This window comes from Halichoeres trimaculatus, unplaced genomic scaffold (assembly GCF_033239565.1).
Source record: "Halichoeres trimaculatus isolate MK-OKI-2021-1 unplaced genomic scaffold, fHalTri1.1 fHalTri1_scaffold_7, whole genome shotgun sequence".
In the NCBI taxonomy this organism is placed as follows: Eukaryota; Metazoa; Chordata; class Actinopteri; order Labriformes; family Labridae; genus Halichoeres; species Halichoeres trimaculatus.
The window spans coordinates 21770349-22058706 of record NW_027437185.1 but is presented as its reverse complement, the minus strand read 5'-3'; the positions used below and the strand labels follow the sequence as shown (position 1 = coordinate 22058706).

Here is a 288358-nt window from a genome sequence, read left to right as displayed (position 1 = left end):
TTCTACTGTGTTCTCAAAGCACAATGAGACAATTGAGTCGGTACTTCTGGATATGCAGCTATAACTGTGAGTGCCACGCGCAGACTGGCACTTGTATGATGTGTTTCCAATCCAGTGGTACACAATAGCCCCAGAGTCACAATGAAGAGGACTTTTCTGAAATAATGCCAGACGTTTCATCTCACACAGACAAATAAAATGATTCATCTCCTGTCCCAAAAAGAATAGATAATTTGGCCTTTATTCCATAATGTAAAACAAATTATTCAAAAAGTTTATTCAATATTTAGTGAACCCAGAATACAAGAGATACACCAAAAAAAGAGCAAAAACATTAAGACTACTTAGAAATTGTTACACAACTGTCTACAATTCACATGCAAAATCATGCTCAGGCAGACAAATTAGTTCAGTGCTTTTTATGTAACATTTCAGATTCTTATGTAGCATACATGCTCGTCAGTTAGCTAATCCCTCTTGTCAGCAACATTGTAATTTATGCAGTAATGTTTGTAGAGCTTTTGCTGCAGGAAAAGGTGTAACACCAAAGGTAAGCTGTCCTTGTCATAATTTATCACAGGAGGCTTTCTCGTTTGACAGGTCTGTGTAAATGTCTCACACCTCTGTCCGTAGTTAATCCTTTTTCTGCTAATGGAGACATTCGATAATGTGTGTGGATTGAAGTGCTTAGACGTCTGTGGAGTTATATAACAGGCAGCCTTGTGGAACTAGCTACTACATGTTGCCCTTCAGGAGGAGCATCTTTTGGGATTTTAAAAATGTATTTCAATATTTATCCCTAGATGGGGTTTAACTTTGTGTTCTTATGTGCAACTAAGGTGTAGATGCTTGGTGTCAATATTAGGCAGCAGTGTCAAGCATCTCAATAGTTCAATGTATAATAGAACTTAGGAAGAATAAAATAAATAACTAAGGAAATTTGGATATTAAGATATGGTTGTTTCCCACTTTAAACCACATTCAATCAAAGTCATGGTAGTTTGTAGTATTAACAGTTAATCTGCATCTGAACAGACTTGTACAGAGGACATGGATGACTTTTATTAAGAATGTTGACACCCATCAAACCAGGATTTCTAACTGAGAACATCTAATCCTTCTGTATTTAGCTTAGTCATATTGGTAGGATTTCATCTTTCTCATTTCTTTCTTCAAGGTTCATCATCCTTAAAACCACATTTTCTTCTTCAAAGGTGAATTGTTTTTCCGATAATAAGCACTGATCTGTAGATTATTTCAATCATTTTCTTTTCAGCTCAGAACTACAGATGAGACTGCTGTGAGCTAAAACTTTCCATCTGTTGAGACCAGTAGTATGAAGGAAAGTCCATGGTCACATATCTTTACAGTTAAAACTATAGGGAGTGTCTTGTTTTTGTCTCTGTGCCACACAAGTGGTGCCAGGTGATTACATGTCCTCAGACAATTATCTCCTCATACACGATCAGTATTGTCTGGATCAACTGAGACAGAGGGCTGGTCACACTAACGTCTATGAGAGGGGAAAGGGAAGTATTTCAATGTCATATCATAACAACAAGTGTAATATAAAGGAAACAAATATGAGTTTTGCTGAACCTTATATAGATTATGTTCTTATGGAATTACTGCCGAATGCAGACCCCTATGGTCTAGTTACGTAAGTGATTACGGCTTTAAAAGTTTCAGCATCATGTCATGAGCTCAGCATTACTCTGAGTCTGAGCTGCAGAGTTAAGAGGTTTGGCTAAATGTTGGCTACCGGCGCCAAAGGAATAACTTTTTAATGGGCTATACTTAGCTGTAGGAAGGTTTTAATTATGACTTTTTTGCGGTAGAAAACAATGAACTATTTCCTCTTGTTTGTCCCTAAAGGCAGCTGCTACAAAATCAGGGAACACAACAAGCATGCGTGCGTGTGAGTGTGTGTGTGTGTGTTTTCACATATGCACATCCCTCCTTATGTTGGGGTTCTGTATTTAGCCTGTTAAACCCTTCCTAAAGGATCTCTTCAGAAATGTGACATGTGCCTGGGTGGCATTTTGAACTTTACAACTACTGGGAGACACAGGAGGAGCTGTTTGGTTTTCTTAAGACAACACAACATACCACTTTACCTCCTTTCTCTTGCTTGGAATCACTATGCTAGGTTTTATTTTTCCACAGTGATAATGACTTCATTTGCAGTAGACCTCAGTGAAACTGATAACAGTTTATAACAGGACAAAGAGGACTGCAGTAAATGGTACTGTGTGCAGTATATTGTAGTTAACAAGCTCAGGGACTCCTGGCACTAGGCTGTGATTCAGCAGAAGATAGACAGCCTCGGGCCATAATGTAAAGATTTACTTTGTGTAAACTGGGAGAACGGTGCTGGCTAAATTTACTGTGAAAATACTGACAAAGAGTCAGAGCTCAGAGAGGAGCATTAGGGGAATACTGCAATGTGGTGAACCCCTACACACACCCACAAAGAACTTACAGTATGTCCGAGCCTGCAGCCCCAAAGATTCCCATCTGTGTTTTAGTGCAAACATGAGCACACATGGTAACACACACTCAAGACTGTAAGCGCTTAAAGACAAGGGATTAGACTCTCAGGATGTGGATGCAGTGAAGTGATCATGCTAATGGCTCTGCAGATGCTCGACAAAAGGTCAAAGGTTGTGGGCTTAATTGTCCATGCAGTGTTAAATAGTAGTGGACGAAGTTATTAGCCATGTCGGAGCCCTTTGCCTGTGTATGGGTCACTAGTTTAACACAGACAGTATGAGAGAGTTGCTCATTGCTTCGTCTTTGGTTTATTTCTTGGTAAGTCAGTTCTAATTTCTTGAAGTAAATTAAAATAAAAAAAAATAAAAAAATAAAAAACAGGAGAAAGCTTTTGCTAATGAAACATGTTTGTTTTTTAGGGAAACACAAAGGATGAACAGTTGCACCTGAAAGTCTTGATAGCTGCACCTTTGCATGGCACCTGAAGTAAACACATCGCTGGATCAGTTCCAAGAACAAAAGGTCACAGAGTTCACTGCGCTGCCATCTGTCTATATTCATCTGCCTGTATTCAGTAGAGTACTGTTACCCTCAGCTGCTGTAGATCTTTGATCTAAGCTGCCTCAGCTAGGAATCGCAGACGTCATACTAATGGGTACATACTGCACTAAAATTTATCACACTATCACGGAAATGCTGAAAAATGGGTATGTACTGTAAGAGCCGTGAAGCTGATTGATTCACGTGGAACCAATCCAAGGAAATAGACCAGTTTTACCACGCTATCAGCACAAAGTTGGCAGGCTTGATTTTTACTGCAAAGTGGGTCATCTGCCTGGCTACAATCCTCATATCAAAAAGCCGTTAGTAAAATGGAGCTGGCAGTGTCATATCATAATCAGAGAGGCATCTTTGCTGGAGAGGACTCAGCATCTTCTCTACCAACAAAACACCTTAAGTTTTTCCATAAGGTAAAAAAAAGAGGAAATTACTGTGGAGAAGTGATCTCTGAACCAGTCTGTGGAAAATTACAGTCTCAGGCTAGATGACTGCCAAAAGGCTCTGAGCCAGTTTTTGTTGTTGTTGTTGTTGTTGTTGTTGTTGTTTTGTTGTTGCTGTTGTTGTTGTTTTTGTTTTGTTTTTTGTTTTGTTTTCTGCTGACCTATCTAACACCAATCAATGGATGGGATTATAAAACCTGTATGTACGTTATATGGTGGCTTTGTTGTTTACCCTAAGGGTATGCTACAGAAACAAGTTAGCTAACATCACAGATAGCTTGGCCCTGCATGTTTTCTAAAAAGCTTCAGAAAGAGCCCAATTTCTCAAATGAAATATTCAGCTTTATGCTATAAGAGTTTATAATAATCAATACAACCATTTTTGAAGGATTATTTAAAAACTGTTGTTAAAAAGCACTGATGGTCAACATTTGCAAGCATTGACTTAAGTTTCAGTGTTAGCTGGCAGCATGCTATGCTTCTTCGTTTTCAAACAATAGTTTCTTTAGGAAAATGTATGCCATTGCTTTGCGAGTGTTTTTAAGGAATAAGAAGTAAATTTGTTTGACCTAAAAAAATTAGATGGGTGTAATGACTGGTGTATACACCACTTCCAGACACCACATTTCGGCTGCATTGGATCAGTTTCGTTTAATTGTCTGGGTGCCAGAAAGACGCCTTTGTCCTGGCAGGTTGATTAAAAAAAAAGCAACAAACAAGTGAAGTATTCAGGTCAAATCTAGCGTGTGAATGAAACTAGATACTATGGTTTTCTTTTCATACCCTCAACCTCTCGCCAACAATAATATCCAGACTCCCTCTGCCCTTCATTACCTTTTTTCCACCTGTCACTATGATATTACTATCTCTTTTAATTGCTATTGCTCTCTCTCAACTTCTCTCAATCCATTTCTCACTTTCAACATCTTTTTTTTTCAACTCATAGTTCAGTCTGCTTGACTCTGCAGCTGCGTGACCTAAGTCACCAGCAACTGGGACACTGGAGGGATGCGGACTCGCGAAGACTCTTCCCACCTGGTGAGTGTTTGTGTGCTAGCTCGTGTTTTTGTTTGCTTGTGTGTACGTCAATGTGTGTGGTTGGATACAAGCTTGCATACGTGCTGGCTCTCACACGTCTGGCCTCGTCAGCGCAGACTGGATTTAACTGGATGACAGACATCCCACTAACTCTCACCGCCAGTGTCATCTAAACACAGAATCATTCCCACAGACTCCAGCAGGCTCCTCCGCTGAGCTCTGAAGCCAATCTGCTGTCACCTGCAAAACGATGATGGAGCGGTGACTAAGTTCCCACGGGTAACTCTAGCCGAGTCATTGGCGGTCATTGCTAAAGGAAAGTGGAATTAGGTATAGTCTCAAGTGAAAAGATATCAAAAATATATATTAGCTACATCATTTATTATAGATACATCACTACCGCATGCTAGAAATATTTTTTACTGGAAGTGAATTTGCCCTTTTTCAAATCTCTTTAATTTGCCTGTTACACATATTGACATCATGCTAACTACAGCTGAGGTAAGTAACTTTCAAAGTAACATGTTATTCAGTGTTTTTTAATTATTTTCAATTTGTACTTCAGTAAAAAAAAAAGTATCTGATATTTTCAAAACAGGCTCATAACCTTAGTGTAAATAAAAGAACTTGTTGCAACATAAATGAGCCAACATTGCCAACTATATCCAAGCAGATTGAGAGCAACACGATACTTCCATCCAATATAATGTCACGTCTATTATTAGTCACATTGTTACATAAGTATTTGTATTTCACTATTTAAAAAAAGGGTTTATTTCCGCCACCATGGCCCTTCCTGCATCCAGATGACTAACATCTCCAAGCACCACAGTGATGTCCAAACATGGTCATCAATTGTGCTGCTGTCAACCACAGAATGAAGTATCTCAAGTAGTTCTGAGAGGAAAATTAAAATATATGCTCCTGTATATATTAAATCATTAAAAAATAACCCTCAGTGTTCTTATGTGGCTGCAGACTCCAATTCAAAGACAGCAGTTTTCAAAGTTATGTTTCTGCTCGGTTACTTATCCTCAGCCTGAGGAAGTTTCAACAGCCTGCCTTTCACTGATCTCTACAAGCCAAACAGATCATCTTATTCTTCTTGAACAAGAACACAAGAATGAGTCAGATCATAATTCAATCTCTTCTCTTTTCAAACGTGCTCTGACTTAGGCTGGAGAGCCGTAAATCTTAGTGGTAATAATAGAAAGGCATACAAATGAACTGTAGGGGTTGTACAGTATAGCGAGTGTATTTCTAAAATCAAGGCCATAGTGTATTCAGAGTCTTTGAATGTCTATAGGTGCAATACAGGAATGTGAATGAAACTCTTGTTTTTGGCACTTAAAAGTTCAGATCTTTAACTTTTGGGCGTCGACCCCCTGTTTGTGTTTTATCTTGAAGCAGCTGAAAACTCAGATTAATTGCACCACTCAGCATCTGTGCAGTTGCAAATCACACCACACTGTGTTCATATGTAAATATACACATTAATCAGACTATACATTCAGATCAAAACTATTCACAGCCTCTTTTCCCTCCTCTTTTCAGAGGGGACTCATAAATTTAGCAAGTCTCCCTTTCAAATAGCATCACAAATTAAAACCATTCAACTGCACACTGTGGCTCTCATGCACACAGAGAAGAGGGAACATGGTGTACGCAATGTTTCTTCAGCCTGTCTGTGTGGTGAGGATCCCTACCGACAGAGGACAGGCTCACACAGACGACAAGAAGAGCAGATGTGGGGGCCCCGAGTCTTAAATGTTAACATGTTGTAGTTTAATGGAAGAAGACTAAAAAGAGCTTAATGAGGGAACGCAATTAAGGCAGCCATGCTGAACAACTAAAATGTATATCCAGATGTTGGCCACCCGTGTGAAGGCTGTGAAACAAATACGTGTAGACCGTAAACACATATATTACATCATTGTTCTTACTGGGAAATTCAGGAAAGTTAATGAGGATTTGGAAGTGTTAATTACAAAACACTTTCAAAGAAAAGTTAAGAGTATTAACTTATTCTTGTTCAGAAAACGCTACGTGTTCCTTATGAAACAGTAACAGCGTGATATTATGATGAATGTTGATTTTGTGCTTTTCATTAGCAGCCCATGAAAAAATAATTAAAGTTATGTATGCAGATATCCACACAGCCTCCACCAGAACAACCTCTTCATCATTTAATATATGATAAATTTTCATCATAAGTGTGGACATCAGTAGATTTCTCTGCTACAGCTGTGGTTTACACGGTACTGATTGTGTATACATGAATCTGTCCTTGGCCTATGTTCTTTATGGGGCCTGAAAAAACATGTGAAACTGATGATATGCTATTATACAACAATCTATAGGGCCCCCATACCAGTGGTATGTGAGGGTTTCACTGTCACTGCGGAGGCGGTCTGCAGAAGTCTGATTCAAACATGCAGATGCACAAATAGCAAGTGATTATCTGGGGATGGTTGTTTGCTTGATTTGTGTTGGGGTGTTAAACCTTATCGTGAGTGTATTAGTGTCACTGTAAGCCTCATAATGTTTTCACAACAGAAATTTTGTCTTAAAGCCCATTTAGTTTTTGAGTAGACTCTGACAATCACCAAAGTCTTCCTTTCTGGGATCTATTCTTAGCTATGAGCCGAATACAAGAACACTCCAAAACTTTAAAACTCACACTGGAGTGCTGGTATGTCATCACAAAATTGTTGGTTTCTGTGTTTTCCTTACTCAAATTTTATCAGCTTCAGTTTTTTATCTAGCAATGTTGGGTTTAACTGCATAATCCTAAGTTGTGAAATGACATTTTGCTCTAAGTGAGAGTTAATACAATATACTTTTTGCAGCTAAGTAGATCAGTCAGCTTTAAATGGTCACACATGTGTTTCACATGTCTTCAGTCATTTCTCTGCAGTAGTTTTGTCAAATGTTTCTTTTTTGTTTGTTTGTTTAACAAAAATTAGAAGTGACTTTTTTTTTGTCACAGGAGAATTTAACTCCCCAGATTTCAGGGCAAACATACTCATTTCACCTTTTCTGATGCGTTTCCTTCTTCTGGCTAGAACTGCTGATTGATTGCAGCCTTGTGGGGGTGATATCATCACATGAGTTTGTTCACATTATCTTGCTGAGGTCAAAAAATGTGATGAAATAAATCAGCCTGGTCATGTTTCACTTTCTGCAGCACTACCCCTATCTCAGAACTGCTACCTTTTACTTGAAGTGAAGTGTGTAATTGCTTCAAAATTCAATGTACATGTTTTGCAACATGTCCCTACTTCCCTTTTCAACCCTGTGTGGTTCTGTGCATGCACAAGACACTGCAGTCTCATTTCTTCCATGGAAAACACACAACCCTCCTTTACCTGCTGACCTATGTACTGAATGAGAACACCAAGTATGAGCTTCAAACTTTAGAAAGCAAGTGTAAACAATTCTTCTCTAGGAGGCCTTCCAAAAAGTAAATCTAAAATAAGAGCTCAGGAAGATGCTGGTGAATGAGGCCTTATGTCTACAGTGTGTCTTTATAGCTTTAACTTGGTATGATAGCTCTAGTGTCTTGCATTTCGCAAAGCAGGGAGCTAACAACCACAGCCATGTCTCAGCCCGACAATGTCTCAAGTGCTCTCTAGGGTTTGAAGCTTGTTCCAGTGCTCCAGATCTCATATCTTCAACCATTTCTTGTGTTTATGATTGATATCAATCCAACAGGATTAATTGCGTAACAAAAAGCCCTTTTTTTCAGGATGTGGCTCAGTCAGAGGAAGGATCAGCATCAAAAGCGGCTGTGTGATCTCAATAAACCGGGAACTTTGTGATATCCAGCCTGGTGCAGTGCTGAGCTGAGAAGTTGTTTGGGAGTTTACAGGAACCCCAACCTATCCTGCCTTCAAACAACCAAGAAGCCTTCCCCCCAGACAAAGACGCAAATCTTTTAAGCTACCCTGATTGGTCATTTCAGGATTTTTCTTTTTTTCCTCTTGGTCACAGTCCATTTAAAGACATGCACTCCAAGTTAAGGACATGGAAAACAGATAAGGACTTGACAGGGTACTTGGTTTAATTGTTTAAAGTAAAAAAAAATAGGCACATGCATCATGCAATGAATCCTTACTTTGCAATAAACTATTGTACCATAAACTAAATAAAAGTAGAAACATTTACTCTGTCACAACACTGTCTTTTCCAGCTGTGTGTGTTTGTTCAGGCTGCTTTGAGCAGTAAGTGTTTGTGACTGCACAAATGAGTCTCTCATTATCTAATGGGATTCTCCTTGAAAAATCACTTCTAAGCCGTAGCTCATTGAGCATGCCACTTTGTAATGAATGCAAATGTTTGAACTAAGGGAGTAAGTTGTGCTGCAGTTGCTGAAATATCACTCTAATGGTGCCACTACTTCGCAATTTGTACAAACAAAATGTTCCTAAATGACTGAAGAATTGCAAAAAGGCCCAAAGGGAAGATCTTATGTGCTGCCCTAAAATAAAAACACATAGCTATGTCTTTTTTTTACATTTATACAAAAGAATAAATATAAAATGTTGTTAAATTAAGGGAATATGTTGCAGATGACTGGCTGGAAGCAAAATCAGGGTTCAAGCCTGCTTCAGGAAACAAACAGGAAATATTTCTACTTGAAAATGACTCTTGAACTTGGAGTCGTTCAGAGTACACAAGACAAATTGTCTTTCAGAGATGTCATCTTCCTGGCCTCCAAGCTGCACAGAAGAGTGAGTAAACACGATCTACCATCCCAGTCATTGTATAAAGGCCTGGATAAACAATGTGGGTTGGATTGGCCAGCCTCCAACGTGTACCCAAGGGGTCCAAAGTTCACTTATGAAAGCAGAGAGCACTCTTGGATCTGTTTTGCATGCACACTCGACACACAGGTACACAAATACAGCCCTGTGCAAGCCAAGGTGTGCATCCAAGCATGGGAACAGCATTGAGATGTTCCTGCACACAAACAGTATGCATGATAAAAAAAAGAGCAATGTCGTCAAAACATATAAACAAAGAGATGGACGTGCATATGCACACATTCAGGTCTGATGTATGCAGATAAAACACATATACACAACAGGCGGGCAAGTGTGCACATGCACTACGCACTCTTTTTGTTGCTGTGTGGATTGGCAAGCCAAAGATCACGTTCACAAACAGAAAGCTCTTTATCATCCTGACACCTCACGAGGATTGATGTCTTTTTGTGATGGATCTTTACTTTAAAAACAAAATGTTGTAAAAGATTTATGGATTAAATGGGTTAGAACCGAGATCCAGGACATCCTGCCAACTCAATTTGAGGACGTCACTCTCTGTCGTCAAACAGCACTGCTTCTTTTGAAACAGCTGGGAACGAAAAACAAAAATAAGATGATTGTTACGCTTTAAGTCTTCTGGAACAAAAGTTAGAAGTGACGTAAAATCTTTAATCAGATCTGGCTTTGCTGCCTGAGAAGTGCACAGAAGTCCTTTCTTGTGTTCGAGATGGACAGATTTGCCAGCGCAAGTGGGTGTTTGTGCGCCACTTAGCTGTCACACACTATCTTCATTCTCAAATCAGAGAGTTCAGGTGTTTTATGACAAAGTTTCCCACATGCATTGAAGGGAGGAGTGCATTAAGGTTAAAGTTTAAACTCTTTTTATTTAGGCAGATTATACCGAGAGTCATAAAACCTCCAAATACCTTGAGAAGTAAGAACCCAGAGAAGACAGGAGAGGTGTGGGATAAGTTAAGGGGTCTAAGTCACGTGCATGACTCTCTGGAGCAGGATACTTATGCACGGTTGTCTTTGGCTTTGGCCCTGCAAAAGCACAAGCGCATGCCGCAGGGCATCATGAAACAGGAGAAACATGCCAGGCTTGGCTTTTGTTGCTGCACACCTGAGCAGGTCTCTGCCAGGGTGTTTTGTCTGGGGCAGCTGAAGCTATATCATTATACTACCTGTAATAAAACTATCCATCTTCATAGAGCTGTGGTCTGATATCAACAATGTGTATACGACAGTATAGGTAAGAATGACGCCAATCAAATCTGGACTGACACATTTATAGGATCTTTTAAGATCTGTGATAGGGTCACAGATCACAGATCGTGTCTTTCAGCACGTTAGTAAAGAGTAAGCATTCCTGTCATCTTTTACATTGCCATAAAGAGAAGTGACATTTCACAACCCCTATTGTAAGAAGCTAAGCTGTGAATGATAATTGAAACTTATTTGTGAAAGCTACTTCCAGGAACTGATTCGAAATTTGCAGAAGTAAAACAAAAACTGGGTATTTCACACATTTATATATTCCCACTTAAAGCAATTTGACTACCACACCCCCCACGCAAAAACAAATGCATGCACAGCTAAAAAAAAAGGGAAAAAAATCCCATCTTATTATCACTGTTTTCCAGCCTGTGTCTGATTGGCCTCTTCACACCGTCATAATGACTGTGGTGTTCTTTCTTGGTACGATTGTAATTACAGCTCAACCACAGGCGGAGGCACACAATGTGGCGCCTGCAAGGTAGCAGCCAGCCTTTACAACAAGGATACTCCTCCAATAACCACAAAAGAAACAGTGTGTGCCCCTTTAATATTTAAATACTGTTTCAGAGTGTGTAAATATATCTGTCTTGCTACCTCCTGAATGCACATCACTGTATTTCTGCATAGTTTCTATCTTTCTCTGTCCATGCCGTACCCCTCCACCTTTTACAGTCATTGTTATTCTTGTGTGTCACACTGTCTCTGAGCAGTAAATCCTACCTGACTGGCATGCTTCAGGACAGCCAAACCCTCCCTCTGGGTTATTATCCTGTCTCTGACCTGTCTCGTCATTGCAAGTTGTCGTCTGGTGCTTGCTCAACTATTTCTGGCGGAGGTGTTGCTGTTTATCGAGGAAAATATGCTTACGAGTGAGCAGTTTGCTTGTCATTTAAAAATGTATGCGGAGGCAGAATAGTGGTTAAAATGTTTGATTGCACAAAACATTTAAACACTGGTGTTTACTGCACAGGTTTAGCTGATCTGGGCTGTATTCCTAGACAGAAAAATCACAGTTATGCTGCCCCATCATGCCCTTTTACTCTTTCGTTGAAAAAAATCAAACCGGTATTGCTGGAAAAAAATAATCTAGCATCTGTTTTGGGTCTGTAAGTAAAGTACAGACTAGGTTACACCACAGCAGCAGCTTAAAGTTATCTTTTTCATCTTTCTTTTTATCTTGATGCTTGGAAGGAAAAGAAAAGGGTTGGCTTTTAGCTGTACACGTCAACTCGTTACTGATCATATATCATAAGATTCCTCACGTGACCTTTCTTAGGGACAAGACCTCCTCATGACAGGCCTCTTAAAGTCGAGGAAATGCAGAGAGATATGCATATTTCCTTTGGTGAGAAGATACAGCAAACCACACTTTATGTAATATTTCCTGCATTTTGGTAAAATGAAGCAGTCTAGTTCCGTGACTGCAGTCTGCAACATCTCTAGTTGTTTTGATATTTACTGTGACTCTGCTATGAAAGCTGTGTCTGCAAGAAGAAAAGAGAAAAAAAAAACAGTCAAGACAAAGTTGCCAAACAATGGAGCAGACAGACACGCAAATTAGCCCGATAACAAGCATCCAAGGGATTGCCTTTCATCAGTTCACCAGATACTGTGTGTGTCTGGGGCCTGCTGCCCCTGAGGACAGCCTCTCGCTTTGTATTAGAGACCGAGCCGAGCCGAGAGCTACCAAACACCAAAACAGGAAAATGCAAAAATGAGGAAGAGAAAACGAGAGGAGGCGAAAGAAGGAGAGGGGGAGGGAGGAGAGGGCTTTCACAGCTGTTGTTAGGCAGTGCTTCCTCTGATAGGAGGCGCTGGCTGTACTCCCAGTTCTTCAGATAAATTGTCAAAAAAAACATGGTCACCTTGAGTGGTGTCTGGGGGGAGCATGCTGGTGCATAAAGCAATGAGAAAAGAGATAAAGTTTTGATTCATAAAAAGAAGTTCAAATCAAATCAGACTAAGTTAACCCAGAGGTTTATTTGACTTCTCTGTGGGGGATACGGCAACTGCTACTGCTGCTTATCAATGAGTGAAATGCAGTGGAAGCAAAACACAGAAGTTCATAGAAACTATCATTTAGCATTTTCCTTGAAGTCTAATATGGATAAGTATTAGTTGTGAACTCCCGGATTAAGTGCTCCACTGTGTTTATAAGATGACACGTCTTCGAGTTGTGCCGCAGTAACAGTGCAGACATCTGCAAAATGTGTTAGCCTCTTATCACAGGATCATGATGGTAAGCAGAATGTAAGTCTTTAATCTGTCCCACACTGCACGTCTCATTGTGTTTGTGACAACAGGTGCTGCGGTCTTATGAGACTGTTAGTGCGTTGCAAAAAGAAAAACTTAGTAAGTCAGTGGTGATAAGCCTGTACCTAATAGAACGACTATAACACCTAATTTATATGAACCTCTTCTTCCCTAGCAGGAAGAGGAAACAATGCTTAATTTCCACACAATATAAGAATAATTCTGTAACAAACCATTATATTGTACCCACATTAATTTTTCAGAGAAAAGAAGTTTCTATCTTGTGCACACAAGTTAATCATCTTGAGGGACAAGGCTTTATCTTGTGCAAATAGACTAATCATCTTGTGCTAACAAGTTAGTATAGTTTGGTAATATGAAACTCTCTTTTATGAATGAGTTATTAAAGGTGAAAACAAGGTGTAATCTTGTGGACAAAAAAATATATATATCCGAGGGAAGTTTATAATCTTGTGCACACAGGTTAAATATCTTGTGCGGAAAAGTTTATCTTATTTAATCTTGTTAGAAGAGGTTTACTGGTGAAAACATGTTATTTTCTTAACATTCATCAGCTAACCATCTTGTGGAAAAATAAACAATAATTTTTATGTTGATATATCAAAGCTCTATCACCTGTGAGTTAAGTGTTATAGAACATCTGTATTTTGTATGAAATACTCTCGTTATTGTATGGCAGAGTCATTTTGGCTCATCACGTGATCCTTTATTATCATAACAACATTACTGTATGGTGTAGCAATGCTTTTCCATAGTTAGCCTACTATTCTGTATCATGGTTGTCTCTTTACATTTATTACCACTACAAAAGAAGCTGTGACAGATCTAATTCACCTTTTTTTCTTTATAATAGTGTGAGCATCAGGTATGCGCACAAGATATTTCAAATTTAAAGTATGTGCTTAATGCTTTCCACAAAATGTGATCCACTTCAGTTGCTGATGTGTGTTCTGATAAAAAACAAACTTCAGCTTAGCTAACATAAGAGGGGAAATGAGAGACGCTCCAAAATGACAGCCCCCACGAGACGTGCTAAGAGATGCTGTTTTCAATGCACTGGCCCAGATATCATGGCAGAAAGAACACACAGGGACAAGTCCTGCCTCGTCTAAATCTGATATGTCCTCCTGGAAAGCTTATTTGAATGTGAATAGGAGGAACAGTCTTGCTTATTTTTCTTTTATAGCCACCCCTTGATGCCTGTCAAAGAATAACAGCCCCAGACTTTGTTTTTTTTATCAGGGTGTTTCTCTGAATTTCCCACTGATACGGGTTACAATAGCATCCTTTTCCCTGCAGAGAGCTGCGAGGCAGACCTGTGAACAAAGAGAGCCCTGCAAATACACCTTACTAAAACCACTACAGGGTCTAGATGAAAACATGTTCATTCAAATTCAGCTTGGTGATGGTAAAATCATGAAAAATATGCACGGAAGGATCGTCAGTGTTTTGCCAACACTTGCACACGGCTGTGTGTGTGTCTGTTTGTTATGTAACCTCTGGTGAGAACAGGACTCTGTCTTGGAAATCAGAAGGAGCACTGAGCCATTACAATACACCCACAGATTATTCATGGTTGAAGTGTCAGAACATTCAACTTTTGACCGGTCAATCCCGAGACGACCTCAAACAACAGTTTACCCTCAGGCACGTACGTGTACAACATCAAGTCTGTTGTGGAGAGGTTTTTTTTATTGTTTCATTTCTTCACAGAATGGAAATGAAATGATGGAAATTACTGAATCATTTCGCAAAAATATACATATTCATTTTGTAAGTTTTGGCATCATTTTCACAAAGAACATACTGGATGGTCTGTATTTTAAATTGAAAACTAAGCGAGTAGTTCAACTCTCTTTCCCAGGCGTGTTTGAGGAACTTCATCTCCGCCACATGCTAAATAAGCTCCAGCAGTAGTTTTAAGGTCACATTCTGACCCAAGACTCCTTACGACTCATCAGCATCCAAAACAAAAACAGAGTTTCATAACAGATTCATCCTGTATGTGCACCGTTTCCCTCCCACACACTGTGACCCCGGCTCATAAGCCTATAGCAAAACAGCGCTTAAATTATGCTAAACAAGCTCGAGGGTGATTCATCGGTGAAAAACATCGGGGTCGGGCAGGGTGAGTTTGAGAAGCAGATGGGGCTATGTAGAAGAAGGAGAGAAAATACACCTCACAGATGACTAGTGCTTGAGTTTCTGTTGATGAGAGGAATTAAAAGTATTGAAATATTTCCTAGAGCTCGGTTCTTGAGTTAACAAAATAACCTGAGAAGTAAAATGCTCGTGGTGTACTAATGTTTTTTTTCTAAATCTATATAATCTGTACTTTTCTTTCGACCTGATCTGGCTGACTCCTCCAGACCCCAGAGTTGTGACTTGGGGTGAAACAGGAGTCAACTGTCAGTCTCAAACTCCTCCACTGACGCAAAAAAATAAAAACTCCTGACCCCAGCTGACTTCCACGCCGCCAGCTCATAAGCATCGAAAGGTCCCGACCTCGAGTGTTACATAAATTCCCTTCTTCTGCAGGCTCCACTTCCTCTTATGCGGCACCTTCTATCCAGGCGAGTAATAAACAGGTCTTTGTGTGCACTTCAGGGTGCTGAAAGTCTTGTGTCAGGGCCGTGGATGGCAGCCTGGATGGAATATGTGAATGTGGAAAGGGAATGAGTAACATTTCAGGGTGGGAATAGAAGAAAGGGAGGAATAGAATATGTCATATTTTACTAACATCCCACCTCTTTTTGCTAAAATCTCAACCTCTTTGCTCCAGAGGTGTCTATTCATCAGAGGATCCCTGTTTAACCTAACAGTGCTGCATAAACACCCCAGTGGGTATACATAATGATGACTCATTCCTCTCGGTGACAGCAGACTGGAAGGAATGCAGAAAGAGGTCCTCTAATGTCACTGGTGTTAATTGCTCCACATGATGGCACAGTTATCTTGCAGGGGGTGAGGAAGGCATAATGCCTCAACACATATACACAGTATAACTGGCCTGGGCTGCTCCCTGGTACGACTGCCTCTTTTAGACACAGTGACACAAAGACAGATTGAAGCAAGGCCTCATTGGACGGGATGCTTCTTGTTATTTTTGCTCTGTATCTGCCTCTCTGCTTCTCCTTTTCAGAGCTGGGGAGCAGCCAGAAAAATCGCAGACTCCCTGAAACTTGGCACGTCTGTTCATTCTTCTCTCTCCGGCAGGCTGTTCTCTGCCAGAAAGGTGATCCAGAGAGAGAAGAAGAGCTTTGTCGAGAAGCTCCACCTTTAATTTAGCGACCACTGTCTACGACAAGGACCGAACTGGACCTCTGCGAGAGAAGCTGCTCGAAGAGGAGAGGAAGCCTTTGAAAGACTTGTTTATCAGCATAAAAGCCAGATAGACGATCTGGGTTTTCCCCATCACTTGCCATAGAAATGCATAGTCATCACATTGAAAAACAAGTTTTCTTCCCTTGTCTCTGTTTTCACCTTCAGTTTCTTTTTTCTCTTTCTTTTTCTCTTCCTTCTTTTTCCTAGAGCAGGAACACTTGGACCCAACAAGCGCTTGGAAAGTTGGACTCACCAGGAACAAACAGGAAACCACATTCATTACACTAAAGTCAGAGTTTGATTAAGGTTCATGAGCATTTGCCAGTCACTTGGCTCTATTTAGAGCACGTAAACTGTAAACGGTAATTCAGAGTGGCAGTTATATGACATTAGACCTTTTTCTGCCAAGCTCCTGCCCTGCCCCTGCTGAAAAAATATTTTCTTTACCGTAGCTAAGATGTTTATTGCATACATCTGATGAAACAAAGTTGTTGCAATAAGGTGTGAGCACGTTTCACAACAGGTTCTCAGTTCTGTGTCCTCACTGTGAAGTTGATTGCTTGTTTATTTTTCCGAACCCCCTCAAACATCCTCTAGATGTTGAGAAAAGGCCCATTTTAATGTTGCAATTAAAGATGGCAGCACAACACAAGCATTCCCAGCAAGGGGGGGTTGGTGGTGTTGAGATGTGTCTTTGAAAATGAGGTAAACACTTCAGAAAGCTTAAATTGGACACAAATTTAAGATGACGCTCAGGTACCGAAAATTCAATTAAGAGTATGATTGTATGATGTGGGGCAGCTGTTCAAGACCCCAGTACAAATCCAATTATATTTTCCCTTAAACACCCACATTACATAATTGTTTAATGGGTCAAAAAAGCACAATGGTGCTTAACTAAGTTTGACATAAAATCCCCGCTGAAGCTTCTTCATATAAATCTCATTACCCTTTGCATGACAGCAGGGTAACTTTTGGGAAACACATTCACCCAAGAAGCACACATGTGTTTACTAGAGAACACAGAAGTGCAGCCAGGAAAGAATATATAACTATTTTGCCAAATTTGGGATGTCCAGTGGTTTAAAAATAGAGTGTTTTCTGCTACTAATAACTCGCTGTGTTGTTGAAAATTTGCTCCTTATGACCTGAAGAAGTTCAGAGAGGTAATTGTTTTCTTTCCCAGAGTCCCTAGGAGCTCTTCTGGGTAATGGGTTGGGGCAAGAGTGTTACTTAAGTATGTCTAATACTACTTTGCAGCCCTGCAGGGGTAAAGACATCATGAGAGTGTTTGTGTAAAAGTGTATGACTGTGTGTTTTTGCTGTGAATCTCTTGACTTCAGCACAGGTGAGTTCAGCTGTGGAAGCTTATTTTCCTGAATTTTAACCTTCCTCTCTTTGTGTGTGTGTGTGTGTGTGTGTGTGTGTGTGTGTGTGTGTGTGTGTGTGTGTGTGTGTGTGTGTGTGTGTGTGTGTGTGTGTGTGTGTGTGTATTATTTGATGGGTACATCATGTTCCCAACCTGTGTGTGAATAGTGCACAGGCAGAATGAGATAGGCTAATGATAGACCTGGCTCTAGCCTGCCCTACAAAAGCACTGTCTGGCTGCATTGTGAAGCAGACTATTGTGGTGAAGGAAAAAAACTGAGCCAGTTTTGGACAAAGGCATTTAGGGTTATGAAAGAGGCATCCAGGAGACACAGATGGAATAAGACTCAGAGCAAATGTAAAAAGGAGGTCTAGCCTAGGTATGCCCATCTTTTCAGAGCAGTTAAAATTACCAAATTAAAATGATCTCAGTTTCGTCAGAGGCTTTACACAAATACCTTCACATCAGATACTTTTAAAGTTAGTTTTCATTAGCCTGTTTTGCTACCAAGCTCTCTGAAGGACAGAATGACATTCAATGGTTAAAGTATCCTTCTAACATCCTTTTTGGTCGCTAAGTTATGTTTCTGTTACCAAATAAAAAAAAAAATTGACTCACTCAAAAGCCTGGAGTTTAAGGCTTTATAAGACAAATGATGTCTGTTAAGAGGTGGATTGCTTTTGCTATGGTCTAAATTCACAAGTAATTTTGTCAAACCATGAAGAACTTTACACTAAAAGTTCAAATATAGTCTTGCTATCTTTATAATGAAGCTACTTTGAGTTTTTTAACTCCATAAAACTGTGGATGCTCTGTAACATAATACACATTTTACATACTGCTGTCAGTATAAAAGTCACAAAAACATCACCCAGACAAATTTTAAAAAGTGTCTATACACAATCAATGTTTTCTAGAGCTCTGCATGAACCAAACTGAAAAGGGCCTGTGTACATTAACCGCCCTTCTTAAGCAGGTAGCACCAACAAACTCAGGGGTCGTTTACACGACAACGGTTTTAGGGTGAAACGCAAAAGTTTTGTTGTGTTTCAGCCTCGCATTTACATGAAAACGGCCTTTCAGCAGACCTAAAACGCAAACTTTTGAAAACGGCTTCCAGAGTGCGATTTTTCTGAAACACTCCCGACACTGCTGCAGTGTAAACGGTAAGCCGGTGTTTTCAGTGGAAACGCCGACGTCACACTCTTCCTCGTACGTGCATACAACAGGACAACAGTACGGTTGTTACGATCATCGCAAACTACCATGTTGTGCTTGTGCTGCTCAATCTGCTGAATCTGCTGGCTGTCTTTCAACAAAATGTGCATCTGTTGCTCCACTTTTTAACTTAGTATTCCCCAATACACCAGATGACCGGCTCAACTCTACTTCTTCTTCTATGGTGGAGATCTCCCAAAAGCGTCTTCTGGACAAGACAGTTATAACACCACCTACAGGCCTAGCATGCTTACTACAGCGTCTTCAGTCCATCAGCAGATGGACAGTGTACACACAGATGTTTTTCTCTGTGTTTTATCATTTTCAGATGAAACGTTGTTGTGTAAACGGGGCCTCAATTACAGTGTCACAGTCTCTTTTAGATTGTTTTAACATTTGTTCTTCAAGTTGTAAAAGTTACACCAGATTCCCTTTTTGGTTTTGAATGGAAAGTTGAACTATCTTAAATTAAGAGCACTTTGTGTGCAGCAGCATAAAAGTATCTAGACTGAGGGCATGTTTGCACTTGGGACTGAGCACTGAAAATACTGAAATGCTCAAGTTTTGTACAAAAAAAAAATTCACCAGCAAAAGATAATGCTGCTAGTGGACACAGGCCCTGATGGTTGTTTTTGAAGCTTAAGGCCACAGACCACGGTAATAAATGCGACGTATTATGAGTGACAAGATGTTGAGGAATTGATTACTTTTTTTGCCACAGATCTGACTTTCTCTTTGCTCCTCTAACCTAAGTTAAACTTTGCTGTTTGTGCAGTATCACGGTGGGTCACTATTTTCTCACCTCTTACACAGAGTTTGAACCACAATAATTAAAAACAGCTGAAAATAGCAGAATGAAACTTTGACTTCCCTCCAGCCAGCTGCTTTTACAGCTCAGCCTGGGTGGTATGGAAGGAGAACTCCATCATTTCATCCACCCTACATCTACACCATGAGCTATACTGGAGACAAATATTTTCCATTGCCTGACAAAAGCTGCGGCACAGCCTATTGTTGTGTGCAAGCTGCAGCCTGATAGAAAGCATTATGCAAGCTGTATTACAGTCTAATGCCAATTTAAAGAGTGTAATTATGAGATATTTGCTGTTTGTGATACTCTTACTCACTGTAAAGTACAGGGCTGTGTGTGTGGTGGCAAGTGTTGACAGGCTGCCTTATTATCTAAATCGGCGCCATAGTCATGGTCCAAACTGATAAGGCTGTGAGTGAAAGCAATGGTCAATCTCACCCCCTCCTTAGCTGAAAATATTATATAAGTTCACCAGCTGCCAACTAGAAAGAATTTGATAGAGAGAAAAAGGAAGACGGTAAAAAGAAAGGTTGACCTAAACAAAAGAGAACTCATAGCGTGTAGAAAGGGATGTGTCTCAAAGGAAAGAGGGAGGGACAGGGAGAGTTGCACAAACATGAAAGGAGAGAAAATTTTGATGGATTTGTTGTGCTGCTCTCCTAGTTTTAAGAATTTATTTAATCTCTATTTCTTTGTTCTGAATATTTCCAAATCTACACCTCTCATATTAATGGTGTCCTTGCCCCTGCTGTGCTGTATCTGGTACTGGTTCCTGTTCTTCTCTTCACGTTATGTCTATTGTTCATGGCGCTTGGCCATTTCAAACAAGTTCTGTTTATGTGGCAGAGCTGAGCCTCCTGGGCTTCAGTTCAAAGAGTTCACATCGGAAACCACAACTTTTTTTTTGGACAAATTATGCTCCGTAACCACAAGAAAAAACAGCCAGTATTTCCTTGACACTTGATTGCTGAATATTTGTTATTTTGTAACCACAGCATGATAACAATCAGCACATTATTATTGCGCAATCCAGAGACTTCCTGTGTGTGCTTTTTACTCATGGATTACTTTTTGTCTTTCGTTTAATGAGTTTTATTTCATGTTTGTTCAATGTTTCAGGGCCTACCATGTGTTTATTCTGTGTGCTGTGGAATTTTAAGATTGTAGCCTTTTAATGCATCTTATAAATCAATGTGTTCATCAGAAATACTTTTAGACTTTCATAATTTGGCTGTGGCAGTAGAGAATACATGAGGCAAATCCTTTCTCCAAGACTCCTCCAACGTCCTTTGATGTTGAGGATTTTACTCAGAGGTGGAACTTGTTACTTATAGATTTATAATCCACTTCTGGTACATACTGTGTCCCCTCTCTGTCAATCAGGACAGAGGAGCTTAGCTGGAGTCATCAGCTCTATAGAGCTGTGGGTCACCTCTGTACCATAAGCACGTTTTTATCCGTATGTGTGTGTATGTGTGTGCGTGTGTGTCTGTATGTCTGTCTGTTGCCAGGGTGTGTCTCGTCTCATCCAAACAGACAGATGAATCATCAGTCTAACCCTTGCAGCGGTCACTGAGGAGTTCAGTGTTGGTTTGTGGGAGAGCTCCAGGACTTAATCATAAAACGTAGATATGAGGGTCATCACAGAATTCTGAAAGAGTGAAGTGACCACATCTCAAACTGACAACAGCAGCTTTAATATACATTATATCAGGCAACAAATTAACTGTCGTCTTACAATGACTTTAACATCTCTGAGCTGTCAGCCACACCTACATCTTCCCATTGTGACTTACAAAATAAGTGTTTTTTGTACAGAAATCTTAAAATTCAATAAAATGTTTACCCTCTATTCACAGCTTCTTAACTGGTTCATTAAATGATATTCAAAGCACTTGAACGTAACAAAGTTAACTTTGACTTCCTGTCCTCACTGAGATTTGACACTTCTGATAGGAAGGGCAATATTGAAAGATTGGTGTAGGTCTGTGTGTTTTAACTGTTCTGTAATAGACTATAAAAGTCAATCAACTGAAAATAACAAAATTATATTTAAAAGACAACGTGAAGTCCTCATAATGCATCAAAATTCAACTTCAATATTACTTCCCTTAATAATTCTGATAAGCCTGTCATACAAAAATGAAAGCATTACATAACTCCTAAAAGAGGGAAGAAATGCAAAACCAAACTTCAGACCGCCCACAGATAGTGACGAACTGAAAGAGATACTGCAACGACAAACTGGTGTTTTGTTGACTTGTGTTTAGTTTACCCTGTCGCTAGGGCTGAGTGAACATGGAACTACAGCAGTGTTGGTAAAGGATGGCCTGTGTACAGGAGGTTGCATCAACCTGTGGTACATTACAAATTCACACGCACTGATATTCTGTACAATGAAGAGGGAAGAAAACCATGTGTCTCAAAATCACAGACATCTTACTCTTGTGCTCTGTATACAGCACAATACCCAGCTCTGTCACAAACTCTTACACCTCTATCATTCAGGCCTCCTCTGGCACTACACCAACAGGAGCCCATTTACAGTCCCAACACAAAACAGTAATTTAAAACATCCATTGAAAAGACACTGTTGTCTTCCCAGCCAGTGATAAAATCATGGCTAATCCCACAAAAAATATACTCCAGCGTTTGCTCAAAATCAAGATGTTTTGTTTTTAAATGTGCATCAATTTGTTGTTTCCTGACTGCCTCCTGTTAAACACAGAGCCAGTCAAAGCATGTGTCATTGAGGAAACTCATTAAAAAAAAACTGTAAAACAAACAGTTGTTGTGACTTTTTTACTTCCTCCCGCCACTGAGGAATGACTTCCTCCAGCCATGGAAACAGGTTGTGTCTGTTTTTTTCACAGACGTCTGCAGTCTACCTCTATCTGTCCACCCAGTGTCAACAGCACACTATTTTTAGTGGGTTCTGTCTATGCTTTGTCTTTGTACTGGCCTCCTGTCTGGCTGTTTGTCTACCACTGACTCTTTCCCCAGTTTACCGCCCTCCCCCTCTCTCCCTCGTCATGGCCCAGACCTCGCCCTGGTCGCCTTTGTTTGTTCGGGATTTGCTGCTAAGGCTTGTATGGCCATGAATCTGTCCTTCCCACCTCAACATCCTTCCCCTTTGCTCTCTATCCTCTAATCCCCCGACATCACCTCCCTTTTTTTTTGTCTGCATCCGCCGGGCCCTGCCACCTGCAACCCAGGAACTTATGTAACTTTCTTCAAACTTGTGTGGGACACTTTGTTTTTCCGCAGTTACAACAAGAAACAAAAGGCTCTGATTAAATAAAAATTAGATCAGGTAGTTCGTCAGCAAATGTGTTTTTAGTTTCATAAGGCCTTTGTGTGGGAAAACCAGTAAAGAAAATAATAAAATATCAGCAATGGATAACGTTCAAATGTAAGTTTCTAAATGTAAGTTTCTAAAGGTTTTTACAGCTCAGATGGTTTAATTTCCTGTATTGTGATGTCACTCTATGTTTGTTTGCATTATTATTTTTTAACTATTTTTGGCAAGTAACAGCAGTGCTTTTATTTATCATATTACATCCCACATTTTCTCCTTGGCTGACTTATCTGAGTGCTCATGTAAAACCCAAACACTGTCTGCAGGACATGACTATTGTACCGTTTCTTACAAGACTTCACATTTTTTTCCTCTGATGGAAACTGTAAAGGGTTAATACACCACAGACAACATTCCTTACAGGTCGAAAAACAAAACAGGTGAGCCATGATCCCTGTGAGAGTTCTTCGGATGACAGTATCACTCTACTGACAAATCTTCTATGCAAATGATTTGCCTCAACAGACCTAGCATGCAGACCTTCCCTGAACTCAGCGCCACTTTGACTGATGGAAGATAAACGTGCATGAGCTGCATGGAAATAAACTGAGCAGGTCAGTGAACAGTCACGTAATAGACATAGAAGTATTTTATTGGAACAGATGGAAAATAATCAATCTACTGTCTACTTCAGGTAGATTAAAACAGCTCAAGGCAGAACACGACCATGAAACTGAGCCATGGATCTTTAACAGTGAAATTTGAAAACACAGTTTAAACTCAGTTGGAAGTTTCATGTTTTATCTCTTTAACACTTCAGCAAATTTTTATTTTCTTGATTTACTGTTTTAGGCTCCTCAATAATAACTTTTTATGAATTCTTAGATGCCTTACTCTAAGCATGACGCTTTCTCTACATCCTTCACAAAGAAACACTGAATACTGGTCTTGTTGCGGAACGAGTTTGTGATTGGTGTTTTGATCCGCGAGTGGAACTCCAAAGCACAGGAGGGCTCTCTGACACAGCTGGATCCTGTCTGTAGTGCATTGTGGGAAAGCAAGGTCATGTTCAGTAGTCAAGTGGACCACAGCCAGAGGTCGAGGATCATGTCAAGCTAAGTGGGAGGACTGCAACCACCACACAGTGAGGCCTGGATTGCCACGGCAACAAAGTGTACAGGGGTTTAGAGTTGTGCAGGAGCAGAAAGTCAACAGAGGGTTTCTCCTCTTCTAGGTCTGTTTTTGTCCTCCTTTTTTTCATTCAATTTATTCTCCAAAGCTCAAACTTGGAGGCTGAATCTGCCAGAACAATCACTGTCATTTCAGAGCGCACTGGAAAGTTCTCTCTGCCCATTTCATTCAACACACCTGAACAAGAAGAAGAAGAAAGTCATGCCCGTACTTAGATTGTCAGTCTTCTCCAAGCCTTGTCATTTTACTTCTCAACAGCTTTTCTCTTTTGTACCTTCCATTAGTTAAAACAACATTTCCTTTCTTCTTGGGTTTGAAAGACAGCTCTTTGTTATCTCTCGCTCTGTAAAATCTGAAAGGTGCACATTTGGCACTTGTGCAGAAAAAGCCCCTTTTATGAGGTCTTAGACACTTTGTGACATCTTTTTGTGCTGTCACAGACTTCTTTTCTCTTTGAATTCTGACTGCTTCCGACGGCTCACATCTCTGCAGTCCTGTGATAAATGTTTGTGTCATCGCTGCAGGCTCTTCACCCCCCTCACCCCGACACATGAAGGTGTTTATTGGCTGTTGAGTACTGACCCAATGCCTGGGGTAAAGGTGCACAAGATAGCCTCTCCCTGTCCAGAAAAGTTCAGCCCCAAAGCCTCCAAGTACATCAACACATTTTCTCTGGTCTTATCCTCGAGAAATCACAGATTCTGGCCCCCTGAGGATTTTCTGGCTCTGCCTCAAACGCCAAACAAGACTTATGAGCTCAAATCCTCCTCTCGGCACATTTCTGTGACCCTTGAAGCATTTACATAACAAGTTTGCTGGCCACTGCCTCACACTGATACTCAAGTCCAAAAAGATGTCCTGGCAGGCCTCCCTGGGCCATGCTGAACATTTTATTCTGTTAACAAGTGTACGATGAGAGTGATGGTCGCTCGGCAGATTGACCACCCAGAGTGAGGTCACTGCAGAAAACCTCAGCCGCACTTTCATCCAAAGCCGAGCCCTTCCCAAAGCCAGCACTTGAAAAAATGTATGAACTTGGGTAGACCTCGGCTCAGCAAGGCAGCTTTCTTGTTCTAACTGACAGGATTAGGCTGTGGGTACATGTGTGAATGAATGAGCGGGTTTGTGTTTCTGCATGGAAAGGCGAAAAAGGGAACACTTTGGAAATTAATGTTTTAATCCAGCGGGAAAGCCTCAGCCACATGATCCATGTCTGTGATTCTCTCTTGAGGAAACAAAGTGCTCTGGCTTAAGATCCTGCTTGTCTGACTGAAGAGTTGAGCCGGCACAGACCGATGCTTAGTCACACTGAATGACGGCAGGGTTCAACACTTAGATCAGAGCAAGAAATGCTGAAGTTTTCACTGCATTTTGATATATCTCCTCTCTCCATGTAAAATCTGTACAATACTTGATTCTCATTGAAGATGCGTTTTACATTGTCAGCATTCGTTCTTTCAAATCAAAGCAGCCATGAAAGGACAAGACTGCATGCATGAAGCGGTGAAAGTATAGCTGTGTCACTGTGACTAAAAAAGAGATGAGAGCACAAAGGGCTCTTGCATAACACTTAACAAAGCTATGGCAGCACATACTTTTCAGTGTACAATACTATAAACACTGAAAACAGAGAATAAAAGCCCACTTGATGCAGCAGTGATGTGAGGTCTAAGTCCATGTAGAAATTAATGTTCTCATGTAAAATGTGTGTTTCTTTACCCCTCATCTTTATTTTTTATTATGATGATAAACATAATCTTGTTATCTCGCTCTCACCTTAATAAATAAATGAATAAATAAATTGCACTATAAAGAATGCAGCTCCAGCTCCACAGAAAGGACAACATCACCTAAAAAGGTGTGAGATTAATGAGCTTTTAAACAGCTGTTACGTAACTAAACAGATGCAACCACCGAATGTGAGGAGGTTCACAGGATCGCTTGTACGTGTGATGTGTTCTCAAAACAGAAGTAATGCCTGCTGTACTAGAAAACAATTAATTTAAAATCGGTTACTTTGTCCAACAGCCTGAGAGTTTGGCTCTGGAGAGTGTTTATAGTAAAGGCTCACTTGTATAATCATCCATGTCATCAGCCTCATCAGGGTCAGTTAATGGTTTATCAACACTTCATGGTACTGAATGTTCTGATGGAGTATCAGTGGATACCACAAAAGATAAGCACAGTTTTTAATAGTTGTAGTGTAAAGCGATTAAAGATTGGTTAAAGTTTAACCCATTCCGTTATGCTGCACTGGCTCGGCCTCCAGAGGACTTCGATAAAACACTGATTGCGCTTCTTGGCAGAACATTACAGATGAGATAACATCTGAAAATAACCGAATTGATCAATGGTTACAAATAGTGACTCCATGTACAAGCCAGGCAGGCTTTAGCTTACATGGAAAAAAAAACTTCTTTGAACGTCACATTTGTTCAGAAATGTTGCTAATAAAACAGGAATTGAAAATAGGAATTTATATTACAGAGTGTAAAATTTGGCAAAGGTTGTTTATTGTGCATAGCAGAGGGTTAGGGCTACATCAAAAGAGGAGGTAGCTCGATTCTGTCATAAATTTACAAGAATCAAGTTTTATATGTAGAGAATAAACTGAAATAATACAACAATAAGGTTTGTTTTAATTCCAGTTAATGGCTAACATATAATTTAAGTAGTTTAAGTTATACTTAAGTACATAGTACACAAATAACAACATAAATTAACTTTTGTCAAATCATCACCATATTTTTTATATAAGGACTCTAAGAACATTGAGCAAAAACAACCTATTATACAAAAATGACAAGAGTAAAAACCTAATGAGTTGCTCCATGTCTACAAAAAAATCTTGCAATACTTCAAATTAATTCCTGTAAAATTTATAATTCTTTTCTTTTTTAATGAGGCTCTCGTACTCCTCCTCGACTCCCTGGTTAAACCTGATAAGCATTGATCAATGTGACATAAAGATGCCACAGATTAGGTTTCAACTCATTGAGTACATTTAAGTAAAAAAAAACTGTCTTCTATTATGACACAATTAAATCACCTGTGTTGATATAATTTAGAAAACCTTTCATACACATGGAGTTCTACCTACAGTATCTGATCGAGAAACAAAAACAACCAGGAAAGTAAACAATAAAATGTTAATGGAACAAGCTGTTGACATATTTCATAACTTGGCATCATAAAAGTCAGCCTGTAGATTTGAGTACACAGTGACCTGATGTAAAACAGCCCTTTAACTGGAAGTGGTAAGAGCGGGTGCAAAGTTCATTACAGAGATAGAGGCTTTTTGTAAATTTCCATGTGTGGGAAAACCTAGTCCATGTTATCAAATGTATGTCTGACATATGTGTCAGGATCCTATATCTCTACTTTTACGGACATAAACGACGTCATCTGCTGAGTGTGCAGCCTTCTTAGGATGATAGCAGGTTTGTGTTGTTAGAGGAAACTCTTTGACCCATTACATCCATACAATTTAAACCTCCATAACCAGTTAGACACAGTTAATCTCGCCTTCTGGTAAAACAGTAAGAGTTCAGGTTAAGGAGTCCAGTGACATTAAAAACCACGGCTGACTGGAAATGAAGGGAGGTGTTAATTTGAGGCTGAAGTTATTTGACAGGAGCTGCCAAACAGACTGGCAGCCACTTTGAAGCTGGACTTTCTCCTTCTGTCAAACACACTAGGTGAGCTGCCAAACTCTGTTTCATTAACAGTGTTTGGCAGCAGGCAGCAGCAGAGAGGGTGTCAGTCCAGATTTAATTGACCCCTCACAATAAAAGATCGGATTAATTGGATCAGTGTGACAACAAACTGTTGCATGAGGATAATGTCATGGTTTTGTGAGGGGTTTCTTTCAGGTTGGAGTTTAATCTCTATCTTTTAGCCATTTCTTTCTATGTGATAACTCTAGATGATCTTTCAAAGAGCTGAGGTCAGTCTTTCAGTGCAACGTAATGCAACTTGCTAAACAGACATCATGAAAGACATGAGAATTCTGTAGATGCAAAATACCACTGTATGTCTCACATATATATTCGGCCATTGTAAATCTCTATTTTAAGATCTTTAGATGTTTGTGAACACAAAGAAAACCACAAATTGCTGTTTCTGCCACAGCAACGACAAGGACAAGCAAATTAAAGTTGTTGGCGCTACATTTTTTTGCAAAGTGAAAGAAACTGGCTTATATGGAACTGATACCTGAAACCTTTTAATTCAAGAGGATCAAAATAAATACCTTCCTCTGAGACTGTCCTTTATCCCTGCTGCAAACCCTTGTGTCAGCCTTTTAAGAAGAAGTGCTGATCCAAGAAACCTGCTTAACCATCTGCTTTATGTAAGTAATATAGGATTGTGTGTTCATGCAGATTTAGAAAGAGTTTGGAAGCCCTGAAAGGTAAAGGAAAACATTTAGTTTCATTCATGTCATCAAACTGTAGACATACCTGTGGAAGAAGAGCAATATGGACAGCATGGTCTGGTCGATGTTGCTGTTGCAGATCCCCTCATTGAGCAGGAAACAAGGGTCCCTCACCACTGACTCCAGTGAATCCTGCCTCATGATGTTGTTCAGCTTGTCTGTGTTCAGGTTCTGGTACATCAGCTGGTTTCGGAGCTGGCGGAAGTGGCTGACGCTGGGGCTGGTTGGGCTTCCTGGCAGGCCATCAGCCGGACTGCTAGCGCTGGACATGGCCTCATCACAGCCATTGGCCAGGTCCAGGCAGCAGCTGCAGCAGTCCAGGCCGATGGGCGAGAGGCAGTCATCGTTGGACATCTTGGAAGGACAGGTGGAGGAAAGTGGGGAGATGCCCAGGTAGAAATGTGGCAGGTGCAAGAATCTCAGTACAGGATAGACAGAGGCAGAATGAAAGACAAAACAGATACACAATCTGGTCTTGTGGCTCTTCTCCTCGGCCAAGAGGGCAGTAAGAGCAGGTTGAGTTCCTCCCCTGAGAAGCTGCCGTCACGCTGGGCCACTCTGCCCGCTTCTATCCCTGGGTTTGTCCTCCTGTGGCTCTGCTGCGTTTAGCCTTTTGTTCGGGCCCGTCCCTGTGCTGCTACTGTGGCAGGAGACAGAGCAAACGCCACACACAAACACACACATACACATCCACACTCCCTCACACCGATTCAGCAGGAGTGCGCTTGAAAGCAAAACCCAGAAGCTGCTTATCACTTTTTTTCCCTGCACTTTTTTTTCTTTGGTTGGTGTGTCAAGAGACAGTGGGAGGGAGCGTTAAAAAAGGGAGGAAGGGAGGGAGACGGAGAGGGTGGGGAAACCCCTGTGATTGGTAAAAAGCATAGCTGAAAGCACGCAATGGGCCCTCCCCTCTTTTCTCTTTCAGCTTAGTCGTGTACTGTTTATAAGAGGAAGGGAAACAGACAGTGGAGGGAACACTGCTGAAGAGCATGCTTGAAACATGTGCAGCCCCACTGGCTCCACCCTGCCATGCTGACAGCACAAGGAGTGGCTGAAACAGGGAGTCTGCACGTCTCACCACACAGGCACGATAACATGTCTGACTTGCTGATTTGTGAGAAGGAGATGAAACAGAAATTTAACGCTTTGAAAGGAAAAGAGGTTCTTTGATAAGCTTGTGTGCTTTCGATCATGAAACCTGTTCACACTGATTCTCCTCACATATGCTGGTCCTACTTAGTGCTCTGAGAAATTTCCAGTATAAAACTAAATGAATTTTTCCAGGAATGTTTTGTACGAGCACATGATTATAGGAGTTGGGATTACAGTCCTAGTGAGCAGGACCTGAAGCTTGACCTGTCTTGCAGTTGTAGATTTTTTTTGCTTTCTTCTTCCTCTTTCATTTGCCAAGGATTACTCCACAATTGACCATGAATTTTATATTTTATCATTTCCATTTGAATAAAGAACAATGTTAAGTGTCATTTGTGTTTATTCAGCTTAAAAAATAAATAGAAGCCAACAATTTTGCCTGTTACAAAATCTCCCCCATCTTCTTTCTAAACTGGCTGAAGCTCTGCTCACTCTGGAAAACAACAACAAAAAAAAATTTAGGCCCTTTAAAAAATCTGTGATTACACGGAAACGCTGATAGACTGAAAACGCTGTAGTAAGCATGCCAGGCCTGTAGGTGGTGCTATAACTGTCTTTTCCAGAAGACGCTTTTGGGAAATCTCCACTGAAGTAGAGTTGAGCTGATCATCTGGTGTATTGGAAATACTAAGTTAAAAAGTGGAGCAAAAGATGCGCATTTTGTTGAAAGACAGTCAGCAGATACAGCAGATTTAGCAGCACAAGCACAACACGGTAGTTCACGAGGATCGTAACAGTGGTACTGTTGTCCTGTTGTAGGCGCACAGAGTGTGACGTCAGCGTTTCCACTGAAAACGCTGGCTTACTGTTTACACGGCAACGGTGTCGGGAGCGTTTCAGAAAAATCCCACTCTGGAGGCCGTTTTCAAAAGTTAGCGTTTTAGGTCAGCTGAAACGCAGTTTCCGTGTAAACGCGAGGCCGAAACGCAACAAAACTTTTGCGTTTCAACCTAAAACCATTGTCGTGTAAACGGCCCCTTGACTCCTCATTTTAATTACAGTATTTTGTGCTTTGGTTTGCTCTGCTGCCTGACAGAAACTACCATCTGACTGGGCCTCAATTTGTGGATCCCTCTCATATCTCCTATGGTTTCCTACTATGGTAACTGGTGGTAAAAGTGATATATAAGAAACCGCGTGAATGCTCGTGATTATCTGTGTTAGCTCTATGATGAGCTATCCACCTCTCTCAGTCAGTACCTTTATATGCACGCAGTGATCAAACTAAGGTTATAGCTTGATGGTAGAGTCATAGCAGGGGAACCAGTCTTGTCTGCATTTACATGCAGCAGGGAATCGGACTCCTGGCTGAGAAGATCTCACTCTGCTTTGACAGGTGGCACAGCAACATTTTTGAAAAGCAAACCTGTGTGAATATTGGACTTGTTTCGTATCTAATTATTTTTTTATCTGCTTTTTAACTGAATTTTAATTTCTTTCTTTTAATATGTTTTCTCTGTAAAGCACTTTGAATTGCCTTGCTGAAATGTGTAATATAAATTAACTTGCCTTGCCTTACCAGAAGACGAAGCAAAATTCTAACAATGGCTCAGATTGATAAATTAATCAATCACTTTTTGTTTGAATAGCACCAAATCATACCAAATGTTATCTACATTTTCCAAAAAAGATCAATAGGTCAAGACTTGTTAGGGCGAATATAATTTTATTTGCAGAAACCCAACATTAAGACAAGATAAGAAGTCCTGTCTCATCTTAACCCAATATGAGTATTGCACTTTGCAGCATTTGGCAAGTTTCAATGGCAAGGAAAAACTTCCCTCTACCAGGCAGAAACCTTTGGACAGAACCAGACTCATGTTAAGCACACATCCGCCTCGAAAGTGTTGGGGTTAAAGAGAGAAGATGCAGCAAGCTCTAGGCTGTGTTAGCTTGAACTCAAGCACCCTGTCACCCTGCAAAGTTATAAAGTTAGACGGCTTAATAAATAAAGCACAGCCCTAAAAGTTGTTTCCACCTGTTGTAGCATATCAGGTTTTTTTCACAGGCCAAGAAAAGCAGTGGTTTTTAAAAACAAATTAAGCCCTTATATAATGCAATTTATAATGCATTTTTATGTCATTGTGCATTAGCATGACTAGTAAAAAGACTGACTCTGAGCTGTTCACATGCATCATTAACATGAACATTATCTTATCAGGCCTCCCTTTTCTTTGTTTAGGGTTTAGTCAATGTCCATATTTGTTCCCACAACAGCAGTCCTCAAAATTAGGTAAGAGCATGTCGTGCTGTGTTCTTGTCCTCCAGACAAGTGTTTCACAAGCCTGGCTAAATACCGGGACAATGTCATCACAGGCAAACATGGCTCCAGCAGGAATGCACGGCTGAGCCTCTGACCTCGGCCACTGACCAACAAGTGTACAGCATGCTGTCTGCAGATGGCCAGTCATGCAAAAACACGACAGCAAGACAATTACAAAAAGCATGTCTTACTCCTAGGCATGCTCTTGTTTCTGCTACAGTAAAATAAAAGTCACACCACGCATTGTTTGGTAGCAGTGGGATCAATTAAGCAGAGAAAATGACTGACTATTGCTTTATTGAGTGTGTAATGATGGCCTTCGGCGGTGAGCTGCTGTAGTTCAGTCTGGGGAAGGATGAGAAAGAGGAATCATTGGGTAGATGCTGCTCTCTAGTGGTGGACTTCATTACTAAGGAACCACTATTACAATCATGGCGAAGACTTTCCATGCCTCCTCCACTCAATCTGAAAAGCCAAACTTGTTTAAAAATAAAGGGACTTTTGGTCAAACAAAACACTGATATGTCAACACAGGATCTTAGTTCAATAAACTTGTAATCTGCTGATATGTTGGGCATTTAAAGCTTTATTAAAACAGTTATATCAAGGTGAGTGATTAAAATCAAAGAGCAAAAGGAGAGCTAATTTTTTTATGTATTCAGATATCTATTCAAAATGTACAATTCCCATTCAATGTGAGTCTTACTTAATCTTTCTGGCCATCATTCTTAAAGATTCATGAGGCAATTTATTTTGAAGGATATGTTTTCTGCCTTGTGAGTAAATGTGGAGTCCTGTGGGAGTTCAATGCGTTATCAGCAAATGTTAAAGACAGGAGTTGGCCTTCCTGGAAGCAGCTGTGAAATTGAAAACACCCCTTTACCACAAATCCAGTATCAGGGTTTACATATTGGATACCAGGACGTAAGGTCATGACTGATGACTCTTGGAAAGCGGACGCCTTATCTAAGATATAAAAGCCAGATAAGTGAGAAGTTATTAATGGAAGACAGAACCACATTTTTTAAAGTGCTTGTTTAAATGTTAAAGCAAAAGTTTTGCATTAGAAAAACAGTCTTTTTCACAGTTTTGTAGCAGGAATGATGAAAAGGTCGAGACCTTGTCTGCATGTAAATTTAAAAGAGCCTCAGTCAGGTTAACAGAAAGGTATGAAAAGCTGCAGACACACTTTAAAAACTTCTCTGAAATGAAAACTTGTTTCCAAAGCAAAAAATCCAAACTAACTGGACAGATTGGAGTAAGCGGTATTACTGAGCTTACAGAGGCAGGGTAGCTGTCTCAGCATTTATCTAATCTTATCTTATCTGAAACAATCATTTTAGGTGTAAATACACAGTGTTTTGCATGTATAGTGTGAGGACCAACCCTAGATAATCACCACAGTCCATCTATTGAAATATATGTTGTTCTTTTTATCTGGCAGTAAAACAAGGGTTCAACATAAGCGTTGGAGAGGTAATTAAAGGAAGTTTTTTTAAAAAAAGGGTAGGCTGCAATATGAGTTAAAGTGTAACTGCAGTAAAATGTGCCAAGACTGGCAGGAAAATCCCAGAAGCTGCTGAGACCTGTGGACATGTCAACATTTCTCAGAGTCCAGTGGAGTCAACGGCAGGGGGTTAGTCAGGTGTTCAGACTGTCTGTTCATACAGCTATTAATTTGTTCTGAAAGCTAGAGTGAGGGCTTTAATATATTAGCTGGCATCATCCATCCTATACAAAAACAGTTAATAAAAAGCTACAGAAGTTATAGATTTTTTTTCATATGTTTACAACAAAGTTTGTGAGAAAGGTTTTTCTGATTTAAAGTTTAACACAAGTTAAACAGAGTCTTTGTCTTAGACTTTTCTCAATGATTCCATTTCCATCTGGTTTTAAAATGCATTTTTTTGACTGGGTCTCACATGTGCAGGGTCAAATGAACCATGTCCTCGGTGCGTTTTGATATTATCACTCCTGATCATCTCCTAAGGTGGTTTTGGAAGCATCATGCACCCTTTCTTTCCAAATATTAATGTTATTGTACACCGATCCATCCCAATCAAGGACCTAAGGCCTTTTATTTTCTTCAGAATTTACAGTCTTTATTTTTCTGTGAGAAGCCAATGAGTTTGTCGTCCCGAATACTCTTAAGGGAGACAGTGAGTTCTGGCCTTCACTTATGTTCAGTTCAGATGAATAGATTTCAAAGAGAGAAGTCTAAGGGATGAGACATATCTGGTTGCATGTAATCCGTCATTGAAATGAATAACCTCTGTTTGACGCTCTTAGCTGTGAACTCGGTGTAAAACGATTTCAAATTTTCACACCAAAGAGAGCTGTGTATCTGCATAGTTTCATCTATTGTGATCCTGTGAGTTCTTTCTGTTTTAACAGGTATGAAATTAATCAATAACTTATTTAGCATCAAAGTTTCTTGCAGCAGTCAATATGTTGCACATATTAGTCCCACTTTTCTGGTGGCTTGTTCTGGGTGAATATTTTTGGCTCCAGGAACACAGAGCACACTGAGCTAAATGGTGTCGACAGTCTGTATAAATTATTAATTTGGGAAGAATTGCCTTTTCACAGATTCACTCCCACAGCTGTCTAAACTAGGTCAGTGAAACTTGGAGAGTGAAAGCTTGTTTCTATTAGTGGCACATTCCTCACCTCTGTCTCACTCAAAAACTCACTGATAAGTTTGGTTGAAGCACGAGACTTGTGTCCACACTCTGCTGTCATCTGCAGTTTATAGGCAAACAAGTGATAAGGGGCATGTGCAGCTGTTACTGGAGGGAAAAAAGAACATATTTGTCTTATATGTGAAGGACGATGTTCAACAAATGTGACACATAGTGAATTTTAATGGGCTAAATTGAGCCCTCAGAATTATTAAAAAGAAATGGAAATTCTGATAAATACTCTGTGTTTTTGGTCAACAGATATTTTTTCATGCATTCATTCCTAAAGCAGCAGTTTTGTTTGTTTGTTTTTTTTTTTTTTTGTTTTTTCTTTTTGAGTACAGTAAACAGGTAGTTGGCTCGCAAAAACACTTACCAGGAAATTGTCTTAACATGGCTGATGAGCTATAGCTGCATTTTGTTACATTTAATCCTTTTACTGTTCCCTGCCAAACACAGAGCATCACTTCCTCTCATTAAGGTGGTTACAAGAACAGTGTGGAATTTACCCACAGTGGTTTGTCTGGAAATAACAAAATAAGCATGCATGTTTTGGCACTTAAGTGGTGCAGGTGAGCTCACACCATGGCTGCAGTTCTGGGGCTGAGTTGTTTTTGGTTCATTTCCCAGTACACAGCCACTTTAAAGAGGGGTAATTAAAGGTCTGTTTATTGGAATGAGTTTTTATAGGCTGCCAGTTGGTATGACTCACAGAAAATCTGATTTATTCCTATTCCTATAATTTAGCTGACTCTGATGATATTTAATCTTTTTTTTTCATATGCCACTACACATGCTTTAAGAGCATAAATGGAGTTCAGAGGTTAGATTGCACGTGTATTGATTTTTATAGCTTTATTTACATTTGGCAACTCTTTAGTTGAGGGGGTTGTTGTGGGATATCCAACAGCCTCTGTGTCTATAAACAACATTAGTAAATAGTAGGCCTGGTTACTAAAGGGCACATTATTCTGTGGGGGAGTTTATGACTGTTTTCCTCTACATTTTTAAAGATGAGAATGGTAAAGATTTAAAGCTTTCATTTTCTAAATGGGTCACACTGTGTCAGTGCAAATAGTCACGGATGGTATAAACCACATGAACTGCACCTTTTTTGTTTGACCAGGTGAGAATACTTAATTGCAATAAACAGCACTAAAGCTGAAATATTAAATTCAGAATACTGATATATTCATTACCTAATGTGCAGGTTTCTTAGACTTTATTATCAAACTAGACCAAAGCTATAAACAGGTTTGAAGTGGCACTTTACAAGATTGTATGGCATCTGTTGTGAGTTTTAAAAGCTACCACATGTCCCTGTTTTGACTTAGTTCGACATTTCAAAAGCTTCGAACCTCTTTTGGATTAAAATATACAAATCTTTATACATTTCATCCAGCTGTCACTTTAAGCTAGCTAAAACATTCACCTCATGCACTGGAAAGACTCACCTCTTCCTGGTTGTCTCTCCTGCAGGGGGCGGAGTCAAAGATCAAGACAGGTCCCCTTCAATAGTTTTGGAGGAAACCATTAAGATTGGTGGGGGTGTTGGGCCCACTCAGGTGGACTTAGTGGCTGTTTTCCAAACCACCTACTATCAATTACACAATAATGTAGTACGTACAGTAATGGCCCAAAAATTTGGGAATAGCACAAATTTTGATTTTTTTTCACAAAGGTAATTTTTTTATGGCAGGGAACGACTTTGCAGTTAATTGGAATTCATCTAATCACCCCTCACAATCTAGAGTTAATACTAACTGCCACCACAGGGACTGAGGCAGCAAACTTTGTGAAAAACAAAAGTCTTAGCCATTCTCAGAACTTTTGGTAATGACTGTAGGTACTACAGAGTGCCTACTGCTTTTAGAATGTAGTGTGTAGTTTAACTGTTCAGTTTTGTAGTATGCTACTCTAGTTTTCAGGCGCAGAAAGCTGAAAGGGGAAAAAGTCTTCTGTATAATCCCAGTTGGTTTGAAAAAAAAGTGTTTTATAATGACTTTTAAGGGACTGTGAGGACTTTCCAAGTGATCTTGAAAGGACCTCACCACTATATGCCTGATCAAATTCCACTACTGAAAATGAGTTTATCCACACAAAATAGGTTGTTTATATATGCTATTTTTCAGCTTGCCAATTGGGTTGGATGAGACAGGATTGATTTACAGCACCTTAAAGTCCCCATGGCAACACCACACCACAAAACTCAGATACATACTTGAGTGATACTTAAGTTATTACTCTGAGCCTGTGACATTAATACCAGTGTTGAAACCTCTGAAGAAATTTCACAAGTGTTCCCTTTGTTATAAAACCAAAATGATTCAACTAGAGCTTTAAGATTCAGATATACACTATTCAAATTGGGTGTGTCATTTTTCTAACAGAGATGCAAAAAGAGGCAGAGGCTTGACTAACTAATTACCACTGTTATCAGCATTATTTTTCTTGCCAGTTCCCCCCTTTCAATACAAAATTTATTGTCAGAATAAAAGTATCGAGAATTAATGTCCAAACCCCAGACCAGTTGTTGTCAGTCATCTAGAGTATCAAGGAAAGGAAGTGGATACAGAAGACAGTTTTACCAAACGGCAACCTCTTGTGTAAAAATATGAGACAATGCAGAAGTGCTAAAACCTTCTGTTTCTCGAGTTTCTGCTTGAGTCTGGCTCCAGAAGTACCGGAAGTACTAGAAGTCATATACACACCAAGCCAAAAAGAAAATCCATTTTCACAGCTGAAATTAACATATTTACAGCCTGGTTCAAAAAACGTCCCCTGTCTAAATCACTAATTTCACTATCGGCAAACACTGTATGGGAGGTGATTTTTTTTCTAACTCTGCAGTTTAGAAGATTTTAAGATCGTGAGCTCGCCCAATCAGAGGCATAGCTCAGCTTATGTGACTGACGTGCGCCCTTTAGCTTTACTCAAAGTCCCTGTCACTTCCAATATGGCAGCGACAACTGATTTGCTTCAAAAGTAAGTTGCATAAACAGATGGGTGACGTCAGGGAGACTACGTCCATAAATTATACAGTCAATGAATTGGACAGAAGAGTATTGGTGCTAAGTCTCAAATCACATACTTATTGTTTTTCATGTAGTTTGCAGCCTCAGATTTTGTGGCAGGAATTTGTATTACATCTAGATTGTGAAGGGTGATCAGATGAATTGCATCAGATGAATTGCATCTATTGCAAAGTCATTCCCTTCAATGAAAAATGATCTTTATGAAAATTAAAATTTGTGCCTGCAACATGTTTGGCCTTCACTGTCCCATTACTTTTTACAGTATAAAAGGGCAAAGATCATATCCTAATTTCTTTCTGGTTTGTGGAGACTGGTTCTTACCATAGACTGTTTAATATATGTAAGTAGTCTCCACTACGTCAACTGTCTGTTCCGGATGCAGAGTAATGAAGCCAATCATCAGCCAAGGCCATAGTGGAATTGCTGACTCGAGAGATCAGTTTTGAGCCTCCTTGCTAACAGCGATAGGGCACCAGATTTGTCAGTCACATGGGCTGAGCTGTGCCTCTGATTAGGCCAGCTTGTGTTCTAAATATCTTCTGAACCACTGAGTTAGAAAAAAAGTCAGTCCACGCCATTTTTTGAACTAGGCTGTAGATACGTTTTGATTGAAAGACTAAAAGTCCATGATTTTTGTTTTGATGTGTATGGAATTTTCAAACTTTCTGCAGCCAGGCTCAAGTGGATACTTGAGGAACTGCAGCTTTTTGCACTGCATAGGCTTCACTATATCAACCCAGCTGTTGCCCCTTGGTTCTGACCTGCAGTAAAACAGAATGTTGCCCTCACATAAATGACAGATTTAAATTACCTGTGAGAAACTCAGACTAGTTTCCTGACACATCTGCAAATTGAAACTGGTGTACCAGAGTTTATTCCAGCCTCTTTCTTTGGCCATATACACTTACTTCGGCCTCAACACTTGACTTAATGAATTTCAAGCTTTTACACTTTACTGGACCTTACTGAAGTAAAACCAAATAAAATGGAAAACTTTTGTAGCGCTGACAATGGCAAGCTTTCAGTTCAAAATTATATTCAGGGGAAATGTTTTGGTCCACTGTGACATGCTCAGTGTTGTAATGCAGGTTTCCCTTACACAACATTGCTGACCAAAGGGCTGACCAAAGGTTGTGTAAACAGAAGGTTATCAAGTCCAGCAGCAGGTGTGTAGAGCAATATGTTGGAGGGAAACTTAGTTTCTCACGTTGTTGTGAAGCACATCCTCAACATAACTGTGTGTGAACTAATCACGTCTATGTGTCAAAAGCAAAAGAAGTGTGTGTGTGTGTGTGTGTGTGTGTGTGTGTGTGTGTGTGTGTGTGTGTGTGTGTGTGTGTGTGTGTGTGTGTGTGTGTGTGTGTGTGTGTGTGTGTGTGTGTGTGTGGTTGGGGGTGAGATGGGGTGTGCGACACCAGGTGGGAATGTCTGATTGGCTGTTGACTGTCACTAACCTCAAAAGCTCCCACAGAGTCCATCTGTAAAACCATAGATGATCTGGACCAGACACTGGGACTGGACTGAGCCAGTCTTTTGTTTTGTTTTGTTTTGTTTTGTTTTGTTTTGTTTTGTTTTGTTTTGTTTTGTTTTGTTTTGTTTTGTTTTGTTTTGTTTTGTTTTGTTTTCTGTTTGAACTGTACATGAAACAGAAATCTAAATGCACAACAGTGTACACAAAAAGTTAAAAGACACTCTTGGCATGAAATCTAAACCTGCTTTTCTAAAGTTTGTTAATTTGGTAATCAGAAAAGTGATCTGGACAAAGTCTACCAATGTGCTCGGATCAGAAAACCTCAACATGAACTTTCACTTGTTCCTATCAGTGTTATCTTTTTTTTCAAGTGTCATGGGAGAACTCATTACATTTTCCAGGTAAATTCAGCCATCTAGTTATCTGAATAAACACACAATTTACCATTGATATTTTGCAGGGAACACTATGCTAATTTTCAATCTATACCATATGTTACAAAATGCTGCTGTTGTTTAAGGCTTTAGTTTCATACCCTTGGAAGTATTTTTAATTGAAACTTAATCAGTTCCTAATTAAAGCATATGTGTTACGAACTGCAAGATGGTACAGGGTATGAGGTAAGCAACAATAGATAATTAAGAAGAAAACCCGGGGTAAAGAACACGGCACGTAACAATATGATCTTGTGTATGAAAGACTTAAAGTTAAAAGCAGTCAAAGCAGCTCTGTGTAATGCAGGATGCACAGCTGATACAGAAAACTGAAAAGATACAATACTACTGGAGGCAGGTCTGTTTTGACCCCATGACACACAACAGGTGCTTGTTTTTTTTTGTTTTTTTTTTCTCCATCTCTACCCCTCAGACAGTTCGAGCATGCCCTAACGTGCAGGCTTGGCATCACTGGTATACGGTCACTAGAGGGCAGTGAATGCAAACAGAAGTTTCTCACACCAGTCAATACTCAGAACTATAGCTTCTTTAGAGGACACTGTTTATTTCTGTCAGTATTTTCTGCTTCCAGCACATTCTGCTGTGTTTTTGTGATGCTTTAGAAGTGGGTTTTGGGTCAAGTAGCTTGATTTGTTACTTTTATTTTGTTTCCTAAGTGACTATCTCAGTGGGGTTTCAGGGTCAGGGTCAGCATGTACAGTCAACCTGAGCACTTAAGCTGTAATATTTGGATGTTTTGGTCCGTGGCAAATGCAAATTCAGAGTAGGAAACAATTGGTGAGAGAGATGTTGGGAAATATAATGTTAAATGAAGGACAAAGAGAGGAGGAAGATGGAAAAGCTTCATGTGTTAAGTCTGCTTGTTTTTTTGTTAGCTTATTTGAAATTAATTTTTAACGTGTGAGAATAAGTCGAACAGATGAAAGCCATTATGCAATCATGCCCAGCATTTATTTGACAGATGCTGTCATGCCGGGAGGGTAAACCAAACAAGCGCAAAATGTTCTCAATATGATATAAATATTTCATCAAATGAGAATCAACAGCTTTGAAAACTGACTTGTTTCCAGCTGAACAGACTGTTGTGTAAACATCTACATCAGAACATTTGCTGTTTTTCTGAATTAAACAGAAGGACAGCTACCAAATTACCTTAAGTTCTCGTGTTCTTAAGTTTCCTGCAGATGAGTTTCACTCTGTTACTCCGAGGCTATCATAGAACATCACTTCTTCCATGCTTCTCTCTCATATGTGCATTTGATCCTCTGCCTCAGGCTGTGATTGGCCAAGACTTCAGGGCCAGAGGGACTCAAATCCTCCTATTGGCTGGGGAGATACAGCACATAATCCTAAGCCTCTCTCACCCTCTGAGGATTAAATTTGCTGTCCACTCATCTTTAAGAAGTTTGCTTGGATTGTGGAAAAAGTGAAGCACAAACTCTTCACAGGCAATCTCTCATCACAGGAACATACAGCTGCAAGACCCAAGTGGCGAGTATTAGTTTGCTGAAGGAGATTCAGGCCACGAGTTAAGCCCGGGAAGTAATTACCGTTGTCAGGAAACAGAGGTCTGAGCTCTTCCCTCTGACTGTCAAGGCCGGGAGCTTGCACATGCACTCTTTTCCTATTCAACTTTGATTCTATATGCTTTCACTCTTTCCTATTTTTCTTAAACATTTCTTCCCCTGTGCTTCAGCGTGTCTTCCTGTCTAAGGAAACTTGTATTGACTCAGTGTCAGATCCTTCCACTGTTTGCACAAAGCTTTAGCTTAGCATTTCATCACAGCCGAGATTTACTCATCACAGATTTCTCTTTCGCTCCCATTGAGAAGACTTTCAAACAGCAGGGCATTTTGAGAGGAACAGTTTCTCTTCTGAAGAGAAACTGCTAAATGTAAGTGATATAAAATGTGTGCAACATATCTGCATATGGAGTTTAGATGCTGGAAACGTGTTCCCACATTCTTATTCAACTATCCTTCAAACATTTCTCACCAAAAGCGTTCAATATTGTCCTCTTATCAACCTGTTCTATGATGACAGGCAATGTACTTGGCTGTATTTAAGTTTGAAAATCCAAACAAAAAAAAAATGTATGTAGAAAAAAAAAGAAACAGGTTGATCTTGTTGTTGATGTATAGTTTGAAAGTCCCAACTCAACACTCCAGTCACAACTTTCACCCCCAGTAACACTCCTTTCAAAAGGCCTGCATTTCTAATTATGGAGATTTGATTCATTTGCAGAGAAACATGGCAAGGTAAAACTCAATCACAACAATACACAATACCTGCACAACTTTTAAAACCTGTTAGTGCAAGACTTTGACACTACTTTGACAAGTAGTGCTGTTATTTTAAAATGCTTAAATTTACAACACCTCTTTATGAACTTGTATTTGTTTTTTCATACTCTGAAAGTTATTCAAAAAATAAAAGAATAAAACCTCAGAAGAGAATCGGATTATGTGAACTGTTAATGAGCTGTCACTTTATAATGAGAATTTGCAGGGAAACATGGCAAGGCAAAACTTGATCACATGGCCTTAGGTGTTTCTTTAAATAAACTAGAAGTGTTGATTAATGTGAAACATTAGACCCACATCCATATCGACACCCAATGTAATCACCCAGCTGTGCCCATGTGTGATCCCGTGCTCTAACATACCACCAAATGGAGCAAAAATGCTGACAGCAATCTATAAAGTATTGATTTTCTTTAATGGAGGCAAAATAAATGAACTGGCCCCAGAAAAAAACACACGCAGTAAAAGGTCTGCCACATTTTGAATGTGTCTAATCTCAAACAGTTTAGAGAGCTCAATTCCAAATCATGTGTTCACCATTTTTGACCTTAGGTTTAATCTCTTGCGTCATCCCCTGCTGATCTATCCACTCATGGGAACTCTCAGCCTTTGAATATAACAGACAGACTCGAAGTAAAAGCGGCATCTGGAAAATGGTCCAAGACATAAATGCTTTTATTAAAGTTCTTCTCTATGAATAAAACAGTAGCATTAAATGGACCTCTGGATGTGTTTTTTAAAAGGTGCCAGAAAAATGCTGGTGCTCTAGGCAGCATGTTCATAAAGGAAGTTTAAAGACACTAAATTTACACTGGTGGACTTTCTAGTCCTCAAAGGACCAATCCATTTAGACCCAATTTTGTATGAGTGCATCTAAACGGGAATTGGACTGAGCACTCTCCCTGATTGGCCACCCAAAGTGTTTTGTCTTTAAAAGAAGGCTCCCACCGCTCACTGTCGCCCTTGATCATCAACATTGATCAACCCCGTCTGCCTTTGGAAGTCCACCTCCTCCTGCTTAATTACAGCTCAGCCCTTGCAGGAGCACTGGAACAATGGATGTGTTTGTCTACAACTTCACCTCCAAGAGTGATGACGGATGTGTGGGTTAAAAATGGATTCTAGACTGGATGAAATGGCCGCTCATGCCTCTGAAAGCTGCCGTGTTGTGATAGTTTTGTGACTGACTGACGCCGCTGATGAATGCATGTTTGTTTGCACCTCAGGCAAGTTGTGGCACTCAGGGTTTGTTTGGGCAGTCAGAGAGGATGTGTGTCCTCTGCGGGCAAACACGCCAGCCTTCCCTGTCCGTAGTACACGTTTACTCATACTATTTGGTCATTAAAATGGTGACACATCAGTAGTTATTTAAGCATAAAGTATTCAGTGTGAGTGACTAAGCCTTTCATAGTTGAAGAACTAATCCAGTGTAAGCAGATATTTCTACTTCATTTCATTCTCTGACATAATAATACTTGAGAGGTGAAGTCTATTTCTTTCCCTTTTACAAAGAGAATTCTGCCTGGAGTAATTCCCCTGAGCAGAACTACAACTCATCTTTTTACATTCTGCTGCAAAGTTGTATTTGACATGAATAGATAAAAAGAAATGTTCCACCACGGCTACTAGGCCCTGTCAATCACTGTTAATTAAGTCCCATTGCTTTTTCCATGGAGAGGTCCTTACTCCTTTTTTGGACCAACACCATTAGACCACACAGCAGGGAGCCTGGAGTCCATCCACATGCACAGTCACACATCCACACTTTTCAAAGGGAATCCTGGCAGTAGGATGATTTCAGTTTTACATTTTGCTCATTTACTCTGTTGTCTCTGAAGTCTCAGGTAAACTACAAAGAAAAAGCAGTGAAGCGGTGTTAATAGGACCAATGCATCATTTTTTTTTTCTGTATATGGGGAATATTTATCCCCCTTTCAGCTGTGTTTGTGTGTGTGTGTGTTTTCTATGGATTTGTGTGTTTGAGTGAGTTCCTATAAGGTATTTTCTTTGATGTGAAAACACTTCAGTCAGGACCACTCTCGTCAAAAGAATTAATGATGAAGTTATATTTGTAAGACTCTTTTCTGGAAGCTTTCTGCCCTTCCATGTGCCTGTGTGGAGTGCCAGAGCCTGAGGTGGGGAGAGCCTACTGCTCTTTAAAGCACATACATGAAAAGCCAAGGCAGGGGGGCAGCAGCAAAGACCACCAGGGCGAGCATCAGTGGCAATGGACATGATACTCGTAAAATCAGACAAAACAATAAGTTGCAAAGAGATTTGCAGGAGAATCTGAAAAAAGCCCTGATTTTTGATCTGCTAATTATTTAGCTGTAATCACCTAAAATGTTGGCTGTTGATGTTCAGTCTGCCAATCCTGACTCAGCTGCCTGCTCATTTCATCTCAGCTGAACGATAACAATTTAACTCTTAGTGTATTTTCACATTACCTGCACAAGTTTTAAAACTTGTCAGTACAAGGCTTTGAATTACAACAAGCAGTGCTGTTATATTAAAATGCTTAAATTTAAAACACCTCTTTGGGAACCTGTATTTGTTTTGTCATACTCTGAAAGTTATAAAAATTGAATGAATAAAACCTCAGAAGAGATCAGATTATGACTGAACTGTTAATGAGTTATCACCTTATAATGAGAGATTCCAGAAACAGGAAACACTGCACTAATTACTAATTTGTTGATGATTAATTCATAAATACTAGTGCATTAGAATACCATCATTGAGTTCTGGCTGATTTAGTTTTGCACCAGCGCCTCATTGATGTACTGTGATGATTCTTCTATAATTTGTGTCAGAGTGTCTCGTTTTAAATTATTAATAATGAGCCGTTATAATCACAGACTCACTATTACTGGAATGACTCCATTGCTGAATATCTTACTGGAACTCAGTCTTTTCTCTGAAAACTCTGGCTCCTTAATCCAATCCTTCCCAACATAATTGACTTCAATTTGTACTGAGTAAGTGAATTTGGTCGAGAAATACTGTGACAGGAAAGACCAGGCTTATTGTGCTCTCTGGGGTAATGTAGTTTGTGTGAGGCTCTTATTTTCACAGTTGCTACTACATCCTATTTGTCAAAACATGTGCTCAGAATATGAAAGAGTGAGATTTTCTCTGGACATGTGAGATTTATTTCCAACAAGAATTTCTGTGTGAGTGTTTCTCTTAAGACTTACTGGCTCAGGTTGGGTTACTATGTAGTCAGTAACATAATATACAGTTCACTACCCAGGAAAAGGTTCAAACTGAGGTGATTCATGTTGTAGTCTTTACAGATTCTGTCTTTTCAGAGTGTTTTTCCACTTGAAAGTGTTTCCTATAGTCTCCACATGCTCTGAGTTTAACACACCGTTGAAATACAATACCCCTTCAGAGAAGCCTCCTCAAAGGCCCTTTGGAGGATCAGTACACCAAGACTTCAGTGAGAAAACATCCTCACCTATCACCTCTCTCCTTGTGTGGCTTGACTGCTACCATGCTAACTTTAGCCACAAAGACCACTAGTGTACATTTACAAAGATGCCACATGGGTGGCGGGTTAGAGGTGGTGAATAAAACTTTGGCTGGTATTGGGTAACTGGAGGGTCAAAGGTCAAAACAACAGTGATACATTCCCAATGGTGGAGCTGTGCTCAGGTTAGCTGACTTTCAAGGCAAATTAATTCAGTCTTTGCAGAATGCTAGCAGACAGTTTGGTTGGTGAGTGGAGCATTATTGTGTGTATTTTGTGAGTGCATGTAGGGCTTGAGTGAGTGTGTATGGAGGAGGAGAAGTGCTGCTGGGTCACTCAGTGCGACAGAAAAACTATTTGAGTCCTCTGCCTTTGATGTCTGTCCAACTACACAGTGTGATCTTGTTCTGTTTGGCTGCTGGGTTGCTGGTGGTGAGTGGCAAACAACATTTCTGTGCAGCACTCTCATTTCTCGACACATTCACTCCAGAGTGTCTGCGGATTCCTGCTTACCTTTCCAGATATTTTGAATGATTAAATGATGAAAAGCGAATCAATGCAGCTTTCCAAAGCCATGTATAAACATCTGTTATAAATTCACTTATTCACACTATGCTATATCAGTCTTACAACTAAGATTTCTACTTTCCCCTTCCTTTCCCCCATGCCATGATATTTTTTCCCTCGGAGGACTGACAGTTTCTGAGATTGTTTGGGAACCATGACAATGACTGGTCATAACCCCTGGGTTCTGGCAGCGGAGGAAAGCCTCCTGAAGGGGTCATTAAGAGCCTGTCAGTCCACAAATTGGGAACACTGTGGTGAAAATAAAAGAGGAGTTAGAGCTAATGTGCTGTCACTTTGCACCTTTCTGCCACAGGTCTTCCATCCAAACTGCTAACAACCAGGCAGGGCTGCTTTCCAGCTCTGAGCCAAACACCCGCTGCAGCACTGCCTGTTTCAGCACACAAACACACAGGCTCTTTCCAAAGCCCCTTATCGCTAGCAGCACTGTATGAATGAATGGTAATGCTATAAGCTCTCTGCATTATTAGCAAGAATGGTTTATATTTTATCACTGTCCTTTCTGTGGCTTCTTGATACATCCACAAAAACAGATTTTGCTAACGTCTTCAAGTCTAATAGATGTCCAGGCTCTGAAAATTCCTACAATAAAGGTAAAACATGCAACTTTACTGATTTATCACTCAGAATGCATGCAAAGTTTGTTTGTTTTTAGACAAGTAACAATGTAATGTTTTAAGATAGAAAAAAAAAAACAAATGCTCCTCTAAAGGCACGAAAGATGATCATAAATGAAGCTGAACATACTGCTATGGCTTTCCTTTCCTCTCAGATTAGGCTGTGTAAAGTGGCAAGTGTACCACCTACAACAAACACAGTTTGGTTTTATTACTTCTCCTGAGCAGTAGCAGTTGATCCATAATGACGTTCCATGTTTCTCACACAGGAATCTCATTTTTCTGTTTTCAGAAGACAACCCTTCAGTCACAGTTTCCCTTGTGGCCTTTTTTTTAACCGAGGACTTTCAAAAACAAGCAATGAGTCATTTAATTTTTCTCTGTGGGAAGTGCGCAGATTCTTCTCTGAGTCAGAAGTGTGGCGAAATTGTTTAACTTGGAGCTCCTTTGAAGAGGTTTTTTTTTGCTGGTTTTAAAACAGTCTGAAATCAACACTTATGCTTCCATATGACCCTCAAAACCACCAGTGAGGAGCTCCTGTTCACTTTTTCTAATGTCTGTAACCGCTGTCCCAGGGTAGATGTCAGATGAAGAGTCATGCAGCAGAAACAGCCTTTTCTGTGCAATTTGAACAACAAAACCTCACATTTAACTGTTAAAAGAAATAAGATGCTAGAATTTTTATTTATTTATTTTTAACAGGGGGCACCAGAAATCGAAACTGACAGTACTCTCAGTAGCTTTAATGTTTGAAGTCATTGATTTGAATGAAACTGCTCCAAGAAGATGACATTGTGTTCTTCCATGAAAGAAAATCAACACATTTTTTTAAAGAAAGTAAAAATTTCCTGTCAGCATTCACATTGGAAAATAACTTTGTTTTCTAAATGAAAGATAAGAAATTTCTTGAAAGCTTCTTTAAAGAATTTTATTTTTGACATCCCCATATACAAAGCCGTGCATCTCATCTTTTAGAGGTTTGGAGTTTGGTTGTTTATGAAGTATTTTCAAGGCAATATCTCAACTTGTTTATCTTAATGGTCTCATGTGCTTCTCATATTTGCTTCAGGTCTTGCTGTGGAAAGTATAAAGGCTGTGGCGTCATCAGAGCTGTGAATCACCACATCTGTGGTTTCAAGCACTAGAAATAACTTTCTGATCTTGTTTGTTTTTGTAGCTTGTAAAAACATCAGTTTGTTTCACAACTATGTAAAAACTCCTCACAGGGGACGTCTGAGCTAATGGCAACAGCACAGTTAGCTTCAGGCTCACTTCTTCAAATATCACTCAAAATGGTTTGAGAATATATTGTCTACAGATCAAAAGCCTGGGAATCAAATCAAATCTTGTTGTTACTCCCCCCGTCTTTCCCTCTGTCTCTCAATCTGTGTTCCTCCACCATTAAGCTTCATCCTGTCACAGCATCCTGGCATCTTCACCCCCTATCCGATTCCCTCTCACCAAGTACCAAAGCCGTTAAACCCCTTAAATCCTTCCCAGTTCAATTTGAGGATGGCGACACCGTCTTGTGGGCCTCTGTTGACCACGACTCTGTCTCAGACAAGGTCCCAGATAATCACAGACCCCATCCAGGTTCCCTAATCTGCCAAGGCTTCCCGGGCAGGCTGGCAGGAACAGATGCTAAGATATTCAGTTCAACCCTGCTGTGACATGAGACCAGTGCCTCAGGCTTGTGCAGCTGGGCAAGGTTTTAGACTGCCCATCAGGTGTCTTTATGGAGCAATGGACTGGGACATTCAATCAGCTTGAGAATTAAAGTGGACCATGCTAACAGTTTCCTGCTGCAACAGCCAGCTGGCTCAAATTCTTCTGATGTAAACAAAACACTCTCGGCTTACTTTTCAAACTTGTTACAGGGGGGGATTTAGCTCAGTGCTTGCCTGAAATAAACCCACATCTACATGGGGATGAAAGCTTCTGCTGCAGGTGAAACATGGGAGTGTTTAGAGGGAATCTTTCTTTTTATCAAACATGCACTCGACAGAAGTAGGAGCCTCACAAAGGAGGTTTGATATTACTAATGCAGAGAGGCACATTCAATAATGAAATCCAATCTCTCTGGAAAAGGTTTGGGAAATATGTACATATACTTCTACACACACATTATCGCTTTAAGAAAGAAATACTGCCATGCAATGCTGAAATATTATCTCCCTTAGGATACACTTACAAATCCACTGCTTCAGCTAAAACAGGGGTTGGCGCTTAATGCAAGCACTGAAGACACTGCACTAATCAAGCTCTAATATTTGGGGAAAAAATTGTAATCCTTTTACTGAAAGACTACTTATTTGGCAGAAATGTTTCCCTGCTCATGTCTTCATCTTCCCTAACTGAATTAAAAAATTAATGAAAGCACCTTCATCTTTACTCATTTATACAAAGCATCGCCTCCATCAATATTTTCTCATCTTTTCATCTTAGCTTTGAAATATGGCGAGGCTTAACATATTATCATCCTGGCTTAAGAGCAATATTGAGGTGTTAACAATTTGATGCTTGATACCACTTGCAATTTCCTACCTGTATTATTTTTCCCATTAAATCTCCCTAAAACACATCTTGGTTTCTATCTCCATCTCTTTCTTTCATCAGTTCTGTGTCAGTATGCAGTGGAGTAGTGGTAGATACACAGACATGAAAACAGCTATGATGGTTGGCTTGCCTGTGGGCAAAACTGAGATCTGCTTCACTGACTTAACTGTTTTTCTGAATTTTGGGATGCAGAGTGTGAGAAATAAAACCATGGCACGAAATGACCAAAATCTTCTTTTCTTACAGAATGAAAAGGATTTATGTTTACTGATGACACAAGAAGACAAAATCACTCCTGAGAATGACAAAGGCTGACCACATTTTGATTTTAAGGGCCAGTGATGGAGGTGCGTGACCTGATGTGGGGCAGAGTGTCAATGTAACACTTTTTACAGCTTTACTGTTGCTGCATGACCGTACACATGCCAGGACAGGCAGCTGATGGCGTAGCTTGCCAGGAATTATCTAGTGTGAGTGATCTAAGTGTTGTCATTTTAAAACCAATCTGAACTGTTTTTATGTGTGTTTGAAATCAGTTAAGAGATTAGAGTCAGCTAGTGTGTGGCTGGCCTAAGATAGGAGGGAAAACACCCTCAATACCTCAAAGAGAACAAAAAGGAGTTACATTAGGAACAACTGTTTGAAAAATGTGTTTTTAAATCACATAACTTCTGATTGTGTAATTGTCAAGTAGTGAGGCTAATTCATCAATCTGGGCTTTTATGATTTTGGTTCCTTCTTTTTGAATTCATTGAATCAGGAAAATCCGCACAGATTTACATTTCAATGTGAAATTCCACTTAAAGCTTTGCAAAAAAAAAAAAAACCCAACAAAAACAAAAATAATCTCAGTGGAAGTAAAAGCTTGTTTTCATTTTTTTTTAAATGTGTGTGTAAGAAAAGAATGTTTTCTGAATACATAGAAGTTGCTGCTGACTTAGTAGTAAGACATTTTTTGTATATGAAAATGATCTTTTCTTCCCTTTTAATTTCAGCTCATAAAATAAAAATATTTTAAAAGAGCAGCTTTGCTGAAGAACTGAGTGTCAAGCTGTGATTAGTACATTTAGTGTATTACTTGGAGATTGAAATAACATGAGTACCTTTTGATTACAAAAGGTGTAAACTTCTCTTGCTATTTCAACTGACCCGCAGAGTTTCACAGCAGAGGCATCAAAACGGATGGACAGTCTCTGCTGTTAAATATGTCTAGGCTACAACTGTCTACAACTACCTGCAAACAGACCACTTCCTGCATTTATGAGCCAGGGTGATAGCAGGGTTTTTTTGTCGCTGAGATCTGAGCGTGCACTGGACAATGAGCTAAAAGACAGCAGCTGGCAGCTTCTTACATCAACACTGGCTGATCCTCAAAGACCCCTGACAGACAACAAACACACAAAATCCTCCGAGCTGCTTAACACAGCAATGTTTTTAAAACTTCAGACAGTAAAGCACACACAGTGGGAGAGAAGAGATTCATCCACTGAGATATTTACATAAAATATAACATGATGAATGTATTATGCAGTCTATGAAAGTCTCTACTCTGTATGATGTTGTTCCTCCAGGCGGACAGATGAGCTCTGTTGATATTTCTTTGATACTGTAAGCCAACAACCCTTCATTTAAAATAAATCCTTCCAAGTATTCCCAGCACAAACGACCATAAAATACACTATGTTGGCAGTTGAAAAGGCTGACTTGTGCACAACAAAACTCCTCTTTATGAGACTATTTGGAATTTTATCCAAGTTCTCAACCAAGTAAAATTGAAACCATCCTCCCAACACCTTAAAAATGGGTCGTTTACACTTCCAAAATGTAATTAACTATCCCATATGTCCCGTCTGCAGCCAGCCTCATTAATTATTACTCCTCTCCAGCCTCAGTTATCCCTCTCCAATTAACTATTCATAAGGCCTGTAATGATTAACAATATGTTTCAGGCTAATCTGTGTAAATTAAGGGAGCTTTGTGAGAGGGAGTGCAATTTGCCATGCACGTGCAGACACTCAACTCTTTAACCTCTGAGGGCAAAACATTGGCGGGAGAGGGTGAAGTGTTATTTAGAGACGATTCTGCAATCACTGGGCCTCTGTCAGTACAAAATGCGTGAAAATGTCATTACAGAGTCTCCTAAAATAAGTGTGTATGCAAAACCACTGACGGATTCACACCATGTACGTACTGGCTATTTTTGTCTTTGAGTGTATTCCACCAACCAGTCCAGTATGGATCAGTACAGGTTGGATTGGTAAAGCTTTGCCCCTTTGCATTTCTACAGCCAAGCGTGCCCTTGGTAGGCCCCACATAAGCCCGATGCCAATAGCCACATCAGTTGGGTAATAGTGTGATGGCACGGCAGCCATACATAGTATACTCTACCAATGAAAACCAACGTAGAAAAATTCTTTGTGATTGCCATGTGACTCTTTGTTACAAAGTGCAAACAAGCTTTGTTACAGAAAATGCTGTGCTGCGATTGGTATGTCTGGCACCCCAGAAGAAAGGTACTAGAAAGTGGGAGAATAGGAGTCAGTAATTTGGGGACCTGTCTCGGTTTAAGTCAAAAGAAACACCATGAAATGAGTGCCTTAGAGAGACGAACCAAACTGAACTGCTTGGTGAAAACGGGGCTTTTGTGAATCAGAATAATCCACACCCCATTTATTCAATGATGCATCAAGACAAGAGAGATGAGTTGGAGAAAAACTAAATTGTAAAAGATGGCCCCAAAAGTAAGAAACAAAAACAAAAGAATTTCACCTTGGCACAAATGGAGGTGATGGTTGCAGAGATGGAGGCAAGAAAACCAACATTCTTTCACAGCCCCTTAGCAGGAGCCACCATGACAAAACAAAAGAAGAAGAATGAAACCTGGGCTTCAATTACTCAGGCTGTTTGTGCTGTATCTCCTGAGGATTGCACTGTTGCCCAGGTTAAGAAAAAATAGTTTGATATTACAGTGGATGCCAAAAAAAGACTAGCAAAACAGAAAAAGAAAGGAAACTGGAGATAAAGACTACCTGATCTGACAGCTCAGGATGAAAATCATTGAAGACACCTCCTTATTAGGAATATGTCACCAAAATGAGGCTAAAGTGATGATAATCAACCACTCCCTAATTGTTATTAATTTAATGATTGTTGATATTTACAATTTGCTTTTTTTGTGATTAACAAGAGCAAACCAATCAGAAAACGTGCTTAATTCATATGAAAGTGCAGATTGTCACAATGTATAAACTATTTAATTTGTAGCCCCAGAGGATGCTGAGGTAGAAGAAGAGGTGTCATCGACCCTTGATGTCTGCGTTTCTAGTTTCAGCTACATGGCTCTCTCCCCAGACTCCTCACTAGGAGTCTCATCAGCAGGTCCAGGTCTTGACCGAAAAGGTGATCAATAATCAGCTGGCTCTTCTGGGTGCTGTGAGGGAGATCACAGCAGGTGTCCAAAACATTAACGATACATCAAAACAGATGCTGTATATTTTTATGAACAAATAAATGAGTGAAGAGTGAAGTTTTGTGTGCATTATTTATTTAGAAGATGTACAGAGTCTTAAGGGGAAGCAAGTTATTTTATGTCTGTCCCAGAAAATGTTCATTTTAAAAACAGCTAACAAAAAATTGTCACAGTCAAAGTGATATTTACATTAAGCACAGTCATAACAAAAATAAAAGAAGAAAATCAGATTACTGCATAATCAAAGCCACTGAGATTCAGTCCCCAACATCTTGTCAATGTGTGGGTCCAGCCAGAGGACTTCATCCACATCACAGACAATATTTTTCTTTGCCAGACAACAGAGAAACCCTCCGGTGTGCCAGACACCACCTTCACAAGAATCCTCAGTTATATCATTGCAGGCCCGTTCCACAGCCTCTAATAAATGTTCCCTGGTGTAGGGCTGTCAGTCAGACCTTCCACCACCGTGCAGAGAAAAACTCTGTTGGTTTCAGGAAAAGGCTTTAGGGTAGAAGGACAATCTTGATGAAGCACTGGTTTCTGGTGAACTACTCATGTATCAGAACAACATGGCGAAAGCTCACATGGTCCCAAAGTTTGACAAATACTGTTTGGTGATCCAGCTACAGCCATTATATCCTGTAGACCACCCAAAAATGACAGGAGATATTCAGTGTTGGATGGGCTCAGGTTTGAATAAAGCAAGAAATGGTGACTATGTGACACTTTCAGAACATCATGTTCAACATCGGCCAGCTAATGTATTATGAAGTGTATTTGCAGATGAAACATCATTCAAACACCCTATTTTATCTACTTAGTTGTTTGAGTTGTATTACAGTGATTAACTCAAACCTTTTTCACTAAAAGTTATAAAATGAGGAAAACCACTGTCGCTGGGGACAACATGCATGCAAACACCGCACCAAGAAATTCTTGCCTGGAATGAACTGTCTGACCATGAACCAGCAGTAACCACTGCACTACTGGCCAGACAGTGCTTGGCCTGCTAATCCAGCAGGATAAGTCATTACTTGACTATAACACACTGTCTAGTCACCTAGTACTTTGAATTATTAACTGAAAATTACAAAAGGATGTAACAAAGTGATGCCCTTTCCTCAAATCCAATCCAATCCAATCCAAATTATGGCCAAGACTCAACCTTCACAATTTGGATTAAATACTTCTAAATACTCCTCCTACTTGTTTGTTTGTTTGTTTGTTTGTTTGTTTGTTTGTTTGTTTGTTGTTTGCAAATTTTTTGGGAAAAAATGGTTTTATCCACAGGTTCCCAAATTCTGCAAAAAAATAAAATAAAATAAGACTAAAGACATACCCTTTGGGTTTAAATACACTTATGTTATTATGAGATCCCTGGGATTACCCTCAGTGTGTTTTCTATTTTTTTTTTTTTTGTCGAAGTTTGGGGAAAATGTTTTTGTTTGTTTTGTTCTGTCTTGTTTTTCACAGCAACATTTTTTAAATGTTCCTTTTTCACAGTTTTTCAAATCTTGCAAAAACACCTAAATGATAAGTGCTGTATTTGATGTGAGTGGACAATTTTTTGTTAGAATGTAAGCACTGAGACAAATAAACTGCGAGGGAAACCCTGGTGAAGTGCTTGTGAGAATGTTCAGGTGCGGGAGCTGTAATAAAGCTAGATTCTATGTCTTTTACTTGCTTCTGTGAAACAGCAAAGACCATTAAGCCCTTGAGTTCATATAAAAGGGTAACACTGAATGATATTCCTGCTTTCATATCAGTGAGAATAAACTGACAAGGACATCTTATTCTGATTCAGCTGAAAGGGTGATGCACTCATTTTGAATACACAGAAAAATATGCTGAAAGATGGGCTTAAGCACTAACAGGAGCAGGGTGACAATTTCAGTCAGTGTGACTTCAGAGTTCATCTTCTTTTGTGTGCATAGTTGTAGACTCCTCTTTTATTTAAGGTAATGAAATTGAAAACTTTCAGAAAGGCCTTCATCAGCCCTGAGTTAGCTGCTGCATCGATCAATATCTCCTGATGAGAGTTTTACCTGAACATGGAAATAAACCTGCCTTGCCAGCAGTGACACAGCCTTGGCAGTCACAAGTTTTACAGTCTTTGCACACTGACACTAAGATCAAACTGATATTCAGAGTCAGGATCATGATTATCAACCTTCCGCATAGACAAAGATGCAAGATAGGAATTGAGTCACAGCACGTGTCTGCCCCTATCATCTGCTTGGTGCACTCAATCCAGAGTGTTCTCGGTGTGCTGTTAAGACCACTGCAAGAGGTTTTTTAGCCTTTTATAAATTTTCTTATCTTGTATAAATGCTGGATCCATGTGCTCCACGTTTCCTCCAGTGTGTGCTTTTATGGACTAAATGGAGATCAGTCTCTCAGTGGACTAAATTGAAAAGGCATGTTGGGAAAATCTGTGATGTCTGCTCAACATGGCATTTTCACAGTATGACAACATCCAATCAATACTGACCTGACTAACAACAAGCATGCAATGGAGCAGACATGTGGCAAAAAGATGGACATAGAGACAAAGACCTTGGAATAGTTTCAAGGCAAACCTCCTTTTATCCAATGAATAAGCTCCTTGTCACTGTCAACTTAATCAAGATTGCAATGTATACAACAGTATATCTCTTTTGCTATTTAACATCTGTCCAAATAGCATGTGAGTGTTGTTTGAGGGCAGGAATTCTGCACTCAAATCCTTATTCCTGTGCAGCAGCACACCCACGTTTAGCTCACCTGCAGGGCCTGGAACAGACAACTCATCTCATCCTCTTCTCCAGGACCCTAACCTCGATTTCAGAGAACTTTAACAGGAACTGAGTCAAATGACGTAAGATGCTCACATTTTCCAGCACTCCTTTTTATAACCAACTTTAGTTGTGACCTACTATTTATTTCTGAAGGAAGTGTATTTATTTTTTCTGATGCTACAGAGCTCAAGCATCTTTACACTGCCTTCCATCTGCAACATTTAGCAGACCTGGCAACGATTAGATTGCTATAATGACTGACTGCATGGGCACAGCAGACTGCTGACAGCATGAGAAATATTCTTTCCATCCAATCCGTTCTATCTTTGAAATTCTGTGTTTTTGTTGTTGTTTGTTTGTTTGTTTGTTTGTTTGTTTTTGGGGGGTCATGCTGTAAACTGCAAGCATGAAAGAGGTCAGAGGTAAGAGGTCATGCAAACACCGCTTGCCTCTTGCTGTGAGGCAACAGCATGAACCCCTGCACTTCTACAACCCTGGTATAAGATCTAGCAGAGAAACCAAATGTCGGTGGTTACGAGTTGAAGACATTCTCTTTTGTGGTTGGAACAAAACCATGAGCCACAGTGTTTGGTGAGCAAAATAGCAGATGTCAATCACTGATTGTGAACCACTGTAGCAGTACAGGCAACCTCTCTGTTGTTGAATTAGTCTGAAGTAAAAAACAGAAGTGATTTTGTTCACAAAGCTCCTCTGGAAACATGCCATGTTTACAGATAAACCTGATCTTAGCAAACTTCTTTCTCAAGGGTGTTTGTACGCTGTTAAGCTTTCTACACTCTGGTTGTGCATGTAAATGTGGATAGCTGTGCATGTTTAAAATATAAACTTGCATTCTTATCACACAAGACATTACACTACAAGACTAATTTACATGCTTTATTAAAAAACATCAAACAGAAGATGGGACCATTTTTTAGTGTAGAACCGATGAGGCACTTTTTTTCTTCTGGTTCTTAGTGTATGTTCTCAACCCCACCTTTTCCTCTTACTAGGTTTAACAGAAGGTCAATTCAGCTGCCCCACTGGGGGCATCATCGTAGTCTTAGAAGTATCACTTCAGAAGTCATTAGGTAACATCACGTAGACTACAACCAAATGAGATTGAGCCTGCTGTGTTACAGGCAGTGATGTGTTGTAATCTCTGAGGGGTCTAAATGTTGAATAGACAGCAAGTTTCCTCCAAACAACAATCATTAGTCTAAAAATATAATCTAATATAAAAAAAAATATGAGGCAATGCAGAAGTGCTAAAATCTGCAGTCTATTGAGTGTCTGCTTAAGTCTGGCTCCATAAGCACCAGAAACAGCATCAAGCCAAAAAAAATACATTTCCACAGCAAAAATGAACATGTTTACAGGCTGGTACAAAAAAATGACTCCTGTCTGAAGAGCTCATTTTACTAGCAGCACACACTGTATGGGCGTTAATTTTATAAGCGTTTTACACTTTACTCATATGTTCAAGCGTATCTGTAAGCATAGAAAGTATTCCAAAGGATATTCAAATTTGGGCTTTTCTTGAACTGGGCCTAACGATGCTCCAAGGCCACAATGTGTGGTTTGCAAAGAGGTGTTACCTAACATTAACATGAGACCATACAGAACCAGGAGGGGTGCTCAGTGGTGATAGGAGAAGCTGCCACAGGTGTGTCCACTGCTCACAGTTGGTCACTTATGTTCACGACGTTAGAGAGTTTAATGTACAGGAGGAGTTTCTGTTTTGTCATCCTCTGCCAGCTCTCACCACAGCAGAAGAAATATTCAAGGCTTCAAATAACTTCATTGTGGATAATCACTTTGATTAGAAACAATGCTGTGGTTTATGTAGGGACAGGACCAGGGCAATAATGGACCATCACAGCGGTCTGGTGAAACACGTCCAACACATGCTGCTTGGAGGATAAGGTCTCTGCATTCAGGAAAAAGCTGTGGTGTGCTCGTGTAGAGCAAGGCTCTGTGGAAATGTTTCAAGCCTTGAAGAATGTTTTGGAGAAAGCAGGAGTGACTGCTGCCTCTGTGCAACAGGTGGTCACTGTGCATTTAAAGGGGCTGCATGAGCAGCTTGGCGACCATTTTGAAAAGGAAACGGTGGTGAGTCCGTGGGTTTGAAATCCATTCATCTTCCCACCAGAGCCCCACAATGGACTGAGCATCCAGGAAGAAGTGCCCCCGATTGACTTGGGCTGTAATATGGAGCTGCAAAATAAGCTACGTGAAGTGCTGCTTGCACACTTTTGGCTGTCTCTGGAGACCTAGTTCCCCTCCATCTCCAAATGAGCAATAAAAGTACTTATCCCTTGCACGTCCACTTACTTGTGTGAGTGTGGATTTTCTGTCTTGACTCTGATTAAAAGCAAGCAGCAGTTGAGGTTGCTGGTGGGGACCGACCTGCACTTGTTCCTGTCATCAGTCTAGCCCCTCATCCACAGTCTATGCACAGCCAAGACACAGACACATTGTTCCCACTGAAGTAGAGGGTTAATAACCAGGATCGGGTTAAAAAGGAGTAAAATAGTATTTCTCTTTGCCTACAGCACGTTTTATACTTTACTCATACTGAATGTTCAAAATTAATTCAAATATTTGAATGTTGCAGCCCTGGTTACTTCAGCCTCACTCTGACACTTTGAAGACCCCTGGGTTAGAAGATATTAAGATGACTAGTTAACCCAATCAGAGGCTGATGACAGGCAGGTGCACCCTATAGCTGTTAGTGAGGCTGACAAAAGCTCCATGATTTGCTTCAAAATTCTGTTTCGGGAACAGATGGGTGACATCATGTAGACCATTTATTTTACAATCTAAGGTTTTTCTCTTATTCTTCCACACAAACCTTGTGTATTTATCAATGCAATAACAAATCCATGTCCACTATTGGTTTCAACCCTGAAAATCTCTCTTTGCTCAAATACTGTGAATGTGGGTGTGATTGGGTCAGGGTCAGCAGACAACTTAAACAACCCTGAAAATGTCCCTTTAGTACCCATAACTGAAACTATGTTTATCTCTGGAAGAAGTGCTAGAAATACCTTACTTGAACTTTTAAGATTCAGTTAAAAAGGTAGGACCAAATGTGGACTTAGGGGTGGAATGTTTTTGGTCTAAGTGATTTAAACATTAATTTGGACAATATCTAACAAGTACTTGTGTCTGTTTTGAAATCGGACATTTAAAATAAGCTGTTTCTAAAGCAGTTCTCGTTTGAGGAGCAGCTTACTTAGAAATGATTTAAAATCAGTACCGTTGAAGCTGATTCTAGACCTCTGGGAGAAAACAAATGACAGCGACACCGTAAGGACACAGGGGAGGTGTGGGCACACAGCTCGGGTTGGTTGCGCGGGCACTGGAGGAGCGATGTAACCGATCCCGGCTGCTGCTGTTGAGGGGACGAGATCTATTCCCGTCCCCAGTGGGTTGGTCACGTGTCCTTTGGGAGCGTTTAGATTGGGGACCGCGTAGGGAGAGTGGGAGCGCGCGCCGTTGCGCACAGCGGAGTTGGACAGCAACATCTTGAGCACACGTTTGTGGTCCAGCGGCGAATCAAGCAGATCAGTGTTGTTTTGGGGCGTTGTCGAAATCACTCCACAGCGCTGTGTGATCCACGGAGCCGTCAGGCACTGACACTGTGTGTGATCTCTCTGTCACTGACTCGTCAAAACTTCTGCGCCCACAAACTGTGATCTTTCCAGCGAGCGCCACATTGTTTCAAGCCGCGGCTTTGAGTCGTCACGCGGAACAGCTGTCACGAAGAACAGAGGTAGGTTGTGCTTCTTTCAGTGCTTTTTGACGAAGTAGGCACAGTAACGTGCACGCTAGCTAAACAGAAACACTGTCAGCTCGTGCGCTGCGAAACGCGGTCCAGCATGAGGATTGTAATAGGATAATGAAGCGTATCAGCTGTTTACGCGTGTATGGGAAGCTTTGTTTGCTTGCACAGAATCACGCAAGATGAAAACAACGAGTGTGAGGCAGATTTGGAAAACACAGAAAAAATAAGAGAGAGCAAAGGTGCCCATCTGTTTCTCCGTGCGTCAGCTCTACATCACGGACTTAATATTTATGCCTTTATCTTTATTTCAAAAGAGGCTTCCGAGTGCGTGTTCAAAGCTGCATGAGAGAGATTCAACTATGCTTGCTAATAGACTGACTGTGTGCCTTATCTGGGGGATTTTGCTGTAAGGTTTACTTTGCTTAGTGAGATGTTTACATGGCATACGGGGAGGCTGTCGAAGATTTTGAGGCTTGCTGAAAGATTTTCCTACAAGCATCGACTCCGTCATTGTGTGGTAGTGGAGTAGTACTATAGAGTATAGGGAGTGACCTGAGCTGACTCCCAGCCACGCCCCTTATGCCTAGCAGAGTAACAGTCAGTCATGCTATTGAGAGACTTTGAGTGTATTTGTATTTTTACATCAGCATGCAGTTGTCTTAGAGGGAAAAAAATGTTCTTCTGTGAATTTCTGAGGAGAAAACTGGACGTCAGTGGTGTAGCAGCACTGTAGGTCTCCCTACATTGTAAAGAAAGTCATTATAAACTCATTTACAATAATAATACCACCCATACATTGCCCCTTCAGGGATCAAGTTGAGGTTCTGACAGTTTTTCAGTTTGGTTATTGTGAACACAGTCATGCAGGTGACAGTGGAGGCTTTGGCTTCAGAAAAGCAGAGTGTTAAATGTCAGCTCCTTGGCATCAATAATGCAGGACACCAAAACAATGCAGAGCAAAGGGGCAGGAGCCAGTCCCTTTTCTCCAAATGTACAGTTTGAGGCATTCAGGGAATGAAATGTTTTCCTCAAATGACTTGCCTTGACTTGGATTTCTTATTATAATCTTGTCTTATCGTGATTTAGCACCATTATCTTGCAGTCAAAGAATGTGAGGTTCTGTCAGAGCCATGCTGGCCAGTAGTGGACTTCATTAAATTTTCTGAAATGATAATGACAATCTGAAGATTGTGAATCAGTCTCCATCTTTAGAGGAGGATTTATTCTCCTCTTCCTCCACAGTTTCCTCGTTAATGCATGATCATTGTGGTTAATGAGACAGGTCTCGGCACACAGGGCCTGACCCTATCTGAGACAGTGCTTCTCATTGGGTGGGTGCAGTTGACACCCTCGTTCATCATGCATCTACAGGGTGCTGCCTACTCTCCCACACTATCCATGCCTGTCTTTGTCTCTCTCCCTCCCTCGCTGCATCCCTAGATGATAATTATTAAGACATTGTAATGCTAAGAGCAGTGCCTTTCTTCAAAGGGAACGACAGGGTGACAGCATCGACCTGCTGGGGTGGTTACAGCTGTGTCACAGGGTTGGCACTGTGTTGATGCTGCAGCTGCAGTGATTTCCAGGAATAGATGTGAACACATACTGTACTGTACAATGGGATAACTGGTTGTTGACTCTGCAGCCAGAAGCACTTCAGTGTCTCCGTTTGCAATTTTTTATTTACTGAAAACGTTGCTTTGCACGCCAAAAACTGGTCAGCCAAATATTTCACCTCCCAGCTATTTCAGCAGGGTCTGAATGCATCCATATTCATAATTTTTTAGTGCTTATAATCATAGAAACATATCAGAATGTATTAAAAATAAATTCTCTTTTGATACTCTGACTTCTGAAACCTTAAAGACTCTCGTCCAGGGCAACAACCCTGGTAGGATTAAGTCAAATTTGAAGAGATTCATAGTTAGGTCTCCATGCAGTATTAAAATGCTACAGATGAAACTGACCTACATTTAGAGAAACTTCACAACCCTTCTAATAAATATGCTTAATTGAAATGTGTCCTCCTGTCATTAAATCACAGCATCCCTTTCCATCCTCACTGACTTCTATTTCAGCTTTTATGAGTGTGAGAGATTCTGTTGTACAGATCATTCAGAAAAAACACAGGAGACGTCTTCATCTGAGTTTCTTGTTGTACACGTTTGTCAAAACACACAAAGAACATGACCAGTTTCTTTTGTTCTTTTGGAGGTTTCCCCCACAATTTTATCGTTTCATCCATGCAAATCAGTTAGCCAGAAAGGACACCCATCACAGACGTGTTTTTATTCTGATCTGTCTGTCAGCAGTTGATGCCAGTGTCTGTCTGGATGAGGCATTTCTCAGAGAGTCGGCCTCTTGGCTGTGATTTCACGGGGAGCCTCTCGAAGCAGCAGGGGACTTGGCGTGTCGTCTCAGCTTTACTCGAGTTGGTTGAAGGATAAAAGAGCTTCCTGTAAAAGAAAAGGACTTCACTGTGAAACTTGTTTTGGTCAGGTTGATTTGATTTGTATTGTTGTTGAGTCGTGACGGCCAGAGAGGAGTAGGTCACATTACAAAATATTGATATCACAATTCTTTGATTGTGGATTTATTATCATGACACATATTTGCAAGCTATTAACCAGTCCAACTTTTTTTTATTTCTTTTTTAATTTCACTTGGAAACAAAGTGACACTAAACAGATTTCCTTCCAATACAACACACAGCATCAGTACTTCATGACCCCTTGTGGAGGCGCTAATGATACTGATAATGATCCTGAACTTTCTCATTCAGGGAAGTTTTATATATTTTAGCTCATTTGATATTGTGCCAATTTACAATTCAGTTATTTTGCAATCATCAAAGAAACGTTTTACCGTGACATTGTCATTTTCGTAAATATAGTGTCAGGTATGGTGTCATATCTCACTGTGCTAAGAGGTGTCCTCCCAGTTCCAACACAAAATACATTTAATATGAAAGAGCAAAGATGAGCTGCAAAGACAGTTAGGGTTTTTTAGAGATTCATGGATACTTTGTGTGTGTTGATCACCTTTGGGGATGATTAGTAGACAGTCTCTCTGAGTATTATTGTGACAAATTCATTTGTATGAATGTAATTTCCTCTTTTGTCAATTTTTTGCCTTTCCTTTGATTACACATTTCATTCTTAACTAGAAGAATTATAGTTTCGTTTGTCAGAGTTACAGGTTGTGTCTTAATCTTTAGACTACGCAGAGCCTGTGTTAACCTTCAGCAAGCTGTACTAGACAAGGGACCAAAAATGTGCCTTGATTTAACTGGATAAATCTCAGCCTTCAAACTCTTCCTTCACTTGCACCATTTATTTAAGGCCAGCTGTGTTTGCCTACATGTGTGCCAAGTTCATCCATGCCTGCTTGCATCTGTGGCCCCCTTTGCGAGTGTGCATGTGTGTCTGCAGATATATTTCTTATCCAAAAAGATTGAAATTACAACAGTGTGACAGAAAAACCTCAGGGTGGGCAGGATGTGACTGACACTGAAATGAAGAGCACCACACGTTTCTCTGCCAGAGCCTCAGCGGCATCACGTCCCAGCCTCCAGTCGGAATCTCTGCAGTTTGTCTTGCCACTCTTCAGGGGTTTAATATTCAATTATGAGGGTCCTCTAGTTCAAGCTGTGTTGGATGGCATGTGGAACAGCCCTGCTGATTGATGAGTGGGCATCTTTGCTAAATGTGTTCACTAAAGGCGGAAGAAACCAGACAGATGGCATGTGGGGGTGTTGTCACTGACGTGGCAGGAGTTTCTTGTAGTTTTGACTTATTAGTCGTGTACACAGCAACAGTGACTCAATCCTCAGTCATATCAACTTTTGATGAAACAGTTTGATTTTAACTAACTAAATGATCATTTTTATTCTGTTAAAGGGTGTTTACTGAAATTATAAGAGGTGTTTCACTAGCTTTTTGAAATGGCTCTGATTAGGGGTATCAGCTGGTGTTAGTCATTTTTTTAACATATCAGCATCGGCCGATGTGTAAAAGTGGAGCATTTTCGGAGCATCTTGAATGATCTTTCAAGACCCAAATGATATTGCTTTTTGTGATTATGTAAAAACCAAAACTACTTAAGAAGAGTGGACTCTTTTCTTTCACGTTTCTTCCTATTTTCAATCCAAAAAAACAGACAAAACAGATCGCATTTATCTTGGGCGCTCCATCCATTGATCTTCTCCAAGGTCGTCTGATCTCACGATTGCGCTGTTCTTTCTCTCTGAACTGACTTGGCACATCATCTCAGATTGTTTTTTTTTTTTTTTTTTTTTAACCAGTATTGATATCAGTAAATATCAGTTGTCAGCCATACCAGCAATATTAATATCGGATATCGCTGTCGGACAAAATTTAGCTCTGGTACTGCCAGAACTGTGGTAGCCTCTCAGATATTTCAGAGTCAACTAGTAAACACACTATATTTTATTGAATTTCTGAAAAAGACTGATTCTCCTCCTAGTCAAAACATTTCTGCTGTGCTGCAATCCAAGCTATGGCTGCCAACAACAGCTGTTTCCTAGCAGCAGAGAGGCACAGTGAGCTGACAGTGAAACTTTAGCTGGAGTTATGTTGTCTTGACCCACCCTTGAAAGATTTAATCTTTATGTAAATTCAAAGTTTGGAGAATTCAAGTTGGAGAAACACAAATTAAAACTATATAATGTCTAATAGTTTATTCTGTATCAATCTTTGGCAAACAGACAACAGACGTACCATGAGCCAAGATACTACCAGTAGGGGTGGGAGGAAAAAAAAATCAAAATATTGGGATTTTTTTGTTTGACAATTTAAAAATCGGTATTCTTAGTCAAAAAATTGATTTCTTTTTTTCAATTCAAATTCTTCATTTTCAGTCTTCGTTTATAAACTGGATTGGAAAAAATTACCACTTTTCTCCAGCAGAGGGTGAAATGTTTCTCTCTGACTCATGTGATGTGCATTTAATGGGAAATTTTGTCTCCTGATATAACACTACACGGTCTTGTGTTAAAAAAGCAAACTAAAAATTGCAAAAATTGTAAATATTAAAGAATGGCAATTCAGATCAAATCGGCACCCTAAAAACCATAATAGAATCAAAATGCAAGAATAGCATGTCGTCCCAGCCTAACTACCAGCGCTAGCTATGCTAAACTCTGGGTGTTAAGCTTGAAGTAAGAATTCCTAGTTTTTGATTTATAATATCAGTCAGATCTCATCAATAAAGAGTTAGTTGCTTACAGTGTATGATCATATTTGTTTGCTGGTTCAAATATATCAGTACTGTACCAGCTTTAGAAACCAGGAACCTCTTACGATTGTTTCGTTTCTCTTGAAAAATAACTCACACATTTAAATGTCTGTTCAGATCACGTGAAAAATAAAGCATAAGGGGTGAAAGGTGTTCCCTCAGAGTGCCTGCAGAAGGGTACTATGACAGTGTCATCCCAGCCTTTTAGTGAGTTGCTGAGACAGCCTGTCAAAACTGTCACATCCAGCTGAGTCCAGAGAAGTGTAGGTCTCGCAGTGTTGTGCTGACAAACAGCAAGCAGACAGGCAAAGGAGCAGGGAGTGAGACAGGCTGATCAGAATTTGCCAGGGAATAGAGCAGCTTCTCCTCTATCATCCCATGGTAGATAAGATTCTTCAGCCGGCAGGTATTCAGGCCTTGCTGGTGGGCTGTTTTCTTGGCTCAGAGCTGGACCAAGCTGTCAGTCAGATTAGAGCTATGAGCCATCGGTGGGTGTGCAGTCCTGTTCTCAGGAGGGACAGCCGTTAGTAAATCCCCAAAACAGCGTGTGCTCACATTTGTGTGCACTGACACACATGCGTGCTCTCACACACATCCCCCACTAAAGCATGAGGGGACAAGATCACGCCGGGTCATGGGAGGCTTTTTTTTTTTTTTTTTTTTAAATTCCTCCTTTGGGAGACGGCTGACTCCTCAGTGCCCTTCATGCACATGTGCTTACATTTACTCTCACACACATAAAAATACACTCCAAGACATCCTGTCTCCTCATCCCAAGAAGGAAAGCAAAAACAGTGACAAATGGTCAGATATTTAACATTGCAGGATCACTTTTCACAACTGCTGTTTTGTGTGCTGCAGTAGCCAGTTTGTCAAGACCCTTAATGGTTTGTGCTTCATAATGCAGCGTTTGGTGTCTGAATTAAGATGAAAAGCCTTCATTACCAACCTCTAAGTAGGGTTAGAGTTAGCCCTAACCCTTTTAATGGTTACCTTGTCAGCTTTTTTGTTACTGGAAACTTTATGAAGTATAGTCCTGAGGTTGCATCTCTTTAAAAAATTGTTTAAAACCTGGACCAATTATCAAAATAGTTCCCAGACTGTCTAAGACATTCACCTTGTCCAACAACTGATCATTAACCAAACTTTTCTTAGCCTGATGTTTCAAGTCCATGAGGTCCACATTTTCCAAGTGAACCACCAAATTAAAACCCTAAACTCTGCAGTAAAAAGACACATCTCAAAGCTCTTGCAGAATTTTGATTTGTACTGATTTTGCTGTCCCCTGTATACAAAGTGGTACCCCTTTTGTCTCAACTCATAGATCTTATCCGGACTCCATTTACCACGTTTACCATGTTCAAAGAGTAGAAAATCTTTACAATTAAATTATATATATATATATATATATATATATATATATATATATATATATATATATATATATATATATATATATATATATATATTCCCTTTTAAATGAATAAATAAACAAATGAAAAAATCTTGTTCTTGCAGGGTGCTGTTTGTCTTGTATGACAGTGCCAATCGTGATGCTGATTGTCTGCTTGGCTTAAAAAAGTCTAAAGCCGCGTTTCCACCAAGCAGTCTGGGTTGGTTCAGTACAGTTTGGGACGGTTTGGTACAGTTAAGCCTGATCTGGTTTGCGTTTCCACAGCAAACTGTGCCCTCTCATGGTAGGCGCAGCCGTTAAACAATAGTGTGACGCTGTAGCAGTTTACCCCGCTATTAAATCCCACAAAGAAGAAAAACGCGACACAGAGCATAGATGGAAGACATGCGGCATTTCGTCCACTCTGTGATTGGCATGTAGCTCTCTGTTACAAAGTGCAATCAAGCTTCGTTTCAGAGAAGTCTGTGTGCTGCCAGGAGAAATGCAGCTGCTGTCGGGGTAAGTGACGATTCTTTTGACCAATCAACAGTCTGCAGTGTGTTGCTTCACCTTCAGAGAGCGGATCGGTTCAGTCTGGCACCCATACGGAAGGGTCTCGGTTTTTTAGGGATCTGTTGCAGGATGAGTCAGTGGAAACGCCACATAAGAGAACCACCACTATTAGTATCAGCCTATTTTTATAACTACATAAAAAAATCCTCAAAGAAGCTCCAAAACTGATCTTTTGAGGAATACCCTCCACTTAAAATGATATCAGAAAGGCTAATTTATGGACAAATTGATAACCTGTTAAACTTAAATAAATACATGTTTTGCATTAAATTATACATTGTCCATCTATATATAACAAACTGTCACCATTCGAAATAACATTGCATTCATAATTTTCATGGATTCCATTGCACCTGTACAAATAGCCCCTGTTTGTATTATCACCAAATTCATCTCATATCTTTAAAGCAGGGGTGGCCAACCAGTCAGAGACCAAGAGCCACAAAAATGACTGTGGTACTACGGAGAGCCACATCACACACGTGGTCTTACAAACACACTTCCTCTCACACATAAACAAAATGACATAAAATGAAAATCAATACATTGCCAAATTTTAAAGTGAGGTTTATTGTGTTTGTTTGTGTGTTTAAATCTGTACTTGAGAAGAGAAACTGAAACTTAAGTATCAATGTGTGCTCCCAAATACTGATCAACACTGATCCCAATGTTGGCATCAATATATCAATATTTTAGATTGATCGGCACATCACTACTCATAACTTTATATATATTTTTATGAAGGGATCGAAGAGCCGAACACAGAAAGGCAAAGAGCCACATGTGGCTCGCGAGCCGCAGGTTGGCCACCCCTGCTTTAGAGGCTGCAAGGTTGCATGATCAAGTTGACATGTATTGCATTAAGGGGTTTTATGAAGCCTTGTATTTCAATACCATGGGCAAAGATGCTTTTAATTATCCCAAATTGTCTTACAAGTGTTTGCTCACAAGAGAAAACAACCAACAGCCACTTCCATGAATATCTATGGCCGTTAACTGTATAGTAAGACATAAAAAGGTTTCACTTTTCTCTGCTTGTGTACCCGATGATTGCTTTACTTAAGTCCACAATAAAATGGTGAATCCCCTTTTCCCATGGGATTGCATGCTTTATTGCAAAAATGATGTTTCATTGCTTCAGATAGACAGGTATTTTTGCTCTGATATTACATATATTGAGAACAAACCTCCAACTCTGGCTGTTTGGATTAAGCTTACTCCTTTTTGGTTCCAAAGCCAAACACAAATGTGTCTTTGATGCCACCAGAATTTTAAAAATATATCCTCACCGCTGTGTGACATGTTATATTCAAAGATACCTGCAAGGCTGAGTCTTGTTTTTTTTTCTACCCCATGAGTGAAGAGTGATAATTATATTTAAATGTATTTAAACAGTGAAGCCTGTTAATGCTGTGTAGGGATATTTCAGTACCCCATAATTACATGCGTAGAGGTTGTGGTCGTTTGAGTTGGAGCTGAATCAAAGATGACAGCGACCTCTGCTCGTCCTCTGTTACCACTTGTTCTACTTATAATCCCAGCAGGGGAGGAGACGATGCAGCAGTGAGATCTTCTTCCCTTAATTCTCTGTGATAAATGACTCCTAAGCTTTCCTCGTCTGTCTGACCTCCACCGACAAACTGCAATGTAAGGATTTCCACATACATGCATGCATGAGCATGCTCAGTTCCCCCTCCTGCGTGTCCCTTTCCCCGTCTCCTCCTCTGTGCCTCTTAGTGGGTCCCACTCTTCATATTCAGATCCATTCGACACACTCACATATACACACATGCCTATAATCATGATCTAAATCTTCCCTTTGTAGTTTCTAATCATATCCCTAGCAGGCCATATCCGTTCTCCACGCTCAGCTGCCACTTTCCAGCCAGATTATCTGTTTTGTGTCCTCTGCTGTTGATGGGTATGTTAATTATTGGGTTTACGGAGGGAGAAATAATTTGTTACAAGCAAACGCTGATAAATCAGAAGGTCACATTTTGTTTTTTTTTTCCTACGACCTGAGCTAATTGCTTAAGCTCATAGTCAGCGAGCTGGCAAAACAACTGAGCAACAAAACCTCCTCATTTAACCGGCACGTTTCTGAATCTCCTGAGGCCGTGGTGGCTCTAATCACTGTGCCTCATGAATTTACATTAATGTGCACTGACTGACTTTAATGATTTTAACAAACAGTGAGCAATGGTTAAGGTGATGAACCAGGGCAGTGCACTATGTGTGCTTTGTAATGCAATCTGACATTTGAGTCATTGGCATAGTCTGCATGCTGCATCCCCAGATAATGTAACCCAGATAATGATGCTAACATAATTACAGATGCCTAAATGTATTTGAAGTGACTGTAGTTTTTCTGCCATGTGCACCACTTTGTAATTCCCCGTCTCACTTAGGGATGTCTGGTTAGTGAAGTAGGCTCATCAACATCAACAACAGTTGTTTTTTTAATGTGAGTCTTATTGGGTTAATTTTTAGGGGGACCCTAATTTGAAAAAGGGAGGATATGAACGAAAACTATTTTTTCACCTCCAGAGCACTGACGTCTTAAACAGTTGGAACCTTGGTGTGGGCTGTATCTGCCCCTTCTACTAACACCCATTAAACTTCAAAATAACATGTAATCTTTCATGTAATTTTGAAGTTTAAGTCTTAAGTATTTGTTACATTTTATTTTTTCCTTCTTTTTTTTTAGATCCTGTCCTCCTCATGTTATATGTCACGGTCTTTTTATGTTTCTTGAAAGAGATAAAACTGAAATTTAAATTCTCCTCAGAGATCAATAAAGTATTTTCTGATTTCTGATCACAACAGTTTATAAATCCCCATTTGAATGAATTAACTAAGTATAACTAAACTTCTCAGATTATTAATCGAAATAAGTCATGAACTTAAAAAAAAAATCTCATTTTCTTTAATCAATCAATCAATATGTAAGGGACTTTAACTGTAGCCAGTCAATAAAAGGAGCTCAAAAGATCATGGCTTCACTTTTGGGACACTGTAACCTACATCCATCTTTTAGTGTATTCTGTGGGAGGAACATCTACACCGCGTATATCAAACACTTTTTAACATTTAAAAAGTGAAAGAGAGAGATGTGTTTCAAAATACAACATGCTGCATTGAATATCTGCAACTGTTTAAAACCTGGGTTAAAAAAATATCCATCATATTTGTATTTCTGGGTTTAAACGACACGTAACTTGTTACTGGGCTACCTAGCAAACTGATAAAATGGTGACCCTCAGAGATTTAACAATTACCCTAAAGCAGGGGTCTTGAATATTTTTCATACCAAAAACTCCCTAACTATAGGTGAGATGGAGAAGGGACCCTAAGCACTATGTATAAACTTACCCTGTTAGTGTACATTTATTATTGAGCTATTTTGGGGGGTAATGTGACAGAGCCAGTATACAACATGCTGCCGTGTGATTGGCAGAAAGGAGCAACAAATGCAGGTCTCTTGATGAGCTAGGAGTGAATGCTGAGTGAACCTATGTACAGTGTAAGAGAGCTGCTGTTTTGCCGGATGTGTTCATTTCTGCCTGAAAGATAACAACTTTGGCCTCCGTATATCCAGTGATGTGTGTTTGTAGGCAACAACATGGGGAAAAATTGAAAAATTTGGAAATATTTACCTGAAAAAAAAGGCAAATCATCCAAAATTGTCACAGACCCCCTGACCTAAAGAATAACCAACAGCCCCTATGTATGGCTGAATCTTAGCAAGAGAGGTAACACCTCTCATTAAAGGACAGTGTCGCCTGATATCTTAAAAATCTTTTATCATTTTATTAATCTTGATTTATAATTTAACTTGTGAAAGCACCTGGTCTGACATAATTTTCATAGATTTAGTCTGTGTTATATTTCATCATGTATCTACCCCACTGTGTTCATAAATTCTGACGTGAGAATGATTCAGAGGGCCAAAGAGCGAGGAGAGTGAGCTGGCATTGCGTGACCTGCAGACTAAAATAGATCTTTTACTTTGAAAATACAGGGCAAAGAGAGTCCACCTCCCTAACCTGTGGTGACATCTTTTCAGAGTGATTTTCAAGCCAAACCTGATAGCGCTGAAAGCTTTAATGCCGAGCTTCTAGATTATATGATCAAGCCGGATAAATCTCAGCAGGACTGGAGGGATGAACTTGACAGATAATCACTTTTATTTAAAGAAGTCTTGGCACTTGTAATGAAAAAAAATGACCTCTTGATTAAAAATAAATTAGAGGAGGCAGGTTAAAAGTTCGGTTTCTGGTACTTTTGATACCAAACTCTGATCTGTGTAGAACATTCAAAACAAGATGAAATGTTGTTAACCAGGAGTGACAGAACTTGATAGGCTGAAGAGGATCTTGTTGAATCACGAACTAGCCCCAAGGGCTGATCGGGTCAGCTGTGATCATACAAGCAGACTTTGACTGATTCTGAACTAGCCCTCTTACTCTTAGAAGCTGGATCATCTCCGGCGCGTTTCGCCCTTTTTCCTCCACCTTGAGGTTTTTCACACACAAAATAAAGACTCTAAAAGTTGCACTGTGGTCTTTTCAGCCCTGAGGTTAAAGTCCTCGGCTAACGACAAAGGAAACTTTTCTTAGAAAACTCACTAACAGGAGCAGTTGTAAGCATCCTGGGAAAATGCCGGCAGCCCACAAACCCACACCCTCCACCTCATCACTGAAACCCCCCACCATTCTGCAGTTGAAATGAGGACATGATCTAAGATAAAACTTGCTTTCATACCAGCAGCAATGTTTTTGTGTGTCAGAAAAAAAGGCCGTGTAGCACTCTGAATGTGGCTGGGTGTTGTCTTTCTTTCAGATGTGCTGAAAAACAAATCTATGGTGTTGATGACTGCGTTTGAATGGGTCCAGATAGAGCAATAGAGCCTTTATGTTAAAATTTTATCACAGCACCGCTGCCTGTGTGACTATATAATCACCTCTTTAGAGATTCCCTTCTGTGTGGGGAGCCACATGTGAATTGGTTAAAGGCTGCTTTCCCTGTGATAGCTTTTGATATCCATATAGATTTTACGCATTCTCGTTCATCTCTTCTCCTGCAGGCAATGCGATAAAACGCCCCTTCTTTTTGTGCTCAAAGCTTTTTGAAGTGGATTTTTCTGACTGGATCCAAGACACTTTTCACTCTGAGGACAAAGACATTTTGGATGAAAGATTGCATCGGAATCTGACACATCTGTGGCTTTTAGAGTGCCGCATTATTGTGTTACTTGTCAGCATTTTGTCTTTGTGTTCTTTGACGCTGGCCTCATCCATTCATTCCAGATCAGATGAATTGGAGCAGTGTTGAAAGCCATTTTGCTAATTCCCAATAACACTCGTGGTATAATTGATTGGTCTGTCAGAAATGTATTGAACATGTTGGTCTATATTCTCAAATCAATGCACAAAGAGTCCTTTAAATTTGGTGTTTATTAACTCTGCCAAGGAGGTCATGTTTTTGGGAGAGTGTGTCTGTTTGTTTATCTGTGAACAACATAACTCAAAAAGTAACAAGCAGAACTTGATGAAATTATTAGGAAATGTTCAAAATGGGATAAGGAAGAAGTGATCACATTTTGGAGGTGATCCAGATCACCGTCTCGATCCAGGATTTTCTTAAAGGATTCTTCATCATTGTGAGATAGGGCAGTTTTCACCATATGTGTATATAACTCCACAATAAATGGTCGTATTGCTTTGCAAAAACAATATAAGACAAGGTCACCATAATTTCTGACAGATGTAAAAGTTCGATATAGATCCTGTTAACATTCTGGATACTAAGATCTGGAATATGAAATATATACCGGGTCATCATCATTTTCAACACTGTCAGGTTAATTATCGTAAAAACTTGCAAGTAATACCAAATTGTAGCAGACAGTCTGCTGAAAGGGAGTATAACATTAAAGTCGTACTTAAGTGTTGCATGACAGTCACAATATGCTTGGCGGAGGTCTGGACTCTCTGAGTGCTTCTCTAGTGTCATACTGATTCTGATCACCTTTAACAGGCTCTAACTGTGTACCCTCTACACTCTGTGGCCTTTTTTTTCTCGTTTGTGTGAAACCCTAGTTTCATGCTTCTACTGTATTTATTATGGAGCATCAGATTTGGGGGGAGGTCACACAACTTTACATTTTTAAGTCAAACCATGCAGAGAGGGATCGAGGCAGGTTTATACATCAACAAGTGAGTGAGGCACTCATCCATCGTATATCAGGCCATCAGTTTTTTCCAAAAGGGTAATCTCCTCAGAATGACAGCACTGGAAAGAGAGGTAGACAGCATATTGAGCTTGAGCTTCTCTTTTATTTCCCTAGAGGTCTTGTCTGTGCCTCCAAATGCAGCGTGGCATACAGTATGTGGCCCTGAGCTGCCTTCTAATTAGATCCATACTGCTTTGAATTAGACTGCAGTCCAGAGGCAATACTAGGGTCTGCCCACTCACACAGAGGTATATTTCTCACAAAATGATGATGCTCAACTAGTTTCTCTGTGTCTTAGAGGAGTTTTTACCAGTCTTTACGAGATTGTTAGACATGTTCATTTTTTTTTTCCATTACTGATTGATATGACTTTTGTCTGCAAATTGTTGGACTATTTGGGGAACCAGTCGTTTTGCCTTAGAATGAAGCAGGGCTGCTTAGACAAAATCCTGTCAGAATTTCCCATAGAGCAAATTAAAATGCTCAATTAAGAGATTATTTGTAATTAGTCTAATTCATATATATCCTGAAAAACATTAACTTTTTGTTGTCATTGTGAGGTTCGACTAGGCTAGCTGTGCTCCATCTCTGCTAATCTAAGCTAAGCTAACAGTTTCATATGGCTTCAGCTTTACTTGTAGGTCTCAGTTTTTTCTATCTTTGCTAAAAGAAAACATGGTTTGTTACTTAAAAAAATATCTTCTGGTAAACAAAGCAATCCTTAGTCAGAAGAAATGTTATAATGTTTTAATCTTGAGGGTTAACTAAAAACCTAGTGGGTCGAGCATGACTGTAACACTACCAGCCTGTGGATTTGAAATCTTTCCCTGAACATGCCTGAGCTTGGACTTAGCTGTAGTACATTAAATATTGGAAATGAATTAGCTTAAACAGCACATGTCAAAAAATAACAATGTCTCAGAGGGTACATTGAGTGATAATTCTCTTTGCTTGACAGCAGTCCAGTAGCTTTAGCTAGCTAACAGTAAAAGCTTGGATTTCACCTCTACAAAAACAAACTAGAGAGTGATCATTGGCAAATATTCTGTTCCTGTGTAAGAAGCAGTGAAGCTTTTTAGAAAACATTTACCGAGCCAAAGTGATACTTGTTGATTTTCTCTCATGGTTTTTCTAATTTATTATTTTTCAAAGCTTCAGAACTTCACTAAGAGTATGAATGAAAGGACAGTTTGATAATGCTAAGTAAATAAAGGGAGAGACCTTGGCTGCTGAAAGAATTGAAATTTCAATATTTATCAAGGTGAATCTATCTCAACGGCTCAAAACAGAACCCTTCCAACCCTTCCTGCCTCTCCCTTGAAAGCCTGCAGTTTGTCTCAGCTTTCCTTTGCAAATTAAATTTTTATGTAGTACTCAGATAATGTTTTCACACATTTTCTTGCCTGTTTTTTGAAAGAAAGTTTTGAAAATTTCCTCTGATGTGACAACTGACTTTAGTTCTTGAATAAGGGTCGCCTTTTTCTGTTTACCAATCACTATCAAGCCACAAGGGATGCAGTCTTTTTCTCAGTTTCATGCACTGATCTCTGGTGACAGGGGAGATGCCAATAATTAATAGTATTTTCCAAAATCTCTTTCATGATGCTGAAGGAAACTGTAAAAGAGGAGGAAGGAGAGTGCTTAAAAATGGCTTGACGCTTGCAGCTGAAACAAAAATCCACACAGGCATTCTTTTTTAAGCTGTAGAGAATCATATTTGAGATTTATTCCATCAAAAATATCACTGTGACCCATTTAGAGTTCAAGCAAACAATTGAGGAGACACAAGTATGAAAAAAGGGATTTATACATGTCACAGAAGGAGCAGTAGTGACAGCAAATCTAATTGAAGGATTTCATTCAAGGCTACAAACAATTTTACTTTCCATCCAGTAAAAGCCGAACGGAAAGAGAGCTGCTTATTGCTGAACCCACTATTTATAATATCCGTAATATGGTTGACCTTTTGCAGTCTCATGATGGTAATTATTTCTATTTCAATAAAGTCTGAAAAAAGTGGAAGGTTTGTACCAGGACAGATCATACATGAATAACATTTCATTTAGTTGGAGTGAGAAGCATTCAGTTTTCTGAAACAGCTGAAGTTATTAAAATTTGGATAGAGCTGTGAAGCAGAGAGAAGCAGACACAGGAGAGTGCTGCAGCCTGGAGGACAAGAGATACCTGAAACAGATGGAGGGAGAGGCAGACAAGCAGAAAGGACACTGATACAGAAAGACAGACAAGGGGATTGAGCGGCGAGGGAGTGTTTGGTTCTCAGTGTGAGTTCCCTTAAAGCTAAATGTCCTGCACAGCAATCATACCGTATACACACAGACATGTAAAGCTGTGCTCTTTGTACTCCTTAGTAAAGGCCTGTTCCATAATGCATTGGCGTGACGAGACACCTGACGGCTGGACTGTATCGAATTTCAGCAACAACAGCTTGCATAGCAGTGCTCTTCAATACTGCAGAACCTGCACCATTCTCTGCTCCAGGACTGTTTTATTTAAATGCTATATGTGATATGTAGCCTCTCAGTTTGGTTCATCCTATAGGAACATGTGTGGGCAAGTTTGTGCAAATGCTTCTTAGTTTCCAAGTCATAATATCTGCTCTAAATCTGCATAGTCATGTGCCTTTCTGCCACATTTTTTTGACTTTCATAGCCATTCAATTCTCTGTCTTTTAAGAATTTTAGCAAACATTTTTTAATCTTCGGTGCTTTGAGTTTCACCAGAAATACTGCTGGTGTTATAGTTCTGGTGTAGAAACAGAAAAATGGATTATCCTGTGAGGAATATGAATTAATTAAATGTTTGTTTTGTACTTTGTAGCATGAAGGAACTGAACCTGAAAACAACGGCTTGTCTGTTAGTGACATAATCAGAGCTCTCATGAGCATTTGTGTGTGTTTTTATAAGCGACACTAGATGGCACTATGGATATATAATCCCTTAGAAATGAAGCACCTCTCCTTCTCTTTCTCCTGCTCATACACACTCAAATTTGAGGTCTTGTGAAAAGAGGACTTTAAGGAAGCACATTTATACCTTTTATTTATGGAAATCATAATCATTGTTTCTTTTATTTGTGTTTGTGGTCCTGTGTTTCTTGGTACATGTTCTGTTTCTATTTGAACTTAATGTCTATGTTTCATGTACTTCATATTGCGCTGAAAACTGAGTATAACAGGTTTGTTTAATGTCAGCAGTAGCCACAATAACGCTGCGGTTTTCACTTTAATAGATGCTTTATCTGCAGTAGGTGTTTTATGTTTGTTTACGCAGCATTTTAATAACATGGTCAGGACTAAAATCAGTGAGAGCTTGTGTACAGACTGCAGTCTCATAAACAGCATTTTGTGTGCTATACTTAATCTGCCCCATATTTGGGATTAGGCTTCTCATCCACAGGGAGGATGCTCTCTCTTCAGTTTGTCTCATTTCTCTCCATGTAGCTTCTCTTCCTCTCTCCTGTGTTAGCTTTCCATTTCTTACATTTAGATCTCCCTTTCACCACCAGGGCTGTTTTCACCCTTGCTTCTCTGTTCTCCATCATTTTCTCCTCTTTCCCTTCTGCACTCTTCTCCTCTGTCCCGTATGGTTGCTCTCAGTTATAATCAGTGCAGTCTAGCAGGCCTTTGCCTGCATGAAGCTTTAGGCATTTTGAGGTTCACTAAGGTAAAAAAAGAAAAAGAAGAAATGGGTGACATTTTTAAATGCACAAAAAAACATTCGATAACTGCACTAAAAAAAATGTAAAAGCATCTTTGGTGGATCTGTGAGTATTTCTTTGAAATGCTGAAATGATACACTGGTCAGAAGCATTGCTTAATAAACTTGTCATGTTTTATGACTGTATGCCTGAATCAAAATCAATTGATCATTTCAATCAGTCAATCAAAATCAATCAATTTATGCAGTGTCATTATTGCATTCTGATAGAGAATAGAGGTTTTCTACTGGTGTAAAAAAAATGAAAATAAAAGCAGGCTGACTTCAAAGAAGGACCCAGTGAAGTTGATATGTTATCGATAACTAGGTAGCCCTTTGACAACCTCAAAGCTTTTATTTTGGCTGGGTCTTTGTTCTGCGTCCCAAAAGTTTTTCACAATCATTAAAGAGGTATACTACAGAATCACACAGCAGCAACAAATGTGCACATCATAACATGACCTATTTAAATTGAAATGTATACTTTAAGCATCTGCTCAAACACATTGTGAATGTTGATGTTAGATGAAATTACTGTTAGAGAGCAAAAGTTGCTTTTGAGGATAGCTTTGATGGAGTACTTGAGCAGTCTTTAGCACCAAAAGCCTGATTAAACTCTGCTTTAATATAATGTGTTGAGTAAAAAAAAAATAAAAGGCTTTTTTGAGCAACAACCCTGATGTTTATGCAGAGGCAGAATCACTGAAACCTTTGAAGAAGTAAAACTCCCTGCAGACAAAAATAAACAAGTGAAAACAGAAAAGTTGTGAAATTTATCATGAATGACCAACCTGTCTCAGTTGTTAGAAACTGTGTTTCAACTCTTAATTAATAAAACGTCTCAGTCCATAGCTGCAGGAAACTGCTGCTTTACAGCTGTTCATTGTAGTCTGTGAATTCAATTTGAAGACTTGAAAAATGTGAGTGTAACTGCTGACATGTGAAGCTCGTGTTTGCTGTGACCATGGGCTTCAGGTGAAAACTATAAGTGTGTGGGATAATTAAATGTGGGGGTTCAAGGGGTCCAGATTCAGATATTTTCAACAGAGTAGATGTAATTTCCCCAGCACCCTGGGACTTGCACTTTTCAAGGCCTTCCATATGGTGGCTGACATGGCAGATGATCTGCAATAGCATTGCCAACCTTAAGCAAGAGAAACAAGATGCAAATGTAGAGATAGCACATTTTTAAAACACAAGTAAGAGTCAAAGTCACATACAGCATTTGAGACAACTGTACTGACACCAAACATCTTATACACCTCGTATACTCCTTATACCAGGGGTGCCCAAATTGTTTTAAGTGAAGGGCCTAAAATTAATCTGGGTGGAGGATTCCTGGCCAAAACTTAACATTCATGTTGCAGTGCATGGTATTAAATATGCCAATAGCATAATTGTGCAAAATAAATACTCATACAAGTAGATTTGAAAATGAAAACATTTTTCATTACTGTATTTCACAGCATGAAACTACTGAACATCCCTATGGCACAAATACTAGGACTGTCTTAAAAGACATTTAGTGAAATATAACCTGAACAACATGGAACACATGTTCCTCTGAAACCAAAATAGTTCATGCTCCATCCTTTTAAATTTTGAATAGTAATAAAACTGGACACCTGCTTTAGATTTTTTCCCTAATAAATGGCTACTGTATTTACATTAATTTACAAAGATTATAGTCTTTTAAAACAGCAACTTTCTGCCTACATATTTGGCATACTGCTGTGGAATCACTTTTTGTAATAAAGTACTCATGTTCTCAACTATTTTTACATTTTCTCTTGTCAGAGTGCCGCTGTCTCATACGCTCTATCTCAGCCATGACCCTGCATCCTTTCACTCATTGGTCATGGACTCCCAGATCTGAGCTGATAGGACTAGCACCACTCTACACCCAATGTAACACACAGTTAATTTGTGGTCAGGAGAGGAAGTACAACAATAAATAGATAATGAATGAGAAATTCAAGCTGCTGGAAGTGGAAAAATAATAGCGATAATTAAAAATACACATATAATAGAAATTCAAACATGGGCTGTCAGTCAAAAAAAATAAACGCAGGCAGGCCAACTATGGCCCGCAGGCCCCAAATTGGACAGCCCTGCCTTATACACAACTGATGCAAAAGGGGGAAAAAAGGGTAAATTGAAGCTTGAAAACAGAAGGGCTCTAGACCTGTAGGGGACACTGGGAAAACATAACAGTGCAAAAAAAAAAAAAACAAAGCACATTCTCGACATGTGAAATGTGCTCCACAGTTTAAGTCTCTCTTGGAAAAATGTGGTAGATTGTCGTTAACAAACTGCTCATCCAGACTGTCTTTGATTGTGCTTTTGGGTTTTCCCTCCACGTGACCTCTTCTGGAACAAAGCAAACAGATCAATCCCAGAGGAACCTCTATTACCTTTTAACGAGCAGTTGATTATCAACTCCGATGTTTACCCACACTAATTAGAGCACTTCACAGTCGAGAGAGTTGTGTGCCGGTGTGTAGGTCGGCATGTTTCTGTGGAGTGTTGATGGCCAGTAAACCCACAACAAGAAGGTTAGAAATGACACAGCAACAGAGAAAGAGCTTCTCTGCTCTGCACAGAGAGGTAAGGAATCAATTGCTGATTTTATTTCATTCAGTGACGACTACTGGGTAGTGCAGAGTAAGATTATTAAGAGAGAAGCTTGTTGCTTAAGCGATTTATGTCGAGCACAGATGGCTTTTAGATCCCACCCCCAGGCAGCTACATGCCGTACCTTGGAGTAAATTTGCAAGCACAGTGATATTTCGAAGATGAGGACAAGAAGGGGACATGGTAACTGCTACCCACATGACAAGAAATTAATAAAGCACATTATAGCAGGCTTTGCTTCTTTTAATGCCTCCCCTGGGTTCAAAGTGGTTGGTGAAAACTGAATTTAAAAAGCAAAGACTACTCAAATACATCGGTGGCAAAACTTTTTGCACAAGAGGAAAAGAAGTGGTAGACACAAGTGATGAGCAGAACTCAGATAATTCATGTTACGGGCAGTCTGATGAATGGTACTAACAAGAGAAAGTCTCTCCCAGATCCAGACACAAGGAGACCAAGATTAAACCCTTGGGTGTTAACTTTGAAAACAAGGTCGCACGAAAAGCAATTAGACCATTCTGTGAAACCATTCAGTCTCAACCTCACTTGTCTAACTTTGTAAATTTAGAGTCACAGCCTTGGATTGTCTAAGTAGGGATGGTTTTGATGTCATTTTAAGCGAAGGCATTTCTCCACATACTCTTTTGTTTATGTTCTGTTTTTGGCTCTCTTCTTCACTTTAAACTGCAGCTGTATTTAAGTGTGAGCATTAGTCTGTATCGCCAGTGGGACTTGGTGTACCAACCTTGATTACAGGAACATAATCATTGTTTCATAGCACCCCAGAGGCACCGTGTCACAGAAAATCCTCTTCACTATGGCTGGAACACAAAGTAAGCCAAACTCATTGTACCTGCGGAGAAATACCACAGTTGTAGCCTGGTTCAAAAAACGTCTTCTGTCTAAATCACTAATTTCACTATCAGTACACACTGTGCGGGGGTGAAATTTTTTCCTAACTCAGCAGTAAAAGGGATGTCAGGATCAAAAGCTCACCCAATCAGAGACACAGCTCAGCTCACGTGACTGAAGCTGTACTCTAAGCCCCTGTCACTTCCAGTATGGCCACGATAGCCGATTTGCTTCAAAAATCTGTTTCAGAAACAGACGGGTGGCGTTGGGGAGACTACGTCCATTAATTATACAGTCTATGGTGATGCTAAAGTGTGGCCAGACTCATCACTATTAATGGGAAGTAATGGCTTCAGCATTGTGAACGTAGGCATGTTTCCACCTAATCAGAGCCATTGCTGTGGAAGAAACAGGCCAACTGGGGAAATGAATGGGAACATGTCCTCCTTAGATTTTTTTTCATCTGTTTTGTAGCCAAGACACAGTTTAGTCTCTCACTCTGAGCATTTAACTCAAAGTGGGCAGATGGTTCTAAAGACGTTTTCTAGGCGTACAAGATAGCACTTTCTAAAAAGACAGCAGAGCTGGAATCAAAAATTAATTTCCTGTTCTGAAAGACCCTTTTCAATATCTCTTCATGGCTTTGGTGTGCACTAATGTCCATTTGGTTCCCCGTGGTTTGGATCGTCAGAGGAGACTCTAATGTTGAATCTGATAAATAGAGGAATGTGACTACCCAACTGTGCATGCAGTTGCCACTTGCTTGTGTAAATACATGTGGGCTTTGACATGCATGTGTGTAACCACTTCAAACAAGCAGTGTTGGTAGCCACAGCCTCTTTCAAAAAGACTCTTTGATACTGGATGTAAGATGTCCTGCTTGGGGTGTTTGGCTGCTCCCCTCATGCAGCTATGAAGGACAGTCCATTTATTCATGTCCGTTCCCAGAGCCGCAGCAGGCTTGCTCCCCAACGCTCCCTCAAAGAGCATGAACAAAGGGCATATTCTGTCACAAGAGAGCAAAGAGGATGGAAAAAGTGTGTGTGTGTGCATGTGTGTGAGCGAGAGGGCATTAAACTTGAATGGTAGAGACTGTGCATACATCTACAGTAGCTGAATGGTTCGTGTGTGCCTTGTGTGTCCTTTTTTTCTGTCATGTGGCATCCCCTGACTCAAAGGGGAATACCAACCAGATATTATGCCACTGTTCTCTGTAAAACTTTGTTCTGCACAAAGGGCCTGTTTCATGCTCGGCTCTTTAGAAACTTATACATCAAAAATGTGACTGGGTGGGTAATGGGCTGCATTGTGACAGACTCGCTCGGGGCTCTTTGTCCTTGGTTTGACTCATGGGAACCAGGTACTGTTGTGACTTGTGTGGCTCATGTTTCTAATGTCAGTCATGTTACAGTGTAAAATCCCACAGTATTAACAGACTGCATATGTGAGAAGTCACTGTGGGTTATTTCAGAATCAGTTTTAATTGCTGCATGTCCCAAAGGGGAATCTGTCCGATGCTTCAGCTGAAACTCTCTCCACATTTAATAGATTCATGACGTTCTCCCAGAGTACTCGGGTGAATTTGATGCCTTTGTTAAAAGCGTCATAGCCTTGAGTATTTCTTCAAGTTTCACATGAGTCACAAGGAAACTAACTTTTGATTTCAAGAGGAACAAGAATGCATATTTTATCTGTCTTGTGTGTTCTCTGAGTCCTCCACCTGAGTGTGTTAGAAGTTTTCTACAGCAGCATGTGAATAAAGATGATAGACTTTGCTAGACAGTGTTTCAGGGTATGCCCATCTCTATTTCAGTCCTTTAAGATAACCAGTGAAAAAAGAGCCAAAACAAGACTCCAACCTTGACTGATATCAGTGTAAAATGTATTATTTCTTTAGATGGAGGAATGAGGAATGAGGAAATGTGGGAAATATGCAATAACTCTAAGCTTTGTGGCAATGTTGTGATGTACTGTAACTCAAATGTGAGTTGCCAGTTTTTTTTTAGATTTATCTACAAACGGATATGTCCAAAACAGAAGAAAAGTTGCATCACAGTTTGCAAAAGCTGTTTTTAACTTCAAAAAGCTTTTTTATGTGTATCTGTAGAGGTCTGAAACCAAAGGACTTTATGTTTAAAGTAAGAAAAGACTGAGAGCACCATACAATGATTTATCAGTTTCTGTAAAAAAACAACAACAATCTTCATGAAAAATACACCAGTGAATTATTCTCTTTACCCTCTACACAAAATTGAAAGTGAAGTGAAGAAATTGAACTTAGTGGGGAAAAAAACATTATTTTGCTCTCATCTTTATTTAAATGTTTCATTTGTAAGTTACATAGACCACTACGTGGTACCTTATGTCCCCCAAAACCAAAACATTTGGATAGATGAAGGTAGATTACAGCACAAACCAATACATCACCAGGGTATTTAGAGGGCTCCTTCCTCCACTGATTTCTTGAAGTTACGCCACCGTAGGGTGGCTTTAATGTTTGGCCCTAACATCCCAGAACCATCACCCATCACCCAGACCCTAGCCTGTGTAGAAGTGTTGGACAGAGAACAAACAAGACAGATGAGAAGCTTGTTTGGGAGGAGAAAAAAAGACACATGGTGAAGTATCTGTCTTTGTCTTGGCTCCAAATTGGAATTATTTACCTTCATCCAGTGACTTGTATCTGCCTCACCTGACATCTCCTTTACGGCCTTTCCCGGCCTTTTCTCAATCATCCACTGTTGTCCTGTTAATAAGCTAAAAAAACAAGCATATGACAGAAACTAACAGCTGACTTGAAGACCATAACACTGTCAGGTATCAATTTAGTGCAACCATGTCCTGTGGAGCCCCAAGTTTTCTTCCAAGTGTGCTCTCAGCCCCCAACCATCAGCTGACTTCATTTCTTCCTGTTCAAAACCTACCTTATTTGCACTTCTCTCCCTTGTAAGAAAACTAAATGGCTGCACGCTTTGCTTGATTACCTCCCAAACTCATCTGTTGTCTTCTGCTTTCACTTCCTGCTACAAAGGCTGTAATGGAAAGTTCTGAATTGGAAAATAATTGGAAAGGCTCAGAAATACCACTCAGTTCACAGACGTGTTTATATATAACACAACATTTTTCATTGGAAACTATTTCTATAGCTTGCTGTCATAAAGTGAGTATAGTTGTAACTGTTCATACCCTGTATTCAAGCATGCCATGTTGAATTTAAACACATGTTAGTGTTAAGCTTCTCATAAAATTCATAAAATTCTCATAAAATTCATACATAGTTTCTTTCACCCTTTAAGGACATTTTAAGTTCTGAACTTGCAGAGAGCATAAAAGAAAGGTTTTATTCCAAAAGCCTCGGTGAGGAGTTTTTAGACGATTACCCAGAGACATGACTATGGCTGAACTGTTGTATTTAAAAGCTGAAACTACTGGTGGGAGTAATAAATTGAGCAAAGACCATTTTGTCAGCAGGGGGCACCAAAACTGACAAGGACCAGAAGTTCCTCACAGGAGCTTTAACTGTATACACTCTGCTGAGGCCCTGAGCTTCTGGGATACTTTCAGCTGAACTTCAAGTCATCACTTGGGTAAAAATAGTTTGTCTTTACATCTGTAAGGCAACATCACAGTAAAACTGCTCTTTAATTTACTGACCTCTTCCACTTTTCCTTTTTTAACACAAATTAATTTGGGTATGTGCCTTTTTATTTGCTGTTCCATCTTTATCTGGGCCACAGTGAAATGTGAATTTCAGCTTGTTCTGAATTTATGTAATAAACCCCTAAATGACTCATGACTCATTTCAGTTCAAAAGTACAATACTCTTCACTCTAGAGGAGTTCATTCACAATATAGATCAAATTATCCAAAGCATTGCCGTGTACCATCGCCGGTGAATGCTTCAGCAAACACACTGTCCCTTTTTACTTTTTGTGTCAGGGATTAGCCGCAGCTTTTCCAAACCCCATCACGTCTTCTCTCTGCCTGCATGGTCTCACCACTCGGCCTGCTTCTCTTCATCCAGCACCGGGCTCCATGCCTCATTGTGACCCTTCACAGGCTGCGTGCCCGTGGATAAAGGGAGAAAATTACACTGAAATGAGCCTGAAAACATGCTCAAACACCTCTCCACAAAGCCAGCCATCTGTAATCTTCTTCTTGGCATTGTTTAGCGCCCTCTTTTTTCATCTCTCCTTATTCTGTCTCCCTTGTGCTGTTTTTTTAACACCACACTGAGTCGATTTAAACGTGTGCCACTTGTGACTCTGTTTCACACGAGTAGCCGTTTAGCTTGAGGTTGGAGTGAGTCTTTTGAATGGCCGTGGTGTTCGGGGAGAAAGTGTAGAACACGCTCACGTAGTACCCCTGTGAGGGAGTGTAAATTGGGGGAATTTTTCAAGGACATGCAGAACAGCATTCATATTCATGCATGGTGATCAAATGTAAACGATTACCCCTAGGATTATGGCAGCAGCAGCATCTTCCCGCACTCCCAGTTTTTTGAATCTCATTTTTAGAACCATCTCTTTCTAGCTGTGCAGGGCCGCAGTTTTAACATCAAAGCTGGTTCGACAGTGGGTTTTGGCTCAGTATTGCAACAAGAGCTGATATGTTTTGTCATGAATCTGTCTTCTGTAATTACTTCCATGAATGATTTATTGCATTTGCAAAGGAAGTCCTTAAAAGATGGTACATTTGAGAACATACTCATACAGGAAGCTATTTGAGGCTCCAAAATTGATACCATGTACCCAAGTGAAGCAAAGCTAGTTCACTTCCCTTGGTGGTGGGACTGCACTGTATAGAGCTTTTAATGATTGATAAATCAGCTGAGGACAAGCTGATGATGCATTATTTATTGATTTTGTCTTTGTTCACTGAGCCTGTCTTCATCGCCTCTTCCTCTGTGAAGAAACAGTCAATGCCTTACTTCGCTCCAGCAACAAATCATTGGCAAGTCTGCCTGATCAAAGAGTGGGACACATCCTGAACACAACATCAGGCTATGTATAAAATATTTAGATCCAAAGAGGAAGACACTAGAGCTAAACCGGAGCTGCAGGAAGCACAGCAGAAGGAACAAGATGACTCCCACTCAGCAACCTTCTCCTCCCGGTGGTGTGTTTGATGTGGGTTTGAATATTCCACTTAAACAGCTTTCGTTTACTGTTATGTTCCACTTTTTCCCTCTCTTTTCCATCCTCTTCTTCTTACTCGGTTCTGTTTTCACAAACATTAAACATCTGTCCATCCCATAAGCTGTCTTGGCCCAAATCTGACTCATGCTCAGGGTGATGATGGCTCACTAATCCATGTCTTCACTCTCTTCTTTCCTTTTTGGGGTCTGGTGCTGTGCTATTTCTGAAGTAGCGCAGCACCACATTAGAGTTTTTCAGAAGATGAGAAAGTGGTGATTTATTTTGCAGCACAAAGTCTGGTTTACACACCAAGAAAAAGAAAGCTATACGATGTTCTTGACAAATAAAAAGCTTATTAATAATGTAACAGAACTGAGCCAATGCAAGCATGTTGCATTCAGGCTATGCTTTCATCTTAAATGAGATGCTGTTCTCTAGAGCTGTTTGTTGAGGAAACAAACAATGAATCAAGACAAACGTGTGCTACAGTTACGTGACATTAACATTAGATTATTGAGACAAAGTGAAAACCCTTATTTATTTTCTATTTTGGTCAATGGGACGCATAATCATCATGTGGTCAGAGTTCTGTTAGCGTCTCATCAACTTAAACCTCATTAGAGGAGGAGAAACATGCAGCTTAGAACAAAGCAGGAGGATCTCATCAAGAATTGGAGCACATTGGGAACATATGCTTCATTTAAAAGATAATCCAGGAGTTGAATAGAAGCCAGTGGCGTTTATTTTGAGAGAGAGCTCTGCTATAACACGCTAGCTCTGCAGCACAGCAGCTCAGCAGCTAACAAGCCTCAGCCAAGAGAAGCAAGAGACTAGCTGAGCTCTGGCTTAATGATTATCTGACACAGCAGCAGGGAAAGAACAGCCAGTGGCTAAAAGATGCCGATCCATCTGGGTTACCTGCTAAATAAAACATGGGCTGACCCAGCAACATTATCTGCTTAACAATGATTACTCTGCCAGTTTCACCATGCTGGTTCATGTCCTCCTTTACACCTGAGCTGCAGGTTTTTACAATGCCAAGGGGCCAAACATTTAAGTCCAGTTTGAAAAGAGATGAAAGGGAGTCATTTTCAGAGGCTATGTTTTTGTAGAGCTCTGTGGTGACATGAAGGGTAATTTTTAAAGGTGCTTGAATCTCCCAAAGTGATTGCATTGGTTTTGGCAGCAGGATGATAAAAATGTTGCACTTGGAGTCACGAGATTCATAAGAAGAGTTTATAAATAGTGAATATAAATATGATTTGACATGATATGTTATCTAATATCACAGATAGTATAAAACTGATCCAACCAGGCAGGTGTCGAGACAAAACAAAGGCTGTGGTGTTTTTCTTGCACTTAACATATAAGAGCTGGTTGTAATCTCAGTCTAATTCTATGACAAGATTAGTTACTTGCATTTGCATGAAATTGCAACCTGGCTGAAATGTCCCGCAGCTGTTTCTTGTGAAGTTTAAGAGATGAGGGAATTGCTGTTACAGACTTTAGACATAACAGAACTGTTTCTTAAGCCGCTCTAAATCCAAATATATTCACTCAAGTGCTGTCCTGGTAAATGTGGGGTGCAAACTGGTGCCTTATTCAAACACTGATGGAGGAAAATGTGCTCCGCCATAATGATCCCCCAGCGAGAGTTAGCTCAGGGAGAGAGGAACAGCTGCTTGGTTGAAAGCCATTGTTGCTGTGTGTTTGGATAAGGCACAGAAATATGCTCATTCTGCAGCAGGACAGCAACAGCACTCTTGTTTGTGCAGCTTGTTTGGGCTTCTGTTTGTTCCAAGGAAGTCCTCTGCACATGACTGACGCATCTGATTCTGATAAGATCTGTCACGTTGTTGATGGGAGCGCAGTCGGACAGGTGCCTGTGCTCTAATTTTGCAGGAGAATCTGTGATGTAGGAACAGTGTGCTTCACAGCTAGATACTGCAATGATTTATGTTTTTTTACAGGCAGTTAAATATCAGAGCTGCTCTCTCAAGGTCAAACTGCGTGAACACAGAATAACAAACATGGCAGAGGATTTTCTCATCAGCATTAAAAACGTGTCCGCAGAAGCCCACAACCAGAATAATATTCCACAAATCTTGATCCAGGCTGTCATTGCTTGTCATATTTCATACTTCCTGACTTTGTTAGACTTCTGCTCCTCATAGAATAAAGATAAGATCAGCAGCAGTGCAGTTTATTAGCTTAGCACTCCTAAAAGAGGATTCTGTCATAAAAGGGTTACTGCAGTTCTGCTGCTCTGGAGCTGAATTTAGCAATGCTTACAGATTTTGAGCCTGACTTTGAGCCAACTCCGTAAAACTTGGAGGTTCTTAGTTAAAAGGCAAGCTCTGTCCTCAAAGTACAGATGCTACAGAAAGCCTTGGAGCTGATAATTAAAAGTGCATCCGACTGAAGAAAAAAAGTCGGCAGTCATTAAGGTGAGAGGTTCAGCCTTATTGAACAGTCCACACTGGGACTGAGACCTGGACAGAGCTGGCGCCCCATTACAGAGGAGGTTGGTTATGAGCCACAAGAGCACAGCACAGTCCAGGTTCATTAAATCATTCAGTGTATCTCATTAATTTTACAAAGCCAAACTCGTAATGTAATTTAGTGCAAATGTCAAACTTAAGTGCCAGGTGTGACTATGGCTCAATTATAAGCACAGCGTTGCTACCAAAGCAGCTCTTTTTTCTGTACTTTTATGAATGACTGATAAATAAATCTCTCACAACATTTCATTCATTCCCAAAGAAAATAAGGCTCAACAGGCTTGTAACTCAGCTCATAAAGGTAATTCATCTGCATGCCGAACAGTTTTGATTTCACAACCTTGCATCTTGTTAATACAGGCCCATAAATTTGGCTTTCATTATTTGGAGTGTCTGGATGAAACAGAAGGAGATGTTCTGTCCTTTTATTGAACCACTCCTCCCTAAAATATGAATAACGTTCTGTGAATAAATGAACGCCCATCTTGTAATGTTTTCAACATACAAGAAGAAAAATAAACGATAATTTAATCTGTTCTTTCCAGTTATGAGTTCAAGCCTGGTACAGTCTATAAAGCCAGAATGCACGAGTGTACATTTTTCATCACTTTTATTTATGTTCATCTGAATAATGAAGACTTTACATTAATGGAAATTTCTCTTACACAACACACTCTCTGCACCACAGGTTTAAAAAGGCTTGTTTTTTCTTTGTGCTGGGAAAAAACTTGGGATGGTTGACGTACAATGTTTGTATTTTCTTGAGTGAGGTCATACCAGGAAACGCGGCGAGGATGTATGAGTTTCCCTGGTGATAGAAAGTGGCTCCTGTGTTTTGCAGTGTAGCTGATAATGAGCATGGTTGTGTGTGTGTTGTGTGTGCTGAGCTAATTCTGGAAAAGGCAACCAACGCCCTTTCTCATAAAACTGTTGCCCTAAGACTTGAAAAGTTTGTGCTTCAGTAGTTACCACATGGCTTTTCTTAGCCAAAGCTTTTGACACCATATGAAATTCTTGGATTCTAACAGTGCAACACTCACATCGTTTTCTGATATCAGCTCTTTGTTATGTGAAATAAGAAAATGATTCCTGGAAGTGCTTATCTTGAGTAATATTGGCACTGTCTCTCTGCTAAGTTGCACCGATGCTGTGACAGTTCATTTATCGTCTCGATGTGAAAATGAATGAGTAGAGTGAGCTCAGCGACAGCTTCTATTCAGGCAGGATAATTACATAAAGTGAACCAGTCATCACTCTTGTCCTTTGTGTTTTATTTGAGCCAAACAATGTCAGCTGGGTTCAAAACTCATTAGCCTGTGTACTCTGCACCACTGACATTATCTGTGTGGGATCCTCCCTTGTGGCATATTAATACTTGATTCATAATGGCCCAAAAACAAATGTGATGGAGATGGATAGGCTGCTGATGGAATATATAATGATGTTTGACAAGCCATAAGTGGGTTTGTGATCACCACCAGCATTTAGTCCTCATAAAAAATGTTTACAAAAACTGAAAGACAGATGATGTCTGTGTGCTAGCCATCAGTGGAGGACTGCGGTTTTATTTAGGATTGTTCTGAAGCATTGGCTTGCTTCTGTAACCTAAATTATGATAGATATTTGAATGTTTGTCCCTTGAGTTTCATCAACTTTGTACATTTTTAACATAATATCTTGTAATAAGGTGGTAAAATACGATTGAACTGATGGGAATGTAGAAATACCCACATAATCAGTCCGAGAAATATTTTCCACAAACAGACCATTGATATTTCATGGTAATGTCCTATCAGTTTGTGCTCAGAAAAACCTTTTATCCACATCAAAGGCTTGTTGCTCACACAGGGTTAGCTTTATTCCCACTCAACAATCACAGGCTAACAGGAGAAAAAAGAATTCATTTTCTGACACCCATTTAGAATTTTACTTTTGAAGTAGTGCTTTTCAGGCTGTGGGTGAAGTTGGAGAATTTTAAGTATCTCTTTTGGGCAAATGATAGAAAACCACAGCAGTAAGAAAGGTGGGATATTTTTAAACTAGTCAGACATCAGATTGTGTAACAGCTGTATTATACTCAAGCTATTTACAATCCCATTGCTTTCGGGTCATAGCATGCTTCACATTCTCCCAGCTGTGTATTGGGGAAAGTGAGACCAGGAAAACAACAGGTGGAAGTGTTTGAAATCACTTTGTGTCCCTCAAGAGAACATGTTTATGAACTGCAAAAGATATATTCCCCTGATATCCCTGATATACTGTATTTTATATCATATATCAGGTGTTTCTACTGGGTTTTTATGTGAAGAGCTGTTTTTTGATTTGCACATGAGAAGATGTGAGCTTTACGTGGAATCTTTGTTGTATAGTGAAATGAGTCTGAACTGAAAGCAGAAGAGAAAGAAAGAAAAGGGAGGAAAGGGTGAGGGTTGTTTGGTTCACAGGTCTTCAAGTCCCTAACTCTGGTTTTTACACTTACCCCCCAAGTTTCCCTTTGGAAAGAGAAGATTTATGTTGTCTGTTTACATACCAGGACATTGATGAGAGCCTTGGAGTACTTAAGTAGAAGTATCATATTCTTAGCAGAAGGTTGTGCACACTTTAATGAATGTTCTCTTTGCGCCACTTGTCCTCATAGCCATTACTGTCTTTGTGATCTTAAAGGACAAGATCTCAAAGTGTAAAGCCTCTTCTCGAGCCAATAATGTAAACCTCCAGGCAAGGTTTTTGATTCACTTGCAGGTCTATATTCAGTCCTTTACCTATTATCATGGGTTTTAGCTAAAAGCCAAAAGGACTGGATTAAAGCGAACTGGAATAAGAAGTCTTGTCCTTTTAGTGATTGAAAAGAAGGGAAATTCAGGGTTCTACAGGGAGCTCAGAGAAGAGCCATTTTTCCTCCCTTGGAAGGAGTCAGCTAAGGTGGTTGGGGCCAATGATAAGGATTCCTCTCGGGTACCCTGTGGAAGTTTTCTTGGCACGTTCAACTGATAAAGGGGCCCTTGGGTAGATCCACAACATGCCGGAGGAATTATATATCTCATCCGACCTCTGAAAGTCTCCGGATCCCCCAGGAAGTGGAGGAGGATGCTGTTAGGAGGAGAAATGTTTGGGCTACTTCCCCTATAAAAAATGGATGAATGGATGGAAGACATCAGTCAGGAATGCATTCCCAGAGCAACTAAGGAGAAATATTAAGTACAGTAGAGATTAGACAGTAAAAAGACATTCTCATTAATCATTTTTATCCTGTGTCATGAACAACTAATTCCATTTGGATCCATTTTTGGCATTAATATGATAGAAATATTTTAATAATTTGATAACAGTGTGGTTAAAATTGAAACTATAACTATTCTCCTGTAAACTGTACTGTACTTTACTTTATTATGCTGAACCATATTTTAAAACACAACCCTATGCTTATATGTATTATTGCCCAGATGTGTTCAGTACATTATTCTAGTGGCCAGAGCACATGCGCTTGTTACATGTGAAGTCAATATCTGAAAGTGACACAACTCAAATAAATACAGGCGTGTCACAACTGTCTACACTAACATGGTGTCATAAACCAAGGCAGGGAGAGCAGCAGCAAAGACCACCAAGGGTACAAAACAGAGTGAACCCAGGAAAAGTTTATTTAATAGATTCATATTTCCACTAGAGTATTCACTCAGGTCATGACGAGATCAGTGAGCCTAGTTTGTAAGTACATATAGTGCAGTTTCAGATGATTCTCAAAAGGCTTTAGGGAATGTATCACAGATCTCTGTATCCTGCTTCTTCCTTCCCTGACTTCACAAAGGACACAACCTACCCTGTATTTCTAGGGCCAACCCACTTCAATACACTTCTTCCTCTATATATGTGCTAAATATGGAGACCCTTTCTGATCCTTGTAATCACAGGCTTATGTCCGCATTGAAATAATTTTAATTCAAAGATAAACCACAGAACTGTCACAGCGAGAACCCCACGCCTCATAGACTATAATCAAACAAAAGTTTTATATCGCATCTTCAGTCTGTGATCACCCTCTCTGCTCTGATGATCTTGCAGAGTGTGTGTGAGAAAGAAAGAGCACCCTTCACCCTGAGCCTGCAAAAAATTTGTTATGATCATTTATCTTTTTAAAGTCTAATGATGATGAAGGGGACTGCGTGCTGTGTTGCTTCTTAAAAGGAAAAGTGGAATGTGATAACAAGTGGTCACTGGAGACCCAGGGTTAATGCAGAGTTCAAACACTCATACTTAAAGCTCACCAGTTTTTGCACCCTTTATCTATACAGTATCGCTTACCTTTTGGAAAATCACTGTACTCCACTGAACTATACTGTACCAGACCTAGCTGCCCTGCACCATACCATACTGTAACATACTATATCATCTACAGTTCTACAGTTTCTTTTAGCAGACACTTTTGTCCAAAGTGATATACAACACAAGCTAGAATTTAGACAAACAAAAGTGCTACAAGGTATTTGGCTGCAGGTGCTGCCATCAAGTGCAAGATTTTTTTTTTCAATAATGTAGAATAATCTAACCATCTAACCACAATTAATTGCTGCAACAATATACTTCGACCTTCAACAATTTTCAGAAATTAGAGCTGAAAATTCACTAAGAGCTGGGTCTGAGACATTCTGACTCATTCTACCATTAAGGACAAAAAAGGAGAAGTGCTTAAGTGTTTCCTGAACAGATGAGTCTTCAGACATGTCACAAAGTAGAAAAAGACTCTGTGGATCATATAGAGTTAGGTAATTCATTCTACCATTTGGGCACAACAGAGGAGAAGAGTCTGGCTAGAGGTTCAGTGCTGCGCTGGGCTGGGAGCACCAGGCATCTTTCACAGGCAGAGCGTTGTGAGCAAGAAGGAGTTTTGACCTGGATGAGGGACCTCAGGTAGGCAGGAGCTGTTCTTGTCAATGTTTTGTAAGCCTGAAGAGCTTTGAATTTGATTCGAGCTGCCACTGGAAGCCGGTGAGGAGAAATTAACAGTGGGGTGAAATGTGCTGTTTTGGGTTGGTTAAAGATCAGACATGCTGCTGCATTCTGGATTATCTGCAGAGGTCTAAATGTACATGCAGGGAGGCCTGCTAGGAGGGAGTTGCAGTAGTTGAAGCATGAAATCACAAGGGCCTGTACCAGAAGCTGCGTGGCCTGTATTGTCAGGTTGGGTCTGATCCTCCTGATTTTATAGAGGGCATATCGACAGGATCGATCAATTGAGGCCACAGCCTGGTATTTACACGGTACAACACCATGTACGTGCCAGATATGTACTAACTTACTATATGCAGGGTAAAAAAAAATGTACTTTATCGGTGATGCAAATGTCTTGATGCTTTACAGGAATTCTATAAAGAAAAGCCAGGCAGCTTTTTTTGCAGCATTTACAAAGTCAATTCAAGTACTTCAGTTTTATAAAACAAAATAACAGACAGATTTACAATTGAAGAGAGGAGGGAAAATACTTAAGATTCATTTGTTTCTCTCTATTGGCAAAATGTGTGAATAATGTCAATTTAATGTACATCAGTGTTTTACAAACAGTGATGAATAGTGGACAGACAGAGGCGAGACTGGCAGTATGCTTGTCACTTTATTTGTAATTAATTAGTCATGGTTTTGATTGCACATCTCATGTAAATTAACGAATATTCTAAAAACATGAGCTGTATTGAAAGTCAATGAATGTTTGATTTACAACCCTAATTCATTATCAGTGTGCAGCAAATAGAACCTAATTGGAAAATATGAATTAAGTGATGACTCAGATGTGCTCAGATCATTGTTGAGATAGCTGCTAACTGATTCTTTTCATTACAGTGTCACAGAAACCATGAAATCAAGTCAAAACTCAGCCTTAATTTTAATTATGGTGAGTCACAGAAATGTTTTCCCAAAGCAGAAAAATGTTACACAATCTTCAAGTTACTTTTTACTGGTGACATCATATCTGTCTTTGGTTTCTTATCAGGTAATTGAGTTTTTTTTTCTGTAAGTTGAGTTTCAGCAAGACATAAATGTTTCCAAATGAAATTAAAAAGTACTCATGAGCATCAAACTTGTTTTCAAGTGAATGCTTACAAAATTGTGATAATCCAGGTATTGAGATCAATCTGTAGGTATTCTCTGTGCAGCTGCTCCAGCACTTCCTTTCTTGCCAAGTCGTCGTCTCTCTGTCAGCTGTTGATGATTCACTGCAGTCCCTGCTGGACTGGTTAGGAACAATAGCTTATTAGGAAGCAAATGATGGCCCATGTGTTCTGTTGTTTCAGGTTATTACTTTTTCCCCTGCTGTTTGGCTGCTTTTGGTGTCTGTATAAAACAGTGGCTGGATCTTGTTTCTCTGATCTGTTTTATAAAATTCTTTTTTTTGTGTGAAAACAGCATTTTGATAGATTTTGTCATCACTTTGGGCTTGAACATGCGTCTGATTTTGGGAACTACTGAATGAATAATGAATAAGTAACCTGTTTATACTGTAGATACATATTTCTATGTAAAGTGGATTATTTCTATCTAGGCTTATCTACTTAATGATCAGTTATCGACATCATGCCTTAAGCGCCAACAAAATTTTGTGTGTGTGTGTTTGTGTGTCTGTGTGTCTGTGTGTGAGCATGTGTGAGCGGAACATTTGTTCCTTCAGTGTGTGCATCTGTCCCTGACTGTTTCTAGTCATTGCTGCCGTCCGCAGCCTGCTGTGAAATTATTGTCTGTTTTTATTCAAACATGGGTTTTCATGATAATCTAACTTGTTTTCTCATTATCTTTCCCCCCAACTCTTCCCCTGCTCATTATAACTCATCGGGTTTTCACCTCGTTTTATCCACATCCTTTTTTTCTCATTTGTCTCCATCCTTTGCTCCTTTTCCCCCTCTTTTCCTCTCCTCTTTCTGTCTCCCTCTCCAGCCCGTCGTTGTCCACGGTGGTGCTACTCAGTACTAACTAGGCTACCTCTGAGCCCACAGGTATGTCCCCTCCTCCTCCTTCTCCCCCTCCTCTTCTTCCTCTACTTCATGCTCTATTTTTAACTCCACTCTGCAGGATCCTTTCCCTTGATTCTCCTTCCATAACCCCAATTCACATCTCTGTCTGCACCTCTCTGCCATTTCAGCACAGTAGTGCCAGACTGTTGACCAATGTGCGTTTAATAATTTATAGCTATGCTTCCATATACCTGTTGATAAAGAATTTTCACCACGAAATGTAAGTGTTCCTTTACATTTATTTTAGTTTTCAAACCAACATGTGATGCTTTTTCGGTGGTGACCTTTCCAGTTTGGCTACATTATCATCATCATTTAAGTAGGCTTCAAAATTGCACAAGTTGAGTGGTGTTGAGGCCAAAAGTAGGATAAGGTCATAATTTGGACATGACTGCCCCATGTTTGAATCCTCTCCAGATCTGACTTGTAATGGTAAAATTTACACACGATATCTTTAAACCATTCCAGTGTCTTTTTTGAGTTTACATCTTGTTGCTCCGCTATGAGCCTCCCTGTCGAGTTGGAGAAAAGAATAGGAAGCCCTGACTATACAGTGGAAAGTATTTATGTCAGGTGGACGCTTCACGGTCACAAAATGCTTTGTCTGCAGATGTTAGCAGTTAGCATAAACACATGGACCTCTGTCATATGAAACATTAGGTTTGTTGCATTAGCATGTTCTTTTTTTGTATTGAAACTTAATTCCAGTGGTGTGACTTGTATCCTTTCAGGATTTTCAGTATTAATCATATAAGTTTTGTTATCAATACTGGAGCAAAACACCACCTGCTTCCCACTGATATCAATAAAGATGAAAGACATTCAAATGACACATTTTGATTCTAATTCCTAGTCATTTTTAATTCCTTGGTTTTATCAATATTAACCTGAAGTATTATTGTTAAAAAGCTTTGAGTTTTGTGTCTTTTAGAGCTGCGTCATACCAACTGATAGCCTTGCTTTTTGAAATAATCTCAGATATTAGCAAAAGTGTTTTCCTCTAATGTTTTGATTTATCATTTCAGCCCCCTGGCTGAGTGAAGGCAAAATGCTCGTGTTAGATTGTATGGCTGAAGTCCTCGGCCTCTTGTCAGCCTCTTGTCTTTAAGACTGCTTGACTGACTTTTTTTCATGAGTTTATCCTTCTGACGAGAGCTTACTTAACTCAACCTCCTCCAGAGGATGAGTACCAGGCTCCTAAAGCTCCCTGTGTTTGTGTGGAGAGATTAGACTGACATTCTTATACACAAGTTGAGTACTACACGATGCTTCTCAGACTCCAATAATAATAAAGAATAGTCTGTAATAAGTTGAAATGGTAGCATACCATAATAGCAAGCCCTTTCCTTGGCAGCTCTCTTGTAGTACTGAGTTTTTCTTCATTTAAGAAGAAAATATTCTGTTTTCCAAAAGTGGGTCAAAAGATTATTATTGCAGAAACTCACTTTATTCCCCCGGCAGACACAATATCTCATTAGTATGGTGCAGCCTGCAGATGCAGCTCTACAACTTTTCAGGTGTTACACAGTGTATTGACTTGTGTCTCATCCCATCAGAGGGGATCCTTAATAGACATAATGTTGGTTCATTCATGCTACATTGATTATAAGTGATATGCTTTCTATTCAGCAGTTGTCTCCCTAGGGCTCGAAAGGCTTAATGGAGGGCTATGGACAAAAAAACAATCTATTTTTCTTCTGAACAAGGGGTTTAGTTCCCATGGTTACACTGTTTGTCTTTGATGGGAGGCATTTACATCTAATATGAACTTGATCAAGGTTGTCTTTGATACAAAAGAAAAGGAGGGAGAATAAAAAAGGCTATATTGAGGCTCATTTGAAAGCCATTGAAGCTGGGCCTTTGCTATTGGGTAACATTGTTTTTTTAATGATGGCCTCTCAGGGACAGATTACACTTTAAATACATGCTGACTTAAAAGATGAATTTCCATTTCTCTTGTTGTCTTTTCTAGACAATTGAGAGGGTTGGCCGTGACTGAGATAAACAGCATTTTGTCAGCCTTAAACACACCGTCTGCCTCAATAATGATCCTCATCTGTGTTTCCAGACCTGGCATTTAAGACTCAGGGCAGGCCTGCCCTGCAGCATTCCTCCTTCATTTTCCCATGAGCCCACACGGGCGTACATACTGCTGTGAGAGAATCCATTTATCAAACCTGCAGTCCTTCACGGCTATAGACAGCTGCTGTCAATGGGAGGCTTTTGAGTTATTACAAGCCTTACCAAAAGTAGCATGCGCCCTGTTTTTAGAGCAGCTTTAACACACAAAGACACTCAAAAATACAGACACACATTAACTTTTCTCCCTCTCCCTGCAGGCCTCCCGTCGAGGCACATCACACACTCTTCAAGCGCTCCGTCTTTGCCTGTCAAGGAGACACACTCGGCAACAGATGCAATAGGCCAAGTAGTGGCGTGCTGAGATAATGTACACAGTAACGCTGCCAAAGATGCAATATCTATGCAGCATAGAGTCTTGCTTGGTGTGAATAGAAATCATTTAATGCTTTTGTGTTGCATTTTCAGGCCTTTCATGTTTAAGAACCTGCTCAGCTGGAGCTTTTCATGTAACCAGTAATTCACTGTAGGATGTTTTTAGCATGTAAAGCAGTATTTTTTGTGTATTGTGTTGCATGACTTGGATCAGAACAGCAGAAATGACACGTTTTCAGCAGAATTAAGCAAAATCCTCCTCTGATTATTCTGTCAGACATATTTTTGGTAAAAGCAGGAGACCCAAGTATCTGTATCAGCAGGAGCTTTGTAAATTGGCTCTTTTTCATGAGCCACAAGAGTCTCTCATCTCTCATCTCTTTGCTCCATTTCTGCTTCCCACTCCTGTGCTCTCCTTCTTTTTTCCTCTGATGTCTGCCTCTCCTTCGTCTTCATTTATTCCCTCTTTTTGGGTTGGGGGGATGAGGTGGGGTTGGCAAAAGCATAAATAGATTATTAATACTAGCGGGGCTTTTTTTTTGCCCATTTTTCAGTTTTCCCGCTCATTGCAATTTTATCCTCTTTCCTCTCCTCGTCTCATCCCTCCTACCCTCCTTCCTTTGGTGAGTACCTCCTGACAGCAGAGCTGCCCTGCAGTCTGCCTTGGTCAGGTGGAGGACTAGATAAAAGTTTTGCTGCCAGAGCTTGCTTTCAAAGAAGCCTTCTGCTGCAACCCTGTTCTCTGTGGGCACTGGGTTGTCCCTGCCAGGCTGAACGAGAAGAAGGCAAAGAAAAGCAGAGAAGGAGGGGAGTTAACAGCAAGAGGGAGATTGAGATATTGAGATGTGTCTTACTCCGAACATGGAAGGTTCACCTGTGTGAAAGATGCTCTGCATCCAGGTGAATTCATCCAGGGATGTGTTGTGTTCCTGCTTTCACTCTTTTTTGGTACTCCTCTTGTACATCCTAGCACATTCTGAGGTAGGGATGGGTACCTTTTCATATCTGAAACAATACGGTACCTGCCCGGTACCTGGCAATCTTTTTCAATTTAACATATTTAGTCTTTAATATATAACCTTGCAATTTTGTGTTCATGTCCAGCATGGGAAAATACCCTTTTCTTCCTCTCCCCCACAGTCACAAGGATGCATTTAGGTACCTAAACAATGGTACCTTTTGATTTCACATGAATTAGTACCCGCTACATTTAACAGGATTTGGTCGATACATATAAAAGTACCTAATTTGGTACCCATGCCTAGTCTGGGGTCCACCATGGGGCAGGGATGTTTTTAAAAGTATTTCTAACATGTTTTCATTTAATCTTTTGGAATCACACTGAGGTCAGAGCTCAGACTGCAAAATGTGCAAAATCAAATGAACTCTGTCAATCAGGACAATCATGTCACCACCGAGCAGCTCTGTGATGCATTGCAAAGGATGAGGAAGAATATAGCATCCAGGAGGATGAGGCTGACCTGAATCTACCAGAGACACTGGGACACCACCACCAGTGGCCTGCTGCTGTGGGAGCCAACAAGGCAATGACCATAAAGCTGACCAGCATTTAAATGACCACAGACTTTTCTGCAAGGCGCTTCAAGAGATGTACAATTGTTATTTTTAAGTGCCTATGTTGAAAACCAGATGTGTGTACCCATGCCACATTATACAACTCAGGAATTATTGTAACTTGCAATATTAGTAACAATTTTATCTTTTTTTTAGTTGAAACAAGCCGATCACAGAGCAGACCAAGTAACCATGTTTGGGTTTCTTTTGTCAAAAAAAGTTTGATTTTCGAAAAAAACAAAATCAGATATGAAGATGTTATTAGCTCGTTAAAGCATCTTCCCTGGAATAAAGTCTGAATATAATTCATTTCAAACGTATCAATGGGACAAGCTAAGATCCTACTTAGAATATTGTTGGCTCACTACACTGAAAATTTATCCTGCCAGCACTTCACTAAATGGCAAAGCTCCAAAGTTAGCATTTCATTCTACTCAAAATAGTCTGCTGCCTCTGCCTCCAAACTGTTTTACACGCCGTTACCAGACCGAATCAAAACACAGCAATACCAAACAGACATTTATTAACTGCTGTCACAAAAGTCATTGCCTCAGAATAATTGGAAACTTTAGGTGTTAAAGAGATATTGCATTTGCTGGCAGAATATAAACGATGTTTTTTCTTTAAAATAATCATCCTTGATAGAGTTCTCCTCTGTGATTTGAATGAAGGACAAGCTCACTCCATGGGGTACCCACGTAAATCTCATCTGAAGACAAGCTAGATAATGCACTGTAGGTCGGAGTGGAGAGATTTAGTACTAGGATGCTGCAGTGACAGGAGATACTAAGAGGAGGCAGGGCGGGCAGTAAAACAACTGACAGTCAGTCATTACCAGAGACTCAGGTGGGCAAAAAATCAATCACGCTGAGACCGGCCTGGACTTTGACAGATTCCTGACAGGTACCTGATGAAGAGCTCTGCTGTTCCTCTGAATGATTAGAAGAAGGAGGGGGAAAGAGAAGAGAGGGGTCAGAGATGAGATGGACGATAAGGAAAAAGAAGGAGGAAGAGCTGCAGCGGAAGGGGAGGAGATAAGAAAGTAATAATCCTTTGAATTCGGAAATCAGCTGAAAAAGAAGCTATTGAGTTGAGCTACTGTATATGTTAATGAAGAGATATGGGAACAAAGTTGAGTCGGTGGTCAGCATTTTACAAAGTAATAGATATAAAGGGTGAGAAAAAGGGCAGGAGAACAAGGCTGGAGAAGTTTCTGCCAACACCTGAAGCCAAGCTGTCAGTGGACGTGGCTGCATTTAGCGTAACAGCACTTTAACAAGACTGCACGCAGGTTTTAGAGCAGCCCAGAGTCTGTGTTTTGACAACACCTTTATAGGCTATTTCATGGTGTCTGCTCAAACTGTATGAGAAAATATCCCAAGTGTGAAATTCTGCTGCGTTATTGGCCCGTACTCAGTAACTGGGAGCACTTTATTTAATTTTTTAGTCAATTTTCTCCTCATTTGAAAAAATGTGATATCAAGGTAAATTTTCTGCACCAGGGTAATGTCTGGGTTGTAAATGTGCTTTTTAGAGGTCAGCCAAAGTCCAATGAGATTCTTTTTAGACTCCGCTGTGTTAAGAGTTTCAAGGGAAATGACTGGAATAAAAAAGTCTCTGCTTTATCAAACATACTCTGTCTGCAAAATATGACCTCTATCGGTCAGACCGCTACACACATTCCAACTAGCCTTAAACATCTTAGCTTGCTTTTCTAGGGATGTTTTTAAAAGACTCTGACCAAAATACCTCTGAATGCAGCTGACTACTACATCCAATCACAGCAATGAAAATATGTCATGGCACTGAGTAAAAAAGTAAATAAAACAGCTTAGAGCAGACTGAAATGGCTCCTGTTGAATAAAAAGCTTCTTCACTACTTCTGACGGATGTGAAGCTTCTGACCCCTACTTTCCAAGAAACTAAGAACTAGGAAGACGTCAAATGAAAACATCCCTGAGGTTCTTCAAAAATTTAAAAAAGAGCATTTCTCTGGTCTCTATCATCTTATTTACAGAAAGAAAACTCTGCAGTTGCCTGAAACATAAAAGCTATAGTCAGTAAATCTATCGTTCTTCATTGTGCATGCCAACTTACTCCAATCAGCTACACTCGAATGACAACAGGACCAATTTACAACACAAAGACAAATTACCAGCACAGGTATCCAGATCTGCTGAACAAATAGAGGAAGATATAAATGTGAGAAGGAGGACTTTTCTTTCCCTTGTGGGCCTGTCCTTTTTTGTGGTGATATAGCATCTAATTTTCATTTAGTCAACGCATTCATGGTGCAACAGTAGAACTCATCTGCTTGGTAGATGACTGGCAGGACATAACCAAGATGCACTATTGTTACGAACTTGTCTCAGCGCACTGGGCTGCCAGCTGGGCTAAATATAGACAACTACTAAGCTACATACAAAATGAGTGTCTACTTGTTGTCATGTTAGCCTACAGATAACGTTAGCGCACCAATGGGGCTACATATAGCCAGCTACTACAACGTTTGCTTGATGTCACGTTTCAAACCATATCACTACATAACTGGACTAATAAATACCTTACCTCAGCGTGTTGTATCCAGTTTAAAGTTGTCTTAAACAAAGATTTTTTTCAATTCAATCTCCATTTAATTTCAAAACACATGCCTCACTAAAAGTAATTTACAACAGTGTGCTTGAGTAGGTGGTGAGGCAGTCCAATTAAACAGATCCTCCTCATAGCATATTTTTTTTATTTTATTTATTTATTAATTGAGAATTTAGGTTTGTTTTTTTACACTTACGAATATCAGAAAACACAAAAGTACAGCCAAGAATCTCTGAGCCACCTCACCTTAAGTACCTGATTTCAAAAGCCATGTCCATGAATGTTTCTTGTACAGTCCCAGATCTTGTAAAACATTTTATCCCCTCTTCAGTCTCCCCACAAGTTATATGTTGACAAATCCTTCCAACCACAGATCAAAAGTGACAACAGAGTCTGTTCTCTGAATTTTTCAGGTGAATTGTTTTACTTTTGCCATTTTAAACGAAAGGACATTTTCACATACTTTTAGCTCCAAAGGTGGCAACAAGTAGATTAAGTTACCTACATTCTCCAAAACATACCACAGATACCCTTTTGATACCATACAGAGAAAACTTTACTGTCAAAACCATGTACAAATTAATGATTGGACACATTCTTAAGAAGTGCATGCTCAGTCAGGGGACCAATAGTAACTTGTGTTAGCCGTGCAACAGCTCAGAAATAGAGCCAAAACACTGTTCTTCCAGATGGACCTTATACCTTCCTTCCAAATGACTCCATTTATTCGGGCCATCTTTTAAGCTGTTCATTTGTGGAATATTGATTTTGACAGGTTTGTTCAAACACCATTTTTTTTCCTAGGAGCCCTGAGTTATTCACCAAACCTTCCTCTCAGAGCTGCCCCAGTTAAGGTGACTAATTAGGATGAAACCCAGACCTGTTTGTTTTTTAGGAGCAGCCAAAAGGGAAACGATCAGTTGAGAAGGGCTTAGTGTTGGCCTCTTACATCAACAGGAAGAACACATCTTCATGTGCCAAAATGTCCTATAAAACGGTACTGAATCCTGGATGCTCCTTATGGATACATTTGAATGGCATTGTTTAATGCTCTTAAACATTAGAGTATGAATGTGGTGGGATAACAGAAGTGTGAGAGAGTCGTGTAAAAGCTCTCCGAGCGGTCAGAAAGACTAGAAAAGTGCTGCATGAGTACAAGTCCATTTACCATTTACCATGATGTGCGTGTCAAGAGAAAATGCCTCACACTCCGAGTTGCCTGGTTTCTCTTTAAAAAATCATGAGGTCATTTGCTGCTGAACCAAGAGTTATGAAATTACAGAAAGTGAGCGGGGCGTGCAATCAGTGTGAGGTATGAATAATGAATTAAGAAAGAGATTATGGGGGTTTTGGGTTGCTCATCCTTGTGGTCTTAAGTTTGCATAAATCATCCTTTTACTTGAATACTGTATTTTAGAGTTGATACTGTCTTATCAGCAGCTCTCCTCCCACTTGATGAAATTTGAAAATTTCAGGTAAAAATTCTTTTTGACATGCTAATCCAGCTGTAAATGTGTAATTCTTGTCCCAAGGCTGATAGTTTGCACAAGAGGATTTTTTAAATTGTACTGGCCTGAATAAGGAACATGACGGTAAAAATTAAAGACAATACGTACAAATATGATGTAGGTGTATTAAAAGTATGCATAAAAATATCTTCAATACTGACATTAAAGTAAGCTGAGGGGGAAAACAATGATATCTTAAAGAGGATTTAGGGATGAGGGTTGTTCTATCATGACCTGGCTCCAAAGATCATGTTGTTAAAGCTTTTCAATTCTGTCTTGTCTTCAGGGTCTTATCACACAACATCAGTCCAATACAATCATCAAAATTACCCCACTGTTGCACAAACACTGATGTACTGTCAAATAGAGTATTTAAAGAAACCTGAATCTCCGGTCAACAGGTATAAAACTAAACAAAGGAAATTTTTGTGGTCATTTTCTTACAAGAATGGCTGAGTTTGCAAAGTCTGGCTTCATTTTACCAAAGCAAAAGATATGCAGCTTATGCTGCAAAATATTTCTTGCAATGAGGGAACATAACCTCCATGATGAAGCACATCAGCATTATAGATCAACCACAGAGCAGGACCTTCAACTGTCTTCTGGTAAAAAAAAATTCAGCTCAGGCTGCCACTGCTGTTGCTGTATTGTAGTCTCCCCCTCTCCAGCACATAAAGCAGATGTGCTAAAGCAACAAAGTTTTTACTGGGGGCTTGTTTCTATCTCATTCTTGTATCAAATCATGTAAGAATTGATGGTAGAAAAAAAACAGCTTTTCTAAATCGACTAAATAAATAATGCCTACCCTATGTCCTAACTACATATGTATACAACCCTTAACCGACCAGCCATAAACCAGCAAGTTGCATACTTCACTAACATATTTTGAAATTTAGAAACTACATCTGTGTGAACACAACATTTTAAAATATGAACATAAATACTACTCCAAAGAAAAAAAAAACATTTTGCACATAATTATGTATACATCTTTTTTTACCTAAAGGATTGTTTAAATCAGCAGACAGTGAACCATTATGACCCTTTATTCACATGTGTAATTAACAATGTTACCTTGAATTATTTTAAAGGTTTTATATCATTACCAAAAAGGCAGTTAAGTTACTAACCTCATAGATGTATTGCGGTCTTAGGACTCAGTTAAAATGTCAAGTTTTATTAGGCTGCATATTTGTTCTTTCTGTTAATGCCAGTTATGCCAGTTGCTCATAGGAATGAAATACACTGTAATCTTCACTGCATATGTTTCTTGCTCACTACTGTTTCTTCATCTCTAATTACGTCTGCTCTATAGGGCACTCTATCCATCTTTAAGGCATACTCCCTCCATGCTACCTGCTTGTCTGTCCGCTCCTCTTACTTTAATCAAGCGTCTGATCTGAGGTTCTTCAGAAAGAAAGATAACTAGATTAAGCCTGTACATGTTTACACATTCTGCTTTACACTGAGCTCTCTCCCTCTCTCTGTCTGACCCATATTTTCTTGATTTGCCTCCTCCGTCTTTTTGCTTTTTCTGTCTCTCGTCTCCCTCCAAGGCTCTCTATCTCTTCCTGCTTCTGTTGCTTACTTTTTGCTGCAGTGGCTGAGTGGATATTTACACGCTTTGTTCCAAATCCACCAGTAATGTCATCCACTCTGCACCAACTAGGCTTTAATTCCAACGCTGCATCGTCAGATATGATTATGTCAGCACAGTTGATGGTCTCACACATAATCCGTCAATCTCCTTGATTTTGTTGTTTTGCTGTGGACTGCAGTTGTGTTGTGTGTTGTGTTATGCAATAAATATACGCATGGGAATTTTTTTTTATTGCACAGCATGTGCAGTAAGATGCGTGTGTGTGAGTTGTGTGCCTGCTTCTCCTCCTGTAGTTTTCCATCGAAACTGTCCCCAGAGCTACAGAGCCTCCCTTTATGTCAGCTGATATCCTGAGAACCAAAGACACAAGTCTACAAAGAAGAGATAATCAAACAAGGAAAATACAATACATGACACAACTACAAAGTTGTCTGTCCATGCGTTTATCCAGGCACATCTGATACAGATGAGCTTCAGCTGTGAGGTGCAGACAAGTTTCTGGAGAAATCAAGCCTCAGATGTCCAAGGATTAGCTAGAATATGTGAGGAGTTCATGTGTGATTAGGGCCGTACATTATTACTCTCTGGGTAAACTCTTCCTCCCATATCTTTGCCTCCTCCATCACTGTGAAGTCTGGCTCTGACACAAATGGATTTCATTTAATGTATATCTTTTACTTCACACTCCTGTTTCACTGAGCCTTTTCAAATCCACCTCTGCAGTTCATTAGGTCCCTGTAAAGTAAGATACATAACATTAATGGGTCAGTGACAGACACAAGCAGACGAGTAATGGAGCAGCAGTGACTGGAAAGAACTAATGCGTGTATGTGTCCCAGCTGGGCTGTATTTTAAACGAACACACAAACAAGTCATCACTCTGCCTCTGGGAACAGACCAGATTGCTAAATGTAACATGGAGCGGTGCTGCTAAGCCATCAGCGTAATAGTAAATCCAACTTGTTGAATCATTAAAGAAAAAAAAGAAGGTCTCTGATTGTTCCGATTGTGACAGCTAAAGAGAAGCTCTGTGTTTCCAAAGCGGGCGATTACTCAAGCAGAAAAAAATGACATGACATTATGGAAGATGTGGTTAAAGCTGGATTCATTCCTAGATCCTTTTTACATATTCTTGACAGCTGCATGTTAATATAAAATCCCATGAGACAAAGTTATGTAAGCAGTATCAGTGTTGTCACGAAACATTGGACTGCCTAAAAGAAAAGGTTGGTGTGTGCTGGTTTTTTTTATTTATTTATTTATTTTTAACAGATGAGCCCAACCATCTGTCTTTTTTATTTTGATAATATTACTTCTGTTTTATAGCTGTTCTTTTTTGTTGTTCTTCTTCTTTGTCTGTACACCTGATTTTTGCTTTATTTTTAGGCTTTGTTGGTGAGACATCACATAAAAATGTTACCCTTGGTTTCAATGCACATCAGGCACGAAACTTCATTTTCAACATGTTGACTGTGCGTTAACTTTGTTGCCTCCTCATCACAATCTGGTATTTTTAAGCTCATTGTTGCATCTGGATTTTATAATATCACATACATCCTTTATTTCTAAATTCACACATTACAAAAAGTAATGCTAATGATGTTTACAGCAAAACTAAATTCACTTCCAGATGCTGTGCAATTTTTTTTTTTTAATTCGGAAGACTCAACACAATTTAAGAAGTGTATGCAAGTTTTCTGTTTAGAAAGCCAAAAGTAGTATAAAAAGGAGATATGTTTAGATATGTAGGCTGGCCCCAGATAAGCACCCTGCTTCTGCTGCCTAGACCTCTTCAGTCACTACTTAATACAAGAATCTCAGTTTGTTTAAAAATTTTGGTTTAAAATGTCTTATTTGTGACAAATATTGCAACTTTTATAACGACTGAATAAATCCTACTACTACTACTACTAATGCTACTACTAATGCTACTACTACTAATGCTACTACTACTACTACATTTATGTTTATTATGAGTGTCTAATTCAGCCCTACATTTGCGACAAACTGTGTACTGCCTGTTAGGCTGCTTCCTATAAAGTTGTGACTGCAAAGGCCAAATAGTGTGAAAAGGATCATTTTCCCAAAAAATATTGAGTCCTTTGATTACAATTCTGTTATCACTTGCATTGTGTCTAATTTGAATAGGTGTGAAGCTGCAGGTGATGGCCAAGCACATAGCAGTCAGTGCAAGAATCAACAGGCTAAAGGTAGAATTCACAGAACCCTCCAACCGCTCTGTTTTTGAGCCCAGTGATCTGGCTGCTGGAGCTCCATCACTGATTCTAAATCCTGATAACCTAAACACACATTTAACTTACTGATTGGTAACTGTTGATTTGATGTAGACACTTGCACTCTGCAACATTCAATGACTCTTGTGTTTATTGTGTTTGTTTCATTTTCTCTCACAGTTCCTTCTCTAATCTGCTAATTTAGGAAGGACCTTAAAGTTAGGGGAGCTGTCATGACATTCATGTTTTCAATACAGTTCATTATTAAAATATAGAGAGACAACGGTAAAAGCACCCACACAAGGATCATAGGGCTTCAACACCTGCAGACAAACAGAGTGACTCAGTGTATGTCATGGCTCCAAAGCACAATATACTAGTGCCCATCCTTGTTTACAATGAAAATATAGAGGGGGTCTCAATCTCTGGAGCAGTCAGTGTGTCTGTCTGAATGACTTATAAAGATATGAGAACAGGTGACAAGTAGACTGTTTTTATTCCATCTTTTTTTCTCCTTTGTTCTTCTTTCCTGCTTTTCTGCTGATAAAACATGAAAACAAGTGAGTTGTCCCTCCCCAGCTTTGGCTGTATGTCTGTGTCCAGCCTGTATTTGGCTCCAGTCTGTCTCTTTGTGGAGCCAGAGGGTGAAGAAGGCAATGTGACTACGATAAGAAAGTCTGGGCATTCCCTTTGCTGAGCAAACACTCACACACACTTACACACACACTCACATTCAAAGGACACACTGTTATTTCTTTAGACAGGGGTCACCGTGTCTTCAGTTGGGTCTGCACTGCCAACTCGGATCTACTATAAATCTGATCTAGTCAGCCATGTGACACAGATCTGACCTGTGCACGGCTCCACAGTTTATCAACCCTTTAGTATCTGTGTCAGACTATATCCTGGAGGAGGCAGAGAGGTATGGATTCAGTTAGGCTGCTTACAGTATGTCTCCAGGAACAGAGCTGTAACAGGAAAATGTTTACATCCAGTTGCAAACTAGATAAAATCTACACATTCGTCATTATCATGAAGTGATTTTAAAGACTAATAAAAAAGTGTGCCGTGTTAAGAATGAATTGTGATTTTGGTCTGTTAATTTGGCAGCAGAAACAGAATTTCTGACTATTGGGTGAACAGTCTCTGATTTGAGATGGCGAGACTAATAGAAATCTGATGGAGCAGTGCCATACTCTGCAACTTGTTTGATTTCTGTGTTGTTGTTTTGATTCGTTTACTGTTTTTTAAGGCTATCACTCTCAAGAGATGTCACTGTTTTGCCATGTTTGGAAAAAATATGTTGAACTACTACTTCAGTAATGGAGAAACGTGCATCATGTATTTGAGTTATTTGGCTATTATCGCTATGCTCTGCGAGCAGCTATGAGATTATCGGTTCATTTGTTGCAAAGCTTGACGGGAACAGCTCAAAATGGTCATGGTGTCATATTTAATCTTGCAGCTATCTCACCAGGTTAACAAGGGATGATTGCTATGAGAGAAGGGATAACACTTTAGCAGAACTGGGCTGAAATCGACACAGTTATAGAGAGGGGGTTATATTTGCTCAACACAATGGTGAAAACACAGAAATGATAAGATCTTAATTTTCAATGTTCTGAAGGGAACAAAGATTTTTTTATGTGTTTGCAAAGTGTGGTTTTCTCCATCACTATGTAGCTGCAGCTACTCACACACACACACACACACACACACACACACACACACACACACACACACACACACACACACACACACACACACACACACACACACACACACTGGTGTACAATAAGTCCCTGATGAGCTGTGGGCAGAGGGCCTGCAGAGGAAAGAGGAAAAGAGGAGCTGATGCATTTCCTCTGGACACACACAGTTTGGTGCTGTGGGTGATTTGTCATGCAAGTGTGCGCTCCCTAGTGTGTCTGTGTGCATGTGAGACACTCACGCCCAAACATTGTTAGGCTTGGGCACTGATGGTAATTTGATATGTAGTATGCCCCATGCTGAGGCCACAGCAACACAATAGTGAGGCCGAGTCTCCGGTGGCCGATGTGTTTACTGTCCACAGCAGCCTCCATCCCCCAGCATGTCCTCATTCTGTCATAGACCCTTTGTCTTTCACAAGAATTCATCACACTTTATATCAAGTCTTTTGTTTCCGAGGGCAAGTTTTTCTTATTGATATTTATTTATTTAACATTTATTTGTATGAAGAAAAGCATGCAAGTCGATACCAGACTATAGCTCCTGTAGCCTACGGGTATTGTCAATGCACTTTCTTTGGAGGGACTTTGAAAGACATAAACAAACAAGAAATGAATTTAAAAAATGAGCAAACAAACAAAATCAGCAATAGATGCATTCAAAAAATAGTACTAAACAATACAGGAGAAAAAATAAGATATCAAGTGACAAACAATGAAGCCAATAAAACACAATGAAAGACCTTGGAAGCAGTCAGATCAAGGCTGTTTTACAATAACTTAACTCTAAGAGGTCATATAATAACTGCATTCGATCTTGATTTGATTAACTGATCAATCATATGACTTTATAACAAAGTTCCAAGTACTTCTTGATACCTGAACACATTTGTTACCTCCACCAAGGAGGTTATATTTTTGGGCGAGTTTGTTTGTTTGTGTGCCTGGGAACAACATAACCCAAAAAGTAATGAAAGGATCTTGATGAAATTTTCAGGAAATGGTCAAAATGGGACAAGGAAGAAGTGACTACATTTTGGAGGCGATCCCGATCATTGTCTGGATCCAGGACTTTTTTTAAAGGATTCTTTATCATTGTGAGATAGGGCTGTTTTCATCACATGTGTATGTAACACCACGATAAATGGTCGGATTGCTTTGCAAAAGAAAACAAGACAGGGTCACGATAATTTCTGACAGACGTAAAAGTACGATCCAGATCCTGGCAATAGTCTGCATACTAAGATAAGGAATATGAAATATGTACTGGGTCATCATAATTTCCAACACTGTCAGGTAACACATTATCGTACAAACCTCCAACGAACAACAAATTGTAGCAGACAGTCTGCTGAAAGGGAGTATAACATTAAAGTAGGACCAAAGTGATGCGTGGCAATCACAATATGCTCGGCGGAGGTCTGTGCTCTCTGAGTGCTTTTCTAGTTTTGTCATGTCTTTTTAATTCAAGTCACTCACATGTGCTGAGATCGATTGAAAAATGTAAGGTGAGTTCATTCAAAAGATATTCAATACTGTCTCAGTCATATATTCACACATTAATTTATTGTTAAGTAAATGCAGGATAAGTTGGCTGTTTGGCATCTAAACTCAGACCTTGTCACCAACATGGAATAAATTTTGAGTCATATCCAGGTTGCTTGGCTGGATGTGAGCCTTTGAAATTCTGTGTGAGAAGCAGCAAGCAGCAGCAGTAAGGTGACAGAAAGCTTTTAGGTGGCAGCAGGCATGGCAGAAAAAGAGATACCAAAGCACTGACTGATTCAAAACACATCCAAAATGATAAGGGTGTAGTGGATCTATGTTTGTAGAAGTGGAACATGGCATGTTGTTTTAAAGGCATGTCTGAGCTGACTGCTGGAGGTAGCTTTACAAATGAAATGTTACAAGTGAAAGGTATTTTTTTGTGTGCTGTTTTCACACAGGAGTATGGTGTAATAGACGGCTAATACTGAAGCTGCATTCAAAATATCATTGCAATCTCTTGACCAATCACAGGGCAGATTGCTTATTTATTCAGGGAAACTGGATGCTGATCTGCCTTCAAAGGTGCCATCATATTGACAGATTCTAATTCAAGTTGTCTGCATGGTCAGTGAGGATGTAAGAGTAAAGACAGCAGTGATGGATGCCTGAGGCTGGATACAGGCGGTCAATCAGTCAATCGTTTTGCCAGGATTAAAGGGTAAAAGAGCTGTTAAAATCCAAAAATGCTCCCTGGGAATTTTAAGTTTAATAATCACACACAGTTGCTCGGGTTAAAAGATAGAGCAGTCTTTGTAAAAGTTTAATCACAGGGCCCAAGTTCAGCTTGGGGGCTAAATTGTGCGCTAAATGTACAGAGAGAAGAGTCCTTGAAGCAGATAGCCCAAGTTCATCCCTAACTCACAGTTTTAAAGTGATATCAAGGTATATGGTAAAATTCACATCCCTAGATTAAGACACACTGATGCAAAAGCTACAATTAAGATCCAACTGTTTGTCTGGAAACACCGCTGCCACCACCACGGTTTTAATTTGACAGGATTTCACCGTACCTTTGTGACAGAACAAGCACAGCAGACACAGATGAAAACAGCGCAAAACTGATCAGCAGAACGACTGTCACGCTGGGAGGCCCAATGTCGCTGCACACAAGAAGAAAGAGGAGTCCACAAATGGTTATCAAGACAAGAAAAGGCACGACTGTGTTTGAGGGTGTGTATGGTGTAGACAGATAAATATAGTAAACAATAGAAGGTAAAAGATCTGTTGTTGACAGTCGGGAGCACACCTGCTTATGAGGCCACACCTTGTCTGCTGCTGTTTACACACAGTGGCCTGTTGTGCTATGATTCTGTCTGCTTTGAAGATTAATTTACCTCAGTGTTCAACCATTAGATCCCTTATTTCATATTTTTATGACCTCATGGTTTGACGTCAGCTTTAGTCCATAATCCACTTTTGATCTCTGAGAACTCAGAGTGCCTCAGAGGTAACTTCACAAAGGTTTAGTAAGTATTTAACTTACCGCCTTTGATAGCAGAGCAAAATCTTTTGGTATTTGACATGACCAAGAAATGAGACATTTTTGTGGGGGGCAATAGTCAGAAATAGCTCTTCAAAGGCTGCTTTGAACTTGGCTTTTAAACGCTGTTGGTACAGTAGCAGTTTGTTCAAACGTCAAACACACTTTTCTAAATCTGTAGGGGTCCAACGCGTGCAGTGGTGTGGAACTTTTACATCAATGTTATGTTACTCTTTTTCCTTCATCTGTGAGTTATTAGGAGGTGCCCACAGTGTAGGTGAACTTCACTCCGGAGGAATGCACATGAAAGGGTCTTACATGCAGTGATGGGTCACACAGGTGCAGGGCAGGGGGACTGAGAGCAGAAACAACACAGCAGAGGGGTCCGCTGGAAAAAGCTTTGCAAAACCTATTAACCTCTGCACTGTTTCCAAACACACATACACACACCTGCTGGCTCACACAGAAGCAGTCACATTCTCCAAATGTTTAAGATTTGATGCTTGTACTCTGGGTGAAATATGACGCTGAGTGCATAAAGTTGTGCTAAAAAACACACATGGCTTGGCACATACACACATACACAGTCCTAAAATTAATTCAGGATATTAAATGTGATATCCCTATCATTACATATCACTCCCCCCTTAGTTTAAATTATGAATATTCTAATTGCTGCCTTCAGGGCCTTCTCTTTCAATTGGACATGGGATTATTCCTCCATGTTTTACTTATTGATGGCAGTGAACAACGCAGGACTTTTAATGCCTGAAACTGGCTTTATTACTCAGGGTTGCATCATTTTCCAGGAGAAGAAAAGGAAGAGCAGTCTGTGGTCATCACTCTTCATCTATAGTGGAACAACTGCTGCCATGTGCTCTATAAGCCTCGGTTTGAGTGAATCAATGTGTTACAGACCCACTGGTCTGACCTCTGTTTCTAAACAGCAGGGCTTATTATATCTCCTGAGAGCCAAGCTTGTTATCAGCTGCGTTTGGTCGGTTATTACTCAAACGTTAAAGTTCTCATGACGCAACGGTAACACGCGTTACAGTGTGAGTAACGCGCTCTTGCGCCTCTCCATGCTGCCTTTTGCTGTTTGTATTGTAGAGGGTAGGAGGAGCCACCTTCCTGTGATTGTCTGCATGCTCTCCCTCCCTCCCTCCCTCCCTCTCTCGCTCGCTCTCAGTCTGCTCCGTTCCCTCTCTCATTTTTCCAAACTTGAATATTCTGCTTGCCTGGGAGCTGTCGCCAGCGGAGCAGAGCAGCCAGCTGACTGACAGTGAACGCACCGGGCTGGTTCCTGCTTGTGTTGTGCCGCTTGGATCACAGTTAAGAGGTTGACGGGATCATCAGTAGTGTGCACTCCGTCCTGCGTTTCTTCCAACTTCATTCCGGGCTACTTTCAAGATGACAGAAGAAAAGAGTGTTCGGCGTGTAAAGCTGGTAGGTGTCTGAATTGGGACTGAACTGGGACCCCTCCCCTCCTCTCGGCGCGCAGAGGCGTCTGGCTCGGTCTGGATGTGTTGGGGTTCAGCGCACAGACGCGCGGGGGAGAGAGGAGAGGCGCCCGGGAATAGAAACGAGAACCGGTTGTTATTGATTTTCAGCGTCAGGGGGGATTTTCTTGATGTTTTATCTGATAGCTTCCTGACAAACTCACTGAGGTTTGAAGCGGACTGCGGGTGTAAAGCTCTAACTTAGACCATTAGCCCTTAATGTGGAGGGAATCGTGTTTTTATTTTTTAAAACACGCGGACCCTAGTGAATTTGTGCCATGACTGACAGATTTGCTGCCGGGATTTTTGGCAAATTGGCATTTTGTGTGATAGGCTACTTGTGCGAAGAGTAAGAGAATGGAAGTCATACGATTATTGGGGATAGTTAAATGTTTTTTTTTAAGTATTAAATATGTAATATGCATCGCTTCAAGCTCCCCCGTGACTCCCATAAGTCCCCGAGGCAACCCCAGACCTCAGTTTGGGGACCCCTGCTGCGCTAAAGCACTGCACACTGTTATTGGAATGATTCAGCAGAGAGGTTCGTGTGTTGCTGCCATGAACAGAAGTGTGTCCTTATGTGATATGCATCAAGCCTCTTAAGGCTTCATTTGGCATGAATCACAAACTCGTTGGTTTTCAACAGATAACATATCGGACATGTCATCAAGCTTGTTGTCAAGTTTTCTGCCCTCCTCTAACAGAAATGCAGAAACCTGAACTGTTTGAATTGACGAAAGAATTCAGGGTCCTGCTTTCATGTTCCTCTGTGAAAATGTTGTGAATTCATCTTTTGACACTTTCTCAGATGAGTGTAAAACTCTAGAAGAGTTCTGTGCTGTCATTGGAACATTAATCAGATGCTCATTCATTTCTCACTCTTCACATTCCTGAGCTTCACTGACTCATTAAAGTTTGACAGAAGTGCACATGTCATTTTTAAAAAAGATGCAGCCAAAGTCTTTCCTCTCTGATTACATCTGATCTGAAGCGATGATCACTGACTTAAAAAATCCCAAACAAATCTGCGGCTGGGAAGCGTAGCAGCAAGCCAATGTCCCAGAATTAATTCCCTGTCAAAATATGATGAAATGCACAGAGTTGTCAGTGGAGCGGTGATGTGTCAGTGCACATTATTCAGCTCATGCCAGGCTGAATGCCAAACATTGAACTCCAGCGTGTTGTGAAGATCCTGCTGAGCTCAGCTGAGGGAACATGTCTTTTGTTGAAGTGCTTTGAATGTCTGTGTATGCGTTTGTGTTGGGGAGCGTTTACAGTGAAGGTCACTGTTGTTTTGAGTTTAATGTCACACTTTGAGCCTTTTGTTCCTCTTTATAGAGCTGTAAAATGTACACATCACAGAGCTTAACCACTGTCATCCTGCAAATAATTAGTTGAAGAAGAAGCACAAACCAGCCATGTGCACATCCTATACATGTCTTGTACTTTACTTATTTCTGTCTTTTTTCAGAGCTGTGCTGTCAAATCATTACACAACATGCTTCATCAGGCAGATTACACATCAGCACACTCGTGTGCACTTCCATCTCAAACAGACACGTCACTGCTCCAGGCTGCCACTTAAACCTTCCATAGATATACATTCTCCTTCCTAACCATCAATCTGTTGGGCTGTTTTCCTCTGCTGTCTCTCTTCTTCCATCCTCCCTCTCTTCCTGTCCCTCATTTTTCTCTTTCTTGGATTACCCATGCATCAATCATCTATGACCATCATCACTCTTTCAGTCCAGCCCCAGCTCTCTGACTCTCTCTGTCAGAGAGACCCCTTTAGAGAACCAGTGGGGGTTTCTCTCTTCTGTTGCTCTCACACACATTGCATGGAACACTGTCTGAATACAGCTATATTTCACTTATTTCATTGTTGATTTTTGGTGTATAAAACATTTGTTCTCAAATACTGCAAAAAAGAGTGTAAAGTAGCGTGACGTTGTTTTGACTAGGGGTGCACTGATCACAACTCTCTGGCCGATCACCAATCTTTAAAAAGCCTGACCTGCCAATACTGATTTGGGCCGACACAAATTTTTACTTTTTATTTTTCATAACTGACAGCATATGCCTTCAATGTTCCAATCTTATTTTATTGAAAATCATTGTACAATACCTTTGAAACAATACAATCTTTGCGTTTTACCTTAAACAACCAATACAGTGTCCTGAGTTTGAGGTCTCAGGGCAAAAAGCAACAATGGCTGGCTGTCAGACCTTCCCAGAGGTATACAAGATCAGTTTCATATGAAAGGATAGGCCGATCACTGATCTTTGATCATCGATCACGATCCCCCAAAATTAAGGAAATCAATCGGCCAGCCTATGTCTAGTTCTGACTCTAAGATCATGCGAGATGAATTGCTCATTAACACAAATGTTTCAAGCTTTACATTAAGCAAGTTGTCTTACAAAAGGTTGATGCTGTAAACATCACACATTGCAGTTTTGCATTTTCCTCAAACAAAGCAACAGAGACAAAGTTGCAAGCAAACCTTTCATATTAATGCACCTTATGAAGTGAATTTGGATTTAATACTTAGGACAATTAATAAATCAGTCCTTTGACATTTTGCACACTGAGTGCAACAATTTGACCACGAGTTGGTGTTAATAACACAGCCCACAGCTCACCGCCATGACATGTAATTGGTCTCCTTTTGTCCTTTCTTTCCACATTTCAGAAAAACATCTGTGATTGCCCCCTGGCCATTTCTAAATCAAGTTCAGTCTGACATTTAGCTGATTTATCAAGATGTCTGCAAGCACTTATAAGATCATAAATTATATCATATCCCTCACCTTTACTCAAGTTCTCAGAAAACCTTGAAGACTTTAAATGAAGTCTGGTGTTCAGCAGCTCAGAAATAAGCCCAGTTAGGCAGACTGGTGCTCTGAGAGCACTCTTTTTTTCATCTTCATTTCAGAGGGGACATAAGTCAAACATCCTCTTCCAAGTGGCATTAAAGAGAAGGGTTTGAAACTCTTCTATTGACCTTGATGAAACTTTAAGGCAGACACACTGGAGTTGCAGTGAGGCGTGTATTAAATGAGGTGGTCAGTGTAATTCAGCAGGCACACATACAAAGAGAGGCAATGAATGTGCACCCCTGATGTTTAAAAGTCCCAGACCTCTGCTCCATACCTCCCCATTCGTCATAGTGTCACAGCTTTCTGCAACACCTCTGGACCACAGCAATTCCACAAATTCTTCCTAACGGCTCGAATAAATCATCTCAGAGAGCAGACACGTCCCCATAATATGCTCTGCTCTCCTGAGTTTTTACCCTTGGCTGTATTGTTTGAGATGGTAAATGAGCCGAGAGACCCCTTCTTAGTCAGCAGGCCTTGGGTCTGAATCAGCAGAAGAGGGCTTTGGTGTAAATATGTTATTTGGAGTTCAGTTGGCTCATTTTAGATGAGATGTAGCGCCATTATTTTTATCTAACTGTAAAGTTCTGCCTGTGATTTCTGTCTCTGATACATAACTAAAGTGCTCAGAGCCTCAAAGAAAGCACAAACACTGCACCCAATCTCAACCTGTGAAGTTATCCTTTGCAATTTTGGAGCAACTTCTCACAGAAAGCTCTTTTACAAAAATATCTGAGCAGGAAAATTGCAGTACAGGGACCTCTGACAAGCTGTGCATTAGCTACAAGCGTTGGCAGAGAAGAATATGTGCCAACTACAGCATGTTTAATGGGAAGTGTCGAGCAGGTAGAACAAAAACATTCCTGGGTTCTGCTGCGGTGTTTTGAAAAGCCTTACTTCAGGATTAATTGAGAATAAGAAACATACGTACTCTGTGCAGTGGGCTGAGATGCACTAAAAACTATTGATACTTCAAAGAAGGTCACTTTGCACAAGATGTTTAAGTGAAGGCTGTTATAATTAGTGATGGATTGTGCTCAAACCCAATTCAAGTACTGCAGAGCAGTGTTGAAGGAAAGAGGGGGAGAGTTTATAGCATTGATCAAGGGTTTGAATGTGGGAGCTGAAGCAGACAGCATGGATGGATGTACGCTGTGACAGATTGCCTCCTGTTTTTGTCTCCACATGCCTTTGATCTCTTCATTGCAATGAGTGCAATGAAGGTCCCTGCCAAGAGACACATTGCCTGTCTCCCTGATACATTTCCCTCTGCATGGAGATCAGCAAAGACTAGTCATGCGTAGGAATGAAGCCTCCTCTGCTTTAAAAACAATATAAGTGTGATTTTAGGTGATGATCTGCACCTTACTTTTCTGTGAGTTTGAGTTTGGAATGAGCCGTTTCACCCAGAGAACAAAGTAACTCCTATTTCCCCATCCTTCATATTGATGCTTGGGTAGGGAGTGAATAGATTACTGGTCAGTTCTGGTGACAACTGTGTCCTTTCTGCTCTGATATTACAACCTGGTTGTTTCTGTTCAACTGCTCTGAAATGTTAATGTCCCTGCTCTAAACTTCAGGCCTTAGTATGTGAATCCATAGGGCTCACTTTGTTTACTGTTCTCCAGAAGGGATCAATAGATATTTGCTTTGGCTTGAGGCATTAAAGACTGTAATTGCCTTTTGTTTCATTTGGTCAGTATTAAATAAGTCAAAGCTCCAAATCAAATCCGTTCTTCTCGCTCATCATCATCTAATCACCATCGCATAATTTTCAGATTTCAACTGTATCTCTGTATTGATTCTTCAAAGATGCTCCTGCTAATTTCTAGGAGCAGAAACTGAACTTGCAATTATATGAGGAGCAAAAATTGATCATGGGCCTAATTGGGAGGGGAACCTGAGAGCTGAAGTTATTCATTTACTTTAGTGCCATTAATTAAAAGAATACTTAAAGTTGCTCTGCAGGGAGTTGATCCCATGATATGAAACAATGTTTAAGTTATACCTACAAAGAAGCTGTGTTAGCTAACATTACAAACCGGTAGGGATAAGAGAAAATTTTTCTGTTTGACAATATCAAAATCGGGATTCAAATTCTTCATTTCACTCTTTGTTTATAAACTGGATTGGAATAAAGTTTGCACTTTTCTCCAGCAGAGGATGAAATGATTCCCCCTTACTCATGTGATGAGCATTTTATGGGAAAAAATGTCTCTAGATATAGTCTGTAGACATTATCATCATCATTTAACTTTTTTCTGCATGGGCTGGTGTTAAAAAAGCAAACTAAAAATCACAAAAATGGTAAATATTGAAGAATCGCAATTTAAATCGAATTGGCACCCCAAAAATCGTCATAGAATGGAATTGCAAGAATAGCATATTGTCCCAGCCCTACAAACTGGTATATGTGGGGATCATCTTACAGCCCAGTCCTTAAAGATTAACGAGTAAAAGTCAGTTCAGCAGAGGCCCTGTTGGTTTCAGATTCTTCAGGTAGTCTTTTTGATTGAAGGGTGTCACTTTAAAGTGAAACTTTTTAAAACTTCTTAAATGATAAACACCCCATAAATATGTCTTTGGGCATTAATTGTCTTTTGATGCTTTTGAGATTTTTTTAAAGCCCAGATGTTATTGTGTGAATGAGCTCCAGTCCGTCAACGTTTGAGCTTTGCGTTGACTGCAGTAGGTAAATATTAGAAAAGAGTGCAGATGTTTAGAGTAAGTAAGAGGAGTCAGTTTGAAACAGTTTTTTTGTTCATGTGAACAATGGATAGACTGAGACAAAAAAGTTGGACCGGTTTGGTTTGAATTGAAAAAAGTAGGTGTGATTGTGGCCTCTACTTGTCCTGTTGTTATAACATGTCCAAAACACTGAAACCCTCAAAGCACCAGAGTCTTAACCCTGAGAATCCACTCAGACAGGAAGAGACAGTGAGCTTTCCTCCCCTGCCTAACAGCAGCAGCTGCCGAGCAGCCAGCCAACCTCCCCAGGCTAGTTAACAGCCAGCTGCCTGCATCTGCTCCTGCAGCGATGCACGTGTTTCCCATGATCTCACCTGCTGGCAGCAGGATCCTGGGATCAGGCCCAGCCCCTCTGTCCTGCTGCCCACCCCAGAAGCCTCTCTGCTGGGTGGAGTGTTCCACACCTCCTCCCTTAGAGGTGGTAGAGGTTTGGAGCTCTGCCCAGGGAGTAGCGGGTGTGACACAGAGGGTGTATAGTGCACATGTGTACACACCATGGTGAGTTAACATGGCTTTTCAGTCTGTGTCTGTGCTTGCAGAGGGTTCAGATTATTAACATTGAATGTACTATCTGAGGTCAAAAGACTCTACCGAATGCAAAACAAAGCAGATTTGTAGGAGCATAAACTATACAACTTGCTTCACACATCAGTGCATTAAAAGATTGTTTCATAAATACTACAGAGGAAACCTCTTACTACTGTTCACTCTGTTTCCAGGCTGTTAAATAGAAGTGATAGCCCGCTGTTATAAACATACTCTACAGCAATGCCAGCTCAGGCTTGGATTTAGTTGCAATAAAAATGTGGAATTGGGCATGGAGGGAGAGAGATAAGTCTAAAGAGACAGATCGTGAGGGTAGGTGTAAACAGGAGGAGGCGTAAAAAGACGAGCTTTGAGGATGTTTGTAGGATTCTGGGGAGGGTTAATAGCAAAGCCGGGCAAAGAACAAAACCAGAGAGGAATACTAAAAGTCATGGGGGTAGAGGCTAAAACCATTCCTTGGCTTACTCATGCTCTCACATACACACATACATGCTTTCATCATCCACCAAGCAGGCAAGTTTATGGAGCAGCTTCTCTCTAAAAGCAGCTCTTATCCTGCCCTGTTCGCCAATTACGGTGATCTCCAGGAATCTGACATTCTCCTACAATGTTCTGCTTAACATAGATCATCTGTCAGAGCCTGCAGGAGGCTGTTTAGCTCCTAAAAATCTACTCGGTGTAATCCAACCTCAATTTTCCTTAATGATTAGCAGTTCCCATGAACCAGCCTCCAGCAGAAAGTCCTCGGACAGGGCCTTTTCCATCTACTGGACGTCAGTTCAGTTCAATATTGATATAGCAGTGGGCATTGTTAACCTTCACAATTACTCTCTTTGGTTTCGCTGCACCCGAGGGAGTTGGCTATTTTTAAGAAAGCCGGCAGTGTAAGACAGCTATTGTTTAGCAAACAACCTATTGATTTGTGTTGGCTTTGGTTGCAGGGAGAGTGTAGTTTTGTTTTCTCCATTTACAAACACATTATTCTGAATGTTTGAGGGAGTATGTTGGAGCTAACTGAATCTTTAATTCATTTAAGTGTGGCTTCTTTCTCTCTATATGCTTTCACAGAATTTTGGATGCATACATTTACATATTTCTGTGATATTACACTGCCTGTATTTTCCTCACTGAGGCTTTCTTCTGTGAGAGTTTAAGATGACTACTTTGCACTAAAAAAGGCCTTTGACATCTTTGTTTCTGCTATCAGCAAGTGAGGATCTGCATTTGGACGCTTGTGTTGCAGTGCAGTCGCTGGAAAAATACAGCATGTCTCATATCAATAATTTAGAGAGGGTAAAGAAAAAAAGAAGTGGTTCTCTGAGCTCATCTGTTGTTTTATGAAGCAGCCTGTAACGGTATGTCCCATCCCAAGCAGGAGCAAATGATTGTTTATCGGTGATAAATAAAAACTGATTGAACAAATAAGAGCTACAGCCGATGACATTTGAATGCAGGGGGCCTGCTGAGCCAATCGAACAGCAGCCAAAGAAAACAATGGCTCATATAGTCTCCCCCCCTGCGAAGGAAATGCCAAACATTACAGCACTGTATAAATAGAAAGCTGTGACTTTGTAGAGCAGGCCTGGGAGATAGAGGACAGGAACCCCCTCCCTGGGGTCACACTGATGGCAAGGTCTCCCACCTTTCTACTCTCCCTCCTTTGTTGCTCTTTTGTTTTTTCTCGGTCTGGGTGTGTGTGTGATCTATTTTTGAGCTGATTTCTCACGCGCCCTCTCCCTGCCATTGGCTCTTTCATCGTGCTTCTGTATTTTTAATATCTCTCCTTCTCTGGCACACAGTCATAATACATAAGTGAAAACCCCACAAACACCTCCTGCTTTATCGATGCACCATCTTCTACACCTGAAGTGGAAAATGGCCCTCTTGGATCTATTACATTGGGTTTGACCCAAGGTGAAGGCAGTTCTTAGAGCAGGGGAAGCATGTGTTTAATGGCTTTTGGTCAAGCAGCCTATTCTTACTGCTGACATCTCGGTGCAGTTCACTTTAATGTAACGCTTGTGAGGAAAATTCTCTTTGCGTCTGGATAAATGCAGCCCATGCACATGGTCCGACAACGTGCAGCACGAGGTGTGGCGGTACGGCCTTCTGCACCCAGGCTGGGATGGAGAATCCATCTGGGGTTTAAAATATAGAATCGTCGATTTAATTTTGTCATTTCACACTTTTTCTTTTCTCCCCTGTATCTCATTTTTAGAGAGGGAGGGAAGGGGGGAGACAGAACCGTTCCTAAAACGAGGTTAGTTGCTGCGACTACGTGTAATGAGGTTACGTATGATTCAGCCGAGACAACTCCAACAAGTCTTTCATCTGCACTATCTTTTCTATCAGGCGAATAAATGTATTTCCCCCGGCTGGCAGGCGGCACAGACAGTTTGGAAGGATTGAACCTCAGCACGCATACACAAGGACACACACATTCGCCACCAAGACAGACTCTCTTTCAGACTTTCTTTCTGTTTCTCAATATAATCACCACGCACAATGGGAGTAGTTATAAGAGAAAAAAGTTTTTCTCTTCCTGGAACATTCCTTATTTCTATCTTATGAAGCCACTGCAGGGAGGAGAAAAATGTCCACATTCCTGTTGTTTTCAAGTACACAAATCTATTTTAGATAACTAGCACAGCCGGGTGTTTGGTGTTCATTAATAAGAAAAGTTGTCAAAACTGCTACCAGGCTTGTCAGTGCTTTAGTGACTTTATATTGACCCAAGTGTTTTCTTCCTCTAGAATCAATAACACCCCCTAGGACGACATCATTTAGGAATTTAACTTGGCAAGCTGCTGTTGAATCTGCAAGCTCCTTCTGGATCAGTCAGCCTGCTCATTACAAGACACATTCAAAGTCATCAGCTGTTTTTACCGATGGAAAACCTTAACAGAAATATATCGTCAATCTTTATACAGCCAGCTATTGTTTTCTTGACAGTCTTTCCCAGGCTAATGTAAGTGTACAGAGGCCGGGGATGCAATTTCCCTCTGAAAAGAGCCTCTTTTCGGGAGCTGAAAGTGCTGTTTATGTGGTGCGTAGATTGCTTTTTCACACGATGGGAAGTCAATTTGCATATATATGGAAAACACCAGTAAAAGGTAAGCCATTAACTTGCCTTGCTCTTGTGCACATACGCACACATACGCAGGGTTGGGGGGGAAAATATAGAAAAATTGAAGCTGAATTGGTGTCAACTGTCAATACAAGCTGGTTTGTTTTCTGCAAGGCAAGACAATGGGTTTTTTCGAGTTCTGCTGGGTGTGCTTTTTCACCCCATCATTTTTACTTAAAGTGTTTTTGGATTCATGAAGCCATGCTAGGGAATTGTTTTGTTCCAACTATTAGAAAGTGTGAAGATCTCTAGAGCTCAGTCACAGAAAATACTCCAGAACAAATGGACAGTATTCATGGGGAGTCCAACTTGAGGCATAAAGAGTGTAGCTAAGGTGTAACTTAGTGTAAGATTCTCATTTCATCATTTCCTTACGTTTTTTTGCTAAAGAAACCATTAGAGAAAGAGTCAAGTGTCCACTTGACTGCAGCCGGATGTTCGGGGTCAACAACAGCTCATGACCCTGACACTAGCCCCTGAGCTGAAGGCCTGCATATTGATGACATTTGTTGACAGCTCATGTTAGCTTCTGTCTCCTTCCCTCTTCATCCTGCCCTCCAGCATGCTCAGCTCTGTCTGAACACCTACTGCTCTGCTAACTTCTGATCCTGGGTTTGTTCCCACCTGGGCAAATGCACATGAATAATGGAGGTGCTATGAAGTGAGACAGGGGAACGGTTGCTTCCCTGTGTTGTGCTGAAGCCAGATAAGGCTCTCCACTGCTGAAAAAGAGTCTGAGAGCGCTGATGAGACGACGTCTGACAGCATTAACTTTATTAGCTAGAGGCTGCCAAGCTGTAACAGGCAGATGTATTAAGTGGAAGGTGAAAGCGAGGAGGTGTGTTCTACTCACTGTCACAACCCTGTGAAAATCTCATTTCATTCTGCTTTCATGTTTAAACGTATTAAACCAATTAGCAAGTCTGACTCGGCCTTGCGCTTGACAAAAAATGGATTGTTTATTTTATTTTCAGTGTCTTGCATCAGCAAATGTCCTTCACACAATTGAGCACTCATCAGCACTGCTGACAGGCAGGGAGGAGAATATGGGAAACAAATACAGCCGTGCAAATGCGAGTGGGTGTATGTAGCACATGGTGACAGGCCTGCAGAGTCATGGGAGAAGGGTTATAAAGAGAGATACATGTGCATGGAAACATATAGACTAAACAAACACTGATGTTACTTCCCAAACACGTATAAGACCCCCAAGCTAACACAAACATGTTACCCTCAGAGCTAGCTCAACACAGCTTGTAAAGAATGTGTTGCACTATAATGAACAGGTAATTATGCAAATAAGAATCCTTGACAGGTGAGAATGTGCCAGACTCATTCCCTTGGAAAGATTTGATATGATTTGTTGATGAGGTTGTCCCTGTTTTCATAATCATCACCAACAATGGTTCTGTCTCTGTATTAAAGCTGCATGATATGACCAAATATCTAAAACATAACTTCAAAGAAACAGTTCTGGGAAATATAACCTCTGGCATCTGTGAACTTGTAACCTTTAGACTGACTCTTGAAAAGGCCAACTCATGTTGAGGTCAAATGGTTCTTGTGTTAGAAGAGTAATGTGTGTTGTGCTTTTTCAAAGGGAAAGAGTTACACTTGCATGTGAGAAAACTAAAATGAAAATTCAAAGTTCATTCATCTCTTTTTATGGTTGAAAAATATAATGATGAGTAAGGGAAAATAGAAAAACATGTAGTAAATGGCACAAGGTACCACATTACCTCACACTTTTTAATAAAATGCATGTCTGTACTTGTATATATTAACCAAAAGCAGATTTTCTTATTTTAAACTATCTATATTATATCCTATTTTTCAAATTTAAGGAGAAGACTAGTTTCCTACTGCGCATACATACTTCATGGTGAGTTCCTGTGAGTTCCTGGTACTGTTACATAACAAAAGCAGCTTCTGTGAAATCAATGAGGCGCAGTGACATGAGCCGAGATAACTTCTCCCCAGAGTTCTTGCCCATGTTTTCTGTATTAGAACTTATAACCAGGGAATGGATACGCTGACTGGTAGAGCGGGACAAAGTGTCTGTCTGATGACATTTTCTTAGTCCACTGATGTGCTGGATGAGAGCAGGCTGACCTTGAAGCCTGTCAGATGCAGCCTTTCGGAGTGATAAAAGCGCCTTTCTTGTGAAAATGTTTTTCACCCGTGAAATGTTTCCCTCATTAAACCTTCACAGGCAGTGTGAGAGTTAATAAGTTAGAGTAGATGTAGAATAAATTACTCATCAAATCAACATGCAGTTACATGTTTTTGGTAATGAGAAAAGCAAATGCCTTAACAATTTTCAAAATGTGTCAAAAAGCAAAATAACACTCCAGCTTTAGTATCAATAACTGAAATCAAATCAGACTCCAGTTTAGCAGTTAAAGGGTTAAGGCTAAGCCGTCTGCTTAGCTGCGCTGAATGTGAAATGGAAACACCGGCTTGGCTGCATTACTGTTTACATTCTATGAATAGGAATCACATGTTTGGTGAAATCAGCCCGCTCTGAGGCCTGCTGCCGAGAGACAGAGAAAGGCAGGAAGAGATAGAAAGCAGAGAGAGGAAAGACTGAGCCAGAGGAAGTGGGAAGAGGAGTGAGGGAAGAGGGAAGAGGGCAGAACGTAAAAAAAGAAATGAGAGTAAAAAAGATGGCCAAAGGAACCCCAACTAGTTTCTCATTCGTTTTTTCTCATGCAAGGATCCCCTTCATTTAGACACACCAAAGACTGCAAAATAAGTTTAATGTCCCTCTTGATACCACATATAAAATCACATGTGCTTTCTGGTGTCTTTTGGTCAACTCTGAGGCTTGTCGTTTTTTGGCCTATCCCACTTCCTTTCTCAAAACCGTAGCAGTTTAAAACTATTCTCTCTGAATGTCTGGCAAATCTCAGCAGAGCCTGGTTCTGACATGTCTTATTCCCGCGGGTATTTTTATCCCCAATTGCTCCAATAAAATGAGTTCCAAAAATGGCTAGCATTTTAATCCACTAATGCAACTGAATTCCACTCAGTCCACTCAACAATGTCCTGTTTATTTCAGATTTAAAAGCCTGGCTAGGGGGATTATAAGTTAAATGCCATATTTAGGGCCTCAGCTTTAGCTATGTTTGCTAACATGGTCACTAATGAAAGCACTCATACAGCACTGCTGCACTGAGGTGTTTTTATTTTCCTCTCCCAGCTTGGTCTGGGCTAAACTGTGAGGAAGTTGTGACTCCTAACATCCAACAAACAGGGCAGCCATTCTCTGTGGAGAGACATGTTGGCTTCTGGTCTGGTTTACCTCATAAAGTAATGAATGAAGGCCTTCTGCTGTACAAAAACAGGCTTGAGGCAGAGAGAGAAATCAAACAGCCATCTTGACTTGACATGTTTGAACATTTTTCTCCTACTATACAAATTTTAACCTTTATCTTGACGTGTTCTTCCAGGCAGGTTTTAGTTATCCGGCTAATGTGTAACTGTTTCTCACGAGTGAGCTAGCAAATGAAGCCTGTCATTTGTTAGCATCTTAACCCTTTTTTGCCTGTTTCGTAGATATCTCTGGAATACTCATAGCTGAATAACAACACGTTCAGAGCAGATTAAGGTCACAGACTACATGCAGGACTTGTAAACTTGTTAGCATCTGTCTTTATTTAGCCGAAAAACCACTGTGAAGAATCAGCCTGATGGCTAGCAGAGCATAGTTAGCCTGTATCAGACACTGGCAAACAACTCTTTTACTCGTGCTCCCCAGGGTCAAAACATCAAAGCAGCTGCTTAACCATTTTTTTTGTGTTACCTTTGTGTCAGATGTTACAAAAAATCTGGTCAAGCCAGCCCTGGATATCATTAGCTCACTTCTTGACAAGGTTGCCAAACGTGTTTTGACTGTGAATCCAAAGAATGTGATTTTGGTTAACAAGTTTCTTTGGTTCAGAGTTAGCAAAAGCTGCTAATTACAACTCTCACTTCTCTCAAGTCATAGTTATCATGAGCACATTAGCTATAGGTTGGGCAAAAGATGAACAGATGTCAGATTCTGTCAATTTTTTAATAAGCTAAGAAGTTAAACCATGAAGGTTGATTTTTTAATTATTTATTTATGTAACCAGGTGAACAATTTATGATAGAGTGTTTTATCACTCATAGCATCTTTAACCTTGAGAAATGAGACTTAACAGCTGAAACACTTAGTACTGCACACTGTACCTTTAAGGTTTCAGACACTACATAGAATAGAATAGAATAGAAAATACTTTATTTATCCCCGAGGGGAAATTCAGGAGTCACCGCAGCATTTAAGAAAACAAAAGTAAGAAAGAGTATAGAAAGTGCAAAAAGGTCCATAAGAAATTAGATGACGACATCCCGTCCACCACTCGTTCACCACTCTCCAGCCCAGCCAGTCTCCACCTCCACAGGGTCCAAGACTGAGCCTCCCCAGCAGTCTGTTCAGTCTCTGTCTCCTGGATCCTGTCTGCTCACAGCAGGCGAAGCTCCTCCAATGTGGGGCCGGCGTCCGATGTCAGCTCCGTCAGCCACGTCCTTGAACAGCACGATGCCGCTGGGTTAGCACGGCTAGCTCGTCCATCCCCCGGGACTAGAGCCCACGTTCCCAACTACGATGAATGGAAGAACAGGTCCACGTCGTCACCTCCCAGCTCACACCCGAGAACCAGCACGTCGTCCTCACCTCGAGGGAAATCATCAAGCCCTACACTAGTTAGCATTGACATGCTACAGGCTGCTAACAGCTAATTTCGCATGTAAACAATGCAGCCATGGTTACATGTAGGATCTCCAGACAAACACAGGAGAAAAGTAGTAAAAAATATCGCTGAAGTCACAAAAAATTTGGTGTCCGTGACCAACAATGAACCATACGAAGTGATGATCCACTCCAAATACAAAGATGACGAAAAAGAGACGAAAAAATTACAAGAAACTGACAAAGACGAGAGAGCTGCTGCAACAGGCAGCTACTTGGGCAGCGCCTAGCGCTACATGTAGCTACATGTCATTTTGTCCACTACCTTCTTTTAGTGAGAATTTGACTGACAGTCCAAAAGGAGATATAATGGTCACTTTAGGGAGAAGGAAGTAGTGGGAGGTTGTCAGGTGATACAACCATGTATGATCTGATAATTCATTTCAGATTTTTGTTTAGATTCAGTCTGAAAGCCTGAAGGTATAAGTCACTGTGGGTTAGATCAAAGATGAGCACAGTGATGTAAATGCATACATGTGTTTGTTAATACCCATACAAATGACCTATACAAATGATGTTTTTAAAGAAACAAGTTTATTCTTTATGTCATGTCAGTGATTTTATTCTTTAAGAGGTTTTTCTTGCAGATTCATGCTGTTTTAAAAAAAACATAGGGAGAAAAATGTAGATTTTCATGATCAAAGTCTTTCAAGATATCCTTTGGATGTTGTATTGACCTAAGTTTGATTGCTAAATCTCTGGAACAGCTGACGAAAATTTAAATTTGAAAAAGAAAACTGAAGTGCAATCATTAAAAATGTTGCAATAACACTACACAGAGTTTTAAAATGTTTCTTGTTAAAAGAGGAAAAAAAAAAAAAACAATATCATCAGCGCAGTGGAAATGCAGCTATGTTTCTGTTTTAGTCCCATAGGTGGTGTGGTGCCCCTCCTGACAACAACAAGAGTCCATTAAAGTCCCATTTTGGCTCACCAGCTGTGCGACAATGATTCAGGGGGGAGCACTTTGGTTTTACAAGTGGATTGTTTATATGAGGATAATCATCTTTGTTCCACGAAAGCCTTTTCTCCAGGCTCGTGCGTGCGTCAACAAAGTGAATTTAAACACATGCAAACAGACACCCAGGGGACTGTCAATGTGCTTTAAATAATCTGCTTCTTTTATTGTTTTCATGCTGCTAATATTATGTAAAGACAGAAATAGTGACATCACTTTTTTCTATATTGAGGAATCCTCCAAAGTTATTTCTCTTAAACTGCTTCTTGCAAATCCCACTTACTGCCACATGTATTGGATCTGACAGAATATGAATAAATCTCTTTATATACTTTATATACAGTGGTATACTCATTAGAAAACAAAAACTTCAATTCAATTACTGATTTTTAGAGACCAAATTTCTCATAAGTTTCAGATCTACTCAGGTTAGCTGTTTGCCTGCCAATTAAAGGTTTAGTATTTGACTCCCGGCTTCCTCTTCATCTCCTGCTCACAACAGTCTTAAAACTTGCAAAAGTTAGTAGAAGAAGCAGATTCACAGTCTGAGCGAGTAGCCTCTTGTAACCCATGCATGTCTTACTCCTGTGATGTGCAGTGAATTAAGAGTCAGGATACAGTATGTAGGTTCTGGTACCCCAGTCTCATCTGCTGTGGCAAAAGACTGAAATACAGATTCATGGGCCGTGTGTCCGGGGTCTGCTCAAGCATCTACCGACTGCATTAATGAGGCTCTTTTTTGTTGTTGTTGTTGTTTTCTAATCCAAATTTACAGAGAAAACTTTCCAGAGTTGTGCATGATCATGCTAAAACGAACAAGTTTGTTGGACGTGCTCATTTTTTGGTGAGCAGTGAACTGAGCGGCCTGGTTTGCCACTGTGACACGTCCACTCATTTTCTGGGAGAATCCAAGAGGTTCTGGCACCAGACAAGCATTCAGTATGGTTACACAGCTAGCATTCAGATGTAGTTACCAGTACTGAAGAAGACAGCTGTCATGAACATTACACAAGTCAGGGTAGGCACAAGTTTTATGCACAAATTGGGACAGGATAAAAAGTTATTTGAGACATCTTTTGACAAATGAGTCATCAACAGTTTCATCATTTTTCTGTTTCTCTTTCATCCGTTTTGAAAGAATCCGAGTGAAACCCAAACATATACTACAAGAGTGTAGTTTCCACATTTGTGTGTATGTAGGGATGAGTGTGTGATTGTGAGAGTGTGTAAGTGTGTTTATCTTCAGGCATGCTCAAGCTGCTGCATTCAGATGGGACACTAAACCTTAACAATAAATGGCAGATGAAGAGACACAAAGAGACAGAGTTTGTGCTTGCTAATCTAAAGCTCCAGCTCTCTGTGTTTGTGAGTATGTGTGTATTGTGTGTGTGTGTGTGTGTGTGTGTGTGTGTGTGTGTGTGTGTGTGTGTGTGTGTGTGTGTGTGTGTGTGTGTGTGTGTCTGTGTGTGTTTACCATGAAGCTAGTGATTCGGCCCCTAAGTGGCCTCTATCAGACACAGTGCTGCTTCCCCAGAGTGACACAGCTAAAGCTTAATGGGCCTGTTGATGGTGTGTTAAAGCTTGATGGTAATTATAACACCATGCTCTGTTAGACACAGTCACATTAACATCAGCACAAGCAGCTCAGTGGCAGGAAGAAGAGTGAGACTGCTGATTCAGTCAACATTTGAATGTGACTGTTACACTAATCCTGGATAAGGACCGTGATGGTGGCTCTATTGATATGACAGTTTGTTCTCTGTATATGGAGTTGATTGATTTTTTGTTATGATGCTAACAGATGTACAATCCCACAGCATGTTTGCTGTGATCACTTTTTGTTTGTTTCTGTGAGTAAGAAGTAAACTGAAGGATTTTTGCTGCTTCTTTCATTCTGTTTGTCAAACACAGATGAGCAGAGAGGCAGAGAATCTAAAGAGTGTGATAACATTTTGTATTGACTTGTATTTCATTCTTCCTCTAAGTATGTACGGTGGCGTGACGAGAAGACATTTCACCTGATTCCTGAGCAAAGTTCACGTGGTTGTGCAATGACCTGGTGATCTTGAATCAATGTGTATCCTGAACAGGGTAATCAATGTGTGCCTTGTTTCCTGTTGTTGACAGCTTTTGGCGCTGAAACAGGAGTCATATGGAATCATTCAGTCTAAAAGTGCTCTCAGTAATCATGTGGAAATATGGATCCCTGTGTGATTCAGTATTTCACCATTTACTCAATCTTTCAATTTTATATATTTGCTTGAATCAGCACCTGAACTGGATACTTTTAAGACAAGTTTCTCTTGTACATAAACCTTCCAAACTGTGTGTTTGGATTTTATTTTATTTTTATTTAACCCTTTATGACACACCAAACAGGTCTGCCAGAGTATATCTTCACATTTTTACATGTGGTAGTGACAATTTTTGCATAAAACTTACATTCCTCATGTCAGTGAAGAGTGAGAAGAGTCAGTTATGTCTGCTGAGACTTGGACTTGCTGAATTGATGTTAAGTCTGCATCAGAGAGCTTATGCACACGATGCTGTGACAGTGGGACGTCACCAAGTACACTTAGCTGAATGTGCCTGAAAATCTGTGAATCTGCGGGTCTGGAGTGTGTATGGAGTTAAATAAGGCAATATGCTTAATTTACATTGAAAGTTCTATAATAATAGTAATAATAATATGGTTATGATAATGCTGATGGTTATTATTATTATTATTATTATTATTATTATTATTATTATTATTATTATTGTTATTATTATTATCATCATTATTAATTATTATTATTATTATTATTATTATTATTATTATTATTATTATTATTATTATTATTATTATTATTATTATTATTATTAAATTATTATTATTACTATTAGTATTATTAGTATTATTATTATTAAAAGATGACTCAACATATAAAGGCCTGAATGTTGAGTTTGTTGAAAGAGACACCATTTGGCCAAAATGCACACAATTTGAGGATGCTCTCCGACAGGTTTAAAGTCTGCACTATCCTTTTTGTATGCAGCAAAAGACAGAGATTCCTTCCTGTATAGTATGACAAACTCGTGGCCTTGTTGCCAAAAGACCATGGCAGTTGTCCTTCCCTCCCTTCATCTCCTCCCTTTCCATCCTGTCTCTGTGTCTCTGTTTGCATCCATTCCTCACCCCATGGTTATCATCTCTCTGATACGGTGCAGACAGATTAAAACTATTGTTGGTGTGATGAAGCAGAACCTCATGTTTGCTTGCTCTGTGGTAGCTTTTCTCCAAACTCCCCCTCTCTCTGTTTATCCCTTACACAGCCAGACTGTGATAACAGCCGCATAAAGCATCTGATAAATAGCAGCCAAGGTGAATATTGGAGAAGGTCATTATGCGTATGCACACACACATACCCATAGCTCTCTAATAAACAAGTTAAATGTACACACACAGTTACTTGCACACCGGCTCGATGCCCATTTCTTTTTATCAGCCATTAATAACTGCATGATTGGCTGCGAGCACTTATTTATTTCTTTTCCAGATAATGAATTTTGCAACAAAGCCGCTGCATGCATATAACTACTTTATTCACTCAAATGCCTTTCCTGAGCACTTAGCCACTGCTCAAATCACGTTTGCTTTGAACACAGCTCAGTGTCGAGGTCTGGTTTGTGCTGCAGGAGATGGGAGGGGACTCCTGTTTGAGAATATTAGTTTAAGACTTTGAGCTCTGTCTTCATGCACTTCTGCACTCCAGCTTGTTCTTTGTAGGGTTTTGAGATCAGGGGTTGTTGTATAATGCTTACTTCATGCTTCATGCAATGCTGAATTCACACCAACAAGTCATGAGTGTGTCACAGGATGACAATGTTTTCATGAATGGGCTGTGGATTGCAAGGCTAACTTAATATGGGTTAATGTGAGCAGTTAAGTGGACTCTGAGTCCAGGCAGATAGTAACATTCACATCTAGTTGTCTGACTATGCTGCAGACAAGCTATCACAGAAATTTGAAACATGGATGAAACATGTAGTGAACAGAGTTTTGCTGATTCACAACACACTTACCTGATAACTGCTTAGTTTTAACTTTTCAGGAAAAAAAGAGCTTTTAAAGGGTTGAAAATATCAAGATGGGTGCTTTGTTGAACTGGAGAAGGGGGATGGAGAAACAAATAATTTGAGTTCAATGTAAAGGTAGTGTTTAACACCTGTCTCCATCATTACTTAAGAGTAAAACTGATCTTTCAAACATTGCACCTGCTCTGTAAACATTAACACAGCCTGATTTGAATGTAATTTGTAACTTTGGGGTTGCACCAGCCGGGATAATTACAGCCTTTAGTATAGCTAGCAGTTTGAATCTTCCACCAAGCTCAAGGTATGTGTAAAATCCCCCATAAAACACAGGTTGTCACGGTGCATCAGTTTGAAGATAGGACAACGTGAAGAATGAGGAGGAGCAAGAGTTTTACCAGCTGTTCTGCATCTGCATAGGAAACATTTCAGAAGATCATTTTGAAGAGCAGCTAAAGGTGATGTGACATGTAGACAGCAGGGTTAAAAGTCCTTGTTTACTCAATCTCAACCATGAACATAAAATATTTAAGTCTTTTTATTTCTCTTGGCCTCCATACAGCTGCTAAATATGAAGACAGAGATTTATTTTCAATGACCTATTTAACTTTTGGTGTGAGATCAAAAATGAAATTTGAAAAATTCTACTGTAATATAAATCCACGACTTTTCAAAGTTCTTCCAGTCAGATCCTGAAGTCTTTGCCTGAATTTGTTGTTTTTTGTTGTTTCCATAGTTATGTTTATGATCTACTGGGTCTCTCCTTTTAAGGCTGTATTCTCCATACATTTATCACATATCATTCATGATCACGATTCCATTATTCCTCTGGTGTTAAAAATGTTTGTGTATGAAATGTTTTCAAATGCTAAAAAAAAAACTTTATCATGAGCGGTTAGATTTGCACAACAGATTTGTTGTACAAAATAAGACCATGAATACATGTAGGATCCCCAAACACAAACGGAAACAAAAATAGTAGAAACACCTCTGCAGAATTAACCAGATTGGTGTCCATTACCAACAACTGAGACATAAAAAGTGATGACAGAATCCAAATGCTAAGATGACTAAAAAGATAAAGAAGAGTAGAAAAAGGACAAGGAAGAGGGAGCTGCTGCTTAGATAAACTCTTGGAACTCTTTGTCATGGATTGATTTGATGTATCATGTGAATGGTTGGAGCTGACCAACCAGAATCAAACATCCTAAACTGAAGATCAGCAAAACAGCCGGGCAATCATGTTTAGGTAAAGACATTGGTTGTGTTCGAAATCATCCACTCATTCCCTACTCACTACTCACTATATAGTGAATTAGATGTAGTGGACTATATAGCCCACTCAATCAGCTAAATTCAAATAACGTTTCGGACACTACTCGCTCACTTGCCAGCTACTGACGGTGATGTAAATATTCTTACGTTGTTCATGAAAGGTTGGGGATTTACAGTTGTAATTTTTCTCAAATACTGCAAAACAGCATTGATTTCAATTAACACTAATAGTATACTAAGTATATTCTTCACAACAGTCAAATATAATGTAATATAAAACATTGTTTACATGTTATTTTTCAAGTAAATAAACCATATATTCGCACAGCAACTTATGCTGTGTCTGAGAATTACAAGGTCCAGTGAATCCATCACTCGTGATTGCCGGTTCAGCGGCTAATGTCAGTGTCGTTTGTTTCTCTGCTTGTCCGAGAGTTAAACAGAGAAAGCCTGTTGTGTGCAGGGAGACCTTGTTTTTTATAACCTGCTCTTCAATGTGTCATGAACCAGTTAGGAGATCCTTATGCCTTATAATGACATCATCACTTTAGCAAATCTTGAAATTGCAATTGTTACCTTATAGCTATATTTAAAATACGGAAATACATGACACCCCTCTTAATATTTTTGACCACCATCGATTTTCCTGGCTGTCAAGATCAACAAGTCTTAACTGTTTGTATGAATCTTAAATTAAATTTTAGATTCAGCATAAAAATCATCTGTCCTGTGTTTGCTCGCCCAATCAGAGGCACAACTCAGGGTCACGTGACGGACAGGCGCCCCATAGCTGTAGGTGAAGTTCCTGTCACTACCAGTATGGCCGCTATAGCCGATGTGCTTCATTTTCTGTTTCAGAAACAGATGGGTGACATTGGGGAGACTACGTCCATGTTTTATACAGTCTATGGTAGAGGTGTAGGATTTCCTTTTAAATGAAATATCAACTTTTACAGGAATAAACCTGCTGAACTGTCACCTATGGGCCTCTATTTACGCGTGTAAGTGTCTGTGTCTGCTCTTCTAATAGTCTAGCTTTAGGCTCATAAATATTTGACTTTTGTCTCATCAATTTATGAGATTATACTTGTAAATTTGTGACTTTGCTCTAGTAAATTCAGATCAGAATCTTCATTTCACTCACTCCAGCAAGAGACAGAGCCACATTTGTGAATCACAGCATCCAAAAGCATTTCCACGATGGAAACAACTGTTCAAGGAGCAAGAAAGAATGCCAGAAAAGGCAGAAATAAGACACAAAATAACGTCGTCTCCTACCCAACAACTAAGACATCTTATGCTGAGGCAAGACCGATTGACCTTGTTGAGGAGGAGTTAGATGAATACTACTTTGAGAGCAGGATCTCAAAGAAAAAGAAGAAAAAAAGGCAAGGAGAGGTCAACTTGGCTTCATCCTTTCCAGTCCTGCTCAGAGATTATACTCAGGAGGAACTGGAAGCAGAGGGGTGCAGGAAATGGACAGGAGACTCTGCAGCGCCACCAACACCAACGCCTGCAAAGTCTAACCCACTGCCTGAATGCAAGCCTGAACCCCAACCTGGACCCCAGCCAGGACCCAGGCCAGCACCACAGCCTGTACCCCAGCCTGGTCAAAACCCGAAACAACCACAGCTAGCAGAAACTCACAAAAAAAATGTTTCTGCTGTACAAATGTCTTTCAGCGCAGTGGTTTCTGGTAAACAAAAGGTAACTGAAAAGAAACCTTTGACCCAGCCGGACATCAAACATCAGGAGTCCAAACAGGCTGTGTTACAGATCCCTGAGCAGGAAATTCACAGCCTCATCAGCAAAAGGGACAAGGGCTCAAAACTTGAGGAACAAAATTTGTCTCTGCTTCATGAGGTAGAGCAGCTTAAACAACAGCTCAAAAATCACAAAGCCTCAACAAGAGAAGCAAGCACTGAGGTGGAAAAACTCAAAGAAAGTCTTGAAGCTGAGAAGCAGCGGTGCAGAGAAACAGAGGACAGCCTGGCCCTGCAAACAGAGGAGACCAACAAGGCAAAAGCTTATCTGTCCCAGGTTGTTGGGAACATTCAAACCAATGCACAACTGTGGGCGCAAGAGAGGTTTTTCCTCTGTGGAGAAATCAGTCGGCTTAATGCTTTTCTGCGGCAGACACAGTCAGCTGAGTCCAGGTCCAATCTTCCAGAGGAGGTTCAGACTGAAACCGTCTCAGAGCCAGCACAGATCACCAGAAGATCAGTCAACAAATAGAAACAACCAGCTGGAAAAGGAGAGGTCCCATCATGTGACACAGAAGGGGGAAACTTGTGAACTGAAGGCTGCCCTGCACCAGGCCCAAAAAGACCTGGAAAAGCAGAAGAAGCAGCTGGAGGAAGAAAGATCCCACCGCCGATCAGAACAAGAGGAAACCTCCAAGCTTAAAGCCTCTTTTTGCCAGGCCAAAGAAGACCTGGAAAATCAGAAAAAGCAGCTGGAGGATGAAAGATCACACTGCCGATCAGAACAAGAGGAAACCTCCAAGCTTAAAGCCTCTTTGTGCCAGGCTCTAGAGCATCTGGAAACTCAGAGGCAGCTAATTGAAAAGGAAAGATCCCATCGGCGGTCAGAGCAGGAGGAGACCAGTGGATTGAAGGCTGCCCTGCATCAGGCCCAAGAGGAGCTGAAGAATCAGAGGCAGCAGTGGGAGGAGGAAAGATCTGGTCTCCTGGAACAACAGAGGGAGACCACCTCCAGGATGACGGCTGCTTTGAAACAAGCCAAGGCTGAAACAAACAACCTGAGGTTCCAGTGGGAGAAAGAAAGATTTAATCTCCTGGAAAAACAGATTGAGGAGAAGAAGATGATCCAGGCCAGACAGAATGAGGCACAAGACAACATGGACAGACTCCAGCGTCTGTGGGATCAAGAAAGATCACATCTCCTGTATGCACAAGAATCAGAAGCTGACAGGATGAAGACCGCCCTCTGCAAGGCCAGAGAGGATCTGGAGACCTCCAGACACCAGTGGGAAGAGGAAAAATCAAACCTCACTGCAAAACACAGAGAGGACACCCACAGGATGTCAGAAGAGCTCCAACAGGTCAAGGTGGAGCTGACGACCCAGAAGTCCCAGTGGGAAATTGTCAGGTCACAGCTTCTCGCAGAACAGAGAGAAACCTGCGGGTTGAAGGCCTCTCTTGAACAAGTGCAAGAAGATCTGGCACTACAGCAGGACCAGTGGCAGCAGGAGAAGGCCACTCTCCTGGAGTCTATCAACAACTCCCAGCAGACTCCTGTGGGGGAGGAGGAAGAGGGAGAGGAGGAAGTAAGACCAGTGACCTCTGTGATGGACACTCTCGCAGTCCTTGATGGTCAAATAGAGGAGGTGGCCCAAAGAAGACAAAAGAAATCCTTGAGGAAAAGGTTCCTCGGCCTATTCAGAAGAAACAGAGGAACCTCTAGTGATGGCCAGTGACCTCCTCAAACAAGACCAGTCAGCCCCTCTAAACCCACTCTGAACCCCCTTTGAAACCCCATTTGAAACCCCCTATGTTCCCCCATTGTTCCTCCTTAAACTTTGTTTATTGTAAGCCTGTTTATTGAGTGTGTAAACACTTGATCAGTCACAGACAACATTACAATAATTCCCATTCCCTTTAAAAGCTTGTAAATGTGTTTTTAAATGTGTTTGTAAATGTGTGTTCAGAAAAAAAAAACAATATTTCTGCTTCAAAATCTGTTTTTCAACATTACAGAGTGCGTAATGTAACAAATGATGTTAAAGCATTGTTGATCTTTTAACTTTTTATGTTTTATTTCCTATTTTTGCTCATCTTGATGTGATTGTTTTGTATAAAGGTGTGTGTGTGTGTGTGTGTGTGTGTGTGTGTGTGTGTGTGTGTGTGTGTGTGTGTGTGTGTGTGTGTGTGTGTGTGTGTGTGTGTGTGTGTGTGTGTGGTTGAGGATGCTTTGAAAAAGCCATGTCCATATGAATCTGAATTTAAATCAAAATAACAACATTAACAGAATGATCTGTTTGGTTTAGAAATGCATTGATGGGATACTGAAAATCACTTTTTCTAAACAAGGTTCATCAGAAATGACTCATTCATTTATCCATTTAAACCTTTATTTATTCCTGAACAAAGACATTGAGGTTTCACTCGTTTTCAGTGTCGGTGAAGGTACTGATGTGACGCACATGTTGATTGATTATGTGTGTTATAAATTGTGTGATTTCAGCCTCACAATCAAAGGGAGTCATTTTGCTGACGTATGTTGTTTACACTAGCTGTAGATTTAATATCGCCTTACCAAAATGTTCTGTCGTATTTTACCTTTTCTGTGCTGTTCGTTGGCTAGGCGGTGTCAAACAGAGTTATTGGCAAACAGTCTGAAGGCAACACCAGCATATTGAAATGCCAATTTTGGCTGACAGTGAAAGTAACAGATTGTTAGAAAGTATGACTGAAAAGACACTGATTTGATGCTCAGCACCTTGTTTCATTTTGTGAATTTTCTTTTAATCACCAGTATCTTTTGATCCACACACTAAGTTTTCTAACTGCTCCTTTTATCTTCAGCCCTTCTCTTTCTCTTTCTAACATTTTGACTTAAAAGTTCTGTAAGTTGTCATCTTTGTATACACAAGAGGTCATTCAGAGTGGATAAAACACTGTCATGTACTTCTTGATTAGTCACAGCCCATAAAAGCTGGTCATCAGTAAGCCCTGCATGACTGGCGCTGAGACAGACGAGGACGATCCTTAAGGAACGACCTCATCGAATGAAATTGTCACTGTCAGCTCTGCAGTGTCGTCCACCTTAATACTGTAGTTTCACGCTGCCTGCTTTGTTTCTATTACTGAATGGAGAGCCACTGAATCAGCGAGGGGAAGGCGGGAGGGTTATTGCTGATTTCTCATGTCAGTGGTTTTAAGGCCACCCAGGGGAGACAGCTTGATATGCAGGCTGTTAGGTGTTGGGATTTTGCCGCTTGTGGGAAGAGGGGGAGGATCTGAAATCAATTTCCCTGTCCAGCTCCAGCCCTGTTTTCTCTGTCCTACTTGAAATTGTTGTTGGAACCATGTTTAAAAGTTAACATCCTCTGGGTCAAGTGTTTATTGTTTGATAAGTCAAGCTTTCTCCCTGCAGAGGCTCTGAAAAATAAGAAATGTCAATGATAAGTCAGGAAAAGGATGATTTTAGAGGATAGGATGTGGCTGAATGAAGACTTGACAAACACAAGCGTTGAGATCCTGTCAGGGTGTCTTTTTTTCACACTATCTTTGCACTATATTGATTTTTACTTCTTCTCTAGCAGTCAGTCAGCTCCATCTTTTTCTTTCTGTTCAGTCATTCTTCTTATTCTTACACAACTCTGAGGGAAGACTTGTGTTCAAAGCACCAAAAAGGAGGCTTAGCTGGTTGTACAAGCTAAGCAGCATAGACGAGCAGAAATATGTGTTAAATACTCATCCTTATCTTTTTCTTCTTTGTGCAGGTAATTGGCCAGCTTCTGTGGGATTTGATGTCACCTTTAGATTGGTTCAACTGAAGATGGAAACACTGGAGTCTGAGCTGACCTGCCCGATCTGCCTGGAGTTGTTTGAAGACCCCCTGCTCTTGCCTTGCGCCCACAGCCTGTGCTTTAACTGCGCCCACCGTATCCTGGTGTCACACTGCTCCACCAGCAAGCCCCTCGAATCTATCTCAGCCTTTCAGTGTCCCACTTGTCGTTACGTCATCACGCTGAATCACCGCGGCCTGGAGGGCCTTAAGCGCAATGTGACGCTGCAGAACATCATTGACCGCTTTCAAAAGGCCTCCCTCAGCGGCCCCAATTCCCCCACTGAGAGCCGCCGCCTGCAGCCGCAGCGGCCCTACACCGCCACCATTAGCGGAACAATAGCTGGAACGATTGGTGGCGGCGGTGGCGGAGGTGGAAGCAGTGCCCGGGGCAGCCCGGCCTCTTCCAGCCACTCCCACTCGCACGCCAATCACACCAATCACGCTAATCACGCAAACCACACCAACGCAAACCACAGCCCAGCTGTTGTTGCGAAAATGGATCCGCGGATCAGCTGCCAGTTCTGTGAGCAGGATCCACCGCGGGAGGCGGTCAAGACATGTGTCACGTGTGAGGTGTCATACTGTGACAGATGCCTGCGTGCTACACACCCCAACAAGAAGCCGTTTACCAGTCATCGTCTGGTGGAGCCGGTGCCGGATACTCACATCCGCGGGCTGACCTGCCTGGAGCACGAGAACGAGAAGGTGAACATGTACTGCCTGGTGGATGACCAGCTCATCTGTGCCCTCTGCAAGCTGGTGGGACGCCACCGAGAGCACCAGGTGTCCTCACTCACTGAACGCTTTGATAAGCTAAAGGTCAGTCCTGTTTGTCCTTTTCAGTTTACAAAGCATGCTTAACAGTCCTATCAGCAACAGAGTCTGTACAGCTCATAGTTTACACTGTCTGAATCTGTTTACTGAAACAAGGTAAGTCTCTGTCTGGAACAAGACTTTATTGTAAGAGACTCATGATTTACTGTTGAGCTCTGAAGCCATTCACACAAAGAGGTTCTCATTTACAGCCTGCAACATTCATTATGATATCTCTGCTTGCAGTTAAATCTTTAATCCATCCACTCCTTCCTCTGGGATGTTCATTCTTTGCATTTCTGTTGACTGTGAACTTTCAGTGCTGCCACAGTTGCATCATACACACTCACACCAGCCTTTGTTCAGCAAGAAGGGCAGAGAGACAGATCACAAACAGAGAGAGTGAGAGGGAAAAAGAGACAGAAGGAGACAATGTGCATGGTATGCTGGTGAGAAGGGCAGGGAGAGAGACGGGGAGCTATAGGGAGGCCATCATTATAATAGTCGATGAGCTGGCATTCCCTGTGGTTACTGAGCTTTCAGAGGCTCTGCGTAAAGTCCAGGACTGCTGAATCAGGGTGAAAAACAACAGAGAGAGGCACAAGCTGGAGCTAATTCCACCACTAAAGACCTACAGCAGCCTGCCCTATACGCTGCCCTAAAAACTTTTACCATGAGTGTGTTTGTCGGTTGTGTTTTATGAAGCTCTTCATGCAGTCTTGTTAGCAGATGAAACTGATCCAAGAGGTTTGCTGTAACTTTTTACTTCAGTGTTACTCAGACTAACTGCTAATAGATAAACATTTTAAAGATTTGTTTGGGTAAGTGCTTTTATATAACAGTTATTTGATGTTCAGTTAGAATACTGTGAGACAAGCCTAGTGGCTTGGTAAAGACCTTATAACCCTATTATTAGCATCTTTGTTGCTACATAAAAACAGTACTTACTGTATTACCGCAGTTACTGTTTGACATAATAAGACAATATAATTACCAACTACACTATGAGTGTTGTTGTTTTCTTCTGTTTTGCGTCATTGCGTCTGCACAGACAGCTAAATCAAAGTAAAATCAGAATTAGTTGATCTTGTTCATGCTAGCTTTGATGCTACTGTTTGGGAGGACACGATGCTAGCTTAAAATTTTTAGCCTGAAGTCTGAAACAGAAAACTTGATACCTTTAGATTTAGGGTCACATGAGTCTGTTGCTACATCAAACAGGTGTAAAACACCCTGTTATATATAATTAAATTGCTCACTTGAAATTGTGAAGCTGCTGGTTTTTTTTTTTTTTTTGGGGGGGGGGGGGGGGTTATTAATTCCCGAACCCATCTAAATTAAGAAAATGTAAGAGCTTTCAGACCAAACATGGTATTGTCCGTGATGTTAAAGCAATGCCTCCATGCAGCACAAAGAGAGACATGCATGCCTGGGAAAACACTTTTTTTTTTCTCTTTGGCTCTCTTTTTTTTTTTTTTTTTTTTTTTTTTTTTTTTTTTTTTTAAACATTGTAGGAAGACAGGTTTTTTATGTTTAACAAAGAAAGTACATCATAATGGGTCTGTATTTAGACACTTTTGTCCCTCTACATGACAAAAGTGTGGGTGTAAAAAATGTGAGCGGTGTTTCGACAAACACTGTTAGCATTCCATTAGCGACATAAATCCATCTCACTGGGTCTTAAGGTGAACAACGACAGCAGTGATGTTGTCGGCTGAATTGAACATCAGTATTCAGAAGAATTCAGCCCAGCATTCTGTATAATTGGTTATTTAAGCTAGCAGGGATTTGGCTTCCTATTGTGCACCAAAATGTCAGCTAAATTCAACCAGCCTCCTCATCAAATAAGCCACAGTGTCTCAGTGTTTTTTCACCAGCATTCATCCTTTTTTTAACACCCTCCTCTCCTTTTTGCCACCACACTCCCCACAGACTATGTGAGAGTTCACTCTAAGTAGCTATCTCTTCTCCTCTCTGCTCTCAAGCTCATAGCTGGCTGTGCTCCTTTTCAGCGTTCCCCAGCCAAGGCTTTGAACTCTCTTGACTTTGAAATCCCCAATCTAGCCCAAATCTAGGAGAAGCCAAAGCCCCAGTCCAAGCTCTAGCTCAGCTCACCAGTGGCAGTGGCAGCTAACTTATAATCTTCTTCTCTCTCATGGCAAGGCAGAGGAGTAGAAGTCCTTTAAGTGCATAGCTGATGATAGAAGATGTAGGCCAAAAAGGGGTGTGTGCCATCAACTGCATTCTCATTTCCCCATGCTTCTTTTCCTGCAATGTTACTGTTTGTTGAAACACTCTTGATTGAGTTTTCAGTCAGAGGTAAATAACACCCTCATCAACTGCTACGCTCTTTTTTTGCACCTCTAATTAGCCGCATGTCAATGGTGCGAAACAACCACACTCAGCCTCCCCACTTCGACCCCTTCCTCCTAACATTTGATCTTCAACCTCTGCATTACCCTTCACATTATGTCCCCTGTCTGCTGTGTGAGCTGGGAGCCACTCTGTCACTAAATGATTTCTCACACATTAGGAGGAAAGGTAAGCTCCCCTTGGGCAAGGAAGGTAGATATTTCAGGAGAGGGGAAAAAAAAGCCAACAATTGCCAGCGCTGTTAAAAAAGGGAGAATGTGGCACTGCTGAAACTGCGGGGAAGTTAATTCCCCAGGCGGCTGTTAAGAAGAGCTCTGCACTCAGGAGCAAAGACGTTTGTGTTTTATAATTGGCAGACCTTGGTTGGAGTGTTTAACTTTGATATTCGTAAAAGACTGCAGATTAAAGGTACTGCTCCCTACATTTTATTTGTTTTCTCACAATCAGATTCACTGAAACCACTTCCAGCTACGCTACACTCTACCGCAGAAGTGACTGCTTCATCACTGGCTGCTTTGAGACGGTCTACTGGAGGCTAATTAGAGTATTATTACGTTGGGAGTTTTACTTCCTTGTTCAAAGACGGAAGTTGGTGTTGTCTGCACTGAAGTTAGTCTTACAGTGTGAGGTCATGCTGGGAGATGAGAAAGTGTACTACCAAAGGTGCAACTTGTTAGGTGCAAAGTCTGTCACATGGTTTATAAATAGTCACATTTTCACAGTTTATTCAGTGTTATCTGAATATTTTGAAGCACCTTTAATGAGGTTTTAAATGATGCATCCTTGTTAGCAAAAAAAAAGGAAATCTAATTTTTCAGATGATAGTAGTTTTAGCTGGTAACTACAACTGTTATACCACACTCTGAGCACTCTTGGATCATGATAAAATGCTATGCTAATTAACAAATCCCATTGTGAATGTGGATCCCCTGTTATGATGATGAAACATCCAGTTACATTTGTAGAAGCACAAGTTGTTATTGGGGCATCTTTGTAAAACTTGCTGATAAATAATAGTATAGTCAAAAAAATCAGACACATAAAGAATAAAAGAAATGGTGGCAGGGTGGGACACTCAGCTGCAGGAAGCACTGACTTATTCAAACCTGGTACAAAGTGACTATGAAATGTCCTCACAAAAGTTTTGATGCAAAGATTTAAATGGGATTTTTAGACCAGAAGCACCCTAAGGTCTTTGCTCTGATATAATATACAGGTATTTGATGCCACAAGAGGTGACAACTGAGTTGTTCTTGACTCAAAATGTCAAAGCATAGCTGCAAATAACCCATCATGAAACGTAGAATGTAACTCTTTGACTTAAGGTTTTGTATTTAACAAATAAGCATTAAAATGTGCATGTGGATGTTCTTTAGAAATGTTGGCTTGTAAGTATTGGACAGAGCCAAGCTAATTGTTTGACCCTGTGTCAACAAAGAGCATCCTGCGGGCACTGTTTGGTTTCATAAAGAAACCTCAATCCCAATGATTGCTCAGTGCTTTGGGAGAAGAGGAAACAGACAGCAAGGAGCAGCTGAGGGAGGATGAAGAAGAAAATGGGGATGTGATGATAAATGGATCACATCATATGCATAAGAAGGCGTCCCTCGCTCTTCTGGCAGTTAATTTACTGACTCTCAGGCTCTTACGGGTTTGAAGTGTGTGCGCTTTAGTATTGAGTGCTAATGAGACCACATGGTGCCAAAGCCTATATGAGAGCTGCCAGTCGTGACACCCGGAGCAGCACTTGAAGTAAGCGAAAGATAAACTTAAAGCCTCCTGGTGTTTAACCCTCCATAATGGCACGAGTGTAGCAACCCCGAAGAGACGGGATTTGTTGCTGCACATGTGCGCCTAAGGTCTTGACAGGTGTACCACTTACATTTAAAAGAGTTTGTTATGTACATGAAAAGAATGAAGAAATATGCAAAACATTCCTAGTGATTATTGGATTAATTCCTGGAGGAAGGAAGTCATAGCATACTGACACCAAATCCCCCCTCTTCCTCCACTCTCCTTCCCGCCTTTTTGCTCTCTGACTCTCTTCTCTCTTCATTTCCTCCACTCCCTCACACCCAGCTTTTTTCCCTTATCCCCTCTGCTTTCCTCCCTCACGCCCTCTCACCCCTCTTCATCTTCTCCTTCTCCTCCATCTAAGCTCCTTAAAGCACTGTCTAACTCTTTCCTATGTGATGTGTGCATCTTGATGCTCTCGCTGCTGACTCCCCTCATGCTGTATTTTCTCTTGTTTGTTGTTCTTTTTTTTTACGTAATCCAGAAGTGAGCTTGAGCACACAGACTCAAAACTTCACATGCACTTCGTCACATCCACACCCACAAACTCACAACTGCCTCCCATTTTTCATGTGCAACATGGATACAAGGAAATGTGTGAAATTAGAGTTCAGCTCAGCACATCTGATCGTACGCCAAACACCGGCAGGAATGATTTAAAGAGGAAATTAAAAGGCTGCGGTGTCAAGTGCTCAACCAAGCTGAATAGTACATGCACTCCTTTGCTCTCACACACTCATAGTTTTTATTCTCCTTCTTAACCCCTCATACACACAGTCACACTCTCTTTTGCTATGTTTCTGTCTTGCACTTGTGCATACAGGAGCACCAACATCATCCTCTCCACCTGCTTTCTGACGCTTTCTTCCTCACCCCTCTTTATTGCTCATTTGGGTGCTGGCCAGACTGTCTTGTTTTAGGTAACACAACTCCTCTGCACCCGCTGCTGTCGCCCACAGCCCACATTCAAAGCAGCAGCAGCAGCATATTGTTGGTGAGAGGGAGATTCACAGCCCTGTAGTGCATTTGTGTAGGAGGGTGTGTGATTGCCTTCACGTACATGTGCCTGTGTGCAGGATTTACAGGTGTGTGCACGGGCTAGTGCTAGTAATCCAGACATGCGCGGACAGCTCAAGAGCTGTGTGTGTGAACCAGGGGAATCAGGCTGTGTGTGGGGTACAGTGTGAGTGCAGACACCGTCATACAGGAAAAAGCAAGAAGCTTTTAGTGTCTGTGCATTCAACCTGAGTATCAGAGGTCTTCTTGTATGTGTGTGAGTGCCTATATCTCACCAGTCAATGCATCAAGCACGTGTTGTGAAAATATGGTATGCTAACCCATCTTGAAACTTAGTGGGTCATTTTAGAAAAGGCATATCAAATCACTCCTGTCCTCTGCATCATGCATACACACAGTTCATGCAAAAAAATAGTGGAAAGCTTTTAAGAGCTCTGGTGTTGTCAGTGACACAATGAATGTGGAGAGAGAAAGAGAAAGATATAACAGGTAGTACTCATCTCTGAGCTTTGTATGTTTCAGAGGGATGTACATTTTCCCATCAGCCATTCATGCCTCTCCTCACTCTCTTTTATAAAACAAGAGCTCGCTTTAGCTCTGCTCACACATCCCAGATACTCTCAGCTCAGTCAGCCTCACCGATTATATTCTTACTGCCATGATATGTTCTATATGTGGTACCACATATAGAGCATATACTTTTAAATAGGTCCTTTAAAAGCAAAATAAGATTTAGTCTTTATTACCTCCACCAAGCAGGCTTTGTTTTTGGGAGAGTTTGTTTGTTAGTTTGTTTGTCTGTGAACAAGATAATTCAAAAAGTAACTAACAGATCTGGATGAAATTTTCAGGGAATGTTCAAAATGGGTTTAGGAAGAAGGGATTAAATTTGGGCAGTGATCTGGATCACCATCTGGATCCTGGATTTTTTTGAAAGGATTCTTTATCATTGTGAGCTAGGGCTGTTTTCACCACATGTGTATATAACTCCACGATTAATGCTCGGATTGCTCTGCAAAACAATTCAAGACAAGGTCAGAATAATTTCTCACAGATGTAAAAGTACGATCCAGATCCTGGCAATATTTTGGATACTAAGATCCGGAATATGAAATATGTACTAGTTCATCATAATTTTCAACACTGTCAAGTAACAAATTATCATACAAACCTGCAACTAACACCAAATTGTAGCAGAAAGGGAGTAGAACATTAAAGTAGGACTTAAGTGTTGCTGGACAATCACAACATGCTTAATGGAGGTCTCTGCTCTCTGAGTGCTTTTCTAGTTCTATTCTTTATTAATTGTCGACAAACATATCTTTTAAACTTGTTAGTTTGAAGGATTCCTTTATCTGGATTGCTTTTAAAAGTAACCACCACTGTAATCAAGTTTTGACCAATCAGAATCAAGTATTTAACACAGCTGGGTATTTATTGTGGATGCATTCTGAAGAATTTATTTAATTTTATCCATTTGAATGTTAAACTTCATATCATATTGCCAATCCATTCTTTTTCTGTACCGCTTGTCCCAGTCAGAGTCACAGCACCTATCCAAGCTGCTACTAAGCAAGGTGACGGGTACATCCTGGTATGGATGGGAATTTATTGTAATTCCTGTATTCTAATACTCCAAATATTATTTTATTTCTAATATTAGGGTTCATTGGAAACAGATGCCCTGTACCGTAAATTAAGTCTTTACATACATCTTTTCCACTCTTTTACATGTTGTTTTGGCAGTGACTTTTATTCTGGCTAGATGAACGCTATCAGCTCTCTGAAGCCTTAACCTTCCACAAAACTTAATGGGAGCATATTGTCTGTTAAACATTTTGGTTGTTAGCAAGCCAATTTTCTCCACTCTTGTTTCTTCACAACAACATGCTAACAGGGTTTGCGATTGATGTGATGCAAGACTGCCTGTCTCCGTTATTTTCTCCTTGTGCTTTGAGCGCATGTGGTTAAGCATCAAACTAGTTATTCTTGTGTATGCAGTATTACTTACAGACATCACTTTTCTTGACTGACATGTCGCAGGTGTGGCAGAAAGTTCTGCATTTGTTATGGTTTTGCTTCCTGTGTAATAACATGTTCCTAGAGAGTTGCCGTAGCTGCCGTAAAAACAGTTGTTTTTGCTGGCTCGGTGTGCTGAAGCCGTGGCCGCAGAAGTCACAAGTTTGTATCTTTTTTATTATTTTCCTACCTAGTGTATTTAGTTAAGTGAGGACAAAAACTGGGTCACACATGTAACGCTGTGTTTGTTCAAGTTGTGTCGAGTAAGGGGGTCAATAGCGAGTACTTGGGTACTTTATTATTTGATTACTCGATTATACGTACCCATACCTACACCCTGAGAGGTTTAACCTTAAGCTAATTAAACTCCACAAACTCAAAAGCTTTCCTAGCCATAAAAACATGTTTGCTCGTGTATTTTTTACTGTACATTCATGCAATAATGATTTTTTTTATTGTTCTTTCCTGAAGTACTCTGTCTGCCTTGTTTTCTAGAGTTGTTGTATTTGTTTATATGAAGCTGGGGTTTGTCAGAATACATTACAGATCATAAACTCATCACTATTTATATATCTTACTCAGAGCTCTGAGCTACACACATCATAAGAGGATTTACACATGAATCCACAGTAGAAACTTATCCTGCCATACTGATGCTATTTCCCACTCGCTGCCAAGCATTTTGATTCCAGCCTTTCACATCCCGCCACATTGGTTGCCTGTTATATCTGATGAGTAAGCACTTCCTTGTATTAATCTGCAACAATGCTTGGCACAGATCACATTTATATGAGACGAGCAGGAGGAGAACTGATGACACAGGCAGTCTATGAAGATTACAGGGAGGCTTGATTACAAATTACATCTCGGTGAAAATCCCCTAATTTAAATCACATGAGAGAAATTTTATGACGCTCCTTTAAGCTTATGGCACAACGTAAAAACACAGCATAGCAGAAATACCTCTACTGAGTCTGTAACCACAGCATCCAACCTCACACACACAGGCTGAAGGCACACTCAGGGAGTTTTCTCCTTAATGTTGTGTTTTGTGTCTGTGCACAGCACACACTTCCTCGATTTGTGTGCTGTTTGCGTGATGAGTTGTGCGTCCTGTTGTGAGGCTGCCAGGCAGGAACAGTGTGTCGCCACTGGGAAGACGCTTAGTTTGAACTAATGACACCAGAGTGAGATGAACAGCACGTCTTCCCGGGCCTCAGGACACCAGGGACCTCTGAATCATTCTCAAACTTAAAATAGCCTGATGGTTAGTACTCTGTGAGCTGCACCCAGGGAGCCGTAATGATGGTTCCATGATAGTTTTCTAAATCAGCCTTGTAATCTAAATGTTAAAGAGTGAATTTTAAGAAGTTTCTCTGGTTATTCAGCCTGGAAGCACTGAGTCAAATTAATCAACTAGTGTTTATCATAATCCCAGGAAACTAAATCATAGCCTTTGTTCTCCAGCTCAGGCAGCCAATGCGTTTTCACATTGCATGCCATACCTTCTGTGCACCACACAGAGGACTTGCAAGATTACCAGCAAGCTTGCGTGAGCATTGTAACATTCAGCAGCTTAAGAGCCTGATATGTCTGTCAGGATGATGGAGACCAAAACTGACCAGAGCTGAATTTGTTTTTTTTGTGGGGTCTGAATAATTTTCCAGAGTGCCTTTCACCAATGTTGTCGCCCAGGAGACTGTCTGTCTGTCTTAACTTTAACTTTCACTTTTTACAAGCAAGGGATATAATTATTTAACCCTTTAACATTTTTCCAGAGTAAAAAATAAATTAAAACTATAAATATGTTGTTGGAGCACAAAGATCAGAAACCAAAAAAAAAAAAATAATAATAATAATAATAATAATTAAAAAAGAAAAAAACAAAACAAAACAGAAAAGTCATTTCAAGATGCAAAGATGACACAATTAGGTTTTACTCAGTTCCACATATATTTAGGTATGGGTACCTTTAACATCTGAAACTATACGGTACTGATGCGCGGTACCTGTCAATCGGTATCGGTACTCAACGGTACCAATTTTCAGTACTTGTTTGTGTGTATGTGGTAAAAATGATAAATTTGTTAAATAATAAAATCTTAATTTTTTTCAACATACATATTTGTTCTTCAGTATATAACCATGCAATGCTGCGTTTATGTCCAGCATGGAAAATCACCTAGTCTTCCAGTCCCTCACAGTCACAAGGAAGCATTTAGGTACCTAAACATGGTCCCTTTTGATTTTATGTGACTGGTACCTGGTACTTTTGACTGAATTTGGTCGGTACCTATAGAAGTACCTAATTCAGTACCCATCCCTACATATTTTGAATATTATATAGCAACTCAAAAACATACATACCAAATGGTTGGGCAACAAGTTAAAGAGTTAATAAAAACAAATGAGTGTAGTTGTCTCTTCTCTGCAGCCGTCACCTGCTGCTGTCGACAAAGTTGATACAGAAATCCCGCCCCTTCTTGATTCTGATTGGATGGTGAGCAAGTTCTGAAACTGATGAGCTTGATGGTGCCCTGAACGCTGTCATCTTTTGCACTATTTATTCGAAAAAATAGTCTCCTTGGCTGTCCATTAAAAGTTTTACTGAATGTATTTTAAGGACCATAAACTGCAGCAGATAATTGGTGTCACAAACAGCCTCATTTGTCTCTTGCACTTTGATCTTGGAAAGTTTTGAACTCTCTTTTTGTGCTTGGGACTTCTTGTTTCATCATGGAGTGTTTCCCTTTTTATGGGAGGCAGTGTCTCTGTCTTCTTCAATTTTGGCACCAAGAAGCGACTGGTTCCCTTTATCAGTAGCTTTATTGTTGCAGCTGCTTGAAATGTAAAACAGCATCATGTCCCCCTTTAGCAGAGAACTCAAGAACTCGGTAGCACAGGGTTTTAAGAGCAGCAAATGACCAAAACTGGATGTAGGCCATAATACTCACAGCTTCTTAAGTTGGTGGGAAACAAATCTTGACTGTCTGCTCACAATCACACTTAGGTTAGCAAAGTCTGACTATGAGGAAGCCGGTCGATCAGGTAGCAGAAGGCTGAATTTAAAAGAGACTAAAACAAGTTAAAATATGGGGAGAAGGGATGGGAAAAAGTAACATTGGCAAATAAAGTGATGCATTTCTTTGAAAAAGTCCCATCTGTTTTAATTGTTCTGCACTGATCTCTCCACGGGCAGCCATTATTTCGGGATTTGGTTTTCTTCCAGCTGCATTGCAGAAGCTTTTTAAGGGATGAGAAGCTGACCAGAGAAAAACTTTGGAGAGGAAAGCAAATTAGTTTTCCTAACTTTAAAAAGTTTGTATTATTCTCCCTTTTTTGATGATCAAAGTGCTGACAGATAACCAGTAGAGCCCATTTTTTAAAATCCCTTACATCCCAAAAATGAACACAGTTGTGTCATTTGGTAATTGTTGAGGAATGTAGTTGGATTTCTAGGCATGTGTGTGATGTTTTGGCTGTCTGAGGAGAACTTCAGTCTCCCTTAGACACAGTCTCAGACACAGCTGCCTCGGATGTGAACTCAGTGCATTCCTTTCCCACGAAAGTCTTTCCTCCTGAAACATGCACGTTTGATTGAAATAAACACACGTACTCAAACACACAGCCGAGGACAGTTATCTAACACAGTGACATGGACAAAGAGGTCACTTAGACAGCTTTGAAAGGCTGTATTAAGACGTAGGTTAATGTGAAACTGACAAAAAAAGTATTTAGCAAGCTGTTTTTAATGCTCTTTTGATATGTGGCAGTGTAATTTATGTTTCTCGTTGAACAGATGTTTATTTTAAGCAGTGATTTTTATATGCCTTGCCACATTGGAGTATGAATTAAAGAAACAGGGGAAATGTTACGAAGTGTATTTTGTGTTGTAACAACTTGACTGTGATTGTTGTCTCCTAAAAATGTTTATATCAGAGTAGAAGCAGAAAATAAAGGTCAGTCAGCCTAGAAAACACTTCCATTGCTATCTTAAAGAAAAGCCAGAATGAACTTGAGTTTATTTAAATGCATACATCTGCAAAAGTAGCCCAGCATCCCTGATCTAGCAGGAGGTCTGTTGCTACTGAATGAACTCTTGACCAATAGTGAACCTGTCTCCCGTGAAGGCCAACGGGCATCTTCACACTGCGCCAGAGCTGGAATGTTAGTCCAAGATGTTATTTAGATCTACAAGACTTCAGACAGGTCTCTGCCTCAGGAGCAGACCAAAGATGAGCAGCAGGACAATGTGACCATGAACTGACTTTGCTAACTTCAGTAACTGGGAGCTTGTTCATTTCATGCCACATAGAGATTGAGAACACAGGTTAACTGCGTCGTCCTCTTCTGTTATAGCAGATGAGAGAAGGAGGGGGTGGTGTGCTGATGCATGCTTAATAGCATGCAAGGCGTCTTTTATGGCTTCCAAAAAGGGACACGTCGGCCATCCTCTCTGACTGGAGTGGCGGTGATGGCAGGAGCCAGCACTCAGTGCAGAGACACAGCCATGTGTGTGTATGAGGTCATACATCAAGCAGAAACATGGACACACTATCTTTAAACTGCGATTGAATCTATGGCAGAGATGGATTTCCTTTGTTATTTAAAAATTCATGAAGAAACCACAAACACAGATGGCCTTAAAAAACTTGCCTTGTTTGTGAAAATAGTCAACATTTTTTCCCTTCAACTCTCATCTTTAAAAGATGTTAAAACGGCATTAAAGGTTTTAAAAGGTGGATCAGTTTATCACATGCACTTGCACAAACACTATAAGTACACACCTTCTCACTAGATGAAAGCTCAGGGTGTTTTGAGGCAGCTTCTAAAGAGATTTCCCTGTGGAAAGTCAACAGGGTTCATAAAAAGCCATCAAGCTAATGCAATTCTTTTTATTACCTACTGCTTCATTGTTCCAAAACGAAACCACGGCCAGAAAATGTTCAGTTTTATTTCTTCAATCCTGCAAGCAGCAGCTTCTTTGTACTCATGAGCAGTTTGATAACATGTTAAAAATCTGATTTCTTTACACATGTTAAACCACTATTTTTCAAGTTTGGAAACCTGTATCAAAGCAGTAACTGTTGAATAGAACAGCTGAAATCACACCATAAATTCTGTTCGACAATGAACACTGGAACAATGTGAGCTCAGGTCATTGTCAAACTTAAAATACATGAAATTCTGACGTTACCGACCTACAGGAACACCCCCTGTTTGGCTCCAGTTTCGCTGAGGATGTTCAGCTCCTTGGGGAGTCATACAGTGAGGAATGTCTGCTCCAGATTTTGACGCCAAAAAGCCCACCATGTGGAATTGCAGGAACGCAGGGAATGCTTCTTTCCTATTTGTGGTGAACCCTGTTACTGTCACACATGCTGACCAGAGTGGTTTCCTGCGCCGTCACTTCGGGGGCTGAATCAAATTAGGAATGCACAGAGGAGACGATGAGCCTTAGCTAAGGTTATTTGATGTGTTGAGTTTGCTGGAGCTGAGATTCTCCACATGTGAATCCAGTGAGTCATGACACGTCTTAAAGTCAGGGTCAGAGATAATGTTAATGTTTCTTCCTGTCATCACTGAGACTCCTCTCACTGCAGTGTCCACCTCTTTTTTAAAGGCTCTTGTTTTTTGGCATCCACCTTAGCAGCTGGCGTGGTAACAAGTGTCATATATAGATGTTATGTGTCTGCCATCAGAACTAGTGTTACATGACCTCATCTATAAATACATGGCAGACACATGATTTACTGGTCTGCTTCCTGGGCACTGTTCGTCCAATTAGATAAGGTATAGCACATCAAAGATGGAGTAAATCACTGTCTACCTCTGAGGAAGAGGACCCATCTGTTAGGGTGGACAGAGCCACTTTGAGGCTAATAGAGACACTCTGTCTTGTCACTGACCACTGCCACTGTGTATAAAGGGAGGTGTGGAGTGTATATTTGTCTGATTTGTTGTGTGCATGTTGTGTCTTGTTGTTTGGTCAGATGAGAGTTTGCGTCTTTTTCTGTTCTACATCTGATTGTCAGCAGGGCTCAGTAGCAGGGGGTCACACTGCAGTGGGCAAGATAAAGCGCTCCAGGAAAGCTCACTGTTGCTTTCAAATGGTTCTCTGTGTGGGATAATCTACAAATGCATTCAATGTCAGTGAAAAAAGAAGCAAACAAAAAGCTGCTTTTTCCCCCAATTCTGCTGATTCATTTTGCTGCTTGTTTTTTGTGTACTGCAAGTGAATTTCTCACGTTTTTTTCCCTGAGGATTAGTGCTCAGGGAGCTCATTCAATAAGTTTTATTGCTATCAAATTACACTTTTCACTGCTACATAAAATACTTGTGCAAAAGCCAGGATTATTATCTGATAGGCAAGAAAATGGAAGGAAAGGATAAGTCTCAGATGGGTCCAGATAAGCTAAAAAATAATATGGGAGAAGTTTGTTTTGAGGCTAATTTTTAGACTGCAGCAGGAGTATTATGAAACCACAGCTCGTGTCACCGCCTTCTTGGTCGTTTTCTGCAAATCATGACTCACTGATATATAGTTTTGCATAAAGCTTCCCATGAGCAGACAGCAGAGCACCTGAAGATAATTTTGACTCATATCACCACACGTGGTGTTGCGCGTGTTTAAGTGAGTAGCACTACTTTGATGTGAAAAAAACTGAAACAGAAACTGACTAACAGTGTTGCTCATAACCTTATCATGCTCTCGCAGAACCAACCCCCATTTTCGGTCCTCGGTGAGCTCAGATGAACTCTTCCTGAGGTTTTACTAGAAGCTGACAAGTGTAAAGCTTTGAGCTCAGGGCGTGTCAATCTAATGGGATTATTATTACTGCTATGTGGCAAAAGGTCTTTAAAAGATGACGTTAGCATCAAGCTTTGAGGTGACATAAAGAATCCAATAAGAGAGAGTGGATTTATTTTGTTGAATTTGAATTATTTTAGGACTCCTTTTCGTAATTGTTTCCACACCTGTCCTGCTGCTTATGCTCCATATCTTCAGGCAAATGTCCTGACAGAGTGTGCCTGATTTTGGTAAAAAGTTGAGCTAGCTTTAAGTCGTAGTGACAGGACTTTTATTATTGCAGTTTCTCTGTGTTTCAGCAGTTAAAAAAGGCCAGCTAAGGAATTGGAGGACAAGACTATAAAGGTCAGGGTTGCAGAGGAAATGAGGAGAGGAGGCATCTGACATTGCAGAAGAGTAGGAATGAGGGATCACAAGTGGCAGGGAAGGAAACGTAAACAGCGGAGGCGGGAAGGAAGAAGAGAAGAGAAGGAAGAGACGCTTCAGGGATTCCACGACGTAAACACTCATGTTGATTCGCTCATTGACGCTTAGTGCTTCAACGACAAGCCCTCAATTCTACCTGACATGCCTGCAGCAAAGCCACGGGTGAAGCTTGAGCTGTCAACACGTGCTGTTTAGATGAAGAGTAAGGCAGAGGTTATGGTTAATGCCTCCTTTTAGGAAATTCCTGCTGCTCTGTGGACAGACTTTATTTTGCAGTATGAAGAAAAAAATTCTCAGCATTTTAAGTGGCATCTTTGAACCACTATGTAGTGCTCCTATGAGGCAATCAGTAGAAATAAAAGTGAAGAATATAAAAGAACAGATGCAGTGTAAGGCACAGGTTTGACTTTATGTGTAGGTGTGTTCTTGGATGCAAAATATTTAAAAGCACTTTTTTATATTTTGCAAAATGATCATATTATTTCATACAAGCTTAGTATTTTAGTTTAAGTATCAAATTATCTTAAAGATTATAAGCTATATTGCTGTGAAATGGGTCTCAAGAGAGCAATATCAAGCCGTTTTCCTCTAGTAATTCATTTGCAGCATTAGAGAGAAAGGCAACATGGAGGGTAGCTGACAGTCATTGCAATAGAAGAAAAGGCTCGAAATAATGATGATAAAAGAGGTATTACTCAAAAGCCACTTCTTTTGCCTTAATCCAGGTCCCCTTCTGGGCTCCTCTTCCCCCAGAATGAGGAAATAGGTTTGAAGAGCTTGTAACAGCTCTACCAGAAAGCTCTGCAAACCCAGTGTCTGTGAAGTGCCCATGAATTTTCCACAGGCTCAAATATGCTGCAGTCCATGTGTCGGAAGCAAGATTATCCTGTGTGTCACTTTGCCACAAGTGATCCGGTAAAACACAGTCAAGGACTCTGGAAGCTGTGAGCCTGCTGTGATGGAAACCTCAAACCTGTCATGTCAGCTCTTCATCGTGTTTTTTTGCAGGCAAAGTGAGCGCAGCTTTGAGTCTTTGGGGAATAAAAACACCAAACATTCTCCTACAGACTTTCCCAGCGGCTTTTAGAGGCTTCCTGTTCCTTCCTGTTTCCCTTCAAGATCAGTCTAATGAGAGAGGGCAAAAATAATGTGGAGGTGACAAAGCAGAGATGCTAAGTGAAGGTGACACAACGTGTTTGAACTGCTTTGTAGTTTGTACACATTTGGTGTATATCTGTGGTGGCCATGAAGGTCAAAAAACAAAAGTAACGTAAACACATTTCTTAAAACACGTCAACATTTAAAAAAAAAGACAAAGCATGACATGAAACACAGTTAACATTTATATCACATCTTAAAAGTACAACGGTTTTTATAGTTTTTTTCCACTAATTGTGTGAAAATAGTCAACCCAGAGGCTCTTTCAGGTCGTATTTGTTGCAAAGTTTCATTATCCTGCGACTAAAGAGAGAGTTTTCCAGTTAGTTTGTCACCTTCACATGAAAAAACTTCTCTCACGTCTCCAACACTCCTTCCTTCTTCCTTGCACCCGTCCCGTTGTTGCTGCTTAAAGGCTTAAGCGGAGCTTTAGCGAGAACAACACCTTGGTTTCAGCAGAGCATTCTTTTTGGATCAGCTAACCAGGCCGTGCTGACGGCTCTGCTTATCTCACTCCTGTGCTGACTTTTTGCACAACACTGGCTGCCTTGAAATCAAATAGGATTATAGTTTTTAATCATAAGCACGCTCTGATTGTAGCTTTTAAAGTAAAAGTTTTGACGGTGGGAGATCTATGCAGGCAACATTGAATCAAAGCTGATGTGAAATTGCTTCTGAAACCTCTGGATCCAAAAACCAGCAGGGGGTGGTTTTATGCTTGTGCCTGCAGCTGCTTTATTTACACACACACACAAAACGTACAAAACCCTCATACTTTATATTTGGATTTTCTGCACTCTCAGGACCCAGCCAACCAATCAGGTAGCCTGTTTTTTTTTCTTCTCTTGGCAAACATCCTCTGCAGCAGCAAAGGTTTCTGTGTGTCAGCAGCGTTCATCTCATCATGCTGTTATATTTCTGAGCGTGTACTCTTTGTGCTCCTCTGGGTGCTAATCTCTCTGAACTTATGACTCATCACGCTGCCCATCTTAATCAAAGTCACCGTCAGATAAACACTCACCTCTCACAGCAGTCTGCAGGTGGCTGTGAAAGTATTAAATCAGTATCTTAACATTTTTTATCTGGTGGCATAATTGGTTGAAAATCATAGCAGCACTTAGCTCAGTAGAAGATGGTAGTTTGTTCAACATTTGTCATTGTGGCAATGAGTCAGAGACAGCCAAGCAGCAGCCTCCAGGCTCCCATCAGTCAGAATGACTCAGACCAAACACACTGCTCCCTCTGTTATTGCATTGTGGAAAATAAGGCAAAATGAATAAGCGTGTCATATGAATTTACCAACAAGCCGGCACCTAGATAATTGTATTACAGCCAATGAAATGTGTCTGACTGCCTGTGTGTGTCTGCGTGTGTGTGGCTCCAGCTTGCTGTGAGGCGCTCTCCTACCTTGTTCAGATTTTTTAAGCAGGCGTTTTGGCTCAATTAATTTTTGGATATAAAAACCTTTTTAAAAATGGCACCAGTCAAGAGGGGAAGTGGACAGTGATGCTGCAGCCAGCTACTTTCAGTCTACACTTCAAAGACACAAGTCAGGAAACAAGGCGGCCACATTACACCATCTATTCCAACCCAAACTATTTTTCTGAAATGACTTTAGTGCATGGCATGTCTTTATTTATTTATGACAGTCTGCACATTAATAAAAAAAAAATAGCAAAAGTTTGCCCCAAGGCTTGTTTCTGTGCCCTAAAAAACAAGAAAGTAAAACTGCAGAGGAAATATCAGAATAATATGGGTTATTTTGAGTTTGACAAAACACAATGTTCCGTTGTGTTCTGTAGAAACCAATTTGCCTGACAATGCAGGAACATCATGGCAGCTTTTAGTTGATAATGCCGTGGGAGCTGAACTGTTTCCAATGAGAAAATGGAGCCAGGACTGTATTTTTTTTTAGAAGAAGAAGAAAGGGAAGAAAGAGGTAAAGGATTATTGCTCTTTAGTGTCATAGGTGTTCAGGTCAGCTACAGGATGCTGTCTTTGAAAGCAGCAGGCTCTCACTGTGTCAATAACGGAGACTTAACTGTAGATGCTCATTGACTCAAGAGATCTCATCCAGATAACTAGCAGCAGGGCAGCCCCCCCTGCTGATAAGACCACCCTGCTGCCAATCAAAGCTCACCATACGGGATCAGCCTCTCTGAGCCCTCAGAGGAATCCACCAACATTTGGGGAAATTCACTTATTTAGCATTTTCACCCTCGAGTAAGAAGAGCAGATCAATATCAATCAGTGTGTTCAATACGAAGAAAGCTCTGCCTCAAGCTTAACCCAAGGACTCAAACCACAGGGACTGCAGTTTCTTCTATTTCATCATGTGTTTTTATCCCATCTCACATTCTGCAAGACCACCACAGCTTCATTTATGACTAAAGATACTATCAGGAGTTTTAGGGGTGTGAACTGTAATATAGAAACATATATCATTGTTATCTGCTCTGCTCAGGCTTGCTATATTACCTTCTCTGCAAAAATCTTGATTGGATTCGACATTGTCATTCCTCGCATGGTTATCTAAGAGTATATCATACCCAGCAACAAATCAGGCCCTAACATGTGAGGTGCATTCTGAGGAGGTGTTCACATGTGTATATTTAGACTTTTCCTTCAGTTTGGCACATAAGCTCGTACACACCTGGAGTAACTTTGAATACTGATGTTTGATTCTGAACTACAGTGCCACTTCATCAAAGCTCTACGTTATCCTCTGTCCCCAATAGCAGATAAACATGGCCTGTATGATGACAGTGTCTGAAGAGAGGAGTCACACTGGGTGACAGCAGCTGCAGTTTGAGGACATGGATATTATTTATACAGACGTAATGATTTCATTTGGTGTGGATGGATCTGGACAAAAAGGATTTCTGTTGTCTGCTCAGAGCTGATGAAATGGTTTTAAAAGATCTCTGCGCCTTATGAACTGCAGTGACTCTGCGGTGTAAATAGTTCACAAACAGATGAAGACTGTGAAAAGTCATGGTGTTTAAAGCTCCTTGACTGAAAATAAAACAGATTAAAATCTACACCTTAATCTCTTAATGACATTCGGAAGCAAAGAAGATCATAAGCAACAATTAAGAATTTTTCTTAAAACTTTTTTTTATGTTTCCAAGGGGTAAATGTAGGGATGGGTACCTCTCATTTTTGAAACAATACGGTACCAATGCCCAGTACCTGGCAATTGGTACGGTACCAATTTTGGGTACTTTTGTGTGTTTTTGAGGTAATAAATAGTGATTTGTACAATAATAAAAACAAAGTTTTTCAATTTAACATATTTATTCTTCAATATAAAAACTTGCAATGCCCTGTTAATATCCAGCATGAAAACCACCTACTCTTTCACTCCCTCAGAGTCACAAGGAAGCATTTAGGCACCTTTTGATGTTACGTGAATTGGTACTCGGTACTTCAGACAGAATTCAGTGGGTACTTATAAAAGTACATAATTTGGTACCCATTCCTAGGTGGATGTCAGTTTAAGTGATGGCTAAGTGACAGCCTTTTTTCACAGTTCTTAATCAAATGATATATCGGACTGTTAAAAAAAGCATGATGGGATTTTTGTTGAGGACATAACTTCTACAAAAACAAAACAGGGACAGTGAAGAGATTTTTTTTTTTAAACAAAAAAATGTAAAGTTCCCCACTGGAGCTTTAATCAATACATGAAACATTATTAGACAATAAGGGCTCTAATTTCATAGACCAAGCGCAGGCACAGGTGCACCTGCCCCTGCCACCAAATTATAGCTGCACAGGGTGCGCTTCGCTTTGTGCCTAGAATAGACCAGGTTGGAGCTGGCGGGCTTTCAGCGCACTTTCTGCGCTGTTTTTGGCACAAAATTGTCACTGCGCCAACATGAATATGCCGACACCTCCCCCTGGTGCGCCGTCAACTCCTCCTGGCGCAGTCACACCCATCTCTGCGCAGACGGTCCACCAAATTGTCAAATTGGCAGCGCACAGCAGTGCGCCACACGGAATTAGCACTGCGCAGGGTGCACCAGGCTTGCGCCCCCTGTGCTGCGCCACGAAATTAGAGCCCTAAGAGTACAATGACATATTGTGTTTTACTCCAGTAGCAAACCACATTGCTGAAAAATTCACATTACAAAATTTGAAGTCAAGACAGTAAATGCTATTTCAGAATTTAACTATAGTACCATTCTGGCATTAATAACCACAGTGAATTATACAGATTCTTTATTCAAAGTGTTAACTTTACCAGCCAGTTTCCTTTACCAGTTATATGATATGTTAGCATGGTATTAGATATCATTCACTAATAAACACGTAGAAATTTTCCCACATTGCACATAAAATAAGTCTGTATGCAAATTCTCTGTCAAATTCATGACACGTGCATAACAGCCAATTTTCAGGAACCTCATCAGAAAGGTGGCATCGTCATATTTTTTATTGTACACTAAATATTCGGTTTAAGATTCAATATTCTAAGTATGATAAGGATTAAAAGGTGGCATTTTTATAGGTATTTAATATATATTTAATCAATTCACAGCTTTTGTTATTGAATTGTACTGAAAGCTTTTTTGGGGGGGTTTACTGAAAGTAGTTTAAATATGTGATGCATTCAGTAAAAAGAGTATGTGTTTACACTTTCTGAGAAAGATGGTCGTGCATACACATGGTCTGAGGAAGTTCTGCTTTTGTTCACAGTGTAAGGATAAATTCAAATAAGAATATATTGATAACTCCCAGATTTGAGCTTCAAATGTTCGTATGCTGTTCAGCTATTCTTGTGTATTTGTCTTGATGGAGTCAAGAGCAGCTCATTGCATGGCTGTGTTGATTAATTTTTTTACTGGTCACAAACTTGAAATAATGGCGAATGATTCTTAACAACCAAAAAAATTAAATTTTAGCCCAAATATCAAAGCTACCAATGAAAAGGAGTTTCATCGTTCCTTTGCTTGTTGAGACTGTGGCAAAACTGTAAATGTACCTTAAACCAAGTTGCTTGCATTAGCATTGGTGTCCGTTACTATTTTAAGTAAACTGGCTACACAACATGAAGGATATTTTTTAAATTAGATCCTGTCCTGCAATCCAGGCAGAAGCAGCAGAGCTGGTGAGAGTAGCTCATAATAGTCAATGTTACAAGGCAGTGATGATCTTTTGACATTAATTTTAACAATAAGCAATAAATTTCTCAGAAATTAGTTCTTCAGTTGGAACAGATTCATAATTGATCTAAATTTTTTGAAACATTTTGCATGATTTATTGAAACCACTTTGAAGTCATTTTGGCTGCAACATAATAAAGAAATAGTGGTAAAACAGTGATGCTATTCTTCCCAAGTTCAGAAAACACAATGACTGAGCTCTGTGCTCTCAATGTTGTCAAAGTAAAACAAATTCCCAGTCACTTTTAATCTGGATGTCTGTCCAAAACCAGTAATTATAATATGCTTGAGTGCATTAAAAGAAGTCTTACACCACAGTGAAACAGCAGTCACAGTCTGGTGTTTTTAGCCACAGAAACATTTTCTCTGATAGATTTCTTTTGGGTTTGAAGCCTTTGTACACCAAATACATGTGACATGTTCCCCATTAACTCCATCCACACACAGTGTCAATTAGAGATGACATGGAAACACCAGTCTTTGAAAACTTTATGAGTTACGGCTAAGTTGTTGGGTTTGTTGGCCGGTTGCTGCTGTGCTGTATTTTGGGCTGCATGTGAATGTACCCAGCTACTGTTGTTATTTAGAGATTGACAGTTAATTATGTGGTTTGGTAGGAGCTGCAAAATACCCACAGGATCCTGTGGGAATGCCTTTAAGTGGGTTTTAAAGAAAAAAGAAACAGTCTGGTTCCAGAGCCTGGGTGTATTTGTCAGATGCTTTTGATTAAAATATCAAATTAACCAAATTAATGTTAACAGATGTAACATTTTCAGCATTGATGTTTCTGAGGAATTAACAAGTGATTTTTTATTTATTTTTTAATGGAATGTTTCCTGTTTTTCTTCATTAATTGATGGGTACTGACTTTTGATGGTGCTTTCCTATGTTATAATGTCAATGACAACACAACAGATGGATATATACAGGTTATACAGAGCAAACACAGCCACAGTATACGTGTTATTTAACTTCCACAGGGTAAATCCAGGAAACAGAATTGCATTGTTCCAACAAGAATCCAGTGTAGGCCGATTGAAATGAGAAAGAGAGATCCTTTAAGCCCACTGAACCACATCAATGTTTTCTGCTAACCCCACTTCATCTCCATCCAGCCCCTCTAATCCACAGCATTAAATTCCCATCTATTTACATTCAAATATCAGAGAATCCTCAGCCTGCAACCTGATATGAAACTGTTTAATAAAGACCTCGAGAAGGTTATGAAATAGGCAGGGACATGGGTTTTGTTAATATTGTTCCATCTATGCAGTTCATTGTTTATTGTCATATAAGTATCTTCTCTGCATCTTTTTTGTTTCTGAAGGCTAATTAGTCTTTATCTCGGGCTGTATCACTCTCCTGTGTAGCTCCTGCTCTTCTATCCTTTTTCTGTCTGACAGTTAGGCTCCTGTGTCCACCATCACTACAAAATTAGTCACAGAAATCTTTTTTAGCAGAGGAAAACACTAAACTTCGTCTGCAGGTGTGATGTTGTTATAGAGACCTTGACGTGTCGTAAATCAATCCCATCCTGTTCGGCCCAACCTGGAAGCTAAGAAGTAGGAATTTAAAACAACGTGTAAGTAGCAATACTGGCGCTGATAATCTCATTTTAAAGTGTGACTTATGATCGGGCATATATCTTGAAGGGAGAATTTTTTCAAGTTCACTTTCAAACTCCTCACAGCCCCTTTAAAAATAGTAAGAGTTAACAGTGAGAGATACAGTCATCTGTTTGAACATAATGTTTTTTTTTGTTGTTGTTTTTTTTAGTTTACATACCTAAAGGGCAAAACTAAGAAAATTTTGAGTTATGCTTTGACCAGAGGGGGTGCCAAAGTCAGCACAAACAAAATATCCACACAGGAGCTGTGAGCTACCACTTTCTTGTGTTAAACCTAAAGGAAAAATAAGCTCAAAAGTAATTTGTATTACCGAAATAGAGTGCTGAGTGTCTTTATGACTGAAATACTGTTGACTTTTCTTTGCCTGCTTTCATTCTCCTTCCTCCCCTCGATGCTTTTATCTAATTTGTAGGTGGGTTGGAGCATCTTATAGACATCTCTTTCCACCCACAGCTGCTCAGCTTCAGTGTAAAAATTTCTTCTGTGTTCACGCTAAAGGTTTGAAGGTCAGATGAGTTCATTCAGAGTTCAAACACGGTAGCATCTCAGAGCTTAAGCTGTAAAAGCTCGTACCTTAACTTTGAAACGTGAGGTGATTTGTCTGTAATATTTTCACTTTGATGTGTAGATGTGTTTTACGTTAACGCTCAATCCTTGGTGTGCAACAGGCAAAGCCAAGATGCACAGATACACAGCTGTTTTGTTTTGTTTTTTTTGTTGTTTTTTTTACTGAGAAACACACAAAAGTACTAACACTGATGCTTGTTTTTGGCATCCCTACTGGTCTCATTAATTTGGCTTCAGCCGGCAGCTTATGAGACAGGCATGACTCCCCAGTTACAATTCTCAGGAGTTCTGCCCTATGGAATATTATCCTCACACAAAAAAAAACTGTTTCCCAGAAGGCTTGTGTTACTAACACGTCCAGCCTCTGAAAGCCTCTTGTTAACAACAGCTGTAAAGTGAGCTCGCTCCATTCTATTGCTCTTTCTCAAGTTTAATCTCACCCTTTTTTTTCTTTCTCTCTTTCATTTCTGTTTCTCTCGCTGTGTCGTTGTTTCTCTTGTGCATGGGGAAGGATCCTGAATTAATTAAAAGAAAAAGACTTTGAAGTTGGATACTTGGCCCCGGGGCTTTCTGTTCCATTTTTTTTTTTGTTGTGGTGGCTGTGGAATTTTTGTTGTTGTGTTGTCGTAAAGACTGAAAGATTCGGTTACTGGACAATGTCATCTAATTAGGGAACTTATGCAAAGCACCATATAAACCTTGTGTAAATGTGTTCCCTATTGGCGAGCACTTAATTGTCATTTTTTTCCTGTCTGGTGCAGAATTTTACAGCAGTGTCCTCTCTGACTAGCTGTACCTCTTTTTTTCAGGGCTTAAATGTGACCTCTAAAAAAGGTCTTATTATGCTCCCGTCACAGGGTTACAATGAGCTCAGCTGATGCTCCAGGTGTGGACGTAACACATAATTCTATAATTGGATTACTGTCATAGATTTCAGGAACTGCCAATTGTTAATTTGGCACAGCTCCTTCGAAGGCACAGCACACACACTTCTTCAAAAATTAGCGATTAGCTTCTTAGAAACGTGTATTTAGGTTGTCATCATAACAGCACAAACAGTTGTTCCTCCTTTTGGTGCCATGTGATGTAATTCTCTGCAATTTCATTTTTCCTTGTAATGTCAGATCAACTTTTGTTTTAGACCCCGTGAGCAGCAATGACAAGAGATTAAACTGTGACAGCAGTCTCAAACTTGAGTTGAATCTGTTCAGTGAACCCTTCATCATCCACAGTATCACTTTTTTTCTACAGCTATCCTTCCAGTTAGCTGCTGTAGTATAAATAGGAATCTGTCTTTTTTTGGGTTCAAAGAGAAACTGGATCATCTGTGAAGGAATGAGACCCAAAAGCCCCTTGACGCGATGAAGTCATAGGAGGGGGCGATGATCTAACCAGAGATGATGGGCTGTCAGCAGCTGCACTTCTAACTGTGCAAAGACGGACAGAATAAGGACTGTGGTGGCAAGACAGAGAGCAGGAAGGAGACAGAAAGTCAGGATCCAAGGAGAAGGGGTTTACACAGGAAAGGGAGACAGGTAGAGAATGACAGAAAGACAGCAAGCGAGGAAAAAGAAGAGTCTCAGAGGAGACAGATGAGTGAATTATAGGGCAGGCCAGATTGGAACTACTCTGCCAAGCTGCCCCTCTCAGCATGGGACTCGTGCCTATTTCCATCCCATCAGCCCCCTCCATTTCTGCTCGCTCGCTCTGCTCACTCTCATGACTTGCCACGTCTGAAGCTCAATCCCCGAATGAATGATATTACCTAATGCTAATGACCCTACCTATCCCTGCAAGCCCCACCATGTGCCTCTAGCAACTGGGACATAATTTGTCACTCACTTCTACCTGGCTTTTATTTCCTCCTCCTTGCTAGCATGCCTCCCTCTGCCTTCGTTCTCCTTTGGCTCCATTTCCACCCAGCTCATTTAAATCTTTACAATACAGTTACACTTGTAGCCGATTTATATCCTTTAATTCCTACTTTCAAGGGGTAACAGCTGTATTACAAAAGTAATCTGCTAGCATAAAAGTTGAGCTCGCACATGTGGCTGCGGGTTGGACCACGCTCTTTTCAAGTTGAAATTTAACGGATAAAATACACCGGATGCATCTGCAGTGTGTCTCTGTTCCGGTACCGCAAACGGATCAAATTGGTTTTATTCAAATCGATGTGTCAACTTATACAGGATCTGTTCTGTTCTGGTCAGTCGTGTTGCAGGTAATACGCAGCCATCCTATTTTTGATGGACGCGGGGCTGTGACACATAAATTCAGTGTAGGAAAGATCGAGCAGGACAGGAAGTCATAACTGGAAACTACCAAAAAACACCCAGTGACTTTCAAAATAAAACAGACCATGTCAAAATCAGTTCGTATTAAGCTTGAGTACAATGATAAACAGACATAATGAGCAGAGCCAGACCAGGAGGCAACAGGTTTGAGGTTTTACAGCCCAACATGAATGAAGAGAGACTTGTCAATGGAGTGGGAAGTGCGGGAACACCTCGGTCTCGTGACTCCAGCTGTCTGTCAGTCATACAGCTTATTGGACAGAACTCTCAGCGTCACACTGCAGACGTATCTGGTAAATTTCAGGTGTAATTCAGGCAGTTTATAGAGTTAATATTTGTAGCTCCATTCAAAGATTTCAATAAGATGTACACACTACAGATGTAGCTTATAGCAACAAGACACAGTAAATCTGTCATTTGTGAAGCTAACTGAGCTAGCTGTCAGTTTGGTCTGCTAACACATGACCAGTGAATGGTAAGGAGTGAAAGGGAGACCATGGGTTGAGCGGGACACTGGTTTGAGCAGGACATTAACAAGCGCCTTTTCCAAAGTTCCAATAGATATCTATAAAACACTGATATGTTGAGGCCGTAGTTGTTCAGGTAATGCTTTTAAAACAACAAGCTGCCACATGCTGACAAAACCAATGTTGTTCTTGTTATCGTGCAACTCCCCCCGTGCCACCATTAATCCAGCACTTGTTCCAGCACCTTCTCCCAAACCACCACCTCTTTTATCCTTGTTTTTTCTCTGCTCCCTTTCTCCATATTTGAGTGGTGCTAACCATCTTTGATGTTTGTTGTGTGTTTTAATGAGTTCGTTGTTGATGCTCGCTCTACTTACCCTTTTTCTCTCTGCCATCCTGGGCTGAAGCCACAAGAGTGACAACACAAGTTTGGCAGAAACCTGTCAAACTTTTTGGGGATACTTTTAGAGGGAGTGCATAGTTGCAGACATGCAAAAATTAACTTTTTTCCCTTCTAAATGTAAACATAATTACAGACTAACTGTTGGCATATCTCTGGAAACATGTGTGTTGAATGGGTTATAAATGTTAGCAAGCATAACAACTGAGTTGCTGGCATAAAGTTAGTAAGTAACACAAGCTCACACACATGCATGCATGTATGTAGAGGACAGTGGAGACTGTTTTAGCGCAGTCTCTCGGGAGGCAGCTGTGTTCTGATGTATTAATCATCTTCGTCTCCAGCTTGCTAATTAATGACCCATCTGTCCCCTCTCACTGATGTTCCACTTCAAACCCCCTCATATGAAAACACACCAGCACAGGGCTGCGACACAACAACCAAACGCTGGCTCCAGTGATGTGACTCACAGACACTACAAGTCTCATCTGCATTCAAAACCAACTATTAGATCCATAGAGGAGTGTTTGTGGCAACTTTATCAGGGAGGAGCTCTCCTCTACAGCTGTTTAAGTGGCAGACGCTGTGTCGCTCAGGCTCGCCTGTGTGTGTGTTTATGTGTGCACTCATGTGGGTGTATGTGTGTGTGTGTTCGTAGGCTTATCAGGTGAGCCCGGGCAGAGTGTCAGATGCGGTAATGGAGGCTTCAAAGACAAGCGCTGCGGTGAGTTCCCTGGCTGCCTTTTACCTCCAATCCAACCCCCCACCCCATCCCTTCTATCCTTTCTCCTCCTCTACCTCCCCCTCTTGCCCCTCCTCCCTTTATCCCAGATGCTTGGATGCAGAGAGGCACACAGGTAGACACCTGGATGGATAAGGAAGGTATGCTGGGAGAGAGATGCAGGAAGATAAATAATTAAGTGGGTGCAAAGTCAAACAGACAAGAGGCAGACAGAATAAATCAGACTGGGGAAGAGTCAAAGGAGATATTGGAGAGCAGGGAGGCTGTCTGACAGACAGGACAGACAGGACAGACAGACAGACAGGGATGTACAGTCAGACAGCCAAAGTCATGCCCAGGTGCTTGTCCAGCACACCTCCCTTTCACTTGCATGAGTAGAGCTACTTCAAACACCCGCCGCTTGTCTGCTGCTTTGTTCTGCTTTTCTATTTGCAGCTGTGGTTATTGTTGTTGTTAGTGTTTTTGTTTTGATGCACATTGTTGTTGTTGCCGCCATCATTGATTAGCTTCCTTGGAGCTGCAGTTCTATTTCTGGCTCTCTACCTGCTTGTTTCCACGTTCATCTCTCTGTTATGTATATGTGCTTGAGTAAGTTCATCTCTGTGTCTGTGAGTTTTGTTTTCTATGCTGGATCGTAACAGTAGTGGGAAGCACTGATTCATGTTTCATCATTAAAAGTGCTCACTGAGGTTCTGTGGTTTCATTTTTTAGGGATAGTTTTGTTTTTCCTTGTGGATTTATGGCATGCGAAAGTCTGGCGATTAATATTACAGACAATAGACTACATGTTTAAATAAGACTAATGAGCATGTTAGGACATGAAGAGGCTTGCAGGTTTTTAGGGTATTTTATCAAACTGTGTTTATTTTAAATTTTTATGGTTTATATGGATTATGTGGTATGTAACATGGTAAAAAAAAAATGTTTCCGCAGCTCAATAGAATCAAATGTAAAATTAAACTTCAGCCACATTTTGGCATGTTGTTACATCCTGTAATTGTGGTATACAGAAACCCATCCTCTTTCAGGCATGAATTTCATCAGGACTACACAACATTTGTGGAAATTTATTACCAATAAGAGCAGTTATGGCTTAGCAAATTCTTTTTTCGTTGCAATTTATTCATATTACAAAGGAGAAAGTGATCTATAAGGAAGAACAGAGGTAAACAGGAAATCAGTTGAGTTAAATTTTGTCAAAGAAGGAATATTTTAAAGCTACTGTTTGAAACTTTGGATTTTGTGGTTTTGGCAATCTGTGTGATCAAAGTTGTACCAAAGTTGTACCTCAAGTCTGTGCAGATTTTATAATGTACATGCATTTTGCTTTTTTTTTTCCTTTTCTTGTACAAATAATATGTGGTGCGAACACCCACCCCCACCAGGAGCTTTAGACATTCAAATAACCTTGTATAAACAGACAGCTCTTATACTGATAGTTATTTTTCTTTTGCTTTTGCTTTTGGAGCTCATGAATAAGCAGAAGTACCAATTTTAGTCTGTTTCAGAACCAGCAAAAAAAAAAACCTTATAGGAGCTTTAATCAAGACCATCTCCAAGTATCCCCTGCAGAGTAAAGTCTTTGTGCCGAAGTTAATCTGGAAAGAAAGGAAGAAGTTAAAGGCTTAAGTTCTAAAATTATTAAAAGCCAGTGAGCCTTTGTAAGCTCTAAAGTTATCTTTTGATTACTAATGCTGAAAGAGACAAGCAGAATGACTGTACAATTGATGACAGAGCTTCAAAATCACTGATGAACTTGCTAATGCTAAAGGTATCATGTAACATCACGTTATGTCAGAGAGTCATCTGCTAATATTCATCTGATATGTCTGGATTTTTATTTCTTCAGATTTTTTGAGAACCTTTTCTTTTAAACAGTTTTTCAGTCAAATGTCCCACACAGAAATGCACACTACATATTCTGTCTCTGCAGACTCTGACGGCTATACTTACTAATGTTCCGTTTTGTCTCCTTGTTCCTGGTCTTCCTCCCCCTTCTTTTGTCCCTGCGCCTTCTTTTATCCCTCCTAAACAGCAAACCCTGGAGAACAACCTGACAAACCTCGTGAAGAGGAACAGTGAACTGGAGAACCAAATGGCCAAGCTCATCCAGATCTGCCAACAGGTTGAGGTACGCATCATATGTTTCTGTCTTTGTGTTTTTGTGAGTTCATGTGGGTGACGGCTAATCTCCACTGGGATGCCGTCTTGTTTTTTGGGAATCATCATGACGGTTAGGTGTCAGCTAAAGCTGCTTTGGAGCATCCATGGGTGGAAATTGGCTCGAGACTTGAGCCCCATGTGGTTAGGTGACATAAGTTTGCTCCCTGGCCACATCATTAAAGCTACCAGGGATTTTCTTAAGCCAGTGCAGTCCCTCATCCAGCACTATCAATGTGTCAAGCTTCAGAAAAAATCTCTTAACAAGGCAAGGGTTTGCTTCTTAGTTCCAGGCCTGCGAATAACTCACAACAAAGAAGATTTCAGGGGTTAGGTTGAGACTTTAGCCTGCATGGGATTTTCCTCTCCCTCTCTTTGTGAGAGACGCATTAACACCCAAGACTGACACCGTTATTGATCGTATACAGCCGCCTTTGTTATCAGCGACTGCACTGATACCACCGTGTCTCTCACTCTGGAGTCTGATTGGAGAGTTAGAGGAGCAGAAAGACACCAACTTTAAATCCCTCTCCTTCACTCTTCTTGGATCAGAGCGTCTATATTCCTGTTGCCCTCGCTAGCTTTATCAAATATTGATACGTCTCAGCATTGAGAGTTAATTTCAGATAGAGATTGAGGGTTCGTTATAAGGCCAACATTGCTGCTCTGTTTTCAGACAATTTATGTCTGAAGAATTATTCATTGGCAGAAGGAAGACAAGCCTCTACACCAAAGAAACAGAAAAGATGCATTAATGATGATTTAAATCTCCCTTTAACATTTATTACATCTTTAATCTCTCTATAAAAAGCCTTTCTTTCATCACTGACATGAAAATGAAAACAGATGGGTTCTGTGTGGCCTCTTGTACTTAGCCAATGGTCACTCTTGAAAGAATCTGAGTCAGATCGTGATTCAAGTAGCAGTATGGGCTGGCATAGCTCTCAGCTAACAGCCAATTTTAAGCTTTTTAAAGAGGTGGTTATGTAATTCAGACTGAGTCAAACATTGGAATGACCATTCAACTGTCAGCAACACAACTAAAAATAGCCCTCTTTTCCAATTATCTCTGCTACTAAGGTCCCAGCAGCTAATTTTAGCTCATATTTGTGTGTCACATTTTAAGCTTTTGATGGCAGAGAGGTTAGGTCCTTCCACATTTTAGAGCCTCAGTCCACCAGAAGTATTTTTTAAGCTGGCAGTGCCTGTTTTATACACAAAACTAATGCAGTTTAGTCTTTTTGGGCCTGGGAAATGTTTCTCACAGCACTGTCAGTTTGAATATTTCATTATTAAGAACAACTCATTAATCTCCATGTGCTCAAACATTAACCAATCAATATTAAGAAGGGATACAACTTATAATTACAACTTTACTGGCCCCACTAGTTTTTCAAGGCTATTATTTTCATTGCTGAAGCTGGTGAAAAGTGCTTTGATTATGAGGTTGTAGACAATAAGGAAGGAAGTCAGTGGACACAGGCCCCTAAATGTGTTAAATGTTATTTTTAGGGAGAGTTACCGTTCCATTTGAGAATTTATGCACTCAAGTCAAAGCAGATAAGATCACCTATCAGAAGATAAGTATATCATGGGAGGGAAATTTAATTTAACTCGTGTGAAGCCAGTAATTTATCACAGCTCACCTGGTTAGATTTATGACAACCCTGTTTCCACTCTTCGTGTCCTTGTGTGAACTCAAACCTGTCTTGGGAGCTTTATGTGTGGGTCTTGTCACTGCTGGCCTGCTGTGACTTGATGGAAGCACTCTGTGTGACTAGTCATTCAGCTTTTTGCGTTAAAATGTGCTTGCGCAAACACACACTATCTAATACTTTCTGTTTTAAAGCGCTCACTCTTTCTAAACGCCATCATTACTCCGTGGGACCTGACATTAATGGCCACAGAGGACAAATGCACTTTGGTGCTGCCATCACTCCTCACGCAGTTCATTTCTTATTAGCTAGGCCTGACTCTATTTTCTCTGAGTCAATCTGAGGTCCATGAAACACGAGTCTCGCAGCGGCTCGCCCAATCAAAATGAAATGATCGCGGCATGATTCATTAGCAATAAACAAACTCTTCTTCAGCATTTCACCGTCCTCTTTTGTATCTGTCAGCATACCGATGTTTGTGCCTTGGCAAACAACAACAATGAAATCTCATCACTTATTCATCAAAAAGAGATGAGGACCGATAGAATTGAAAGGGGACATGCTCCATTGACTTTTAGACAAATTATTAAAAGACACTATGTTTTCATGCCGGGTTTGCATCCATTCAGAGTTATTCCCCTGTGTGATGACAATAAGAAAAGGTGAGCTTGATTACAGGCAAGTTTTCAGGTAAGCAAGTTTACAATTGAGTTTTATGAAAGGAAAAGACATGAGGGCTGAAGCAGAGGAAAATATGAGCAGAGGAAAGTGGAGCAGGAACACAAAAAATGAGAATAAGTGAGGTTGAGAGGGCAAGTAGAGGAAGCAAAAGGGAAAAGAGTGCATTGGTGTTAGCGTGACAACCAGCGATCTTTTTGCCCAAAGACTGCAGGAGAAACGCTAGACAATTATGCAAAAAATCAGAGATTGGGGTTTAGTGGAGTGAGAGAAGTTTGCACAAAGTAGGAAGTCTCTTTGAGCATGACCTGAATTCCTCTCCTCCTTGTATGCATCATGTTGTATTCATGCCAAAAGATACGATCAAACACAGTGTGAATCAGCTTCCAGTGTGTCAGCAAACGCAGCAGCCAAGCAGCGCTGTTCTCCCGGGGTTCTCTTTGGGGACTTATCTTCTCCCTCAGTCTTAGAAGAGGAGCAGGGATTTGGTGCTGTGTAGGATGTTCCTCTCTTTCCTTATCACAATATTTGGAGTAGAAATGTAGAATCTGTCACTGTGCTTAATGGCATTCGGAACAATTGTTTCAGCAATTTTTGAAAACACTGAGCAAATGGTGCAATTCTTATACACTTGCGGTGATGGATGTTGAGTGAAAACACTTGACTGTTTTCTATTCTTTGCCAGGTAACTTGGTGAAAAATAATGACAGCAGAGCAAAGACACTTGCTAAGGCTTTTTGGCAAAGTGCATTCCTCTAAAACCACTTTCAGTTTGTGAAGATGCTGCTACAATGACAACTAAAACTTAATGTGGATACAGACTGAAAGAAACATGTAACCTAGATGACAGCTACAGGAGCATTTCCAGTCTCTATTGACTTGCCAAACTGGGTGCTGACTCACACCCTAACAGAACACAGTCTATTTACCCTTTCAATCTCTACTTGTATCTACTTTTTTAGCACTGTAAGCACTCCTGTGTGTACCAAAAGGTATTTTTTTAGAATTCTAAGGTAACACAAAGTGACTGGCAAAGTTTCAACATTCAAAGCTTTCATTTTAAAGTATAGAATTTAATTCAGGCTTTTAAATTGGCAACATTTTTTAAAACTTGATGAACTTGATTTACTTTTCCCAAAAGCAGAAAACTGCATCATCCTGACATAGCTGCCTGAAAATATTTTTTCACATTGCCCCTGCCGTAATCGGCTGATGCAGATTATTTGTAAGTGTCCTTAATCAGCCAGATTAATCAGGCGGACTGGTTTCTGGTTCCCTGTTTGAAACCCAAGCCCTGCCTCTATTTGGAAATTGTATTTTTTTGTTCCTGCATGCCCTGGTTTTCTCTGGATACTTCAGTTTCCTCCCACAGTCCACAAAACATGCACATCAAGTTGATTGACCCTTAGTTCCCCACAGGTATCACTGTGCATCAGTCTCTACATGCTAGCTGTGTGATGAACCAGAAATATATCCAGAGTGAAATTTAACAATACACTGTTTCTCGTACCACTGGTTAATAGCAAATGGTGGACAAAAAGTTTTTAATCATTAAAAGCCGGCATCCTCTTAACATAACTCAGACACTCACACACTCCAGACTTTAAACTTTGTCTGTAATCTTGATGAGACTTCTCTCTCCTCCCGTCATGCTCTGTCCCACTTCATTTTGCTTTTCCTCATGGGTTTCCACCTGCTCAGAGCTGGTGTTGTGATAAGGCGTCTTCACTTGCAGCTTAATGAAAGCACTCCTTTAACAAGGTGCAGGTTTGCCAGGCTCACATGGTGTATCTCTTGGCAGGAAACACATCAACCAGACGTGGTTAATGTGGAGTAAAGGCATTGTTTGAGGAAAGAGTCAAAGCTGCACACTTCTTTTGAATTGTTCTGCCAGCTGGGAGGAAACTAAATTAGCTCACTGTTAAAGCTGTGAGTATGTGAGGGCTGTTGGGAAAAGGAAAGAATCACATCAGACAGAAGCGCAGAGGGTCTTAATCTTCAGACATGTAAGTCTACTGATTAAACAGTGAGCTGTGAGTCATTAGTCAAGACCTGTCCAGGTTTGTGTACACAGAAACTGGTCTATCTGTGTGTGCAGAATATAAATGAGCCATGGAGAGATCGCAGTAATTCTGCCTAATCCTTCGTATCAGGACTCATCTCTCCTCTTTCTTTACCTTTCTATGGCAGCATTAGTGAGATGGACAAGTCTGCAGCAGCTGTTGTTTGTCTTTGCTTTATTTCTAAAGCCATTTGCGGTTCAGCTTTACAGATGAAGACATCAGTGCAGTGAGATATTGGTTTGTAATGAAATAAAATCCTTGGGGTCACGCTGGTGCTGCTTTCATTTTCAATTAGTTTTGGGAAGTTTTTCTGTCATTTGTTTCTCTTTCTGTCTGTCAAGGTCACTCTTTGAAATGTCCAGATATACTAGCTTTCATAGACTTTCTTTGACTAAATGGTGCTTTATGTTGGATGATTATGTAAGAGTATTAACGTGTTTATTTAAAGGGATAATTCAGTCATTTTTTAAATTTTTATTTATTTATTTATTTATTTGGGGGGGGGGGGGGATACCAGTTGCTGTATTTAGACTTGAAATGAAATGTTGCTTCCTAAGTGTTGACAGACAATGAATACAATAAGGACAGTATAAAAAAATATAAATATACTGTGTTTGAAATGAATAATACAAATACTATTGGCAGAAATATTTACATGGAATATTGCACAAAAATAGCAGCAGTCTAACAAAGAAGCACCAGTGAGTAAAGTAAGGGTTACAAATTAAATTTTAAATATTTATATATTTAAATAATATGGGTATTTGGAACTTGTCAATAGAAAATGTGTTACCTCTTCATCAAGAAACTGGTCAGGGAAGCATAATTGAAGCTATGCAATCAGCCACCGCAGACATAGGCAGTCAAACTTGATCCTCCCTATAAACCAATGTATCAAGAGTTTTGATTTATGTGTGTTTCAAATAGAATAGAATATAACTTTATTGTCATTGTAACAAGTACAACAAAATTGAAGTCACAGCAGCAATCAAGAAAACAAAAGTAAGAAAGTGTATAGAAAGTGCAAAAAAGTCCATAAGAAAATAGATGATGACAGCTTGTCCATCATTCTCTAGTTCAGCCAGCCTCCACCTCCACAGGGTCCAGGACTGAGCTTCTTCAGCAGTCCGTTTAGTCTCTGTCTCCTAGACAATCCTGTCTGTTCACAGCAGGTGAAGCTCTTCCAATGTGGCGTTGGTGTCTAATGTTAGCTGTGTTAGCCATGTCTGTGAATAGCATGATGCTACTCTGCCCTCTGGTATTCCCTCTGCTGCTGGGTTAGCACATCTAGCTTGTCTATCTTATTGGAAATAGATCATATGTGCCCAATAACGATGGTTGGAAGGCAAGGTCCATGTCGTCACTTCTTCTTGGCTCACACCTGAGAACCAGCACATCGTCCTCACCTCCTTCTCCTCACGTTATGGGAAGACATCAGGCCTTAGACCAGTTAGCAATGACATTCTAACTTGTGTAAGGCCTGATGTCTAAACAAAGAGCTGCTGCAAAAGTCAGCCATAGCCAACAAGGCGGCGCCTAGCCTGACAAAATAAAGACACAAATGTTGGTCATTACATGGGAGACAAAGTAACAACTAAAGAATTTTTCATTTTGGCTCATTCCTCTCTAACAGCGAACACTGCGCAATTTTTAAGGTAAACAGTGTAAACAATTAAAAATATAACATAAGAGCCAAATGAAACACTCCCCCTGGGCTGTTCTGGTTTTATTAGCCATCCTAAAGTAACTGTCTTCAAGCATTTGAGCCTATTGAAATCTGACAAACACACTTTGCAGCTGCTGCTTATGAGTATGCTGAAAGTTTTGAATAGATGGTTATATTTTTAACGAGAGACCAACTGTTGTCTGAGATGATACCCGTGATGGTTCATTAGTGATTAATGTTTTGTAAGTAAATCTGGATGGCATATAAGTTCAAATTGACTCCTTGTCGACATAAAGAAGCATATTTAACTTTACTGCCAGCACAGCATCTTGAAATATTACCTCCATTGGACATAACTTTCATAGTATATGTCCTCATTCCTTACTCCATTGAATCCATTAAGCCATTCCTCCCCATTTTAAAGCTAAGTGCCACTCTGGTGTCATAAATCTGTGGAAAGTACCCCTGAGTCTATGGAGTCAGAGATAAAGCTGTCAGAGCGAATCCTTGCATCTGTTTGAGGATGTCGTGTCTGAGAGGAAAAAAAAAAGCCAGGGGAGGGTTGCAGTGGGAGAGAAACAGAAGTGGTCAGTAAAGAGGCAGAGAGAGTTGGGACCAGTCAGAGAGGGCAAAAACAAAGACAAGGAAAAAGTCCAACAGTGAAAGAGGCAGTAGACACTGATGAGAGTGGAATGAGTACAGAATTGATTCAAGATGTTAAAGTTTTGGTGTCAGGGAGAGGTTAACAGCTGTTCTGAACCTGGACCAGTCCTCTCTGAGTTTGGATGGAATCCACTTTGGCCAGAGAGGGTCATTTTGGGAGCCATTCATTGTTCAATTGTCACAGCTTGTTTTCTAGAAATAGAAGCCTAGGGGTCAACAGGCTGAACTCTGGATTTGTTGCATGAAAGGAGCAGTATGTTTGAAAAACTCACTGTAAAGCTGTGCAGAGCATTCACCAAATAAATACTGTTAAGTGTGGCAGCTTTCGTTTCCTTTTAATGCAGTTTTATTTTTACCCCCATTTTAATACAGTATTAAGCCTAAAACGTCAATACATTGCATTCCAGGCTTGTACCTTTGATAAATCATTTAATTTAGAGGGTGGAAATGATTATTATGGTGGTATTTCTGCACTGATTTAAAACCTGACAAACTAGAGATGTAATTCAGGGGTGAGTTTTCAAAATCATAAATTGATCTATGTGGTGTCAACAAAAGGTTCAAAAACATCCTAGAGAGCAGTTCTGGACATTCTTCCACCAAAAAAAAAAAAATTAAGTGCTGCTACTTAGCCTGCAAAGCTCTTTCTACAAGACAGCAACAAATGAGGGTCTGTCAAATCAAAATTCTTTATTCAAACTTGTTTAAATAATGTGCAAGATGTTTGTTTAAATGTTTAGTTTGGGTTTCTGTTGGTATCACAGTATTTTATATGACATTTCTACCATTTTTAACCAATTCAAGAATCAGTCCCATTAAATTGTCAAATGGTGTAACAACAAAGCATGACAAGCATTAAATAATTCACTCTCCTGGAAGAAGGATAAGTATTCCTTATAAGCCAAGTCGACAGGAGCTTGATGCCCTTCTCTTAATTTTTCTTTCATTGGTGACACTTTTGCACTTTAATATGACTAATTTAGCTCCAATATAACAAAAACCACGTTTCCACCAAGCAGGCTGGTTCGGTTCGTCTCACATTGCACTGACTCATTCCGAGACAGATCCCCAAATAACCGAGATGAGCCGTCCCACTTTTTGGGACCCCTTCATATGGGTGCCAAAGTGAACCGATCCGCTCTCGGAAGGTGTAGCAACACACTGCAGACCGTTGATTAGTCAAAAGAATCGTCACTTACCCCGACAGCGGCTGCATTTCTCCTGGCAGCACACAGCCTCCTCTGAAACAAAGCTTGATAGCATTTTGTATCAAAGGGCTACATGCCAATCACAGAGAGGACGAAATTCTGCATGTCTTTCATCTATGCTCTTTGTTTACTGTGTTGCGTTTTTCTTCGTTGGATTTATTAGCGGCGTACACCGTGTCGCGCTGCTACCGCATCATGCTATTGTTTAACAGTGGCTGTCGGCATCCGGCTTACACGCCGCCTACCACGAGAGGGCACAGTTTTGCTGTGGAAACAGGATCAGGCTTAACTGTACCAAACCGTACCAAACCGTACTGAACCGAACCGGACTGCTTGGTGGAAACGCGGCTAAAATGATGCTTGAAAGTTGTCATTAATACAACTGCTTAATCTTAAACAGAGGCAGATTAACAGGTGAATTTTGATTCAAATGTTGACTCTTGATCAATGTTATCAGTCGGTCAATGAAGGAACTTTGACTTTTGACTCGTTTTTGAACATTTTTTCTTCATATTTACAACATGACATGTAGCATGGTTAATAAAGATGATATATGTGTAGGACACACAGGCGGCCAGAGATCAAGGAGTAAACAGTGAACTATAACCTTTGCTGAAGGTCATGCCTTGTGTTTTGCTAATATTTTCCTATGTCTACCTTGAACCAGCTCATAAATGATGTGATGTCAAATATTGCTGGGCGACTTGTTACAATTTACAGTCTATGATGTTAGTAATTACATTAGGCAGGAGGAGCCACAAACCAGGAGCTTTCATCAGGACTCAAAGTGAAGATCTTCATGGCTGATGATAAGGTAGTCAGCAAAGGAGGTTGGTTAGAAGATTGGCAAACACACTGATTGTCCCTTTAAATGGGGTCATATTTAGCATACTCATGAGAAGAGACCACATCGACGCGTGTATATAGACTGTTAAGTTCTCTGTCTTTTCTTTTGTCCCTCCACATGGCGTTTTAACATAAATTAATAAAAAATAATAATAATATAGGCAGAGGAGGTTGATTGATGTTGCCATTGCCTCTTAACGGTAAATGGTTACACAACTCAACACCTTCCATGTAGCATCTTCTGAATCCTAATGCAAACCCGTCTTAGTTGATGTGTCTGATTCTTTGAATAAGAAATGTGTGGATTTAAACAATAGTTACTGTAAGATTCTCACTTCAAAAAAGAGTACTTCATATGTCAGTGTGGGTGGATAATTCACTTTTATTATCATGCTATTGTTATGTCACAGCTGTGACAGGTCTTAAGACAAATACTGAACATTACAACATAATTAAACTCACACACAATACAAGTTATTTATCATGAGTAGAGCAGATGCCCTAAAAAAGACATCACAGCAAGATGACAATGTTAAATCTCAGTATCAGGCGAATGTAAGAGGAGAAGTAGCCTCCTTATTTTAGGTCCAGTGATTGACAACATGCGGATGATTGGCACTCTGCTTGGCCACACACGTCAGTCACATCATTATTCGCCGTGTTGGTGAATAATGAATGTCAGTCATGTATAAAGCTAAAATAAAAATGTAGCTGTCATTGTAGCTCATTGTATCTCATTTTTCTTTGTTAGACATACGGAGCTGATTTCCTCGGGATAATAATTCAATCTTAATACAGTGATGTATTAGAGCACACTGGCTCAGTGTCACTCACCTTTCAGAGGAGGAGTAGAAGAAGAGGAGCTGAAGTTATTCTTCCTGACCAAAGTTTGTAATGATTGAATGATTCTGCTGTCAGATCACATCCTGTGGGATACATTGTGATGGTTTTATTTCATACTATTTGGTCACTTAATATGCATTACATCTTCTTACCTACAGGGTGAGATTGAAACTGCTCATCCAACATATAGCTAGATTTTCTTGGCATGAGATAATGAGTGGGTTTTACAAATGTGCAGCCAGTTAGTGTGTATGCTCTATAAATTAACAAGATAGAAAGGTGGATTCATTTACAATAATGCATGTAAATTAAGATTGTCCAATTGAGTCTGAAATAATGTGTCGAAATGATATTCCTTGATTTAGTCAGATCTTAAAAAAAGACTTAGTAATTTTCTACAATGCAGGATTGGGGCCACACCTTTTTTTTTTTTTTTTTTTTTCAAAATTAAGACTTAAGATTAGATTAAAAATCTGATTTACAAATATAAGTTTTTAAAAGTCATAACATGTGAGACTTAAATTGAAAAAAGTAGTTAAATTCAAATTAAAAGATTTTTAAAAAATTGTACTGCCACAAAGTTTAAGTAAAATTAAGAAGAGGTGAATAGAACTTGAATCTTATAAGAAAGACATCTTAATTTTAAGCCATAGCATATCTAAAACATCAGTTTTGTAGTAAGTATCACCCAGCCCTATGCACTAAAATCAACTTTAATCTCATTCATAAAGGTATTTTCCCTTCTTATTCATTTTATTGTATTTTATTTTATCTGCATGACCCTAATCCTCTTACATATCCTTAAATCTATATTAGAGCTTTTCGTATTCTCACAATTTTTTGACATGTGTCAGTCATGGCACTGCTATGCTCTTACACATAAAGAGACACTGTAAAAAGATGGAGATGCTCTGTAGTTTAATAAGATTGAGTAGCAGAATAATAATAAGGTGAACAAGCAGGAGGACAAGGTTAAGGATCTTTCCTGTTATCCGTGATGCAAGCAGCGGTTGTTCTCACATCAATCCTGAGCGACTGTTTCTAGCTGGCTTAGTTACAAACCTGCAGTCATAAGGTGGCCCTTAGCACTAGTAATTGTGTGTATGTGAGTGAATAATGAGGCTTAAGTGGCTCGGTGAGATGTAATGAGCTTAGTGAGGTGATGAGTGGAGTATGTTGTTGATGTTGGTAGTGTCTGCTGGATGACACGCAGTCACCATCTGGTCAAATACAATCAAAGGAGACTCATTGTTATTGATGTAACGTTATAAGGTTTATTTAGTATGGAAATGCTCTGCTCTTATCCCTTTATTGGTCAGAAGTACAGGGAATAAGGCTGTAGGAGGTAAATAAACTCGAACAGAAACATTTTATTTTGACATTTAGGTTTATAATTATTCACAATTCTCTCCAAATTCAAATCAAACGCCGTCTCATGCTGTAATCGTGAGTCATTTAGTAATAATCACTCTGAAATTAACACAAATGCATGGTCTTATGTGAGTAACACAGTCTTTAAAGGGGGGCTTTCTCACGATGCTTCCTCTGTTGAATCACTGTATGCTGTTTGCCAGCTCAGCGGTACTCTTTCCACAGACAGTGCTCTGCAGTAAACACTCACTCCAACAAATGACAAACACTACAGCATCCAGTGAGGCCGTTAAAGGCCATGTTTGATGGTGAGCCACTCTTTGATGTGTGAGTGCAGTTCCCCCAGCCCCAGTTGTTTTAAGGGCTGACAGTGTGAGTGAAAACTTTCCACAGACATCACACCGGGTTGAGTATTGTGTAGTTAATTTGTAATTATTTTGGGCTGTTTGGATTGGCTTGTGGGCAGAGACTGAGTCAGGGTGACTCCTGACTTCACTGTGGAGGATTTGCCGCACAGTACATCACTGTTTATGTACATCTTGATCGTAGACACATCCTATTTCAAATCGTTTTTGTTTGTTTTTTAATAAGTAAGCATGTGATAATGGTGCAAAGATAAGCCCACAAAAAACCCTTTGACTGCGTAACACCCACCCACCTCCAAAGGTTAAATATGAATGTTTGTGTAATGTGAGCCACACACATTGGACTGATAGTGAGTCACTGTGGCAGCTTTAGTCCTAAAATAATCACAGACTCTACTAAATTGGCATGAAGCAAGCAAATTTTGTCTGTGAATTAATGAGTGTCTACACAGGCCCTTTTGGGAAGCTTTTTTAATAAGAGATGAATATTCCAACAATCTGCAGCCTACTTCTTGTTAATTATGAGTGAAATCAACATGTTTGAGAAACGGTGCTTTATGCAGCATGTTAGGAATTCATCTCTGTTACTGCTAAAGGACAGGGTCAGGTTGCATAGCTGGTTGAAATCCAGCTGTATTACGAGCTGTAACACACTTTCTCCACAGAAAAAACATCATTCAGTGTCATCTGCCTTCTCTATTCATGCTCTTTGCTCTGTCTAGTGTTGACTGTGTGGATATTAGTGTATATAATCTTTACATTTCTTTGCTGTGTCTCTATATCAGTGTGTGCTTTGTGATTGAAAATGATTAATGCTCTTCCCCCTGTCATAATTAAAGAGTTGGAACTCACTTCACATTTCACTGAGAGTTAATTTTAATCTAGGTGCACATCTTGTTGGAGGCAGCTCGTCCTTGTGTGCAGAATGAATAATGGAAAAAAAATGATGGGTTGTGAATGTAAGTGATGATATGAATCATCACAGCTCTCACTTCAGCAATCTTACAAAGCTCCCTACAAATAGAAAAGGATGAGGAAACTTTTTGTTTGTAAGAATGCGACATAATTTCTCACACGTGTCCTTATGTTTCAGAGCAGGGATCTATATCTCAGACGTGTTTCACATGTTTACCTACCTCTCTCCCCAGGTTAACACAGCCATGCATGAAGCCAAGCTGGTGGAGGAGTGCGATGAGCTGGTGGAGATCATCCGTCAAAGAAAGCAGGTCATTGCTGTAAAGATCAAAGAGTCCAAGGTGAAGTATTCCCAGGTCTCTTTCATGCTTTCCCAGATTCAGGTCTTGCTTGTTTGAGCTTGACTCATGGGTATTTATTAAGTTAAGACCGTTATATTGTCACAATTTTTATTTTTAGGCTGATTTTGGGAAGGAGGTCTAAGTGTATGAGAAAGAAAGCTGAATATGATCAATGAATGAAACCACTGACCTTTTTCCTTGGCTTTTAAACCACCAATTTTTAAGCTGGTTATTGGTTTGCTAACTGTTTTTCTTTTTTGTTTGACAGTAGGCTGGTGTTCAAGGGGCTGTGAGGAGTTTGAAAGGGATCTTGAAAAAGTCTCCCTTCTAGATATATGCCTTATCGTAATCCAAAATGAGATTTTTAGCGCCAGATTATTTTAAATTGCTACTTCTTAGCTTCTAGTTCTTGTCATCCAGAACTGGATTGATCTACGGCACATCTAGGTCTCAATGACAACACCACGCCGGCTGATAGCAATTAGTAGAGAGAAGAGATAAAACACAGAATTTGTGTTTTGTCTCTGCTAAAACGATTTCTTTGACTAATTTTGTAGTAGTGATGAACACAGGAGCCTAATTCTCAGACAGAAAAAGGACAGAAGAACAAGAGAAAGCTAAACGGGTGATGAGTGATAAAGCCTGAGCTAAAGGCTAATTAGCCTTTAGCTACCCTTGAGCTGTTTGTGATAATGTCTCATCTCAACCCACATGCAGCAGTTTTTCTGTAGTGGTCTGTTTTCAATTTGAAAGTCTATCAATAAAATGAAGAGTGAGATTATGTTAACTCTACTTGGTAGATGACTGACAGGACATAGCTAACCAGGATTCACTAACGTTACACATTATGGACATGTCTTAGAGCACCGGTCTGCCAGCTGTGCTAAATATAAACAGCTAGTAAACTACTTACAAACTAACAGTGTTTACTTGTTTACTTGTCACATTAGCCTACAGATACGTCAGAACATTGGGCTGCAGATATGGCTAACACATAGCCGGCTACTACAACATTTACCTGTAGTCACGTTTCAAACAAACCACTATACTGATCCCTTACCCCAGCACATTGTACCCAGTAAAATTTTGTCTTGAACAAATTTAATTTGTTTTTATCCGATCTCCATTTAATTCCAAAGCAAGCACACGCTTTGCTGAAAGTATTTTACCACAGTGTGTGGAGACTCCGGGCCACAATGTGGCAAGGGAGTGCAATTAAAACAGATCCTCCTCATAGCATCTTTAAAGAATTATGTAGTTTAATCAGTAACATATTACTTGGTACCTCACACACTGCTGGATACACCCTTGATGGGAAAAATAAGGTTGAATACTACTAAAATAACTTGCTAAACCTGATTTTGAGCTGTGAGTTTGCCTCTACAAGCTACCAGTTCAACAGTTTATTTGGTCATAAGATTCAGTTAGGATATTATGAAGGAACAATGTGAGGTTCAAAAAAAATAATGAGAATTTAGCCAAAATAGTTCAACTCAAAAAGTTTTATTGCATTGAAACCATCCATATACTTCTTTACAAACTCATCTCTAGCTCACAGCCCACTCCTAGACAAGAAGTGCATGTGTGCCTGACAGTGAGTAGGAAAATGGTAGTGCCATGGAAAGAAAATACTCATCATCCTGGTCTCTTACTGCAGTGTTTTTAATAGTCTGCCTCTGTATTTGCCCACTTGTTTACCTGGCCATAAAAAAATAACATGGAGGAATGGAAAAATTGGAAAGAGAAAGACGCACACTCTCCTTTCTGTATGCGCCAACCTGAATGTGAGTCTGGAAAAACTCTGAGATGGCAGCAGAGACTGTTGTGAGAGTCAGAGACCTCCTGTACAGATGTGTGTCAGTGTGTGCATGTGTGTGTGTGTGTGTGTGAACACATGCCCCTGTGTATATGGGTGGACATCTCTCCATGAGTACCCAGAGTTTCAGGACAGAGGTGAACTTTAAATTTACTCTCCCAGCAGTGAAGTTTTTAGCTCTTGTAGTAGATCCTATGGGGCTAAAAAAAAAAAGAGTTCAGTCAGACATGAAAGATTTCCAAACGGTGAACACGAGGCCTGAACAAGGTGTATGTTTGTCAGAGAGAGAAAAAGAGTGTGTCAGAGAGTGTCCGCAGTGATTGCAGACAAAGAGCAAGGCTGCATCTCCGGAGAGTCTGGCTCTGTAAAAGGCTGTCTGGTAGAGGAATGCACCAGAGGAGCGCTTGATTGATGTCAGCCTGCAGGTCATGTGTTAATATTGAGGGCTGTTTAAGGGTCAAAACAGGTGGAGGAAATGAAATTTGAGATTTTCAATGATCACAGGTGTGCCAAAATGGATTTTGAGAGGAGGGGAGACCACGAGAGAGATCACATAAACACAACTTGTTCTCAGGCATTGTAACAACCTCCTACTGCTTTCTGTGTGCGTTCTGCACCACGAGAGTGAGGAGTAAACTTGGAGGTGACTGCCACTGAGTAACAGGATTATTCAGGCTTGATCATGGCACAGCTGTGCAAGGTGCTCCCATCCTCTGTCTCTCTATCTCGCCTCCTCTAACGAGCTCTGTCTCTCTCTGAGGAGGCTCTGCAGACATGCCTAATCTCTCCCTGCCAAAACAAACACACACGCACAGTATTCCCCATGTTCAGCTGTGTGCAGGTGTGTTGTTTTTGTGTGTATCTGCTTGTCCTTCATTCTTCTATGCCTCTCTTTGCCTCCTGTTATCCTGTTTAAGCTCATCAAGAACAGATGTGTTTGATCACTATTTTGTTTTTTTGTTTATCTACAAGGTTACGTGTGACATTGCCAGACTAACCCACAAATGCAAAATCATCTTGACTATCCCAAATGGCCTTTGACACAACTGTGTAAATCTGCAAAGAGGCCAAGCAACAAAAACTCGGGCACAATAGACTTACAAAGTGTGTGACTTTAACAGAGAAGACTGCTCTTCACCTTCAGATTTACCATAACCACAATCTCATCATAATCTACTGTAGGCTGCTAAATATGAACATGGTCTCAGTGATGTCACCTGTTGCTTCCTGAAGACACAAGCCAAAACATTCATCATATGAGAAATGCTAACTCTAGTTAGCTTTTGACTATTCTAAAAATCGATGCAATGCACCCACCTGTCAGTCAAATCATCTATACTACTAACTTTGTCCAGTTATTCCTTAACAAGTCTAATTTCTGCGGTCCAAACCCATCCCAAAACACACAAGATGAAAATTTTTGTCATCAAACTGTTCTTTTAACACCGGTGTTTCAGGCATCTCCTTGGCTCTAAAAGACAGCCTCAAGTGGACACTCGAGGAAGTGCAAGTTATTACACAGCTTCACTGGCTTTCACTTTTCAACACTGGAAGCTTGTTTCCTTCTATTTAGTAAAAGACAGTTGTTGTCAATGTGGTGCAAGGTTGACTGTGTGTTGGAAGTTGAATGAGGATATTGATACAGTTATATTTATTTAAATAAGGACAAAAATAACAAAAAACAAGTCTCACTGGGTCCAAAAGTAGCAAAATCTGTTGATCAGTCCTCCAAAACTCATAAATTAATACATGTCATTGTCATCTTTGTTCAAAGAAACAGAAGTGAAGAAGTGACAACATAGCTTAATGTATGAGTACATGTTTAGAGTTATTTTGGGTCACCTTAAACTTTTTGTGCTTCTTATCCAACAGAAGTGCACTTCCCACAAAGATAACTGTTAAAAAGCTTAGTAAGTAGCTTTCTGTCCCAGACGCTCAGTCAGGAACTGGGAAAAGGGCTTTTGGGAACTCTGCACTCTCAGCCTGGAATCAGTTGCAGAATGACTTAAAGCTCAAAGAGCTGGGGTCCCCAAATGTGTTGAAAACTCAAATGAACTGAAAGCAGTTTCTATAGGATGTTGATGTTTAAGCTCAGCTGTTTGAACAATTGATAAAAAAAAAAAGACTCAAAGATTGCTCTGTTTTTAATCCAAAATGTTGTGTTTTGTGAATTGTACTTTGCTTCTCTTTGTATTTCTGTTTGTCCAGGTCTCACTTAAAACAGGTTTTTAACCTCAATGGGATCAACCTGGTTAAATAAAGGTTCAATTAGAAATTGAATTGTTTAGAAACTTTTACATTTAACACTTTTTTTAACTGCTAAAATTTCTATTAACCACTTTTTTACAGTAGTCCATGTTGGTACTGCTATTCAGACATTTACAAAAATGTCTCTCACTCCACGTCCTTTGCTTTCAGAAAAGAGAATCTCTTTAAACTTGTTGATTTTAAGCTGTATTGAGGAAAAGCTGAGTGAGGAAATGAGTCAGATCAAGATAGACACCTTGTTTGCACTTTTGTATTGATCTAGACAAAAGCAAACATGCAAGCTCATTTATTGAGCACTGAATCAATTTTTCTTCTCATAAATCAAGTCCATCCTTGCAACTATCAGAAACAAAACATCTTTTGATTTCTTGCACTGAATTATTTTCTTAAAGCTGATAAATTGTCCCACTTAGAGAAAATACTTACATTAATACATTAATGAATGATACTTTAATTTAAACTCAATTTTGACTCTTACAAACAGGCTGTTAATGTGATAAACAGTATTAAAGCTTGGATTGAATATTGATTGTTATTTTTCAGCTTTAGATGAGACAGTCTTCACACAGAAATAGGCACCAACACACACAGATGCAGAGACCTTGTCATATTGTGTATAATTCTGAGACAGAGGGAGTAATCATTTCTTGAATCACTTTTTGCAGCACATGCGGCTGAATAATAACCAATATTAAAACTGCTTTGCTCCTCCCATGAGTCTGGGTGATAACTACCTGCTGCTCGTTTTCACAGTTAAAAAAAAGTTGGAAGAGGTAAAATTAGTTATATGTTCTAATAAATCTGTCATTTATAATACCAAAGCAAAATTAAAAACTGAGGTTGGATTCTTAAAGAGCCTATATCCTGGCTAAGAGCCACTCTGGTTGTTTTCTTTAGTTTTGTTTTTGTTCTATATATAGAAGTGGCTGTCTGTCTCTAAAAGTACCAAGGAATAAGACAGTAGCATTAACTTTACCTTATTGTGTGTCTTGTGAACGTTTGTCGTGGTTTTGTTTGATCATGGTTGCTAAAATGCTTTTGACTCTGCATTAGAAAAATGATTTTTACTTTACTGTTTACCTTTCGTTGTTAGTTCACAGGCTGACAAGCAGCCTGCGTTATTTCCTGTAGAGCACTTCATCAACTCGGTCCATTCAAGACTCAGGAAGAGAGCCGTAATGAAGATAAATGGATTACTTTGATTTTAAGTAGGCAAAGAAAGGCTTCCCTATGCTCGGCTGAAATGAAATGCAGCCTGTTGATAAATTACATTAGAAAAATATTTTTTTACTGAAGTCAGTCTTTGTCTCATCTGACCGGGCTGACCGACTTTCCTCCTGATAAGCATGTGTTTTTTAAAGATGATTAAAAAGAACTTGTTTCCTTCACTTTCTTGTGGATATTAGCTAACAATACATCACTGACATGTTATGCTGCCACATGTTGATAAAGAGCCATGGGAAGCTTTAACTCTAACTTTATGACCAGATGTCTTATATGTTCCTTGTGTCCTCTTGCTTCTAAGTTATCAGTGTGACACAGACTTCCTAGATTTATAATCCGGTTTGATAAGGTAGACAAAAGACAGGGTTAGATTGTTTGTTAGATTGAAGGTGGTACACTATCTGTCTACACTAGGGTGGCCAACCAGTCGGAGACCAAGAGCCTCAAAAATCACCATGGTACTACAAAGAGCCACATCATGCACGTGGTCATACAAACACACTTCCTCTCACACATATATAAAATGACATAAAATGAAAAACGATACATTTCCAATTTTAAAGGGAGATTTATTGTGTTTATATGTGTGTTTATATTAGTATTTGGAGCCGTTGCAAAGACAAATGTCTATCTATCTATCTATCTATCTATCTATATATATATATATATATATATATATATATATATATATATATATATATATATTTATATATATCTTTCTATCATCTATCTATCTATCTATCTATCTAGGTATGAGCACATGAGCTATAGAGAAGAGTACATGTAGAGAAGAGAAACTGAAACTCAAATATCAATCTCATCACTCAAATATTGATCAATACTGATCCTAACTTTGGCATTAGTGTATCAATATTTTAGATTGATCGGCACACTGTTACTCATAACTTTGTAGTGGATAGAAGAGCCGCACACCAAAAGGCAAAGAACCACATGCGGCTCACGAGCCACAGGTTGGCCATCCCTGGTCTACACCTAACATCTACTTTAAATTCAAAACTTTGGGGTGCTTTACATGACAATAAATTATCATATACTCTGTCAAACTCTGTCAAATGTAAATTTATTGTTAATGTTCCAGTAGAAAAATGTTGGCAGTGAACCCATCTTTGACAGCCTCTGTGTAGTTTACTTATATTTTTATGGACAGGCTCCTCGTCTTTGTAACTTTTGTGAGAAATAGATTTGTGAATGGTTTTTCTACAGTTTTTAAGTACCAACTAAAGAAAAATATTTGCTTATTTCCATGTGAAAATGTCTTTTTAGACTTTATATGAGCCACATTCACCTGACCAGTCCAGAAAAATGTCTTATTTAAAGTTCTTTAAAGACAAAAAGAAGAGAAGGTCTGGATTGCTTATCACAAGTAAAAAAAAACTGCCAATGGAACAAGAGAAAAGTTACTTGTATTAAGACAATATTCTAGTTTTGAGCAAATTATCAAGCAAATTGTTCTTGTTCCATTGTAAGATTTTTTTCTTTTTACTTGTTACTAGCAAGTCAGACCTAATTTTTGTCTTTCAGTAACTTGAAATAAGACATTTTTCTTGACTGATCAGTTGAATTAGGCTCACATCAAGGATAACAAGGCAATTTTTACTTAAGACCAAAACACTTGATAAAATTTTAGTTTTTTTATACTGTGTTAAAAATAAGAAAATCGTGAGCTGATTGTTGCAAAACATTTAAATGGATGGTTTGAACATGATATTTTGATTTTTGTTGCCAATCAGTTTTCAAAGAAGCTGTTAGCCGCCCCTCCGAACACACCACTGCCTTTCTCACTGCTTTCACAGGTTGATTTTTTTGTTATTAAAGTAATCACACAAGTTTCAAGGAATCCATAACATTTGATTTGTGTCATTATCCCTTTTCCCACAGAGTGTTTGTGTTTGTTCGGTTTTCCTCCACACTTATGAGGCTTTAGTACTATGACAACTTGTTGGCTTCACAGATCTCAGCTGTGTCAAGGGTGACAGGGTAGGAAAAGCTTAAATAAGTTTGTCTCAAAATGTGTTGAACATTTATTTTACTGATGTCACTGTGATGCAAACCTCATACAGAGATTATTGGAGCATGTTTAAATGTATCTCTGAGGTATACAGAGCTTTGAGAGATATTTTTCCAGAAGTGGAGCAGCAGAGGTGATGTGAGTTGCCATTAGCAATTTTGGAAGTTATTTTCAGGCACAGGAGACGAGCATAACAGATCAATAACAGCAGGGACTGCTTTTGTCTGAGTTCCGGGAGCTGTGATGAAAAAAAGGAGTTCAGCTTAAAATTTGTGCACAACAGATAAGAAGTGGTTTGTGGCTTTGACTGCCGTAGCTAATATTTTCATAGATATCAGTCTGTTTTATTTCTGTTCTTATTAATAGACAAAGTGAACCGTCTAGTCGGGTATTCCTTTAAGGCTCACACAGAGGGCATAAATAGAAATAAGTGTTGCAGCACAGCAGCATGATCTGTGTTTGTGTGTTTTCCAGGTGATGAAACTGCGCAAGTTGGCTCAGCAGATCGCAAACTGTCGTCAGTGTCTGGAACGTTCCAGCGCCCTCATCACGCAGGCCGAGCAGAGCCTGAAGGAGAACGACCACGCACGCTTCCTTCAGACTGCCCGAAATGTAGCAGAGAGGTGGGTGACACAGTGCAGACAGACAGAGAGCATTCTAACATCATATACAGTGAATACTGCATTTTTAAGTTGTATGTTTTGAAAACAGTCACTGTTTCCTTGGCGCTTGTTTAGGAAGTGAAAACACACATGCATGTGCACTCTGTCAGTAACTAGCAGTAACCTAAGGTAGGCTAGTTCCATCCAGCATGGATAAAAACAAAGTTTTATCTATGCTATGCTTTAAGTTAAGAATGAAGTTTACGACAGGAAGCAGCTGATCTTATCGCTGCTGTACACCGCCGCTGAATCTTCTCCTCGTATGCAGCACCAGTATTGACCTTGCTGAACCGTCACTGCTACATCTGTGGTACATCTTTTGAAACGTTGCAACAGTAAACACGGATGAAAAGTGTTCTGAAATGAAGTTGTTGGTGCAGCCAGCGCCAAAAAGAGAATTTATTCTTCAGGCCTTAAATCTCCTACAACCACGTTAACTGTATTGACATTTTTTCTTCTATCCAATCTTTGAGGAGGGTTGAATCAGATATATATCAAACCCTTTAAGCTCCTGGGATCCATATCAGGTCATTTCTGGGGCTGTACCTGCCGTTTTTCTCTTCCTACCTGCACACCTCTCTAATACCTGAATCCTTGCTTTCAAACATGGACCAGCAAGTTTCTCACATTTTTTATCACACAGACAACACTCTGCAGCTGGTGTTTTTATAAATACCGCTGTGTGTTGTTTTCTTTTTTTCCAGCACTTGCCCTGGCAGTTTATTGAGCGACTGGCTTCTCTTCACTGAGGAGCAAAAGTCTTAAGGACTAGAGCCAGTGTGTGCTGCACTCTGTAACTCTGCCAGCTCTGTGGTTCAGGCTGTTTCCTGCCGCAAACGGTTCAGTGATGCTGGAAGCAGAAGTAGGCGGCCCGTTTCCACAAATCTGTGCACACTACAGAGGCAGTCTGTCAGAGCGTGTCTGATCTGTTGTGATTGGATCAATCTCTGGGTTTATATGCTAAGTTTTAAGACGTCAAAATTTCACTCATTTCCTACTTTTCTCTTTCTCCTCTTTCTCATCTTCCTCTTTCATTCCCACCCCATCCACCCCCTCACCTCCTTTCTGCTCCTGCTGTCTCCTCACATGTTCCACCTCTTCATCACCTTTCATCTCTTTTACTCTTTCCCTCTGATCAAATCATCTGACCTCTCGACCCTCTCCTGCTCCCTCACCTGCCCACCATACCCTACTGACATTTCATTTCCTGCACCCACGTCATGGCCGGCTGTAAAGGGTTGCCATGGCGACGGCCTCTTCCCAGGTACTCATCCCTGACGTCAACCTGAACGAGGCGTTTGACAACTTCGCCCTGGATTTTTCCAGAGAAAAGAAGATTCTGGAGGGGCTGGATTATTTAACAGGTGAGCTGTGTTGGTTTTAGTGGAATGACCCTTTACATTGATTATTATCATTACTAAAGGGAAAAGCTTTCAATTCAAGCTTCTACAAGTCATTTTGTGATTCCCTCCACATCCAGCTCCGAATCCTCCATCCATCAGAGACGAGCTGTGCACCGCCTCCCATGACACCATCACTGTCCATTGGACGTCCGAGGACGAGTTCAGCGTCACCTCCTACGAGCTGCAGTACACCATCTACACTGGGCAGACAAACTTCATCAGTGAGTTATTCGAGCACCAGTACTCAAATTTTCACTTTATCTCAAATGTGCATCTTAAACACTGACATGTCACATTAATTTTTAATCAAAATTACAGCAAAAGGGATCAGATGCTTTGTCCAAGTTCTGATGCCTCTTGTTTTAGCCTAAGTTGATGAGATGATGTGTTTTCCATGTTTCATTAAAGGTAGAGGGTATTTCTCTTCCAAAAAAATTAAAACGCACAACTACACCCAATCTAATGTGTTTTTTCAGGCTTTAGTGCTGAATACCTGTACGGCACCTCTGGGGACTGGACTTTTTACAGAACTCCCTCGCATCAATAGTCTGGCAGTCATAAGCCTCTGAGGAAAAAAAAATGCAACTTTCGAAACAATAACACAATGCTTCTCTCAGAAAGAATACATTTAATCAGAAACATTTAACAGCTGGCTGCTTCTGCTTCTACAGCTTGACTTTCTGTTTAAATTTCTTTCTTTCATGCTTTATCTAAGCAATTAAGGGATGGGTACTAAATTAGGCACTTTCATAGGTACCGAGTACGGAATTCCATCAAAAGTAGCGGGTACCGATTCACATAAAATCAAAAGGTACTATGTTTAGGTACCTAAATCCTTGTGACTGTGAGGGGGTGGAAGAGTAGACGGTTTTCTATGCTGGACATGAACACAGTATTACAAGGTTGTATATTGAAGAATAAATATGTTGAATTGAAAAATTCTATACTAGTTCAGATGTGAAAGGTACCCATCGCTAGTTGTGACTCGTGCGAAAAATGTAGAATTCTCATTTAGTTCCTCAATGTATCTGTAATTTAGCTCAGTAAAGAATAGAATAGAATAGAATAGAATAGAATAGAATAGAATAGAATAGAATAGAATAGAATAGAACTTTATTGTCACTGTAACAAGTACAATGGAATTGAAGTCACAGCAGCACTTAATAAAACAAAAGTAAGACCGTGTATAGAAAGAGCAAAAAGGTCCATCAGAAAATAGATGATGACAGCTTGTCCATCATTCTCCAGTTCAGCCAGCCTCCACCTCCACAGGGTCCAGGACTGAGCTTCTTCGGTCATGCTCCATCTCTGTCTCCTAGATCCTGTCTGCTCACAGCAGGTGAAGCTCTTCCAATGTGGCATTGGTTTCTAATGTTAGCTCCGTTAACCATGTCTGTGAATAGCATGATGCTACTCTGCCCTCTGGTATTTCCTCAGTTGCTGGGTTAGCACAGCTACCTCATCCATCTTATTGGGGATAGATCTTACGTTCCCAGTAGCGATAGATTGAAGGACAGGTCCATGTCGTCACTTCTTAGCTCACACCTGAGAACCAGCACGTCGTCCTCACCTCCTTCTCCTCACCTTGTGGGAAGACATCAGGCCTTACACCAGTTAGCATTGACATGCTGCAGGCTGCTAACAGCTGATTTTCTCGTGTAAACAATGCAGCTATGGTTACATGAAGGATCTCCAGACAAACACAGGAGAAAAAGTAGTAAAAATATCACTGAAGCCACAAAAAGTTTGGTGTCCATGACCAACAAATGAGCCATACAAAGTAATGAGCCACTCCAAACACAAAGATTACGAAAAAGAGACGAAAAAATTACAAAAAACTGACAAAGGAGAGAGAGCTGCTGCAAAAGGCAGCCATAGCCAACAGGGCGGCGCCTAGCAACAAAAAGCAAAGCCTGACCCATCAAAAAGTAGCCAGAAAATTCTAACTTTGGGATGTTAATTAACCCTTTTAAAAGGACTTGAGGGACTTGAGGACTTTCTAAGTGATTTTGAAAAGTCTCTCTTTTTGATATATGCCTGATAGTAATCCACACTTTAAAATAAGATTATCACAGCCAAAATAGGTTATTCCTAAATGATATTTCTCAGCTTCCGGATCAGGTCAGAAAGAGCTGGATTGAGTAACGACACAGAGAAGAGAGATCTGTGTTTCCTTTGCTCTGAACATTTTCTTGGATTAACTTTGTAGTAATGGTGGACACTAAAGCTGGACTGTCTGATAGAAAAAGGAAACGAGAGCAGAAGAATTGATAGTTACAACTCCAGCTCAAAGAAGCTCGGATGCAATCAGTAGCATTAAAATCGTCATATTGACACCACACGCTTTGTATGAAAGCCCCTTGAAGAGGTCACACCTCTCATTCATTGAATGTGGCAAATCAGGCCTTAAGTCTGGCTTAAAATGGTACAGCCTATCAAAGTATGTGCACAAGGTTTTCTTTGTCACTATTAGGCAAATGATTATACCCACAGCTACACACTCGCCCTAAAACAAGCCTGAGAGAAACACCATGTGCACTGACTTCTCTGCACTAACAGAAAGAACTAAATTGGGGCACCACAATACTTTCTGTATTTCTCCTCCTGATATTCACAAGTTCAATATTTAATACAAACCCTTTTGCATAACCTAGATTTTCTGTCCAGTTTCAGCCTTTGTTGTCTTCCATGCTTTTATTTATAGAGACAGAGCTGAGTTATTAAAACTACTTGTTAAAAAAATAGGCCATACAGCTCATATCACAGGGGGCTTCTCAGAATGGTTTCACTGTTTGGTGTCTGCTATTTGTTCAAACAGAGAGAAAACTGCAGAAACAGAGAATGAGAGAGTAAAATCACTGCTGCACTTTTTAAAATGGGACTATTTCTCTCCAAAAGAATTTTTAGATTTTTTTTGGTCATCTCATGCTTCTCTTTGTGTATTTTACCTCAATGAACAGAAATTATATTGCATTTTCTGGAGAAAGTTGTTGGACTTCATTTAGCTTTTGGATCAAACGACTTGACTGTGCCACTTAGTATGCAGCACTTTCTTCATCATCTGGAAACTAAAGCTCTGGAAACGTCTTTAGCTGAAGTGAAACTAACAGTGTCTGGACAGATTTATGCCACTCTAGAAATTTTTCTGCAACTTTTCTTATATTCCTGCCCAGTTAAACTTCAATCTTCCTCTTTAGTTTGTCTCTTCACATACGGAAAGATCCTGTTATCTCACCTGAAAACCTGAGTCATGTTCTTGAAACTCTGTGGCTGAAGCTTTGTGGAACAGGGCGTTTAAAGGACCATTGTCATGAATCTTCATTTGTTGAAATGTTGCCTATTCAGACTGATTCAGAGTTCATTAACACAAATCTAGCAGCCATCTGCTGCTCAGCATTACTTCTCATTGTCTGTCTGTGCATAAATAAAGGGACAGACAGTTTGCAGCAGAGGAGGAGGAGGAGGAAAAGAGGAGAGCAGGTGAAATTCAGAGTGGATAATGGTAACATAGGAGAGGTGAAAATTGGCACTTATCACTGATGTGAGGAGAAAATGATTAATGTACATAATGGTGCACATTCAAGCATTTGCACACACTCTCACACACACGTACACATGCACACATACACACATACACACATACACCTGTGCCTCTCCACCTACTTTCCCTTCTTTGATCCTTTCATCATCTCCTCTTCCCCCTGCAGTCTGACATTTCTCTGTCTAACCGAGCAACTCAAGTGCCCCAGACATTTGAAACATCAGGATACATTTCAGCTGTTAGTCTGAGTGACTCGGATGTTCAGCCGCGTGCTGCCACAGAGTCCTCAGAGATTTGTGGGAGAAACTGAGAAAGAGAGAAACCCATTTAGCCTGCCACGCTATTTGAGTTTTTACCATTGCATTTTTCCCTCTGACTTTTCAAGTGGCTAAATGCTCCCACTTGAGTGCAATCCTCCCTCTACCTCTCTCTTGCTCTCTGACTCTTTCCCTCGCATGGCCTCATCCTCAGACTTGGTCAGACTCTGCATGTTGAGAGTGTAAAGGTCTGTGGGGTCTTCTGAACCCTGCCTCTGCAGGATCATCCAAGCACGGCAGCAGAAAGTAGAATCCCTGGTGAAACCAAATACCACTGTGAAGCATTAGCTCCCCAACTGGAACAAAAGGACCACAAATGGTGATGTCTTCATTGTGACTGTGAGGCAGAAACCTGAGATGTTTTGCTAGGTGCAAAACTGTACTTTTCAAGAGTTTACGCCTGAGTATTTGCCAACCAACAAGCATCAGCAACTATCCTGCACATCATCTCCTATAAATATATGTTTTATCTCTTTGCAAGAGCAGACAGAAAAGACCATTTGCTCCTCCTTCCAGTTTCTCCTGGGTTTTTATCAGATAAATACTGTGCAGAAATAAGTCTCAAAAAAAAAAAATCAAACTTCGATTTTAATATTCGTCTCAGCTTTACCTGAAGGTAAAAGTAAAATAAACACACCAAAAAAATTAGGCAGTTTGACTTTTCATCTCTTTAAGTTATAGAGGGATTCTATAATGAGGGGTACATTTCATGTCCATGGGATATACTTATTAATTTTACCATGCATACATTTCAAGCAATGGCCAATTTTACAGTGGGTCATTTTCACTTTAATTTTTCATTTACGACAGAAAGTGAGTCCACTATTTATTTAGCTAAAAATGCAAATCATGTGTTGCAATTTGCAGTTTTTGTGCTGTCCAATTTTCAAATGTCAAGTTTGCTCTTGAAAATTAACACTAGAATACACATTTGTGTATACTATTTGTTTAAAATAATTTTTAAAACATGACAAAGCTGTTTTAAAAACTATTTTAATAACTATTTTAATAATTTAAATGGATAAAATAAATCACTTTGTGTGTGTCAGAGAAATCCGTGTGACAGATTTTGTCCTGTCAATTGTGTTACACGTGATTTTTGTGCCATAATTATTTTAAATTTGGGCTGAACTGTGATATAAATAATGAGGGACATTTCTAGAACACAATCTTACATAGACATGTTGTCTAACTCTAAATTTAGTGTATTAAAGATTTACGTTGAAAAAATAGTCACAACTTTTGTCCATAACACGGTTGACAAAATTATGCTCCAATTTTTTTTAATACCTAAATATTTAAGAATTAGTTAGAACTGAAGCTTGCAAACTAATGGATTTACTACATTACAGGTCTATCATTTGCAATCAAATAGAATATAAAACAAAAAAAGAGCATTTTTTTCACTTTTTTGTATTTCTAAACTGTACCCTTGATTATAGGATCACTCTGTAACTCCTCTGCTTCAGAGACTTGTTTCAAATGTGATAGCTTCTTCATCCAGGCCTGTGGTGGAAAGTCTCGTCTCTTCACACTACGGCATCATTTTCTGCTCTACAGCCATTTTGTTATTTCACATCCTTCCCTCACGGCCCGTGGCTATCATATTTATAACTACTATCCCATTAAACCAACAAGGTGTAGAAGCCAAATAGCCGCAGTATCCTCCACGCTCATCTGTTTTCCTGCACCGCTCAGCTGAAGCAGCTTATCTGTATCTGTCCGGACCAAAGAGAAGTCCAAATCCCCCGCCCCCACTCCCACTGACTTCAAACAACATTTTTACAATTTTTGTTGTCAGTTATTTCATTTTAAAGGAGGTCTGCGTGTTAATCACAGCAGAAATATGTCTGCCTGCTGGCTCTGGCTGACAGCTTCATCAGTCTTCATGTGTATTCATGAGCACTGCGCTGTGGTGCGGTATAAATATGATTATCACAGGTGAAAAGCAGGATCCAGGTTGGTGTCAGGACAGCCTGGAGTTTTAAAAAATCCCCCCTCTCTCTTTAACTCAACAGGGCATCTTTCAGAATAAGAACAAGATCGGTCTGTTTGTTGAAAAGATGAATTCGAAGGCGTTGTGTTGCATCATCAAAGAAAATCCTTCCTGCGTTTCCAGGATACTTTGTCTCTCTGTTTCCTTCACCCCTATCTTCTCCACACACACTGACGCACCCAAACACACAAACTGTACTTACATAAGTACACTTAATGCCTGGTTAGACACAAGCTGATATATTTCCCCTCCTATTTTTTTCTTTTCTTTTCACATTCAGTTACCCCTCCATGCTTTGAAGTCACACTGCTCTCCAAAGCAGCTTTGCTTGTGTCAGAAAACTCTCTTTTCAGTGGCAGAAGTAGAGATGGAGTATTTCTGTGTACTGACCTAATTTGATTTAGCAAAAAGGAAGAGGAGCTACGGAGATCAAAAGCTTTAAAAATGGAAAGCAGCGTGAAGTCCTTCTCCCTCATTTTCCCCCTGTTCCTTTTTTTGGAGAGCCCAAATAACATTGTAGCCTCCATGTTTTCTACACACAGGGCTCCAACGTCAAACTAGGAGGCGTGATTCTGGATAAAGTGATTTATGAGGCCATGCCAAGATATTATGCGCATGAATACTTTTGGGTACTTTTTCTTGCGTTACCTTTTAGTTCGATGGCGTTGTTTTGTCAGAAATAAGGCCTGTAAAAAATCAGCAGATATGTAAAGCCTTCATCGACCTCTTCCCTCATTCATTCTTAAAGCTGCCTCACTTTTAAAGGCCGTATTTGCGTCCTGTGAAGTATTTATATTTACAAGCAGACTCACAGCCATTATTTATGCATGCTGTTGCCATCTTCTTCAATAATTCACAACGCATCCTCACCATAAGGGACAAGGCAGGCATGGCCTCGAGAGCTCTCTTCCCCTTCTTCTTTTCATGTCTGTGAAGGGGAGTGAATCATAAAACTGATTGTTATTCCAACTTCACCTCCACAGACACAAACTTCAACTGTAGCGCAACCAAACACAAAGCTTTGATTGTTTTGGCGAGGGTTTTTTTTCAGGTGGTGGGGGAAAAAAGATGTTTTTAGTGTGGCAGTCAATTGCTCTCCATCCAAACGTTTTCCCACGAAACATCGCTTTTTTCTGGCGTTCTGCTGGCGTATCACAGCGGGATTAATCAACATGTTTATGAGGTTCAAGGTTTATCTAGCAGGGTAATAAAAACTCATTAATATTCATTGTGTTTTTACACAAACTTGCATATTTACTCTGGATAGAGATGCTCCAACTTCTGCTACAAAGAAATTTTAATCAGCTCTCATCACCTGTGCGCTCTGACAATGTCAACAAAAACCTGTGAAAAACTCAGCCAGTGACAAGGAAGTGGGGAATTTCACACTGGTTTTCTCACATCAACAAGCAGCATAAGCTTGGTACACCTGTGATAGCACATTAAGAGAGCTGTGATTTTTTTTTTCTGCCTATGGTTTAGTTAGAAAGTGACACCCTACAAAAAAAGCTGGCTCAACAGATCTTACAATTTTAATCCTAAATTCTTTGTTCTACAACCAGGGATGTGTCTGGAGGTTTTTTTTAACATGCAAGGCCTAACCAAGGAAACAGTAATGTGTTTAGTTGAAATACAAAAAAAAGTCTGTTGAACACAGCTCAAAACTGTTTGTCTCTCAGCAATAAACCTGCCTCTAGTAAGCAGAGAGCCAGTCATGGATGAGGATTTTGGGGTTGCATTTGGAGCAGCCAGGCAGATTTTAAGAAGGGGTACCATGCCACCCTTGGCCACCCTTCTCTGCACACTCCTGTCAACAACAGTAATGCTAAAGTGTAAATGTATCCCCTTCATTTCACACAATGTTAGAGGCCAAAAGAGCCAACCACTGTAGCCAATCCTCTCCTCTCTCTGAGCTGAGCTTTCCTCCTCATCCTTCACACTCTGCTGCAGCTCGGAGACCACAGAGACCGTGTCTGGAAGCAGGTAGCTGCAGAGCTAGCCCGGCCATCACTAACCCTCTGCTCACAGTCACTTTGAATCAAAGTTGCACACCATCTGAGGTCATGCTGGTGTTGCCCATGTTGCCGTGCATTTGGACATGAAAGGATATCGCACTCTTTTGCCCTCAGGCGTTCTCTGCAGATCATCTCTTGTCATGTTGTGCGAGCACCTTGTTCTTAGCAGGTTATATGTTCAGCTAAGTGAACACACAAAATCGCCACAGGGGAGCAAGCCATGATAAAGTTGATGGAAAGGTAATGGGAAGGATTGGTGTGTACACATAAATGTTGCAGTACATGGAGGATGATCGCTTAAGGTTTTAACTCTGCAATGATTCACCAGAGGTTTAAAAAAAGAAAAAGAAAAACTCCTCAGGTCAGATTTTTTTATTTTTACTTTTTTCTCTGCAGGAGTCCACAGCTTGTTTCAAAAACATTAACAGAACTTGGTGACTCATGCTATGTGTGTGTGTGTGTGTGTTTGTGTGTGTATGTGTGTGTGTGTGTGTTTGTGTATCTGCTAGGTTTGTACAACTCAGCTGACAGCTGGATGATCGTACCGAACATCAAGCAGAACCACTACACGGTGCACGGCCTGCAGAGTGGCACCCGCTACATCTTCTTTGTCAAGGCGATCAACCAGGCAGGAAGTCGCAACAGTGAGCCAGCACGCCTCAAAACCAACAGTAAGTGAAGGATCATGTGACCAGGAGTGCTGTTTGAAGTCCTGTCATGGTTAAAAAAATAAAAAAAAAGACACCTCGGCAGTCTACAGAGTGTTCAGAGCACTCAAACAGGTCCAACTTTTAGCTGTGTATCATATTCACCGTCAGCGCCAGGTAGCAAATGCTACTATGTCGGTTGCATCATGCTGATACACATACAGGATCACTTCCCATAATTCTTCCTGGACTATTCCCGGAAATAACTCTTCATATAGTGGTGCTTTTCAAAGAGCATAAAATGTCTTGAAGGATTTTGTTTAGAGTCAGAGCTTGTTATAAAGTTTTAGCCCTCCAATCTGCCAGATTTCTCCCATAATACCATTTAAAAAGCAGCTATCATCATCTGAAGCTTGTTATGTCTTAATGCAAGCATTAGCATAAAGTCTACATTTTTAAGTATTCTCAAGTCCCTATTTTCTCTTCTTATGAACACTTTGTGGCTTCTTATAAAGAAGTTCACATTTACAGTATGTACCGTTTACAAATCAGGTCCTTTGTCTCTCTGATGCTTTCGCTACAAAGGAGCAAAGTTTGATAATTGAACTGCTGTTCTGATTTTTCTAACTTGTATAAAGTTGTTAAAGCTCCATTTGTGGGCTCACTTGTATTAGTGCAGAGGATACATTAAAGAGTAACTAACAGCAGCAACTGCTTTCACATATCCTGGAACACATAATCAGGGGCATATTTAGTTGTTTGGGGGCCCAAGGCAAACCCTGTCAATGGGGCCCTCCATGTCCTTGTAACTCATCTTCCTCGGAGCTAGACTGGCCTTCCCTGGGTCCTCTGTCTCTTTCCAAGAATCAAGGCATGAGACAGTGTTAATCTTGTACATGGTAACTTAACGCAACTAAATGCATTTCCTCAAGTTCTGTACTTAAGTTTGATTTTGAAAAAAGTGAATACATGGTTTAGTCCACTTTGTCCTGGATTTGAAATCTTTTATGGTCAATTGACAGCTTATTTGTCCCACAGTAGGGCTGCACGATTATCGCAATCGCAATCGCAATGTCAGCACATGCAATTCAGATTTTTCTCCATGATAACCAAGCAAGTCTGTAGACTCATCATGACACAACTTTTTTTATTAAATCGCAAGCACAATCGCAATCGCAATATTGTCCACCTAATCGCAAATCACACCTTTTCCCCAAATCGTGCAGCACTATCCCACAGTGGGGAATTTACAGAGTAACAGTAACAAACAAGAAAGTATGTAGTAGAAAACATTACAATTGGTAAATACTAAATATATATATATATATATATATATATATATATATATATATATATATATATATATATATATATATATATATATATATATATATATATATATATATATATATATATATATATTTATAGTAAAGAAAAAATATGTAAATGTCAAGCACAACATAAAACTGGAAAAAAAATCTACTTAAAGAGGTGATATTTACAGTTACCATACTTTTTGGCACTAATATTTTAGAGTTAATGTATTTTCATTTGACCCCCTGTCCAGTGAGTTATGTATCCAAAAAAGAGATTTTGTAGAAGAATGTTTATCACCAACTCAAAAAGTTTGATTTTGAGAAAATTATCCTGTTTCCTGGGCTAGATAAAGTCCTTAAAATCCTAAAAGTCTTATAAGTTTATCTCAGATCTCAAAGCAACATTGTTTTTATTTCCGACTTGGTTGAAAATAAGAAAAAAATGGGGAAAAACGTGTTTTTTACCACTTTCTTCCTGAATCAAATTTTCAGATGTGTTGTAACATGGAATAGCCCATTGAATAAGAAGGGGGGAGTACCCAAAACAATCATTAAAGATTAAGCCTTTTGATGTTTTTTGAAGCATATGAAGTTAGATTTAGAAAAAAAGAAATGTTTTCAATTGAAGAGAACTTCAAAAATCAGTTTTTAAGAGACGCTTTGGGGGGGCCCTGGGAATCTTGGGGCCCCAGGCAACTGCCTGTGTTTGCCTAATTGTAGCTATGCCCCTGCACATAGTACATCCGTGTTGACAGTAACTCTCCTTCGTTATAAGAATGGAATGGAGGGGAAATATCAAAGTGGACAAGGAGTCGTGATGAGATTGAAAGTCATACCAAGTAAAAGAAAACATTGTACTTCAAAGATAGCATGTGGAACAAGTTGAAGATGCTAAAACCAAAACAGGAGTCTGTGCCTCAGAGACAACCCTCGCTTTAGGTCTCTGGTTCTGCTGATGGTCACTGTGTCACCAGTGCAGCACAACTCAACATTATTTTACTTAGCCGAGAGAATACACACTGCAAGCCTAGGACTTCCCAGTTGCGTCAGTGTTGCCATAAAGGGGCCCAGTAAAAGGCAAGAGCTTACTGGGCAGGGTTTCCATTAAACAGAGCCCTCTGAGATAAAGCCAGTGAGCAAACACCCTGTCTATGATAAAACCTGGGGACCCTCCAGTGAGCAAGAGCATGTGGCTGAACACAGTTAAAGCTATGGAAGGGTCAATAAAGAGACTCTGTTGAGTTTGTTGCGATACTTCACACCTGTCTTTCTCAAATCAAAAAGCTCAGCAGTGAAATCATAGATATCACACCTGGAGTCATTCTTCTTCACTTCTGCTTTTCAAGTTCTCTACTCAGCTCACCTTCAACTTTTCTTTTACTCCTTATTTTTGCTGTACTTCTTTTTTTTAACTTCCTGTTCTTTATTGAGATATCATGCTTATAATATTACAGGAACCATTTTTGCAGACATTTTGGTGCTAATTAAATGGTTTGTACTTAAACACTTAAAGCTTCTGCAAAAGAAGTTTCAGTTTGTGTCGACTTTGGCTTCCCCTTTTGATGCAGCACCTCTTAGTTCTGCTGGATTTTGTCCTGTGAATGAAAAGTAGTGTAGTTCTACAAAGACATCTCATTTGCTGGTGTTAAATGCACAATCAAAAGTCAAAAACAAGTTTTCTGTAGGATGCTTTTAATTTTTACTGTCAAACGCCCACACCTGGAGGTGGTTTTAAGTCTCAAAAGTAACTACAAATACACAGGCTGAGTACTGTTGTGCTTTTCAACCATAAAAAGAAATAAGCAGTAATTTTCCTCTGTTTCATTGCTCGCCAGAAACCCTTTTACAAGTTCTTTGAAGAAAGGAGGCAGCCAACATGACTGTCCACAGAGAGTCTGATAAGTTCACTCTTTGGAACCAAACATCACTCAGTACTCATCACAGACAGCTGCAGCATACAAAGAGTTAAAACCACAGCAATATTGCTAATTTAGGCTGCGCCTCGAGGGGGCCCAATAAAATTTTAAATCAGCCTTAAATTGCAGCGCCAGCGCCGTGGAGCTGAAACTGAGCTGATATGTCAGCTCCTCTTAGCTGCTGTCAGGTCTCAGGCTGTGGCATTCAGGATTAAGAGTAATCTGGATACACACTCTGTGTGGTGAAATAGGTGTGTGGGGAAACTGCAGTTGTCAAGGGATAATCTCTCAGTCAGTGACACAAACTCTCTCTCTCTCTCTCTCTCTCTCTCTCTCTCTCTCTCTCTCTCTCTGACTTGTCTGTTGCTCTTGCTCCTCCTGAGAGCAACAGACACCACAAAATGTGAGAAAATGTTCTTGCTACCAAATCGGTGAAAAAAAGTCTGACAAACCAAAGCTCACACACACCAGGGTGCCCTAATTTGTGACTGTTTTGGCTTATTTGAAGCCCAGGTGTGTGGCTTTTTGCAGAGTTTCATGCTGTTTATACTCATCTAAAGAATAATAATTATTCCCTGTCAGCTCCAAGCACAGAAAGAGCACAATTGTACACAATAAAAGAGTTTGTTTCCTAAGCATTAACTTACATGAAGCCTCTGCAATAATTCATGCCTGTTTTTTTATGCAGCTGGCAGCTGTTTTCAAGAAAAAAAAACTCTAAAAGTGGAGCACTGAATGGTAGCTACATGCAGATGGCAACTTTCTTCTTCGCATAATGCAGCATTTTCCTCATGAATTTTCATATAATTTAGTTAGGAGATGGTTGAGACCAAAAACAATGCTTTAAGTAAGTATTGCAATTTTTTCTGCCAGGTGGAGAGTAAGACAACCACAAGTGCATTTAGACTTTGCGCTGTGACTATCTGATGTGCTCGTAGCAACAGTTTTAGCCCAACTGTTGGTCATATTTTTTAGCATATTGTCATCGGCCTATGTATAAAAGTGGGCAGATCAGTAGCTGCTGGCCATTTACAGAGTATCTAGAATGATCTTTCAAGACCAAAACAATTTTTTTTCCATGACTATGTAAACACCAAAACTACCTTAAAAGAGTGAACTCTCTTCTTTCATGTCTCTCTTTTCTCTCTCTCTTTGATACATAGAACAGACAAGCATACTTTTTGATAGCGTTCATCTTGGGCCCTCCATCCTGTGATCCTCGCGTTGGTCGTCTTTTCTCACAATCGTGCCACTCTTTCTTTCAGAACTACCTCAACACATCTTAGATTGTTTTGGGGTTTTTTAGGTTTTTTTACCAATACTGATATCAGTAAATATTTTTAATTCTTGTGGACCTTTTTGCACTTTCTATACACTTTCTTACTTTTGTTTTCTTAAATGCTGCTGTGACTACTGAATTTCCCCTTTGGGATAATGAAGTATTTTCTATCTATCTATCTATCTAAATACCGGTTATCGGCCATAACAACAATATTAATATTAGATATCAGCCAAAATGTTCATATCGGTGCATCCCTAATATGTATATATTATATGTATATATATGTGGGTGTGTGCATGTGTGTGTGTGTGTGTGTGTGTTAGGATTTTACGTCTAATGTGCACAGCTGCAGATGCAGCTTGTAAAGTAAGGCTAATAGGGCCCTAAAGCCTACTTTGCATTCTGTCCCTTTTTATGACTAATTCTCAAATTAACTATGTGATTCAGCTAAAAGTGAAGAGGGGCCTTTAAAATCTGCTGCCCCATCTCCAGAAGTTCACCTGACCCGGCCTGCGTGTGATTCTGCCATCTGCTGCTTTGAAATGAACCCTGTCTTTATCAAACATCACAGGTTCTCTGGTCTGATACTGTGCCCACCCCACCAGTGACAATCTTCCTGACTCCTCCTGCCTGTGGGACATGGAGCATGTCAGTGCGTTAACTCTTTTCTGATGGTATTAATTCTGGATTACTGCTGCAGCGTGATGTGGGCACGACATGCAGTCGGGGAGCGTTGGGAGGTGAAGTGTAGGGTATCTGAAGCTGGCAGTCAGCTTGCTGTCATCGAGGCTCAGGACTCTTACTGGGCAAAATATAAATAACACTGAGCAGCACTTCAATTTGTAATGTGCTCCCCTGGCACAGATAAGTGGGAGGAGGGTGTAAAGCCGCTGTGTCTCATTGTCAGTTAAACTTCTGTTGTGTCTCTTCCTCTTTGCATAGTTGTTTTATTTTGTAGCTTTATAGGGCTACAGATTTCAATTAAAGTTACTCTAAATTAAGATAAAATCAAACAAAGCTGAGACAGTTTTTTGGACAGGTAGGGACAACTGGGCATGAGTTTGAAAGGATCCAAAAATCATGGGAACCATAAAAGTAACACATTCTGGTTTCAAACCACAAATTTGCAAATGGGCTGTGGTTTAGTAGGTGAAGTGGGTTGTCTCTCAAGCCAGGGTTTTGATCAGTTTAATACCCAATCTCAAATTTTTGACATATAATCTATATCCAGGACCAAAAGCTTGCAAATGAACACTACTTTCTTTTACTTCTTTTGAATTTTACTTGGGAAAAATGCAACAATACATTTTTAAAAGCTCAAATCATCCAACATGGTCTTAGTTTGGGCCCTATATGCAGAGGCTGCAGTTCTCTCCATAGCGGTTGCTTTCTGTCTTCCATTGCTCTCTGTTCTTAATGTTTTCTGTCTCTTCAGCTGTCCCATCAAAAAAGGCACAAATGTCCAAAAGCAGAACTTTGAAAACTGATATTGCACCTTCCAACATAGTGTAGTTTGTGAATGCTGGGACCAAGTTGTCTGGCAGAAGTCAGAACCCCAGCAACCTGAAGTTGGAATCAAATCTCTTCCTGCTACCTGTCACCATCTGTAGTAGTGAATACACAAGAGTAAACTTTATCTGCTGTGTCAGTTTTTAAAATACCAGAACTTCCTCTCCCTTCCACTCCCACTGTTATATCGAGGGGGAAGCTTGTCCACCCACAGCCAAGTTTGCTCGAGTTCTTAAGCTCATGATTGGCAACTAGCATATTCCTCTGAAGTAAAAGTTTGGACAAGCCATCAAAGACACACAAAAATCATCAATATTTTTAGCGCTGATTGAAGGTTTTTGGTTTTCATCATGGCACCTGCTTCATGTGTGTTTGTGTGTGTGTGTGTGTGTGTGTCTGTCACTATTTGTCCGTTGTTCTTTCTCTCATCTTCCCCCTCTTCCTCAGAGGAATTGTAAACCTGTGCAGTGCTGTTGCATTAAAATAGGTCACAACAAAACTGATCACAAATATCCCACTCAGACAGGCTTATTGGGTCTTCGTGTAAACTCAGCGTCGGGTACCGGCTCTAGTAGAAATCTTCTGTGTGCCAGGAACCACAACTTCTCTCCTTCCTCTTTAAGTCTCACATTCTGTCTGTGGCTGGATTGGAGGGTTTAGCTGTCACATATTTTTAAGATGAGAGGCTCGGCAGGCTTTTAGTCTAAGCTCATCATATTTCAGGCAGAGCCTTGCAAAGCAAAGAATACAGTGACAAGTTGCACAGATACTGGGAAGACATACATCACAGCCCTGTCTGCTTGAGAGAGTAACTCTTAAATACATTCAAATGCTGCGCTGTTGTTTGTAAAAACAAATTTGAATTTGACAAACTGTGCAAATGTGGCACCGTAGAAGCTGGTGAACATGAAATTAAGCTGTTTTACAGTTTTCTTGGTTATCTAACGCTGTAGATCGACATTAAATGTCAAGATAATTACAACAGAGGTACAAACAAGAAAAGGGACATCAATTATGGCAAGCTCTGCTCAAAATGATAAACATCTTGGGAGAAACACTTGATTTGCTCGTTACTAAGCTCACAGAGACAGTGTAAAAGTCTCCTCTCTTATCCACTGTCTTTTCTTGGCTTCAAACCCTCCACGTGTCTCCTTTATGTCCCTCGCTAACCCCTCTCTTGGCACTGTGTCGTCTGTTTCCCCCTGGCTACGACATATGATCACTTCCTCTGGTGCCCTTTCTTCAATCTTTATGCCATCTGTCAATTCATCCCAGAGGTCAAGTTTCTCATCAAAAGATGCTGAAACTTGTGAAGACGACCCAGACATCCTCTCTGTAATCCCACACAGATGTAAACAAAGCCAACGACGATATACACGCTGGAGAGAGTTGTAAGTCTGTTTTTGTGAGAGAGGGCGAAGGAGGGTAGAAGAGAGAAACAAGACAACGTGAGCTTCAACAGTCTCTAAGGAGTCACTTTGAGGACACCTTGACAAACTTAGACTCAAAACTTTGTAAGAGGAGATGATTCCATTTCACAAAGACATCCTATTTCCGTTGTTGATCGGATATATTTGAATAAAATGTCTGTCTTCCCAATGGTGTCCAAACAACACTCAGAATGTGAAGCTACTTAAACTCCATTTAGATTAAAAAAAAAATAAACATCTTGAATTTAATGACATTTAAAAAGTCATTCCAGTGAGACAACAGGACACAATGAGATATCAAGTCTGAATTCTGAGAAATCAAGTTGTAACTGTGATATTTTATAGTTAATATATTATAAAACATTAAAAGTATGAATTATCACAAGAAAATACTTCAAAGCTACAAAAAATTAGGCAGATATGAAAGGCATCAGAGAGTGCAGACCTTCGCCAAGCATATTGTGATTGTCAAGCAACACTTTGGTCCAACTTTAATGTTATACTCCCTTTCAGCAGACTGTCGGCTAGAATTTGGTGTTAGTTGCAGGTGTGTATGATAATTTGTTACCTGCCAGTGTTGATAATTATGAAGACTCAGTACACATTTCATATAATGGATCTTAGTATCCAGAATATTTCCACGATCTAAATCGTACTTCTACATCTGTGAGAAATTATGGTGACCTTGTCTTGTATTTTTTTGCAGAGCAATCTGACCATTTATCATGGAGTTATAGACACATTCCTGTTCCTGAAAATTTCATCAAGAATTATGTTGTTCACAGACAAACAAACAAACTCTCAAAAACATAACCTTCTTGGCAGAGGTAATTATACTAATGTTGAAATTTTGACATTGAATTCAAATCTAAATTGTAATGTAGAAAGTCCAGACTAGGGGATGAAAATCTATATTATATCAGACAAAATATAAATTTAAGGGCCAAAACACATGAGGATAATAACTCATTGCTTTGATTCTTGATTTCACAGTTATGGCTTTTTATCACCTGACAGAGATTTGATGTCTACCTTTTCCTTATAGTTACATGACTAACGGTCTGATTATCACAACAAAGGTCTATATCATAGTTATGACTCACTATGACATAATGTCAAGGTTATCGTAATTTTGACCCATTTTCTCAAAATTAAAACCTATTATGTGGAAATTATGATGTAATACTGTCCTTTAATTGTACTGAAAGTATAACTTATTATCCTGTCATGTTATCTTTAATGTCTCATAACTTAATGCTACATTAGGCTAGCTCAGTGCTTTATTCAATCAAACAATCAGCTGTGATGAAGGCATTAAGTTTCAACTGAAAGACATGTTTTAAAATAGAGTGAATCTACAGTTTGATGCAGGAGCTTTTAACCTTTGTATTTGTGACCTCTCACTCCTGGTGCTACAGGAGTTCAAAGCTTTATCAATGCACTTTTTATGCTCTCACACCTTTACTGTCCTGTCACATGTGCTTTCATCGGTTTGAGACGGATAGCTTTTGACAACATTTTGAGTTATGTTGTGAAGTTTTAAAGCTTTTACGGCTTTTTTTAGGTCACTCAGATGAAACCACTCATGGAACCGTGAGTGGCTCAAAGTGAATGATGGCATATATACTGCAGTGAAATATCACTGAGCTGTTTGATGGCCACAGCCAACATGTGAGGTAACTCACAGCTTCTTAAAACACGTATGAATAAAGAATGACAGAGGAGAAAGCAGTGAAGAGGAAAGTGTGTGCAGGCCTGCGTGTGTGCAAAGTTTTATTGCTGTGACTATACCTCTTGTGACCACGTCTCTACACCACTGTCCCCTAAAGTGAGGGGAAGGTGCAACAAAGAGAGTGAGATAGAGAGTATAAAGGCAGATGAAAGGTGACAGATTGAGAGTGAGAGAGGAAGCATGTTGAGCGGAAAGAAGACACCAAATAGCTTTTTGCAGGGATGAGTGTCTGCAGACGTGAGTGCCCTCAATCCACTGCTTTTTACCCATTAATACAGTCCAGGCCTGAGCGTGCACAGAAGGGCAAAACCACTATGCCAGTCCAGTTACAGTCTCTGAATGTCAAGTAGGTGGATAAAATGTGGCCTTCATACCAGTTAGTTTACTAAAGGACAAACTGAAAGTACTTGTTTTCTATCAATGCTCAGTTTTTGTACCAGCTTTTGCTTTAGCTTCATGTTTTTTTATTTATTTTATTTTTTTTTTCAGTTTGAAAAACAAAAATAATGAAGCTGGTCTAATTAATTCAAATTCAAGTGTGTATCCAGTCATTTCAAATGAGAAGTCAGCACTGCATCCTCTGGCTGACAACATAATCATAATTATATTTGTGTTAAGGCACTGCATATTTTGCTTTTGATGAGCATGAAATTGAATTAAGGTTGCATATGAGTTCAGTCATTATATATCAGACTGACAGAAGAAGAGCCTGCATTTATCCATACAACTTTTATTAGACTGTGCCCTGTTTATGTTTTTAATTGGCTGTCTGTGTCAGTAATGAATTCACACCAACAGGAAACAAAGTTGCAGTGGTAGACGAAAGCAGATAGTTATTTTAAGACGGGGAGAGGGTTCATAGTCAGACTGAATGGCATCAGCGGCATATGTAGGCCGTATTTTTACAGTGGTCTCACCATCTTAGTATTCAATGCTGTGCGCCAGGGACTTCTCAGGCCCAGTCCAAACTGTTCATAGTGTCGGGTTTGATTGCAAGCGCAGGTGGAAGTCAACTACAAGATGTGATTTCCTCAGATACAAATTCTGAACATGTATCCAGGCCAAGAACAACCTTGTGAGACCTTTTTTTAGTTTCTGTGAAGCTTTGATGTGGAATATATTCTAAATCGCGTGCTGATTTCTGCTTTTCTCAAAGGTATATGTGTGGTTTTATAGGCAAATCTATGATTTTATGGCTGGTATGTTTGAAGAAAGGGTGCAAACTCTGGGGAGCTTCTTGGGCTTGAGCTGCAGCTGCCTTATTATCTCACATTTGTGCACACAACTGTATTGTTGTTCTCATGCACTACACACTACATGTCTCACTGGAAGATACCTCTAGAGGGAACACAGGAGAGCTCCTCAGGCCGTGTGCAACTTGTATATTTGCTAAATGTAAACACAGCAGATATTTGGGTCTCAGCAGCCCAGTGAAAGCCAACCTTAATCAAATCAAGTGACTGGTAACATGGGAACATTGCACAGCCTCAACTCACTTGACCTAACCTTTCCCTTTACGCTCAGACATAAAAGGTCTGTACTGTTTCTGTTTGGTTTTTGCAGGTTACACTTATCTTTGGCCAGCTACTTTGGCAGTCGTGTTTGTAACTGTATGGTTTAAAACTTTCTACACAACCCTGAAACGCATTCATACAACTCCAAGAGGACAATTCACAACAATGCAGTGGTCATGCCAGGCCAGTAGTTGGCAATGTGGATATATGTGTGTGTATATATATATATATATATATATATATATATATATATATATATATATATATATATATATATATATATATATATATATATATATATATGCTACCTGGAAATCAGCCATCATTGTTGTGGTTGTTCTTTCTTGTTCTTCTTTTTTGTTGTGTGAGACAGTTGGCAATCCAACCTTGAGACGCATTACCGCCACCAACTGGACCGGAATGGCTTAACTAGAAGTTGTGGTTGCGCACGCAACCTTCACCTGAAACTGCGAGTGCGCATGCGGTGATGTCAGCGTTTCAGTCTGAAACGCTCTGCTCTGTGTTTATACAAGGCTGGATGAGGAGCATTTTTAAAACTCTCCACTCTGGAGAGTGTTTTCAAAAGTTTCTGTTTTTCGGACAAAACGCAACGCAGTCTCATCTAATCGCAAGGCCAAAACGCAACAAAATGTTATCAGGTTTGACCGTTTTTGGCATTGTGTAAATGTGGCCTTAGTTTCCTATAACACTCCTGAGTGCCTCCATATTAACCTGCTGCATTGTTAGTGTGGCCCCCTTACTTTGACATTTGCACCCATCCCACAGTGTAAAGCTGCTTAATGTAAAATCTAAATCCACTTGAGTCATTTTCTAGAACAACACTGCAGGAATGTGTGAAGTAGGAGTACCAACAATGTAAATCCAGGCTTAAATATGTCTTCATTCAGCTCTACTGTTGACAAGCAAGGATTGAGCTTATTGTTTTGTCCAAACAAAAGCTCATTTAAATGCAAGCCAGCCTTCTTTTAAGCAGTTGCTGTGCTGACAGTCAAACACTGGACTGTTGACTTGATTATGTCCACCATTCTGTGATTAGGCTATTCCTGATGATCATACTGTGTGCACCAAGCAGGGGGTCAGTACCCCAAAGTGAACACATGAGAGGGAACTGTTCATGTGTATTTCTCAGGCATCTGTCTTTAAAAGCAGATAGCATCCAAGATAAAAAAAAATTTCACGTCAGAGAGTCCCTGGGGCACAAAAAACCTCTTTGCCAACTATTTATTGACCTGCAACAAAATTTACCCAGCATGCATCTGTGATACCATGCCTTAAGCTACCAAGCAGATCATAAAGTGAACAGCAGGAGATGAGATGAGTGTTGGGTGTAAAGGATAAGAAAGAGGAGAAGAGCTGGGAAAGAGGAATTTCCTAATGGAATATTGTCCAAAAAAGGCATCCTGAGCAGAAACAGGGAGTCTGGGTTGGAGTCCAGTGAAACATGTTTGATGGTTGTATCTCATTCCTGAAGGTTTCCAGTCATATTCGTAGTCTGTATTCACTTGGGATCCAAGAATTGCAAAAAAAATCTAAAATGGATTAGCCCATAGCCAGCTCCAATGTTGTTGTGTTCAGCCTCCTAGAATTTGAATTGATACGATACAACAGATAAACATCAGCTACTGACACAATACTGGCCATCAAGCAGATGTCTGCAAAAAGGACAAATATTGTCCAATACTGATGTAGCAAGAAAAGGTAGGAAAAAGTAGATTGATGGGTAAAGCAGCAGTGTTTTGGTGTTGGTACAAAGGCGGTAAAACTGAAAACCCCAGTCTCAATCTTAACGCAAAGATTTAAGAATGAGACTAAGTAGTCAACTTTTTTTCTCTAAAATGTCTTCCTCCATATCACTGACATATGATGCTGTCCAGGGATTCCATGAAGGTTGTTTGTTATGGCTGGCAGGTCAGAGTTGTGGAAGTCTTATAAACATGCTGAGTTGTTGCTGAGTTGTTTAGGAAGGAAAAGGAAACCAGCATCAGCCATATCCTTTAAAATTAAAAACTGTCCCTTTCAAGTGTATCTGGCGTTGCATTTGGGTCATTGGCTCAGCTTTTTTTGGACTTTCTGTTGGAGCTAATGCCATCGGCTGTCTATGCTACAGCCTGTTTGTGCAGCAGTTATCGCCTGTTTTCAAACATAGCACAGCATAATACGTGTTGTGAAACACAAAATGGTTGGGTTGTTGGAAGTTTTCTGGATCACTCCATCCAAGCATACATAGTGCGTTGATTCGGTGTAAGAGAAGACAAGCAGCACCAAGTTCTGAGTTCAACAAATGGATGAATTTTAGACATACAGCTGATAGCACTCCTGGTGACTCCTGTTGGAGGAAAAAATGTTTGACATGCTTTACTTAATCACAGAAATTCTTTCCAAAAATGGCTTCTTAATCATAGAGAATTTAAAAGTAGACACAGAAGCTTCAGTGAAAATTATTTTTCTAGCTCTGGTCTCCGAAGACACTAGCGAGTTCATGAAAGGGTGAAGTAAGAGCAGATCAGTCACTGCTGTCTGTTTGTCTTTGCTCCTCACTACAAGAGGACATGTTTTATTGAAGTTGAGTAAAAACAGAGAGTAGCCAGTAAAAGGTGTGAATACAAGATGGGATACATGAAACATGAAGTCAGAAGGCCCTGCTACACACCTCATCTGTGCTGTTGTGCATCCCCAGCCCTGTTACATGGTTGATGCATATTTAATCTCACCAGCATAAATCCTTGTTTTAGCAGGTCAGCACTGCTGGATTACAGACCACATTACACATGGATCAGTCAATTAGAAGCCAAAGTGGCATACCTCTATGCATTTTAATGACACTGAGCAACTCAAGCTGAGCAGAGAGGTTGAAACCTGTATAAAGAAATACGATTGTGTTAGGCCTCTGAGAGCTCTTTGAGTCCTTGATGCTTTTGTTTCTGCTACAGTAATTGTTTAGTTATGCATTAAAATTGGGCTTTTTTCTTTCATTCTTCCTCATTACAGACTAAGCTCTATCTATCCCTCTGCAAATGTGTGAGCCAGGGAAAAAGGGAGTGAGTGAAATTGACTGAATTGAAATAAAGTCAATTACCCAGATTCTATCCCACTGCAAGTAATTCAACAAGGGCTGAGTGAAATTAAGCCAGAATTAAATTGCTTTTTATACATGCTCCCTCAGTGGTATACTCTTTTTATTTGTACCCTCTTTTATTTCTTTGACACTGCTCCATTTTTGTTTTACAAGTTTTCCATTTAAGATGTTCCAGTCTGTAACAATGCACAGCTCCAAGGCAGCCAGACAGAGAGCAGTTATCACCTCTGCAGACAGTTGGAGACATCTCTGATTACGTCTGTCTGACGGAGCGAGAGCTGGCTAATCGCAGACACTGCGAGGAAAGACCGTCCGTGGGATTAGGTGATCAGGGGGACAGTGTCATCCTACTTGTCTTACTGTTCAGTAATAGAAATTCAGACAGTGTGTGAGTATATGAATGTCATTCTCATTAGTAAACAGCTATGTTATCTGTGTTATTGCAACAGTTTTATGGGATGGGTTGTGTGTATTGCACCTTTTTTTCTGAGAGCTGCCAGATGGGGTCAGCGCTATATTCCCACATTACTAAGACTTTATTTTTTTCCACATAGACAATAAGGTCATATGTTCCCAAAGACATCATCACAATCATTCCAAGAATGAATGAAATAGGCTGATCAAAAAGGGTTGGCTGAAGCAGAAATTATAGATGCCAAGCGCTTGTTTCTATTTCCTCAAGTCAGACAAAAAAAAAAAGAAAAAAGAGATTTTGATACAGAATCTTATAAATGTGGGAACACAGACAAACTAGGCAATGGAGCTGGGCTGTCAAAACGAAAAAGGACAGAAGAGTGATATTGTTCATTCTAACTCACATGCTGTAGTGCTCTGTTCAAACCTGAGAGTCTATCAATAAAATGAAGAGTGAGGTTACGTTAGCTCTGCTTGGGGAGGTTAGAGTGGTTAGATGAGCACCGGTGGGACATAACCAGGATTTACTAACAATACACATTACAGATACATTTCAGAGCACCGGGCAGTGACTAGCGCTAAATACAGCTTGTTACTAAACAACTGTAAACTGAGTTAACACAGTTTGTTTCAAACAACCGTGCTATGTAACTGTTAATAAATACATTGTCTTGTTGCTTTGTGTCCGGTAAACAGTCGTAAACAAAGAAAGTAGTATTGAAATAAAAAGATCTGCTCTCCATTCAGTTGCTTCAAAGCAAACACACACCTTGGTAAGAGTCCTGTCCTTATGTCAGTGGGTGCAAGTGGTCATGGGAAATGGAGTCTTTATCCTTTATGCAATATAACGCAATATGAAAAGCAGAAGGAACTCTTTGATTGTGATCGATATTAATATTAATACCACTGTTTTATTCTTACTGCCTTTGCAAGTTGTAGTGGGTCCATTACTGTGTGACAAATTTAAAAACTGCTGATATGTTGTGGAGAAACATTGTGGGAAAAGTCACTACAGTTGTTGGATAAATGCAGAAGACAAAAAAGAAACTGTGTTAAGAGAACAGAAAGTCCCTCTGAAGTGTACATTAATTTTGGTTCTGGGCAGCTGCTGCAGACGATGCATTTCCAGTTAGTTAACAAGAGTTTGATTCACACGTCTGCCAAAACTATTCTAATTAAAAGTCATGTGTTAAAGTTCTGTCAGTGTTAAAGCTGTTGTTTATCTGATGTATTTTCTTTCACAGTACAATCCAGCCATACAGTGTGTACATACACATTATTCTCACATATTTATGGGTCATGATTCAAACTGAAGTGTGTTACAGATTCCTTCTCTTATTCAAAATCCTGCTGGTGTTGTTCGAAGGCATTTCTTGAACTCTCTTCATATCTCAAACTGTTGTCTGCTTGTGTGGAGGCTGGAGTTGTTGCTCTGTGCGTGTCTGCTCGTCCTCTGCGGTCACATGTGTCTCCCCTTCCCCAACTACCGGCCCAGCCCAGGCTCTCAGGAGTCATCCCCTGGAAAGGCATGACAGAGCCCCAGTGTTTGGAAATGGCTGCGCTGGCAGCGATAAGCAGTTCAAAGAAGAGAGCGCATTAATGTAATTGGCTGCCAGCAGCACATTGGCCTCGTCGTCTCATATCCACATGCGGTAACACACACTCAGCATGCGGATTATTGGAGGGAAGTGGGTGAGAGAGGAGAGAGGATATGGAGGATGTGAAGGAGAGAATGGAGGAAGAGAGATGAAGGAGAGGACAGATAGAGGGAGGGGAGGAGGTCCTCATTGTGTCGCTTATTAAGCTGTGGGAGGCTCAGAGAGGCTGAGAGATGAGATGAGAGGTGTCAGAGTTAAATGTCAGGTCTGGGAGGGACGTGGCTGACCTCCATGAAGCCTACACATACACATACACGGGCACACACACAAATCTCAGCCTCACATCATCCCCTCAACTTCTCTCCTCACTCTTGCACTCCTCTCTCGATGCCACTCACCTAGTTTCACCCGCTCAATTTTCCACCCATTACACCCAAATTACTGGTGTCACTGCAAATTGAATTGTTGCAACCAGAGAGCAGCATTTCCGCAGAATAGCCCCGTCCGCTACCTTCTGCACTGGAAGTGAAGGCTATTTCCTTCAGCTAATTTCCAAGTCTGTGTGATGGCAGGCACAAAGGAGAATGCCGGGTGGCTTCCTCCGCTGTTATGAAATGTTTTCACCAAAGGCTGTGCGACGCTTTGAAGTTTAGACTCTCGCCCTTGTATTTCAAACATTCTCCCCTTCTGTCTCCCTGTGAGTTCTCTGCAAGCACTTCTCAACTCACTTTCTGTTTATTTTCTTCTTTTTGCTGCTGCTGTGACCTAAAATCTTGCTCTAATTTGTTACGCACAGCTCCTTTACTTGCCAATGCTGTGGTGTTGTCTGCCCAGTTTGGCTCAAGTTGATTGATTTGAACATAAAGAAAAAAACTCAGGCTAGACAACATCAGCTTTGATGTATCTAGTTGTTGAAATATTATTTGATGGAACTGTAATAATTTTTTTTTCACCTCAGTTATTTTGGTGTGTGTGTGTTTGTCTACAATTTCTCTAAAAGAATAAATTAAGATCCATGAAGATGATGATAGTAATAAAAATGATGTTGCTTATAATGATTATTACTGTATGGTCCATATCATTTGAGCACCATTAGCTGCCAACACACAGTAAAAGACTCTTCAAGCTCTATGTGCTATCTCTTTTTAGGTCAACCCTTCAAATTGGATCCAAAGACAGCCCATAAGAAGCTCCGTCTTTCCAATGACTGTCTGACCATGGAGAAGGATGAGAGCTCACTGAAGAAAAGCCACACCCCAGAGCGTTTTGGCGGCACGGGCTCCTATGGTGCAGCTGCTAACGTCTTCATTGACAGTGGCTGCCACTACTGGGAGGTGCTGCTGGGGGCATCCACGTGGTAAGAAACATGTTCAGTGGTGTGTTAGAAGCCTGGAGGCTTAATAAACTGAAATATCTTTCTTTAGGGAGTTTAAAACTAGGGTGTTATGCACACTACCCCACCACACTGTGTAAACTCCTTCCCTATTTATATTCCATTCACTAATTGGCTCTGAAGTGCACCTCTTCATGTAGGAAAGACCCAAAGGGGCTGTGCCTATCTTGTGTGTCCTTAACGTGAAGTAGCTCAACTGTTCAAGTAAAGTCATTAAGGAGGACGCTACTTTCAGATGACTCATGTATTCCAAAATGTTCCTTCCCTGCAGGTATGCCATCGGCGTGGCTTACAAATCAGCCCCCAAAAATGAATGGAGCGGCAAGAACTCATCCTCATGGGTGTTCTCACGCTGCAACAACAACTTTATGGTGCGCCATGATGGCAAGGAGATGTTGGTGGAGGCAAGCCTCCAGCTGAGGAGGCTCGGTGTCCTGCTGGACTATGACAACAACTCACTGTCATTCCATGATGCAATGAACTCCCAGCACATCCACACATTTGAAATATCCTTTCTCCTTCCTGTCGTACCCACTTTCATGATCTGGAACAAGTCAGTCATGATCCTTTCAGGGCTACCAGTCCCTGACTTTGTTGACGGTGTGGCCACAGATCTCCAAGAGCAGCAGCAGCAGCAGATGGGCCTGTGTCGACAAGAGTCTCCATACTTGACGGGAATGAAGAGCTGCCACTGAAGAAGGTCCAATCACAGTCGAGCGGAGTTAAATCAGACCTGGAGGCTTAAAGACATGGACAGTGTGACCGAGTCACCTCTGTATTAAGAGTAAACCAGATACTTTCTTATGGATTTAGAAAGTGTTGGAAATATGCACACCAGTCTGGAAAAGTGTCAGGCCTGATTGTTTGTAGCCATCCAATGCTTTACAAATCCATCAGTTGAATGGGAGAGAGGGCTCTTGACTGTAAATGTCAATTAACATAAAAATTCATCTGATGCTCTGGAGTCACTGGGGGCAAGACCAGACAGCTGGTTTGTTGACCACTTAAGGTCTTCCATTTTGATTTAATTTTCTCTCAATATGACCCTTTGTGTCAAGGAGGTCATTTTCTTGTCATCTATTTACAGTCTGAAGCTACAACATGTGAATAGTGAGATTAAAAAAAAAAAGATACAACAAGTTTTGGCAGCAAAAAAGACATTGAGTACAGAGTCCTCTGACAGCAGAAATTTTTGACTTCATCTTTAATCAATACTTTTTCTCATTTTTGGTAATGTCAGTGAACCTTATTTGTTGTACACAAAGTGTTTGCTTTTTTGGAAGGATTTTGAAGACAAGATTGGTAAGACTTATGCTTGTTAACTTACCTTACAGCCAGATCTAGCAGCCTTTAAGGTAGGGTCTGCAGGAATTTTTGTTACTTGTTAGTAAACACAAATTCAAACTGGGCTCCTCCTCTTTGGCTCAGCGCCAGCGCACACCTGCTGCCTCTGACTCCAACCGTGACTACGTGAATATATTCACTGGCCTAGCAACCACTTGTGGAATCGGGTTTCTACACGGTATAGACTGGAGAGTCATGCACCTGCCTTGGCATGTTAGCACAAGCTAATCACAGGTATGAGTCATACCTGGTTGGAAGAAAGCTACTACTCTCCACCCAGTAATGTTCCAATACAACCAAAACATCAACATACAGACAGAGCAGAGGGTTCAAGGCAGACATAGACACTGACAGACATGTATAGAGGCCTGTAGGACTCAATAGAGCAGAATTATTCCTGTAAATTTTGACTTTCTTTTTTTTTTTTATTCCTGCAGACTCTAAAGGTCAGCTTAGCATAGAATCAGTTATAGGCTAATGCGAGTTGTTACCTGCTTTATCTTTAGCTAAAACCAGACTAGCTGTTAGTTGCAGATGTGAGAATGATATTGTTAGTCTCTGAACAATGTGTCATCCCTGAGACAACATAATGCTGATGGCTACATGCTAACATCTTGCTAACCCAAAACAGTGTTCGTTAGCACTTTTTGTAACAACAGTTTCATCAAAATCCTCGGGTGTTCCTATTCATATGTTGTATCCTCATTTTCTGTAAGTGGTGACTGCTCTACTCTTTCTTCTTTTTTTTTTTTGTACCTTCTTATTTGACGCGGCAGTCCTGTTTGTTTCAGGAATTGCTAATGTTGCTCACAGATATTAAGTTCAGGGCATCATGTGACTACTTAACTTGTATAAAAGAGATTTATTGGATAGAAAGAAAAGTGTGTTATTTATGACAAAAACAGATGGTTTACTTTTATTGATAATCTCAACATATTCATGATGCACTTTTTAATCTTCACTATTTCCCCTGAGTTAGTATGAAAGTAGATGGGGCGAGGTGGCAGGGAATGTAATGTGGAGGGAAAGTAGCAGCTAGCACAACTGCTAGCTATGTTAGCTTGTCTTAAAAACTCCATCACTGTATCTCCATGCTCATTAAGAAAGTGATTTATGGTAAGAAATTGAAAACAGTTGCTGGTAACTAACCATATGAAAATGCATTGCAATAAAAACACTGTTATACTTTATTTTTCTTCATTTGTGTTGTTGACACCTCACTCAGAGCACTTTGTACTATAACAGAGGCCCCTGCTGTAAAGTTAAGATTTTTTCACTGTGCTTTAAACACAATTAGTGACTTTCCCTCCCTGCTGCTCTTTTCCATAACATAAAGAAAGTTTGTGTTGTTAAGGAATTGATATGATTCTAATGATTTTATGTGATTTTTATCATGATGAACAAAAAAAAAGAACAACTATGTTTTTTTTTAATTAAGTTTATTCTGTTTTAACACTTGAGGAAAGGAGGGAGTCCACACTCTAACTCGCTGTCTGTCACAGTGTCATGGCATGATTGTGTTTTCCTCTGTGATATGTTAACACACATACTCACACACACTACTATTCACATGTTGTGTTACTGTTTGGGTCAGCCTTGTCATGATTAATGCATGAAACACTTCAGGAACCCTCTCTGGTTTGATCGATCATACAAACAGTTCAACACGTTTTCGCCATCCATCTCTACCAAATAACAGCCTGAAAGCTGGATCTTTTTCTTGTTTTTTTTTTTTTGGTTGAAGGTTTTTTCTGGTTTGATATTCAGGTAGTGGTTATAACTCGGACAATCAAATGTGTTTCATAATTTATGCAGATTTATGAGGTGTGAATCAGAAACATCGGTGGAAGTTTGAGTGACAGGTTATGTTGAAAAAATATTTTTTTGATTTCACATTAAAAAATGACACCTTGCTGCCACTTCTACCCTTCACAGTTCATAAGGAATTGTTTTTGAATGTTGTGCTAAACTTTTCATTAACAGGCTTTAAATCACCTGAATTTAAAAATAACTCAAACAAGTTGACTTCAATCATTTGCTTTTCATTTTGGTCACTGAGTTAAAGCAGAGATCCAGGAATATAAAGTTCAGCTATGGAAGTAGTCATCTCAGTGTAGCTTTGAAACTGAATTGTTCAAAGGGGCAGCTGTGTGAGGGGAGTTTTTTGTTTTGTTTTGGGGTTGTTTTTTTTTTCCTAAATGTTACCTGACTTCCAAAGTTCCACCCATCTTGCTGAATAATGTTGGTCACGGGCCCACAACAGCCGTGTGTTGATTTGTGATCCAGACTGACAAGCTCAACTCATCTGTGCAACTGTGCTTGGCAGGGTCACTGCATGATTACGTGACCTTGCTGCAGGTTCATAACTCTTTCCTCATCTTCAAGATGGGATTTCTTATCTTGTGTCAAGCATTTTCTCTCATTTTTTAATGGAAAAAAACATGAGAATAATCAGAGAGGAAATGTTCATTTTCATGCATATCAGATAGTTTGCAGTGCTCTTTCTTTGTGTCACCAGTCAGTACAGGTAAAAATATATACAGTGAATGATTTTCAATAGCTTCCCACTCCTTGTAGTGCAGTGTAAAACCCTAGAGACGATGCAATAGATCCTTCCTTTTTGCTTTTTCTGTTTGTGTAACTTGGGAAATTATTTTTTACAACTCATGAGAAACACTCTCCTCTCCTTTTGGCTTTTGGACCTTGATAAACAGCACAAAAAGAGTAGCGTTGCGTTCATGCAAGGCTTTCTGTTTCCATGGATATGAGATACTTTTAGCCAGAGAGGAATGTAAATCATAGGGGGAAAATATATATTATATAAAGTTGTACAATATACAAAATATATATGAACCAATGTTATTTATGTGAATTTAAGTCCAATTAAAAGTCTGATCCCAAATGTATGTGAGTCATGATTCATTCACTCTCACTCATCTGTTTTGCTCTTGGTATTGCCTTGTGCTTTACTTAAAGTACGGCGCATTAAAACACATACACCAGGTTTGTATCAGCAGAAGAAAAAATGCTGACAGTTTAATAAAATCAAAGACTGTATATAAGAAGTGTGGCTAGCATTATGAGCTGCATGACTTGAGAAAATCCCATGGAAATCAATCACTGGCTAAGTGCACCGCCCGGCGAACACGCTTGGTGAAGTTAATCAAACAAACCTGCTTGGTCGCGTGACCAACAGGTGTATGGAGCACTAGGAAATTTAACGCTTCGCTGTTGTCGCAGCAACAACACACGTCAATATGTGGATGCGTTGCTATACTTACGTTAGCAAAACTGTAAAACGTATAACGAAAATAAGCCGATAGCTGAGAAAGAAGCTATTCGCAAGGACTGCAGTGTTCATGGGAAGCATTCATTCAACTGAAGTAATGTTTGGAAACTCTGAGAGGCGAGCGGGGATAGTGAGGCTGAATCAATTCAAGCATCAAGGTGGAGACTGAGGTGGATTTATGAGCTGAATGTATCAAAGGACAGGTAGGCCTACAACACTCAAGAACATAACATTTTAGTGTTGCCTAAAGGTATTTGCATTTACGCTATATGCGTCTGCGACTGCAGGATTTAATACACGCTCCTGTGGTCTGTCTCAGTGTTGTTTTATTCTTAACGAGAAAAGTGAAATGTCTGTCAAAGGCCCAAAAGCTATCAGGTGTCAGACTGTGGTGCAAAATAAGAGGATAATGTAATACTTTCGTGTAATCCACAGAGAGTATAGTTCACTGTGTCTTCTGCAAAGCTGATAGTGAGTTTTTTCTTCTCCTAGATGTTTTTAGATTAGTTAAACGCCCCAAATGTCCAGCTATTTACACTCTGATAGTGAAAATGTAATGCCCTTAATACAAAGTTTCACAAGTAAAGATAAATAAGTAACTTGCCTTGAAAGGCATGTGTCACAAAGTCGCTGGACTGTTAGCAGCTCGCTGGTTTGAACACTGGTTTTTAAATGCAGCACAAAGCTTGATAAAGGGCCAGGCCTTGGAATGGGTTCCTGCAGTATGCTGCCAGGTCGTCCAGGGCTCAGGGTGGAGTTTGTTGGGCTATACCCTTTTAGCCCTCATCTGTTATAACTGGCACAAGGGCCTCTCTGCTACAGCATAGTACTAGTAGTGCATGAGTCCCAACAGTGCCTGCGAGCATGGCAAACACACACTGACCCTGAAACAATGAGCAGTATGCTCAATGATTCTGTGGCTTGTGTTTCAATGAGGCACAAGAAACCATAAAAATCATGAACTATAAATATAATCATAGTTATAATTTATTTTATTTATTTTTTTAAATAGAAAAACACGAATAATTGCAATATCTTGCATACTATTTAGAGAGGGATCTCCACAGCGAGCCAAGGCTAGGGCCAAGGTGAGGCTGCTCACCTGACCCTGTACTGCTCTGCCTGGGCCAAGAGATGAATTTTTCCCCTCGGGGATCAATATTGCACCATATTCGTACATCATACCCTTGACCTTGGATAATTTGGTCCAAAACGATATGAATGTCCTGAAGCTAGAACAAATTGTTGTTCTAAAATTATTTTAGGACTCTGCACACTTTTTTGATATTTGAAGGGTGTTTTCATAGACTTTATACAAAAAATGTGTGCAAAAAGAGCTGTGCAAAAGTACTGTAGCGTAGGCTTAAATCTTTTAACTTTTCAAGATGTGTTTTGTCTTCCATTTCTGCACACTGTAGATCAGCTAACACTGACTTAAGGCACACTTACACTCAGCAAGACAAAATACGTTACTGATGTGTAAATCAACAATTGCTGAAGATAACCAAACTGATTTATTTGGGTGTCATCATTTCTGGTAATCAGTACAGACTTAAAGTCAGTATTATTCACACAAAAATGGTATATAGGGGAAAAATAAAAAACAGTTATGAGTCTGTAGGGCTAAAACCTGTGTAGGTGAAACAGCTTCTACTTTGAACTCAAAAAGCAACATTTTATAAAGGACTTACAACTTTGCACTAATGGTAAACAAAACCTACTTCTGTTCTTAGATGACTGAACTGTTGCTGCTACGCTTGTTAACACCATCTAACTCTGACCACAGTTCTGTAACATAATAATACTGTCCAATGTCATTGTAAAAGCCTGTGGGTTCAGCATCTTTTCTCTACTAAGCCTTTGATTTTATCAGCGATGCTCACTTTACAATGAAGAATTTGAATTTGTATCCGAACCCAGGAGCTATAAACACACAATGCTCAAAGGCTGAAAGAAACTCATTTGCAGCTCATTGCCTTCTCTAGATTAAAACTTGTAGAATGATTTTGTGTCATTTAGTTCTATATTCAAAGCAGCAGTTTGTGCAATTTGTTCTCAAGTGCTTAGGTTTGTAGTGATGGCGAATGAACCTGGTGCCTTAACTTCAGTCACCATTCCAACCTACAAATTTGCTTCATATGGGTGTAATCAGAGGCTTATCTACCTCTCCATTTGTGACAGATTAGCTGGCAGTGGATCTGATGCACGCTCTGTCTCTTCTAGCCAGCTAGCAGGCAAACCATTGGAGAAACCCATAATTACATTTCTAATTGCGGAATAATTAGGACTCCCTGTGTAGCTCATTAAGTCATTTGTCACCCAAGTCTCTAATGTGGCGAACAACAACTCTCTAATTACACTGGATGAAAAAGCCACATGGTGGGGTGCTTTCCCCAAATACCTGTGGCCCAAGAAGTGTGAGCAGGCACATTTATTTATTATTTTTCTCATTATTCTTATTATTATCTCGTTTGGTGGCTTTGTTTTCACCAGGAATGTCCACATGGTGCTGTAAAAGAATGCTGCTCAGCACAGTTGAGCTGTGTTTGGACTGCTCCCTCTCACCTCAGAAATACAGCAAGGTCAGATCAGTGAAGCTTTTTATTATCAGCAGGCAATAGATTGACAAAAGTGATAACTCTCTCTTGTCTCTCAAAAATAAACAGCCTTTGCATCTCTACATCTTTAAATACAAAAAGGTGAAATGTTTTCAACAAGCAAAATGCTTCGAAGCCAAATCATTGCACGATGAGCTCATGGCTGTTTTCACAACTCAGCCTCTTCTGTAGATTTTTTATGACTGCTGAAAAGATTCCAGAGCTTCTAAATTTTAAGGTTACTAAATTGAAAGTAATTTTACACCACTTTCACCTCATGCACTGGTCACTCAAGCATTTAAAGCAAATAATTTATCACTGTGAAAAGTATTTTAATAAATTTTATTGCCCTTCATAGGCTAATTTTTTTTAATCAAGTCTCTATAGTCCAACATTTTACACTCTGACAGGTTCATTGGTGTCATGACTGATGAACATGCACCATGACAGTGCTGTGCTTTGACAGAATGGACACAGAATCTGAGATATCTGGAGATATTGTTTTAGCTGGCGGCCACTTGCAAATTTTTGACATCACTTAAGTTTGAAGCTCAGTGAACGTGAAATAACTAAGGTTGGAGCCTGTCGTGTTATATGAAAACCGTATCAGTTTGTTATTGATTACCTGAGGGGTTATTTCTGAGCAGAGAACAAAATACCTTCAGACAACATAACCAAAAATAGAGATTGCAGAAGGCGTCTTAGCTAGGTTGGTAAATACATCCAACACATGTTAGAGCTGTGGATGACTTAACAAATAGGATTAAAACATAAGCTACCACCCTATTCATGTAATGCTGGTGCAAAAAAGGATTCAGATTCATCCCAAGTTACAAAAGTGTATGAGAGCTCCTCAAGCACCGAGCCATGAGGGAAGAGGAAAGAAGTCTGATTGGAAAAGGACAAGACGCATCCACGTGAGAATACAAAGCATGAGCTGCAGGTTTAGTTTGCAGGCTTGGTGCCATTTTTGCCTCTTTTGCTGCAAGTTCTCACTAAGAGTTGTTATAGAATTACTTACTTTTAATAGTTTATTCAAGGCAATACATTTTACAGCACCACAAATCCTGAAGATGTATATGAATCTTTAAATGTGTGACGACTGCAGCCTTTTGGAACTGAGTCACTCTCCACATCTTTAAGTTTAATAGCAGCTCTTCTAAAATGCTAAATTACTTCATGAATTTTTCAAACACTTATTGGCAGAGAAATAAATATCACTAGCATTTATTTCTCTTCTTAGCTTTTTTTTATATGTAGATGTTAGACTCTGGCCAATTTGTCGTATTAGTGTTTGATAAAATTTCTTCTTTTTCTGTGCAATCGTTGACTTTGTCATCACCATTCAACTCACAGTAATGCTTGCCCCTTCACAAAATCAGCCAGATTTCTCATCAGCTGTGGCCCACCATCTGTGTGCGCGTCAGCGAGGTGTCATTCCAGTGAAGGTTTGTCACATCTACAAATGCACAGCTGGATATTATGAACTACAAATCTGCATCAAGCCCCTGGCCCGGTTACACTAACACACACCTGCTCCCAGCTGCACCCACCTGTGCTGAGTGGAATGCTATCCAAAAGAAGGCTCATTTTATAGCCATCTGCTTTTGAGGAAGTTATTTAAACCTGTCTGAGTTACAGGCTTTTAAATAGGTGTTTTTGACAGCATGAGTAGTCTGCACAATCCTCCATGTGTTTCAGTGTGTAATCACAACTGCTTGCATGTGGGTGGGTGCAAATGTCTTGTTATAAGGTTGCTCTCGTCCTCTTGCTACATTTACTGGTGTTTAACCTTCTCTTAAGGAAATTCTTCAGAGTCTGCCTCTTCCTTTTCCTTTTCTTCCGAGCATATGGAGCTCTAAAACAAAAAGATCATCGCAGCACATCAAGGTAATACATCAAAGATGAGACATGCAGGGAGTCTGGATCAAAGTGAAGTGATAAAAATGAGTTGCCTTTGGACCTGTTGAGGCAGACAGGACCAGCCTTTACCTTCTCTAAGTGAGGATGAATTAGACCACCGTGGAGGAGCGAGCAAAGGCTTGGCTCTCTGCCTGCGGGTTGATGGAAGAGAGCTATGAACTCTGGGAAATGAGGATCTAAACAGGCTGTAGATCACCCAGCCCACTGGCTCTGTCTCTATCAGACACTGTCTCTCTCTCAGCGACTCAAACACCCAGAGACACACCTACACTCACACTGCACACACAGTCAATATCTCGATTAATCTCTGTGGATGGAATCAATCAAGCAGCGTGGCAGTGTCTCTGTGAGCCCTCGAGGCCTGATGGTCCTCCTGAAAGAGAGCGATATGTCCGGGTGCTTTAGAAATATCTCAGCAGAAATCTCTAGCTTTCCATCTTTCCTGATGAAGATGACAGGGAGTTAGTTTCATGAAGATAGGGTTACTGTCACTGACATATTGATGAACAGTTTTGGGAGAAAACTTTACAAATGATGAGGATAAAGTTGGTGTTATTGATGTTTTTTCAGCCGTAGGCATAAATTGGCTGTAAATTGTATGTAACCTCAAAATTTTAAGACTGTCTTTTTAAAAACACAACAAAAATGTCTCTTAGCATTAGCATTTTATGCTAACTAGCTTACTATGCCTACTTCTTTGGAGTTCAAATATTTTCAAGGTCAAACGCCAGCCACAACTGATCATGACTGTGTAGCAAAGGGTCAAGGATGCTATGAGGCTAATGTTAGCTGCTCTGCCTTGCTTTGCTCCTTCTGGCCAAAGCTTTAGCAAAGTTATTCTGCTCATGTGCACAAAGGGACAGCCACTTTAACTTCCTACCCTTTACAGGTGCAACTGGGTAAAAGATAATAGGTAACAAAGCAGGTAGACCACTGTTGCAGAGATACAGACACTAACTTCAAAATCCCTGATTTCTGTGGCCTTGTTTTAGCATGAACTATAATACTGGCAAGACAGTAAGCATTTGTGACAGACAGCACCGGGACGGCTCCTTAAATTAGCTAAATTAGCTGATTAGCATAAGTCAAACTGTGACATCACTGATGATTTTTGGCTTAAGAGGTCTGCTATGAAGGAGCTAATCTCTAAAAAGAAATTTGGGGGTAACTTTGACACTGCTGAACTGCTTAGCTAAAGGGAATGACAGTGAACTTGTCATAAATTTTGTGCAGACAGATGAACTTTGTTGACAGTCTTTTGCGTCAGGCCCCTTTTGTTAGAGTAGTGAGGCATACAAGCTCATGAACAGTTTAAAAGACTCCACTGTGATTGATAAATTAAGCTTGCTACATGATTTATCCCCAGAGGAGAGATCTTAATCAAAAGGAAACACAGCTTGATAATTCTGTGAAGTGAACCATGTTGACTCTTTGATCCGTGCTTGTCTAAACCGCCATCTCCGTCTTCTGTAAATGATAGCCTGTATTATCATTAATATCAAGCTGTCTCTGTGCTTGTCTCTCCCTGACTTTGATATTTATCAAGCCATCTCTCACGCTGATGGAAGCCCATTAGCTGCAGACAGTTTCAGGCTGACATGTTGATTTAATTGGATTTAGCTTGGGATATATATATAAATACAAGCGTCCTTGACCCACGCGCCCGTCTTGTCTTGGTTAGAGATGCTCACTAATAGGAATATTCTGCGAGGGCAGATGAATAATAGCACAGTGGGGCATACTTTATATTGATACCATTAGGATAAATCCAACCTTGTGGTTTCATCAAACCACATTTCTTTGATAAATTTTGTTGTTTACTTCCCTTTGGTATAATGGTTTAAAAACCTCAGATAACAGATTGCAGAGCACAAACAGTAAGCTACAAGAAATGAAGTCTGGTGTCTGACTGTTTCATTTGTACAACACGTGGTATTAATGGCAGTGAAGGGTTGTTTTAGACTGAGAAATTGCACAACCATGTCTTTGTAAGGGGAAAGAGGAAAATGGCTGTCAACATGATTTTGTGTTTCTACTGGTTTGTAAATACTTCACCTCTCTTTGAAGAGGAGTCCGGAAAGTAAGAGGCAGAAAACAACCATAATTGTTTCTTCCTGCTTGTCCGGCATGTTTTTTACACTGGAGTCACGTTTTACTATGCGAGATTTGAAATATTATGCGTGAAAAACATGTTACTCTGTTAGAGAATTGGTTAGTGTATGGTGCGCTCCCTAGTGCGCATCACACACTATAAGATCTTGAGATCTTGTGAGACCTGTCTTTTGTAAACATTAAGCGTGTGGTCTCTAAATCTGTGAAGGATTGAAGAATTCTGTAATATGTGCAGGCCTTTATTTGATCTGATATTTTTGGCAGCTCGCTTTATGACCATAGACTGTAAAAAAAAATGGACGTCCACTTGCTCAGCTTGAAGTGGGGTCTCCACAAAAACTGCTCCCTCTGGTGGATGGCTGCAGTATAGGTTTAAAAATACGGCTTTCCAGTCATTCCAGATGGGCTGTGGTCAAACTGTAAAAAATAATTACACCTCGTAGAAATATTTCTTACGTCCGATTGTTGTGGTGATTTGAAGATATTATTTGGCTGTCTTGTATACAAGTCTTCTTTTTTTTCTGAAAAGTTTCGTTTTCATTAGTTATATGAGGTTAAAAACGAGGCTTGATGTAACGTTTAACGATGATTGACAGCTGCCGTTCTCGTGTATTTTTTTCAAGGATTGTAAAATATGTCGGGAGGTAGAGTCAGGAAGTTATAAGACTCTCGAAAGAAAAAAACAATTATTATTTTTGTCACCCAGCTCCACTCAGATTCTCCCAGGAACCCTCATCGTCTCTACTGCACAGTCTCAGGCTCCAAACTGCTACAATGGTGGCGCCTGAGACGGCAGTATTTGGGCTTCAAAACCGCACAATGATAAATGGCGGAGCCACGCTGTCCACTCTATATACAGTCTATGTTTATGACACTAAAACTGTGATGGATAATGTTTTGTGAGCTATCTAACAGTAATATATCAGAGTTCACAAAGTTTTATGTCAATATGTTACAGATATTGATTTCACAAAGCTATGAATCAAATCAAAACCTCATCACATTGCATCCTTTAAAAAGTTGTCTCAAACAAATAAAAGTAGTTTCAAAGGAAAATGTATCCAATGTATTCAGTCACCTACATCACAAATACATGCTTCAGTAAGAGCCTCATGGTGATGATTGTGCGCATGGGACATGCAGTCTTTATTCCTTTTCCAGATTTTTCCAAAAGACTCACCAAAAACCTACACATCATGAATACTCCTCACAGTGCCTCACAGTGTTCTTATTTAAGGTTTGCACAAATGGCCTAATTTTCAGTGTATCTGCAGTTTTAAAAAGAAGCTAATGCAAAAATGAAACCCAGTGAACAGCTTTGTTTGATCCAGAACAGTGAACAGGCTTTGCAAATTTGTCACAGAAAAGCACAAAGTCTCATGAAGTGATGAGACTCTCAAATATTATGTTTGGATTATCTGTTTCTGAGATGTTGTGAAAGGTTTTAACCACAAAACTCACTCATCTATTTTTTAATTTTCATCTGTGTCATAGTTGCCAGAAAGACATTTTGGCTGCAACTAAAGTTGACTGGATGCTTCTTTCATTGTATGTGGATTTCCACGCTGCCTTGGTCACATTTGGATTCAACAAATACAAATTTAAGCTCACTGTACAGTGCTTACCGGAGTGGAATCAGTATTCAGTGATCACATCAATGGGAAGGGTCATTATTCTTTGACACAAATGGGATGCCTTCACTGTTTTTCTCTCTGTTTCTTTTCCAAGCCACGAACAGCAGGCAGTGTTGTTATCCTCAGGCTGCAGCATCCCCACACATATATCCACATCAATACCCCCCCATCTACCTTTGATGTCCTATAAATAGCTAAGCCTCTCATTGTGATCACAATAAACCTGGGCTTGAAGATTCTGCCTGTATGCTTTACTCCTGACTCCACTCACACTGACTTACAAAGAGATGAAATTTTTTCACAGCAGTGTACAGTAGGTATGGGCATCACCTGTCACAAAAAAATGCCATTATGATACTATCACAGCATAATGAGCACAAGGCGAGGAGAAAACAGGCCAGTAGGTCGCATGTGGTTCAGTTGGCTCTAGATCACTTCCAGTTCTGCCACATGTAAACACATCCACAGGGAGAAGCAGCCTCTTTCATCGGGTCAGTATCCTGACATTTAACCACAGCCAATATAAAAATGTCACTATAAACACCATCTGAGCCTGTTCTCTGTCTGATGCTGAATTAACTCTGGTAGAAGTGAACACTATTGCAACCCCAGGTGGGCATTACATTCAAAATGTGAGTATATAGTGGGAAAAATAAGTATTGACGCGTCAACTTTTTCTCATCACATTTATTTCCAAAGCTGCAATTCAGACAAAATTTCTACCAGACATTGGTATTAACTCAAATAATCCACACATGAAAAGAAATCACAACGTTCAGGTCCATAAAAGGTCCATGGAATTAAGTGCGATAACACAGGAAAAAAGTATTAAACACGCTATCTGAGACTCATCTAATACTTAATGGAGAAGCCTTTGTTTGCAATGACAGCTTCCAGACGCTTCTTGTATGTTTTAACTAATCGCCCACACTCCTCAGGTGTAATTTTGGCCCATTCCTCTGCACAGATTGTCTTTAAATCTTGAATATTCTTTGGTGCCCTCTAGTGAAGCCTTTTCTTAAGTTCTTTCCACAAATGTTCAATTGGATTTAAGTCAGGTGATTGACTAGGCAATTCTAACAGATTGATTTCTTTATTTGAAACCATTTGAGAGTCAACTTTGCAGTGTGCTTTGCATCGTTATCCTACTGGAAGGTCCAGTTATGTCTCATCTCCATCATCCTGGTGGATGGCAGCAGATTCATATCAAGAATTTCCCCATACATGGCTCCATTTATTGCTCCGTCAATTATATGAAGTTTGCCAATACCATGAGATGAGAAACAACCACACGCCATGATGCTTCCACCTCCAAAATTTACTGTTAGTTTAGTGTTTTTTGGCCGATGTGCAGTGCCATTTCTCCTCCAAACATGGTATGTAGTATGACTAGAGGTAGACCGATATATCGGCTGGCCGATATATCGGGCCGATATTTGGACATTTGTCTCTATCGGCCATCGGACGTATTTTCTTTTAAAAAGACGATTTTTGATCCGTTGTATAAAATGACGCAATTTTTGATCAGGCACAAAAAAGATGAGCACCTCAAACTTGTGGAACCACTTGGATACATTACATACTTTTGTTCAAATTATATTAATAAGTTTAAATTTCTTTTTTGACATTTTAAGAAGAGTGTAAATGTTTACTACTGCTTGTTACATTGTGTGTTTACTTAGACAAAATATTTCATTGTTTTGAAAGCTGAATAAATGTTCAGAGGACTGGACATGACTTGTTGTAATAGATTTCTTTTAGTTGCTCAGAAATTACTGCGTTTCACAAAAATGTGATAAATATATATTTATTTAACAATCAGCCTGAATATCAAATTGGAAAAATCGGCTATGCATATCGGCATCGGCTGCCCAAATTTGGAAAGCATCGGCATCGGCATCGGCCCCCAAAAAACCCATATCGGTCGTATGACAGCCGAAAAGTTCAATTTTGGTCTCATCATCTGACCATCTCCCAGTTTTCTACAGGCTTGTCAAGACGCTGTTTAGCAAACTTTAAACAAGCTTCAACATGACTTTTTTTGAGGAATGGAGTCTTGCGGGCTGAGCGTCCATAGAGGCCATGGCAGTGGAGTGCATTGCCTATTGCTTTCTCTGTAACAATTGTACCTGCTGCCTCCAAGTCTTTCTGGAGCATTTTCAGGGTTGTCCTTGGCTCATTGAGTACACTTCTGACTATCTTTCTGACTCCATGGTCAGAAATCTTGCAAGGAGCTCCTGTGCGTGGCCTGTTGATGGTAAGGTGGTGCTTCTTCCACTTGTGAATAGTGGCCCCAACAGTGCTGACTGGAATACTCAGGTGCTTTGATATAAGTCTGTAACCAGTTCCATCCTGATGCTGAGCAACAATCAGGTAACTAATGTCTTCAGAGAGCTCTTTGCCTTTACCCATCATGAGGTGTGTCGTATTTAACTGCTTGGTGAAAAAAAAAAACTTTTTTTTATAGGCCCATCAATTTGCTCTAGCCCAGCTGATGTTGGTTTGCACTAATTGGAAGTTCAAGTAATAATTACTGACAGATTTCAGGTGGTATGGTGCATTTCCTTGCCAAAGTATAAAGCCTTTCCATGGTGTGTTCAATACTTTTTCCTGTGTTATCGTACTTAATTCCACATAATCATTATTTGTGGACTTGAATGTCATGATTTCTTTTCATGTGTGGGTTATTTAAGTTAATACCAATGTCTGGTAGAAATTTTGTTTGAACTGCAGCTTTGGAAATAAATGTAATGAGTAAAAAGTTGGCGCGTTCAATACTTATTTTCCCCACTGTATGTATTTCAAAGCCATCAAAGTCTACTTTTATCAACACTTTACCGTGTCCTTGTTTAAAATTCAAACATTGGTCTAACAAATCAGACTGATTCAGCTATATGAAATGACAAAGCAAATTTAATTCAATCTATGCTAGATACTTTTTCACTTATTTACCTGCAACGAGTCAGGTACTCTTAGTATGCCTAAGTACAGTGTTTCCCACGCAGAAATGTGATGCTGCAGGTGGTCGCTGGGCTGCTGAGTGTGTGTTCATTTAACAAAGGCCGGAGGCAGTGGGCGTGCTGCAGCTGGCACTGAGCCAAACTAATAAAGATTCCTGGGGACCCTGTAGACCAGGGGTCACCAATGTGGTGCCCGTGGGCACCTGGGTGCCAGCAAGGATCCCTTAAGGCGCCATGAGGCATGTTCCAATAAACAGCACTGGTCACAATGGGGCTCCCTCCAGAAATGTATGTTATCTACCATAATTTTTGTGTAATTCATTGATAATAGTTGTGAAATGATACCATTGACATGCGAGCAGTCTCTTCACAAAGTATTACTACTTCTTTTACTATTATTATTGTTATTAAAAAATGATCCGTGCAATTTTGTTCAGGAAGTTTGCATCAGACAAGTAGCCCTTCACACCACTCATTTCCGTTGAGGTAGCCCTCTGCCTCAAAAAGGATGGTGACCCCTGCTCTAGACCCTACTTTAAGTTTTCAGATTTAGAGCTGCTTCTTGACTGGATCACACGACTGACCACGCTCTGATCAGCCAAACTCTGTTCAGTTGCATTGTTGCAATTCAATTTTTGGATCTGAATTTAACAATTTAAATGTGATCAATTTTTTTTTATTTAAATAAGTTGTATTTTTAGACTTTACAAATAAAAATTTGAGTAACCTACATCTTTTTGTTGTTCAATTAAGAAACTTGACTTTTTGGATCTGAATTTTAAATAGGTGGATTCAGGGCAAACAAATCCAGATACATGGTTTTCAAAGTAAAAAATTAAATGCTATGAATTCAGACGTGTTGTTATTACAATATTTAACGTTCAGCAGCTTTTAAAATTCAAATAATTGTGTCTCTTGTTTGCTTCCATATTGACCCATCACCTTGACAAAGCTTCAGTTTAGATTACAGCATTTTTGAGATGAAATGTCAACATGAGCCCAGCATCGCCTGGATCAGTTCCAGACATTTCATCATCAGAAATGCATCAGAAAGGCTACATGTGGAAGTGGATAGGACAGACCAGCAAATAGTCAGAGAGAGTTGTAGAATTTTATCAGATTTAACAGATTACCTAATGATAGATGACATAATTTTTTCAAATACAAAAAGGCATGTCATCTCAAAGAATCCAAATACAGGGCAACATTTGGACAAGTATATTTGTGCCAGTCAGCGAGAAAGAAAAATAGTCAGTTGATTGGTTCGTTGAGGCCAGGCTACCAGAACACAATAACTTAACTCTCTTTATTTTAGAGTGGTGTCATGGTCATGCCTGAATATTGGACACAGGCCACTTTTATGTTGAACAATCATGTTTTCAATGTGTGTTCTGTTCACCAGCCTATACTGTACGAAGCGTATATGACAGACATCAGCATTGTTTGGTCTCAGTATAAACTGGTGAACATTGAATGACCAGCTTGCACTGATAGATCAGGTGAATCTGGGGTTGAAGTGAAATAATCCACAACTTGTCAAAATGAAGGGGAGGTAGGATCACGGTGTTAGTTTGCCTCTGTCTGACACTCAGCTATATTTGATCAGACTGATATGATGTGTGAACTCAATTCTCAAGACATCTGAGCAGGCTGAGTGAAAAAGCAGAATTGGCTTAGTGATTTAGTCAGCATGGACACACCTTTTGAAGAAAAATTAGCTTTAAATGATGGATTTTGACAAATTTTATAAACTGCTTTTCCTTCACAAATGAGAACAAGCAGACGCACATCCTTGGTAAAATGAAAACTTGTCATCACGAGTCAAAACTCTATAGAATGTGATCTTTCCTTTGCTCTGTGCAGATAATCCTCTGACTCTCTGATGTTGAGCTCTCCTGCTTGTCTTGGGTGGCCTCAGGGTTTTACTAAGCATTTGTTTCTGTTTTATACCAACTCTGGGTGGATAAGCCCAGCTGCCTCCCATCACTTTTCTCCTCTGTTTGCTTGTCTTGTCAAACCTTCTCCCCTCCTGCTCAGCTCTCTGGAGCTCTTATATTCTCTCCTGTTTCTACCAAACTGCAGATGGTTGATTGAGTCTGTTGCTGGCTGTCTGATTGTCCAGAGCAGCTGGTAGAGGAGGTGCTATGCAAAGTTTATCACTGCAGATGGAATAAATATGGAAACACAATGTGCAGCATAACAAGTTCTTAGAACAGAGAATCTTCAGGAAAAAAAAAACGTTGAATATTGAAGCATTTAAAAACGTAGGTCACTATCTTTTATCTGACTGCTGAGATGCATTTGGAAAAACTGCCATCTTGGTTCTCTAAGGGCGTATTCAGACCAGGGTTCGTTTCCCACGCTGGTGCGGACTTGTCACGCAGGTGTGAATAGACACAAACGAACCCTGGTGCGGACCAAACAACTGGACGGAGACCCATTTTTTTTAGATGGTCTCGGTCCGCTTCCAAACGAACTCTGGTGCGGTTCGTGGTTCTCCGGTGCAGATCTGTATACAAACCAAGGTCCATCCGAACTAACTACAGGATACATGCACCTTTTGGGCCTATAAAGCCACCGTAACCTAACCGTCTTTGGTTCATACCTGATCCTCAGTCTTCTGTTTAGCCACACTGTTGCTAGCATGTTGTGGGTCAGGACACGCAGAGCAAAGCGTCTCCTTGCTGCGCACATCCGTCTTCGCTGTTCCAAAATTTGAAACGGTGTTGTTAAGCCTTCTTTGAATGAGCTGCTCTTGAAACTGAAAAAGATTTTGCAGCTCTAATAAGAGCACAAACATACATGTTTACCTCCATTTCCGGGTCTGTATTCTGTGTGCCGCCCTTTTCAGTGCTGTCCAATGAGAGCACTGGTTGTCACACATGTGGATGCATTTACAGAATATAGTCCACTTGCAAAATGTACAATCTGAATACAAACCGCACCAAACAAAAAAAAAAATAAAGTCCGCATTTGATCTGGACCAAACAAGTGGACCAAAGGACTTTTCTGGTCTGAATACAGCCTAAGAGTTGTTATTGCCTTTACCAGCCTCTAACACTGGTGAAACCTGGTGTCTTCAGCTTCAACTTGTTCTTAATTCAATTCAATTTTACTTGTAAAGTACATTCCATACATACATAGACTCAATGTGTTGTACAGAGGAATAAAAACAAACCCAAACACAATACGGACTCATTTAAATAAATAAATAAAGTGTGTGTACATCTGCCCCAGTCAGATGCACACACACAAACACACACACACACACACACACACACACACACACACACACACACACACGCAAAAAAAAAAAAAAAACAGACTAGCAACCAAAGGTGCAAGAGAAATGCAATGTCAGTCCTGGTTAGCTATGTCCTGCCAGTCATCTACCAAGCAGAGCTAACGTAACCTCATTCTTTATTTTAGTTTGAACAGACCACTGCAGAATAACTGCTGCATGTAGGTTGTAATGTACATTATCACAAACAGTTTAGCCCCTGTGTTTTAGAGTGATACAGCCCAAACTAAAGGCTAATTAGCCTTTAGCTCAGGTTGTATCACTCTCCCGTTAAGCTTTCTTCTGCTCTTCTTTATTTTTTTTATCTGACAGTTAGGCTCCTGTGTACACCATCACTACAATATTAGTCACAGAAATCATTTTCAGTAGAGAAAAACACAGATCTCTGTGTTTTATGTCTTCTCTCTACTAAACTTCGTCCCTAGGAAGACTAGCTGGTTGCTACAGCACCAGCTAATTGGGATCCTTTATAAATCAAATCAAATCAAATCAACTAGTGTGGTATTGTCATAGAGACCTAGACGTGCCATAAATTAATCTGGTCCTAGTCGACCTGAACTGGAAGCTAAGAGGTAGCAATTTAAAATAACCTGTAACCAGCAATATTGGTGCTGATGATCTTATTTTAAAGTGTGGATTATGGTCAAGCATATATCTGGAAGGGATCCTTTTTCAAGATCACTTTTAAACTCTTTAAAGCCCCTGTAAAAAATCATCATTTTTGCTTGTGCCCATCAAATAAGGCATGATTCATGTGATCAAACATCTTGGGGAGGTATGTTTCAGTAAAATTGGTGGAGTCACATTTTTTTTGGTCATACATCCCCTGAGTTGTCTCACAAAGCCTGACATTTCCCATGAGGTAAACACTCTTGTTTTTTTAACTTCCTGGAATTTTGATCCAAGTACAATTTGTCTGAATCAACAGTTCCTGCTCATATTATTCCAGATATGTTTTACATGAAAAAGAACTGTGCGTACTTGGCATAATAAATTTGAATGTAATAATAAAAAAAGGTCAAACAGTACTGCATACTTCAAATTGAATCTGGTCATTTATTCAGATGAAGAGCTAAAAATAAGGGATTTAAAATCATGGTTATAATCCTAGGAACAATGGTTCCCTTTTAGCATCCATTAGGTCAACATGTGATGTTCTAAACAAGAGAACACAGTTTTCTGTGAGATTATTTTTATTCTCTTCCTCCCTTTGGCCATGTCCAATAATGCTGTTGTTCTGCTCACTTGTGTATTCACATCAGCATGTGCCTCCTTTTGTAACAGTCCAATAATGAAAGATGTTAGCCTTTGTTTTAGCCACAGGATGAAGCTGTATTTCGAGTTGCCTGAGTTCAGATGCAGTAACACGAGCTCCTTCCCTTCCCAGATGCCAACACCTGCATGCATCACATAAAAAATACAACACACTTAAAGCTGTAAAAGGATTCACAAGCTGATGCCTTGGGGTCATGGTCCAGTCTTAGATGTCTAGCTCACACCCGGCACTCAGCTACTACTCCAGGTTTATCTCCTCTTTCCTGTTAGCTACTTGATATTTGGTAGAATGAGTTTAGCCTCCACTGCCAGGAGACCTCTCTGCCATATTATGTCTCAGATTTCACTTCTTCAAGACAAACTCAGTCCTCTTTTACCCAACCTTCTTAAGTTAATTTTGGTAATAACATTTTTTCTCTCAAAGTTTTTTTTTCTGTGTTGTAGTTCTACTAAGCTAAGTTCCAATGCTCCCTTGTTTTCTTGTTATCTCGTGGTGTCTATCAAAAACTGACATGAAAAGAGGTGGCCTGCTTTATACAGAAGTCTACACTAATGAGTGAATGGAGTAAATGAAAGACAAGAGTTTCAAATCAACAAGGTCAAAGAGCAATCAGCACAAAAACTAGTCCTGAGAGCAGTTCACCCAGCTACATTTTCATTACATTGTCCTGTATTCACAGCAGTCATTTGTATAATTTATGAGACAATTTCTAAACGTGTTAGTGTGTGTACTTTGGGTTGTATCTTTGCTTGCTTCTAACCTGCACATGTTTTGCTGAAAAGAGGCCGTTAATAACAGCTGCTGGACCATGAAATTTAGCCACAGGCAAACAAGGACACACACAGAATAGTCAATGAACTAACAGATATGATTAATGTAGTTCAAGACATCTTTAAGCATAACACGGAAAAGTGTGTCATAAAAAGAGGGTCCACAAGCAATGATGCTTTTACTGCAAGTGACAGTTTTGAGTTGAAGCAAAGAAAGGAGATATACTGAAGATATTACTTTAATACAAAACATCTGAAAGCAGGGAAGGGCAGCACATTAAGGAAAAAGTGTCAAAAGAAATCTTCATAGTTGTGTCTGCTCGGGTGGTAGAGGGCCCATGCTGTCATTGCCTCCGTGTGATTTGCTATTACATAAAAGAAAGCTGTGTATCATTTTAACATTGACTGAGAGGTACTCGAGTGAAAGTTACTTATATCAGTTTAGCTAAATAAAAACTGCCAAAGAAGTTAATGTCTGTTCGCCAGCGTCAATATCTCTCCTCATCTGGCATATTGAAAATCTTCTGCATAGACAGAGAGGGTTGCATAGGGCATGTTTTTGTTTTGGGTTTTTTGTTTGTTTGTTTCTTGTTTGTTTGTTTTGTTTTGCTCACTTATCTGGGTGTACCAAACCCGCCGTTTTGACCCCAAAGAGTAGAAGGGCACCAAAGGTTAGAAAGGGAGAGGGAGATTGCTGAAGAAGAAAACAGTCCTGTAATCTTACTTACATTTTTAACTTACTATTAACCTTACCTTCAGTCTGCGATTTCATTTTTTTTCCTAATAAAAGCTCAGCAGAGCTCAAATTAGGAGCTTCTAGAGTAAATAAGTTTCCTGTTCACAACATAAGAATAAAAGCATTGTCTGAAAGAATCTACACAGAACAACAACAACAAAAAACAGATCAAGTATTTTGGAATGATTTCTATACCAAAAATAAAGGTATTGGTGTAAAAATGGCAGATTCAGAGAAAATATAACCCTCAGGTGAGCATTTTTCTGACTTTTTTGGCCAAGGTCCACATGTAGGCCCCCCAAAAACACTGAAAACACCTCAACTCCACCTCATTATGAGTCACAACACCAGTATGGCAACAACCCTCGTTGGGCCCCCTTGGGCTCCTTGGAAACCACTGGGTAATGTGACTCTGATGTAGTCTCTGTCTTAGTCTTTGAAGTAGCATGATGAGAATGTTGTTTCAGACTGTGAAATAAAAGTGAAGCCACAATCTGAACGATAGAATCAGGCAGCAGAAAACATTAACTCTCCTTCTAAAGCCGTTTTTGATCATTCCTCTTACCAAATTAAATCCCCATGACCATTTTCTACATTATAAGTGAATATTGCAATCCATCACCAGTCTGCTCAGAGAAAGCGGTGCCCCATTTTCCTAACTTTTTAAATTGTCCTCTTGTCCCATCCGTTCTTTGCTCATACTTTTCTGGTAGACACATTTCACACATCTCGCAGATTGCTCCTTTCAAACCTGCGGTGGCAGAAAAGAAAACCAGGAAAAGATTGAAGTCAAACTCTCCTGAGTAATCATGGACACACACAGAGCTGCAGAGGTGTAGATGAAGGTCTGTGAGACACATGCGGTGATGGAGAAAAGAAACGCTGAGCTGTTGTATAATGTTTGTAGGGTAGCACTAAGTGTTTTTACCATGTTTAAGGCAAATATGAAAGCAGGATGAAATGACTCACACAGACCTTGTGCTCTTATGTGACTCATGTCAGGCTGCAGATATAAAGCACATCACCTGGACAGCAGCCACGAGAGCTTGAGAAACTCGCTGTGTGTAAACCACAGAATGCCTCCCTATCCATCCTGTTTACTGCTGCTTGTTGAGCCGCCTCCCTGAACCTGAGGGAACATCCCTGACAAGCTAAGCAGACTTTATTTTGGTTTATCTCTTCATCCTCTTTCTTTGGGTTTGTGGATTTTGAATCCACCCAAATGCCCAGATGGTACAGAGTACATGCTTTTGGTACACAAAGTCCCAGAAAACAAATATGGACACTGAATAGTGCACCCTCATACACTGGTGTACTGCTTTCCTTGTAGCTGTTCTCCTAAACTTTTTAAACCGCTCCAAGATCACGCGGCTCTGGTGCTGAAATCCTGCTTAAGCCGACTTATTGACCTCAGTGTCGACAAAAATTTGATCCCAGAGGTGTTTTTCTGTTTTTCTTTTGACCTGATTTAGATCTCCTCTTTTTCTCCTTTCCTCATGTACTATCTTTAATTCCCTGCCCGCTCCCCTCCATCTCATCTCTCTCTTTCTGTTATATGGAGAAAACACTGATCTCCACCAACCTTGGGGGGCCTTCACTGGGATTAGATACTTGAACTGTCAGGTCAGGAAGGATGCTGGATGTTGGAGGTGGAGGGTTGGCAGGCGGGGAACCAGCTCAAGGGTACTGATCCCTTAGCTGATGGGAAAATGAAAATAATTACTTGGGGGGGCTGTGATTTATGCTGTCAGGCGGGCTCCTAGCTGTGCTTTTTTGCTGCTTAAACGTCTGATTCAGTGCACTGTTATTCCCAGCCTGAGTCTGCAGGTGTCAGGGGGAGGAAATGAAGATGAGCTCTACCTCCTGGGGTAAAAAAGGAGAGGAAAAACTCAGCAACAGCTCTAAATGTTAAACCATCATGCTCCACTTTTGTGGTACCTTATCATAACTCTTCAATGCTCCATTTTGAATTGAGAAAGCAGAGATGTCACCTGTTAAACTCCAATCTTTATCTGATTAAATATCTCGACTCAAAGCTTCATAAGGGTTTTTTCTCCATGGTTTGGCCATGAAAATCCTTTTGCTTCTTTGTTTCAACATGTTTGTGGTTTCTGTTTTGCTCCCAAATTAATTTCTGGTCCATTTATGTTCTGTTACATTATAAATACCCACACACCCTCTGCCGTCTCTTTCTATTAGCTTCATGGTTAAAGTGTGAAAGTGCAGGGTGAGGAAGGCCCTACATATTTCACCCTTCTCTTTTCTGTTTACAACAAAGTCTCGGATCAATGGGAGCACTGGAGTGAACAGCACTAAATGAGCAGCTTCTGATAATTTGAGCTCAAGTTTTTAAGTAGATGTATACTGTCATAAAACCCAGTAATTCATAAGCCTTGTGGGAGAAAATGTGATTAAAAAGATGCAGTCTAATAAATCACTGAAGATTTCATACACTCTCTCTGAGTATTGATTTTCACATTAAACAAGAGATTGCTTATGGTCCACTGCTGGTCCAGCGGGGGGAATTAATCAGGCTGTCACGCCACATTTTTGAGTTCTGTAACTTTTTTATGTTTGTGCTTGCTAAAGTAAGTGTTGTACTTTCATACTAGTATGGTTGTTTTGTTTTTATTTTTACTTCAATAAGTGTGAAGTTACACAACAGATTCGTCCTGAAGAGGCTTAATCTAAGCTAAAATAAAAGAAACAACTGCCCATATAAAGGTTGCTTCTTTTTCATCTTTATATTTGCTAGTTGCCGCCCTGTTGGCTATGGCTGCCTTTTGCAGCAGCTCTCTCTTTTGTGTCCATTTCTTGTATTTTTTTCATCTCTTTTTCGTAATCTTTGTATCAGGAGTGGATCATTACTTTGTATGGCTCATTTGTTGGTCATGGACACCAAACTTTTTGTGGCTTCAGTGATATTTTTACTACTTTTTCTCCAGTGTTTGTCTGGAAATCCTACATGTAATCATGACTGCATTGTTTACATGTGAACTCAGCTGTTAGCAGTCTGTAGCATGTTAATGCTAACTGGTGTAAGGCCCGATGTCTTCCCACAAGGTGAGGAGAAGGAGGTTTGGATGACGTTCTGGTTCTCAGGTGTGAGCTAAGAATTGACGACATCGACCTGTCCGTCCATCCATCGTTATTGGGAACATAAGATCTGTCTCCAATTAGATGGACGAGCTAGCTGTGCTAACCCAGCAACAGAGGGAATACCAGAGGGCAGAGTAGCATCATGATATTCACAGACATGGCTAATGGAGCTAACATCAGACACCAACGCCACATTGGAAGAGCTTCACCTGCTGTGAGCAGACAGGATCCAGGAGACAGAGATGGAGTATGACTGAAGAAGCTCAGTCCTGGACCCTGTGGAGGTGGAGGCTGGCTGAACTGGACAATGATGGACAAGCTGTCAGCATCTATTTTTTTATGGACCTTTTTGCACTTTCTTTACACTTTCTTACTTTTGTTTTCATGATTGTTGCTGTGACTTCAATTCTGTTGTACTTGTTACAGTGACAATAAAGTTCTATTCTATTCTATATGGACAGATTTGCAGTGACTGTGAGGAGTTTGTGCAACACTAAAACAAAAGTGACCGTCAGGTAAAAGATCAACTGTTTTTGTACTGACTTTTGATGTCTCTGGTCCCTGGTATGCCTCCAGCCTCTGGGTAGGTGTCTGTCAACATGATTTACATCACCCAGCCCAGAAGTGTTACAATTTACAATAGACAAAACGATATGAAAAGCATATAAAAGGAGAGAGCAGCAAAGACATTAAACAATCCACTTATCTACAGGGTCACCAACATCCATTACTAACTAAAGCTTTAAATACATTTGGAATGTATTATAAGTTAAAGCACCTTAAAGCTCCATTTCCATGGGCTAACATTTCATTTTTATGCATATTTGTATACCTTCTGAGCAGTCATTGAGTCAGAAATCATCTAATAAACAGGTGACTATAAAAGTCCCTTTTACTATACATTTACTATAAATTTAACCTTTATTCATGAACAAGCTAAATCTAAAGACGTAAACAATATTTGATTGGTATTTATTTTAACATATTTCTCCTCCTAAAGCTTTCTTTCTCATTGATCATTGCAGTTGACACACCTCTGAAACATAAACAATGTAATGTCTCAGCTTTTAAAAATCCTGCTGTCGTCACTGCTGCGTCTGACTCACCTTGGTGTCAACAGGTAGTGGTAAAATGCGCTGGACTCCTTCACACAGATCATGTTTTGTGTTGCTTTTGCAATTGAAAATTCATCACATTTGTGTAACTGACCAATCAGAACCAAGTATTAACAAAGCTAGTTAATAACTGAAAACAGACAGGGACTCGCTAAACTAGAAAGACTTGTGCGCCGTTAACAACCAACAGTTTTTCCCCTCATGAAGTTCACTTCCTGTCAGCACGTTGTTTTGTGCTGTCTCCAGCCTAGTGAGAGTCCAAACAAACACTCATCAGTGAAAAGCATCCTGTTTATGCCAGTTTGCAGGCCAATTTGCTAATTGATGCTGCACATTAAAGATTCAACAAGGCTGTAAATTTTACTACAGCTAAATCACTGCTGACACACGGCCTCCCCATGATGAAGAATGAAGTACTTGCCACAAAAAAAAAAAAAAAATCATAATGTACACAAAATAAATCCCCTTCAGCTTGAGGAGGTTTCCCAGAAGGTGCAGGAATATGTGGCTCAAGACAGAGAATGAAGTGAATTGACTTACTTGGCCTGCTGCCCTGAGAAAATGGAGGGATGAATGAACACATAGGTTGTTCTAATTTCTTCAAGACTTGGCTTGGTACCCTCCATCCTCTGCCAATCGTCCTCATATATAGAGATTCCTTCAGTCAGTAATTTGAGCCACGTTGAATCGTTGTCGCTCATTCTTTCCAAAAGCCTTCTCTCTCCTGGACAGATTGTTGTTGACTCTGATTGTTTGCAAGGGCATCCAAAATCAATCACAGTTAGAACAGCCGCTCTTATTACTCATTACATTTCCACACCTTGACAGCAGCCTGAAAAAAGAACTCACAAGGAGCTGAAATACACACACACACACACACACACACACACACACACACACACACACACACACACACACACACACACACACACACACAGGCACACAAGGGCTCACACACAAATAAATATCCACCTCAAGGTCTCCTTCATGTCTGAGCGACCACAGAAATTATGTGCTGATGACACCTAAACAGATTGTGTAATTACTTTTGCTCCATGGCTGTGGCCTGCAACGGGAAGCCCTCAAGTCCTGATGCAGGTTATTACTTTTACACAACTTAAATGTGTGTGTGTGTGTGTGTCTGTGTTTGGATGTAGCTGACGTTAGGAAAGGTGAGGCCTGACAGGGTTAAAGACACACACAGGATGATTAGAGTCTGAAAAGTCTGGGGGCCTTTGACCCACCTCCCTTCTCCTGTGCTCAGTGTAATAGGCCTTACTCAAAGCCGGCTGGTAAAGGTCATCCTTATTTCCTTCAGGGACTCTTACACCCTGAAGCTTCAAATGCATCTCAATCGTCATTTCCCAATAAAGAAAATAGCCTGTAGATTGAGTCCATAAATGGACACTAGTGGGACCTGTGGTCTGAACTCTTCCTTGCAGTTTTAAATAACACTCTTCTATAATTTGCTCACATGTCCCTGCTTCAGGCACAAGCTGCCTTCAGGCTCCCCAGGACAAATATACCTTTTTATTTCTTACCTGCTGAATAGAAGAAGACAGAGAGGAGGCAGATTCTTAATAAATGGGTTGGCCTTTTTCTGTTTAATTGTGATAAAATTAGTTTTTTCACGCAGGAGGTCAGGCTCTTTAATTAGTCTTCAGCTGTGGTTACAAAGTAGATTATTAAGCAGTCGTTTCACTGGGACTGACTGCACCAAGGGGACTTCAGGAGAGCTGAACAGTATTAGAGCTGATGAAACAGTTTTGTGTTTTGACTATACTTTTAACCATTATTGAATTTATACTGTCTTTTCATGATGATGAAGATGATGATGATGGCCTTAAGTACTATTTGGATTTGGCTCCTCGTCAATAATCTGTTCTATGTTTGCAACAGCAGGAATTCAATTCAGCCTGAAACTCCCCAGTAAAAGCAAACATGAAGTGTTAATACAAAAACTGATGCTGTGGGCTCTTTGGTAAGCTTGCGTGACATCGTCATAACTGAGGAGAGATATTAGACAGAAAAAGAGGAACAACTCCAAAAAGGGTTGGAATGTGGTCTCTGGAAAATCATTTATAACCTTATTTCAGTAGACACGTGTACTAAAGCTCAAATCAACATCCTCCTTACAACAGTTTTCATGCCGTTTCAACACGGAGGTGCACACTGCCACCTAATGTGCATGTTTTTATGGTGGAGCTGTCAAACCTTGTTGACCTGTGTCCAGACTGAAGAACATAGATTGTAATAATTGTGTTGATAACAGCAAACTGCAGAAAACATTGTGTTTTGTGTCTCTGCTCTGACCTCTTCACTCCACTCCTCACTGGTTTATTTTACATGCAGTAATTTGAAGAGTGGTGAATTAGTATAATAAACCTCAGAGTGGGAGCCTGCAGGCAGCTGCTGGAGTGATGCTGGGTCAGAAAGTTTGAGCACAGCACGGGTGCAGGTCAGACTGAACAGAGGAGGAGACCTGGAGTCTTGCAGGTTTAGTAGAACAACAAAGGGGAGGGGATGCTTATGAGTTGATTGTGAGGATGACACTTGTTAAATGTTAAATCAGTGCAGCTCCATTTGCTTTTCTGAAAAGCTTGTTGGTACCACTCCACTCAACCATCCATCAATCCATTATTTTTACGGCTTTTCCCCTTTGGAGTCACAGAGGCCTGAAGTCTCTCCCTAGCACATAGAGTCAGCCATTGGAGTACAACTCTCTTAACTACAGGCTATGTAGAGCGACTAAACTTGGGGAGCATTTTTTTTTTCTTTTTGTCTGTGAGAAAAAGCTCTGAGAGTTCTCAGGGAGAATGTGTTAACAACTCCACAAAGGGAGGCTACTGTCCAGCTGGATAATCAAACCAGGAACCTTTTTGCTGAGAGGCTAACCACTGCACCACCTGTATAGTGTGAACAAAAAATAAACAAACCTTTCACCAACAATCATTTTTATAACCAGGTTCAAAAAATACTTTTGCTTAAACACAAACATAAATAAGAGTGTCTAATGAAGATTCATTGACTTTTGCTGACAGTCTCAAGTGGGCACTTGGAGAACTGTAGTCCTTGCACTTCTTCACGCCGCTTAATTTAGATTTATTGAGTTTGCCTCAAGTGACCATGAGGGGAACCACAGCCCCTGTATTTTAATATAAACACCAGAATTAAGAGCGCTCTGTTGGTTGTTAATTACAAATTAAAGACAAATGCTAGTAAATCATAACAAGAACCCGTTGATATCTGAATTAGAAAATAAAAAAAGAGAACCACAACCAATATAAGAGCTGTCGCTATAAAGGACTCTTCTCTGGGGTGAGCTTTGTGTGCTGAGTTTTTAGATGCACAGTTGGCATTATTTGCTTGTCCGTGACTTTGGGATTTGTCAGGCAAGGAAACGAGGTTTTTAGATGAAGAATGAAAACTTTCCTTGAGGGTATCTTTAAACTTAACATGTCAATCCACAGTATAATTTTATCTCTTGCAGCTCCCAGGTGCATCTTAAGTATCACCTGACTTTTTTTTCAAGGGGACCTTGAAAGTTGTTGTCAGAGGATGAACAAGTATTACCAATTATCTGTTCTCCCCTGCACTCTTCTCACAACACTGTTCCAGTCACAGCCTCAAACTGTCGGTGGTTTAAGTCCCTCAGCGAAGGATTAGTCAGGTGGGATTTACCACAACAGGTAAGAGAGTTATTCCATGCATCAAATCGTGCTCACAAAGCATGGCGGCCTACTGTGAGATGTTCCTGGCAGTTTATTGAGCGGAGGAATTCACGCCTTCTGTCAGTGTAATTCTCTACAGACATCAAAATCTGTAAGGAGACCTTTAAGGTGCCCTTACTGGATCTGTGCAGCACCAGCATAACAAACAGGCCAAACTTGGAATGTCTCTTTAAATGCAGGTGTTTGCAGTTTGGTAACATTTCTTTCTGTGGTCAGTATTGAAGGTCCTCTTTTCTGCCAGGATGACGGTGTGAGAGATGTTTTTATTCAATGTTTTGGTGTCAGAGCTTCTGCTGGGAGCTATTAATCTGAGTTTTGCGCGCATTTTTTAGTTTTGATCACACTACCTCAAATTAATGGTTTATTTATGAGTATTCAGTCAGTCAGCCTCTTTGATACAACTTAAAGTACTACCTCAAATTAATTGTTTATTTATGAGTATTCAGTCAGTCAGCCTCTTTGATACAACTTAAAGTAGTGTTTTAATATGAAATACTGCGTCATTTTATTTTCAGTGAGTGTCTTCTCCATTTTTAACTGTGTAATCTTCTTTTCCTCTAAATATTCCAAAGTTTATCCTGTTGATTCTGTTATATAAAGCACATTAATCTGTTCTCAGATGTGTGAGCAAAGTAGAGATATTAATGATGAGTGTCAAGAATGTGGCACATACTCTATAACTAATGTGAATCAAGCATCTTTAACTGGTGGTCTATTAAAAAGAAAATCACTGTGTAAAGTCATAGTGATGTCATCAGTGGTAGTGCTGATCTATAGAAGTTGATTATGCATCTTACGCCATATAGGCTTACTTAATCATTAATTAAATATGCAGATTACACAGCAGTTTGAATGTCAGTGTTAATTTTCAAAGAGAGATATTCAGAGTGTCTCCTCTTTAAATGCTCAGAAGATATGTTTCCACGATGAGCAAGGCCACTTTAAGAGTTTTTTAGACTTCACTGAAGCTAAAATTCGTCCCTTACAAGTTTTAGGATTGGGATAGTGGTGCATCATTTGCCGCTGTATTGCAATTTTTATTTATATATATATAATGTGTATATTTATATATATTTATTTACCTGTCACTCACAGATCATTGTACTGCGTGGGCCACTCTTAGATGAGTTTGCAAGGCAGCTCAATACTTAGCAGCTTAAAATGAGATAAATAAACTATGTGCATGCAAAGCACACAACACAGACACACACAAATTGTATAATTAGTTGTGTATTAGTATCAAAACTTGGTGGCAAATAGTTTTGTCATAGACAATTTGTTCTCCCCAGAGAAGTATTATTCTCGTTTCAGACAACTTTTAATGTTTAATATTTTATACTGAGCATCATTTGTACTCTCCCATTTGTTAACATGTATTCTGAATTATATATCCTTTTTGGACAATGATTTCTAAAGGGTATATTTACAGAACCACCAGTGTTTGTCTGTTAAAATCTAAAGTACTCATAAGCACTGAAGAATTAGACTTTGAGGGATTGACTGTGCATGACTTTTTGGGTCCGCACAAATGCAGTCCATAGCATCATCGTCTACTTTTGCTCTCAACAAAAAAAAGTAACTTGACCAAGATTTTGACTTGAACTTTAACAGGACAGTACGGTGTCCCACTGTGAGAAATTCTCCTGGAGGAGGCTATTGACTTTTTTATGTCCCCATTTTTCTTTGACAGGTGAGAGAAACAAGTTTTCAGAGGAGGACTGCAAAAAGCGTTCACATAGAGATTAGACAACAAATCACGTGGGACTTGGGTGGGATTCATACAGAGTGTGGTGTGTGGAGTGGTGAATGGATGAAGTACTGGACAGCAGAGAAGAATAAGGTAAAATAGGAGAGTGCTATTTATACATTCTATAAATCAAAAATGCCTCCTGAGCACTTCAATCAATAAATAATTACATATTTCAGACATCAAATCACTTTCCCCTGATGATTCTTCCACTTCCCTGGAAAACCTGGAAGATCTGAGATGTGGTTTGTGGGATTTCTGATAAATCTTTTATGCTTAAAGATGTTTTTCCCACTAGTGACGTTTCATCCACACTGAAGTTCAAGTGAAGTGCAATTAGTGTATATTCTCCCTGGGAGCAAGCTCTTCTGAATCATCTTTGTTTAATATCCACAACATAGTGACGCACACATTTTAGCCTTTCTCTTTGCACCAACGTTATCACAGCCCCAGCACTTAAGCAATAAAAGACTTTCCCCTTCTTCCTCTCTGTGTAAACCGGACAGAGATTCTCCTCTGTCTCAGGGGAAGTTGCTAATTTCAGAGCATGGCAATCGAAAACAAAAAACGTTTCCACATGAAAGGCCTCATGAATATTTACAAGTGGTAATCACAGTGGACTATTGTTATCATCACACCTCTGGTTATGCACGTACTGTGAAGCCTGTTTGAAAGACAGACATCTTGTACCTTACCATTGATGTGTAATTTGGTGTTTTTAGGTAATTGAGTGTGAAAGTGATTCCGTTATTTTTAGCTGACAATTAAGGCACGTGCAGTTTGCAGCACATTTCATCATTTTTATGCCACTTTCAAAAGAGAAAATAAAGAAATGACCTCAAGAAGCTGTAGTTTAAGATCACTCATAGTAAAGGTCAACAAGAAGTCTGCTGCATTTCCTTTTTCCAAGCGCATCTTAGTTGAGTACAAAGCGTGTACACAGAGTTCCTGAGTCTTAGATAAGATTGGATGATGCTTGTTTTCTGCTAATTTGAACACAGTGGCATAATGAGCGTCCTGACTGGATTTCTGCTGAACTGAATCAGTCCTTGCCATCAGCTTTGCTCTCTTTGGTTGTGAAAATGAAGTAGAAGAATACAACATCGTAACATCTATGATTGCTCTTCCAATTTACGGATTCACTTTTTCTTAATTTGAGTTTTACAACCATCAACAACAGCTACTGTTCGTGTCAGAGCAGATTTTTTTGTGTGGGCCTTTTCTGACATCTAGTGGACAAGTCCTTAACAGTTGGGGGGGTTTTTTTGCAGTAAAAACATTAAACTTCACTTCTTTCTATAATGTATTATCACCCTATTATGAAGACTGATAAATCTGCATTTTATACACTCATCTTCTCTGGAAGAACTGTCCAGATATTCACTCAAATTTCGTTTCACAGTTTGACAAAAACTGTGGAAAAAAAAGGTTGAAAGACTCAAGGTGGAACTTTTTGTTCGATTGACCAAAGTAAGATAAACTTCTGGTTCAGTGTGGAAGCTTTTCTTGGTTTAGAAACTCTTTGTACTTATATAATTACAACCCAATCAAGTAGTGATTAATAAAATTATGAATTGTGGTTCAAAATGCAACAGGATCTCACAGATTGAGATCCTGACTCATTTAAATGAACTTCTAAAGTTTTTAAATGAAATAAAGTCCTTATAAACATCTAGTATTGGTAAATTGTTGTTCCCCTACTAATGAAGCAGCTCATGATGTGAGGGAGTGCTGTGCACTTCTCACTGCTCACAGTTGGTATAATCTCTGTTTTGTGAGTGTGTGTAGTTTTGTAATACATGTAATTCCAATCACATCTCAAGTTCTAATTGGAGTTATCACACGTTAATCATGATTAACTATTCCACAGAGATAATAAAGCTCTCATGGTGAAGACAACAACAGTTGGACACTAGGTCATATGTTTAGCATAAATTTATCCACACTTATCTTAACATACCTCAGCTGGTACCTGATGGTTTATGAGTGTGGACAGGGGCTTTCTGAACCACTGTCTGGAGCAAGGATTTAAATACAAAAAAAAAAAACAGCGCTCACCTTATCCAGCTCAGTCTGGTTAAACTGACCTTTGGATGTGGTCGTGTCAGAGTCATCTCAATAAGTCACACATAAACCCACTGGTATGAAGAATTCAGTTCATTTCACTTTAATATGATACAATATTCAAATACAGCATGATACCATGCAGTGGGATGTAATGAAGAACAATGTGATCAGATACAGTTTTATACAATACAATACAATAATACAACGTGATGTGATACACTGCAATATGTTAGAATATGTTCAGTGTAATTCAATACCATATAGTGCAATACAATAGGGTTCAAACAATATGCTACAACATTGATGCAGATTCTTCTCTGTTCACTATCATTCTGACAAGAGCTTGCCAATTTTCTAAAAGTTTTCATTATTGTTGTATTATCATGGAAGGTATGTCAGTCCAAAGACAAAACTGTAGTATTGACCATTTAAACACATGACACAAAGTTTTCTTCTTGTCTTCTTTTGACTGTGATCTTGTAATGCATAACATGGAAGTGGCCTGCAATATGCCACAAAAAACCTGGACAAATAACACCACATGACAGCAGCTTGCCCTCAGGAGAAACCACCATGAGGTTTATTAGGACTTAATTTAACATTTTTTTAATGTAGCCAATTGAGTTGTTGTGTGCCTCCTAAAGTTTTCTTAGCAAAACTAGGAAGGAAAAGAACGAGGAGAATATGAAACTCAAGCGCAGACACAGTGAAGCTGGGTTAGTTAAAACTCACTGACACTGTGATACTCAGAGGAGAGAATCATAGGCAGGAAGAGCAAGCTGCTCTCGGTCTCTCTCTTTGTGTATTAATGATTCATCCCCTATTTTTTAAACCCGGGGATCTTCTCAGCCGCAGTAAGATAGCCCTGAACACCCATGTTTCATTAGACACACTGAGAAAAAAAATGTATTATTTAACATTTACTGAGAAATAGTCTACAGATGTTTTATAGATCAGTCTGTCATTGCTGAGAACAACGGGTTGACAGGTTGTTAATTTTTCACATGTAATTACAGATGATTTAGTCCAAGGTAGCTGACTCCTTTTATTGACTCTAATAAAGTGTACTCTATTACAACTGATACTTTATGGGTTATTTTGTTTAAATCATCAAATTATTATAAAAAGTTAGCTGAAATAGTGGCTTTATTAATTATTAATTACAACATGGAAACTTGAATGTGATCTTATTAGCATGAAGGAAGGTCAGGGTGACAGAGTAGCTCTGTCACCCTGACCTTTTTATTAACATCATGTCTGGTTCACCTCTGGGGCCACCCCTACACATCAACAGGAAATGATGAAATCTGTGCACATGAATGAAAAGGTCTCCCACAAGGTCACACACTGCTGAATTTTCTTAATTATTAATGGTAAATAACAACAAGTTGTACGTGTAGCATTCGCATTTTTAATATGGAGGTGTTTTTATTCATAGTTAAAGTTAAATGTTTCTTTCACGTGGAAAATTAATTTGGATTTTTACAACTGTATGTTCATTTCACAATTCTTTTTGACGTTCTGAGTCCAAAAACTATTACATTTATCCTGACCGAAGTCGACAGGCAGCTTCATCTCTCCACCTTAACAGAGCGCAGGTTTCGGCTGCTCCGGGCAGCAACGTTGCGCAATATTGCGCATGCCACCAAACATTTCCTGCTCGTCAGCACAACTGAGATGAGCAGAGCCGAGATCTAAGCTGGAAAGCCCATTGCTCTACCCCTCAAATCAAAGCTAAAAAAGTGAGTGTAATTCACTGACACGATTTTCCCTCTTCTGTAACTTTTTCAAAAAGGATTTTGTTCGGTGAGTGATGCGCATCCACGCTGTCAGGGGAATTCACGCTGTTGATAGTCCACTGATAGCGCACAGGACGGCATGTTCGCGCAGGGGTTCACTCCCCTCTTTTTCGCTCTCTTCTTATTGGACGCATCCCAATGGCCCGTTTGCTACCTGTCCACTATCTCCTCCACGCGGTATGATATTTAAAGCCCCCACACCCGGGGGAGCCCGCACTCTGCCTCAGGAGATAATTACACTCCTGCTCTTATAATTAAGACGTCAATAAACAAAGTAGATCGTGCGTTTTACAATAGACTGGAACATTAACACCAACTTCTGAAGTGATAAGTTTAAATTAACCAAAGACCACCATGGAGAAAGGTATGATCTGTGAACACAGATTATTTCTCTGTTGAGAGCTACTTTTGTGTGGATTTCTTAAAACAAGTGTTGAAGCGTGGTGCATTGTGGACTTTGTAAGGGCTGCCACACATTGTTGTGTTCAAAGCGTTCACTCAGCCAGTGGAGGTAATCCTGCCGTGAAAGCTGTGCTGGAATGTGTCAGAGATTTGACTGAGCTGTCAGCTGTCAAATGATCCCTGTCGCTTTGTGTGCTGCTGGTTTAACCTGCAGGCATCCCAGTGCTCTGTGTTTAACGGGTAGTTCAAAAACTCTGAAGGTGTTTACCTAACTTGAGGAGTCATCCATATCTGTTTGGGAGTTTAGTACCTTGTGTGCTGTGCTCTGCTGCTTGCAGGTTAGCTAAGCCTTGTTTATTGGATATCTGTGCATGTTTTACCAAAGAAGAAGAAGAGGTAAGTTCAGTGAGTGAAAAGTTTGTCTTTAGTGAAATAAGTTTCTACTTTTTTACTACAGTTTAGAAAAACTCGACATTATTGCATCATGCACTGAAGCTTACCACATTGTTGAGATCTGCGCTTTTCTTTGCAGTGAAGCTTCTCAGATGTATAGAAAGTTGTTAAATGATGAAATTCGTGGAGCGTCTGTCATCAAGGTTTCAGACTGTTGTTTTCATTTTTAGACCTATTCTGTAACCTTGTTATGCTAATAATCTCCCTTTTGGCAAAGCCAGTAAAACCTGTTGTGTCCCTGACGTGGAAAATACGGCAGAAGTTTGCGAGATGACAGAAATTTTGTTGTTGAATAAGTGTGTACCATGAGTTGCTGGATTTGTTTGAATATGTACAGTGGAGGTGTGGTGCATGTGCCACAGAGCTGTGTTACAAGTTTCTGCTGCCCTGTGGCATCCTGACCAATGGTTAATCCATGTGACAGACGTGTTTGTGTCTAACTCAGTTGTGTGGAGTTTAACTTTCTGATTGTCTGGAAACAGACACCTTTTATTGAAAAACTGACCAGAGGAATATCTGTTTCTATCCTGAACTACTTTATTGATGCTTGGCATGGAAGGTTCTTTAAAAAAAATATGAAAAAATGTATTAGCAGATCGTCTTTTTTATCTGATCTGTTCCAAAAAAGACAGATATAAATACTGAATCAAACCAATATCTATAATGTGTTGTTCTAAAGGGAACTCTGTCCAAACTAGGTCTGGCCTCCAAGTGTAGCCTGCCATTCATGTATTCTCCATCAATATCAGTTGTCCCTTTTCAGGCTCAGCTGAGCATTAACTATGCAGTTACACTGCTATCTTAATGTTTCTGGAGCTTTTATTTACATTGAGAAAGCTACAAACAATTATTCCTTTACATAATCAACCCCTGTCAAAATATTCAATGTAGGTGCCTTTTTTTAACAGCCCGTAGCAACATGACAGAGTTTTGGAAGGAGCACTCAAAGGGCGCCACAGTGGAGGAGATGATGCTGGACTCTCGAGCCAAGGAGCTGACCCAGCATGAGCTGCCTGAGATCCTCTCCATGCTGCCATGCCTGGAAGGATACAGAGTGCTGGAGCTGGGAGCTGGCATTGGGTGAGCACACAGCTGCATAGACTCTATCTGTGCTTCTAGTCAACTTAAGATTTTCTCCTCTGTTACAATAAGGAGAAATTAAGGTCACAGTCTGTGATAGAAGCCACTAGCTGCGAATCTAAAGAACAAGTTTTTACTCTGGAGACGACTGCTCACACCTCTATAACAGATCCTTGTTTTTTTCCAAGCACCAGAAAATGCATGGGAAGTTTTTCTAATATAAACTTGATTGAAAGTGTTTGTTTTTGATTTATTTTTAATCAATCAAATGTATTAACAGTCGCTACACCAGCCACCTGTTGACCAGGGCCGCTCACGTGACAGCTGTTGACTTCATGGACAGTTTTGTGGAGAGGAACAGGCAAGACAATGGTCACCACAGCAACGTTACCTTCCTCCAGGCTGATGTCACAAAGATGGATGTCCCCAAAAACAGGTTTGTGTTACGACTGCTTTCTTAGAGCAATAAACTCACAAATTATCTGCAGGTCTTTTGGTCAGGGTAGGAAATTGTGACAGCTTGATCATTTAACACTAAAAAAGGGGGTTATGTTTTGTTTGGGAGCTGTACTCTTTGTTTGGTACCTCAGTGGTACTTTCACATAGTTTTCAGCCAAAAGAAAATCCCTATTTTGTCATATTAGTGTTTCAGAAAACACTTATCTCAGTCTCTGTCTGAAATTCTTTGAAGTAGCTGCTGTCGCTTTAAGCCTCCCTGCTTCACAAACCTCCTTCCCACTGATTGGCCGGATTCTCTGGAAACCTTTTGGAGACAGAGCTATCTGCAGATCTCAGAGTTTGAGGTCTGCCTCTCCACTGTGTCATGGACCAGATAGGAGATCCTTATTTGATGACCTCATCATTTCAGCAAGTCTCTGAAGATCTCTAATGTTTGTAAAACAAAGAGTTTTTGAGCCTTTTGCAGACAGAATAGAGCAGTTTGAAAATAAGCTCATATTTAGTCTTGATTTCCATCTCTGTTGCAGTATATCCAGGTTTAAAATATGGGAAAGCATCACACCATCTCTTTAATCATTGTTAAACCTTTCATGCCTCTCTTCAGTGTTGACTTCATCTTCTCCAACTGGCTGCTGATGTATCTGACTGACGAGGAGCTGAAGGCCTTCATAGAAAAGACGCTGAGCTGGCTGCGTCCTGGAGGATGTCTTTTCTTCAGAGAGTCATGCAACTACCGGTCAGGTACAGAGCAAATGATCAAACCCCAACAAGTCTGTATCAGAATTAACGACGGAAGAAATTGAGAAAAAAAAATATTTCACCGAACTATGAGCTTTTTCATGAATTTCAATGGCTCTCAGATGAACGAATGATGAGTTGTAATTGGTATTAAGTTTTGGGTCTTGATCATTTTTTAACATTAAGTTTTACCCTACAACAAAGGTGACTCCAAGAGGGAGTTCAACCCCACCTGCTACCGCACTGAGGCTCAATACAGCCACCTGGTAACATCCATTCAAGTGGAGGACACAGAGGCGGACCAAAAGTTTGGCTACGACATTGTGTTGAAAAAGAAAGTTCGAGCATATATTGAGGTACAGCTGTTTGACCCTCTGAAATGACAATTTGAAACCAGGAGCTGATGGAAGGTATGCACTCTTTCTGTCTTATCCCATCCTTTCTGTCATGTCTCGGTTGTCTTCTGTCTCCAGATGAAAAACAATCCCAATCAGATCTGCTGGATGTTGGAGAAAGTTCCCCGTTCCTCAGGCACGCAGAACGGATTCAGCACCTTCCAGCAGTTCCTGGACAACCAGCAGTACACCAACACAGGTATCCTGCGCTACGAGAAGATGTTTGGGGCTGGATATGTCAGCACGGGTGGACCCAGCACGACCAAGGTAGGAAAAACATGAAATAAAAACATCCAAAACAATGTCTGAATTATTTGATATGAGCCTTTTGGAGTGATTTTATTATGCAGGTTTATCATAGTGTCTCTTCTGCTTTAATTGAGCTCAGAAAAAAACTTCTTTCATCACAGGAATTTGTGGACATGCTGAACCTTAAGCCAGGGGAGAAGGTTCTGGATGTTGGCTGTGGCATTGGTGGAGGTGACTTCTATATGGCAAAGGTTAGGGCAAAGATGTCTTGCTTAGCTTAATAAATGATCAATGGTGATGATAATAATGAGAAAAAAGTGCTCTTAAGGACTCTTGACTGTGATTGTTTCAGACCTTTGGAGTGGAGGTGCTTGGCCTTGACCTCTCAGACAACATGGTGAACATCGCCATGGAGCGGGCCATCGCAGAGAATCTGCCATCTGTATGTTTTTCATAATCCCAACATTTTCCTGTCCTGATTATGTCACCACAAATGATAGAGGTCTAAACACTTGTGTGACAATAAACAATCTATAATAGTATTCTCTCTGTGTTAGGTCCAATTTGAGGTGGCTGATGCCACCAAGAGGATTTTTCCTGAAGGTTCTTTTGATGTGGTCTACAGCAGAGACACCATCCTGCACATAGACGACAAATTAGCCCTCTTCAAACGCTTCCATGTCAGTTCTTATACATATTTAAGTATTAATATCAAGATATATTCTATTGATTTCTTAACTGTTTTTTTTAAATATATTTTAATGTTCTGCTTGTGCTTTGTGTACAGTCATGGTTAAAGCCTGGCGGAAGGTTACTAATCAGTGACTACTGCTGTGGGGAGAAGCCCTGGACACCAGTCTTTGAAGCTTACGTCAAACAGAGAGGCTACATCCTTTATACACCCTCACAGTATGGCAAGGTAAACATAGTAGAGCCAACTTATGCAATATTTTGTGGGAGGCTGGTCTGCCCTATGGGGAGCGTAACCTTTTGGTCAGTTTTATCAATATGTAACAATAAGATAAGCACACAAACCAGTGCTGGGCCATGGGTTCACCGCAGTTTGTGTAGATGCACTTAAGACCAGGTTTTCTGAATATACTCTCTGGTATTGATCCAATATGTTTTCAAAGTTAAAAACACAAAATGTATATTTTTTTTATTCAAAACTTTTATGCAGTTGTTAAAATTCCAGGCCAATAAATCCACAAAGCCTATATATCCAGAGATTAACCTCATCAAAGGTAAAAGGAAGGATTTGAAAAAAAAAACTGTCCAACACAACACTTAGCATAACAAATAACAGATTCATACTCTAGCATAACTGTATGAGCAACATGTGCCTCAAACAAGGAGTAGAATGATCAAAGGTGAAAGTGGTGCAGCTTTGTTTACTACCAGCAGATGGTGTTCTTTCTACTTCAACTCTGTTTTCTCATTTCATGCAGTTCATCGAGGAAGCCGGCTTCTGTAATGTTCAGGCAGAAGATCGGACAGCCCAGTTCATCCAAGTGATAAAGACAGAGCTGCAGAGAGCTGAGACCATCAAGGATGAATTCATTGAAGTAGGATCCCACATGTCTACACACACACACACTCATACACAAATGTACTGTTTTTCTACAAAGTTCTGTGGCTGTTAGTGTAAACATACCTGCCTTTGTCCCCTGCAGGAGTTCTCTGAAGAAGACTATCTTGCAATAGTAAACGGATGGAGAGAAAAACTGGGACGCTCCAGCAGTGGAGACCAAAGATGGGGACTCTTTTATGCAACAAAGGATTGAGTGGTTGCAATAAGAATGGAGAAGATGATAACAGAAAAAGGAATGTCTTTCCTTGTTTTCTTATTGTCTGTGCTTTTATCTTTAACACTTTATTCAAAGTGAGTTTCCAAGAATGTGTTCGTGTGCGGGCGAAGAAGTTGGAGTAAGTTCTGCAGTTATCTCAGTGTTAATACCCTGAAATACAAGGGGAGGCAGTGCCAAATCACACATTACACACATATAAACCATTAGTTTATAAGCTTTCCTGGAGTATGCTAATAAATTCAGCACAACTTTTGGCATATTATCGAAACAGAAATAGACCAGGTGTGATAATTTGCAGAAACAATTTCTATAACTGTACACATCTGCCAGCAGAGACAAATGTTTCAAGGACTTTAACAAAAGTAGAGATGTCTGTTTGACATTTTGACTCTTACAGTTGAGAGGTTAAACTGTTGCATGGTGTAAAGGGGGTTGTACTCACGCTCTTAAACCATCAACAGAAAGTTGTCCTGATATCAACCCTTTCTTTTCCTGTAATAAAAAAATGGTTTAAAGTCAATAAAACACCTGATAACTAACTACATTCAGTATTTTGTCTCTTTTTAAGCATCTGTTGCAAAAGTCAGCTAACATTTCAGTGTTGTAATGTGCAACATAAAGATTTCTTAGTGATGGTAACATTTCATGTAATGCATTATCACTCATCTTCTTAAGCTCCTCCTACACTTTGTTTAACATTTACTACTGATTCCTTCTCTGAGTCTTGAATAAAAGGGCTATATTATCTGTATTAACCTTCCCGCTGGTACAACACTGACAAAAACTCAAAATCTTATAAAAAGCTGAACTGAACCAGATTTTCTGGGACAATATTAAACGAAGTGGTCATCTCTCCTTTGTGCAAGATGAGAGAAAAGAAACCAAAAATGACATAAGAAAAGGTCAAACCTGGACTAAAGTCAGCATGATATATGTAATGAGAGCTTTCATTGTGATTGATTTGTTGTGTTGGGTTGACCGGCAGCTTCTACTCAAAGATCTGCTCTCATCCTCCCAAAAGAGTGTCATTGACACACTTTATTGACCATGAGAGTTTGTCTTGTATGGTTTTCAGTAGAAAAATGCATGTTTCTGGTTAAAAAACAAACTTGAATGATATGCAGTCATCCGACAGCTGGGTCAACAGGAAAAACATGGCAGGTCTAATCCGTTGTTTTTGCGTGGTTTTGACAGTAGATGGTGGTATTGAGTGACTGAGTTGTTTTTTAATTAATTTTTGTTGTTGTTGATGTTGTTGTTGTTGTTGTTGTTGTTGTTGTTGTTGTTGTTGTTGTTGTTGTTTTTAATTATAAGTCTCTTGTAGCCTGTTTACTATGGGAGTCAGGGAAGCACTCTCAAAGGTACATCTAGCACCCTTAAATTTATAATTACAGAGCTATGTGCACTAGATTTTTGTTCATTTGTGTGTTTTTTACAATAGGTATTTTGAAGATATGTTAATCTTATATTCTATATATTTATTTGATCAACTTGCTGTCAATCATTTCATGAAACATATTCCTCCATTTAGTCCATTCAGGAACCCCACTCCAACCCTCTCTGCAGCTGGTTTCATCTAAAACCCAAAATGGGACTGTGTAAACTGGCACAGACACAGGAAATGTAGGGAGCAATGGGTTCCAGAAACATTCAGCAAGGCAGCAAGCCACTACAATTTTAAAATATTAATGATAGGAAGTTTTACATACTCCTGCAGCAGCTTCAGACATCAGTGGTGCCCTATTCAGGAGGTTCAGTTGTCTGGTTTGTTAGTTATCATCATCATGTGAGCGTCTTGTTTGATACTGATAGTTGGAGCTCAGATCCAACCTGACAGTTTATAAGTGTACTGAAATTTATTCCACTAAAATATTAAAGGTAGTAGGAAGCTAAAAAATAAACTCTAAATAATTTCATGATTTAAAGGAAAAACTCTCACCCCTATGAAAAACTCAGATGCTTAAAAATGTAAACAGTGGGTTAATTCTAATAATATAACAGATAACAGACATAAAAGGGGCATAGCTCACTTCATATCTTAAAAAAGTAATATTTTAAAGTAGCATGTTTTTTAAAATAACCAATGCAATGATGTGTTAATTCTTTTAACCTAGCATTCATTCTTTTTAACCTCCTAAAAATAATTATTCTGCCCATGATAATAGTAGTTCTTGTATAAATTCAATAGATTTTTGCAAAAAAAAAAAAAAAGAAAAAAAAAAAAAAAAAAAAAAAAGCACAGTCTATCTTGGACTTCCTTAAAAAGTTTTTGGTGTCAATTTTTTGTGAATCTCATTTGTGAAAAATACCTGGTTTTGAAATGAAGACGTGTGGGTATCTATGTCACAATTTCTCTTGGGGTTAAGCACCCCTAAAAGTCTGGTTAAAAAAACGCCCCTGCCATATATGTTTGCCACTGACTTCATAATTTTTTTTTACAGTTATAAATAATGTGACCGGAAGTCTTTCAGAAATATGGTGATTTGCAGAATAGACATGCAATGCATAATGATCAAATCTAAAATCTAAACAAAGGAATAAGTAAACAGCATGATGTATAACTAAGAGTGCGCTTGAGCAACGTACTCCAATTTAAAACATACATACATAGATAAATAAATAAACTCTCTTTCTAGAATTTATTAAACAGATTTCGCTTTTTCGTTTAGAACTACAAATAAAACTTTTGTCGGTAGTTACCCTCCAGCATGCCAGATGACTTCCGCATACAGTTTGTGTCGTAACGCCCATAATGCATGACTCTTGACGTACCTGCGTGCAGTATAAAAAATTCACTCGACCCCGGAGGAATAAACTTGTCCGTGAAATATGGCGAGGTTGAGCGAGCATGGGATCCGCTTGAGTTCGGTGGGTGTTCTTTGCATTTCTTTTTAAGTAATTGTTTTAAATCTTACGGCGAGAGTAGCCTAATTAAACTGCAGGAATAGAGGAATGAAAAGTGAAACAAACTCTCCGATTCTGTGGTTTTCTAGATGAGTCCTTCCTTCTTAAACAGCAACTCCACGAGTCATACCTGGCCGTTCAGCGCGGTGGCAGAGCTCATAGGTGAGTGATATTTTAAAGACTTATTCTTGCATCCCTCGCACCTGCAGCCCCCGAGCGCTCCTCTTCTTTCTGTCGCATCTTCTGGTCTCTTTCATGCACAATGACTGGGTGTCTCACCACATTTGCGTTGATGTTTAAATTGCCTAATTCGACTTCCTCTTTCACACCTTTGAACGTCTTATTGTTACCATTCACATCAGTCAGAAAGTGTTAATATCAGTGTCATGCTACCAAATGTTTTAATCTCGTAATGTAATATAAGCAAATTAATTCAATTCACGTCAAACAATGAACTCAAGTTCATATTTATTTTTTTATTACTTGGTGTTCCTCCACGTGATGCAAAGCGTCTGTCTCTGTTTAGTCAACATCAACATTGATCCACTGTGTGCTCGCTGATTGGTCCGGATGTGCTGGCTGTCTGTTGGCTGGTCACACTCAGACTCTGTGGAGGGAGTGTGCTGTCCACTCCCGACTGCTTTATTAGAGTTTCCACAGATAGACGGGACGTAAATTAGGTATTGTGTTAAATGTTCAGTCTTATGTATAAAACCCAGATGGTTACACGTTTGCACAATTACAAAGAAAAGCTTAGAAAAAGGTAATTGAAACTTTTTGTATTTGTTTTTGGGTTGGGGCTTTTTTTGTTGTTGATGTTGTTTTTTGTTTACACTTTCCAATAATGTGTTTTCTCATCTCATTTCTATTTGCAACAATGTTGAAAGTATTTTTGTTATTCTTAATACTCATAATATTATGTTGTTTTTTACTTTACCTGTGGAAGATAACATTAGGTAATGGTTATATGTGATGTAACATTATAACGGTCGGATTTGTTAATATTTTCAGATGTCTACAACCCATTTTATAGTTTCAGTTAAAGGGTCCTCAAATTTTAAATCAATCACATCTAGTGGTTCATTAGGAAACTAAAACAAATTCTGTCAGCAGCACATGCATCAGAAATTAACACAACCCAACACCTTAGTTTTCTTCTTCTGCTTCTTCTTCTTCTTTTTTACATTAAAACATCCATTTCAGCTTCAGATTCATTCTCAAACCTTAAATCTGTGTAACAATTTTCTTGTTTGTTTATATCAGGGAATAGCTTCCTTCCGACATCCATCTTTAAATGATCACTTTCCTTACTTATGTTGCAGACAATGCATCAGACCCTGGTGTGATGGCTAAGCAGATCTGGATAGACGTAGTTGAAGAGTCGTCTGTCCTCTGTATGACTTTCACTGATAATGGCAGCGGTATGACCCCCAACAAGCTGCATAAGATGCTCAGGTAAAATACACATGAAGCCCAAAAGAGCATGCAAACCTTAAAAAGTGTGAATTTTTTTAAAAGTTTCTGACATTTGGAGTTTAAATATCTTATATTGATAATAAGGAATAATTATTCTGCAGTTAAAATGACTTTTTTTTATTTGCAACATAGAAGCATCTCTCTCCTCACCATCTCTCCCTGTCACCTGTGTCCAGCTTTGGTTTCACAGAAAAGGGCTCAGGTAAGGCCAGTCAGCAGGCCATCGGTGTGTACGGGAATGGCTTTAAGTCAGGCTCTATGCGTCTAGGCCGTGACGCACTCATTTTCACCAAGAATGGAGGCTGCCAGACTGTGGGGATGCTGTCTCAGACTTACCTGGAAAACATCAAGGCCCAAGCCGTCATCGTGCCCATTGTGCCATTCAGCCAGCAAACAAATATCCTTCAGCATCAATTATCATTACCTCCAAGATCATGGATCAAAAAAAGGAGCCGCATATGAAATGGAAATAGTTGTCAACAACTTTCAAAGTTAAACAAAGCAGGAGGGTCGAATTCTTCATACAGGTTGCTAGAGGAAATGTTTGTCATTTTGTATCTTCCACATGTCCTGACCTTAACTCAGTGGTACAGTCTCTTGTGGTGACTGAGGACTCAGAGGCCAGTCTGGCTGCAATCCTTCAAAACTCTATCCTCACCTCTCTGGAGCAGATACATGCTCACTTTGACTCTATCAGCTCAAAAAAAGGCACAAAGATACTAATCTGGAATATTCGCAGGTAAAAAAAAATCCTCATGCAGAGTTTTGGTTATGGATGGATGAAGGGATATTTTACTTGTACTAATTCCTTTGGTTTGAATTATACAAAAATTCCTGTTTTAGTATCCATAATGTACAGCATGTGAGCCATCCAAGTATGCAAACACAGACTCAAACACGGACAGGCAGCCCTGCAATCCCCACATTTTCTGTTTGTCTAAGCATGCCTTTAAACAAATCAATGCAAAACCTGATTGCAGTAAAACAACCCCCTTCTTTTCCACCGTGTGAGGACCTGAGATAAAATTGAGGACCATTTTGGATCATGGCTCGTGTGGCTCTGTCACTGTTACATTTCTGTTTGAAGAGTCTGTTTGTGTGAAAGACGTTTCAGACTGCTTTACTTCCTCTTTACACTGAAGTCAGAAATGGTGTGTGAAATGATCTTTATCAGTAACACCAGCTACTACATTAACCACATTTAAAACCCACAGGAAGCTTTCTACCATCATTTCGGCGCTGTTTTAGATCTCCTCAAAGACTAAGTCTAGCAGTAGTGGCATTTTTTTTTTGTTACCAGTTTTTTTTTGTTTTTTTGTCATTACCTGTTAAATATGTGCTGTCTTTGGTGTTACCCTGAAGGGCTAAAGATGGGAATCCAGAGATTGACTTTACAACTGATAAGAGTGACTTCCGTTTGCCGGAGATTCAGATCGAGGAGCTAAAGAAAGGTCTGAGGAACAGTGGATCTCTGCGAACTGAACAGAACATCCCTGACATGCACTACAGTCTCAGGGTGAGAGGAGAGGAAAATATGTCATCTAAGTAGATAATTGAAATTAGCATGATAGGTATTATTAATAGGAGATATGACGAAGTGGTGTCCTTTCAAAAAGCTGACATCCACTCACCGAAGACTTTATCTTCTGACTGAAAGAAAGCATATTGATATAAAATAATAACAAATGGGATTAGATTCAAACACAACAGGTCCAGGTTTTCTAAATGTAAAATATTTTCAATGTCAGCTCTGCTTTTATGTATTTCCCTGTGTTTGTTGCAGGCCTACCTCAGCATCTTGTACTTGAAGCCGAGGACTCAAGTTATTCTAAGGGGGACGAAGGTTCTGGCCAAGCTGGTCTCTAAAAGGCTGAAACACATCGAGCATGATGTATACAAGCCCCACTTCAGTGTATCCCTTTCCTGTATGTGGTCTCATCAGTGTTAATGGCAATAAAATCATAATCTGTGTGTATATGCGCAGAAAGGAAGAGGCAAAATGATGCCTAGAGAGAGCTAGATCAATAATGATGAAAAGTGAAAACGCAACCAGATTAAGTAGCCACAAAACATCCTCAAGGCCCAACATCTGACAGCAATATGCAAGTTAAAACCTCTCAATATGGTATGCAAACCAGGCAGTGTTGTTAATAACCTTGACTGACATCCATCAGAAAGACAAAGTGAAGGTGACATTTGGGTTGAACCCAAAAAACAGAGACCACTTCGGAATCATGATGTACCACAAGAACCGGCTCATTAAGGCCTACGAGAAAGTAGGCTGCCAAATGAAGGTAGAGCAGAATGATCACGCTACATGTCTAAATGCTGTGTTCAAGGATCCAACTGTTGCTTATATCTCTCTCCCAATGTCTCACAGACTTCAGGTCAAAGGTCAGGAGTTGGGGTCATTGGTGTTATTGAGTGTAACTTTCTCAAACCTGCTCACAACAAGCAAGACTTTGAATATACCAAGGAGTACAGGTACGTGACACACACATGACGTGCTAATCATAGAATACAAAAAGGACTTTTATAACCTGAAATCACAAAGGAGTAATCAAGGGTTCTCATTGTAGTTTTCTAAATGTGAAAGTTGTCATTTTTAGTTTAGTCTTTATTTAATGTATATTTTAGCATCATGCCTGTTTAAAAAGATATTGTGATTCATATGTTACAAATACTTAAGGCTTTGGTAATGATAATGTCTGAAATAGAAGTTTAAAAAAGTCCCTCTTATTCTTTTTTTCTTCTCCATAGACTCACTCTTGGTGCTTTAGGACTAAAACTGAACAACTACTGGCAAGAGGTGACAGAGAAGAAGGCCAGAGAGCGTGAGTTTCAGGCTCTGGACAGAGATGATGATGATGATGAAGAACAGGACACTGTCAAGTGAGTGTGGATTGTTTCTCCTCACTAATGTGTCTTTGTAACACAGCTCTGTAACACCTAAAAAGACAGTTCAGATCACTTTGTATGATTTTAAACAAGTTCAACAAGTCACACTGCTCATTTTTTTTTTTCAACGGATAATTAATATGATCCAGTTACTGCAGGTCAGTCGTTTTTCTGTACCTGCAGAGACTTGTTCGTCAAACCGAAAGGGAAAATAAATGGTTTTTTTTTTTTTCTCAAGTTTGATACCAATTACTCTTGATGTATGTGAACTTAATGCAGCAGAGCGTACAGAGAGTGTCTTTAACAAAGTTTTTGGTACAAAAGTAGCTTCATGTGTGCAGTTAACTAAACTATGAAACTGATTTCAAAATATTAATATTAACTCTTTTTGGAGTCTTTATTCATACTCTGGTGTTCTTTTATGCTTACAAGCGTGTGTGTGTGTGTGTGTGTGTTTGTGCACAGGGGTCCTGTATGGCTACAGTGTGAGGAGTGCCTGAAGTGGCGAAGTGTCCCTGAGGGTCAATACAAAGAGGTCCCTGAAACTTGGACCTGCAGCCAGAACCCTAATCCACGTTACAGGTGTGGGTTTTTTTCCCTTCCCTTTTCAAGTGAATTCAGATAAGAGGTAGTTTGCAAATGAGACATTATTTCATCTTGTTACAGGGCGGTCTTGAGAGCCTCTCTTTGTCATATTCCATAAGTCTGGAATAAAGTTTATCTATCTATCGATCTATCTATCATTGGTCATATTTAAAGCCGTGTCTCTCTGGGTTTCAGAAGCTGCTCCTCACCAGAGGAAGCAGAAGAGAGCGAGGAGCAGTTGACACCGAGCTACCAGAAGAACCACAGGAAGCAGTAAAATCCCATTTCTTTCTAGTGCTCAAACCCTTTCTATGCATGTGTGGGTCTTTGTGGTTAGGTTCACAATTTTTTAGAAGGGGGTTTTGGGGCCTCTCAGTTTCACACTCTTGTTTCCGGTAGTAGTACTTGTGACTGTGTGGCTTAAAACAGAGAACAGTGTGAAACAGTAGTTTTCGTTTTGTGCTTTGGTTCTTTTGTACTAGTTTTGCCCGTTTATTTTTTTTTGTTGGTTTTTTGTGTTTTTTTCACATGACATCATGCAATTGGCAATAACAAAGAGGTGCGATTGAAACAACTTATTCTTCTAATACTTTTGTCTCATTCCTGAATGGTATCTTAAGCCCCTTTTCCACCAAGCGGTTCAGTTCGGTTCATCTCGGCACCTTTACTGCATTTCCACTGACTAATCCTGGGACAGATCCCTAAATAACCAAGACGAGCCATCCCACTTTTTCGGACCCTTCCATAGGGGTGCCAGACTAGACTGATCCGCTCCCAGAAGGTGGAGCTACAACACTGCAGACCGTTGATTGGTCAAAAGAATCGTCACTTAGCGTGCAACAGCAGCTCACTCTCCCCTCACGGCACACATCCTTCTCTGAAACAAAAACTGATTGTGCTTTGTAACAAAGAGCGAGAACCCATTTGCAGGGTACACTGTGTTGCACTGCTATGCCAGCATGCTACTATTTAAGTGATACAGCTATCAGCACCTGGCTTACACGTTGCCTACTACAAGGGGGCACATTTGGCTGTGGAAACGCAAACCGAGCCAACCCGTACCAAACTGTTCTGATCTACACCTGACTGCTTGGTGGAAACAGGACTGCAGACTTCTGCACGGCCAGTGTGTGCTGCATATATCCTGCAACTGTGTCCTTTGCCACTCAATCCTATTTCTTCTTTTTGTTGATGAATATTTAAAAAAGATGAACAGAAACACCATCAAATCAGGACAGAGAAGTATTCACTAAAAGTCAAAGATGCTTTATACCTGTCTGCTCTTTTGTCTCTGTGTTTTTAGGGAGCCCCAAAAAGGCAGAAAACGAGAGAGGTCTTTTGAGGTTTGTTCTTTTAATTTATTAAGTTACCTATGCTTTAGCACCGTTGAATAGAGATTTCCGGTCTAAGTGTAATTTGTCTTTTGTCCTGCAGGTGTGCACCGCCCAAGATCGAGAAGCTAAACATCAAACCCTCTCACGCTGTTCATCAGAGCCGAGCCAGTCCACGCACACACCTCAGCACCAAAGAACAACAGAGAGACGCCACACAGAGGAAAACACACTGAAACCAGATGAGACAGACACAGATTTAAGGGCTGATTATCTCACAGACGCACACACAGGGGGTGATACTACAATGACACAGAGCACAGCTACAGATGAAATCTCACACACACAACAGGAACCTGCCAGAAAGGAGACAGTTATTAAGACCAAAGACAGACCAAAACAAGCTCAGGATGAAGAGGGAGACAAATGGAGGGACGTGGAAACAGAGGAGGAGAACCCAAACTTATTGAGGTGGGGTATGTTGCATGCAAGTTCTGATGCATGAGAAATCTAACAGCAATAATTATTACAAAGGAACTTTGTGTGACATACTTCATCCACAGGAGGGTGCCAAAATCCACACAAAAAAGAAGATTCTTTGTTTCTCATTTATTAAATGGTTAATATTTTATAATCACAACTGTGAACTAACATGCTTTATCTTCTTTAAAAGATTTTAAAGAGAAGTACTCTTCATGTCACAACAGTGACTCATTCATTCAAGAACAAATAGTTTGTCCCTGGAGTAGTCATTATAAAGTTGATTCGTTTGATATTTGTTAAAGTTATTATACATTTTATTCCTACAATTCAATCTGAATCAATATTTTTGCTGAGATCAAATAGTTCTGAAAATTTAAGCGTAACACAAAGCAAAATGAAGGTGTTAACATAAAAAAGCACAGGACTGTGCCTGTATTATTTTAACTCCTATCAACTCATTTTCAACACTTGATCAAGTTTTAAACCAACTTGATCACTTTTTAAAGACTTGGTCCAGATGTGTACATGGAGTAATGCCTCTGCAATGATTGGTTATTTTGAAAACAAATCTCAAAGATGCTCAAAGTGCCTTTGTTTACAATCCTGCACTGTATTCATCCAAGCTGATGAGATTTTTTTCCCTGCAGTTTAAAAAGGAAACTGGGCTCATTATTTTCCTATGCCAAAAAGAAGCATTGTCTTGGTGAGAGGCAACCAGAAGAGACAAACCCTGAAAGACAAAGACTTCAATTTAAGAAGATTGAAGGGGAGAGCAGCAGCAGTAACTGGGGGGAGAAAAGAGGTGACACTGCACTGCGAACCCCCACCAGCCTTGCCTGGACCCACTCATTCTCCTCCACACAACAAACAGTGAAGGTTTCTCCTCTGAGTCGCACAGTGAACAGATCAGTCCATCCAGAAGGGGGCGACAGAGATGCTAACATGCAGAAGCTAACCATGTTGGAAAAAGAGGCCCAGAGGCTTCGGAGGTTTTTAGGTCTAGAAGTCACAAAGATATCACAGAGCACCATGACAGAGTCTGAAAGTGGCGCAGGGAATCAAGTTGGACCAACCACAGCAAGCAGAGAGGTCAGCTGCCAAACAGAGGAGGCTGAGGTCAGCAGAGCTTACACCTGTTTTTCGATTAACCTAAATTAAAACCACTCTGTCCATAAATCAGACCAAGCAGTGACACTTTTACGCATTACCCATTCTTCTTCTGTTCTCTCATTAGACCTCCTCATCCAGCAGTCTGGGCCAGGCTCCAAGACTTCAGGGTCCCCTGTTCCAGGGTCAGAAAGCTCTGTGTGGGTCCAAAGAGCAGCCTGAACAGAACAGAGGCAGAAAGGAGAAGACAGACACTCAGGGCAAGATCAATGACAGCGAGTCCTGTGAAGAAAGCAGGTGAGGTATTTTTGTGGCACAGTACAGGGCATTCATCTGTTTAGACAGGGTTTGCATCAGTATCATGCTTATATTAGTTTTCTGGTTGAAAACTAGGTATCCTGCCTGAGTAATTATTTTATTTTTTCAGATGTTTTTTTTTATTATTTGAGAGCTGTAAACATGTTTCTAAATCCAGTGTCTACTTTTATTTCCTGTCTTTGTACAGACAAGGTAAGTTCCCTAAAGCAACAGCTGAAAATGAGCTTTGCTGCTGACTTTGACGCATGAAAAAGGAACATAGTCTTCTCTATAATCTGGTATGTAGTCTAGTTTTGAGGAGCCATTCCCTGCAGCTAAGAGGACTGCTTCTCTGTGTGTGGACATAATTGCTCTACTTACAACCAAAGCCAGTCCAAACATTGAAAGCTTAAATGATGAGTCTCTTGTGGGGTTTTTAGCTCTGACTGTCCGGAAATGTTTAAGTCATGCCCTCTATCCATACATTCATACAAAACTTTAATTATCTGTTCACCCCAGTGGCTGAACTGTCTGGTAGCTTTATTAAGGCATCTGTGTCTAATCAGATCTGCACAGGAGACTCTGCTCAGCATCCGAAAGAACGTGGTAATGCTTCTCACGGCCCTCCTGCCTCAGCTGGACCTGGCTGGCATCAGTATGGAGACCAGTGATGTGGATAGCATCCTGCAGCAGATCATAGAGGTCAACTCACTGTAGTTACCATCATTTTAAGTAAGCAGGATTCTATGGACAGATGTTTATATGTTTAAACTGCTAAGAAAATAATCCAACAGTACAGTCTAATTCACTTTTTTGATAAGCTTTATCTAAGGTGAGGCTCATTCATTATCAAGCTATTTGCAGCTTTTACACATTAATACGAGTTCATGGAGGTTTTTATTTGAATGTAACATCAGTGGTGCTTCGAAGAAATTTCATTGCCTCAGCCTGTTCCTTTGCATGTATAAGCCCTTTAATTTAAAGTTAACTCTCTTAATATAAAAGGTGTAATGTGTTTTGTGTGCTTTGCTTGTTTGTGGTTAATTACACTTGTATTTAAATTAACGCATGCAGAGTTGTGAAGAAAAACTTTTTTCTAAGAAATACTTAATTGACAAGGATTTTAATGTGTCATTAAATTTCCAAAAACATTTATGTCTTTCATGTCTTTATTTTCATAGCTTAGTGATTCATAGACCAAATCATCTGCAGTGCATCTTATTTGCCACAAGAGAGCAGTAAGACCTGTTAGTGATGAAAACTATTTTCTTAGGTGGTCAGAGATACAGTCATGCTAAATTTCCTCTATTTTCTCGTGTAATTGTCGCTTTAGGCTAGTCATACTCAGGTTGACAGAACTTATTATTAAGTGTTTTGATTAGATATAACTTTTATTTTAGTTAAATAGGCCTATGACGATATGAACACCTGCCACAACCAACTCAAAGCTTGTTAATTAACCATACTACAAATAGTCAGCTTAATAATTGATGTCATCCATCTTTAGAAATTGTTGATTCATCAATTACCAATGTTTTGCCCTATAATCAGCAATACTCTGGCCGGTGTTCCCTCTATTTAGCAATTTTTGGTTGGCAATCCATCAATTAGCAAACAGCTTTCTGTTAGTGTGTTTCATTTACACAAAGGCAGATGGTGATCCAGAGCTTGGTAAAGTAGCTTTTAAGATAAGAAAAATTTTTTTTTTTAAATAAGTGAAGATAATGGTTAAAGGAAACATTGTGAATGACCTTTAGGATTTTTTCTGCCTCTGTTCACTAGAAGGCTTTGTTTTACATTAATATTCTGTGTCTAATGTATTTCCTTTATACTGTGGCCTTTGTTAATTTTATAATACTGGCCCCACATCAATGTCAGCCTTTTAATTCTAAATGAACTTTTTCACTATCAAGTACAGTACTAATATCAATGCTTTTAGTAGCCTATATGTTATATTTCATGTTTTAATGTTTAGCAGTGGCACAGTGGTTTATATTACAGAACTTACAACAAATATATAATATAAATTAATTTGCACTTTTACTCTTCAGAAAACAAACACATCAAGTTACATCATTTTTCCATGTTGAATGCATTCATGATTCCTGTGCAACACGGATAAAATGGATTTAACTGTAGTTAAATCTCCGGCAGTGACAAGTGCCGCTGAATTTTTGTGGATCTGAAATTCAGTTCACAGGAACTGTCACTTCTTGAAACGCCACTTTTCAAGCACTAAGAGCGCGCGCTCTACCTCTCGCGCGCGCTTACTATCACGCGCGCGCTCTGCGCAACTTGAACTTCCCCGTAACTTTTCCTCCCTCCACCCTCACCCTCCTCCTACCTTTAAATACGTAAGTCCTGAGGTGGAGCAGCACAATTTGGGCAATGTTTGACCCGCACACCGCAATGATAGCGACCCTGCTGCCTCTTCTGTTGTTCTGCTGTCCGGCGGTAGAAGCTCAAGCAGCCCCTGTCCCTGAAAGACATTATTATGTAGCAGCTGTGGAGATCGGCTGGGACTACATCCACCTGGACCCAGCAGTGCCTGATCAAAGGTGAATATTTTTTTGTTTGATAAAGCCAGACCTCGCTTTGTCATTGAGATCTCTTGACCTCAAAGACTGGTTTTGTTTTAATTCTCCCCAAAGGGAGGTTACATTAAATGATAATGAAACTCGGTTCTCTTTGATTTTTGTGCTAATTTGTGCTATTTTTTTATTTAAAAAAATATTACAATTAAGAAAAAGCTTTTTTATGTTTATATAAATGTTTCAAGCATTTGTTTTCATAATAAAAGATACTGGTGTTCCATTTATTTACTAAGTTTCATTTAATTCATTTCATAAAGGGGGAGGAAGTTGAAAGATATTCCTCAAAAATACATCAAAGCAGTATACAGGGAGTACACAGATTCCACATACACTGTTCTCAAGCCAAGACCAGCATGGGCAGGTGGGTTTCTGTCTTTTCTATTTTTAAAAAAAAAAGTTTTTTCCACATTTAGGATATGTATTTCATCTTTTTTATAGAATGTTCCAGTATTTTTCATGTATTCTCAGGTTTAGTATATTTAATAAAAATTTAGTTGTTTAGTAATAGTTCAAATTATTGTTGGAAACAGAATAACATATCACAAAATGATGGCCAGAACCTGCAACAATGACTTTCAGGGCAAAAAAAAGTTGATATTTGCTGTTTCAGGATTAGAGCATCACCACATATGTTTTGAGTAAGAGCATCTTCTTCTGGTTGCAGGTATCCAAGGCCCGGTGATCGCGGCCCAGGCACGTGACAAGGTGGTGGTTCACTTCAAAAACCTGGCCTCTCAGCCGTACAGTATCAGCCCTGTGGGAATCAGCTACTGGAAACTGTCTGAAGGTATAACACTGAGCAGAAAGAGCTGAGGTCATCCTTGAACAAGAACTTTGTTACCTTGTCTTATGCACTAAGTCACAAACTGAGCATTAGTCAGCAGCATCCTGATCTTCTTGTGCATTTTTGACTCAGCGTTTTGACTCAGACTCTCTTGGTAATAAAAAGTTAATGTTACAGCATGAATGAGTCAATGGCAATCTAAAAAAAAAGCCTTTGAGCCAGGTGATTCAATCCTACAACAGCATTGAGGAAAAAATCCAGATTTGATCTTCTTACTCACGTTCTGATGGAGTCTGAAAAATTGAAAACCAAACAGAGGCGCAGACAGAAGTTTGGAAAATCACATTACTATGAGGCTGAATCATGGTACTAACTGAAATGAAATCATGCCAGAAAAGGGGTAGCTTGCCCGAAAAGTTTCTTCCGTATTCTGTAGAAAACACAGAAACCGTTTTCATTATCTCCTGCAAACAGCTTCCAGGGAACTAAACGGTCATTCTTACCACATCAGTCCTTCCCCCGTAACACACACACACACACACACACACACACACACACACACACACACACACACACACACACACACACACACACACACACACACACACACACACACACACACACACAAGCGTGATGTGGGTTTTAAGCCTGGTAGTTGAGTATCCCTGTTCTGGGAAGATTTGAAGGTTCATTCTCTTCACAGAAGCTTTTGGCATTTATCCTAATGCTGCTGTACAACTGAAGCAGTCATTTCCTGTTAACGGCTCAAGTCCTCCCAACACATGGTTTGATTCTTGTCAGAGATTCATCATAATCTGAAAAGCTGCTCATGTTAAGGAAAAGAGTGAGCCCTCATGAAGCTGATCTTTTCACATTACCTTGTAGTATTTCAGGAGAAGACATCATTGCAGATTATGATGAGTCAGTGCCAGACCTCAGACACTGTGGTCTTACTTTCACCTCCATTCATGATGTGGTTTATTTTTTTGTGGTAAACATCCTTGTGAACAACATTTCCGAGTCATAATTTCCATACTTTTCTGCTCTGTTTTATTGAAGTGGGATGAGACAAATTACTTTTCCTTTTCCTGCTTTGACTCACCTCGACTGCTGCATGTGAAAGGAGTCATTCTGGGTCTTTTCTCCCCAGGGGCTGGGTATGATGACTCCACGGCTGGTCAGGAGAAGGAGGATGATGCTGTCCCTCCTGGAGGATACTATGAGTATGTTTGGGACATCAGCTCCAAAGATAGCCCCACCATCAGCGATCCAGAGTGTCTCACCTACTCTTACTCATCCCAGGTGGACCCAGTCCGTGACGTAAACTCAGGACTCATCGGTCCCCTGCTTATCTGCAAATCAAGTATGTCTTAATAGGAAAAACTTAACAGTTCCAGAGCTTGGTTTCTCATCACCCATAAACACACAACAGGAGACAGGAATGTTGAATTAAGTTTAAATTAAAATGTGTGTTTTTCCAGGTGCTTTCTCTGAAGATGGCCAGAGGAGAAATTCAGCATTCATCCTGCTGTTCGCAGTGTTCGATGAGACAAAAAGCTGGTACGGAGAAGTAGGGGAGAGGAAAAGCAGAGAGAGGTTCAAGAGGAGCAGCGACAGGAAAGAATACCACACCATCAATGGATATGTCAACTCCACGTTACCCGGTAATGACCCAGACTGGCCTCTGACCAGGAGTCTGTCCTATGTTGTAACATGAAGTGTTGCTGACATGGTTTCCTTCTATCTGCAGGTTTGAAAGTGCAGCAGAGCCATAGTCATGTGTTTTGGCATCTGATTGGGATGGGCACAGCTCCAGAAATACACTCTATTCAGTTCCAGGATCACACCCTGCAGGTAACTCAAGTTTTTATGTAGATATTAGAGTAATTTCAAACAGGTTTGAATATTATTCAGGATTCTTAAACAAATCGTTGCCACAACTAAAATCTTTGTTGTCTGTACTGAGAAGTTCATCACATTGGCTTTGTTTTTAGGTCTTAGACCACAGAAGAGCCACTATGGAGGTGACCCCTATGACATTCATCACTGCAGAAATGAGACCTACTACAGTTGGCCGTTTCCTTATCAGCTGCCAGATACATTCTCACCGCCACGGTAAAAATCAGTGCCAAACAGTGGCACAGACTTTTCATAATCTGTTTTCTTTATACAAGCTTTGTCTGAATTCAACCTCCTCTACTCTTGAGGCAACTGTGTTTCTCATGTTACATGACTTTCACAGATGGTATGGATGCTGTGTTCGAGGTAGAAAACTATGTAAAACCTCCTGGACCAGACATGCGTAACAACAAATACGATGACCAAGACGGTGATTATGACGACTTTTCCGATATGTTCAACACCATAAGCTTGCCGAAACCACAAGTGCAAGCAAGGTCATATGGGAGGGAGCAGTCTCAGACCTGGAAGCACTTCATCGCCATTGAAGAGGTCACCTGGGATTACGCTGGTCATCTTAAACCCACAGACAGGTAGGAAAATTCAAAGATAAGACAGAAGCAGCAGATCACCATGTTGGTGTTTTTTTATTGTGCAGAATTTTCCCTTTTTTCTTTAATGCATTAGCAAGTTGCAGTCTGAATACTTGCCAGCAGCTCCACATCACCTTGGCTACAGGTATAAAAAGGTAGCTTATGTGGAGTACACAGACGGCTCTTTCACACAGAAGAAAAGCCCTGAATCAACACTCCAGGGTCCACTTCTGAAAGGAAAAGTCAATGACCAAATCCATGTGAGTGACACCATATTTACACACACACACGAAAAAAAAAGAAAAAACATGGAATCAGCCTTTGTGCAAGACAATATTTGGTAATAAAAACTGAAACAGAAGACAGCGCCAGGTGTGTAAAGATTTAAAACGACTACCCACAGTTTTGTTTGTGTTTTCAGATAACTTTGAAAAACACAGCTGATCGCCCTTTTAATATCTATCCTAATGGGATTACTCGGATACACCCACTGGACCAGTCCTCAGGAGGTAAGCTTCTGCACAAACCAACAGACAGTCTGACTTTTTTCTATGGGTTTAACTTTCCTGAATTCCAGTCCCATTTTCACCAGGAGGTGATCAGACCATGACCACTATGTTGGTTATGGTCTTTAGCTTCATTTAAACCTAGCTTTACGACATTTCATTTACAACAAAGCTACACTCTTCTTGGGCCACAAGTTAGTTACAATATGACCTCTTGTGCAGCTTCCCCTCTATGTCCTAATTTTGACCACAAATGTGATCTGAAAAGATCAGATTGTGTGTAATTGTGCTGCTCACTCTGTCATAAAAAAATTAATCTGTGTCACGTTGAAAAACAGATCACAAGTGTAGTCTCACTGTGTTTTAACCAGAGCTTAAATTTACTTCTAAGCATTGCATAAAGCGTTGGCTCACCAACCTCATTACTCAACTCGATCAGCCCAGCTTGTACCCACCTTTCCAGACTCTGTATCCTGAGCTGTCTTTGAACATCTTTGTAGATTAAAACCCTCCTAAGCTTTTGATCCCTATCACACCCATTACTTATTAAGACTCATCCATTTCAGGCCCCAACATTAGCCTGTATGAATGTGTACAGAGAAGTCTTGACTGTGAATTGATTGTGTTAATTTGTAATTTTAAGCAAGTCAAGATTCAACATTTTTGTTTTCTGCCAGTTTTATCCTCTACCAACAAAAATTATACAGACCCTCGCAACAACTTTGTCTCATCCCCTCTAATCTGCAGTGAAGGACCTGCGCTCAACGGGCGTGCCCCCCAATGGGACATTTACCTATGTTTGGAGGCTAACGGTGGATGATGGGCCCTTGAAGGGAGACCCCCCCTGTCTGACCCAGCTGTACCAGAGCACCATAGACCCAGAGAGGGACTTAGCTTCTGGGCTGGTTGGCACCCTGCTGATCTGCACCCATGGAACCATCGACACCAGAGGGCGTTTGGTGAGAGTTGTAAACTTGGAAATGCTGTTTTTCTTTTAATTTTAGAGCCAGATCCCTGTGTCAGATATAGGTGTGGTCTGTCATCAGCTTTTTTTGATAACAAATCCCCTGTGTCTCTTGTTCTGGATCAATTTTCTTCTGACAGTTTGGACCTGACAAAGAGTTTAGTTTGATGTTTGCTGTGTTTGATGAGAACAGAAGTTGGTACTTCAACGAAAGCATGCAGAATTCCAGCCAAATCAACCCCAAAACAACTGATCCTGAGTTCTACAAATCAAACGTCATTTACAGTAAGTTGTACTCGGAGTTCACACTGAATATTTAGCTCATTTAAAGTACCATGAGTAAGTAACACTTCCTCCAGTTATTGACAGAATGAATAGTCAGTAATAATTGTCACAAAATTTAGGAAAAGTACAGAAATCAAAGAAGGTTTGCTAGAGCCAGAAATGTAAAAATATCCAGAAATGTTATTAAAAAATTTTTTACCGAGGTGTAACAGCTTGTTACATTTTGGTACATTTATTTCATTTCAGAGTTAAATACATTTTTCCCACTTTAGGCAGTTGTTACATTTTGGGTCGTTACGTATGATTAGTCAGGTTTGACAGGTCAAGGATTTCTTTTGAGATGTTGTCATCTTCCTTAAATAATCTCCTCAGTCATGGATTTAAGTTTTTTTTGTTTTTGTCTTTTTTTTTTAGAAAACATCAAAAACTATGCAATATGTCATAAAGAGTTTATTTAGGGCAAATATATATATATTTTTTGTCAAAAAAATGACCTGGGCAATCATTTAAAAAAAGTGACAATATGGCATTTTATTGAATGAGCTATCACCATGTATTTTACAAACTGAATTTTCCTTCACCTTCAGGTGTAAACGGCAACATGTTTAACGGACGTCAGTTTGCTCTTCTTGAGACTTATGTCACCTTCTGGCATGTGGTCAATGTGGGCACCCAGAGTGACTTCCTCTCAGTTTACTTCACTGGAAACCCCTTTCAGTACCAGGGCCTCCACCAGTCTGTCCTCACGCTTTTCCCCATGACTGGTGTGACCGTAACCATGGAACCAGAGGTGATAGGTGAGACGAAAGTTTTAACCATATTGGCTTTCGTCCTTATCCCTTTGAACTATCCAACACAGAAAATTATACGTAGTTTTGGGTTATGATACTGTGCTGAAATACATTTCTATCTATACATCACTGTATATGCTGTGAAGAGGCTCCTAATAAAAAATGTTTAATATGAGTCATTCAAAATCACTTTTACTCTTCTTTGACATGCATCAACTAGCCTACGAGGTGTCTGCTTGCTCTATATTTACTCACATTTATGTTTTTTTGTCACAAAAAGAAAGAAAAACTCCTGATATTTTGCTCTTAGGTCATATTCATACTTGCACAAATCTTCTCTTAGGTGAGTGGGAGATCAGTGCCTTTGACAACAGCCTGAAAGAACGTGGCATGAGTGTCCTGTACACTGTTGTGCACTCTACCACCGAAGACCGGGAGGTTGAAGATGATGACCTTTCTGCCTACCTTGATCAGGACGTTTGGCAGGGAAGAAGTAGAAGGTCTCATAATCACACAGTGCTGGTCAAAGTGTGTAATAACCAAACCCAGTCGGTAAACACTTATGGTCTGAATGTCACTGAAGCTGTGGGGACAGTGGGACAGTCAGGATGTCATCTGAAGGAAGTCCCATCAGTGGAAGAAGCAGATGAAGGAATCCCACTGGATGTGTTGGAGCAGATAGATGGAGGCAAAGATTGGACCGAGTCAAAGAATGAAACAGACCTTGGAGAAGAGAGAGCGGGGAGACAGAAAAGACAAGCTGAAGGCAACTGGACAGATGTAGAGATCAGTTCTGGCGCCTCTGAAGATGGAAGCACTGAGATGGAGATCGGAGAACAGGCTGTAAAAAATGTAACTTTCGCAAGCGAGGAGGTTGAAATGGATTTAATAAGTGAAATGCTGAGTTCACAAAATGGAACAAAAGAGGAACATGAAGAGAACAACGAGGTCTTATTGGACATAAATTCCCTGCTGCACAAGAAGTTCCTGACGCATTCAGAAGAAATGGATCAAAACCAAATTCTGTCCGAACATTCAAGACGTCATGTAGATCAGCCACATGTGGAATTCAACCTCACTGCTGAGGACAACAACACAGCGATTACTTACCAGTCTCTTGAGTATGATGACTACAGCCAAGAGGTACTATTTTCTGTGTTTGTGTCTTCAGTCATTCATTTAAGAGATATTATTCTATGTTTTGTGGACTTATTTTGTCCTGACAGTAAAACTGTATATTTTTCCACAGGTTAACGGCACATTTGATGGCACAGATTACATAAACCCACGCTCTGGGGGAGACAAATTTCCAACATACTACATCGCTGCAGAGGAGATCACTTGGGACTATGGTGTCAGAAAACCTCATCAGCTCATTAAACCCAGGCATGAATAAAATTACTTCACATCTACATGCAGAACTTTGGCACATTGAGGAAGAGGCTCACTAGCTGCCTCGCCCACTTATCAGAGAAGTTGGTTTAATAGAGGGAGTAACACAACTCCCCCTGTTGATCTGCTTCTAATCAGTGAATAAGTGCTTCCAAACAACAAGGGTAAACACTTTGCTGTGTGTCATACACAGAAATATTTAAATTAAAACTTTTGGTTTCATTTTTATCTTACTTTTAACCAGCATTAGCTCATTTTGTCTTAAATCTCCAAAGGTCTTCATGCTCTTCCTCAAATCAAATGTTATTTAATCTCCATCCTCTCTAGGGAAATGCGACGTGGGATGAGGAAGTTCCTGCCAAAGTATAAGAAAGTTGTTTACCGAGCCTACTGGGACGTGAACTTTGACAAGCCCTTTGGTAGAGGAGAGCTCCAGGAACACCTGGGGATTATGGGACCTGTCATTAGAGCTGAGGTCAATGAACGCTTCACAGTGAGTAATACTTCTCTAAATAATAAAAAATGTCGTTTCCTGTAGTCTCAGGATCTAGTGATACTTTGAAAGTCTTTTACACTCTGAAGCATCTGAGGACACCGCTGTCAGATTTTTCTGTTTCTAGTCTGATGACCCGTCTGTACCCTCTTTGTCTCAAGGTGATCTTCATGAACAAGGCATCCAGGCCTTATTCTTTTCACCTTCACGGAGTCTATGATTACGCACACGCGGCTAGCATTACCCAAACGTACTCCCCCAGTGCTCCACCTGGAATCCCAGGAGAGCCTGTGCCTCCTGGGGAGGCCCGAACCTACAACTGGAGGATAACCAGGACGCAAGGGCCGACTGAAAGTGAATTTGACTGCAAGGCTGGAGCTTATTACTCCACTGTTAACAAGGTCTGTTGATGTTTTTACTTTATCAGAGCGATAGCTTTATTTTTCTTTTTATAAAGCATAGAATGTACATTATGTACAGTCTGTAAACCTGAGTGTGCTTACTCTGTGTCGTCTGTTTATGTCCTTTACTAAGCACCAGATTACATGGATAGCTCAAGTTTTTTGATCTGTTGGTTGTTCTTAAAGATTCAAAACCCAAAACACTTTCCTGTTTAAGGAAATTTGATTTTAAATATGGATTCCTTTTTTAAAATATTGTTGATTATTTTCAAACAAATGACTAATCTTGTATCCTTACTGTGTTTCAGGAGAGAGACCTTCATTCAGGTCTGATTGGTCCCCTGTTGATCTGTAAACCAGACACCCTTCGGACTCCTCAGAGAACGCAGCCAGACGTCCAGGAGTTCACTCTTCTTTTCCACATGTTCGATGAAACTAAAAGCTGGTACATGGAGGAGAACCTGAAGCGTTACTGTGCACCTCCCTGTGAAGTTAACACTGAGGACCCCTGGTACCACGTCAGCAACAAGTTTGCAGGTGGAGACACTGTAATGTCACGTTGAAACAAAAAGCTTTTTATTAAACACAGAAATAATGCCGATATTCTCCCGCAGCAATTAACGGTTACGTGGCGGAGACACTTCCTGGCCTGTTGGCTGCTCAGCGCCAACAAGTTCGGTGGCACCTGCTGAATGTGGGAAGTGACGGAGAATACCACGCTGTGCACTTCCACGGGTTACCTTTCACTGTTCACACGAAAGAGGAACACCGCATGGGAGTGTACAATCTCTACCCTGGTAAACACCAACTAACTCATATGTAAAAATATTCATTTAAAATCCAAACATTTCTGTATGCATTCCTGACCACATTTCCATGTTTCTTACTTTAATCTATGGCACAAAGGTGCATTTGGCACGGTGGAGATGAATCCCCCCAATGCTGGTACCTGGCTGGTGGAGAACACCATTGGAGAGTATCAGCTGGCTGGCATGAGAGCTAAACTACTGGTCTATAATCCAAGTAGGTGCATCATCACTGTATGTAGCATTTCTATGATCAGTATGAAAACAACACTGATATATTTATGCAACAGTTATTTTCAGTCAGCAATGTGTTGACTTGTTATTACCGAGCCACTTTTAAAAAATGGATTTTAATGAGTGAAATCTCTAAGAAGAAGCTTTTCATGGGAGTTTTTCAAAATTTTCTCATTTTCTTTCTTTTAAGTTTATTCTTGGGCCTTATTTATTTATTTAAAATCAAGCGGCAACCTCCAGTCTAAGGATATAAGATAATGCAGAAGTGCTAAAATCTGCTGTGTCTTGAGTGTCCACTTGAGGCTGCTTCCTGAAGTACCAGAAGTCACATACACACCAAGCCAAAAAAAAAAAAATCACAGCAGAATTAAACCTATTTACAGCCCGGATCAAAATATGTCTACTGGCTGAATTGTTAATTTCACTATTGGTACACACGCACTCACAAGCTTGCCAAATCAGAGGCACAGTTCAGCTCACATGACTGACAGGTGCCCTAAAGCTGTATTTGAAGCCATTGCCACTTCCAACATGTCTGCGATAGCCAATTTACTTCAAAATCGGTTTCAAAAACAGATGGGTGACTACATGGAGACAACTTCCGTTTATTATACAGTCTTTGCACAGAGCCCTATGCATCTAGCCTCAATCCTGGTCCTGGGGACCCCCTGCCCTAATCTAGCCTGATGTGCATCTCAGGCAGTCTTACAGACCACACTGCCCTATTGCATTTTGGAGGAGTACTGTAGAGCAGAAGTATAAACCAGGTTTTAAACACATGCACATGCATGGTGTTTTTTTTCAAGATCATTCAAAGTGTTTATCTCAAAGTAGATGAAACAAAAGAGGCAGCTTGTGTTTACAATGAGACCACAGGTTGTAAAAGCATAAACTGAAGAGTGTGGTGATGTTAGAGTCAGTCCTGTAAGAAAGAACTCATTAATTCATTGTTTGAACCACATGTAGACCTTCTTCAGGTTGTAGTCGATGATAGAGGACAAAATGTGGCCAACAAATTGTGAAGTCAGCTTAAGTTCTGACATGAATCTTCTTATCAATCCAATCTGTTTAAGCTTCTCAAAGCTGGCAGCTGTCAAAAAAAGTATTTGCATAAGTTTAAGTCCAGGCATAACTTAATTTCTCCACTTCTTGCCTGATGAGCTATTCATTCATGCCAGCTTCTTGATGTGTGGACCAGTAATACAGACATGTTGCTTATTATCTCATCGTTTAAGGCCAGTGACCTCCTGTGACCACTATCAAATGTTGTACCCATTTTACAATTAGTGATTTTTCAACCCCATAAAACTTTTGTCCCTGTCTGTTCACTCCAGTACAGCGGGGGCGATAATGCACATTAACACTGGTTGCGTTTCATGCTGATTTAAAATTCTAGCTCAGAGCAGAGATGACACAACACTTCAAGGTCTGATGAGGAACAGCTGAGGAAATCCTGTGCTCTGTTTTGAGTGCCTCAGAGAAAGAAACTCTTGATCAACAAGTGTGTGAGGTTTTAAAACACTTATTGTACAACAAGTTCTCTTGCAGTTGTGTTATACACTTCGGGCTGTCTGGATTGCTGTCACAGGTCTTTCCCACCTTTTCTACACTTTTAAACTGTGTTGTGCAATTGACGGGGCTTTTAAATGATCGTGGACTTCCCATTTTGCTTATTCAATTACGTGACGTAAATTTGCAAAGCTTCATGACATAATTTACAGAGAAAATCCTGGAACATCAGAGTAGATGATGCATAACTGTACTTTCAAAGACTATTATGCCAACTGCTCTGACTTTTATGTCACCCAGAATGTTTTAGGCCCCTGGGGATGAAATCAGGACAGATTGAAGATTCCCAGATCACAGCATCAGATTACATAGGTAAGACAGATTTTTTTGTCTTCTTCAATTAGGAGAGTCCACGCACCAAATACAGACCCTTAACATTTGGACATTTTACTAGTGCTCAGATAAAAGGTATGAAACTGAAGATATGAATCATAACCGTGGTTACACATTCGTTTCCAGGCAGCTGGTTGCCATCGCTGGCAAGACTGGATCAGTCAGGTTATATTAATGCCTGGATGGGCAAAGGCTCAAATTCCTGGTTACAGGTAAGTAACCATGGAGATCCTAGGTATTGTAGGACCCAAAGCCCCGTACAGTGATTTGAAATGTGGTGTATGTCTCATCAGGTGGATTTGCTCAGGCCCACCCTGCTGCATGGTGTTCAGACGCAGGGAGTTAGGTCTAGGCTGAAGGACCACTTCATCACACTCTTCAGCATTTCTTACAGTCTGGACCAGGAGACCTGGACCACATACAGAGGAAATAAAACAAACCAGGATCATGTATGTGTTTAACTTTGGAGCTCATTTGTACATCAGAGAGCAGAATAATGAGTAGTAAACTCCACAAAGAGGCTTCAATGGTCTCTGCGTTGTGGTACTTTTACATTGTCAAATATTCTATTACAGTGATAAAGCAAATATAACAGCAGAGTTTGTTCAGTCTCTGCGTCTTTCAAAATAATACAAATGTTTGCTTTCTTCAATGTAGATGATAAAACTGCAAACCCGTGCAAGTGTTCAAGATTTATTCATGTGAAGCTTATATATCTCTTAAAGTTTGAGCCTAACTTTTTTTTCATTTCCAGAGATTCCGTGGAAACTTTAGCAGTTACATTGTGAAAGAAAACCTCATCATTCCACCAATTATAGCTCGATATGTCAGGATTGAGAAGTTGGCTTTTAAGCGCAAACCTGCACTGAGAATGGAGCTGATGGGCTGTGATCTAAATAGTAAGTTATACTGACAACAGCAGATTGAAATGCTGAGCTCTGTTGATCATGAGAATCTTCCTGTAACATGTGTGTTTGTGTACGATCAGGCTGCTCTCTGCCTCTTGGGCTCCAGAGTAATAAGGCTCCTTCCCTTCCTGACGGAAGTTTCGAAGCCTCATCAAATTATACATCCCTGCTGCGTGGCTGGGGCCCACACCTCGCCCGCCTTCACCTGCAAGGCAGCACCAACGCCTGGAGGCCAAAGGTCAGCATTTAATGTAAACTTATTATGCACAGCTAGGGAAGGGTACCTTTCTCATATGAAACATACGGTATCGATTGCCAGGTACTGGGCATTGGTACCGGTACCCAACAGTACCAATTTTTGGTACTTCTTTTTTTATTTATGTGGTAAAATATATTAGTTAAATGATGAAATATATTTTAAAAATTAATTAAACATATGTATTCTTCAGGATATAACCTTGCAATGCTGTGTTCATGTCCAGGATGGAAAATTGCCTACTCTTCCACTCACTCACAGTCACAAGGATGCATTTAGGTACCTAAATATGGTACCTTTTGATTTTATGTAAATCGGTACTTTTAAGAGAATTTGGTTGGTACCTGTAAAAGTACCTAAATCGGTACCCATCCCTGTGCACAACCCAAACCACAGTCTTTGACTAACCAAACCAAACTGTGACCCTTTGACATTTTTAAAATAAGTCATCAGGTTAAGGCACCACAAACAGCTTCAGTAATGCAAAGACAAAAATGCTTCGGATTCTGATAACAAAATGACTTTTACTGTGCTCGAAGCCTCAGGTTTGAATAGTCAACCTTACCTGCAGTAGCAGGCAAGCGTGCAGGTGAGCCTGATATGTAACAATAACCAGAAATGTACTACAAATAATGAACTATTACTCCTCTAACCAGTAATTACTGGTAACAAAAGTGCTGAGTCCGAAATTTACCAAAACAATCAAAAAAAAAGGGTAATTGCTTTTTGCATTAGTTGTTCCATTTTTATCACATTTTGGGCTCACGTTACAGACTAGTTATTATATATTTTCTTTTATCATAGTATTTGTTGTTACAAATCAGGCTCTAATTAACCAACCAAAGAGGCGCTCTGCAAAAAAAATGTTTCGAGCACAGTTGACCTAACAGTTTAAGTGTTGTTTATTTTTTAAATACATATTTTTTCTGTAAATGTTTCTGTGTTTTATTCTTCATATAGAGTGAGTAACTCAGAAAGTGATTGTAGCCGATGAACCCTGGTTACCCTTTTACTTTTTTTCCGTATTACTCTGCTCTGTAGTTCCTCCTCTCCTCCTCCTCAGCTTATCTCTGTCACACTCTGAAGCACTGATTCCTGAGGTGTGACTCTTCCCTCCTGTCAAGCGATGGAGCTGTTATTGTAGTTCACACGTCAAACAATAACGCTTGTGATCCACGGACAGAGGTCAATTACTGCAGGTCAAATATTATCAGTGCAGTGACCCTTAAAAAGCCACGGTGACAGTTGAAAGCAAGGTTTTCAAAGCTTTGATTTTCAGAGTGGACTCTTTTTTTTGCTCTTTCAAAAAGTTTCAAAGCTAAAACTAAAACATTCTCGGCTCCTTTGGATCTGCCCTGTGTGGCCACATTATGTAAGTGGAAAAGAGAGGAGAGATGCCTGCCAGAGAACATTATCCTGGTTTATACGTTTCTGAGTCATCCCAGAAGAACGTGGGAGAGGAAGCAGCGTGCTGTTCCCTTTGGCCATCGCTACATCTGTTTGTCTGTATTCCTTTGTTTTTTGGCTACTAGTGTTTCATTCAGAAGCTGGTATCAATTTAATTCTGTTCCATGAAACGCCCTCATTTAATTGCGAGTATTGCACTCATAGCCTTTTTATTCCAGGCTTTCTGTCATGTCCTTCTGAAGAAAACATCTTGTAGTCCAACTGATACAAGGTTAACTTTGGTTCAGGACTGTTTTTCCAGCCAGTGTCCGATTTGATTCTCTCTTCTGCCTGGGTGCCCATAAAGCTGTATAGAGGACTTTTTGTTTTATATTCATATTTAGTTTCTCTTTCCTTTTACCTCAGACCAACAACCCCCATGAGTGGCTGCAGGTTAACTTAGGGGCAGTTAAACGGATCACGGGAATAATAACCCAAGGAGCACGATCCCTGCTGACCCAAATGATGGTGACAGAGTTTTCAGTCACCATCAGTCGTGACGGACACTCATGGAGCAGTGTGCTAGAGAAGAGCACCCAAAGAGAAAAGGTACTTATTTTGTTTGTAGTGACTGAGCATGGTTTTGCCTGATTATGGCCTGTGAAGTTAATCAATCACCACAAACTTGCAACCTTTGTGTTTTCTTTGCGTCTCCTCTTTCCCTCTGCAGATCTTCCAAGGAAACAATGATCCAGATGAGGAGGCTTTCAATGCCTTTGACCCGCCTCTGTTTGCCAAATATGTCCGTATCCATCCACGAGGTTGGATTAATGACATCGCTCTGCGCCTGGAGCTGCTGGGCTGTGACACCCAGCAGTGATTGTGACACAAACACAGAGCTTATCTAACCAGCACCACGCAGCAGTATTTTAGCAGCCAAATCTATCCTGGTTTCATTTTGGGGTCACTGCTTTGGTGAGAGATGAAAAATGTTATTTTGTTTTACAGAGCACTCATTAAGCCGCATAAACTTCATGAGACTATTAAAAAAAAAAAGCATCTCCTCTGTCCATGGCGTTCATATTTCTACTGCTTTTTACATCACATTATTGCTCCTTACACATCCAGAGATGTCACATTGCTTTGTCTTTTGTTCAAGGCTGTATGTTTGATGTTGTAATGTTTAAGAGAAATGTGTTTATTTAAAGGCAAATATTTTGTAAGGCCAGACTGCAAAAAATATCTACACAGTATTTTCTATTTCAAGCTAACCTTTTTTTAAGTGTGTGTAAATATTTTGGACTCAGATGGATGTATAAACTTTGAATGGTTGATGTATAGTGTCCAGAAAGTTTGTATTAAGCTATTTTTGTTGTTGTTGTTCATTGTTTTACTAGAGTTTACTTAAATTTAAATAAATAATAATCCCAAAGTGTTTCACTCATGTTTATTTCACGCCTCAGATGAAAAAGAAAGAACAAACATCACATCTATTTCAGCTCAGAATTACTAATGAGAAACAACTGTTTCAGTGTGAAACCTAGGCTCATATAAAGGAAGGAGCTCTGATGTCAGAAAGTCTCTTTGCTTTTGTTTCTTCCTCTTTCCAGCATATTATCTCTGTTCTGTATTCCCTATATCTGTCTTCAGTCCAAAAAGTTCCCCCAACTGTTTTTCTGGCTTATCCAGCTCCACCAGGCCCTCCCATCTGAAACAATAAACCGGTCTGCTCCAGCATTGTTCGTTTACAAGTTAAACTACGCAGTCATGTTAAATGAAAAACAACATGTTCAGGATTAAATGATGTGAAGGGAAGAGTAATAAGGTGAGTAAGCCAGAGTCTGGCATGTGTGAAACATGAACAGAAGCAGCACATTCGTAGGCCTGACCGAGCCTTATCCCCTCTTTATCAGTAGAGGAAGTTTGCAGGCAGGGGAGGGAGCCAGAGGGGTGTTTTGTTTGGAGGACACCGTGGTACCGGACAGGATGTGCATTGGCAGACAGTGGCACATTCTGCCCAGCCTGGTGTTACACTTTATCTCTCTGAAAACAACAACACTTCATGCACAATCTCAGCAGCAGACACCTGAATGCAACACAATAAAAGTTAAAACACATTATGTGACCCAAAAAAAACAGAGGTTAGTGCAGGTTAGGGCCTGCTGTCCTGGATGATTACCAATCAGCTGTTGGGGCTGTGTTTGTGCAGAAACTATGTCAAACAAGGGGATGAAGGTGAGGGGAAAAAAGGATGACGCTGAGGTTTAACGACTTATTGATAAAGAAAAATCATTCAGGAACAGACTGACTATAATAACATGCTCTACACGGTCAGTCCAACACAGTCACCAGCTGTGTTTTTATATTTCAAGAGTCCGTTTTTATGTGGTACTCCTTCAGTTGGGCTGCCATGATGTGATTAAGGTTTATCTGTCTCACCTTCAGGAAATTAGAGCGCTGCAGTCACTCATTTGGCAAGACACTCAAACAACTTACATTACAAGGACATAAACGTGGTTCAAAATTTGATTGATTTCAATAAGCTGTTGAAGTTTGGTGTTTAAAATAAGAAACAAGGCTGAGGGTTAGAAACTGTTGTAAAGCGAAAATAAAAAGATGTCAAGATGTAATCCTTGATGATTCAAGCTTAGCTTAAGGGGAAACTGAAATTGGGGCACTCAGGTGTTTTACAACAGTCAGGGTTCATGAGGGTGTGGGGTTAAGGCTCAAACTTGCAATCAACCACAAAAGCCTTTCAAGAAACATCCCTTCTGCTTTTGTCTTCTCCTTCTTCTTTTTGTTTGCTTCAGACCTGAGGTCCAGTGTAACTGCAAACATCACCAACAAAATAAAAAAATATTGGTTCAAATATAAAAGAAATTGCAGTGGGAGTAGGTGTCAGAAAAAGAAATGTGATGTACCAGAACAACCTTTCATTACTTTTCCAGTGAAATAGTCCCTGTGCCCAGGATGGTAGGATAACACACCAACCCGACATGATAAAAAGATTTATTTTTTTTTAAGTGCCAGTATGCACAGAGGTTGCTAAAATCCACACAAAACATTTTTTTCAACAGAACTTTAACTGAAAAGACTTTTGAAGAATTATTTAAGATTATTCTCAAAAAAAGGTCTGGAAAGCATTTGGATTTATTGATGATGAGACTTGAGAAAATGGTTGAAACCTTGAATATTTCCATGATGTTCCACAATTTCACCAGAGCATACATGGAGACCACAAAATTACTTGAAAAGTCATTGTCTGTCGAAAGTCATGCTCCCTTATTAATTTAGTCCTGTGAGATGACCAAAAGATGTTTTAATCATTAAGGTTTTCTTTAAAAATTTAAGTAAAAATGTGTTGTGTTTCAAAATATTTTTCTATGTACTGCAAAATCATTCTTCTCTGAATTAAAAGGAAATATTTTAACTGCTTGGTGCTGCCCTGTTGGCTATGGCTGCCTTTTGGAGCAGCTCTATCTTCTTTGTCCGTTTCTTATAATTTTTCACCTCTTTTTTGTAATCTTTGTATTTGGAGTGGATCATTACTTTGTATGGCTCATTTGTTGGTCATGGACACCAAACTTTTTTGTGGCTTCAGTGATATTTTTACTACTTTTTCTCCTGTGTTTGTCTGGAGATCCTACATGTAACCATGGCTGCATTGTTTACATGTGAACTCAGCTGTTAGCAGTCTGTAGCATGTCAATGCTAACTGGTGTAAGGCCTAATGTCTTCCCACAAGGAGAGGAGAAGGAGGTTTGGACGACGTTCTGGTTCTCAGGCGTGAGCTAAGAAGTGACAACATTGGCCTGTCCTTCTATCCATCGTTATTGGGAACTTAAGATCTATCTCCAATAAGATGGACGAGCTAGCCGTGCTAAC

At 40.0% G+C, this 288358-nt stretch overlaps 5 protein-coding genes across 9 annotated transcripts in view; 4 read left to right on the top strand and 1 right to left on the bottom strand.

Annotated features, from left to right (window-relative positions):
* The window catches only part of LOC141793747 (TSC22 domain family protein 3-like), a 7493-nt gene extending 7462 nt beyond the window's left edge, over positions 1-31 (bottom strand). Inside the window, exon 1 of the mRNA XM_074674596.1 lies at positions 1-31. This exon is cut by the window's left edge and continues 267 nt beyond it. The gene's annotated coding sequence lies outside the window, so the exon portion shown is untranslated.
* Positions 32-58725: 58694 nt separating this feature from the next.
* mid2 (midline 2) lies at positions 58726-218671 on the top strand. 4 transcript variants are annotated; one of them, XM_074674168.1, is made up of 12 exons: positions 58726-59116; positions 94352-94410; positions 138477-139363; positions 166138-166203; positions 168257-168352; positions 180888-180995; positions 188807-188955; positions 190231-190358; positions 190475-190618; positions 198776-198937; positions 215871-216078; positions 216386-218671. In XM_074674168.1, exons 3-12 carry the CDS (start codon positions 138533-138535, stop codon positions 216807-216809), a joined length of 2316 nt encoding a protein of 771 aa, XP_074530269.1. In that variant the 5' UTR covers positions 58726-59116; positions 94352-94410; positions 138477-138532; the 3' UTR covers positions 216810-218671. The 4 variants fall into 4 exon arrangements, with proteins under 4 accessions (XP_074530269.1, XP_074530268.1, XP_074530267.1 ...); XM_074674167.1 differs by lacking the exon at positions 94352-94410; XM_074674166.1 differs by lacking the exons at positions 58726-59116; positions 94352-94410 and adding an exon at positions 112360-112574.
* Positions 218672-251479: 32808 nt separating this feature from the next.
* Positions 251480-257718, top strand: pmt (phosphoethanolamine methyltransferase). Of its 2 annotated transcripts, none has more exons than XM_074674434.1 (12): positions 251480-251557; positions 253378-253549; positions 253830-253985; positions 254613-254749; positions 254951-255102; positions 255220-255408; positions 255552-255641; positions 255743-255832; positions 255948-256070; positions 256178-256309; positions 256839-256955; positions 257064-257718. In XM_074674434.1, exons 2-12 carry the CDS (start codon positions 253389-253391, stop codon positions 257172-257174), a joined length of 1458 nt encoding a protein of 485 aa, XP_074530535.1. In that variant the 5' UTR covers positions 251480-251557; positions 253378-253388; the 3' UTR covers positions 257175-257718. The 2 variants fall into 2 exon arrangements, with proteins under 2 accessions (XP_074530535.1, XP_074530533.1); XM_074674432.1 differs by lacking the exon at positions 251480-251557 and adding an exon at positions 251885-251978.
* A 2291-nt stretch (positions 257719-260009) lies between these two features.
* On the top strand, positions 260010-269164 carry LOC141793684 (MORC family CW-type zinc finger protein 3). Its single transcript, XM_074674515.1, has 17 exons — positions 260010-260066; positions 260192-260264; positions 261425-261557; positions 261755-261972; positions 262170-262317; positions 262941-263094; positions 263362-263490; positions 263753-263872; positions 263959-264062; positions 264339-264470; positions 264942-265058; positions 265257-265334; positions 266365-266404; positions 266496-266863; positions 267523-267991; positions 268110-268279; positions 268846-269164. Exons 1-17 carry the CDS (start codon positions 260028-260030, stop codon positions 268994-268996), a joined length of 2643 nt encoding a protein of 880 aa, XP_074530616.1. The 5' UTR covers positions 260010-260027; the 3' UTR covers positions 268997-269164.
* A 1524-nt stretch (positions 269165-270688) lies between these two features.
* Positions 270689-285707, top strand: f8 (coagulation factor VIII, procoagulant component). The gene is made up of 27 exons (XM_074673654.1): positions 270689-270837; positions 271131-271234; positions 271538-271660; positions 272808-273020; positions 273139-273321; positions 273408-273511; positions 273652-273772; positions 273900-274149; positions 274244-274409; positions 274571-274658; positions 275403-275614; positions 275760-275904; positions 276492-276701; positions 277039-277838; positions 277945-278081; positions 278415-278580; positions 278742-278981; positions 279290-279518; positions 279596-279778; positions 279888-280004; positions 281831-281902; positions 282050-282135; positions 282217-282372; positions 282678-282822; positions 282912-283069; positions 284900-285082; positions 285204-285707. Exons 1-27 carry the CDS (start codon positions 270689-270691, stop codon positions 285351-285353), a joined length of 4890 nt encoding a protein of 1629 aa, XP_074529755.1. The 3' UTR covers positions 285354-285707.
* Positions 285708-288358: the final 2651 nt, after the last annotated feature.

Coding starts and splice junctions, on each gene's coding strand:
- mid2 (XM_074674167.1), top strand. CDS start 138,533: ATGGAAACACTGGAGTCTGAGCTGACCTGCCCGATCTGCCTGGAGTTG. Junction 180,996..188,806: donor TAAAGATCAAAGAGTCCAAG/GTGAAGTATTCC, acceptor TGTGTTTTCCAG/GTGATGAAACTGCGCAAGTT. Junction 190,359..190,474: donor GGGGCTGGATTATTTAACAG/GTGAGCTGTGTT, acceptor CTCCACATCCAG/CTCCGAATCCTCCATCCATC.
- pmt (XM_074674432.1), top strand. Junction 256,071..256,177: donor CCCTCTTCAAACGCTTCCAT/GTCAGTTCTTAT, acceptor CTTTGTGTACAG/TCATGGTTAAAGCCTGGCGG. Junction 256,956..257,063: donor TCAAGGATGAATTCATTGAA/GTAGGATCCCAC, acceptor TGTCCCCTGCAG/GAGTTCTCTGAAGAAGACTA.
- LOC141793684 (XM_074674515.1), top strand. CDS start 260,028: ATGGCGAGGTTGAGCGAGCATGGGATCCGCTTGAGTTCG. Junction 263,491..263,752: donor TATACAAGCCCCACTTCAGT/GTATCCCTTTCC, acceptor GACATCCATCAG/AAAGACAAAGTGAAGGTGAC. Junction 264,063..264,338: donor GAATATACCAAGGAGTACAG/GTACGTGACACA, acceptor TCTTCTCCATAG/ACTCACTCTTGGTGCTTTAG.
- f8 (XM_074673654.1), top strand. CDS start 270,689: ATGATAGCGACCCTGCTGCCTCTTCTGTTGTTCTGCTGTCCGGCGGTA. Junction 274,659..275,402: donor ACTGGACCAGTCCTCAGGAG/GTAAGCTTCTGC, acceptor TCTAATCTGCAG/TGAAGGACCTGCGCTCAACG. Junction 282,136..282,216: donor GCTCAAATTCCTGGTTACAG/GTAAGTAACCAT, acceptor ATGTCTCATCAG/GTGGATTTGCTCAGGCCCAC.